General features: G+C 38.3%; 2 protein-coding genes and 1 non-coding gene across 6 annotated transcripts; all 3 read left to right on the top strand.

Annotated features, from left to right (window-relative positions):
- Positions 1-20,955: 20,955 nt before the first annotated feature.
- LOC133051956 (probable ubiquitin carboxyl-terminal hydrolase FAF-X) lies at positions 20,956-164,971 on the top strand. Of its 4 annotated transcripts, XM_061136634.1 has the most exons (46): positions 20,956-21,304; positions 44,395-44,492; positions 46,488-46,737; positions 55,937-56,082; positions 59,361-59,440; positions 61,964-62,076; positions 63,402-63,620; positions 66,530-66,645; positions 66,844-67,095; positions 67,171-67,309; positions 70,630-70,782; positions 72,049-72,153; positions 79,147-79,353; positions 80,399-80,535; positions 82,233-82,366; positions 89,638-89,725; positions 97,248-97,590; positions 98,777-98,872; positions 99,268-99,479; positions 100,675-100,915; positions 101,231-101,380; positions 102,137-102,257; positions 112,218-112,348; positions 112,524-112,802; positions 116,175-116,300; positions 118,454-118,579; positions 119,600-119,769; positions 122,723-122,831; positions 123,165-123,311; positions 124,333-124,479; positions 126,416-126,638; positions 131,683-131,903; positions 133,645-133,835; positions 138,904-139,077; positions 141,255-141,396; positions 142,576-143,323; positions 143,617-143,740; positions 144,684-144,909; positions 145,503-145,632; positions 153,017-153,202; positions 153,593-153,813; positions 153,898-153,986; positions 160,857-161,013; positions 161,170-161,382; positions 161,763-161,858; positions 163,368-164,971. In XM_061136634.1, exons 3-46 carry the CDS (start codon positions 46,645-46,647, stop codon positions 163,503-163,505), a joined length of 7,659 nt encoding a protein of 2,552 aa, XP_060992617.1. In that variant the 5' UTR covers positions 20,956-21,304; positions 44,395-44,492; positions 46,488-46,644; the 3' UTR covers positions 163,506-164,971. The 4 variants fall into 4 exon arrangements, with proteins under 4 accessions (XP_060992617.1, XP_060992616.1, XP_060992619.1 ...); XM_061136633.1 differs by lacking the exon at positions 44,395-44,492; XM_061136636.1 differs by lacking the exons at positions 44,395-44,492; positions 46,488-46,737.
- Positions 127,267-127,743, top strand: LOC133053021 (HIG1 domain family member 1A, mitochondrial-like). Its single transcript, XM_061137793.1, has one exon. The coding sequence runs from the start codon at positions 127,354-127,356 to the stop codon at positions 127,633-127,635; it is 282 nt and encodes a 93-aa protein (XP_060993776.1). The 5' UTR covers positions 127,267-127,353; the 3' UTR covers positions 127,636-127,743.
- LOC133053224 (U6 spliceosomal RNA) lies at positions 158,347-158,453 on the top strand. Its single transcript, XR_009692158.1, has one exon. It is a non-coding gene; the product is annotated as a U6 spliceosomal RNA (small nuclear RNA).
- Positions 164,972-252,664: the final 87,693 nt, after the last annotated feature.

Genomic DNA, 252,664 nt, shown 5'->3' with positions numbered 1-252,664 from the left:
TAAAAATATCTATTCTTGTTACTTTTTTTACTCTATCCACAGTTACTTTTTTTTACTCTATCCATAGGTTTTTAAACTATCCACAGAAGGAAGCCTTTGGAAACAGTCAGCATCCTCACCCTTCAAACTGAAACTTAAAGGCAACACACAGGATGCTCTAGGACAGAAAACCCTGTGTGATACTGATACCTATTCTTAAAATTCAAAGGAGACAAAACAGCAGAAACATCCTGAAAAAAAAAAACGGACTTTTAAAAAACTTTCTACAGTAGCATACTGTATTTTAATGGAAAGATATTAGTAAATATCTTTAGTAAATAAGTAAATTAGTAAATAAGTAAAAAGTTACTTTGCCTCCTAATCATGATATAGCATAAAAAAATGGAAATAAAAATTACAGTACATGCAGACATGTCTGTGCTCAGTCATGTACAACTTTTTGTGACCCCATGGACTATATACAGCCCACTGGGTTTCTTTGTCCATGAGATTCTCCAAGCAAGAACAGTGGAGTGGGTAGTCATTCCGTTTTCCAGGGGATCTTCCTGACCCAGGATTGAACCCAAGTCACCTGGGTCTCCTGCACTGCAGCCAGACTCTACCATCTGAGCCACCTGGGAAGCCCCCAAATCACAGCAAACTATAAATTTTTAGAACTTTTTGTTTAACTGTGTATGGAGATTACAGTGTTTAAAATAAATGCTTTAGCTTTATCATCTGTTTCATTCTTTGGAAAAAAAGGTAATTCTTACCTCATGCTGGTATCTAAGATAAAATAATGTTAAATTTCTCACTTGCTAGCCCTGTTCAAATGCTTCATTAAAATGAGAACAGTAACAATGGAAATAACATCTCCTTAACATTGGGATTGGACACTGGACATATTTTGACAGTAAACTACTTTGAGCATCTTTGATTTTTTTTTTTTTGATGTTAATTTATTTAATTCAGACTTAAGTTTAAAGTCTAGACATAAACATGGATCATATAGTACTTTTCCATTCATAATAAAATATGATTCATGCTTCATTATAAAGTACACATACAACTTTTGGACTTCCTTGGTGGTCCAGCGGATAAGAATCTGCCTGCTGATGCAGGAGACATGTTCGATCCCTGATCTGAGATGATCCCACATGCCTCAGGGCAATTAAGCCTGTGTGCCCCAGCTACTGAGCCCATATGATGAAATCACTGAAATCCTGTGAGCCCTAGACATGGAGCTCCACAATAAGAAAAGCCACCACAATAGAAGCCTGTGTACTGCAGTGAAGAGTAGCCTCTGCCTGCTGCAACTAGAGACAGCCCATGCATAGTAGCCAAGAATCAGCACAACGAAAAGTAAATGCTGAAAAAAAATTTTAAGTATATACTTTAAAAAGCTTCAATATTTTATAAAACAAAAATTTAGCAAAGCATAAAATACAATAAACTGAAATATACTGAAAGCATATTACCAAATCATAACACATTACCAAACCAAGAAAAAATATTTAGGTTTAAACTGATGAAGTTTTTTAACAATTAAAATGAGCACTAACACCTCTAAAGAATCACTTACTAAACAACAAATAATGTACAAAGTATTTTTCTCACATAGTTGTCACATCTTAAAGAGACATTGATATTAGATTTATAGCACAAACATGACTCAATAACAGACATTCATAATTTTTCAATTCCTTAACTGTTCAACCTTAAAGGTTACATAATGGTACAAATTAATTTTACATATATATTATTTCCACATACACTTCAGTGACAAAAGTAGGCTATTCATTACAACACATATACAGAACATAGTCATACTATGTTTTAATTTTCTTGAATGTATCAACATGTTTAGACAAAACCACTTGGCTGATAACAACACCGCTTCCGCTAAGGTCTTATTTCAGCTTTATTTTCTTTAGTAAACATTTTAACAACTGCAGGTTTTATGCTTAATAAGATTAATCATAGTTCATTGATGATATAATTAATGCTGCTGCTTCTTAAAAGATACATGTACTTAAGATGAAATATTACTCAAAGGTTCATAGATCTAATTTTTTTTAAGTGGGAAGATTAAGCTGTATCATCATTTATAGGACTCCCTTGATGGTCAACTGCAGGGAAGCAGATTCTGTCTTTGCTCTGGGAAGTTTGTCATGCCACAGGGGTGGCCAAAAATAAATCACACAGAGAACAAAATTTGTTTAATGGGATTAAAGCTGCAGACTGGAAAATAAACAACTGTAAGTTTCCTGGTTTTTCACCAAGCTGAAAAGGTTTTTGTGGTTTTTTTTTTTAAATAAATATATCAGGTCTTTATTTTCTGTTATATGTGTTTCATAGTACTCAAGGATATTGAAGTGTTCATAACATGGAAATAATATAAACTGATACAAAGATTTCTACAACATTTTATTCACAGTGAAACAAAAACTTAAAATTTCAGGTTTCTTATAAGATTAAATATTACTTACCTTTAAAAGAATGCCCAGGAGATGAGAATCACCTCTTATAATTCTACTTTATTGTATGTAATGGTAATAGTCATTATCCTAAGCAATATTTCTACATCCTATAAAATCCTAAAGGACTGTATTTATTAATACTCTGAAAGATTTTCAGTAAAAATTATCTGATGAATATGGAGTTTAACAGAAACTTAAATGGAATAGTTCATCCTACCCATTCATAAGGATTACACTCATGACAATCTTATTACAAAAATTAAAGAAATTCAGTCCCTTCATGAAAATTATTATAGCCTAAAGTAAATTAAAATCTTCCATTTGTAGATTACAGAGGAAATCTCTCCCAAGGAAAAGTGGAAAAATAACCCCCCCAAAAAGAAAGAAAAAGTGGAAAAGGAAAAAATATTTAAAAAGTGGGGAAAAATGCCAAATAATGTAATTATTGAAATTATTGAAATTAAGAAATTTTGAATTATTTGTTGTTGCTGTTCAGACACTAAGTTGTCTCTAACTCTGTGATACCTTGGACTGCAGACACCAGGCTTTCCTGTCCTTCACTGTCTCCTGGAGTTTGCTCAAACTCACATCCTTTGTCAGTGATGCCGTCCAACCATCTCACCCTCTGTTGATCCCTTCACCTCCTGCCTTCAGTCTTTCCCAACATCAGGGTCTTTTCTAATGAGTTGTTTCTTCATATTAGGTGGCCAAAATAATTGGTGTTTTAACTTTACCATCTGTCTTTCCAATCAGTAGAAACTAAACTGAAGTCACTCAGTCATGTCCAACTCTTTGTGATCCATGGACTGTAGTCTACCAGGCTCGTCTGTCCATGGGATTTCCCAGGCAAGAATACTGGAGTGGGTTGCCATATCCTTCGCCAGGTGATCTTCCCAACCCAAGGATCAAACCCAGGTCTCCCACATTGCAGGCAGACGTTTTACCATCTGAGCCACCAGGGAAGCACTCAGTATTCAAATATTCAGTATTCCAAACAGAATGTGGGGTTAATTTCCTTTAGGAGTGACTGGTTTGATCTCCTTGCTGCCCAAAGGACTTCAAGAGTCTTCTTCAACACCACAGTTCAAAAGCATCAGTTCTTCTGCACTCAGCCTTTATTGTCCAATTCTCACATCCATACATGACTACTGGAAAAACCATACTTTTGAATATATGGGCATTTGTTGCTGAAGTGATGTCTCTGCTTTTTAGTATGCTGTCTAGTTTTGTCATAGCTTTTCTCTCAAGGAGGAATTGTCTTTTAATTTCATGGGTGTAGTCACCATCCACAGTGATTTTGGAGCCCAAGAATATGAAATCTGTCACTGTTTCACTTTTTTCCCATTTTTTGCTATGATTTGATGGGACCAGGTGCCATGATCTAAATTTAACTATTGGGCTTGAAGCCAGCTTTTTCACTGTCCTCTTTCACCTTAACCAAGAGACTCTTTGGTTCCTCTTTGCTTTCTGCCATTATGGTGGTGTCATCTGCATATCTGAGGTTATTGGTATTCTCCTGCAATCTTAATACCAGCTGCTATTTATCCACCCTGACATTTCTGACGATATACTCTACATATAAGTTAAATAAGCAGGGTGACAATACACAGCCTTGAAGTACTCTTTTTCCAATTCTGAACCAGTCTCCTGTTCCATGTCCAGTTTTAAGTATTGCTTCTTGACCTGCATGTAGGTTTCTCAGGAGGTAGATTAGGTGTCTGGTATTCCCATCTCTTTAAGAATTTCCCATAGTTAGTTGTGACTCATACAATCTAATGCTTTAGTGTAGTCAACAAAGTAGATATTTTTCTGGAATTCTCTTGCTTTTTTTTGATTATACAATGGATGTTGAAAATTTGATCTCTGGTTCTTCTGCCTTTTCTAAATTCAACTTGTACATCTGGAAATTCTAAGTTCACATACCGTCAAAGCCTAGCTTGAAGGGTTTTGAGCATTATCTTGCTAACATAAAAATGAAAACAACTGTACAGTAGTTTGAGCATTCTTTCAGTTCAGTCACTCAGTCGTCTCCGACTTTTTGCGACCCCATGGACTGCAGCATGCCAGGCCTCCCTGTCCATCACCAACTCCCAGAGTTTACTCAAACTCATGTCCATGGAGTTGGTGATGCCATCCAAACATCTCATCCTCTGTCATCCCCTTCTCCTCCTGCCTTCAGTCGTTCCCAGCATCAGCATCTTCTCTAATGAGTCAGTACTTCACAATATGTGGTCAATGTATTGGAGTTTCAACTTCAACATCAGTCCTTCCAATGAACAACAGGACTGATCTCCTTTAGGATGGACTCTTTCCATACATCCTCTAGGATCTCTTTGCAGTCCAAGGGGCTCTCAAGAGTCTTCTTCAACACCACAGTTCAAAAGCATTAATTCTTCTGCACTCAGCTTTCTTTATAGTCCAACTCTCACATCCATACATGACCACTGGAAAAACCATAGCCTTGACTAGACAGACCTTCGTTGGCAAAGTAATGACTCTGCTTTTTAATATGCTGTCTAGGTTGGTCATAACTTTTCTTCCAAGTAGTAAGCATCTTTTAATTTCATGACTGCATTCATCATCTGCAGTGGTTTTGGAGCCCCCCAAAATAAAGTCAGACACTGTTTCCACTGTTTCCCCATCTATTTGCTCTGAGGTAATGGGACCAGATAACATGATCTTAGTTTTGTGAATGTTGAGCTTTAAGCCAATTTTTTCACTCTCCTCTTTCACTGTCGGTGAGGCTTTTTAGTTCAAACTACCACACTAAAGCCTACTAAAAGAGGCTTTTTAGTTCTTCTTCACTTTCTGCCATAAGGGTGGTGTCATCTGCATATCTGAGGTTATTGATATTTCTCCTGGCAATCTTGATTCCAGCTTGTGGTCCCTCCAGCCGAGCGTTTCTCATGATGTACTCTGCATATAAGTTAAATAAGCAGGGTGACAATATACAGCCTTGACATACTCCTTTTCCTATTTGGAACCTCTCTGTTGTTCCATGTCCAGTTCTAACTGTTGCTTCCTGACCTGCATACAGATTTCTCAAGAGGCAGGTCATGTGGTCTGGTATTCCCGTCTCTTTCAGAATTTTCCGCAGTTTATTGTGATCCACAGAGTCAAAGGCTTTGATTTGGCATAGTCAATAAAGCAAAAATATATGTTTTTCTGGAACTCACTTGCTTTTTTTGATGATCCAGCAGATGTTGGCAATTTGATCTCTGACTCCTTTGCCTTTTGTAAAACCAGCTTGAACATCTGGAAGTTCTCAGTTCAAGTATTGCTGAAGCCTGGCTTGGAGAATTTTGAGCATTACTTTACTAGCGTGTGAGATGAGTGCAATTGTGCAGTAGTTTGAACATTCTTTGGGATTCCCTTTCTTTGGGATTGGGATGAAAATGCATGTTTTCCAGTCTGGCCACTGCTTAATTTTCCAAATTTGCTAGTATACTGAGTACAGTACTTTAACAGCAGTATCTTTTAGGATTTGAAATAGCTAAGCTTGAATTCCACTAGCTTTGTTCATAGTAATGTTACCTAAGGCCCACATGACTTCACATTCCAGAAGATCTGGCTATAGGGGAGTAACATATAGTTATCAGATCATTAATACTTTTCTTGTATAGTTATTCTGTGTATTCTTGCCACCTCTAGGAATCTCCTGCTTCTGTTAGGTCCTTGTTGTTTCTGTAGTTTATTCTGCTCATCTTTGCATGAAATACTCCCTTGCTATCTCTAAAGCTTCTTGAATAGACCTCTAGTCTTTCCTATTCCACGGTTTTCGTCTATCTTTGTAGTGTTCATTTTAAAAAGGCTTTCTTATCTCTCCTTGCTATTTTCTGGAACTCTGCAATCAGTTATGTGTATCTTTCCCTATCTTACTTGCCTTTAGATTCTCTTCTTTCCTCAGCTATTTGTAAGGCCTCCTTAGACAACCACATTTCTTTCTTGCATTTTTTTCCCTTTTGGCATGGTTTTGTTCACTGCCTTTTGTACAATGTTTTGAACCTCTTTCCATAGTCCTTCAGGTGCTCTGTTTATCAGATCTAATACTTCAAATATACTTGTCACCTCTACTGTATAAGGGATTTGATTTTGTTCATACCTGATGCTCCAGGTCTTGTTTTTGTACATCTTTGGCAGCCAAGAATACAATCAATCTGATTTCAGTTTTAATTTTAGGCAAGGGTTTATATCCAGTAATCTATCTTACTGTATTTAAACAAGAAATTGACATTAATCATTTCTGAAGATCATTCTTAAAGAAAATCCCTGCTCATTGGTTTTGTTGTTGCCAAGTCCTGTCTTTGTGACCCCATGGACTGCAGCACTCCAGGCTTCTCTATTCCTCACCATCTCATGTCCACTGAAACAGTGATGCCATTCAACCATCTCATCTTCTGTCCCATTCTTCTCCTTCTACCTTCAATCTTTCCCAGCATCAGGGTCTTTTCCAGTGAGTCAGCTGTTTGCATCAGATAGCCAAATTATTGGAGCTTCAGCTTCAGCATCAGTCCTTCCAAAGATTATTCTGGGTTTATTTCCTTTAAGATGACTGGATTGATCTCCTTACTATGCAAGGGACTTTTAAGAGTCTTCTCCAACACCACAGTTTGAAAGCATCAATTCTTTGGTGCTCTGCCTTCTTTATTTTCCAGCTCTCAAATCTGCTGGAAAGACTGTAGCCTTGACAATATGCACTGTTGTTGACAAAGTGATGTCTTTGCTTTTTAACACACTGTCTAGGTTTGTCATAGCTTTTCTTTCAAGAAGCAGTTGTCTTCTAATATCATGGCTGCAGTCATTGTCTTAGTGATATTAGAGCCCAAGAAGAGGAAATCTATCACAACTTCCACTTTTTCCCCTTCTATTTGCCATGAAATGATGGGACCGGATACTGGATACCATGATCTTAGTTTTCTGAATGTTGTGTTTTAAGCCAGCTGTTTTACTCTTCCCCCTTCACTCTCATCAAGAGACTGGTTAGTTCATCTTTGCTCTCTATCATTAGAGTGGTTTCATCTTCATATCTGAAGCTGTTGATATTTCTCCCAGCAATCTTGATTCAAGTTTATAACTCACTGACTTACACATTTCACATGATGTACTTGGCATATAATTTAAATAAACAGAGTGACAATAAAAAGCCTTCTCATAGTAAATTCTCAATTAAAAACCAGTCTGTTATGCCATGTTAGGTTTGAACCTTTGCTTCTTGACCCACATACAGGTTTTTCAGGAGACAGGTAAGATGGTCTGGTATTTCCATCTCTTTAAGAATTTTCCACTGTTTGTTATGACACACACAGTCAAAGGCTTTAGCACAGTCAATAAAACAGAGGCAGATATTTTTATGTAATTCCCTTGCTTTCTCTGTGACCCAGAAAATGTTGGAAATTTGATCTCTGGTTCCTCTGCCTTTTCTAAACCCAGCTTGTACATCTGAATGTTCTCAGTTAACATAATGCTGAAGCCTAACTTTGAGGATTTTGAGCATTATCTTACTAGTATAGGAAATGAGTGCAATTGTTGTGTGGTTTGAACCTTCTTTAGTACTCCCCTTTTTGGGAATTGGGATGAGAACTGATCTTTTCCATTCCCCTGGCCACTACTACGTCTTCCAGATTTGCTGACATATTGCATGCAGCACTTTAATAGCATCATCTTTTAGGATTTTAAATAACTCTGCAGGATTCTATCACCTCCACTAGGTTTATTGGCAGGAACACTTTCCAAGGCCCACTTAACTTCACACTCCAGAATGTCTGGCTCTGAGTGAGAGACTATACCATCATGGTTATCTAGGTCATTAAGATCTTTTTTGCAGAGTTCTTCTGTGTATTCTTGCCATCTCGTCTTGATCTCTTCTGCTTGTTCTAACAGACTAATGTTTTCCTCTGTTTCTTTGCACTGATCACTGAGGAAGGCTTTCTTATCTCTGCTTGCTATTCTTTGGAACTCTGCATTCAGATGGGAATATCTTTCCTTTCCTCCTTTGCCTTTCACTTTTCTCAGCTATTTGTAAGCCCTCCTAAGACAACCATTTTGCTTTTTTGCATTTCTTTTTCTTGGGGATGGTTTTGATCACTGCCTCCCGCACCATGTCATGAACCTCTGGCTATAGTTCTTCAGGCACTCTGTCAGATCTAATCCCTTGAATCTGTTTGTCACTCCCTGTATAATCATAAGGGATTTAATTTAGGTCATACCTGAATGGCCTAGTGTTATTCCCACTTTCTTCAATTTAAGTTTGAATTTGGCAATAAGGAGTTCATGATCTGAGCCACAGTCAGCCTCTGGTCTTGTTTTTCTTGACTGTATAGAGCTTCTCCATCTTTGGCTGCAAAGAATGTAATCAACCTGGTTTTGGTTTTGGCCATCTGGTGATGTCCCTGTGTAGAGTTTTCTCTTGTGTTGTTGGAGGAGGGTGTTTGTTATGACCAGTGTGTTCTCTTGATAAAACTCTGTTAGTCTTTGCCCTGCTTCATTTTGTACTCCAAGGCCAAATGAGTCAGCTCTTCACATCAGGTGGGCACTGTATTGGAGTTTCAGCTTGAGCATCAGTCCTTCTGATGAATATTCAGGACTGATTTCTTTTAGGATGGACTAGTTGGATCTCCTTGCAGTCCAAGAGACTCTCAAGAGTCTTCCCCAAGAAGTTCAAAAGCATTAATTCTTTGCCACTCAGCTTTCTGTATGGTGCAACTCTCATATCCATACATGACTACTGGAAAAATCATAGCTTTGACTAGATGGACCTTGGTTGGCAAAGTAATGTTTTTGTTTTTTAATGTTCTGTCTAGGTTGGTCATAGCTTTTCTTCCAAGGAGCAAGTGTCTTAATTTCATGGCTGCAGTCACCTTCTGCAGTGATCTGGAGCCTCCCAAAGTAAAGTCTGTCACTGTTTCCACTCTTTTCCCAACTATTTGCCATAAAGTGATGGGACTGGATGCCATGATCTTCATTTTCTGCATGTTGAGTTTTAAGCCAGCTTTTCACTCTCCTCTTTCACTTTCATCAAGAGGCTGTTCATTTCTTCTTCACTTCTGCAGTAAGGGTGTTGTTATCCACCTATCTAAAGTTATTGATATTTTCTCTTGTCAGTCTTGATTCCAGCTTGTGCTTCATCCAGCCCAGAGTTTCTCATGACGTACTCTGTTTATAAATTAAGTAAGCAGAGTGACAACATACAGCTTTGATGTACTCCTTGGCCAATTTGTTTGATGTCTGGGTCTAACTGTTGCTTCTTGCCCTGCCTGCATGTAGATTTCTCAGGAGGCAGATAAGGTGATTTGATATTTCCATCTCTTTAAGAATTTCCCACAGTGTGTTGTGATCCACACAGTCAAAGGCTTTGGCATAGTCAATAAAGCAGTAGTTTTTCTGGAAGTCTCTTGCATTTTCAATAACCTAGGGGATGTTGGCAATTTGATCTCTGATTCCTCTGCCTTTTCTAAATCCAGGTTATACATCTGAAAGTTATCAGTTCATGTACTATTGAAGCCTGGCTTGGAGAAGTTTGAACATTAGTTTGCTAGTGTGTGAGATGAGTGCAATTGTGCGGTAGTTTGAACATTCTCCGGCATTGCCTTTCTTTGGGATTGGAATGAAAACTGACCTTTTCCAGCCCTGTGTCCACTGCTGAGTTTTCAAATTTGCTGGTATATTGAGCTGCAGCACTTTAATATCATCATTTAGCAAACCTTGAGCCTGACATTTGTATTAATCAGATTACCTTAGATTTGAACAAGGGGAGAAAAGATTTACAACCTATGTAGACTGAAATCAGTCCTCAACCTGTAGAGTCACAAAGAAATTGTAACAATTATTAGAACAATCCAAAAATCATTAACAGGATACTTGGAAATGTATGATTTGACAATTTAGCTTCATTAAAATTGTCTTAAGGATGCTCATTTTATCTCACTTAAAATGATTAGGCAGCAGAAAATATGCATATATTTTTTGGATTCAAGTGCTGCACAGTGTGTGTTTTGAAAGAGTTGGTAAACAGCATAGGAGCGAAGACACAAATGAAAGCAGTTAGCAGAATTTGGAAAAGAAGAGCCTCCGTATTTCTAGATATTAAGATTATGCAACCTGCAAGGTGCCAAAGAAACCAGGAAGAGAAGTGTGGAAGGGGATGGAGAGGGAAGAAGAGTGGAGGGGGAATGGAGAAGGGTGGTGTGTTAGTCACTCAGTAGTGTCCCATTCTTTAACACCCTATGGACTTTAGCCCACCAGGCTCCTCTGTCTTGCCTATTCTCCAGGCAAGAATACTGGAATGGGTTGCCCCAAGGGAACTTCCCCATGCAGGGATCGAACCCGTGTCTCCTGCATTGCAGGTGGCTTCTTTACTGTCTGAGCCACCTGGGAGGGAGTGGGAAAGGGGGAAGATTCAGATTTGCTTAGGAAAAGTAGGATATGGAACTAAGCACAGCAGAGTTCTGTATTCACCAATACCCACAGCAGACAAACTTTACAGGACAATAGTTAGTTTCTGTAACATAAACTTTCTACTTGCATGGAAGTTTTGCTACTGTAAGGAGTATTTATCCCAACAGTCCGATTTTGTTGCAAATCCTGGAGATTTATATTAAAAACAATGGGCTTGGCCACACAGCAGCCAGGGTTCAGGGCCAGATGAACCTGTGGATGGGGAGACAGTGGAAACAGTGTCAGACTTTATTTTTCTGGGCTCCAAATTTCCTGCAGATGATGATTGCAGCCATGAAATTAAAAGACACTTACTCCTTGGAAGGAAAGTTATGACCAACCTAGACAGCATATTGAAAAGTAGAGACATTACTTTGCCAACAAAGGTCTGTCTGGTCAAGGCTGTGGTTTTTCCAGTGGTCATGTATGGATGTGAGAGTTGGACTGTGAAGAAAGCTGAGTGCTGAAAAATTGATGCTTTTGAACTGTGGTGTTGGAGAAGACTCTTGAGAGTCCCTTGGACTGCAAGGAGATCCAACCAGTCCATCCTAAAGGTGATCAGTCCTGGTTGCTCATTGGAATGACTGATGTTAAAGCTGAAACTCCAATACTTTGCCATCTAAAGAGAAGAGCTAACTCATTGGAAAAGACCCTGATGCTGGGAAAGGTTGAGAGCAGGAGGAGAATGGGACAACAGAAGATGAGATGGTTGAATGGCATCACTGAGTTAACGGACGTGAGTTTGGGTGGACTCCAGGAGTTGTTGATGGATAGGGAGGCCTGGCATGCTGTGGTTCATGGGGTCACAAAGAGTTGGATGTTACTGAGCAACTGAACTGAACTGAATGCCTAGAATATGATATTTTTTTGGATGGAAGAATGGATGAATTATGTCATCCAAGTAACTTGTAAAGAATAAGATTGGGAAAATTGCACCCCATAGCATTTCAACAGTTGATTTTTTTCATGTCAAATGCTCTTATGCAGCGACTTAAGTTCCTACAAAGGAAAGAAAAAATGTGTTTGTGTGTCATAGTGTTATTGTCAAAATCTTGGCTTTTTAGCCCAACAAAGTAAATGAAAAGTACAGAGGAAGTGTTTGGAGGAATAGAAAGATGGCTTTAATGTGCAACCAGCAGAGATGAGAACACAGCAAGTTAGTGCCTCAAGAACTGTGCCCCCCTTTCCCCTGCCAGGGAACCAAGAGACTTTACAGATGGTGTTCCCAGTCTAGGATATGTGATTAGGAACAGAGAAGTAAGAATCTTGCAGTCATCTTCTTGCTTTGTTTCAAAACAGTCAAGAGGCAGAAAGTAGACGGGGCCCTCTAGTTCAGTTCAGTCATTCAGTCCGACTCTTTGTGACACCGTTGACTGTAGCACACCAGGCCTCCCTGTCCATCACCAAGTCCTGGAGCTTACTCAAACTCATGTCCATCAAGCTGCTGATGCCAACCGTCTTATTCTCTGTTGTCCTCTCCTGCTCCTGCTTTCAATCTTTCCCAGCATTAGGGTCTTTTCCAGTATGTCATTTCTTTGAATCAGGTGGCCAAAATATTGGAGCTTCAGTTCCAGCCTTGGTACTTTCCAATGAATATTCAGGGCTGGTTTCTTTTAGGATGAACTGGTTGGATCTCTTTACAGTCCAAGCGACTCTCAAGAGCCTTCTCCAACACCGCAGTTCAAATGTATCAGTTCTTTTCTGCTCAGCTTTCTTTATAGTCTAACTCTCACATCCATACATGACTACTGGAAAAGATGGGACCCCCCAGGGTAGAGCAATTGGAGATTCATTCTCTATTGCCCGTAAGTCCAAGACAAGAGTAGCAAGGCAATTGAGAGCGGAGGCTGTTCCCTGCACAGACCACTTGACCCTGAAGTCAGAAGACCCTGTTCACCAACACGCACAGAAAATGCTCCTTGGAGGCCAAAGGAGAATCAAGACAAGGGATGTTCTACCCAAGATGGTAGAATCCATCTTGGCTAAGAGATGCCTGTGCTTGCAAGGGAGAATCCTGAGATATACCAAATGTGGACTGTGAACCAGGAAAATCATAATGGCTGGCCAAAGGAAAAACCAAAAGAAATACCACTTTTAAATTATTTAACCTGCCATGCTGATGCAAATCAGGGACTCACCCTCATGCAGCAAATCTGCCCATATGCTGCCTGTGTGCATGTACTATACTCTTTTTCCTCCGAATAAATACTTTACTTGCTTCTTTACATTCTGTCTTAATGGGAATTCTTTTCTGCAAAGTGAAAGGGCCAGGGCCCTTGTCATTGACCACTGATATAGTGCTTAGTATCTGATGCTTTCACTGCTATGACTGAACCTCAGTCTCTGGCTAGGAACCAAGCCCCACTTAAGCATTTGCTGGTGGAGGCCACTATAGATCAGTCATAAGTAGCCCAGTAACTAGGTCCTTTTGTGTTTGGTTTCTTGTACTGCCACCTTCTTTCTGAAATTAAAAAAAATTACAAGGACTGGCTGCAAAGGCAACTTGGTAAAGGTAAATGCCAGATACAGGATGTAATTAGCATAGAGTTAAAGGATAATAGGTGTAGAGTGTAGCTCATACAGAGTTAGAAGGTGAAAGATGCAGGATGTAAATTATCTTAGTGTCAGATTAGTTGTGAGAAAAGTAAACTTAGTTATAGATGTGTTCTTTAATTGCTAAATTGTGTCTAACTCTGCAATCCCATGGCCTGCAGCATGGAAAGCCTCTATTTTCTACCATCTTCTGGAGTTCATGTCCTTTGAGTCAGTGATGCTATCTAACTGTTTTATCCTCTGCCACTCTTTTCTACCCCCCTTTTAAAAAAAAATATAAGCTTTAAAAATATTTTTATATATTAAATTTTTAAAGTTTATTTTAATTGGAAGATAATTGCTTTTCAGTGTTGTTTTGGTTTCTGCCATATGTCCATATGAATATGCCATGTTGATTGAATAAATCAGATAGTAGTTATACATGCATCCTCTCATTCTTGAACCTCCCTCCCTCCTTTCACCTCCCCTCCCATCCCACTCTCTAGTTTGTCACAGAGCATCAGGTTTGACCTCCCTGCATCCTACAGCACATTCCCATTAGCTATCTGTTTTACACATGATACTGTATATTTCAATATTGTTCTCTCCATTTATCCCACCCTCTGCTTCCCCTGTGTCCACAAGTGTGTTCTGTATGTCTGCATTTCCATTGCTGCCCTGCAGACAGGTTCATCAGTACCATCTTTTTAGATTTCACATATATGTGCTAATATACGATATTTGTTTTTCTCCTCCTGACTTCTCTCTGTGTAATAGGCTCTAGGTTTGTCCACCTTGTTAAAACTGAGTCAGATGTGTCCATTTTATATATGTACCACAGCTTCTTTATTCATTCATCTGTTGATGGACATCTAGGTTGCTTTCATGTCCTGGCTATTGTAAATAGTGCTGCAGTGAACATTGGGTTACACGTGTCTTTTTCAATTTATGGTTTCCTTAGGTATATGGTCAGTAGTGGTACAACTCTCAGAATGGGAGAAAAGAATAGCAAACAAAATAACTGATTGAGGATTTATCTCCAGAATATACAAGCAGCTCACTCAACTCTATACCAGAAAAACAAAGACCCAATCAAAAACTGGGCAGAAGACCCAAAGAGACATTTTTCCAAAGAAGACATACAGATGTATAATGAACCCATGGAAAGATGTTCTCCATTGTTCATTATTCAGTTCAGTTCAGTTGCTCAGTCATGTCCAACTCTTTGTGACCTCATGAATCGCAGCATGAGAGAAACGCAAATCAAAAATGGGGTATCAAAATCCATCATCAAAAAATCTATAAACAGTAAATGCTGGAGAGCAGGTACAGAAAAGGAAACCCTCCTGCACTGATGGTGGAATGCAAATTGATACAGCCACTATGGAGAAATTAAAACTAGGAACATAACTAGCTCTTCTTTTGGGCTTCCCAGGTGGAACTAGTGGTAAAGAAACTGCATGCCAATGCAGGAGACATCAGAGAGGTGGGTTCAATTTCTGGGTTGGGAAGAGCCTCTGGAGGAGGAAATGGCAACCTACTCAGGTGTCTTTGCCTGGAAAAATCCCATGAACAGAGGAGGCTGGCAGGCTGGAGTCCATGGGGTTGCAGAGAGTTGGATATGACTTAAGTGACTTAGCACTTCTCTTTTTGCCTTTAGTCTTTTGCAGTGTCAGGGTCTTTTTTGGTGAGTTGGCTCTTTGCATATGCTGACAAAGCAAGAGACTTTATTGGGAAGGGGTATGGCCAGACAGAAGGAAGGGAAAAGAACTCAGGCAAAAGGTAAAAGAAGAAGGAGGTGACTAATGATGGAATGGTTGAATGGCATCACCAGTTCAATAGGCATGAAACTGAGCAAAGTGGGAGACAGTGGAGGACAGAGGACCCTGGCATGCTGTAGCTCACAGGCCGCTAAGAGCCAGATCTGAGTTAGTTACCAAACAACAACAACAAAAACAAATATTTTAAAAAACTTTTTCATTAAGGTCTGACTCCAAGACAGCCTAAAACTATGTGCTGGCTGAGATCTTCCCTTTTGGGATATTGGACTTGGCATACTTTTAGTTATGGGGAGTTATGAAAAATAAAATTGGCTACTTGAACATCACAAATGTTTGTGACACAAACAAGAGTTAGTGCAAGTTTAAACAATGAATTTTCAACTCCTGTACAAGGACATTCTCTCTAAACCGGGAGTGGTAATTGATATACCTAATGCATAGAAACTGACACAAAGGGTTAAGAAAAAAAATTAAGGTACAGAGAAATATGTTCCAAAGAAAGTGAGGCAAAAAAGTCCTTATGAAACAGAGATAAGAAATTTACCTGACAAAGACTTTGGGAAGATCATGTACAGATATCTGTATTTAAAATGGATAACCAACAAGGACTTACTGTATAGCACAGGGAACTCTGTTCAGTGTTATGTTGCAGCCTGAATGAGAGGAGAGTTTGGGGGAGAATGGATACATCCGTGTATATATATGGCTGAGTCCTTTCACTGTCTGCCTGACATTATCACAGCATTGTTAATTGACTATACCCCAATACAAAATAAAAAGTTTAAAATTTGGAAAAAAGAAAAGCTATAACAAAAAAAGCACTTCAAAAGAATGATTATGAAGATGTTCAATGAACTTAGGAGAAGAGTGGGAAAAGACAATGAAAACTGTAGTAGAGAGAGACAGAAAATATAAGAAAGGAAAGTACCAATAGAGCATCCCTGGTAGCTCAGTGATAAAGAGTCTGTCTGCTGGTGCAGGAGACACAGGATCCATCCCTGGTCCAGCAAGATTCAACATACCTCAGGGAGCAACTAAACAAGTGTACCACACCTATTGAGCCAGTGCACCCAGAGCCATCTTGGCAATAGGAGAAGCCACCGTAATGAGAAGAACAGTGGCGTTAGGAAAAAGAATTATACAGTGCCTTCACTATTTCACCTTTTACAAAAGTCTCTTAGAATCCTGTGAGTCTGTTTTATGAAGAAGATGTTTATTTTAGCTTTGCAGATACTTGTTGAAAGTGTTTGTTTCATTTTATAGTATGAAGTTACTCATTTTATTTTTTATTGCTACTATTTTGCATATTGCTGTTAATCAGCATTGTAATAATTCTAGCATTTTGAAATCCCAGTTGGTATATTGAACTGCATATGCTTTCTAAAAACTGAAGGAAACTTATTGGGGAATTACAATAACAATCTCCATTTTTTCCCTCCTCTATCCAAATGTTTATCACCATATTAGGATATGCCTGTTTAAAATTCTACTTACATAAATAAACAGATACAATGGCTAGTAGTCTTTGACCTAAAAAGGAGAGTGCCTTTTACCAGAGTACCAAAACTTTTTAAAAGTTTTCATCAAAATGGACAGGTATGCTTTATCTCAGAATATTTTCCACAAATTGTATTAGAAATATGTTTGTTATCCTCAGAAACAGAAAGAGTATAATAAAATGGTCTACTTGTTCATTTCAAAATGTTTAAAAAAGCTTAACAAGAACAATCATTGAAATTAATAGCATTTTTAGTCTAATAAAACATGATAATAAAAAAAAAGAAGCCCACACACCACAGCTAGGGAGTAGCCCCCACCCTCTGCAGCTACAGAAACTCCACACAGCAATGAATACCCAGCATAGCCAAAAATTTATAAATAAAAATTTATATAAAAAACAGAAATCACTGAGTTGAAGAATATAAGAATTGAACTAAAAAATACACTTCACAGATTCAAAGCAGATAAGTGGAAGAAATAATCAATACCTCGACGACAGTGTTATAGGAAAAAAGAATGAAAACATTGAGCTAGCTTATGGGACTTATGGCACAATATCAATCAGGTACACCAATATTCAAATCACAGGAGTCTCATAGTAGAAGAAAACAAGGATGGAACAGAAAGATTATTTGATGAAATAATGGCTAAAATCCTGGGGAAGAAGAAAATCACCTGGACTCAAGAGGCCTAGAGTTTCAAATGAAGTAAATCCTTTTTATTTTTATTTCTTCAGTAATTTGTTTTTACTTAGAAACATATTGTTTAAGCTCCATATGTTTGAGTTTTTTTTTTTTTTTTTACAATTTTTTCTCTGTAATTGATATCTATTCATAGCATTCTGGTCAAAAAAGATGCTTGATATGATTTCAATTTTCTTAAATTTACTGAGACTTGATTTGTAATCCAAGATGTGGTCTGTTGTGCTGAATGTTCCACATATACTTGGGAAAAAAGTGTATTCTTTTGCATTTGGACACATTGTCCTGAAAATATTAATTAGGTTCATTGGCGTATTGTGTCAGTTTACACATTAAAACTTTTTTATATTTATTATTTTTGGCTGGGCTTGGTCTTTGTTGTTGTGATTGGTTTTCTGTAGTTTCAGCAAGTAAGCGCTACTTTCTAGTTTCAGTGTGTGGGCTTCTCATTGTGGAGGCTTCTCTTATTGTGGACTCTAGGTAAGTCAGCTTTTGTAGTTGTGACTTCTGGACCCTAGATCACAGAGTCAGTTGTTGTGGTACACGGGCTTGGTTGCCCCCAAGTCATGTGGGGTCCTGGGTTCCCTGCATTGGCAGACAGAATCTTAACTGCTGGATCAGTAGGGAAGACGACAAGTCCATTTTTTGATGTTTGTATGTGTGTGTGTGTATGTGTGTGTTAGTTGCCAGTCATGTCCAACTGTTTGTGACCCCATGGACTGTAGCCCTCTAGGATCCTCTGTTCATGGGATTCTCCAGGTCAATTCTCCAGGCCTAATTCTTCACATTAGGCCAATGAACCTACCTAATATTTTCAGGACAATCTGTACAAATGCAAAAGAACACACTTTCTTCCCAAGTACATGTGGAACATTCGGCACAACAGACCACATCTTGGGTTACAAATCAAGTCTCAGTAAATTTAAGAACACTGGAGCGGGTAGCCATTCATTGTTCCAGGGGATTTTCTTGACCCAGGAATTGAGCCTGGGTCTCCTGCATTGCAGACAGATTGTTTACCATCTGAGCCACCACAGAAGTCTTGAAGTGTTTTTGTTTTGCTTTTCTTAATGTTTGCCTGCTGACAGTTCATAGCCTCATCTCTCCTTTGTGTCTCTCCTGCGTGTATTGAAGCAATTTACTACCTTCTTTGATATCAGCAAATCCCTACCATGCAAATCCCCACATCAGCCTTACTCCCTAAACACAGTAAAACCCCAACCAGTGTCCTTTCCTTGGGTTCTACACATATTTTTTAACCAATTTTGGAAGGCTCTACCCCCAAAGTTTCATTATGCAAATGTAAACATTTTTATACCCTCTAGATACTTGGGTGGTAACATCAGTCTCAAAATGTACTGCATTTTGGAATCCTGCCTCTTTCAGCATGAAAAAAGACGACAACTTTTAAAAAGCAAATAAATCCTCTGGTGATAACAGTTTTGAAGGATGCTCCACTTTAATATCCATGAGACTTGGAAAACAGGAGAAAATACAAACATTTTGTTGCCTGCTCTGATGTAAGTAGGCAAAAAAATCTTTTTCAATAATAAGTGCTCCATGTGCTCATCTCTTCATCTGAGATTCATGCAACAGTACTAAGTGAATTTCATGGGTTGCAGAAAGCATAAAATTTCAGTCTTTAGGGTTTTTGATAATTATGATAGAACAAACTTTCTGCTCTCATGGAGTTTATACTATAGTACTGGTGTAGGTGGAACCACTGGTGTAAGTGGTACAGGTGTACACTGTAGGTGGTAAAGGTAATGTATATATAATGGTGAAGAAATAAATCATTCAGGCAACTGCAGTTATGAAAAGGGATTGTGATTATAGGGCACTTTAGATTTTATTGTTAGAAATAAATCTCTTGAAACAATGAGGAATGAACAGATAATTCAGTTATAATAAGGATACTACCATCAGTGGAAATATTGGTGGAAATACATCCAGTATTGAGCGAATACTCGAATCAAAAGCCCTGGATTAGGAACTTGTGATCTTCCAGAAACTTACTGGAAGCAAACAAAGGTTGTTATAACTTGAGTCTGGTAACATGATATTAAATGAGATAATAGATCATATGAGACATGGTAGGCCTCATTTGAGTGTTTGGGTTTTATTATGATGACAACAGAAATTTCCTGGAGAGTGCAGCTGTTCATGAGTATAACATTATCTGATTTACATTTTAAAAGTTAACAGTTGGCTTCATGAAGGATAAAGTACATAGTACATAAAGTACTTTGAAAAACAAATAAACCTGTAATGAACTTTGATGTAGATGCAAACTTAGGTGAAGTTTTAGAATTTAAGAGGACAGACACAGCTCAAACATGAAGTTTATGATATAGTTTCTGGAATGCAGTGGGAACAGGACAGAAAATAACTCTGACTATTACAAGCTTCATGCATGTTGCTTCACTGAAAAAAACTTAAAGAAGATAAAGTAGAATTGATAGGTAATCTTTATATTTCAACAATATAATTTATTTCCTGGGGAGAGGGTTTATGAAACTCCTCTTGCTATCAAGTCCTTGCATCTATTTAATATGATTAGTTTCCTAATAAGTGTACTTACGAGTGTTTCTGGGTGGAAAAAGTGCAATGGGAAGTTCTGATTAGAAATACAACGTAGTAACAGCTTTTCTCTAATAAGGAGGAGAAGGGGACGACAGAGGATGAGATGGCTGGATGGCATCAAGGACTCGATGGACATGAGTTTGAGCAAACTCCGGGAGTTGGTGATGAACAGGGAGACCTGGCGCGCTGCGATTCATTGGGTCTCGAAGAGTCGGACACGACTGAGCGACTGAAATGAACTGAACTGAACGAAACTGAACAGAACCGCAGGACGCCAGGCCTCTCTATCCGTCACCAACTCCCGGGGTTTACTCAAACCCATGTCCATTGAGTCGGTGAGGCCAACCAACCATCTCATCCTCTGTTGGCCCCTTCTCCTGCCCCCAATCCCTCCCAACATCAGAGTCTTTTCAAATGCGTCAGCTCTTCGCATTAGGTGGCCAAACTATTGGAGTTTCAGCTTCAACATCAGTCCTTCCAATGAACACCCCGGACTGATCTACTTTAGTGTGTACTGGTTTGCTCTCCTTGCAGTCCAAGGGACTCTCAAGAGTCTTCAACACCACAGTCCAAAAGCGTCAATTTTTTTGCGCTCAGCTTTCTTTATAGTCCAACTCGCACATCCATACATGACCACTGGAAACACCGTAGCCTTGACTAGATGGACCTTTGTTGACAAAGTGATGTCTCTGCTTTTTAATATGCTGTCTACGCCGCTCATAACTTTTCTTCCAAGGAGCAAGTCTTTTAATTTCACGGGGGAGGGGAAAGAGCTAAAGTAAGGTCCCGCGGCTTGATCAGGTACTACGCAAGATTAAGGGGCGTGGTCGAGAGGCGGGACTTCGAGGGGGCGACGCGGCGCGGCGCGGCGTCCTGGAGGCTCCGACTGGCGCTGAGGCTGGTGGGAGTCTGCGTCGCCGCGGTTGCCGCTGGTTTGGCCGTTTTTTTTTTTTTTTTTGGCTTGTCGGGTCCGCCATATTGAAGAGGGCCGGGGCAGGGGACTTCTGGAGCTCCAGCGTCCCCTTATCCCGCCCTTCAGGGGTTCTGTGGAGCCCAGCCCCTTCAAGCGTCACTCAGCTCCCAGGCCTTTCAGGAGCTTGACTGCTTGTGTTGCCCTCTCTTTTACGGGAGACTGCCGCTTGAGCGGCTCATTTTAGTGTTGGCGTTGGAAGCTAGGACTGAGTCGGAGTGAGGAGACCAGGCCCTAAAAGGTGAAACCGCAGCTGCGGGAGCACTAAGCGGACGTTAAACAGGAGAAACGGTCCGCCTGGAGCCCATCTAAGGACAGAGAAACGCCACCGCGAGGAAAAAAGAGGTAAGAGGGCCACAACGTGTGGAGAAGGGAGCAGGGCCTTTTTCCTCAGGCTACAGGCCGGAGCTCGGCCACGGCTTTTTTTTCCCGGTACTAGGGATTGAGTTTTGTATTTCCTTCCGCTCTCGCTTAGTTTGTTTTTGAGGTGAAAGGCCCTGCATTAAACAATGAGTAGCCCACCCCTCCGCACCTCCTGGGATTCAGCGGCAGGAGGTTGTTAAGTATTTCTTTCTCTTGCTGGGCTGGGTGCTGTTAGGCCGTCTTTTGTCCGCCCCCACCCGGGTGGAGTGTCCCTAACCACGCTAATGGGTGCGGATCCGGCGCTTTAGAAAAGTGACTGTGTTTTGAACTGTAAGGGAAAATGGCTGTTGGCTCGGTCTCTCTCCGCCCCGCCCCCCCATTCTCCGGTACGCTTTTTTTTCTGTGCCGGGAGGCTAACCGCCCCACCTTCGGGACTTGTGGCACAGTCCTCAGACTGGTCTCTTCGTTGCACTTAACTGCAAACGCCATAACTGAGACAGAGCGATCTGAAGTGGAGTTGGGCGCTCCAGCTCCGCATGTCTGTCAGATTTTGGCGTTGGTCCACTTCGCGAGACAGCCTGAGAAACCGCTAGCGTAATATACTACACCAAAGTGATGATGTCTGAGGGATGATGGAAGATGTGGTGATGAAGATCATCTATTCCACACTTGCTTTTTTTTTTTTTTTATCCACACTTTTATCTTCTTCTGTCTTTGATACAGAAGTATTAGCATCACTTAGTTTAAGTAGTAATATTTCATTTTTGTTATGTGATCCATTACCTTTCAAATACATAAATTTTTTCGTTATTATGAAATATTACAGTTCTGTAGCATATACTTATAAAATTCTGCTAAAATGTTACTTGAATATGCCACTGTGCACATTCTCCTACAGGTGTTTTAATTAATATCAGAGCAATTTAAAATCTTAACGACTTTTAAGAAAAAAAATCTTACTGACTTTTACCTTTTAAATGTGGCCTAAATTTGCATCCTGTATTTTTTAAATGGTATATGCCCCGTAACATTTTCTTACCAGGGAAGGCAGGCATTCGTTCGTTAAAGCTGCATGACATTCGTGTACATAAAAGTTTAGTATGCTCTTCTTAGAAAAGAATTTTTTTTCTAGTCTTATTAAAGATTATGTCCTGTAAGTAAGATTATTTCCTGACAGTAACCTTCGGTGCCTAGCTTAAATATAAATTTTCGTTCTGCTCATTTGAAAATTAAAGCATGTAGCTTTAAGTGACATAATATTTAGGAGCTATTTGCAATTATTGTTTCAAAGGATGCCTTTAACATGTTATATTTCATACATTTCAAGATAAAATACGTAGACTGTAATTATTTTTCTTCTTAACATTTTTCCCATATATAAACATTTACCTATGTCATCTTGATATTTTAAAAGTTACTCCTTTTTTTGGTTGGACTTAGTAATATCGAACGTTTCTTATGAATTTGGAGAGAATTTCTGAGGCGATTGCATAACAGCAAAACATTAATTACATTTAAGACTCTTAAGTTCTAAAGTAATTTTTAAGAGCAGATTTTTACTGTAAATCATATTAGTGGGTAGAAATGGGTCTTTTTTCTGGTTACCTTGAAATGCATTTTCAATATTTCAGTAAGATAAAGCACTTCCCATGGATAATTTTTCTTTGATGCAGCTTATTGTGTTTGAAATTGGATATTTTTCAAATGTTGGTGTGTGAACAATATGGTTTTGGGTTGGCTAGTACCTAGGAGCAGAATTACTGGTTTGTATTTTAAATTTAATATGAATTAAAAAAATTAAACTGTACAATCTTGTTCCTCACAAGATTGCCCCATTTTACATTCCTACCAACAGTTTATGAGATTTCCAATCCATTTTGACTAATTTTGATATTCTGGTTATACTGATTTTAGTGGATTTGTAGTGGTGTCTTATTGTGGTTAATTTACATTTCCCTACTGACTAGTCATATTGAGCATATTATCTGCTTGTTGGCTGTTTGTAGATCTTCACTTGGAGAAATATCTGTTTAAACTCATTAAAAATTTTTTTCTCTTTATATTGTAGTTTTTTTCTGGTATGTGACTTGCAATATTGCTCTTAATCTGTGTTTTCTCCTTTCACTTTCTTTATGGTGTCTTTAGAAATGCAGTGTTTTCTAATTTTCATTAAGTTCAGTTTCTTAGTGTTTTTCTTTTTATCACTTTTCATGTCTAGCCACGAAATCTTTGCTTAGCTGAAGGTCATAAAGATTCATATTTTTTATGGATTTTACGAAGTATTTATGTCTTGGTCTGCCATCCCTGTTAACTTTTGTGAATTGTGTAATTTAGGAACCCAGATTCATCTTTTGCATTTGGCTCTCCAGTTGGTTCAGGGAAGGTTGTTTAAAATATTTTTCTTTCACACTACAGTAGTCTTGGCACCTTTGTTGAAAATCATTTGACATATTAAAAAAGGTTTTATAAGTAAGGGCTTATTTCTGAACTACACTTGATGTGTTGATGTGTCTTGTGTATCCTGTAGTAGCTTTGCATAAGTTACATTCTAATGACAATGACAGTTAAATTGTTAAAAGAAAAATTGTGGTGGTGATGGTGGTTTAGTTGCTAAGTCATGTCTGACTCTTTTGTGACACCATGGATTGTATCCCACCAGGCTCTTCTGTTTATGGGATTCCCCAGGTTTTCTTCTCCAGGGGCTCTTACCAGCCCAGAAACTGAAGCTGCATTTCCTGCTTGACAGGCAGATTTTTACTCCTCGGCCATCTGAAAACCTCGTGTGGAATTAAGTACAGTTGTTGGGCAGCCATCGTGAGAGTGACACTTTCATGTTTCATTTATGAACATTTATGCAACTTTTTTTTATGTTGCATTTTTACTTTTACCTAATGTTTCCTGAACCTTGATGTATTTCCTTACTTCAATACTTAAGAAATAAATTTTTAGCTTCCATTTTGCTCTGTTAGAAGTTGTGTCCTTAAAAACATTGATTATCATTAAGTAGTCTTATTTGAATATAGGGTCTGACAATATTTGGGAAATTGTTAACAGAGTTTTTCTGCTCTACCCTGATACATTAAAAGCACTTGTGGAGCTTTTAAAGTATCCTGGTAATTATTTATTACACTCTCCTCCCAACTCCCCAGCAACAACTCCCACTTAATTTGTCTAATATGAAGCCCTTAAAGTGACCTTTAAGAGTACTATACTCACTTACTATTTCTAAGCATGCAGTTTTAATTTTTTAGTGTGTTAGTTACTCAGTGTCTGACTCTGCATTCCTATGGACTGTAGCCTGCCAGGTTCCTCTGTCCCTTGGATTTTCCAAGTGAGAATACTGGAGTGGGTTGCCATTTTCTTCTCTTCTGATCCAGGATTTGAACCTGGCTCTTGTGCATTGCAAGCAGATCTTTACCACTTGAGGCACAAACTGTCATTTTTAAAGTTGTGTTTTGCATTTTAGGCCTTTCCTTGTGGCTCAGCTGGTAAAGAATCCGCCTGCAATGCAGAATACCTGGGTTCGATTCCTGGGCTGGGAAGATCCCCTGGGGAAGGAAATGGCTACCCTCTCCAGTATTCTGGCCTGGAGAATTCCTTGGATTGTATATGGTCCATGGGGTCGCAAAGAGTCAGACAGGACTGAGTGACTTTCACTTTTGCATTTTAACTATGTTAGAGCTATTTAGCACTTAGTATGCATTGTTTTATTAAGATATTGTTGTTTCCACAGACCTGAAAATTGAGTTCTGAGGTCAGCTAGTGGTGATTCCATCTTTTGCACAAATTATTGTCATAATATTCTGTAATCACAGGTTCGTATTTTTCATCTTTAAACATTGAAATGTGACAATCAGAATAGACTCAGGTTTGATTAAAAAATTTTTTTTTGTAATATTGTTTTAAAGATTATTAAATTATTTTTTTAAAAAAGATTATTAAATTATTTCAGTACTGATAAGTAGTCACAGAGATGTGTATTCAACAGAATTAAAGTTCTTTTTTCCTGTGGCTCCCAACATATACAGAATATTTTAATTGGTGAGTTTATTCTTAAAAATGTTTGGATGACTTTATTTGTAAAAGATGCCAAATTGAGGCATTGTCTACCTGTCAGTTACTTATGTTATCCGCAAAAGACTTTTTGGTGTTTTGAAATTCTCTTATCTCACTTTAAGTGTTTGAAGTTTCATGTATGTTTAAAATTGGTTTGTTTTCCATAGATGCTTTGCTACCTTAGGTTGTGTGTGAAAGAGAGTTTTCAATGTTTATGAAATTACTGAAATAAAAATAGTTGAAATAAAAAAGATTACATTAAACTTACAACGTTTTCTGTGAATTGGGGGTTGAATTTATCAGTAAATATCCTTATTTTTATTTTTCCATTGAGTAATTGTAAAGTGATTGTTATTATACATATTTAAGGAATAACATGTGAAAAAATATTGTAGTTTGATGCAGGAACATGTCCTGTTCCTATATTTTATTGAAACATATGCATGTAAATTGTGTGGATTTGATAGTAAGTTTTTTTTTATTCCATCCTAAAAGTCATTGTATAATTACAGTTTTCTGCCTCAGCTCAGAATTACTTGTGGGATTGCTTGAAAAATGTAATTAGTAATGTAATTAGGTCTCACTCAGATAGAATCTAGGGGATTCTAATTGTATAATTCTAGGGTGGAATCTAAATATTGGTGGGCAAGAAACTTAATGGATAATCATGATGTGCAGTTAATTTTTGGGAAAAGGGAGACCTGAAATGCTTTGAAAATTTTGTTACTCTCCAGCTAGGCAGCTTTATCCTCTTGTTTAGAATTGTCAGTGGTGGTGTCAAAAATCTCATCCAAACTCATAAGACACATAGTGAAAAGGATGGTGGTGTAATACATGAGGAACTGGGTTCTACTTAGAACCAAGGTTTGGTTATGTTTTTCTTACCAAGTAGTTTCTCCTCTACTACTCTTTTTGTCTCTTAACACTGGTTTCCTTTGGAAGGGTGAGGAATCTTCTCCTTTATTTGTGTGTTTTCTGGAAAACCTAGGATAATACTGTGCCTGGTAGCAGACAACCATTTTTATTTAATTTCCAAAAACCTAGAAGTACTGTGCATATTGATGCATTATTTGATGGTACCTCACAGTTTAACCTTTTTTATTTATTTTTTTGGCTAATTAATCACATGATGATTAAACATATTGAATACCAAGTTAAAGAAATTATTTTGTTTTGAGTAATATTTGAGCTAGTTATATGGAGATTGGATTTCAATTTCTGTCAGCCCAGGTGAAGTCAGAGACAAGAAAAAAGGAAGTAAAGGAAATCTCGCTTTTCCGTTTTGTATGCCAGCTTCATTTCTACTAATTGCCCTTTAAAGACTGTAAGGTTACTGATCATCTTTCTCTTTTCTTAACATTTTCATTAGGTAGCTGTTACTGTGAACTTCTAAATGAAGCTAGTTTTCACTTTGGCATAAGACCCATGCATTTTGTAAACAGAATATTTACATATATATATTTTAGTATTCTATTTGTATGGATGTGATAAGCCCTAGTTATAGCACGTGGGTTCTAGTTCCCTGACCAGGGATTGAACTCAGGTTCCCTGTATTGAGAGCATAGTCTTAACCAGCGGACCACCAGGGAAGTCCAGAGTATATTTTTATTGTGAGGAAATTTTGTCATTTTTGACATAGTTCTTCAGGAACTTAAAATTGTAGTCCTTTGTGTTCTAGGAAATTCTAGAAAAGTTTACCTGTAAAAATACACAGTTGTACTCTGTCCTTAGATTTTTAGACGACAGCTCAGTTGTAAACAATCTGCGGAAGACCCTGGTTTGATTCCTGGGTCAGGAAGATCTGCTGGAGAATGGATAGCCTGTCCACTTCAGTGTTGTTGGGCTTCCCTTGTGGCTTAGCCGGTAAAAAATCCCCCTGCAATGTGAAAAATTTGTGGGTTGGATCCCTGGGTTGGGAAGATACCCTGGAGAAGGGAAAGGCTACCCATTCCAGTGTTCTGGCCTGGAGAATTCCATGGACTGTTTAGTCCATGAAGTCTCAAATAGTCAGACATGACTCAGTGACTCACTTTAGCCTAGAGTGGTACTCTTGAGATTCTGCATTTCTGATAAGTTCTCAGGTGGTGCTGAAGCTTCTGGTCTTAAAAGGATATGCAGAGAGCCCTTGGCTTTGAGTATATTTCCAGTGTAGCCTACGTTTTATTCTAAGCACTTACGCACACATGTGTATTTGGGGTGCATGTGTCTATGAAAGTTACATTTGTTGATGGGTGAAAAGTTTTGGGACCCATAAAAGAGAAATAGAAGACAAAACAGACAAATAAAATATTTGTGTGCAAATATTTTATCTCTGATAGCACCATGGAGAAACAATTGTATAATTAGGTATTTCTTAGTGTGCACTTTTTAATTTTAAAAATAAATGAAAATACTGTAAGTACAAGTTACTACTTATGTTGTCATTTAAAAAGTTATCTGTAAATAGGATTATTCAGGCCTGTTAATGCTCCATCTTATAAATGTATTGTGATGTAGTTAATCTTTCACGTGATGCCCTTTTTAGATTGTCTGCGGTTTTTGCTGTATATGCTGTGATGATCATTTTTGTTTTGGTAAATACTTGAGTATTACCTTGAATCAGAGTTTTTGTTAGTTGCTGTGTATTTCAGTTCAATAAAAATTTTCCCGTTTGCTTCTGTTTCCTTAAAGTTTTAGTGTTTAGATATATACTATCTGTTCTTCACGCCTGGAAGATTCATAATCCTTGTCTCTATGTCGGATACTGATGCTGCTTCCTCCCCCAGACTTCTCACTGTACTGCTTAAAACACCCATGATAAAGTTAGTTTTAACAGAACTTTCTGTTTCCAGCTCTTAAAACCTCACACATAACCAAAAAATTCTTTCCTATACGCCATTTACTTTAACTCAGGTGTTTCCATGTAAACTTAAGGTTTACAGTTTTACAACTTCATTCTCTTTTTTGGGGGAGGATTTTTCTTGTTCTTCAGTTCAGTTCAGTCACTCAGTCCGACTCTTTGCGATCCCATGAATCGCAGCATGCCGGGCCTCCCTGTCCATCACTAATTCCCGAAGTTTACTCAGACTCCTGTCCATCGAGTCAGTGATGCCATCCAGCCATCTCATCCTCTGTTGGCCCCTTCTCCTCCTGCCCCCAGTCCCTCCCAGCATCAGGGTCTTTTCCAGTGAGTTAACTCTTCGCATGAGGTGGCCAAAGCATTGGAGTTTCAGCTTCAGCATCAGCCCTTCCAATGCATACCCAGGACTTACCTGCTTTAGGATGGACTGGTTGGATCTCCTTGTAGTTCAAAGGATTCTCAAGAGTCTTCTACAACACCACAGTTCAAAAGCATCAATTTTTCGGTGCTCAGCCTTCTTCACAGTCCAACTCTCACATCCATACATGACCACTGGAAAAACCATAGCCTTGGCCAGATGGATCTTTGTTGGCAAAGTAATGTCTCTGCTTTTTAATATACTATCTAGGGGTGGTCATAACTTTCCTTCCAAGGAGTGTCTTTTAATTTCATGGCTGCAGTCACCATCTGCAGTGATTTTGGAGCCCCCAAAAATAAAGTTTGACACTGTTTCAACTGTCTCCACATCTATTTCCCATGAGGTGATGGGACCAGATGCCATGATCTTAGTTTTCTGAATGTTAAGCTTTAAGCCAACTTTTTCACTCTCCTCTTTCACTTTCATCAAGAGGCTTTTTAGTTCCTCTTCACTTTCTGCCATAAGGGTGGTGTCATCTGCGTATCTGAGGTTATTGATATTTCTCCCAGCAATCTTGAATTGTTGTTCTTAGTGCTAGTTATTTTTCATCTTCTTTGGCTGACGTTTACAGAATGGTTTACATATAACTAAAATAGCCTTTGATTCTTTCTCATTTTTTCAATATTTGCTTATTTGAGTCTGTTAGTTCTTTGTTGCAGCATTCGGAATCTTTAGTTGTGCCGTGCCAACTCTTAGTTGCAACATGTAGGACCTATTTTCTTGACTAGGGATCAAACCAAGCATGTGTACATTGGGACCAACAAATCTTAGCCACCTAACCAGGGAAGTCCTCATCTTAGGTTTTTTAAAACAGCTCTCTTTCTCCTTGATATTTTATTTCTCTGTCTGAGAGGTTTTCCCATTGTGAGTTTAGTATCTGTTTCCGCCTTTGACATGAGATTAATTTATTGTATTTTTTTTTCTTTTTTCTTTTTTTTTCATTTATTTTTATTAGTTGGAGGCTAATTACTTTACAATATTGTAGTGGTTTTTGTCATACATTGACATGAATCAGCCATGGATTTACATGTATTCCCCATCCCGATATCCCCTCCCACCTCCCTCTCTACCCGATCCCTCTGGGTTTTCCCAGTGCACCAGGCCTGAGCACTTGTCTCATGCATCCAACCTGGGCTGGTGATCTGTTTAACCCTAGGTAATATACATGTTTTGATGCTGTTCTCTCGAAACATCCCACCCTCATCTTCTCCCACAGAGTCCAAAAGTCTGTTCTGTACATCTGTGTCTCTTTTTCTGTTTTGCATATAGGGTTATCATTACCATCTTTCTAAATTCCATATATATGTGTTAGTATAGTAATGGTCTATATCTTTCTGGCTTACTTCACTCTGTATAATGGGCTCCAGTTTCATCCATCTCGTTAGAACTGATTCCAATGAATTCTTTTTAATGGCTGAGTAATATTCCATGGTGTATATGTACCACAGCTTCCTTATCCATGCGTCTGCTGATGGGCATCTAGGTTGCTTCCATGTCCTGGCTATTATAAACAGTGCTGCGATGAACATTGAGGTGCACATGTCTCTTTCAGTTCTGGTTTCCTCGGTGTATATGCCCAGAAGTGGGATTGCTGGGTCATACGGCAGTTCTATTTCCAGTTTTTTAAGAAATCTCCACACTGTTTTCCATAGTGGCTGAACTAGTTTGCATTCCCACCAACAGTGTAAGAGGGTTCCCTTTTCTCCACACCCTCTCCAACATTTATTGCTTGCAGACTTTTGGATAGCAGCCATCCTGACTGGTGTGTAATGGTACCTCATTGTGGTTTTGATTTGCATTTCTCTGATAATGAGTGATGTGGAGCATCTTTTCATGTGTTTGTTAGTCATCTGTATGTCTTCTTTGGAGAAATGTCTGTTTAGTTGTTTGGCCCATTTTTTGATTGGGTCATTTATTTTTCTGGAATTGAGCTGCAGGAGTTGCTTGTATATTTTTGAGATTAATCCTTTGTTGCTTCGTTTGCTATTATTTTCTTCCAATCTTAGGGCTGTCTATTCACCTTGCTTATAGTTTCCTTTGTTGTGCAAAAGCTTTTAAGTTTCATTAGGTCCCATTTGTTTCTTTTTGCTTTCATTTCCCATATTCTGGGAGGTGGGTCATAGAGGATCCTGCTGTGATTTATGTCGGAGAGTATTTTGCCTATGTTCTCCTCTAGGAGTTTTATAGTTTCTGGTCTTACATTTAGATCTTTAATCTATTTTGAGTTTATTTTTGTGTAAGGTGTTAGAAAGTGTTCTAGTTTCATTCTTTTACAAGTGGTTGACCAGTTTTCCCAGCACCACTTGTTAAAGAGCTTGTCTTTTTTCCATTGTATATCCTTGCCTCCTTTGTCGAAGATAAGGTGTCCATAGGTTCGTGGATTTATCTCTGGGCTTTCTATTCTGTTCCATTGATCTATATTTCTGTCTTTGTGCTGATTTATTGTATTTGAATGTAGTGTCCTCCTTTTACTTGAGGTAGTTGCCCAGACCTTTCTGTAAATAATTATAATCTCTTATATGTGATTGATAGGTTTGTTATTCATAGCATGTCTATGAATTGATTGAAACAGGATAAAAATAAATGATTATCTGACTGCTTATGTAATTTAGGACTTCCCTGGTGGCTCAGATGGTAAAGCATTTGCCTACAATGCGGGAGACCCAGGTTCAATCCCTGGGTTGGGAAGATCTCCTGGAGAAGGAAATGGCAACCCACTCCAGAATTCTTGGCTGGAAAATCCTGTGGACGGAGAAGCCTGGTAGGCTACAATCCATGGGGTTGCAAGAGTTGGACGTGACTGAGCGACTTGACTTTCATTTTTCACTTTTATTTAATTTAGTATAGTGGTGGTTTTCACTTTGGGCTAATTTTGCCTTTTTTTAGATGTTGTGCAATGTCTAGAAATACTTTTTTAAAAAGTTACTTTATCATTTTTTACTGCCCTGGGTCTTTGTTGCATGTGGACATCCTCTGGTTGTGGTGCATGGGCTTTTCATTAAAGTGGCTTCTCTTTTGGCACTTGGGCTTAGTTCTGCAGCTTGTGGGATTTTCCCAGACCAGGGATAGAACTACTGTCCCTTGCATTACAGGAAGCCCTGGTAGTACTTTCGATTGTCATGATTTGAGTGGTGGGAGGAATTGACTTGGACTGGCTGGCAACTTCAATGATTAGAGAACAGAGATGTTGTTAAGCATCTTGCAATTCACAAAATATCCCCCAACCCCCTGAGTTGTTTGGTATTTGTAGTGCTGAGATGCCCTGGTCTGCTGAGTTGTTTGGAATCATAGTTCTATTAAGTTTGCATTCCCATAGCTTGAGGGCTATTAGAGTTGTTGACTTGTACCTTGTGAGCTGGAGGTAGAGGGGCTGAGAGTTAGAGGAGACTAATGTAGTAGTGTCCACAGGTATATCCATTCCTTGTTGGGAGAGGGTGTTATCTGAGCCGTAGAAACTGCTTTAAATTGAATTGTTGTCGGTAAAGGGTTAGTTTAGTAATCCTCAGTGCTGGCTTTGTGGAAATTACATTAGTGGAAAGAGAATCATGGGAGGCTTTCCTGGCTTCCTTTCAACTAATGGTGCTACAGATAGCACCATTCAGTAGAACCCTGATTTAGCTTCCTTTTCTCTCCTGTGTTAACTCATCAAAGTAATATATTGATAGTTTACATTACCAGCAAGGCAAGTGATGGGTTATTGTGACCTCTATTGAGAAAGAAATACTATCTGCTAAGGAATTAGTTTACTGGTGCCAGGAAGAAATTGCCTCCCCCCCACCCCCTTTTTGGGTGTTCGGGCCATTCGGTGTCTTCCGAGGGAATCTAGTAAGTGTGTAGTACAGATGCAAACTAGAGGGGAGGGAGGAGGTGCTGACTCTTAAAATATGGGGAGAATTTTGTGTTTAGAAATTTTCTTTCCTGCCTTTGTTGCTCAGTTGTTAAGTTGTGTACAATTCTTTGTGATCCCATGAACTGCAGCACACCAGGCTTCCTGTCTTCACTGTCTCCTGTAGTTTGCTTGAACTCATGTCCATTAAGCCAGTGATACCATCCAGCCATCTCATCCTCTGTCATTCCCTTCTCCTCTGGCCCTTAATCTTTCCAGCATCAAAGTCTTTTCCAGTCAGTCAGCTCTTTCCATTACTGTTTACAAAGTATTCCAATACTTTGGCGTATTGGAATTTCAGCATCAATCCTTCCAGTGGATATTCAGGGCTGATCTCCTTTAGAATTGACAGGTTTGATCTCCTTCCTGTCCTGCCTTAAAAACAATTTTATTTCATCAAATTTAAGTCCATTTATAGTAGCATGTTCTCTTACTTGCTAAATACTATTGAATAACTGAATTTTTACTTATTAACATTTATACAGTGATTATGTAGACTCCCAGGGATTGTTGTTATATAATCTACTTTATCACATTGTTAATGAATTATTAATATATTATTGATTTACTGGATACTAAAGAATCTAAAGAAACAAAGCTATAGTATATGCCATTCAGAAATTTTTCTGTAATGTCTCTTGAGTGAAGTTCTTAGTTTCTGAAGTGAAGTTATCCATTTCGAGATCAGCATATGTGACTAGTCAAGGGGGAGTTTGGTAGTTAATATAAGTATCCTTTTGTCTGTTAAGAGACTTGGATTGCAGTACTAGGGCTTCAACCAGTTTGTGAGTTATTTAACCTCAAAATGAGAGACTTAAGAGACTTCCCTGGTGGTCCAGTGTTTATGTCTCCAAGCTTCCGCTGTAGGGAACATGGGTTTTCGGTTCCTTATCTGGAAACTAAGATCCCAAATGCTTCGAGGTATGGCCAAGTGAAATAGAGAGACTTAGACTCACTGTTGGCAATCTTGAAAGTGAAGTGACAGTCAGTCAGTTGTTTCTGACTCTTTGTTACCTCATGGACTATCCAGTCCTGGAATACTGGAATGGGATCTCCAGTAGATCTCCTGGGGAACTTCCCAACCCAGGAAAATCCAGTAGATCTCCAGAACATCTTCCCAACCCAGGGATTGAACCCAGGTCTCCTGCATTCCTGGCGGATTCTTTACCAACTGAGCTATGACGGTTTGCTATCTTATCTTACTGTAACTCTTGAGTTGTATTTATTCCTTTAACACCATTGATAGTTTTGATTCAGGCTCTCTCTAGACAGTGTACTCAGGGTGTTGGCTATGGTAGCAGTCTTCTACCTGAAGGCTTAGACAGTTGGAGCGATGACTTACTCATAGGACTGACTCTTAATAGCGGCCATCAAATTCTTGCCTTGAGGATCTCTCTAGTGCTACTTCCTGTTCTAGAGCAGGTAAAATGTTGGTTGCCTTGCTGAGAATACCTTTGTTAAGTGTGAAGAATGTTAATGGTGTTAAAAAGTAATCTGTTAGGTAAAGTAACATTAAGAGAAATCTTAGTTTTCTCTCATAAAAAGAGTAGAGACATGCAGTGATTAGATTTTGGTGTAAATAGTTGCATGTAAAATTTTATGTTGATTCTTTATTTTTTATCACTAAAAGAGAATTAGCAGACGCTGCTTATTTTGTATGTTGGATTTCTTTTTTTTTTTTTTTTTTAATTTATTTTTATTATTATTATTATTATTATTTTTTTTCCAGTGGGTGTATGTTGGATTTCTTAACAGGCTAGCAGGTATCACTTTTTTGGTTTCATGTCCTTAACATTGTAAAAGGTTTTGAGAGCCTTATGAAGTTTTAGTTTCTGTGTTATCTCCTAATATTTTTAAATTTAAAATTTTAACCATATTTTTAGATTTAAATTGTAGATTAAAAATTTTTTAGTGTTCCATTTGAAACCCAGTTACATGTTAATGAATATTATTGAGAAAGTGGAAATATATTATTTTCAAAGGGGAAAAAATTTTAATAGCTATTTTGTAAGGGAGTTTTGGGTTTGCAGGAAAATTGCATAGAAAATAGTTCCTATTTGTCCTCTTCTGTTGTTTACAGCTTACTTTAATATGTTTGTTGCAGTGCATAAATCTATATTGATAATCAATATTAACAAGGGGCCATAGTTTATGTTAGGGTTCACTCCATATTGTACAACTCTATGGGTTAGGGGAAATCTATCATGTCATGCATTCATTGTTATATCATATGGGAAAGTTCCAGTTCCTTAAAATGTGCTGTGCTCTACTCCTTCATCTCCTCTTCTCTCTCACTGAATACTTAGCAGCCACAGTCAATTTTGCTAGTCTCTGTAGTATTGCATTTTTCAGAATCTTACTTAGAATGTTCCAGAATGTTGTCTTTTCAAATTGATTAAAGAAACCACTTTACAACAGCATGGATTTGAGATTTCACCGTGTCTTTTTATTGCTTAGTGTGCCGTGTCTTTTATCTATGAATAATATTCCACTGTTTTTTGGTGCTGCAGTCGTTAACTTTTTGGAAGGACATTTTGGTTGCTACCAGTTTTTGGTCAATGTGAATAGAGCTGCTCGAAATGTTTATGTGCAGGTTTTTGTTAGGAGGTAAGCTTTTGTTTGGTTGTTTGGTTGTATGATTGCTGGGTTGTATGGCAAACCTATTTTTACTTTAGTAAGAAACTGTGAAATTATCTTCTAAAATGATGGACTACCAGTTTTTAATTCTCACCAGTAGTGTGTGATAAGTAGTTCAGTAAGGAGAATAAAGCTATCATTTTGGTATTCTGTGTATGGGGACTAAATAAAGGTAACTGATTTAACGTTCTATTTTGGTAGCCATTACAGATCCCTAAATTTCTAGATTTTGAGGTAAGAAATGAGTGAAAAGTGATTCAGAGATGGTTTTTAATTAATATATGAGAAGATTCTGGATTTGTGGTGAGCAGTTTCTTAGCATCAGTTAGTGGATACAGTTGCAAAGGACATACAAAGATTGGGAGTCAGTGATTTTCAGCGTTTCTTTGTGAAATTTTGATAGTGGTTGCTAGATTGGTGGAACATTTTGACATAGCTCATTTGACAGGCTTCTTGGAGTTCATGCTGAACAAAAGAAAGCCATTGTCATCGTTATGTAGTTTGTCCTATCATCTTAGAGAGGGATAGTCATATAGATGCTCAAAACAGGAAGTGCAATGCAACAGGCTTCGAGAGCTGAGTATAAGGGGAGTTGATGAGACTTGTGAAGGATACCTCTCACAAAGCACCCATTTGAGTTCAAAGATGGAGAAAGAGAGAGTGAGATGAATTGGGAGAGTAGCATTGCAATATATACATTGTCATTTGTAATATAGATAACTGGTGGGAGGCTGCTGTAAACAGGGAGCTCAACCACTTGCACTTTGGTGACCTAGAGGAGTAGTATGGTGGGAGGGGAGGAAGATTCATGAGGGATGGGATATATGTACAGAATCACTGACTGAATGGATATGAATTTAAGCAAACTCCAGAGATAGCGAAGAAGGAAGCCTGGCATGCTACAGTCGTTGAGGTTCCAGAGAGTCAGGCATGACTTAGCAGCTGAACAGCAACATGGCTGATCCACATTGTAACCAGCACAACATTGTAAAAAATGAATTAAATAAAAGGGGTAAAAAAGAATGAGTACAGATTAAAAGTCCCAGAAATAACATCCGGAGTAAAATTTAAAGAAACTGATGGGAAAAATGTTACTTAAAAGTTATATTCAAATTCTTTCTTCTGAAAATAGGATTCTCATTCATGGTTTTGTTTTTATGAGAGGAGGAAAAACTTTAGGTTCACTTCTAGGTGGTTAATTAATTGTCCACTGTTAGCATCTAGTCTTATAACCATCTAGAGAAACCATTTATTTGTATGTAATGTTCAATATAAACTGCACTTCTTAGTAAAGGTTTGCATTTTAGCATTGCATCTCTGTGACTATAGACATATGTTAGTAAGCCTGTACATTGTGTATGAGGCTTATCATACATGGCAGCAGAAAAAAAGACCAGGGAATTGCTGCTTTGTTGAAGATTTTCTTTCAGACTACAAGTCTTACAGATATGCCTTTAATCTTACTAAAAGTACTGTAGCAATTCATTTTAAATACCTTTATTAAAATTTATATAGTAATTTAGAAGTAAGTATTTTTGTACTTTGCTTTAATTTACATAGGGCTCATAAAGCCACTGAATTATAGCACAGAATAAACTATTATTTTATATGCCCTTAAACATTTAACTCACTTATGTTTTACATTAGTACAAGATAGTTGATATTAATGCTTACTGTTGCAAAATGATGTGCAAGAGGAGTAAGGTTTAGGTAGCATTGTGAACGGTAAATATAGCTTGAGCTTTTGTATTTCATAATGCTTGCATCTGCTAAATCCAGATTATGTATTTATTATTTAAATTAAAACATGCAGAAGAAAATTTACCATTTTCCTGTTTCGGTTATGCAGTTTAGTAATGTTATACCACAAAGCTACAGTAATCAAGACAGTATGGTACTAGCACAAAAATAGAAATGCAGATATATGGTACAGGATGGAAAGCCCAGAGATAAATCCTCACACCTCTGCTTACCTAATCTATAACAAGGAGACAAGAATATACAATGAAGACAAGACAGTCTCTTCAGTAAGTGGTGCGTAGAAAACTGGACCAGCTGCATGTAACAGAATGAAATTAGAATACTCCCCAGCCACACAAAAATAAACTGGATTAAAGACCTAAATGTAAGGCTGGTGTAAAATTCTTAGAGGCAAATGGGAAAAACACTCTTTGACACAAACCTTGGCGAGATCTTTTTTGACCCACCTCCTAGAGTAATGAAAATAAAAACATAAACAAATGAGACCTAATTAAAAGCTTCTACACAGAAAAGAAACGATAAATGATACGAAAAGACAACTCTCAGAATGGGAAAAAGACCCATTTGCAAATACTTGAAAATATATGCAAACAAAGCAACTGACAAAAGATTTCTGTCCAAAATACAAGCAGCTTATGCAGCTCAGTATTAAAACAAACAACCCAATCAAAAAGTGGGTGGAAGATCTAAATGGACATTTCTCCAGAGGAGACATTCAGACAGCCAAGAGGCACATGGAAAGATACTCAACATCACTAATTTTTAGGGAAATGCAAATCCAAAGTACAATGAGGTGTCACCTCACAGAGGTCAGAATAAGTCCATTTACATTGTTATGCAACTAACACCATTCATTTCCAGAACTATATTCATCCTGTAAAACTGAAATGAAACTCATTAAACAATGTTCATTGCCCTCTTCTCCCAGCTGCTTGCAACTACTTTTCTACTTTCTCTCTCTATGAATTTGATTACATACTTCAAGTGGAATCCTGCATTATTCTTCCTTTTGTGATTAGCATATTCCCCTTGACATAGTATCCTCAGGGCTTATCTATGTTGCCACATATGCCAGAATTTACTTTTTCTCAGGCTGAATAGAATTCCACTGTGTGTAAATCAATTCAGTTGCCCAGTCGTGTTCAACTCTTTGTGACCCGGTGGACTGCAACATGCCAGGCTTCCCTGTCCATCATCAACTCCTGGAGCTTGCTCAAACTCAGGTCCATTGAGTTGGTGATTCCATACAACCATCTTATCCTCTGTTGTCTGTATCTCCTCCTGCCTTCAATCTTTCATAGCATCCAAGTCAGTTCTTCCCATCAAGTGACTAAAGTTGGAGTTTCAGCTTCAGCATCTGTCTTTGCAATGAATATCCAGGACTGATTTCCTTTAGGATTGACTGATTTGATCTCCTGCAGTACAAGGGACTCAAGAGTCTTTTCCAACCCCACAATTGAAAAGCCTCAATTCTTCCACTCTCCTCTTTTCTGTAGTGCAGCTCCCACATCTGTGCATGACTACTGGAAAGACCATAGCTTTATCTCAGTGGACCTTTGTTGGCAAAGTTATGTCTCTGCTTTTTAAAATGCTGTCTAGGTTGGTCATAGCTTTTCTTTTAAGGAGCAAGTGTCTTTTAATTTCATGGCTGTAGTCACCATCTGCTGTGATTTTGGAGCCCAAGAAAATAGAGTCTCTGACTGTTTCCATTGTTTCCCTATCTGTTTGCCATGAAATGAAGAAACGGGATGCCATGATCTTCTTTTTTTGAATATTCAGTTTTAACTCAATGTTTTCATTCTCCTCTTTCCCTTTCATCAAGAGGCTCTTTAGGTCATCTTTGCTTTCTGCCATACGGGTAGTGTCATCTGCATATGTGAGGTTATTGACATTTCTCCTGTTAGTCTTAATTTCAGCTTGTGTTTCATCCAGCCCGGCATTTTGCATTACATACTGTGCATATAAGTTACATAGGCAGGATGAGAATACACGGCCTCGATGTAGTCCTTTTCCAGTTTTGAACCAGTTTGTTGTTCCATGTCTGGTTCTAACTGTTGCTTCTTGACCTGCATACAGATGTCTCAGGAGGCAGGTAAGCTGGTTTCTGGTATTCCCATCTCTTTAAAAATGTTCCACAGTTTGTTGTGATCCACATAGTCAGAAGCTTTGGCGTAGTCAGTAAAGCAGAAGTAGATGTTTTTCTGGAACTCTCGCTTTTTCGATGATCCAGAGGATGTTGGCAATTTGATCTTTGATCCCTCTACCTTTTCTAAATCTAGCTTGGACGTCTGGAAGTTCTTGGTTCATGTACTGTTGAAGCCTGGCTTGAAGAGTTTGGAGCATTACTTTGCTAGCGTGAGAGATGAATGCAATTGTGTGATGGCCTTGCCGTTCTTTGGGATTGGAACAAAAACTGACCTTTTCCAGTCTTGTGGCCCTGCTGAGTTTTCAAATTTGCTGGTTTACTGAATGCAGCCCTTTAACAGCATCATCTTTTAGGACCTGAAATAGCTCACCTGGAATTCCATCACCTCCACTAGCTCTCTCTGTAGTGGTGCTTCCTATGGCCCACTTGACTTCACATTCCAGGATGTCTGGCTCTAAGTGAGTGATGATACATACCGTCATGGTTATCTGGGTTGTTATTTTTTGTATACTTCTGTGTATTTTTGCCACCTCTTTTTAATATCTTCTGCTGCTGTTTAGGTCCATGCTGTTTCTGTCCTTCATTGTGCCCATCTTTGCATGAAATGTTCCTTTGGCATCTCAGTTTCTTGGAGAGATCTCTAGTCTTTCCCATTCTCTTATTTTCCTCTGTTTCTTTGCATTGATCACTGAAGAAGGCTTTCTGATCTCTCTTTGCTGTTCTCTGGAACTCAGCATTCAGATGGGTATATCTTACCTTTTCCTCTTTGGCTTTAGCTTCTCTTCTTCTCTCAGCTATCTGTAAGGCCGTCTCTGAGAACCATTTTGCATTGGTGCATTTCTTTTTCTTGGGGATGGTCTTCATCACTGCCTCCTCTGCAGTGTCACGAACCTCCATCTGTAGTGCCTCGTACACTTAATCTGTCAGATCTAATCTGTTGAATCTGTTTGTCACTTCCACTGTATAATCATAAGGGATTTGACTTAGGTAGATCATATCTGATTGGTCTACTGAATTTGGTAGTAAGGAGTTCACGATCTGAGCCACAGTCAGCTCCTGGCCTTGTTTTTGCTGACTGTATAGAGCTTCTCCATCTTCGGCTGCAAAGAATATAATCAATCTGGTTTTGGTGTTGGCCATCTGGTGATGTCCCTGTGTAGAGTTTTCTCTTGTGTTGTTGGAAGTGGGTATTTGCTATGACCAGTGCGTTCTCTTGACAAAACTCTGTTAGTCTTTGCCCTGCTTCATTTTGTACTCCAAGGCTAAACTTGCCTGTTATTCCAGCTATCTCTTGACTTCCTACTTTTGTGTTCTAGTCCCCTGTGATGAAAAGGGCATTTTTTTTGGATGTTAGTTCTAGAAGGTCTTGTAGGTGTTCCTAGAACTGTTCAACTTCAGCTTGTTCAGCATTAATGCTTGGGGCATAGACTTGGATTATTGTGATATTGAATGTGAGTTGAATTACATTTATATTTCATTTTTGATATTGCACCCTAGTACTGCACTTTTAACTTTTTGTTGGCTATGAAGACTTCTCCATTTCTTCTAAGGTATTTCTACCCACATAATAGATGTAATGATCATCTGAATTAAATTTTCCCATTCTGGTCCATTTTAGTTCACTGATTCCTAAATGAGAGGGACTGGTGGTGTGAAAATCTGGGTCTTGCTTTTGTGGGAGGGCCTTGCTCACTAAAGCCTCAGTCCAGTTATCTACTGATGGATGAGGTTGCACTCCCTCCCTGCTAGTTGTTTGGCCTGAGGTGACCCAGCCCTGGGGCGACTGGGCGCTCTATGGTAGGGTTAATGATGAACTCCAAGTGGGTTTATGCTAAGGGGGAGATTCCTTCCTTGCCGTTCCTGTGTGAGCCCCTGCCGACCCACGCGTTCTCCGAAGTTTTTGCAGTACTAGCAGGTGGTTTTGGTTCAGTCTCCTGTGGAGTCACTGCTCCTTTTCTCTGGGTCTTGGTGCACTCAAGATTTTGTATCCTCCAAGATTGGAGTCTTTGGTTGCCTCAGTCCTGTGGAAGTCTTTTTATCAAATCCCACTGGCCTTAAAGATCAGATTCCCTGGGATTTCCCAGTCCTTTTGTCAGGTCCCAGGCTGGGCAGCCTGATGTGGAGTTCAGAACCTTCATAACAGTGGGAGAACTTTTTCTGGTATTATTGCTGTCCAGTTTGTGGGTCACCCACCTGGTGGGATGGTATTTGAATTCACCATTTATGTGCCCCTCTTGCTGTCTCACTGCGACTTCTTTGTCTTTGGACATTGGGTATCTTTTTTTGGTGGGTTCCAGTGTCCTTCTGTCCATGTTGTTAAACAGTTCATTGTGATTTTGTTGCTCTTGCAGGAGGAGATGAGTGTACTTGCTTCTGCTCCACCATCTTGAACCATAAGCCCTGTAGTTTATTTTGAATCAGGAAGTTTGACACCTTCAGCTTTGTTCTTTTTCGAGATTGTTTTAACTGAGTTGACTTGAGATTACATTTGAATTTTATGATTAATGTTATTGTACAAAAAATCTTGGTATATTGATTGGGATTGCATTGATTCTACAGGTTGACATCTTCTAAATTTTAAAAGCAATTTAAGATTATTTATTTAGTTGGCTGCATTGGCTCTTAGTTGCAGCATATTGGGAGCTTTTTTTTAGTTGTAGCCTGCAGAGTCTTAGCTGGGGCATGTGGGATCTAGCACCCTGACCAGGGAAGGAACCTGGGGCCTTGCACTGGGAACACAGTCTTGCCACTAGACCACCAGGGAAGTCCCTAGATTGACATTGTTTTTTTAATTATTTATTTATTTTTGGCTACGTTGAGTTTTTGTTGCTGCATGCAAGCTTTCTCTAGTTGACTCAGACAAGGGCTGCTCTTCACTGTGGTTGTGTGCATCTCATTGTGGTGGCTTTTCTTGTTTTGCAGCATGGGCTCTGGGTTCACAGGCTTCAGTAGTTGCATCAGAAGGCTGTAACGCACAGACTCAGAAGATGTGCACAGGCTTAGTGGCTCCGTAGCTGACATGTGAAATCTTCCTAGGCCAGGGATCAGACCCATGTCCTGTGCTGTTGTAGGCAGATTCTTATCTGCTGTACCTAGATTTGATATTAATAAGTACCCTAATATGTGACATGGGTTATCTTTCCATTTATTAATAGTTTCTTTGATTTCTTTCAGAAATGTAGTTTTTCAGGGTACGTGGAACCCTTTTTCTTTGGTTAAGTTTATTTTTAAGTATTCTTTTTTAATGTTATTACAAATAGAATTATTTTCTTAATTTCCTTTTTGGATTTTTTTATTGTTAGTGAACTGGTTTTTAGGGTGTTGACTTTTGTATCTTGAAACTTTAGTGAAACCATTAATTCTAATAGTTTTTTTTTTCTAATAGTTTTTATATTATGGAAGCTTTAGTGTTTTGCATACGGTTCAGTAATAGCAACATTTATGTATGAGATTAGGTAATTTCCTGCAGGCATAATTTATCTTCCTTTTTTGATTGTGACCCCTTTTGTTTTTTCTTACCTAAATACCCTGACTCAGAGTTAAGAATCTATATTAAATAGGAGTGGTGAAATAGCATTGCCAGTTCCTATTCTTAGAAATCTTCAGTATTACGATTTTTGCTGTGGATTTTTCATATTTGGCTTCTTATGTTGGGTTTCCTTTTCTTTATTATTTATCATAAGAGGATGTTCAGTTTTGTCTAATCCTTTTTCTCCATCAGTTGAGATGATCATCAGTATTTCTCCCTTTATTCATTTACTGTAGGGTATTACATTATTTGAAAATCCTCCTTGTAGTGTTTAAAACATAAGGTGCTGTTGAATTTGATTTGATAGTAGAGTATTTTGGCAAGGATTTTTGCATCAGCATTCATCAGGAATTTTTGCATCAATATTCTCGTTCCTTGTTGTTAAAATATATTAAGAAAAGATCTTAAATAACAGCCTTACTTGATGAATTAAGGTACTAGAAAAAGAACTTACTCCACAGTTAGCAAGAGGAAGGAAATAATAAAGATAGTACAGAGATGAAGAATAGAACTAAAAGAGAGGAAATCAGTGAAACCAAACTGGTCTTTGAAGAAGTCAATAAAATTGACAAATGGGAGTGGTAATAAAGAGAAGACTGAAATTGCTGAAAATAGAAATGAAACTGGAGATATAACACTTATAACACATATGCCAAAATATGTTGATTTCTAAGAAAATAGTATGTACTGTTATCTACATCACCAAATTAAGTAAACTAGAAGATGCGGAGAAATAGCTAGAAACATTAAAACCTATCAGGATCAAATCATTGCATAGACATAAAACTACTAAGAAGATGTCATCAGTAATCAAAAATCTTTGAACAAAGAAAAGCACTGAACTGGATGGTATTACTTGTGAATTCTTTCAAACATTCAAGTGATATGTGTTTGAATGTTAAGTATTTAAATAATACCTTTCTAGCAACGTTCTGAAATTGAAGAGGAGGAAATGTTTGCTATTTGAGTCCAGCATTAGGCTGCTGCTTCAGCCAAAGACTGAAGAAACCTACAGATTAAAAGACACCTATAGACCAGTATCCCTTGTACACAGTGATGCAAAGTAAACAACAAAATACTAACAAAATGAATTCAACAGCATATTAGAAGGATTATACACAGTGATTAAGTGAGTTATTCCTGGAGTATAGGTGTCGTTCAGTGTACAAAAATTCATCAATGTAAGCAAGCTAATAGGGTAAGGGGGAAAAGTACATAATAATCTCAATTTCTGGAGATAAACATTTGATAAAATTCTTTTCAGCATTTTGAGTATACCATCATTCTTGTAGCCTGCAAAGTTTTGCTAGGGAAATTTTTAATAATCATTTATAGGTATGTGACAAGTATGACAAGCCTTTGTATGTGACAAGTCATTTTTCTCTTAGTTCTTTTGAGATTTTCTTTTAGTCTGACTTCTGATTGTTAGGTGTCTAGGCATAAGTGTCTAGTGTGAGTTTTGGAGTTCTTTGTTGAAATTCTCTCTGTGTATTTTCTGGTTTTGTTTATCTGTGTTCTCTTTCAGGTCATTCTGCAGTTTTAAGATATTTGAAAAACATTCTACAGGGTTGGTTGTCTGTTCCTTTGATCAGGCCTTATTTCTCTATTTTTTGGTGTGCTTTATGATTTTTTGTTGTTGAATTAGGGTTCATTGGCGAGAACAGCCAGAGTTGCAGACTTTACTGATTGTGCAGAGGGAAACCATCACCAGTCAGGCCACCTAGATGGAGGATCTCTCAGACCTTCTTAGGCATTCATGTTATTGACTTTGGGGTGCTTTTCTCCTAATGCCTCTGTCAGGGTACTTGGAAATCCCTAGGAAAGCCAGAAATCTGGACCGAAGTTCCACTTCCATTACTTCTGTCCTGGGAGAGGCATCAGTTGGAGCCAAGAATCAGGTAGTATTTCTCTCTTTTACTTTGAGCTGCATTGGGTTGGGGAATGAGCCAGTGTAAATAAAACTCGGTGAAATCTTAAGCTCCTCACAGTTCTCTGTTCTATTATTTAATAACTCTCCTGAGTCTGGAAGCTCTATACTAACCAGTTTCTAGCTGTATCAGAATTGTGTTTTGGTCCACATATTGCTGTTAACTTACTGTCTATATGGGAGAACCAGAGCCTGTAGCTGTCCTTTTGCTGATGTCACTCTTCTAGTATTAACTTTTAACTGAAGAAGAGTGATACTTTTCTAGTCCTGAAAATATGTTGAAATACTGAAGTTTGAATATGAGGGAAAATGCTGTGACCTAAAGGAAATCTAACATTGCTGTTTTGAATTCAGTTCATTTTAAGTGATTGGAATAATAGCTAAATTGTTCTTTAGTGTTTTAGGATGTAATGTCTTTGTAGTGTTGAATTGCTACCTAGACAAAGCCCTGAGACTTTGCAAGAAATAATAGTTCTGATCTGGGAGAAAGGTATTTTATTTGAGGGGAGGGAGATTGATTGCATTGCCACTTTCTTTTCCTTTGCACTGATTGATACTCTTCTGTTGTGAATGACTTATTCCTTTTGCTAGATTACTTAAGATGTGTCTTTAGATAGAGAGGTATGGGCAGATATAAAATGGCAGAGTAGTACAGTTTTAAGATGCTTTAGTTCAGGTAACCTCAAATGTCAAAGAAAATACAAAACAAGGGAAAAATGTGTGAAGAAAAATTTTAAGTAGGACCGCTCCCTCATGTCAGGAAATAGTATTGTTTTAAAGAGAAATAGGATTAATTCTGAGCTTGTATACTTTCTTACATGTGCTTTACCTGTGTTTTGTCCTTTTCCACAAACTTCTTATTTGTGTTTTGGTTAAAGTACTTACTTTCTTAGACCTTTGGGTTTCTAATTGATAGAGCAAATATGACAAAATCTGTGTAACCTCAGAGTTAGGGAAAGCTAAGTGGGGTCTTGGTCCTGGAACAGGTGTCCTCTCTGTTTTCCTCCCCCAAACACTCGTATACATAAAATTTTGACTGCAGTTTTAGACAAACTGCTTTCTTTTCAGAGCCGGCCACGACACTTCCTTAAGTGCGTAGCCTTAAAAATAATTTTGAACACATGATGAGAAACCAGAATGACACTGACATTTTTTCAAGAAATGTGTGCAAAAGGACAGATATTTGTGATTTTCAGTAGGGGAGATTTAAGCACATTTTTGACCAAGAGAAATGGGGCAGCTGAATCTAAGGTCAAGGCCCTTTTACATGTGGTGCATACACAGTGGGATTAGAAGTCCACATAAAGAAGGATAGAGAGTTCATTTTTTTTGAGATGTAAGAAAAAAATTATTTAATTTTTGTTAGTAATAGTTCGCAAAAGATGATAGAATTTCTCCAAGTTTTAAAAATGATCTATATAATATAAAATTTGAATGAGAGTGTCTTGAGTATTGAAAGGCATTAGGTGAAAGATTCTGATCTTCCAGTGACCTTGTGGAAATATGTATATATATGTTTGTTTATGTAATCTGTATGAGTACTTCAGGTGTTTTTTAAATTAATTTTCTTGTTCTGCTAACCTTAGACATCACATTCTCTGTTAACTTGGCTTTTCATTTTATTAACTTAAGAGCAGTATACCTTTAAGTGTTTATATTTTTGCAGTATGTTTAAGGCAAAAACTGATCATTCTCTGGATTCTTTTGTAAGTAAAAAATGTTAACTAAGAACTTTGCATTTTTTTCTGGAATATTACATATAAAGGCTTTATGTAAATTTATTGAATAACAATATTTATAAAAGTTTATCTTTTACTTCTGTCTCTCATTTTTTACAGTCATCTGTTACTGATTGTAGAGGTTGGTGATGTTAACAATATATATGTTAAAATTAGAATGATTCATTATTTATGAATAATTTTTTAATATTTTAAACAAGTATACCTTTTGTTTCCTCTACTTTTAGGTAATGAAATGGTCTCTGCAAGAATGGTCTGTCCTTGAATTGGAAATATTTAAGGCTGATATATCCTGGCTTCATCTCCTATAAGTGAACTGTAATTTCTTCTCTTTCGACAACTAAATAAACAGACAAAATAGCAAAAATCTTTTCTGTGTTGAGTATGACAGCCACTACTCGTGGCTCTCCAGTAGGAGGGAATGACAGCCAGGGCCAGGCTCCTGATGGACAGTCTCAGCCCCCCTTCCAGAATCAGGTAGGACATGAAGGCTGTTTTGTTTTGGGTGCTTTGAATTAGTAAACAATGACAGATATCCTGAGTAATTTGTTAAGTAATCATAAAAAACTATTTTCATTTTAAGTTATACTTAAAATAAGTCACTGAGGCTTTTAGCAACAGGAAAGCTACTTTATATATGCTTGAGAATGTACCTTTTTTTTTAAACATAAGGCTCTGTATGAATGTGAGGGCAAAAGTGTTAAATCAGTCATTTCTCGTTTAGCTATCAACATAGACTCAAGTCAGCTGTTTATGTTCATGTCTCATCTTTGTACTCATGTTTACCTTATACCTCTGACTACGTAATAGAATGTTTAATCTTCAGATTCCATATTTTTAAAATAACCATAGAGGAAATAATATTAGTAAAGAGTTTAATACAGATTTTAGTTATCAGAGTTTTGTGCTGGCTGACAAAATTTTTTTTCCCCCCTTTTCTCCGGAAGAATTTGCATGTGATTAATGTATTAAAACCTTCATTAACTAATTCTTTGATTCTGATATCTAATGGTAATGTATTTATTGTCTTAAGAGGTTAATGCATTTCATTGAATTTTGCAAGAGTTTTGCAAAAGTATTGACTTTCATTTTTGTCCTCCCACTTATTTATTTTTAAATTTTAATAGTCATTCCTTTTGCTTTCTTAGGGTTTAATTTGTTGTTCGTTTTCTAGTTTAGGTAAGTGAACTTTCTAGTTTAGATAAGATGATTGTTCCGCTTTTATTTCAGTTTTTCTGTTCTCTAAAACATGTATTTTGTACTATAAATTTTTGCTACACCATATCCCATGACTTTTGATGTATGTTTGCATTTACTGTTGTTTAGTTAATGTTTTAAAATTTGTGTGGTGATTTCTGTTTGTAATGAATTCTTTATAAACATGATGCTTCATTTGCAAGCAGTTAGAGATTTTCTGGGTAGTTTTTGTCTTGGTTTGTAAATTAATTCCTTTGTGGGTGGAGAGTCTATTCTCTGGTGTCTCACTTGGAAATTTATTGAGGGTTGAAATGTTGCTAAAGATCCCCTGAAGTAAGAAATAGCATCCATTCCAGTATTCTTGCTTGGAAAAATCCCATGGACAGAGGAGCCTGACAGGCTACAGTCTGTGAGGTCACAGAGAGTCAGATAGAACAGAGAGAGAGAGAGAGAGAGAGAGAGAGAGAGAGAGAGACAGTGAGAGACACATCCCTGTGGGGCACGCCCCCCCCGGCCGAACATGTGGTCAATTTCAATTTCTGCTTCTTAAAAAAAGCTGTCTCTTATGTTGTAGCATTTATTGTACATGTCAGTTAAATGCAGTTTCCTCGGTATATTCTGTTCAGTATAGGTATTCTGTTCAATATATTCTGTTCAGTATATATCTTATTTTTGGCCATGTTGGATCTTCATTGGTGTGTGGGCTTTTCTCTACTTGGTGCAAGTGAAGGCTGCCATCTAGTTGTAGTGGGGGGTAGGGTGGTTTCTCATTGTGGTGGCTTCTCCTTGCAGAGCACAGGCTCTAGAGTGCTTCAGTAGTTGCAACACATGGGCTCAGTAGCTGCAGATTCTGGGTCTAAAAAGCAAAGGCTCAGTAACTGGGATATACAGGCTTAGTTGCTGTGCCGCATGTGGGATCTTTCTGATCAGGGATCAAACCCTTGTTTCTTGCATTGACAGGACTCTTCAACACTGAGCCACCGGGAAGCCCTAACCTTGTTTTACTTAGTTTGAAATCTGCTGGGTTTTTTTTTTCCCCAGTAGTTGAGAACTCTGTTTATCTCTCCCTGGGATTGTGGATTTGATCATTCTCCTCTTCTGTGTTATATCAATTTTAGCTACATGCATTTTGAACCAATAAGATGCCTTCACATTGAAAATAGTGACGGGAAGATGGGGGTAATTGAGTCATTAATCTTTACGTTCAGATCTCACGTGTGTAGAGATTTCTTTTTATCTCGAATAATTCTTCTACCTCTAGCTCTCACATATTAATATAGGTATACCACTTTGCCAGGAGAAAGGAAGGTTATTGTATTCTTTTTTAAACAGCGTTCATTGTTTTTGTTATTGTCTTTCATTATTCCCCTGAGTACTACCACTTAAAATTGTTCTTTGTTGCACTTTTTGTTTTTAATGGACTTTTAGAGTCAGGGCAGACTTGAGCAGAAAGTATAGTTTTTTATATCCTGCTTATACTTCCTTCCCACTCCTTGCCTCAATCTTCATTTACCAAAGGTGGTACATTTATTATAATCAGTGAAACTATATAGATAAATCATTATCACAAACCCCATAGTTTACATTATGGTTCACTTGGTCTTTTCTGTATTCTGTCAGTTTTGACAAAGATATCTTAGTATAGTATAATAAGACAGTTTTCACTGCACTAAAATCTGCTTGACCTTTTCATCTCTCCCTTCTCTGAATCCCTGGTGACTACTTGGTCTTTTGATGGTGTTTATTTAATTGCCAAATTGTGTCCAGCTCTTTGTGACCCCATGAACTGTAGTCCTTCAGGTTCTCTGTCCGTGGGATTTTCCAGGCAGGAATACAGGAGTGGGTAGCTATTCCCTTCCCCAGGGAATCTTCCCAACCCAGGGATTGAACCTAAGTCTCCGTATGTTTCCCGTGTTGGCAGGAGGATTTTTTTTTTTTTTTTTTAAATCACTGAGCCTCAAGGGAAGTGCACTTGGTTTTTTACTTGCCTCTATAGTTTTGCCTTTTACAGAATGTGATATAGTTGGAATCATGCAGTGTGTAGTCTTTTCAGATTAACTTTTCACTTTTATATGCATTTAAAGTTCTTTGTCTTCTTATAGCTTAGTAGCTGTTTTTTAAAAAATCACTGTGAAACATTCCATTGTCTGGGTGTTCCACAGATTTTATGTGTTCATTTACTGAGGGACAGCTTGGTTGCTTCCAAGTTTTGGCAATTACAAGTAAAATTATGACTAAACAACAGTGGGATTTTTGTATGGACCTACATTTTTCAGCTTGTTTGAATAAACACTAAGGAGTGTAATTGCTGGATTGTATAATAAAGATATGCTTAGGTTTGTAAAAAGCAAAACAGGGCTGCCAGATGGTTTTATAAGAGGCTGTACTAGCATTTGGCTTTGTCAAGATTGTAGATTTTGCCTATTCAAATGTGTATATTTTGGTATCTCGTTGTTTTAGTTTATAATTCCTTAGTGACTTGTGATGTTAAACATCTTTTCCAGTGGTTTGTTACTACTTGTTATTCCTTTTTGATGAGGTGTTTCTTCAGGTCTTTTGCCTATTTTTGTATCAGGTTGTTTTCTTACTGTTGAATTTGAGGAGTCCCTGGTGACGCAGACGGTAAAGCGTCTGCCTACAATGTGGGAGACCTGGCTTCGATCCCTGGGTCGGGAAGATCCACTGGAGAAGGTAATGGCAACCCACTCCATACTCTTCCCTGGAAAATCCCATGGATGGAGGAGCCTGGTACACTACAGTCTATGGGGCTGCAAAGACTCGGACATGACCAAGCGACTTCACTTTCACTTTCTTTCATTTTTATGTTTTGGATAGCTGTGCTTTATTTTGCAAATATTTTCTCCCATTCTCTGTCCTAGTAACTTGTCTTCTCATTCTCATGACAGTTTCTTTCGTGGGACAGAAATCACTAATTTTAGTGAAGTCAAGCTTGTTTTACTGCCTTTGGTGTTATATCTGAAGTTAGTAGCATCAAACCCAAGGTCACCTAGATATTCTGTTATTTTATCTTCTGAGAGGATTACAGTTTTATATTTTGCATTTAAGTCTGATCCATTTTTGAGTTATTGGTGAGGGTTACAGTCTAGGTTCTGAATTCTTTTTTGTTTTTTCATGTGGCTGTTCATTTGCTGCAACATTATATGTTGTAAGCCTTTCTTTTCACCATTGTTATTATTTTTGTGTTTTTGTCCGTTTGCCAAAGATCAGCTGATTTGCTTGCTGTGGGTCTGTTTCTGTATCTTTTTTCCTTGAACTTTATGTTTGTCTTTGGCAAATGCAGCCTAAAGTTGAATTTTCTTTTTTAAATATTTGTTTCTTTAGCTGCATTAGGTCTTAGTTGCAGCACATGGATTGTTTGTTGCATTCTGTGGGATATTTCATTGCAGTGCACAGACTCAGTAGTTTTTGGCTCACAGGCTTAATTGCCCTGCAGCATGTGGGATCTTCATTCCCTGACCAGGCATTGAACTTGAGTTCCGTACTTAGCAGGGCTGATTTTTAACCATTGAACCACCAGGGAAGTTCCTCAATTTTGCTTTTTGATAAACTCAATCTTTGCCTTTTATTTAGACCATTGTATTTAGACCATTGATGTTTTAACATGATTATTGAAATAGTTGGATAAATACCTTCCATATTTGTTACTCTTTTCTGTTCATTGCTCTTGTCCTTTTATTTGTGTTCCATGTTCCTTCCACCTTTTGTGGTTTTAATGATTCCCATTTTTCTCCTGTTTTAGCATACCATTCATATCTTTTTTTAAAACTTTTTTTTTTTTTTTAAACTTTTTTGGTGGTTGCCTTAGTGTTTGCGGTATATCTTTGTAACTAATCTATACATTCATTGTTATATGGGTGGTTTTAAGTTCTTTGTAATAAATTATTCTTAACTCCTCCTTCTGGTCCTTTATATCATTGATACTGTTGTTTTCATTTTCCCAAATCTAAAATTTGTAAATATATTATTGTTTATATTGAACAAATTAGGAGTTAATGCAAGTAACAGCTAAGATAATTCTTCAGCACTCAAGCCTTCTATATGGTCTCACAGTCACATGTAGCTGCTGCTAAGTCGCTTCAGTCGTGTCCAACTCTGTGCGACCCCATAGATGACAGCCCACCAGGCTCCCTGTCCCTGGGATTCTCCAGGCAAGAACATTGGAATGGGTGGCCCATTTCCTTCTCCAATACATGAAAGTGAAAAGTGAAAATGAACTCACTCAGTCCTGTCTGACTCTTTGCAACCCTATAGACTGTAGCGTACGAGGCTCCTCCATCCATGGGATTTTCCAGGCAAGAGTACTGGAGTGGGTTGCCATTTCCTTCTCCACCATATGTAACTACTGGAGAAAGTTAAGTTGATTCAGGGGATCTTCTCTCCCACATTGCGGGCGTGTTCTTTACCTTCTGAGTCACCAGGGAAGCCCAAGAATACTGGAGTGGGTATCCTTTCCCTTCTGCAGGGAATCTTTCCAGCCCAGGAATTGAACCGGGTGTCCTGCATTGCAGCTGGATTCTTTGGCAGATGAGCTACCAGGGAAGTTGCAAGTTGGTTAGGTTCTAATAAAAAACCTAGTAGGTTAGGCAGTGGTTTCTGAGGATCAGCCCTACTAAGAATAGAATGCTTGAAGAACATATTTCAGAATGGCTACCTTGTCCATCTTATTGGATACACCAGGGAATTTTTTTCCAGTCTTCATTTTGAGAGCTTGATAGGACTTTCTGAAAGTAAAGCTTAGAAAAGGTACTGAGTCCCCTCAAGTTTTGACCCCTTGGAATTTTTAACTCTCAGACTTGCCATATTCAGCTTCTGGCAATTAATCAGTTACAGTTTAGGTTTTCTTACCTCAATACAATAGTACCTCCCCCTACCCCAAGCCACTTTATTCCCAATGAAAAGATTCCAGGACCCTCAGTGAATGCTTGAAACTTGAAGGTGGCATTTCTATGTATATTGATAACTATGTTTTTTCTTAAACATTGACACCAGTGATGGAGTTTAATTTATAAATTAGACACACTCAGAGATTCAGTCAGTTCAGTTGCTCAGTTGTGTCCGACTCTTCGCGACCCCATGAATCGCAGCGCGCCAGGCCTCTCTGTCCATCACCAACTCCCGGAGTTTACTCAGACTCATGTCCATCAAGTCAGTGATGCCATCCAGCCATCTCATCCTCTGTTGGCCCCTTCTCCTCCTGCCACCAATCCCAAGCATCAGGGTCTTTTCTAATGAGTCAGCTCTGAGCATGAGGTGGCCAATGTATTGGAGTTTCAGCTTCATCAGTCCTTCCAATGAACACCCAGGACTTATCTGATTTAGGATGGACTGGTTGGTTCTCCTTGCAGTCCAAGGGACTCTCAAGAGTCTTCTCCAACACCACAGTTCAAAAGCATCAATTCTTCTGCGCTCAGCTTTCTTCACAGTCCAACTCTTAATTACATCCATAGATGAACACTGGAAAAACACGAGTCTTGACTAGACGGACCTTTGTTGACAAAGTAATGTCTCTGTTTTTTAATATACTATCTAGGGTGGTCATAACTTTCCTTCCAAGGAGTAAGCATCTTTTAATTTCATGTCTGCAAGTCACCATCTGCAGTGATTTTGGAGCCCCCCAAAATAAAGTCTGACACTGTTTCCACTGTTTCCCTGTCTGTTTCCCATGAAGTGATGGGACCAGATGCCATGATTTTAGTTTTCTGAATGTTGAGCTTTAAGCCAACTTTTTCACTCTCCTCTTTCACTTTCATCAAGAGGCTTTTTAATTCCTCTTCACTGTCTGCCATAAGGGTGGTGTCATCTGCGTATCTGAGGTTATTGATATTTCTCCCAGCAATCTTGATTCCAGCTTGTGCTTCTTCCAGCCCAGCATTTCTCATGATGTACTCTGCATATAAGTTAAATAAGCAGGGTGACAATATACAGCCTTGACGTACTTCTTTTCCTATTTGGAACCAGTCTGTTGTTCCATGTCCATTTCTATCTATTGCTTCCTGCCCTACATATAGGTTTCTCAAGAGGCAGGTGAGGTGGTCTGGTATCCCCATCTCTTTCAGAATTTTCCACAGTTTATTGTGATCCACAGAGTCAAAAGATTTGGCATAGTCAATAAAGCAGAAATAGATGTTTTCCTGGAACTCTCTTGCTTTTTCAATGATCCAGCGTATGTTGGCAATTTGATCTCTGGTTCCTCTGTCTTTTCTAAAACTAGCTTAACATCTGGAAGTTCATGGTTCATGTATTGCTGAAGCCTGGCTTGGAGAATTTTGAGCATTACTTTACTGCTGTGTGCTGCTACTGCTGCTGCTAAGTCATTTCAGTCCTGTCTGACTCTGCGACCCCATAGACGGCAGCCCACCAGGCTCCCCCATCCCTGGAATTCTCCAGGCAAGAACACTGGAGTGGGTTGCCATTACTAGCGTGTGAGATGAGTGCAATGGTGTGGTAGTTTGAGCATTCTTTGGTATTGCCTTTGTTTGGGATTGGAATGAAAACTGACCTTTTCCAGGCCTGTGGCCACTGCTGAGTTTTCCGAATTTGCTGGCTTATTGAGTGCAGCACTTTCACAGCATCGTCTTTGACGATATGAAATAGCTCAACTGGAATTCCGTCACAAACAATTTGCTTTGTTTGTAGTGATGCTTTCCAAGGCCCACTTGACTTCACATTCCAGGATGTCTGGCTCTAAGAGATTAACAGTAATTAATAATAAAATAGAGCTTTGTAGTAATAGTATGCTATAAGTCATACAAATATGTTCTCAAATATCTTGCACAATGTGATGCTTTTCCCATCTAAATACTCGTGTACTGTGGATTTAACTTTCAGTTTGAGGTGCAGCAGCAGACTTCGGTTGAACTTTTTTCTTCTTCACAGTTTCACATAAATAGAAAATTTATTCATACCATAGGTCCTAGTAATCTCAGCATATGATTTTTTCTTTTCCTTGTTAATTCAAGAACTTAAAATTTTTCACCTAAAGGAAGTACTTTGCAGCTTTCTTTGACATTTCTGAATTTTGCCAGAATCAGTTATCTTGTGCTTGGTTGTCGTAATTAAGTAAAATAAGCGTTGCTTGAGCAGAAGCACTGCATTACAAAAGCAATCTCATAATTGGGACAAATTCATGATACTCTTGTTGAGGGCACAGGGAGGTGGGGCAGGGTCAGCATGGCTTGAGATTTCATCTATTTACTCAGAGTGGCTCACAGTCTAAAACTTTCTGATTACTTATTTTTTGAATTTTTGATTTTATAGATTTAATCTGCAGTTGACTACAGCTAAGTAAAACTTGGAAAACAAAACTGCGGCTAAGGCTATAGCTGCTGGTTTGGTTTCCATGGAGGTTTATGTGTGTGATTTTCTGCTCTGGGTGCTTTGATTCCCTGGGTTCCCCTTACTCTTTTCTTATTTTGTGTTTTGCCATTTTCCCTTTGACCTTAATTCTTTCTCAATCTGAGAATGGTTGTTGATTTTCATTTTATTCAGCTCTTTTATTTTTTAGATATTTTCCCCCTTTTTTGAAGTCTAACCAATCTACCGTGTTGTGTTAGTTACAAGTGTATAGCAGTGTTCAGCTCTTTCAGTTGTTAAGAAGGAGTAACAGCTTACAAGCTCCTTACTAGTTGTATTGTAAAGCAAAAGTTTTTTCCTGTACTTCTTTCTTTCTTCTCAGGTTCTTGTTTTTAAGCATCTATATTTTATGTAGCCTTTTGGCTAAGTTCTTTCCTTTCTTCTTTTTTTGTAACTTGAAGTAACAAGCACCCATTTTGTCAGAGTTTTGGTGCATGAAGATTTTGGGAATGATTTAGCCAAATGGTTCTGTCTTAGTATCTTGTGGTTTTAGTCAGCCTGTCACCTTGGATTACATTATTCTGAAGATTTGATATTTAGGTTTGGGGACTTCTTTCCACATGGCTCTCTCAGATGTCTGTTGCCTGGAGGCCTCAGTTTCTTACCTTTCATGGTCCTTTGCATCTCTGTACAGTAGTCTTCAGATGTGTGATTAAGAGTTTTTAGGACCTGGTATGTAACTTGTAACAGAAAGATTGCCCTAAGAGAGGAGGAGGAGGAAGTCATGATGACTTCTTCATGTAGTCTCAGAAGTCTCTGTCTCTTCTCTGTCTCTTTGTATAAAGATTTGGAATTAAGAAGGCTCAGTGTGATTATACTGTTTGGCAGCAACTATTACAGAACTTGTGTTCTGTAACTCATCAGGTTATTTCATGTAGTATTATATAGCCATTAATTCACTCTTATAAGATTCTTAATTATGTGGAAAAATTCTCATAGATTGACAGGAAAAGAGAAGCAATGTGATCTCCATTTTATCAAGTATTTACAGATATATGTTGACAATTAAAAATATGTATTTTTCATCTAACCTGTGTTGGCATCTGAACTGCTATGTATAGTACACATACTATAAAAATTTAAATCTGTAATATTTCATTTTAAGACCTCATCACCTGATTCTTCCAATGAGAATTCCCCAGCAACTCCTCCAGATGAACAAGGTCAAGGTGATGCTCCACAACAACATGAAGATGAAGAACCTGCATTTCCTCATGCTGACCTGGCAAAGTTGGATGACATGATCAACCGGTAAGGTCATTGTTTTTTTGGGGTGGAGGAGGCGGTGCTTTTTGTTTTTTTGAGGGTTTTTTGTTTGTTTAGGTTTTTTAAATTTATTTTATTGAGGCATGATTGATTTACATTGTTGTGTTAATTTCTTCTTTACCACAAAGCAAGTCCATTGTACATCTATATTTTTCATCTTCTTTTCCATTGTAGTTTGTCACAGGATATTGGATACAGTTTACTTGAAAATAGGATCTTGTTGAGATGATTCAAGCATGTTGCATTTATTGGGCACTTCTATTATTACACTGTAATATATAATGAAATAATTATACAGCTCTCCATAATGCAGTATCCGTGGCAACCCTGAACTTGTTTTCCTGCAATTAGACAGTCCCATCTGGGGATGATGGGAGACAGTGACTCCTGAAGTGTCTTGCTTACGTCCAGTTTACTCCATACTCTTTTTGTTTTGGTTGCTCTCACTGTACAAAGAGAAAGGATGTTGGAAATGGAGGCAGGCTTTTGGGTACTTTTGTGACAATCTTAGGATATTCCACCTTGACTTTAATTCAGAATGTATGGAGATTTGAAGTTGTCTCAAAAATACTTTAAAGGCCACTGTCATTTGTTATCTTAAGCTGTTGGTCTTCCTCTAGCATGGACAAAGTTGATTCACCCGGCTTTTTCACAGATGGGTCTTGGGTCCATTCCTTCCCATCTTGTGGGTCTTTTGTGGTTGGAAAGTAATACTCAGACTCCTTTGAAAGCTGAGATAGGAGATCAGGTATTAGCTGGGTTAAAGCTGTCTCAGTCTCTTTCAAAATCTCTGCTAATGTTAGAAATGTGTCAAAATTCCTAATGTTCACTCACTGTCGCCATGATTTTAGTCTGTTTTTAACACAACTACTTTAACTACTGACTTGAGCACAGTTGAAGTGACAGAATGAGTTCATTGATCAGATTGAACATGTCACACAAGTGAAAAGTTTTGTGACCCATTCTGTGTCACAAAAATGGCTGCCATTGGTGACAGTTTTCTAAAAGAAATAACTGGAGTGGCGCTCATAACCGAAAAACTCTGGTTTATTGACCTGCCTTTAGAAAGCAATGTCACTTCTTTGTATAAGAGAAGAGATACGTGCTTTGCAATATATAAGAGAAGAGATATGTGCTTTGCATTGATCTCCTCACAGAGCTGAGTCAACAGGCTTGAGTTAAGGGCATGTTGTTTAGTGCAGTTGATCATTTAATCACATCCTGTGTAACTTTATGTTTAAGTGACATTTTTCAGGTACCCAGCATTTCTGTAAGGATAATACTTTGTAGACACACTCAGAAGGAACCTCTTTGACAAAGGAGTGAAACCAGAAAGCAGACCAGTCATGGCAGCTTCTCCATCTGTGCATATACCAATACAAAATGACCCATTCCATTTTCCTGATATGTAGTTAAAAACTTGAATAGTTCTGCATCTGTACTGTTGGCTGGCAGCAGAAGTGCACACAACATATCCTCTTGGCTTGTCAACAAAGGAAGACTTGTCAACCTGGATTGTGTACCATCGTGACTCATTAATCCTCTCTAACTGTTGTGCCTCAGTATCCTCTGCTGTTTCATCAGTTTGTCTAGTTATGGTGCTAGCCAAAAGAGGAATATGTGGCACATTTTGAACTGCAGCTTCTAAAAGTTCAAGGCCAGTGTCTTTAGCAGCAGGCAGGATCAACCGCTCACTGACAATAAAGGGCTTCTAAGCTTTAGCAATGCAGTTAGCCAATAAGAATGATGCTGTTAGTGCAGACATATTCAGTGAAGTGGTGTCCTTCAGTAGTTGCTTTTGTTCTTTGTTCACCTTATTTTACTTTTGAAAAATTCTAGCAGCTTGTCTTCTAATGCAGGGTGCTTGGTCTCCATGTAGTGATGCAGTTTTGAAGATCTCATTACTTTAATGGATAGCTGGTTGCCACATATTATGCATAGTGGGCTTGGAGAATGTGAATCACCTGTTGCAATGAACATGTAATTTAAGTAGGACTCTTGATATTTCCCCTGTGTTGGCAGCCTTAGAGTCTTCTGCTATCTCATCACTGGGTCTTCACCCCTTTCAAAGAAGCTCTTCAGAGACATTTATTTTTTACTCACTGTGGCTAGGTTAGCTTGTGGTCTTATGAAAAGTGCAGTCGAGACAGGTGCATGGTACACAGGTGCCCCCCGAGAAAGGGGCAGGGCTGAAAGTGTTAGCTAAAATACTGGGAGGCCACATGTGGACTAAAACAAGTGTGGGATTCATGTTAAAGCCTCCCACCCCGTGCAGCTTAATTGTCACTTGCCACTCGCTGATGGTCTTTTGGTATGACTCTGCAAGCATGAGAGTCATGATCTCTGTGCAGTCAAATCTCTCTGCTAATGATAATTAGTATTTGCAGCCACTCCCCAGCCCACCTCAGCTCAGCCTCAGATCATCAGGCGTTGGGTACTCACAAAGAGCTCGCAACCCTGATGCCTTGAATGTGCAGTTCACAGTAGAGTTCGAACTCCTATGAGAATCTCCTGCCAGTGCTCAAATAACAGGAAGTGGAGCTCAGGCAGCAATGTGAGCTGTAGAGAGGGGCTGTAAGTATGAATGAAGCTTCACTCTCACCCACTGCTCACCTCTGTATGCAGCAGAGGGACCCCTGCTTTAGGAGAAGTAGTGAGTTAGTAGTAGATATATTCTTGGATGACTGAGCTTTTTTGATAGTTGAGAAACCTAGCTGGATATGGTGGTATCTGCATAATTGCTTTGATGTTGAAGTGTACTTACAGCATAAAGTCTTGGAGAACATATAATTCATATAATCTTCAGGAAGGGTTGATAAATTGTTGAGGTGAATTGAGAAACCAGCCATATTTCTTTCTCCTCATTTCTTTTGTTGTGAAGAAGACACAAAAGAAAAATGCTGTCAGACTGTTTCTTCTTACTAGTAAACCAGAACCACAAAGCAGCACTTTTTCTTACTATAACAATGATTATATAATTAATTAATATTTTTAGCTGTCACCTGTGAAAGTTATTAAATGAATTCTCCCTTAATGTTATGTCTGAATTTTGATAGTGCTTTAAAAAATTGTGTTTGTAATGTAGTAGCACTAGGCATGTAATTTGCCAAACTCTTTTAAATTGTATGGTGAATATATAATACAGTCAGAGTTTTTAAACTTTTTCTTAGTAAAGTAATTACAACAGGTAAATTAAAGTTATTTATGATATTTTACTTGGGCTCAACAACTGCAGCATTTTAAAGTTCTGTAATAATTTTTAGGCCTCGTTGGGTGGTTCCAGTTTTGCCAAAAGGGGAATTAGAAGTGCTTTTAGAAGCTGCTATTGATCTTAGTAAAAAAGGTGAGTTTGTATTTTATGGTATTTTTCATTATGCATGCTATTATACATATTTTCACACTGTTCTTGATGACTTAGCTTTTCTTGGTTACAAAATTCTACATTACTCTAGATATGACTAAACTTCCCGGTAGAACTTACAGATATTAAACTGAGAGCAATCATTCATGGAAACATTTGGATAAGCTTTAAGGACCTTAAGACCTTTATTTATTTATTTATTTTAAGACCTTTAAAATTGAATTCAGAATTTTGTGATTATTCATATTTCTAAGGACAAGCTCTTTTTTCCCCCTCATATTTGTAAAGAGGTTGTCACTCAAAAGTTAGAAACATTTTCTAGCACGTGTGTGTGCTTAGTTGCTCAGTCATGTCCAATTGTTTGCAATCATATGGACTGTAGCCCTCCAGGCTCCTTTGTGCATGGGGATTCTCCAGGAAAGAATACTGGAATGGATTGAATGCCATGATTGATGGCAATTGATTCCAGGGAATCTTCCCAACCCAGGGATTGGACCCAGGTCTCCAACATTGCAGGTGGATTTTTATCATCTGAGCCATCAGGGAATCCCAAGAATAGGACTGGGTAGTCTATCCCTTCTCCAGGGGATTCTTTCTGATCCAGGAATCAAACCAGGGTCTTCTGCACTGCAGGCGGATTCTTTACCAGCTGAGCAACCAGGGTAGCCTGTGAAAGAGCAAACGTTCTAGTATATCTTGTAATTTAGAAGTACTGTAAGGCCATGTGACTTCAGTTATTTTTGTGGACTTTGTTTTGTACCTAAGCCATTAATATTTGAGAAGTACGTTAAATTTGCAAATAAATTCAGTAAAATGTATTTTATGTTGCATTTTGAGTCATTTAGTAAAAAAGCCTGTGAAAGCAAAGGAAATGCTAATGGACACCCCATCTGTTATTGTCTTTGTAATAAACTGTCAAGATAGTATATTTGAATTTTTTTTAAAAGACAAAAGTTTTTTCTGAGAAAGAAAAATGGTCTTAAGAAATAAAGATTGCCTGAGTGTTTGTGTTAGTTTTAAAGCAATTAACAAAATCTCTTAACCCAGATATAAAAATTTTCTGCTGCAATTCATTATTTTTCAGTGACTTTGCTCAAAAACAATAGCTGAGTTCTAGTAGCAGTTGACTGATTTTTGTTGTATATTCTACTTACTTACAGCCTTTAAGGCTAAAACAAAGTATAGTAGCATTATGTTTTCTGAGTCATCCAATGAAGATTTGACGTCAACTCTTCAGAGATATATTTACTAAGTATAATGTTTTAGGCCCATTTTTAACATCTGTGGTACCTTGGGAAATCTCTCTGACTCCATAGCAAAAGTGGTAATTTTATCTTCACAGCAGCTATCCTAAACATTTAATAGATGTTTTTTTGTTTTTTTTTTAAGATTGTACAAACATAGTCTGATGTCTAGGAAAATATCTTTTACCATATTAAAAATGTTTCTCCTTTTTTATCAACACTGTGGTTAGTTTGCATTGTATTTATTTATTGAAGGGCTTATTTGTTCTAGGTCCTAGCAATATTAGATGAATAAAAACTGGAAATGCTATTTTGTTTAGTAGCATTCAGTGAGTGTGTATCATTTTTTTCTTCTCTTGTTTGTGGGGTCATGGTTAGTGTGACACGAAATCTACATTTTTGTGGGAAATCAGGGTTTAGCTCACATTAATTTATCAATAAATAATCAAAAGCACAATATACTTTATTGTGTTAAATCAGTATTTCTGGGTTGTCAAGAATTACAAGTCTTATTTTTGTGATGGATGCATATGAGTTTGTTCTATTAAATTACATGAAGTTAAAAAAGAAGATGCTTTAGATTTCAGAACACAAAAGAACTAAATTAGAAGTACAAGACAGGATTCATCTTTTCAATTTGATTATAAACAGTTTATAGCGAAATGAAAATTTTAAATGATTATTATTTAAAAGTTTTGAGCTACATTTTCAGTAAGTGAATAGAGTGGTGTTCTTTGTTTTAACAAAGTGTAGTATTGTATTTCAGAGCACTTTGATTAATTTGATGTAGTTTTACATTCATTAATTTGATGTGGTTTAATACAGCTCAGCATTTCTGAAGTTTACTGAGTTTATTAATACTTAATTTTCCTGGTGCACTGGGATGACCCAGAGGGATGGGATGGGGAGGGAGGTGGGAGGGGAGTTCAGGATGGGGAACACATGTAAATCCATGACTGATCCATGTCAATGTATGGCAAAAACCACTGCAATATTGTAAAGTAATTAGCCTCCAACTAAGACAAATAATTGGAAAAAAAATAAAATCCTTATTTGCGTGCATGCAAAAAAAAATACTTTTTCAGAGTTGCATGTTTTTAGTGTAAATAAGTTATCTTTTAACCTCTTTCAATAATTCAGTGTCTTGTTTCAAAAGCTACAATACTATTTTTCATTTGGAACTAAAATAGTTTATTTTTAATGATGTATTGGCCAGAGAAATTTTTACTTTGTGTCATGCTTAATTTTTCACCTTTTCTAGGTCTTGATGTTAAAAGTGAGGCATGTCAACGTTTTTTCCGAGATGGGCTAACAATGTCTTTCACTAAAATCCTTATGGATGAAGCAGTGAGTGGCTGGAAGTTTGAAATTCATGTGAGTCTTATCCTTTACATTGGAGACTGAAGTCTTGTTTATGTGGTGGTCCCTGTGGGTTTTTCTTTGGAAAACATTACTGTGAATAATGTATCAGGTCTACTGATATATTTAATAGCCTTAAAAGTCTTTAAGAATGAGCTTGACATTTTGAGTTATGAAAACTTCGTTTTATCTATTCCCTGGAACCCCTGTGCCTGTGACTTTATGCAGGGTACTGTATTTCATAAAATGTTTGTTGGTTGATTAGAAGAGTCCTTCTAATTTATGTACTAGTAAGAAAGAAAAGTACTCCAGATGGGGAATATAATAGGAGACCCCTCGTATAGCTGGATAGCAAAAGGTGTGTTAGATTTCATTGCATATGTAGCTGATAAACTACAGCAGAAGTGACAGTCGTGGTATCTTGCACAGTTTGACCTTTGCAGTTAGTAGAGAGAAAGAAAGTCTTCACTGGAAATTTGAATAACTAGTATTCCTGCAAGTTTGTGATTTGACTTCAAATTCACTTCTAATAAAAAAATTCAAAAGGAATTTGAAGTATTTTCAGATTGGTCATGTATTGAAGTGACTGGCATCAGGAAACACAAATTCTCTAAGGCAGTATCTTCAGTCTAGGACAAAAGTAATTCTTGCTACTGTTAATTTTAAGATACCTTTGTATTCCAGAGATTTTGAAAGTGTTAAAGGTTTGCATCTTAGTAGAAGCATTGACGCACTGTAATTAGTCCATACCTCTCTTCATTTTTGAAATGGAATTAATCAAAAGTTGTGAGGTAAACATACTTTTTCTGAGCTTCAACCTAGAAAGCAGAACTTGGACATTTTGCAGAAATGATTTTGACATAATTATAAATGCTTACATTTTCTGATTTCACATGTGAATTTTTAGTTACAGAAGTGTACATTTTGGAGATGATCTCTGACTTTTTAATTGAGGCTTAGATTACATGTCTTTATATCTGTTAATTTACAGTGACTTAAGATATTTGAATTTTGGAATGACTGACTATAGAGTATGAACTCCAAAAAAAGAAAAGTATAAATTGTTTCCTGTGCACATGGAACAGAAATAGACAACCTCTGGGGCATTTGTAACCCTTTTGAAACAGCTTTGAAATGGGTAAAATACAATTATGAAGTAAATAACTATGAATTTGTTTTACTGATATGTCAGTTTGATCTCAGTGTTTATAAAATTGACTAAAATTCATATCATCAGTATATAAAATGTTGTGAGATCATTAACAAGATTTTAATCTTTCTGTGTTTGAAATTTCTGTTTTCTCTTTCTAAATCAATCCCTCCACCCCCAATATAAACAGAGGTGCATTATTAACAATACCCATCGCCTAGTGGAACTTTGTGTGGCCAAGTTGTCCCAAGACTGGTTTCCACTTCTAGAACTTCTCGCCATGGCCTTAAATCCTCATTGCAAATTTCATATTTACAACGGTACACGTCCTTGTGAATCAGTTTCCACAAGTGCTCATTCACCTGAAGATGAATTATTTGCTCGTTCCTCAGATCCTCGATCACCAAAAGTGTGTTGGTTTGTTAATTTCAAAATTAAATATTAAAATTGTTCTGTTTTATCTTAGCACTCCAGTGGCATTAATCTCCTTAGTTTTGTTTTGTTATATGTAGATCTCTGATTAAAGACAAATTATTTAATGTGAATTATTGAGTTATTACTGTTGAACTCATAGCCAGCTGTACTAAATGTAATTTTATGCTTGAACAAAGCTTAATTTTTATTTATTTGTTGATGAAGATGCTCATAGTAGTCTAATCTATGTTTCCCCGCATAGCAGTGATTCAGTGCTTTCTACTTTAGAGGACATAAATAACTTCCATAAATGATGAACATTAACCACACCTTGTTTGTACTTACATATATATATTTTGTACTTAATATATATTTAACAATTGAAAACATTTAAGTAAAGAATATGTTAACACTGACTTTCTGAGCTCTGTTATTTTGCTTTCATACTTTTTTTTTTTAAACAATGCATTCAGTTTCTTAGAAAATGTTAGCATTGATGAGCATCTGACTTTTGAGTCGAGTAAATAATCTTTTAATCTGTCCTTATTTTATAGGGAATATATCATTTCCTTTATATTAACCCAAATTATAGCCAGTTTCAAGGAGACAGGGTGGGAAAAAACAGGAGTTAATTATATGTCAGTAGAGATAAGAAAAACAGGCAAAAGCACAGAACCAGTAGACCTGGTTAGGGAAGTAGGCTCTTAGGGACTTATATATATGTCTGTTCTCATGTCTGAGCGACTAAACTGAACTGAAGTGATTCTCATGTGTTAGTGGCTTAAGCATTACCTTAATGGCCTTTTAATGTCTCAAAAGGCTATTTGACTATTATAAATAAATTTGAATATTTATTTTAATTAATGTTTAAATATATGGAAGACATTAGTGTTAGAAACCACAGGACATATCTTTGGTGTGCATATGTATGTGGTCATGCTCATTAAAATAAGAGTATAAAATTAATGCAAAACAATACAGAATCCCTATAAAATGACATGCAGTCTCTAGGTAGAGTTAGCTTCATTTTTCTTTTAGCAATTTTGGATGTCTCGCATTTCTTTTTCTTGCTTAATGTCTATGGCTAGGACTTCAGTGATATGTTGAACAAATTTAATGAAAACAAACATCGCTGTTTGTTCCTGAACTTGGAGGAAAAGCTTTCAGTATTTCACCATTGAGCTTCATCTTTTCTCTGGGTTTTTCAGTTCAGTTCAGTCGCTTAGTCACATCCGACTCTTTACAACCCCATGAATTGCAGCACGCCAGGCCTCCCTGTCCATCACTAACTCCCGGAGTTTACTCAAACTCATGTCCGTCGAGTTGGTGATGCCATCCAGCCGTCTCATCCTCTGTCATCCCCTTCTCCTCCTGCCCCCAATCCCTCCCAGCATCAGGGTCTTTTCCAGTGGAGTCAACTCTTCGCATGAGGTGGCCAATGTATTGGAGTTTCAGCTTCAGAATCAGTCCTTCCAATGAACACCTTCAGTCAGTCCTTCCAATGACCACCCAGGACTGATTTCCTTTAGGATGGACTGGTTGGACCTCCTTGCAGTCCAAGGGACTCACAAGAGTCTTCTCCAACACCACAGTTCAAAAGCATCAATTTTTCAGTGCCCAGCTTTCTTCACAGCCCAACTCTCACATCCACACGTGACCACTGGAAAAACCATAGCCTTGACTAGATGGACCTTTGTTGACAAAGTAATGTCTCTGGTTTTTAATATGCAGTCTGGTTGGTCATAACCTTCCTTCCAAGGAGTAAGCGTCTTTTAATTTCATGACTGCTGTTACCATCTGCAGTGATTTTGGAGCCCAGAAAATGAAGTCTGATACTGTTTCCACTGTTTCCCCCTCTAGTGCTCATGAAGTGATGGGACCAGATGCCATGATCTTAGTTTTCTGAATGTTGAGCTTTAAGCCAACTTTTTCTCTCTCCTCTTTCACTTTCATCAAGAGGCTTCTTAGTTCCTCTTCACTTTCTGCCATAAGGGTGGTGTTATCTGCATATCTGAGATTATTGATATTTCTCCCCGCAATCTTGATCCAGCTTGTGCTTCTTCCAGCCCAGTGTTTCTCATGATGTACTCTGCATATAAGTTATATAAGCAGGGTGACAATATACAGCCTTGATGTACTCCTTTTCCTATTTGGAACCAGTCTGTTGTTCCATGTCCAGTTCTAACTGGGTTTTTGTGTGGCCCTTATTATGCTGAGGCAGTTTCCTTGTGTTTTTACTTTGTTGAGTGTTTTTGTCAAGATAAGGTGTTGAATTTTGTCTAATTAACTTCCTGCATGATTGCGGATTTTTTATTTGTTTGCTTTTTACTTCATCTGTAATGTGGGATATTAGGTTGATTTTTATATATTGAAAGATTCTTGCATTCTGGGAGAAAACATTGCCTTGGTATGTCATATATTTAATATGCTGATAAATTTGATTGCTAGTGTATCATTGAGGGCAATTTCCTTACAGTCTTTGCTCAGCTTTGGTGTCACACTAATGTTGGCCTCATACATTTAATATCATTACTAATTGTAGATGTCATTCTGTTGAGCAAGCGTTGTGTGTGAAGAGTTACTGTTTTCCTCTTTTCTATCTCCTTGTCCTTGGCTTCAGACAGTTTCATTAGTGTATTTTGGCAGTCTTAATTTCTTTTCACCAGACGTATGGGATGTGAACAAATACCATTTTGTAAACCCATGCTGCTTTTGGCTCTAGCTATACAGAGAACAGATCTCTGAAATATATCTGTGACCGTTTCACAGGAACAGTTTTTGTTCTTTTAAAATACAACTATGTATTTATTTTATTGAAATTTCCTGTTTATGACTTATTTCAAACAAAGCTATTTCTAATAGTAACTTTTAACATTTTTCTTAAACAACTCATTTGTATTGCAGGGTTGGCTAGTGGATCTCATCAATAAATTTGGCACATTAAATGGGTTCCAGATTTTGCATGATCGTTTTATCAATGGATCAGCATTAAATGTTCAAATAATTGCAGCTCTTATTAAGTAAGTTATTTTGAAAAATTAATATTCATTGTCTATAGAAATGTAGTTTAATACCTTGGAAATAATTGTTTCCATTTTCTACTCTGCTTTTTTCTCGTTTTAAACCGTTAAAAAATTTAAGTGTTGAAATTGGTTCAGGATTTAAGTTTTCGTAAAAGTTTGGGATATTTCAGAAATAATGTTTTTTCCTTATTTCAGACCATTTGGACAATGCTATGAGTTTCTCAGTCAACATACAGTGAAAAAGTACTTTATTCCAATTATAGAAATAGTTCCACAATTTTTAGAAAATTTAACTGATGAAGAGCTGAAAAAAGAAGCAAAGAATGAAACCAAAAATGACGCCCTTTCAATGATTATTAAGTCTCTGAAGAATTTAGCTTCAAGGATTCCAGGCCAAGAAGAAACTGTAAAAAATTTGGAAATTTTTAGGTTGAAAATGATACTAAGGTAAGATACCTCCCTCTGTAAATAATTACTTGCTTAGTTTCTTACAATGATACTCAGTCCTAATTTTTCTTGTAGATTGTTGCAAATTTCTTCTTTTAATGGGAAGATGAATGCCCTGAATGAAATTAACAAGGTGATTTCTAGTGTATCATATTATACTCATCGGCATGGTAATCTTGAGGAGGAGGAATGGCTGACAGCTGAGAGAATGGCAGTAAGTCCCTTTGCTTCTTTTGTGCATAAAAATCTGCTTGTTAGTTAGCACCTGTTAATGTTAGAAATAGCAACAAAATTAATTCATATATTAAGAAATTGACTTAATTATGGACTATTAAATATGAAAACTCTTGTTTATAGTAGTAATAGCAAATGATTCATTGTTAGGAGTGGAAGGCTGTTATGATGCAAGTATAGTTTGATGTGTTGGTAGAAATGAAGTGGATAAAGGTGATCTTTAGAAAGGATTGGTAGATCTGGAATTTAGTAATGAATTGGTGGGGTGATAATTTGCCACTTCAGTTTAGAAGTTTTAAAAAGCAGGTGATAATTAAAAGAATAAAATTTTGACAAGTAACATGATTTTTATTAACTTTGTTTTTAGAATACCTGTTTCAGCATCATCTTGACATTGATACACTATAGATACTTTTTAAAAATTTTTTTTACCATAGATACCTTTATACATTTTTAGGGTTAAGTGAGTAGCGTCTAGCAAGTTGTAATGATAAATTACTCAGTAATATTTTTTGAATGTGTATTCTTTGCCAGCATTGGATGTGTATATATGTAAAGAATAACCTTTACCTTAAAGGAATCTTCATTTTTCTTGTGGGAATAATCAAAATGTGAAAAAGGTAATTTGAAGGCATTTGGTTGATATTGAGAAGCATATATAACCTAGAGCCGGTTTCAAATTCGGTGTTGGCGGTCAGCATTCGTATATGCAATTTGCTTGCCTTGGGATGTTGAGCATTGAATACTCAAACTGTTGTCTGGTAGGCTTCTTACCAGTTTTTGAGAGATGAAGAAACTTAAGTGTTCAAAAAATTTTGAAGCAATTTGTCATTGCTGTGTAGTTTTTTTATTATTTTTGTAAAAGAATCTAAGGCAGATTGTAAATAAATACAACATTTACTGTTCTCCAAAGATAGTTAAGAGATGTTTTCTCTCTTGTATTTTTAGGAACATTTTCTGTATGTGAAAAAAGTAGATTTTCTGCTTTTATGTAATACAGTTTTTAATGAATTTATATTAAAATAACAATAAACACATTACATTAGTGAGATATAATTGTATATTTAGCACGTCTCTGGGAATGCTTATGTTTAAAATTGGATCCTGTAGAGTTATTGTAATATTAAATTATTGCTGTCGTTCAGTCACTAAGTTGTGTCCGACTCTTTCTACCGAATGGACTGCAGCACTCCAGGCTCCCCTGTCCTTCAGTGTTTTCCTGAGTTTGCTCAAATTCATGTCCGTTGAATTGGTGATGCCATCCAGCCATGTTATCCTCTGTTGTCCCCTTCTCCTTCCTGCCTCTTCTAGCATCAGTGTCTTTTCTAGTGTGTCACCTCTTTGCATCAGGTGGCCCAGGGTATTGGAGCTTCAGCTTCAGCATCAGTCCTTCCAGTGAGTATTCAGGGTTGGTTTACTTTAGGATTGACTGGTTTAATCTCTTTGCTGTTCCTAGGGACTCTCAAACTCTCCAACACCACAGTTTGAAATCATCAATTCTTAAACACTCAGGCTTCTGTATTGTTCAAATCTCACATCTATACATGACCTGCTGGAAAAACCATGGCTTTATATGGACCTTTGTTGGCAAAGTGGTGTTGCTGCTTTTTCATATGTTGTGTAGGTTTGTCATACCTTTTGTCATAGTTTTTCTTCCAAGGAGCAAGTGTCTTTTAATTTTGTGGCTGTGGTCTCCACTGCATTGATTTTGGAGCCCAAGAAAATAAAATCTGTCACTGTTTCCATTTTTCCCCCATTTATTTGCTATGAAGTGGTACTGGATACTATGATTGTAGGTTTTTGAATGTTGTTTTAAGCCACCTTTTTCCCTTTCTCCTTCACCTTCATCAAGAGGCTCTTGAGTCACTCTTCACTTTGTGCCATTAGGGTGGTATCATCTGCGTATCTAAGGTTGTTGATATTTCTCCCAGCAGTCTTGATTTGAACTTGTGTTTCATCCAGCCCGGCATTTCTTATGATGTATTCTACATATAAGTTAAATAAGCCTTGACTATATACAGTATATAGCCTTGACAGTATACAGCCTTGACTACTCCTTTCCCAGCTTTAAATCAATCTGTTGTTTCATGTCTGGTTGTAACTGTTACTTCTTGCCCTGCATACAGGTTTCTCAGGAGCTATGTAAGCTGTTCTGATATTCCCATCTCTAAAAATTTTCCAGTTCGTAGTGTTCCACACAATGAAAAGATTTAGTAAAGTCAGTGAAGCAAAAGTAGATATTTTCTTGGAATTCCCTTGTGTTTTCTGGGATTCAATGGATGTTAGCAGTTGGATACATGATTCTTCTTCCTTTTTGAAATCCAGCTTGTACACCTTGAAGTTCTCAGTTTATGTACTGATGAAGCGTAGCTTGAAGGGTCTTGCATATTACCTTGGTAGTGTTGAATTGAGTGCAGTTGTGTGGTAGTGTGAACATTCTTTGGCATTGCCCTTCTTTGGGGTTGGAAACTGACCTTTTCTAGTCCTGTGATCACTGCTGAGTTTTCCAAATTTGCTGGCATATTGCATGCAGCACTTTAATGGCATTAGGATTTGAAATAGCTCAGCTGATATTCCATCACATCCACTAGCTTTGTTCATAGTAATGTTTCCTGAGGCCCACTTGACTTCACTGTCTAGGAAGTCTGGCTCTAGGTGAATGACCATGTTATTGTGGTTATCTGGGTTGTGATGATCTGTTTTGTATAGTTCTTTTGTGTATTCTTGCCACCTCTTCTTTTTTTTTTTTTTAAAGATAACTTTATTTATCTACTCCAGTATCAAGTTACTTAATAGAGAGACACAGGGTGGTGGGAGGCTGGCATACATAGCCCCATTTACGCTGGGGGCTTCAGGGTGCAGAGCATCACTCCTGCAAGGGTTACCGTACCTCATAATGTCTTCTGTTTCTGTTAGGTCCTTGCTGTTTCTGTCCTTTAATAACGAACACATCCTTCTGACACATGATACTATATGTATGTTTACTGTATACAGTATAATGACTTTCTTAACATATTATCAAGTGGTTATAACAAATTTACTTGGCACCCACTGTTGCTTAAAGAAAATTTTTTTGTCCTTGTGATGAGACACATGATCTCATTTCTTAACTTTCAAGTAAACTCTTCAGTGGTGTTAACTCTAGTCATCATCACTGTTGTCCCTTATATCCCCAGTAGTTATTTATCTAACAACCGGAAGTTTATACCTTTTGATCACCTTTTCCAATTCCCTTTCCCTATTTCACTTCTAAAAAAATGTTTCTTCCTGCTTTGAAATAAAATTTTGTATTATATTTAGGAATGGATACAGCAGAATAATATCTTATCCATAGTCTTGCGAGATAGTCTTCATCAGCCTCAGTATGTAGAAAAGCTAGAGAAGATTCTTCGTTTTGTGATTAAAGAAAAAGCTCTTACGTTAGGAGATCTTGATAATATCTGGGCAGCACAGGTAAGGAATTTAAGATGCTGTTTTATTTTTTATAAGCAGGATACTTAAAATTAAGTATTTTGTGGTACTCATTATGTAATGGTATATGAGTTTCTTGATATAAACAGAAAGCTTGCCAAGAATATTTTTATTGAAAATTAAAAGAATTTTTTTTAGCAAGAATATTTTAAAAATAAATTTCTCCCATTATGACACCCTCTCATAAAGGGTGTAATTGTACATTATATAACAATTATATATAATGCCTAGATTTACAACAATTATGTCTTCTATGTTTGAGGTTTATAAGTTACAGATTTCACATTTTCTCTGAATTATGTAAAGAAACAAATGTTACAAGAATGGTATTAGTGTGTTACTTATAAAAACTTATGATAATAATGGAACATTAAAACTTTTTTTTTTTTTTGGCTGCATTGGGTCGTCTTTGCTGTGCAGACTTTCTCTAGTTTCTGAGAGTGGAGGCTATTCTCTCATTGTTGTGTGTGGGTTTCTCGTTGCAGTGACTTCTCTTGTGGAGCACAGACTCTAGGCACATGGGCTTCAGTAGTTGCAGCATGTGGTGCCAGTAATTGTGGCCCCACAGGCTTAATTGCCCCATGGCATTGGGATCTTCCTGAATCAGGAATTGAATGTAAATTAACTGGTGGATTCTTAACCACTGGACCACCAGGAAAATCCTAGAACATTTAAACTTTCCATGAGGATAAATACATTTTTGGTTTCTGAATTATTTCCGTGAGGATAGATAGATTTTTATATTCTTTCTGAATTATTAATGTATAATTTAGTTACCTAATGGCAAGTGTTCTTGATTGGTCATGTGGTAAGTACAAGTAAGCTCTGGATTATGAAGCTTATTGTAAAGAGAAACCAATGAAATGTTCATTTGCCATTGTTGAGCACTTGTTTCAATTTTTTTTTTTTTTTTAAGTTTCAATTTTGAAAGACTCCATTATTTTGCCTTATTTTTTCTTAATTTTATTTAAAAAAATTGTCATAAACTTTCCTATGAATTCCTGGAGCTTATTACTACCTATATCATGAAATTGAATATAAAATTTATTCATACAAATGGCAGCTTTAAAGCATTTAAAGTATTTGGAATTTAATTTATATCTCTAGATTAAGCAGGTAGAAATATTTTACTGACTAATAGAGTTTGACACAGTAGAGGTTATTTCCTGTTTCTGTTCAGATTTGTGTGATATGACTTTGATTTTATTTATGTCATAAATAAATACTACTGTTTTGTTTTTTCATCAGGCAGGGAAACATGAAGCCATTGTAAAGAATGTACATGACCTTCTGGCAAAGTTGGCTTGGGATTTTTCTCCGGAACAACTTGATCATCTGTTTGATTGCTTTAAGGTAAAAATTCAAATAGTAAAGTTGTACCATTTCACTTTCAGTAGATTTAATTAGTTAGATGTCTTTTATGTTGACCTGTATATTAACAAAACAAATTTCATTAAGGAATCTCTGAGAAAGAATTAGTTTGTTATGTGTTCCAGTCAGAATTTAACAGTTTTTATTATAATAATTTTCTTCACAAATACAGAAATAGCTATTTTTCTTTTAGATTTAGTTTCATCTGCCAATTATTGATTTTGCACTTTTTCTTTCAAAATTTTTTAATCTTTATCCAGTGTGGGTTTATTTGTTTGTTGGCTGCACTGGGTGTTTGTTGCTTTGCATGGGCTTTTCATTGATGACTTCTCTTGTGGAGCTTGGGCTCCAGGTCCACAGCCTTCAGGCTTGTGGGTTCTAGAGTGTGTATTTGGGTAGTTGTGGCTTGTAGGTGTGGGGAATCTTCCCAGACCAAGGATTGAACCCATGTTCCCTGTGTTGGCAGGTGGATTACCATTCCCTGAGCCTCCAGGAAAGTCATTATTTTATTCTAGGTTAATATAAATTTACAGAAATGTAGGGAAATATTATGTTATAGTGCAAAGTGAGACATGAACCAAGTGTGGAGACAAATAAGACACTAAAAACAGTTTTGCTCTGGGCTGATGTATATAGGGAAATAGGAATTAGATTTAGAAAGAAGTTCAAGAGACTCACATATCTGCATTGGGATATTTGGGGACTTGAAAACAATGTTTCTTTATAGTTGTTAAAATTGAGGATTATGGCTCAAGAAGTTAAAATTATATTTTATTGTTCCTGAATGAATATTCTAGTAACCATATTCCTTGGAATTACAGGATTTTTTACTGAAAAGAGCTGTTGCATTTAGGTGACACCTTAAGTTGGTTCAACGTCTTGAGAAAACAGTTTGGCATTATTTGTTAAAGTGTAGGTTTTTGTGTCCTACAACACAGCTTTTATATTCCTGAATGTATTCTCTGGAGAAACTAATCATACGTATACCAGAATACATGTTTGATAATGTCTTTATTAGAATTATTTCTGTTTATTCCAAGTGGCAAGACTCACATGTTATGAATGGTAAAAGGATAAATAAAAATGTGGTCTAACCTAATAGTGGAATTAATACTTTTAGAATTGTGAACAAATGGATGAATTCACTAATGTGAAGAAATCTTTTGTACATATTTTTAAAAATTCCATTGAAGAGATTCACCACTGAGCAAGAAAATAAGCATTGGGAAGTTGTAAATACTCTAAAACTTAATTTCAGAGAAAACTTCTGAAGTATTTATGTCAGAAATACTAGCCATGAAAACATAAGAATGGAATGGCATCAGGTCTTCTTTGAATTAAAGATTTTCAAGATGATCTGACTATAACTGTAGTAATTCCTTTATGTAGTATTCCATTATTCCATTAATGCACATTTCCAAAGTGCATTGCTACTTTGGCTTTCCAGGTGTTCACTGAACATGTGTTATTCATTAAGAAGTATTAGTTTTTGAGGTGTTAATAAACTGATAATTCATATAGTGTTTCATTGTGTCTTAAAGATATGACTAAAAATGCCTTAAAGAAAGCATGGAGAATGGGTCTGTTAGCAGTTCTTTATAGTTTGTAACTAAATGATCCTGACACATCCTCAGTTAAAATAGTTACTCCTTACTGGAATTCTTAGTTTTTGTCTTCTGTGTGTTTGTACTGATTTACAGTCCGGTGGTAACAGAATTGGTACTTTTTCACAGTGTCGTTAAGTTTGAAATTCTTCCTCATGGAAGCACTAGTCTTCATAGTCTTAGTCGATGATAAGACTTAAGATATTTTTACATGACCTATTTGCTTTTACTGTTTGATTGTTTCCTTTTTTTCTGGACTCCAAAGAGTTTCTTTGTATATATGATGCTCAATTCTTGTCAGTGTTTTAAAAGTATTTCTCAGTTTTATTAGCATTTTATTTCTGACTCAGTAACCAAACATATGAACTAACTGTATGGTTAGCTCATATGTCTTTATTATCTTTATCATACTAGTGGAGGTAAAGTAATATCCCAGTGGTTCTGATTTGCATGTTTCTTGACCTCTGATGTTAGGCATCTTCTTATGTATTTAATGGTCATTTGTTTATCATCTTTAAGAAATTCCCTTTTAAATCATATATCTGTCTCTTTGATTTCTAAGAGTTCCTTGTACACTGTATACAGAGCCCCTTATTAGATTATGATTTGCAAATATTTTCGATAGTTGTTCACTTTCTTGATGTCCTTTTTGTGACATAAAGTTAATTTTTTTTTGTCCAGATGAATTTTATATTAATGAAATGGTTTTAAATAGCCCCCCCCTTTTTTTTAATTTTAATTTTTATTTATTTAATTTTTTCACTCGGGCCTGGTGCACTGGCAAGACCCAGAGGAATCAGGTGGAGAGGGAGTGGGAGGGGGGATCGGGATGGGGAATACATGTAAATACCCATTTTAAAGTGTATGATTCAGTGAGATTTCATACATTCCTGGTGGTGTGCAGTCACTGCCTTTGTCAGAATCCAAAACATACTCATCAGTCCTATTATTTCTCTTTCTGCCCTTCTTCCTTTACCCTGGAAACCAGGAGTCTACTTTCTTTCTCTAAAGATTTACCTGTTTCTGATAAGTGTTTTTAAATTTTTATAAAGTTCAGTTTATTTGTTTATTGGAGGGAGGATTCAAAAAGTGCAAGGGGTCTTGTAGTTTTGGTTTCATATTTAAGAAATTATTGCTTTATCTGCAGTCTCAATTTTTGAAAATGATTTTAGCTTTTATCTTAAGCTTGTAATGAGTTTTGAGTAATATTTTGTGTGTGGTTCAAACTTCAAAAAATTACAAGGTCATTTTGGCTATTCACAGGTCTTTTGAAATGACTTAAAAATTTAGCATTAGTTTGTCAGTCTCATAAAAGAAGTTAGCTAGCATTATGATAGGATTATGATAGGCATTTGTAGCTTAGTGTGCATTATATTGCCATCTTAACAATATTAATCTTCTAATGCATGAATATGGAATGTTTCTGTTTGTTTAGAGATGCCTTTTCATTTACTTAGGTCTTGTTTAGTTTATCAGTTATTGAAAAAGTGCTTATTGAATTTTGTAACCAAAATGTGATTTCTTTTTCCTTGTTACTATAACTGGAAGTTTTTTCCTTTTTGGGGGGGTTTGTTCCTATCTAAAAACAGACCTAGTATATGGAAATAAAATTAATACTTTAAAATTTTTCTTGGATCATCAACCTTATTAAATTCACTGCTTTGATGTTTTTTTGGTGAATTCCGTATCATTTCCCAATAAAAGGTAGTTGTTTTTCTTCTTCCTTTTCAATATGAATATCTTTTCTGCCTCTCTACAGTAGTTTCCCTATTCAGTTTAAACCATGATGTTAAAAAGAACTGTGAAAGTGAGCATTCCTGATCTTAAGTAGAAAGCTGTTAGTCTTTCACTTATATATCACACTGTTATATATCACATTGTATATACATTGTATATCATTGTAATGATATCACACTGTTTTATACAAGTTAGCTATGGCATTTTGTAGATGCCCTTTGTCAGGTTTAGAAATTTACCTCTTATTTCTAGTTTATTGAATATTTGAATCTTGAAAGGGCATTGGATGTTATTGGTTACTTTTCCTTTGTAAATAGATGTTATTGATTTCTGGTCATTTTTGCCCTATATTACATTAATTGATATTTGTATGCTCAAATAATCCTGTACTTTTGGAATCAATTCCACGTGTCATGATGTATAATGCTTACGCATGTTTCTGAATTTAATTTGTGATGATATTTTTAGGCTTCTTGCTGTCAAACTTCTTCTAGGGTGACTGTACTGTCTTACATTCTTAGCCACAATTATGAGTAATCCATATTCTCTAGATCACTGTCAGATTTTAATATATTTACTGTTTTTTTTCTGTGATAGATGTGCAGCAGAATCTTATGGTTCTGATTTGTATTAATGGCAAATATGTTGAACATCTTCGATGCACTTAATATATGTGTTGAAGTATTCATGCCTTTTGCCTGTTTTATTGTTGGGCTGTTTGTTTTCTTTAGTTTACAGAGTTCTTCATGTGTTCCCCATGCTAATTATTGTTTAGATATGCACAAGCATTTGCTCCCAGTCTTAAGTTGTTTTATCCTTTTACTAGGATATTTTGATAGCAGAATTTGTTCAAGTGAGGTTCATTGATTTCCTTTTAATGGGTCACACTTTCAGTGTCAGCCAGGGAGTTGTTTACTAAAAAATAAATCCCAAAGAATTTTTACTGCATTATGTTTTCTGAAAATTTTACAATTTATGGTTAAGTCTGATTCATTTGATCTAAATTCTGTGAGAGTTAGATGGCAGGGATTTTGATTGTTGTGACAGTTTTTTTGGTGTGTTTGTTTTGGTTTTGGTTCCCTATGTATGTTCAGCTCTTCTGCCATTTGGGAAAAATCATCTTTCTTCTTGCCTGCATTAGATTACTTTTGCATCTTTGTCAAATATCATTTGGGTTTATTTGTAGCGTACTATTTCTAGGTTCTCTGTTTTGTGTCATTTTCTGTCCCTCTGAGTATTACAGTTTGATTAGTGTTTGCATATCAATTTTGTGGTCAGGCGCAGCGATTCCTCTCACTATGTCTGTCTCTATTCAAAATTATGTATTTTAGTTCCCTTGTTTTTACATGTAAAATTTTAGCACAGTCTTGTCTGATACAGTGAAAATATTGCTGGGATTTGTCAAATATATTAAACCTGTGTATCAATTTAGGGAGACTTAACATTTCTGCTATCTTCAGTCTTTTGTTCTGTGAAAACCATATTGCTTTTTGTTAGAATGTTGAGTTCCTTCTTCTGCTTCTGAGCCCTGTAACAAAATTTATTTTATACTTAGGAATATAAAAATACTTTCTGAAGCAATTATAGATGTTCCCAGTATATCTGATATTCATAAGTTGATCACTACTATATAGAAATAATCTGTTGTGTATACTTATATCCTGTGGTCTTAAATACAGTTAAATTTTTTCCTCTGAACTCCTTGAGATTTTTTACATATAAAATCATATGATCTTCATGTTTTTTCTTCTTTATTCTTACATGGTTGTCTTCTTTAGTTTTCCCTTATATCTAGAATTTCTTATACAGCATTGTCTTAGTCAGATATTAAAGAGAAAAAGCATTCGTGTTTCACTAATAATAATGATAACTGTGTATTTTTCATAGATGTCTTTCATCAGAGTTGAGAAAGTTCTACTCCATTTCTGTTTTCTGAGTGTTTCTGTCATAAATAGATGTTAAATTTTGTCAGTTTTTTTCTACATTGATTAATATGATTGTTTTTCTTTTTTACTGTTATTGTAGTGGGTTACAGTAATTATTTTTCCTGTATTGAATCAGCAAGCCATCCCTCCCTTGCTGATGGTCATGTCCTATTACTCTGTTGTTGCTGAATTACAGTTTCCAGTATTATATTGAGGAAGTACAAATCTGTATTCATGAGGGGTTGGTCTGTAGTGTGGTGTATGTATACATCAAAGTAATCTTTTGTAAAATAAATGGGAAATTATGTTCTCCAATTTTATGGAAGAAATTATGTACAATAGGTGATAAAAGTGCTAGGTAGAAATCTTTCATGAAACTATTTTGGTCTATTGATTTTGTTTCTGGAAATTAGTAAATTATGAATTTAACTTTTCATAAGTTCTCCAATTATGTTGTATGAGTTGTAGTAAATTGTATTTTTTCAGTGGTGTAGTTCATATCATATAAATTGTCAAGTTTATGTTTGTTGAGTTGTTTCTGTTATTCCCTGTTATCCTTTGATGTCTGCAGCCTGGACAGGGATATATTTGTTTCATTTTTTATTTTAGTAATCTGTATATTTTTCTTTTCACCTTGTTCAAATATTGGAAGTTTGTTAGATTCTTCCAGACCACCAGGTATTTCTTTCATTGTCTTCTCTGTTGTTTTTCTGATATACTGTACCCAGACTAAACAAGAACCACCCATTCTCACTCATGCCAGAGCTGGAAACTACCCTGCTAATTTCATCTGTATGATTTTTACTGCTCTAGGTACCTCATTCAAGTGGAATCAGATAACACTTGACTTTTGGTATCTGGTGTATTTCGCCAACTGTCATGTCCTCAAGATTCATGCATATTGTAATATATATCAGTTTTTTTACATTTTAAGTGAATAATATTTCATGGTATGGATATGCCACATTTGTTTATGGGTTCTTCCATAGATGGACACTTGGGTTGTTTCCACATTTAGCTGTTGTGAATTAAAATGGTGCTGTGACTGTGGGTATAGAAATGTTGGTTTGAGGCCTTGCTTTCAGTTCTTTTGCATACATGCCCAGAAGTGGAAGTGCTGGATCATGTGGTAATTTTATTTTTAATTTTTTGAGAAACTGGTGTACTGTTTTCTGTAGCAGCTGTACCATTTTACATTTACACCAGCAATACACAAATGTTCCACATTCTTATTGATAGTTTTTAGTTTTTTGTTTTTCTGAAAACAGCATGGTTATGCATATGAGGTAGTTCCTTATTGTAACTTTGATTTGCATTTCTCTGATCAGTGATGTTGAGCATCTTTTGTGTGCTTGTGGCGCATTTGTGTCTTCTTTGGAGAAATAGCTCTTAAGTTCTTTGCCAATTTTTGAACTAGGATGTTTTGTTTTTGAGTTTTAGAATCTCTTAATGTATTTTGTATTAGGTATCTTTTTCCATCTTTTTATTATAAAGTCAGCAGTGTTAGAAGTAAAGTATAAATACAAATTTTGCTTCTTCTGCTTTTTAGTCTTTTGAATACTGTTTCTTCAAATGGGAAGTAAATTGTGCCCTTAAGGTGTATATGTGGGTGTAATGAATTGACTATAATTTATCAGTCATGTAATTAAAGCAGTGATAACCTAATAATACATGTCTAAACTGATACTGATGTGATTTTGTTTTTCTAGGCAAGTTGGACAAACGCAAGTAAAAAGCAGCGTGAAAAGCTACTAGAGCTGATACGACGTCTTGCAGAAGATGATAAAGATGGTGTGATGGCACACAAAGTGTTGAACCTTCTTTGGAATCTGGCTCATAGTGATGATGTGCCTGTAGACATCATGGACCTAGCTCTCAGTGCGCACATAAAAATACTTGATTATAGTTGTTCCCAGGTATGTGAGTGCTTCTTTGCTCTTTTTTTTCTGACTTCCCCCCACAAATAGGATGACTTTGTTACAGAATAATTCCATTATTTAATCATTCCAAGAGTAATATTTAAGGATTGTCTTAACTTATATTGTCGTATATGTTGTTTCCTCCTCTAACATTTTTTCTAACAAATTCTTGTATCATTCACTGAACATTTTTAGCACATTGTGAGAGGGTTTATGCAGATGAAACAACTCATTATAATAATATTGATGATGATCAAATGAAATTGTGATTCACTAAAACCAGTTATTACTTTGGAAGTAAGGATAATTAGATTTTTTTTGCTCAAAACAGGTTTTGCTTGTTTTTGCAAGTTTGCTCAAAAACAGAGGTTTTTCTTATTAGCAAGTCGTAACAGCTTCCCTGCATTTATCTTATGAATGAAAGTTTACTGTAATCATAGACAAAAGGACTAAACAGTAAATTATACCAGATTTTTAGAAACAAACTTACCATGCTACATTGTCCAACATTTAAAATTTTCCTTTCTGTGAAAACATGTGCCTGTTTTCTCTTCCATTCTGTTTGTATGTTGATTTCTTTTTATTCTTAAGATAAAGTGGTATTTGTTGATCTTTTTAGAAAAAAAATACACCAACATCACATGCACATATAGTAATACTTGGGATTGTATGTTTTGCCTTTTATATAATTAAGAACCTTATAAAACAGTTAAAATTCAATGCTCACATATAAGTGTGTTTTAAAAGTCAGATTTTTTGTTAATGTTCATGGGCTTGGAATTTATACCATATTGCAGATATATCTGAATCCGTGGAACACTGACTCTGTAGTAGTTTTTAACAGTTTAGAGTTCACGTGATAATTTCAAATGAAAAACATACTGAAAGTGTTTTATTTCATTAAATTATTATAATTACATCATCATTTTTATGAGGCTTAGCTTATAAGTTTTTCTACTTTGTATTCTCTAAGTAATTTGGAGGTAGATTTATATTGAACATTGGTCCTTAAACCATAATTTTATGTGTGTGTGTGTGTAAGGATCGAGACACACAAAAGATCCAGTGGATAGTTCGCTTTATTGAAGAACTTCGCACAAATGACAAATGGGTAATTCCCGCGCTGAAACAAATAAGAGAAATTTGTAGTTTGTTTGGGGAAGCACCTCAGAATTTAAGGTAAGGCTTTTACTTCAGAAAATTGTTTCATTTTTATTTGTCTTATGTTGAAAACAGTGTATCAGTAATAGATTTTAACAAAAATGAGAGTGGGAAAACTGGAAGCTTAATGAAGTTAAGATTTATTGATTGTATTTTCCTTTATATTTAGTGACAATTAATTTATCTAGTTTTATGTAACAATTAAATATGAATTAAGATATTGCCTTCCACACTTAGTTCAGAATTATCCCAATTCCAGTAGATGTTCCAGATATTATCATGGGCTAGGTGTTCTTTATCTCATTTCTTATTTCATCTTAACCTTTTCTGCCAGTTCCCCCTTCCTTGGCTTTATACACATTCTTAGTCCCATATGATAGTATTTCATGCAGTCTTTAATATATTCTTAACTGGTTTACTCTGATATATTCTCAGTATTTTTTAAAAATTAATTTAAAATTTCATACTAGTGAATAGTATTTTTCAAATTAGGGTGGCAAGGTTTTACATTTTCTTGAATTTTTAATAGTTAATTCTCAAAGATAAAACTAAATGTGATATAAATTATAGAAGATGATCAATCTTTATTAAAAGATATTTTTTACTCTATTTTGGCTGATTTTCTTAAATAGCTAATTTTTTGCATTTGTACTTGATGCTAAATTATTAGTAGTTATTATAATTACCCTTTTATATTCTTGTAATAAATGTTGAGTTAATGACAGGAGAGAAGAAGTAGCTTGTAGAAAGCTCAGTGCAGTGGTAGAAATACTCACAGTACAATCAGGACTCGTGATGGTGAACTCCAGCGTTGACTGAGTTGTGTGGTTACTCCAGCTATGTAATCTAAGAATGCTTCTCCAGCATTTAAAAATATTTTTCCTCTATATAAGAAAGTTATGAGATTGCCAAGATCCTTTATAACTTAAGACTTGTTATGATTAGGTATATAAACAGGATTTCTGTTTAAAAGACTTATTTGATGCTGCTTTTATATTTTTCAAGTTGTATTTTTAATCTTTTAAATCTTTCCCCTAATGGTGGAATAATTACATGAAATTAGGAAATTCTATGGAGATAAATAACTGCAGGAAATACTGAAATAGTGTAATAATACTTATTTGTGAGGCTGTATCTTTATTATGTTTGATCTCACATTCATGCTTACCTTTTTCTTTTATCAGATGTATCCTTTTTTATATTGCTTTTACATACAGTACTATATTCTGACGACTTGTCATTTGATCAGTAGATTTATAATGATGTGACAGTTGATTGATTTTGTTGAAAATGCAAAACAGGAAGGAAACTAGATATCTTTCTGGTGGTTTCCATAGGCAAATCTGGCTACAAATTCGGTGTACTAGAGTGAGCCTCCATGGCTAATATCCTTGATAATGTAAATTTGCACCTAACTGCACAGTGGTTGTGCTTTGACATCAGTATCATGTACAGTTAGTATCTTGGGTGAAATTGGAAAATACTGATAGATAGTTTTCAAGTAAAAGCTTTAGAATGAATATTTATGTTTTGAGGCCATAGTTACTCTCAGGTTCCTTAATGTTTTGTGGTTATAAAGGAGACTGTTGACCACGTTTATAACAAATATAAAATATTTTAACTTTTTAAAGTTATAGTTAGAATTTAGTATCTATGGACTTAGTTATAGCAGTGTTCCTTTGCCTGATTATACTGTTAAGTTCTTCTCATTTTAGTCAATCTCAGCGAAGTCCCCACGTATTTTATCGTCATGACTTAATCAATCAGCTTCAGCACAATCACGCCTTAGTTACTTTGGTAGCAGAAAACCTTGCGACTTACATGAATAGCATGCGACTATATGCTAGAGGTATGTATTATGGACCGAAATTAAATTTTGGGTCAACCTGGCCTTCTTTCTCTATATTTTGTTTGTCCTGATGTTAATTAGACATGACAAATTTTTAAAAAGACGAAGAAATGGAAGTGAATAGGTCTACAAGCTTTATAGTGTTCTTTAACAGGTGCTTGTGTGTCTTCCTGCTCATCTTTGTTAAATTGATTTCTTTCCTTTTGTACTTTGGAACTTTATCTTGTACTTATAAATTAAGTTGTCGATTTTATAAGTTGTTACCTGTAAGTTGTTGTGGTTGTTACATTCTGGGGTGTACTCCTTTTAAACCTTTTCTTTCTAATTGCTGTCACTTGTCTTGTAATTGCTTTACAAGAAAAACTGATTTTCCTACTGTCCATTTTGTCCAAGCCTATTGTATATATGTATTAGAGTTGTTTTTAGTAAGTTAAATTGATGTTTTGAATTCTTGAAAGAACTTGATTAAAATATTACTAGATTAGTGATGTCTATTTTTCATTGGTTCTCATAATATGAAATTGTTTAAACATGGGGATAAAATGGTCTGTAGTTTTCACAGAAAATTTTTCAGTGTTTGCTGTATGTGAAGCTGCCTTTTTAATGTTTTAAACACTAATTCCACTATTAATTTGTTATTTAACAATTTATCAGAAACATTCTGCTAGAGCACAGAATACTCTGTTAACTTCTACCTCTATAGTATAATACCAAATTTTTAGGATAAATAAAACCTCAGCCACCTTGTAGGTGCAGTTTTTTATATTTGAGTATGAAGGAGAAAAACTTTCCCTGGTTCATTGTTGAAGATAGGATTAAGCTTAGTGTTGAAGTGAAAGTGCCGCTCAGTTAACAAGATGCATTCAGATGTGTTAAATTCAGTCACACATTTAGTTTTTCCCACAGAAGTGTGGATATTTGTAATAACTCATCATTGGAGTAGAACGGTAGACTGTGTATGTCTCTACCTTTAATGCTTGTGGAGTGGAGTGTAGTTGAGTAATACAGTGTTTGTAGACATACCTTCGTGTTTGCTAGTAAATACTTAACCATATAAGTTACATAAACCTGTTGGAAAAATTCAGCCTCTCTTGAAGTAACCTGATAATCACACTGCATTATCTCATATTTTACTCATTTTGTCCATTCTAGCCTTAGTGCTAGAAAAGCAATCAAAGAATCAGGTACTAAAATGGTCCCACTCAGTGTATTTATTAGATACCAAACTTTATTCTTAACAGAATGTTAGGATGGGAAAGAAACTGTAGGCATAAAACTATGTAGTTCATTTTCTCTAGCAAAAGTAGCCCAAATCAGCAACATACAATGAGAAATTTGCATGTAGTTCTCTTCAGCTTTTCTTGAGTTAAGAGTCCTCCTACATGCTAGTTAGGACCTCTTCTAAAAGTCCAGTCAGCTACATATTTAACTGGAATTTTTTATTCATTTTTGTGTGAATTACTATGTTATTTTACTGTCCGTGACATGAATTGAAGCCAGAATTGCTACCGTGAGGTGGAGCAAGTGTGCATTGCAGCCTCACTATGATTATATATTCTGTTTAGTCACGTTACAGGTGTGCTCTTGAGTTAACTCACTTGCGTGATCTCAGGAATGTCAACATTCTTCCTTAAATCATATTTATGTTGCTTTTTTTCAAGTTTTATCAACTGTCTAGATTTAAAACCTAACATCACTTCATAGCTGTATAAATTGTAAGTTAAGTGGTGAGGATTTATCATATCTGTAAAATGAGGATAACAGTAGTTATAACTTAATGGCTATTCTAGAAGTAAGAGTTAATGCTTGTTACTAGACTGGTGCAAATGTAGTTGCAGTTGCAGAACATGATTTTTATTTTTATTTATTTTTTTAGAACATCAATTTTAAGTCATTATAACTAGGCTCAAACACATCTTTATTAATCAGAATAGTAGCCATTATAGTCAACACATTTTGCCAGCACGAAGTAAGTTTATTCCTAGAGCTTAAAAATCTGTGCCCCAGGATTTGATACACACTTGAAAAGCATTTTATGCCTCCTGCTGTTTGTGGAAGCATTTTACCTTTAAAAAGTTGTTAAGATGCTTAAAGAATTGGTAGTTGGTTGGCAGGAGGTCAGGTGAACATGGCAGATGAAGTAAAACTTTGTAGCCTACTTCTTCTGAAGCATTGGTTGTGTGATGTGCTATTGGACGCTGTGGAGAAGAAAGTGCTCTCTTGACTGTTGCCGGCTGTAGGCTTTGCAGCTATTGGTGCATCTCATCAATTTATTGCGCATACTTCTCAGATACGGTTTTGCCAAGATTCAGAAAGCTGTAGCAGATCAGACTGACAGTAGACTGCCAAACATTGGAGCGCTTCTTGGTCCAGCTAGTGAGCTGGTTGTCATACAAATCTACTTTTCATCTCATGTCACAATCCATTTGAGATACAGTTCTTTGTTGTTGCTTGGAAAAAGATGACACTTCAAAACTGATGTTTTTGAATTGTGGTCAGCTCAGAGACATGCTTATGGAGCTTTTTCACCTTTCCAGTTTGCTTCAGATGCTGAATGACCATACAGTGGTTGATGTTGAGTTCTTTGGCACTTTCCTCTGTAGTTTTAACAGGATCAGCTTCGATGATGACTGTTAGTTTGTCATTGTTAACTTCCAGTACCTAGACACTGTGTTTCACTTCTTCAAAACTCTAGGCTCCTTTGCAAAACTTTTTGAATCATTGCTGCACTATATGTTTATTAGCAGTTGCTGGGCCACATATGTTGTTGACACTACAAGTTTTCTCCACGGCTCTATGACCTGTTTTGAACTGCAGTAAGAAAATCACTCATTTGCTTTTTTTGTCTGACATCATTTCCATAGTCTAAAGTAAATATAAAATGAACAGCAAGTAATGTCATTAGCAAAAAAACATATAGTGAGAAGTATGTATTTAAAGGATGTATAACATAATTCATGTTTACTTGGCAGTGGATTCCTGTATCAAATGACAAAGTTCAGCAATGCAAAACTGTAATTACTTTTGCACCAATCTACTAGAATTTTGGCTGGCACATAGCAAGCTCTTGAAACTTTGTTGTATTAATGAGTTTCTCTGAGTTAATTGATTATGTATCATCTGCTTCTAACCTTTTCCATCTTAATATACTGTTTGTTTTTCTTACTATTGCTCTTTAGCAGTTGATCTTTAACTGTAGGGACAAAATTATTTATTCTATGATTATGATGCACAACTAAAAGCATGACAAACCTTTGTGATAGCTTCTGTCTGAGAAGCCTATTGCATGGATCTAAAGCATATGACAAAATATGCAACAGGATATTGTGAGATTCTTTGCAGTTCATGGATGTTTTCTGAGTTTCATTCCAAGAGTGTTTTGCATTTGCCATGACTACTGCATTTGGGACTTTTGGTTTTGGAAAAATAATTTCTGTGATGGCATGATCTTGTGACTTTTACATGTGAAAGGTGAAAAGGAGCTCTTTTTTACATGAAGTTATGGCCCAATACTCCAGGAATCACAGTTGAAGAAAAACTGTTAATGTTCATCAGCAAAATATAATATCTCATGTAGTTCATTAGAAGAAATATCCTGTGTTGATTTGAACTTAATGAGAATTTTATGTGTCATTTTTCCCATTTCTGAGCAAAGTTTATAGGATTTACACTTAATCATAAGACCACTGGAATTCAGTTAAGCTTTTGTTTCCTAAGGATTACCACTTTGCATTACTTCTCTTTGTTTTTATTATGATTGGCTATTTTCAAGATCACTTACCAAAAAAAAAAAAAGCAGCCTCTTTACAAGTCATTTCATAACCACGCTGTGATAAAATGTGTATTCTATGGTTTTTGCTTATTAATGATTCTTACTCATTTCTACCTGTTGGCCATTAAGTACTGTTAAATATTTGTGTGTTCTTAAGAAACTGTTTCTTTGGAAAAATAACTGTTTCTAGGACTGCCACAAGAAAGAATGGATAAGTCTTCAACAGGATAAGTGTTTTTAGAGAATCATATTGCAGTGTCAAAAAGGAGTCACTTCTCAAAATAATGATACTGTGGATGATGGCCTGAATTTTCAATATATGAGTCCATTGGTTCACAGTGATATAAATAAATGTCAGCTTATAAATGTAGGAAAACCTAGTCAATAATAAAATGAGTAACTAAAAGTTTATTGAGGATTAGAATACTGACATAGTATCAAAATATTCTTTGACAAATTATTCATTACAGAGAAAAAAGTTGTAACTTTATTGGAGCAACTTGGTAGAAACACCTTAACTGAGCAATTTAAGTTAAATTAACATTATTAATGGTAAATTGATATCTTGACTTACGTTTAAGGAGATACAGGAAAGGATACAGTGTTGTTCCTGTGGTATTTCTTGGCAAATATAAATAACCTGTATCTAGCTAGAGGAAGCATGAAGCAAACACAAACTGAATAACTTTAGACAAATGGCTTTATTCTTGAAAATGGTCTAGGTGGAAAAAAATAACAGACCTTAAAGAACAAAGGAAACTAAGAAAACAGCCACATTAGGTATGTGAGCCTAGCTTTGATTCTGGACTGGGGAAAGGAAAACAATAAAGAATGTTACTGAGACAGTTAATGAAATTGGAATATATGCAATAGTTAGATAAGAGTCTTTAATTAATCTTAAAATCAGTTAAGTACTATGGTTATGTTCGTGTTATCAGTAAATCTAATTTTAGAGAGACCCTTTAGATGGTTCAAAAAATGATTTAAAAGTATTTTTAAAAAGGAGGTCCTGATAAAACGAGTAGATTATGAACAAGTGAATTACGTGGGCAGAAAATAATTGTATTTGTTGACACTTGGAATTATATTTTTTAAAAAGGCAAAGTTACACCATGCTTTCTACTCCTGTGTGTATTTGTGTGACCCCCTCTGCCCTCTGCTGCCCCCAGTCCTGCCAAGTAAGCACACAGAGAGAAGTTTTCTGACAGAAGTCTCTAAAGGATGAAAAGCACCTGAAATGGTGGTATAGAGTTTAGTTACTTCAGGATCAGTGCTCTTTAAATACCAGAAAACAAAACCATGTATGTAATAGAGAATAATTTTCTGCAGATTTGAAGGCTGGACCCTTGATGTCCCAGCAATTGATGAGTTGATGGGGCTACTAAGATTTTATAATTGATGGTAAATGTTCATGTATCTAGAAGTGGAAAGCAGTCGTTATATATGGCCTTCTTTCTCAAATCTGGGCTTCCCTGATAGCTCAGTTGGTAAAGAATCCGCCTGCAATGCAGGAGACTATGGTTCAGTTCCTGGGTAGGGAAGATCTGCTGGAGAAGGGATAGGCTACCCATGCCAGTATTCTTGGGCTTCGCTGGTGGCTCAGCTGGTGAAGAATTCACATGCAAAGTGGGAGACCTGGGTTCGATCCCTGGGTTGTGAAGATTTCCTGGAGGAGAAAGGAAAGACTACCCACTCCAGTGTTCTGGCCTGCAGAATTCCATGGACTGTGTAGTCCCTGGGGTTGCAAAGAGTCAGACACAACTGAGTTACTTTAATTTCAGTTCCCAAATCTAGTCCTAAATACACCTTTAAACATTCTCTTTGTTCTTCTGTAACAAGTCACCGTTTTATTTCTGAATCAAGTTTTTCTGATACGTAAAATGTTGACGTTTTGGTGATCTTGGTTGCCTTTTCCAGCTCCAAAGTTAGCTCAATTAGAATTCTTTGCCATTATTACTGACCATCAGACTTCCCTGGTCCAGTGGTTGAGCACATGCCTGTCAGTGAGGAGACACGGGTTTGATCCGTGGTGTGGGAAGATCCCACACGTTATGGAGCAACGAAGCTGGAATGCCACAGCTACTGAAGCCTAGGCATCCTTGAGTCTGACATCTGCAACAGAAGACACCGCAGTGAGAAATGCACTCACTGCAACTAGAGAGTAACCCCCACTTACCACAAGCTTGCACACAGCAATGAAGACCCAGTGTAGCCAAAACTAAAATTTTTGAAGTAATAATAAGTTCCACGAGATGCATAATTGAGAAGTACCTGTACTTCAGAATTTTTAAATAAGTACCTTTGATTCCTGAGTGGTTGACAGCACTGTCTGAGGCATTTACTATTTCCACTGTCCTCTGTTCCATTCAGATCAGTTAGGTCATTTTCAGGCAGAGGGTTTATCCAGTCTTATTTCATTTATGATTTTTATTTTGCTTAATACTGGGGTAAACAACCTGATGAGTAGTTCTTAAGACAGGCTTATAAAACTCATGGTTTAGTTGAGTTCTACCCTTTTTTGAGGAAGCATCTTACACACAAAAACACTATAGTATTTTTAGAAAAGTCTGTGTTTTTGTTTTTTCCCTTTGATTTCTTACAGACAGATACTGAGAATTTTTCCCACAGTATATAGTGTTGATAGTACAAGTACTTATCAGTTCTGTATTTAACAAGCCAAGAATTTTCAGCCTGCATTAAGCCTTCTTACCAATATACATATTCTTGGTCAGAATAAGAGACTAGGTTTGTTTTGATTTGTTTTGTTTTATCTAATGTTCTAGGCATTCATAGTCTGATGATTAAAGTAATTGTTAACTTTATCAGATGCTGTTAACAACTGTTTCTTTGTTTGGTTAATGCTCTTATTGATGTTGTGTATGCTAAAAAAATGGAGAAGGAAATGGCAACCCACTCCAGTACTCTTGCTTGGAAAATTCCATGGATGTGGGAGCCTGGTAGGCTACAGTCTATGGAATTGCAAAGAACTGGACACGACTGAGTGACTTCACTTTCTTTCTTTCTGTAGTTCCTTTTGGAGAAGGAGATGGCAACCACTCTAGTGTTCTTGAGTGGAGAATCCCATGAATGGGGGGGCCTGGTGGTCTGTGGTCTGTGGGGTTGCAAAGAGTTGGATGTGAACAACTAACACACACACACTCTCATGGTAAAATATGACAATTACAGGTGTTATATAACAGAAGGGAAAGTTAAGGGGATAAAGTCATAGAATTTTCTCACAGAATTGCTTTAATATATATGAAAAGTAGAAGACTACTGTGCTGGAAAATTAGTTTTGATATCACATTCAACAGATCATATTTTCCTTTTGGCTATGTAAAAAGCAGTAGTTTATTTTTGTGTGGAAAACAGATATATTTAAATATATCTGAAACCTATTACCTATTAATAAGTGATTACTGGATTCTTAACTGTTCTGATTAAAGACAGCCATGATATGGATATGCATGTATAATACAAAGTTTTTGTTAATTTGCAGACCATGAAGACTATGACCCACAAACTGTGAGGCTTGGAAGTAGATACAGTCATGTTCAAGAAGTTCAAGAACGGCTTAACTTCCTTAGGTTAGTTTTATATGATTAGTGATGTTTTCTTATAAGGCACATATGAAGAATGCAATGATAATATTCTTCACAGCTGAGTCTTTTTTTTTAGGTAGCCGTTTCACTCTAACTGAGTATTTTCCCACATAAGAACCATGGCCAATAATAGGTAATGTAACATTTCTTATGTGTTCATTACTAAATAGCTGTTAATTATTGGCTTAGCTTTAACTTTATCCTTTTATTGGATTTTGAAGAAAATACATTTTAAATTTCAGAGTGGTGCTTACTTATGTATTAATTAGATTTTTATTCTTCATACGTTTTCATACTTTGAACTATTGGACAGGAAAACAATCAGCCAGAGAATATTTTCATTAATGCTGTCATGGGCAGTAAGGAACAGGGTGGTTGGTATATGTGTGTGCTTTGTTTATACTAATAGTAACTGATAAACGTAAAGTAAATCCGTATATAATAACGTTACTTAAGATGGGGAATAAGGAAAAGGCCTATTTTTTAAGCCAGAGCTAATATTAAATTTGCTCAGTAATGTTTGGCTTTTAATGACATGTATACACAGGTTCTCAGTTTTTCGTAAAAGCTTGTATTTTTTAATATATATTTACTCTTGGTAATTTTCTCTTTAGATTTATAATGTTATATGCTATATTTCTTTTGCCAAACCATGTAGTTACTTATGGGAGAATATTTCTATTTGCATAAGTGCTTCCTAGGTCAGCCTGTAGCTACTGCTGACTAAAAATTAAGTTGCCTGTGAAAACTGCTCTGAGGAAGCCTGAGATGGGGTCAGGCTATGTATGTTTGTAGTAAAGTGTGTGGGCAGTCTGAACATCAGTGATTATTGCTGAGTTGTAAGGAAAAGCAGAAATCAACCTATGCAAGCCTCTGAACTCATTTAATTCATTCCTTTCATACACTCTTCAGCTGTCTGGGGCCAAATCCTATTTCTTGTCACATTAAGGGGTGGCAGGTATGGCACATGGCTGCTTCTGCTATATTGTAGACATTGTGTTTCCTTTTGGGAACCCTCATTCAAGTTTGTTGTTCATTCACTCAGTCATGTCCAAATCTTTGCAACCCCATGAACTGCAGCACACTGGGCTTCCCTGTCCTTCACCATCTGCCAGAGGTTGCTCAAATTAACGTCCACTGGAGTTACATCCAACCATCTCATCTTCTGTTGTCCCTTTCACATCCTGCCTTCACTGTTCCCCAGCATCAAGGTCTTTTTTAGGAAGTCAGCTCTTGGCATCAGGTAGCCAAAATACTGGTTTCCGCTTCAGTTGTCAGTTCTTCCAAGGAACACTAAGGGTTGATTCTCTTAGGATGGACTGGTTGGATCTCCTAGCAGTCCTGGGGACTCTCAAGAGTCTTCAGCATCACTGTTCAAAAGCATCAATTCTGTGACGTCTTTTAGGGTTCAGCACTCACATCCATATATTACTGCTGGAAAAGGCATAACTTTGACTATATGGACTTCTCTTGGCACAGTGATGTCTCTGTTTTTTAATATGTTCAGTCTCTAGGTTTGTCATAGCTTTTCTTCCAAGGAGCAAGTGGTTTTTAATTTCATGGCTTCAGTCACCATCCACAGTGATTTTGGAGCCCAAGAAGATGAAGTCTATCACTTTTTCCATTTTTATCTCATCTGTTTGCTATAGTGATAGGACCAGAGGCCATGATCTTACTAGTTTTTTGAATGTTGAATTTTAAACCAGCCTTTTCACGCTCCTCTTTCACATTCATCAAGAGACTCCTTAGTTCCTCTTTGCTTTCTGCCGTTAGTATGGTATCATCTGCATATATGAGGTTGTTGATGTTTCTTTCAGCAATCTTGATTCCAACTTTGGCTTCATCCAGCCTGGCATTTCATATGATGTAGTCTGTATATAAGTTAAATAAACAGGATGATAAAATACAGTCTTGTCATACTCCTTTCCCAATTTTGAACCAGTCCTTTGTTTCATATCTGGTTCTAACTGTTGCTTCTTAACCTGCATACAGGTTTCTCAGGATGCAGGTAAGGTGATCTGGTAGTCCCATCTCTTTAAGAATTCTTCACAGCTCCTTGTGATCCACAGAGAAGCCTTTAACTTTAGTTAAAAGTAGTTAAAAAGTAGTTAAAAGTAGTCACTGAAGCAGAAGTAGATGATTTTTCTGGAGTTCCTTTGCTTTCCTGTCATCCAGCAGATGTTGGTAATTTGATCTCTAGTTACTCTTGTCTTTTCTAAATCTATCTCGTGCATTTGGAAGTTCTTCATTCATGTACTGTTGGAAGCCTAGCTTGAAGGATTTTGAGATATCCTTCAAGTTTTTTACCTCTCCTTACTGTTCTCTGAACTCAGTTGGGTATATCTTTCCCCTTTTCCTTTGCCTTTCACTTGACTTCTTTTCTCAGCTATTTGTAAGGCCTCCTCAAACAACTACTTTGTCTTGTTGCATTTCTCCTCTTGGGGGATGGTATGATCATCAACTCCTATGTGATGTTACCAACCGCTATCAACAGTTCTTCAGGCACTCTGTCTATCCAGATCTAACCCCTTGAATCTATTTGTCACCCATACTATGTAATCATAAGAGATTTGATTTAGGTCATACCTGAATGGCCTAGTGGTTTTCCCTGCTTGCTTCAATTTGAACCTGAATTTTGCAGTGACAATCTGATGATCTGAGCCATAGTCAGCTCCAGCTTTTGTTGTTGCTGATTGTGTAGAACTTCCCCATTTTTGGCTGCGAAGAATATAATCAGTCTGATTTTGAAATTGACCATCTTGTGGTGTCTGGTATTTACCATGAGCAGTGCATTCTCGTGACAAAACTGTTAGTCTTTGCCCAGCTTCATTTTGTACTCCAAGGCTAAACTTGGTTGTTAACTCCAGGTGTTTCTTGACTTCCTGCATTTGCATTCCAATCCCATATAATGAAAAGGACATCTTTTTTTTCGTGTTACTTCTAGGAGGTCATGTAGGTCTTAACAGAGCTGGTCAGCTTCAACATCGTCAGCATTGGTAGTTGGGGATAGACTTGGATTACTGTGATGTTCAGTGGTTTGCCTCAGAAACAAAGCAAGATCATTTTGTCAGTTTTGAGATTGCACCCAAGTACTGCCTTTCAGACTCTTGATGACTGTGAGGACTACTCCATTCCTTCTAAGGGATTCTTGCCCACAGTAGTAAACTGTGGTTATCTGAATTAAATTAAATTCACCCATTCCCATCCATTTTAATTCACTGATTCCTAAAATGTCAGTCTTAACTGTTGCCATCTCCTTTTTTCACTGCATCAAGTTCACCTTGATTCATGGAGCTAACAATCCAGGTTCTTATGCAGTATTGTTTTTTACAGCACTGGACTTTACTTTCACCACCAGATGCACCCACAAGTGGGTGTCATTTTTCCTTTGGCCCAGCCTCTTCATTCTTTCTGGAGCTGTTTCTCAACTTTTGTCCAGTAGGGTATTGGAGACCTGTTTCTCCATTCTTGTCCAATACCATATTGAAGACCTGCCAACCTGGGGAGTGCTCATCTTCCCATTTCATCTTTTTTCCTTTTCATACTGTTCTTGGGTTCTCAGGGAAGGAATACTGAAGTAGTTTGCCCTTGTCTTCTCCAGTGGACCACAGATTTTCAGAACTCTCATTATGACCTATCTGTCTTTAGTGGTCCTGAATTTTATGAGTCATAGTTACACTGAGTTATACAGTAGATCACTCACCTAGAGCCAGACATCCTACCTAGAATGCAAAGTCAAGTGGGCCTTAGGAAGCATCACTAGGAACAAAGCTAATGGAGATGATGAAATTCCAGTTGAGCTATTTCAAATTCTAAAAGATGATGCTGTGAAAGTGCTGCACTCAATATGCCAGCAAATTTGGAAAACTCAGCAGTGGCCACAGGACTGGAAACGGTCAGTTTTCATTCCAATCCCAAAGAAAGACAATACCAAAGAGTGCTCAAACTACCACACAATTGCACTCATCTCACATGCTAGTAAAGTAATGCTCAAAATTCTCCAAGCCAGGCTTCAGCAATACATGAACCAGGAACTTCCAGATGTTCAAGCTGATTTTAGAAAAGGCAGAGGAACCAGAGATCAAATTGCCAACATAACGCTGGATCATCGAAAAAGCAAGAGAGTTCTAGAAAAACATCTATTTCTGCTTTATTGACTATGCCAAGCCTTTGACTGTGTGGGTCACAGTAAACTCTAGAAAATTCTGAAAGAGGTGGAAATACCAGACCACCTGACCTGCCTCTTCAGAAATCTGTATGCAGGTCAGGAAGCAACAGTTAGAACTGGACATGGATCAATAGACTGGTTCCAAATAGGAAAAGGAGTATGTCAAGGCTGTATACTGTCACCCTGCTTACTTAACTTATATGCAGAGTACATCATTAGACACGCAGGGCTGGAGGAAGTACAAGCTGGAATCGGGATTGCCAGGAGAAATATCAGTAAGCTCAGATACACAGATGAAACCACCCTTATGGCGGAAAGTGAAGACTTAAAGAGCCTCTTGATGAAAGTGAAAGAAGAGAGTGAAAAAGTTGGCTTAAAGCTCAACATTCAGAAAACAAAGATCAGGGCATTTGGTCCCATCACTTAATGCAAATAGATGGAGAAACAGTGTCAGACTTTATTTTTTGGGGCTCCAAAGTTACTGCAGATGGTGACTGCACCCTTGAAATTAAAAGATGCTTACTCCTTGGAAGAAAAGTCATGACCAGCCTAGACAGCATTTTAAAAAGCAGAGACATTACTTTGTGAACAAAGGTCCGTCTCGTCAAAGTAGTCATGTATGGATGTGAGAATTGGACTATAAAGAAAGCTGAGCACCAAAGAATTGATACTTTTGAACTGTGGTGTCGGAGAGGCTCTTGAGAGTCCCTTGGACTGCAGGGAGATCCAACCAGTCCATCCTAAAGGAGGTCAGTCCTGAGTGTTCATTGGAAGGACTGATGTTGAAGCTGAAACTCTTAATACTTTGACCACCTGATGCAAAGAGCTGACTCATTTGAAAAGATCCTGATGCTGGGAGCGATTGGGGGCAGGAGGAGAAGCGGATGACAGAGGATGGCATAGTTGGATGGCATCACCAACTCTGGACATGAGTTTGAGTAAGCTCCGGGAGTTGGTGATACACTGGGGGGCCTGGCGTGCTGCAGTCCATGGGGTCGCAGAAAGTCAGACACAACAGTGACTGAATTGAACTGAACAGCTGGTAGAGAGACCGATTGCAATATAGGAGGGCTTCCCTGGTGGCTCAGCTGGTAAAGAAACTGACTACAATGTGGGAGACTGGGATTCGATTCCTGGGTTGGGAAGATCCCCTGGAGCAGGGAAAGGCTACCCACTCCAGTATTGTGGCCTGGAGAATTCCATGGACTGGATAGTCCATGGAGTTGTAGAGTCAGGCATGACTGAGCGACTTTCACTTTCAGTTTCTTTCACATAGGACTTTGATCTGTGTGATCCTTTTGGTTAGCTTTCTGTGATTATGGTTTTCCTTCTGGAAATGGGGATTTTGATTCTTGCTGCTTTTGTCTGCCTTCTGATATATGAAGATAAAAGGCTTGTGTAAGCTTCCTGATGGGAGGGTTGTGGGGAAAACTAAGTCTTGCTCTGGTGGCCAGGGCCCTACTCAGTAAAATGTAATCCAGTTTTCTGCTGATGGGTGGGGCAGGGCTCTGGTTTGGCCTGAGACAGTCCAGTCTGGAATCTCTGTATTAGGCTGTAGGCACTATGGTAGTTGTAAAGGAGACCTCCTCCCCAAGATCTCAGGCCCACATGCTGCATCTCGAGGACTGTTGCCTGCTAGTGCCCCGACCCTGCAGCAGTCCATTGTTGAGCTGCGCCTCTGCAGGAGACTTCCTAATGCCGTGGGCAAGTCTGACTCAGTCTCTTGTGGGGTCACTGCTCCTTTACCCCAGAGCACAAAGTTTTGTTTGTGCCTTCCAGGGGTTTCTTTCCCCCCAATCCTATGGAAGTTCTACTGACCTTTGTATTTGGAGAGCAAAAATCACTGATGACTCTGATATTTCTTGCCTACCAGTGTGACTGGAAATACATAATTTCACACTACCTTTAAGAATATTATAATGTCTCAGATTGAGCTCATCTCCCCAGATGCGAGTGATTACATATTCCGTCTTAGGAAAAATTGTAGTCATCAGATCTCATAACATTTATTTAAAGTGATTCTCAGCCCACTGCCACACCCACCCCCGGAAACATCCAAGGAAAAAGATTCCCACTTCATCGAGATTGTCTCCTGTATTTGGGCTAAAATTATTGATGTTTGTGTAATGTATCCCTTAGGTTTACTGGAATAGAAAGGTGTTTTAGAATTTATCTGTCCTGGATAAATTAGAACAGGCCTTTTATAGTTCCTATTGTTTATACCTATAATACAGTTCACTAAAGGAAAGCTATGTTTTATTACTGGACTTCATGTTGCTCCTTTGTTAATAAGAGGGATTATGTAGCGTTAGAAATTTAAGGATACCTTTATACGCAGACCTAGAATTACTGATATATTGAAGACCTGATTAAGACACAAAAGAAGAAACCCACCAGCATTAAAATGAATATACCATATTGTGTTGAATATGAAGCCATCATAGCCATTAACTGAGAATGAAATGTAAATTATTCAGATTAAATTCAGATTCTGTTTTCTTTCACTGTCATTTATAGAAGTAAGACATAGTAAGTACAGAAGTCCTAAAAGAAACTAAGAGTCTCAAAGACAAAGGACACTACCTGAGAATTATCAGCTTCATTGTATTTTAATGGAAACTAACAGTCACACAACTGAAAAGCATCAGAGGACATCTTGAATTGTCACAAACACAATGATTACTGACCTAGAAGTAAGGTTGAATTATGTAGGTAGTTTTGTTTACTGTGTGCAGGTATTGAATGTAATATTTTAAGAAATTAAAAAGATTTGAGTTTTCTTTTTAATAACGTTTAGGGGTTGCTAAGAGTCGGACACGACTGAGCGACTTCACTTTAACTTTTCACTTTCAGGCACTGGAGAAGGAAATGGCAGCCTACTCCAGTGTTCTTGCCTGGAGAATCCCAGGGACAGGGGAGCCTGGTGGACTGCGATCTATGGGGTCGCACAGAGTCAGACAGGATTGAAGTGATTTAGCAGCAGCAGTTAGCTGAAAGTCATCGTATGTAATATCTCCTTTTGCTTTGAAACCATATAAGCTAAATTAGAATGTGACTTCAGAGTCTGAACCTCTTGAAAACAAGGAATAAGCTTCTATATTTAGATGAAATCATATAGCGTAGTTCCTGGAGCTTTGTGGTTGGACAATAAATAGATATTTGTTAAATAATAACTGCCAGAGATGTGGTTAAAAAATAAGTATTTCTGAAAAGATGCCTTTTTAAGCTGTAATTAAAATGTGATTATGCTAAATGAATTATTTCAAATACTTGCAATAAACTGTATTTGAAGGCAAAATTTTAGAAACCTAATTACTGATTTCTTAAATTTTTTCCAAGGTTTTTATTAAAGGATGGCCAGCTGTGGCTTTGTGCTCCTCAGGCAAAACAAATATGGAAATGCTTAGCAGAGAACGCAGTTTATGTTTGTGATCGTGAAGCCTGTTTTAAGTGGTATTCCAAGTTAATGGGGGATGAACCAGACTTAGATCCTGATATTAATAAGGAATTCTTTGAAAATAATGTGCTTCAACTTGATCCTTTCCTGTTAACTGAAAATGGAATGAAATGTTTTGAACGATTCTTCAAAGCTGTTAATTGTCGAGAAGGGAAACTGGTAACAAAAAGAAGAGCCTATATGATGGATGATTTGGAACTAATAGGATTAGACTACCTTTGGAGAGTAAGTAAAGAAGTAGGAACCCCTGTTTACGAACATTGTACTTGAGGTGGCTCCTATAAAATGTAATTGAGGAGTCATGGTTTTGCTTTTAATTTATGTGTATTTATCCTCTTTGGTGTTTGTGCTAGAAATTGAGGGGTAGCAGGGAGGGACTGGGTGGGAGCTGTTCACCCCTAAGTTCTTGTTATGTCATTTTTATTTGCCACTATTTTTGAGTTCATATTTCCTCCCCCTTACCTCTCACCCTACCTCCCCCGATGTCACCACCAGTGTATCTTTGTACTTAGAATTATTTGAGATGTGTGCAAGTAGAGTAACCATTGCCTACCTGCACATCTTTCACAGTTCCCTTTGAAAAGGTCATTGGCTACATTTCTTAAAAGTTATATCTTGGGGTTTATTGTACATTTAATCCCAAAAGAAATGAAGGACAGAAAAGAGGAGTGTTAGTTAGACGAAGTCATTAGTACCTTTATGATATTGTTTGATTTGTGATATATTTAAATACCTAGGAGAAAAATGCTGTATTGTACTTACGGTTTTTCCATCTTGATAATTAAATCTTAATTACCATCTCAAAATCTAAGCTATTAAACTTCACCTTATATTGTATTTTGTATGTGGGTTTTTTTGTGTCATTTCTCATCCCTGGGAAACAAAGGTGTTTGGTCTTCCTTTGATATTAGTGGTTTTTTGACTCATTCTCCCCCTATTCCTTTCCTTTTGCCTCCCTGAACCCTTGAAGGATCAGCCCTGAAACACCCAAATAACCATAGAATTCTAAACATGTTGTGAAAATCTCTGATACAGTTAGATAAGTGATAAAGATGTTCAAAAGTTTTTGGAGTTGACTGAATTGTTTTCTGTGATAAATGATTTTTCATGGAAAATTTTCAGCTTCTTTGAATTACTCCTTGAAAATCTCATAGCCTGGCTGCCAAATTGCAGAATTATGTAATATTGATTAAAGTATATGCTTTTCATTTTAAAGCAAATTACTCGAGAAAATTTGTATATAGTAATTATTAATATTCCACTTAATTCTGTCACTTAATTTTATTTGGCTTGCATATCAAAAGCAGTTTAGTTTCAGATTATTCACTTTTAAAAATTACAGCATTTGAATTTAAGTACCAAATGAAAATATATCTTGAATGTTACTAATTACTTTAATTTTTGGATCTAGGTCGTAATTCAGAGTAATGATGATATTGCCAGCAGAGCTATAGATCTCCTTAAAGAAATATATACAAATCTTGGCCCCAGATTACAGGTCAATCAGGTGAGGATTGAGATGCATAAACACTTCCATTACAGTTAAACTGAAAAGTAACTTTGTGTTAAGTAGAGTGTTTTAAATGTAAATACTTAATGCACATTTGTCCCTTACAAAATGCCAACTCTTTATAATTATCTTTAGGTGGCTAGGATAATTTTGACTATAATGATTTATTATTGTTTGCTGAGGCAATCAAAATACTTGCTTTGACATCAATCCAAATTTTTTTTTCATAGTTGGTTCATACTTGTTTATTATTGACTTCCTTTTGTGTTTTATTGCTGATTAATATATGATGTGATTAGGAATTAGCTAAAGGTTGTCTTTAATTGCATTACTGTCATTTGGTTTTAAATTTTGAAGCAGTTTACCGTCTTTATTTGGCTTATTATTTGTAGGTGGTTATCCATGAAGACTTTATTCAGTCTTGCTTTGATCGTTTGAAAGCTTCATATGATACATTGTGTGTTTTGGATGGTGACAAAGACAGCATTAACTGTGCAAGACAGGAAGCTGTTCGAATGGTTCGAGTATTGACTGTTTTACGTGAATACATAAATGAATGTGATAGTGATTATCATGAGGAAAGAACAATTCTACCTATGTCAAGGTTTGTAAGAAACTGATCTTTTGGTATTAATTTGAAGTTATTTATATTTTATTAGCCAGCTAATTGGGAAAGTTATGACATACAGATTAAAAAGACCATAAGCAAAGAATGTATTTCTGGTGGTCAGTGTCCTGCATTTTAAAAACATTATTTGGATCTTATAGACACTGTTAAGTAGAAAATGTTAAGTTATATTTTGGAGAGGTGCTGTTTTCCAGGCTATTATCTGTCAAGTGTGGCCTTGGTTTTGGCAGTTGATATGTTTTTATTTTGATATTCTTTGTTTATGGTGTTTAAATAAAGTTTTTTAGAGACATCATTGGCAGTTCTGTGGTTAAGCCTCTACTTTCAATGCACAGGGCTCTGTTTCACTACCTTGTTGGGAAACTAAGATTCCATATTCCGCACAGCCAGACCATAAATAAAAATCTTTAAAGCTGCTTATGTAAATGTAACAAAGAATATTTTTTTAAATCGTCTTTACCAAACTTTCCTAAATTTAGAAACTCATAAAATAATTCATTAAATCATTTAGGTATAATTATGAATTAATATATTACAAATTACAGGATATAAATGATATGTCATAAATTAAATAAACATACTAAATTATTTAATAATGCTTTAAATGGAAGTTCTAGTTTTGGGAAAGTTTGTAGGATAAGTATCATTAGATATTTTAAAACAGAACATTTTTCAAATGAAAAACGTAAAATAGCTACTTTAATGTGATTTTTACTTTGTATCCTACCTGTGTGAAGAGAATATACTAAGAAATATTTTGGGGTGAATTTTTAACAATTAAAATTTTTTTTAGAGGAAACGTCCATTTTTTAATGTTTTTGTTTACACTCTCAAGCTGAAGCATATCTCTCTTCCACATTTAAAAATATTCCTGGTGAAGTGAGCTTTTATAGCTTAAGATTAACTGATGTGTTATTTGTGTCTGTATTATAGTTTAATGTAAGAAGATATGTTTTTCTGCAGCCATAGAGACAAAGGTTAATAGCAATGGAGTATAGTCACATTGTGCTTTCAAGATTAGTTACATTGTTAATAATTAAAGAAAAATAAAATTGTTATTTTCTATATTCTAAATGCAAAATCAGTCTACCTTCCTGTTAGGAAGGAAATGTTAAATTCTCAAATTTTTGTCTTGACCTTCTCTTGAATATTATTGTTTTTTCTCTCACAGAGCATTCCGTGGTAAACATCTCTCTCTCATAGTTCGGTTTCCAAACCATGGCAGACAGGTTGATGATTTGGATATATGGTCTCATACAAATGATACTGTTGGTTCAGTACGACGATGTATTCTCAATCGTATTAAGGCAAATGTAGCCCATACAAAAATTGAACTCTTTGTAGGTGGTGAATTAATAGATTCTGAAGATGACAGAAAGCTAATTGGACAGCTAAACTTAAAAGACAAATCAGTAAGTACATATAATTTTCAAATATTCTCCCAAAATTAAACATAGAGGCTGTTTTTCATTTGTTTGTAAATATTTATTCAGCATCTAATTGTGTGCAGCCTTCTCTGTTAGGTGTTTTGGTTATAACCTTAAGTAAGACAGATGTCTTGACAGTAGTGTTGTCGAGGAGATAACTACTAAGTGTTTATTTTAACTTTTTAATCATTTGTCTAAAGTTGAAGCAGAAAATATTTTTTAGCTTTATGATATGTAGTTTATATTTTGTGCAGGTATTTTCCATTTTCTTTTGTACTTATACATGCTGTCATTTTTCAGATAATTACGGCCAAACTTACACAAGTAAGTTGCAATATGCCTTCCAGCCCTGATAGTTCTTCTGATTCCTCAACTGGATCTCCTGGGACCCATTGTAATCGTTACAGTGATGGCCCTAAACCAGAAGTGGAAAGTTGTTTGCCTGGGGTGGTGAGTAGATATTGTATGCAAAGCATTACACTGTTCTTTGATAATACAGAGAAATGTGTAGAATGGCTGCTTTCTTAACAAGTTTACATGTTTTTTAGATTGGGCAAATATCTAATAAATATACAGTTAAATATTAACTTCTTGTTGAATTTTTTGGTGTTGGATTTTAAAATAAAATTTCCGCATGGATATAGGATTATATTTGGAAAGAATTAATTGATTACATTTGGATAATACTAAACATATATTCTAGAAAATATTAGCCTTTCCTTTGAATCATTACAGAAACATACAATCTGCTGTTTTTTTCATTTTCTTAATAATTTTACATCTGAAGGAACAGCCTTTTTCTCACTCCTGTCTACCCCTCTTTCATAAGACTTATTCTGGGATAGTACCACTTCTGTGTAAGAGGAATTTGACTTCTTGCAACAGTTAGAATAGGAATTTAGTCTGTAGTAGTTACCCCTGAAGGATGAAGTGTCTTCTATAAATAGCTTTGAGAACTGTATAGAATTCAGAGAAGCTTTGAAGGCTTATTTAATAAATGACTGCATTTTCATTATGAAGAATCAGTTGATTTGTAAAAGTGAGAAGATAAGGAAGGCCAGCAGTTTCAGATAGTAAAGATGGCATAGGCAAAGATGATATTTATAAGTAGAAAATTTATGTAGGGAAACTGTATAGGACAATTTTGAATAACAAAATTTTTTGACATAATTTATAGGTATATACTTTTCGTATTCTATATTCCAGATAATGTCACAACATCCCAGGTACATCTCTTTCCTTTGGCAAGTCGCTGACTTAGGTAGCAATCTGAATATACCACCTCTTAGAGATGGAGCCAGAATACTTATGAAACTTATGCCAATGGGTAAGAAAAATACCTCCCCATTTCTCTCTGCACTCTGTTGCTAATGCTGACACATAATTAATAAATAAATACTGTTTTTTAAATACATATCTTGTGGTATAGTCTAGTGTTGATCATGTATCATTCATACCATTGCTGATGAGAAATTTAATGTGAACCATTTAAAAATATTTAAGGGCATATAGTTAAAAAAATTTTTTTAAAATCACTCCCTATTATTTGCTTGATTTTCTCTGCTGTTTATTATTAAATTTTCCACATTCCCTGCAGTAATTTTTTAAAACAATTTTCAACATGGATAGATGTATTATTTCTTAGTTTTTCTTTTTCTCCAGTCTATTTTTTCTGGATATCATTATTCTCAGACTTGTTTATACAACTTTTGTATGCTAGACCCTCTGGTACACCTCTGTCTTCACACTTAGTCCTCAGTTTGCTGAAGCATAACCTTCTGAAACAAACAAAAAGTTATATGGGAAGCAGATTTTTTAACATAAAAAATTATTATTCTCAATGCCACTGAACTGTAATCTATTATAGTATTTTTGTTCATTTTATTTATAATAGTTTGAGCATAGAATTAAAGGCTGAAACTTTCCATAGTAATTTCATGCAGTATTGACCATCTGGAAGACTGAAGCCAGTTTTATCAATCTTTTTTCTGTGGAGAAGCTTTTTTCTCTTTTTTCTTTCTCAACCTTTAGTTGAGATCTGATGACTTGTCTTTATATGAATTTTTTTAGGAGAGGAAGAATTGTTTTATTTTCATTGGTGGTGACTGCTTAGTGCACTTGGTCAGTCAAGTGATTTAACTTCTTAGTTCAGACATGAGAGATTTGGAAATTTTTAATATTTTTGGCATTGTTTTATTTATGCTTTTGAAAATACATTATGCATCAGAAGGTCCTGTTGGATTTACTAAATTCATTTTCATGTTTTGGCTAATTACAGTTTTCTTTTGAAGGTTATGTTGATGTAATTCTGAATTGACTTTTTTAGCTTATTGTAACATTTTCACTATCTTTTTTTTTTTCCTTCCTTACAGTTCTGTTGTATTTTATGAACGCTTTGATGTGTTTGTACCGTAATATAATATTTGTTCATCTAAGCCTTATGTTTTGTAAAACCAACCATGTCTTATTACTGGGAAGAATTCACAAAGTTACAGAAAATTAGGAAATATATTACAAAAACTTTTTATTTCTTAACTATATGAGAGTAATTGATCTGATATTTTGTTATTCTCCAGAATGATACTGTGATTTCCTTCAAATAAAGACAGTCTGTTGTCTAATAGAGAATTAAAAATGTAAAGCAGAAAATTAGCAGCCAGATTTTCATCATGTAATTGATTGTATCCATTCAAGATGCACCAGTTATTCCAGTAACATTTTTAGCAAAGATTAGAAAACTTTTCCTGTTAAAGACTGGTAGCAAATATATTAGGTTGTGTAGACCAGTAGATGAAAATCAAGGATACCATGTAGGTACTTAAATAAAGGAAAACAAATTATCACAGAGGTTTTTATTAGCACAATTCAAGCTAAAATCATATAGTGCAGTTTTTATGATATGAGTCCACTAATGGAAGTCATGGAACTCTTTAGGGCATTATAATACTTTTTGAAGTTCAAAGTCTGTGTTCCATTTTATCAAATCAGTTGCAAATGTTCATTTGTTATTGCTTGTCTGTAAAATACAGATTATTTTATCTTTGGCATGGTTTTCACACAAACAGGTAATGCTCCATGAGCATATATAAAAGGCATTTATATTTCTTTAATTTTTCTCAATATTTGATTTTTATTATGTCATTGCATTGCAGCTTAATCACTTTGAATTTTAGGCTAGATTGGAAGCTTTTCAATTACGTTGTTCATTGCACTTTGAAATAATGGAGTTTCCTTTGCACTTAATTCAAGGTTTGAAATGCAGCAGGAACTGTAATCTCAGTTTGGAAAATATATCTGTCATAATTTAAATCATCTCTACCATACTTATAATACCTAACAAGCTGTAAATGGTTGTTGTCTTGTTTTGTTTAGTGAATAATGACAAGAAAAGTTTGTGATTGTTTGGTATAGATGGTAAGTCTAATTGCATAGTAAACAGAGGAAGTGGCATAATTAACTCTAAGGCGAGCGCAGAGAAAAAGAGAGTGAGAGAAAGTGACTGGCTTTAGTGAGAAACCAGTGCTTACCCTACAGCCAGCTCTTTTTATACTGTGTGTTTGTGTGTCACTGTTTACAGCCAACCCTTCTTATACTCTGTGTGTATGTGTCGCTGTTTACAGCTAGCCCTTATATTCTCTGTGTGTGTTTCCCATCGCTTCAGTCGTGTCTGACTGTTTGTGACTCTTTGGACCGTAGCCTGCCAGGCTCCTCTGTCCATGGGATTTTCCTGGCAAGGATACTGGATTGGGTTGCCATTTCCCTCTCCATCTTATACCCTGTCAATGGGAAATTGTGCCCTGAAGGCCTTAGTTTATCCTTTGCCTGTTGGAGGTATCTCACTGTTGGGTTGTCATGTGGTCTTGATAAACTGGCACCAGCAGAGAAAAATAGGCTATTGCTTTAAGGAAAAAAACAGGATGCCCACCAGGGCAGTGTGGTCACTGTGACTTCATCCGTTTTTTGTCAGGTTACCACAATGGGCCATTTTTAAATAATACGCTCTGAGCCCCTTTTGGACCCTAACCATAATGTTTCTTACACTTGGATATTGCTTTCTAATAGTGAGCTGAAAGAAAACTGACTGAATAAAACAGTATTTAAAGCAAAAGTATATATAGGAAATTTAAGTATAAGAAAATAACAAACTTGCACCGTCTACCACCATTACGATACAAACATATGCTATTTAACATTCTCCAATATTTTTTCTTTTTTAACTCTTTCGTAATGATAATGAAGACAGTGTTCATGACAGTACATGCCTACAGACCTGATGTTGTGAAGAGTAAGATGTGTGACACTGTCGTTAAGGTGTTCAACACCAGGGTAACTCCAGTCATTGATATATATTAAAGGATCATATATTGGAAGGACTGGGTTCAGATTCTAAACTCTGAGATTTTGAAGAAGTTCAGATACACTGTTGTCAGGATCAGTGACAGTTAAAGACTAAGAATCTTTTAAGAGTAGAAGGTTGAGACTTCATAACTATAGGTGCTTTAGTTACAAACATTAACATAAGAATTTGTTTCCTTTCTTCTTTATTTGGATCATCGAACAAATTAACAGTAGTTGTAAGTCATATTATTATACTTTGGGTGACATAGAGGCTTCCTTAACCTCTAGGGAAGGATTGTATATGAGGACTGTATTTTTTTAAACAGTTGGTGCCTGGAATTTCCCTTGTGGTCCAGTGCTTAAGACTTTGAGCTCTGCAGCAAGTAAAATAAAGCAAGGTAGGATAAACTGTTGTTGCCTCGTGAAAACCTGCTGCATTTTTCAGGTGTCCAGATTGATGGTTCTATTTCTGCTTAATCTCCTGCCTCATTATCATTGTCATCTGTAGAAGATGTTAGCAGAGTTTTTAGTTCCTTTTTGGTAGAAATTAGAGATCTCCAACTAGAAAATTAGAGATACCAAGGGACCATTTCATGCAGAGATGAGCACAATAAAGGACAGCAATTATATGGACTTAATAGATGCAGAAGATATTAAGAAGTGGCAGGAATACACAGAACTATAGAAAAAAGATCTTCATGACCAAGATAGCCACAAGGGTGTGATCACTCAACTAGAACCAGATCCTGGAATGTGAAGTCAAGTCGGCCTTAGGAAGCATGACCATGAACAAAGCTAGTGAGGTGGTGGAATTCCATTTGTGCCCTTTGAAATACTAGATAACACTGTTAAGGTGCTGCACAGAATATGCCAGCAAATTTGGAAAACTCAGCAGTGGCCACAGGACTGGAAAAGGTCAGTTTTCATTCCAGTTCCAAAGAAAGGCAGTGCCAAAGAATGTTCAGACTACTGCACAATTTGCACTCATCTCACACACTAGCAAAGTAATGCTCAAAATTCTCCAAGCCAGGCTTCAATAGTATGTGAACCAAGAACTTCCAGATGTTCAGGCTGCATTCAGAAGACACTGAGGAACGAGAGATACATTGCCAGCATCCTCTGGATCCTCAAAAAAGAGAGTTCCAGAAAGACATCTACTTCTTTATTGATTATGCCAAAACCTTTGACTCTGTGATCACAACAAACTGTAGAAATGGAAATACCAGACCACCTTACCTGCCTTCTGAGAAATCTGTATGCAGGTCAAGAAGCAACAGCTAGAACCAGGCATGGAACAAAAGACTGGTTCCAAATTGGTAAAGGAGTACGTTAAGGCTGTGTATTGTCACACTGCTTGTTTAACTTATATGCAGAGTACATCATGAGAAATGCTGGACTGGATGAAGCATGAACTGGAATCAAGATTGGTGGAAGAAATATCAATAACATCAGATACATCCTTATGGCAGAAAGCAAAGAACTGTTAAAGAGGCTCTTGATGAAAGTGAAAGAGGAGAGTGAAAAAGTTGACCTAAAACTCAACATTCAAACAGTGAAGATCCTGGCATCTGGTCCAGTCCCTACATGGTAAGTAGATGGAGAAACAATGGAAACAGTGACAGACTTTTGTTTTCTTGGGCTTCAAAATCACTGCAGATGGTGGCTGCAGCCATGAAATTAAGAGATGCTTGCTCCTTGGAAGAAAAGTTATGACCAACCTAGATAACATATTAAAAAAGCAGAGATGTTACTTTGCCAACAAAGTTCATCTAGTCAAAGCTATGGTTTTTCCAGTAGTCATATATAGATATGAGAGTTGGACTTTAAAGAGAGCTGAGTGCTGAAGAATTTGATACTTTTGAACTGTGGTGTTGGAGAAGTCTGTTGAGAGTTCTTTGGACTGCAAGGAGATCAATTCAGTCACTCTTAAAGGAAATCAATCCTGAATATTCATTGGAAGGGCTGAAGCTGAAATTCTAATACTTTGGACACCTGATGGGAAGAACCTGATTGGAAAAGCCCTTGATGCTGGCAGAGATTGAAGACAGGATGAGATATTTAATGACCATCACCAACTTGATGCACATGAGTTTGAGTAAGCTCCAGGAGTTGGTGATGGACAGAGAACGCTGCCCAGCATGCTGTAGTCCATGGGGTCACAAGGGGTTGGACAGGACTGAGCAATTGAACTTACTTATTGGTAGAAATTTGTCTGTGCTCTTTAATCTGTTCCTCAGTTATCCTGTGTCATCCTAGGAAGAACCTTCCAACTTATTGATGCATTGGAACATTCAGGGTATTCTTTTTTATTATTACTCTTTTCCATTATTGTTTATCACAGGATATTGAATAAAGTTATGACAAACCTAGATGGCATATTAAAAAGCAGAGACATAACTTTGTCAACAAACATCCATCTAGTTAGTCAAGGCTATGGTTTTCCAGTGGTCACGTATGGATGTGAGAGTTGGACTGTGAAGAAAGCTGAGCATCGAAGAATTGATGCTTTTGAACTGTGGTGTTGGAAAAGACTGTTGAGAGTCCCTTGGATGGCAAGGAGATCCAGCCAGTCCATCCTAAAGGAAAGCAGTCCTGGGTGTTCATTGGAAGGACTGATGCTGAAGCTGAAACTCCAATACTTTGGCCACCTCATGCGAAGAGTTGACTCAGTGGAAAAGACCCTGATGCTGGGAGGGATTGGTGGCAGGAGGAGAAGGGGACGACAGAGGATGAGATGGCTGGATTGCATCACCGACTCGATAGACATGAGTTTGAGTAATCTCTGGGAGTTGGTGATGGACAGGGAGGCCTGGCATGCTGCGATTCATGGGGTCTCAAAGAGTCAGACATGACTGAATGACTGAACTGAGCTGATTGAATAAAGGCTCCTGTGCTATATATAGTAGGACTTTGTTGGTGCAAGAGGTTCTTGACTCCTTCATTAATTGTGAGGAAGCCCCTGAAATAATTGACTTTCTTTACCCCATAATGATTTCAGAGGTCCACTGATTGTCTTGGGCTGTAAAGTGTCAATAGTCTGCAACTTAGTAAGCACTGTTGTATCTGCAGTTGAAGCTTCTTAGATTCATGGTGTTGGAGGGAAATTTAGCCGGAAGAGTGGCATGAATCTCCTGAAGATGAAGTATAAATCACCTTGATACATTTGATGAATTGTTTAATCTCTTGGTTTCAGCAGTGACATAGAGTTATAGGAGTCAGGAACACCATTTCGTGATGCAGAGATTAGGGGTGGTTGTAACCATTGTCTGTTAGGAGGACCATGAAGGAAGTCTCCTTCTCACGATGTATTTGTTCACCTCTGTAATGAAGCACTTGTGAAGTCATTTTGAGGACAAGATAGCTAAGCCCCAGGCACACTTTTTTTTTTTTTAATTAATTAAAAAAAACTTTAATTGGAGGCTAATTACTTTACACTATTGTGATGGTCTTTGCCATACATTGATATGAATCAGTCATTGGTGTACATGTGTCCCCCATCCTGAAACTTCCTCCCCCCTCCCTCCCCATCCCATCCCTCTGGGTTGTCCCTGTGCACTGGCCTTGAGTACCCTGTTTCATGCATCAAACTTGGACCGGGGATTTATTTCACATATGGTAATATACATGTTTCAGTGCTCCTCTCTCAAATCATCTCATCCTTGCCTTCTCCCACAGAGTCCAAAAGTTTTTTCTTTATGTCTGTGTCTCTTTTGCTATCTCGCATATAGGGCCATTGTTAACCATCTTTCCAGAGTCCATATATGTGCGTTAATACACTGTATTGGTGTTTTTCTTTCTGACTTACTTGATTCTCTATAATAGGCTCCTGTTTCCTCCACCTCATTAGAACTGATTTAAATGCGTTCTTTTTTTTTTTTCAAATGCGTTCTTTTTAATAACTGAGTAATATTCCATTGTGTATATACGCAACAGCTTTCTTATCCTTTCTTTTGCCGATGGACATCTAGGTTGCTTCCATGTCCTAGCTATTGTAAACAGTGCTGCAGTGAACATTGGGGTACATTACATGTGTCTCTTTCAATTCTGGTTTCCTCAGTGTGTATGCCCAGCAGTGGGATTGCCAGCCCCAGTCATTATTGAATTTGTTTTTGACTGCTGGGTATTGTTTCCTCAACAAAGGAAGCTTGGCTTGATCATGAGACCCACTGCATTGCCACACACAAACTAGTGATGTGATCTTTCCAGGCCTTGAACTTTAGCTTGGTATTCTGATGAATAGAAGTTGAGTTGAGCATTTTTTCTGGAACAAAGTTGTTTGATCACAATGGAAAACTTGCTCTGAATGTAGCCATTTTCTTCCATGAATTTCTTAACCCCTTCTGCAAATGATGATACTCTATCAGCATCAGCCATGCCTTTTATCACATGATGTTTAAGTTCTTGAGGTTATAGTGCTTTGCATAGATTACCTGCTGTCCCTTACTAGCCTTGAACTCTTTGCTTTTGTTCCTCTAAACCCCCTCAGTTCTTGTGGAGTGCCAAATGCTTTTTTGTATATAGTTTTCTTTTGGTTAGGATATGCTCTCTGAACATATCATCTAGCCACATGCTTAATGTTTTGCCAGTGGTTGCAAGAAGATAACCATGAAATAGACTAGATTAGCCACTGTAGGGACAGTGCTAACAGAGATTTCAGCTTCTTTCTGCTTTATTATGTGAATGCTCAGTTTATTTGTAACAATTTTATAGCCCTTAAAAAACTAAAGAACTAAAAGCCCCAAAGAACTAAATTTTTTATTTTCTTGTTGACAGCACTTTGTGCTGCTTAGCCTCTGACAGTTTGCTTGATCAATTAATTACTTGAGAGCCATTTTTTCACAGAAACAAACTATGCCAACACAAATAGCAAAGATGTGAGATGAGATTTGAGGCAGTGTTCAAACAATAGAGACTGAGGGTCTTTGAAGTAGTGGTAGACTACTACTTACATGCTTACACAGCACTTAATTTGCTTGGTTTTAGTGTAGTAATCATTGCATGGTCAATTCACATTTTGCTTTTTGGAACCATGTAGGGGTTTTTACTTTGCTTACATTTTTAGCCATGCATTGTCCGTGTGGGGTCTTAGCTCCTTGACCTAGGGATCAACTGTAGAAGCTTAAGAGTCTTAACAACGAAATCCTAGGTTATTTTTCATTTTGTTTTCTGTTTTTGTATTGTTGACTCACTTTTCTTGAAACATTTGAATGCTAAAACCTGTAGGTGTGGACGTCGAACTGCTTTTTGTAGTTGGTATCTTAATGATTTTACTGCAATATTTTTAGCACTGTTTTGTAATTGTAGGTTAAATTCATTAAGAAATATCAGACCTGCAGCATAAACTAAATTTCTAAACCAGTCTGTGGTTTTGTTTACAGTGTTTGAGAATATTTCTGTTTGTTCAGAATTTTAATTTTTTACCCTAAGCTTTAACAAAAATCACTTTACTAGTAAAACAGTTAAAACATTACTATTTTGCTAAAACACTGCACTGCTATATGGTATGGCAAATTAGAATACCCATATTATATTTCCAGTAAAAGTTCATAAAGATTGTTAAGTCCAAGAAACTAAATGAAGTTCACTATTGACACTGCTGCTTAATAGTACATTGATAGATTGACATATTTTCCACAAACTACTTGCTGATGAGCAATGCAGTGAATGAATGACCTAGGTTTTAAACATCTTACATTTCCACAAGCTGTTTTCTCTTTCCACAAGCTTTTTAAGACTTTTCCTCCTAAATCTTTTTCTGTGATTGTTTTATCAGATTTTGCTCTGGTTGTATTAGTTTTCTCAGTTTATTTGAACGTATTTTTATTTATAATGCAAGCAACAAATTAGCAGTTTTTTTAATCACTGCAAACTTGACATTGCCTTTCCCTGAACTACAGAGCAGCATTGTTAATATCAACTCATTACATGCCCCCCCCCCCCCCCCCCCAATCACTTACTCAAAATCATTTGCTTGATTTTGTTTTGGTTTTCTTGTTGTGGTAAAATATGTGGTACATTTTCTATTCCCAGAATAAGGTATGAGGGTTCCAGTTTCTCCACATTTTGACCAACATGTGAAGGTGGTATCTTTATGTGATTGTGATTTGCATTTCCTTGATACCTAATAATTTGCTTACTAACAGTTGGCATATCTTTGGGGAAATGTCTGTTCACAGTCTTTGCTTATTTTTATTTGGATTATTTGTCTTTTTATTATTGTTTCATAAGTGTTTTTGGTAAATTCTGATAAAATCCTTTATTAAATCATATAATTTAAAGTCTTTATATTCTTTTCACTGTCTAAATAGTGTCCTTTCATGAAGTCCAGTTTCTCTGTTTTTTCCCTCTTGTCACTTGTCCTAATCTAAGGTCATGCAGATTTGCTGCTAAGCTTTTTCCAAAGAGGACACTGTCTTTTTAGTGTTTCTTTCATTGTGTATATTGTTTTTAAGCTTCATATCTTTATATATGACAAAAGAGAATAAATTGCTTTTCTTACTTCAGCTTACATAAGAAAATAATAGTTTCTTTTGCCATTTTCTTTTCAACATACACCTCCCCTTGAAGCTAAAAGTTTTTGTGTAATGTACTGTGAGACAAGTAATTTAGACCTTGGTGGGAGGAGCTTGCATTGTTTATATTTCAAGCAGAATTAATTCCTTTTCAGTGTTGCTTTTTTTTTTTTTTTTTCTTCTGTCTCCAGTGGATGAAGGAGGAGATATTCATTTGAGGTCTCTCAGTAGCAGCTGTTCACATCATATATTGAGGTGACAAAGAGCCCTGGTTGATCATTAAGCAGTCCAGATCTGGTTATGTCTTGTGACATTTGAACTTATAGTTCAGCTTTGTTGTATTTATAAATGTTTCAGTTTAATACTGTAGTATGTTGAATATGAAATATTAACAGCATAATCTGTTTTACTTTAGTCTATGTCTGTTTTCTTTACAGATAGCACAATAGTAGAAAAACTAAGAGCTGTTTGTTTGGACCAGGCAAAACTTGGAGAAAATAACCTTGGACCATCTCTTGATTCACTTTTCTTTGGTCCTTCTGCTTCCCGAGTTTTATATCTAACAGAGGTTGGTTCTTTCCTTTTCAAAATTAGAATTTTTCATCATGTGGTGATATCATGATTTGTAATTTTTTGGAATGGTTACAAATTTCTTAGCAATAATAAGGGAAATAGAAGTTACAGATTAAATTAAATATACTTAATACAGTCTCTGTCCCTCCCCACCCCTTCCTTTTTTTCAGGTTGTTTATGCCTTGTTAATGCCTGCTGATATGCCTCTGGCAGATGATTCTTGTGACTTTCAGTTTCACTTCTTGAAAAGTGGTGGCTTATCCCTTGTACTGAGTATGCTGACAAAAAACAACTTCCTGCCAAATACAGATACGGAAACACGAAGGGGTGCATACTTCAGTGGTCTTAAAATAGCCAAACTCTTGTTAACTGCAGTAGGTTATGGCCATATTAGAGCTGTAGCAGAAGCTTGTCAGCCAGTTGTAGACGGTGCAGATCCCATAACACCGGTAATAATTTTTTGAAATGCTTTGTGTTTAGGATTTAGTTTTTAAAATTAGACCCTTCAGTGACTTAAGTACAGAATGCAAGTTCAGTTCAATCTGTTGTTTTATTTATACTGAAATGTAAATTTTATTTTGGCTGTGAGGTACAACATTTGGGATCTTAGTTCCCAGACCAGGGATCAAACCTGTGTCTCCTGCATTGGAGGCATAGTACCCTGACCACTGGACTGCCAGGGAAGTCCCAAAATGTGAATGATATGTACTGATTACACTCACCTCAGAGGATATTTCATTACCTTTAAGTATTTTATTGTTTTGACTTTTCCTTTAAGTCTCAAAAACTTCACACTAATATTTTGTTACCTGATACCTGAAAGGCATATACTGATAAGTGGTTATATAAGAAAAGATTTATTTTGCAAATTGCCCACCTCTCTTCTCACCAACCAGCTTAACCACTATGACTGCCAAAGACTGTTTATGCTGGTAGCATCCTTAAAGCAAATCAAGACATGAGATTTGGTGCAGAGGTTGAAAGTGTCATCCTTTCTCATTGAGTTTATTCACATTACAAGGGATGACTTAATTAAATTGCTCAAGAAAAAGTGGCTTAGAGATACAGATTTTTTTCTTTAGAAACGAGTTAGTTCTTAACCAGGGAAATTTAAATAATTCCTAGATTTTTGATGTTAAAATTGTTTTTTTTATTTAGGTGGGATGTTAGTATTTCAGGTTTTGTTTAAAAGAATAGTTAGGAATTACCTGGTTGTCCAGTGGTAAGGACTCAGCACTTTCACTTCCAGGGCTCAGGAAGATTTTTTGAGCAGCATAGGGCAGCTAGAAAAAATAATAGTAAGTAATTAAAATAAGCATGAGGTTTTTAAAAAAATAGTCATATGCTCAGTCATTTCTTTTGAAATAGAATGTCTAGAATTTTCTCAGATAATTCTGGGGTGATGTGGGCAGCAAGATTAGCTTTTTGTTTGTAATTATTGAAGCTGGATAGTTAGTACTTAAAGATTATTTATATTGTTTCTGTTTTTGTATGGTTTTGAAAGTTTCATTTAAAAAGTTAAAATTTATATAAGTAAATTTTTAAAAAGTTAAGAGTGCTGTGTTTTCACTGTAAGTTAGACTGCTTTATACTGTTCCTTTTGTGTATATTTACATAAAAACTGATAGGTTTTTGGTCATGATCCTTTCTGTGGGGGCTTATTGAAGTAGATACAAGACAATTTTATGTCTTCTTGTCTTTTTCCCTAAGACTTACTATTTAGAAAATGTTATAAGGATCCAAAGGTACATGTGTGCTGCTGAGTCACTTAAGTCATGTCCAGTGCTTTGTGGCCTCATGAACTGTAGCCCACCAGGCTCCTCTGTCCATGGGATTCTCCAGGCAGACATACTGGAGTGGGTTGCCGTGCCCTTCTCCAGTGGATCTTCCTGACCCAGGGGATCCAACCCATGTCTCTTATGTCTCCTGCTTTGTAGGCAGGTTCTTTACCACTGGTGCCACTTGGGAAGGCATATTTCAAGTTTACCACGTTCAGTTTTTTCTAAGTGAAAAATTAGTGTTTAAAAAAATGTTTATTATAGGGCCACATATAATATAGAAGTGGGTCACAGTTTGATGAATACTGTAACTGATAAAACTAACTCCATTTTTTTTTCTCATGGATTTAAGAATTTATAATCTGAAGTAAAACTTCATAGTGTTTTTTTCACATTTATACTTTAAAAATTTTTTGTTTACCTTAATTCCTTTTCAGTGAACAATTTGAGACCTTGTTTTTTTAAAGGGAATATTTAGTTCTGTCAGTATGATAAGTGAAAGGAAATAGTTATTTTTATCTTGCAAAACTTGCTTAATCCACATCTCAGTTTAATGAACTAGAAATCAGTATATCACTGGTGACCTTAATTAACAACAGTTTCAGTGTAAAAGTGCCATAAGACTTTGACTGAAAAATAAACCCTAATAATTAGTGAGATTGAATTAACAGTTTGAAAATGGTTTTATTCATTGAATAAACAATTTATTACGCGTCTGTTATATGCCTTACATTGCTTAAGGCACAGTATGATGAAAGCTAACAGAAGCTTACATGATTCATGTATGTGTTCAGGCTAGTTTATTCGAAATTTGTAATCGTCTAAATAAATACATTGAGTCTTCTAATGTTAATCATTATACTTCATCTCATTTAATCAATATATTTGCTCAGTCCATTTTATTTCTCTTTCTTTTTTTAAGTGAAACAGTCTAAGCAGATAAAGTAACTTGGCTCTAATATTAAAAATGACCCAAGAGTTTAACTGATTGAAGATGCAGTGGATTCTGAAATTGTAGTAAAACTCTTCTTCATGCAATTTTTGTTTGAAATCTCATTTAGTAGCACCTCGCAAGTAGATCTTGGAGAAGGACGTGGCAACACTCAAGTATTCTTGCCTGGAGAATCCCAGGGACGGGGGAGCCTGGTGGGCTGCCGTCTATGGGGTCACACAGAGTCAGACACTAATGAAGTGACTTAGCAGCAGCAAGTTGATCTTTAAATAAAATGTGCTTGATAATTATAATAATAATATAAATAACAGTAAGTTAAACAGAAGGTTAAACTTCTTTGATTTGCACTTAACAGAGAACAACTGGAAGCCTTAAAGAGCCGTAAATTTTCATTGTCTACCTAGAGACTATGGCAGCACCTCCACAAACGCTTGAACTTCTTAAAATATCTGTTTTTGGAAAGATTTGCTTACCAGAACTTAACTGTAGGAGGTTGATACAGAAAACAGGGAAGATTAAGTTGTGGGGACTTACTCATGATTTTTTGGTGATGAAGTTTAAAACATGGGTAGGGAAAATACTTTTGAACAGAACATAAAAAACATTTTAAAGACTGAAAGGAAAGGAAGTGACAAATATGAATTTAGAGTTTAGATGGTAAGAAATCAAAAGTCTCTTTATCTGGTACCCCCACTTTTCTTAGTCATATCATGGCAGGTATGGTCATTTGCTGAGTAGGAGGGCTAGCAAAGAATTTAACTGGAGACATGTAGATTTGTTCAGAACCCTGTCAGTATCTTATGCAAGTGAAAGTGAACACAGTTGTAGGAACATTATTGAATTCATATGAAATTGGAGTTTGCAGAGGAAACTTGTGACTTTAAAAGGCAGCCAATGATAGAAGTCTACTGGATGACAATCTGAAATGCTGAAGACCATACATTCTACTGTAGATAAGTGAACGGATGATAGAGACTATGGAGAAGGAGCATATGGATGAATTTTTTTTGTGTACATATTTTTGAAGTTTAGTTATATACAGGTTTTTACTCCAAGTAAAAAGGTTTTTTTCCCCCCCCCCCCCCCCCAAGATTAATCAAGTTACTCATGATCAAGCAGTGGTGCTACAAAATGCTCTTCAGAGCATTCCTAACCCGTCATCTGAGTGTATTCTTAGAAATGTATCAATACGTCTTGCTCAACAAATATCTGATGAGGTTAGTATCAAATGTTGAAAGTTCCTACATCTTGGATGGCTAACTTTTTTACTGTTCTTGACACAGTTTCTACCACAATTTGAGGTTGAATACTCTGCGGTTTTTCATGTTAGATTCTCTTACATTAGCTAAAATTTAATGTTATGTATCATTATTAATACTTTAGAAAGTACTTTAAAAAAACCTTTGAATAGGCTTTTTTGAGCTATAATTTATATTGAATAAACTAGATCAAAATAAAAGATATACTGAGTTTTGACATAATGTTTAATGATGCAGTCAAGAAACAGAATATTTCCATTAGTCCCAAAAGTTCTTTCTTACTGAGCCTAGACATTTATTGTTGCTTTTGTCACTGTAAAATTGTTGTATTTTAAGTTTACATGAATCATATTATATACTCTTGTGTCTGGATTATTGTAATCAGCATGATTGTGAAATTATGTGTCAGTAGTGAATTCATTTTGAGTAAAACCACGTTTTATTGTCATTCTATTTGTTCCGCTAATGAACATTTGTGTTATTCCTAGTTTTCTTTGCTATTGAAATGATGAATTTTAAAAATTCATCAGTATGTCACAAGTGCTTCTTGGGCGTACATTTTCTCATTTCTGGGTGAACTTACAGGATTGGAATGGCTGGGTAATTTGGGGTTTTTGTATTTGTAAAAGTCTTGTGAACAGTGTTTCAGCTAGATTAGATCTTAACTTGAAGCCTATATTGTTGCTATAGCTGAGAAGCATACTTTTGCTTCATCACCATACATACTCAGACTTCATTTGAAGATTTAGAAAAATGAGACTAAAACTTAGTTTTTATTTTATTAATTTTTAAAATTTTCTTAAACATTATTGAAGTATAGTTGATCTACAATGTTGTGTTAAGTTTTTCCATACACTAACAAACACATGAAAAGATGCTCAACATCACTCATTATCAGAGAAATGCAAATCAAAACCACAATGAGGTACCATTACACGCCAGTCAGGATGGCTGCTATCCAAAAGTCTTTAAGCAATAAATGCTGGAGAGGGTGTGGAGAAAAGGGAACCCTCTTACACTGTTGGTGGGAATGCAAACTAGTACAGCCACTATGGAGAAACAGTGTGGAGATTCCTTAAAAAACTGGAAATAGAACTCCCATGTGACCCAGCAATCCCACTCTTGGGCATACATATGGAGGAAACCAGATCTGAAAGAGACACGTGTACCCCAGTGTTCATCGCAGCACTGTTTATAATAGCCAGGACATGGAAGCAACCTAGATGCCCATCAGCAGATGAATGGATGAGGAAGCTGTGGTACATATACACCATGGACTATTACTTAGCCATTAAAAAGAATTCATTTGAATCAGTTCTAATGAGATGGATGAAATTGGAGCTCATTATACAGAGTGAAGTAAGCCAAAAAGATAAACACCAATACAGTATACTAACGCATATATGTGAAATTTAGAAAGATGGTAACGATAACCATGTATGCAAGACAGAAAAAGAGACACAGATGTACAGAATAGACTTTTGGACTGTGTGGGAGAAGGCGAGGGTGGGATGTTCTGAGAGAATAGCATTGAAACAAGTATACTATCAAGGGTGAAACGGATCACCAGCCCAGGCTGGATGCATGAGACAAGTGCTCGGGCCTGGTGCACTGGGAAGACCCAGAGGAATCGGGTAGAGAGGGAGGTGGGAGGGGGGATCGGGATGGGGAACACATGTAAATCTATGGCTGATTCATGTCAGTGTATGGCAAAACCCACTATAATATTGTAAACTAATTAGCCTCCAAGTAATAATAAATGGAAAAAAAAATTTTTTGCTATACAGCAAAGTGATTCAGTTATGCATATGTGTGTGTGTATTCTTCTTCACATTTTTTCCCCATTATGGTTAATCACAGGATATTAAACATAATCCTTGTGAATGTTTATTCATCTTATATGTAATAATTTGCATCTGCCAGACTTTGCCTACTTTGGACCTTAAAGAAAACAGAGAGTGTCAGAAGAAGGAGGCATAGTTAACTTTATGTATAGCTTTTTATCCTACTACTTTCACAATAAAGAAATTTTTGTTTTCTGATTATTTCTCTCTACTGTCTAGTAGAGTCAGCACTAGTGTCAGCACTACTGATTATTCGTTTTCTTTCAGGCTTCAAGATACATGCCTGATATTTGTGTTATTAGAGCTATACAGAAAATCACCTGGGCATCAGGATGTGGGACATTGGAGCTAGTATTTAGCCCAAATGAAGAAATCACTAAAATTTACGAGATGGTAAGAGTCATTACAGAAATGTATTCCTTTATGTAAATGTTAATTTTGCATATGACTAAATTTTCGTCTTGTCTGCCCTCTTTGAAGACGAAGTCACCTATGTATCTAATGGTTTAAAATAAAATTCTGTAATTAACATGAGAACATGAAAATTTTTACTTTGAAAATAAACTACTTATGGATCTCACTGTAAGAAAGCTTTCTTGTAAATTTTTTTTTTCTAACATCTTATTGAGTTGAATATAGTTAAGCTGTAAAGAATTTGCTTTTCCCAGTTTCCTTTAATAATTGTGCTTCCTATGAGTTTGTGGAATCATAACATTCAGATATTTTACTTGCTTGTTTTATAGCCTTCAGGTATAGCAACAGTTTTTACTGTTTTGGTATTATCCCTCTTCCTCATTTGATAAGGTAAATTATTTGCAGAAATGAGACTGTTTTGCTCCTGGATTTTCTATTTACTTGTCTGGAGTAGTCACTTCTATATAGTTTATAGGAGAGAGTGGATATTGGAATTGTAAAGCTCCTCTTTTTGGATATTTAAATGACTGGTCCATTCTAGGCATATATTATATTGAAATTGATTTTATTTTTTGATAAATGGAAACATAAAATTATTAACTACAGGCAAATATATTTTACATTGGGAAAATCTTCTATAACCTTCCTCAACATTTGTGTAAGCTAATTGCTTCTTTAAATGGCATTGTAGATAAAGCTATAAAATAAAACTAATCAACATTCCAAGTACAGTGCCAGAGTTACGCTTTGGAAAGGCATCATGATAAGTATAGAAATATACTAATATCCAGAAGGACAAGGAAGCAATACTTAGCTTTTATTAAACATGTTCCTTTAATCCATTTTGGGATATATTCTAAAGAGTCTCAAAATCTACAGGTAAAGAGACTAAAGACAAATGGTCTTTAGTGGGTACAGGTAAGTTTTAAATACTAACTAAAAGATTTTGAATGTTTTCTTCAGTGTATCACCAGTAGTTTATGCCTCATCATTTTACAGACCAGCAGTCCAAGCCATGAGCCAGACGTGGAAGATGAACAGGTTTGCTGTGAAGCACTGGAAGTGATGACTCTATGTTTTGCTCTAGTTCCAACAGCCCTGGATGCACTTAATAAAGAAAAGGCTTGGCAGACATTTATCATTGACTTATTATTGCATTGTCCCAGCAAGTAAGTGATTGTCTTTGTTGATTTAAAAGAAAACTGACCTTATTCTTTAGGCAGACATGAGTTAATTTTGATCAAAATCTCAGAAGTCAATTAAGGAAGCATTTTTCTTGTCTTTGTAGCATTTTGATATTTTGGAAACATTTTTTTATGTTTTTCATGTAAGCTGAAGATGTTTTCTTGATTTTTTCTTGATTTTTTTTCTTTCGTAGTTTTTCAGTTGCGGTAAAGTATTAACATATAGTTACATCTCTGGTAGTTCAGTGGTGAAGATTCTGCAGGCAGTGTGGGAGATAAAGGAGATGCCAGTTTGATCCCTGGGTTGGGAAGATCCCTTGGAGGAGGAAATGGCTATCTATTCCAGTATTCTTGCCTGGAGAATATCATGGACAGAAGAGCCTGGCAGGCTATAACCTATGGACTTGCGAAGAATTGGACACTACTGAGCTACTGAATATAAAGATAGTTATTTATAACTAAGAATTAGAGATTTTAACAACTATTATGTGAATAACATTAAGAGTATTTACAGTGTTGGGCAGTTACCACTAATTCCTAAATTTTCATTATCCCAAACATATTTTTTAAACAGTACTCAACTCCCATTTCCAACCTCTCTACCCCTGTTTATCTCTAATTTGCATTCTGTGTCTTTGTATTCACCTATTGTCAGTACAGCATATAAATAGAATTACATATTATTGGTCCTTTTGGGTTATCACTTGTTTTGATTTAGCATAATCTCAAGGTTCAAACATGTAGCATGTTAAGGAATTTTCTTTATTTTTAATGCTGAATAATATTTCATTCTATGTATGTATTGTATTGTTGTTTTTGCATTCACCTTTTGGTGAACACTTCAATTGTTTCTATTTTTGGCTGTTGTGAATAGTGCTGCTGTGACTATTGTGAAGTAGAAACTGGTTGAGTTCCCATTTTCAGTTCTTTTGAGTTTGTAATTTGGAGTGGATCTCTTAGGTCATGTAGTAATCCTTTAGCTTCCTCCGGCTCCACAGGAGTTACAGTATAGGCTTACCAGCAATGTAGAGAGTTTTCCATTTTCCATGTCTTCTTCCGTACCTGTTTTTTTTATACTGAGCTTGAGCAATGCATTGTGAAACTCCTTTGAAAATTTGTTAAAAGTATTTATTCACCTGTGCAGAAAATTGTGAAGAAATCTATACATGTGCAACATTTTAAGTAGTATTTGGAGGTTTCTAAACTCCTGTTTTCTGTTGTTTTGTAAATCAGAGGGACTTTTAAAAGTTCAGAAATTACCTCAGCTTATATTGGGGCAAATGTATGTGAATTGAAGTCAGGCCAGTAACCTGACTTCAGATATAGTTTATTTGAACCGTTTATTCTTCTTCTTCTTCCTCCTCCTCCATTACTTGTTTATACTCCTGTGATAGTGTCAGTGAAAGAAAAATCATACAACTTTCTAGAGTAATGAAGAGAGGAACAGGAGAACTGGACTTTGGCATTGCTTCTTCTAACACAACAGTTCTCGAGACACAATCCAGAGAGTGGTTTCTTCAGGATTATGGTTGGTGTTCTCAGAAGTTTTGCACTTAAATTGTTAAGTAGAATTAGTAGGCAGTCCTGTACCCTGGTGGCTCAGTGGTAAAGCACCTGCCCACCTGTAGTATGAAACAAACATACATTTATTTCAGAGCTTTAGCAGCTAGCAATTAGAAATAATGATATTTATCCACGTTATAATGTTCACGCACTATTTAACATCCAGCATGTGTTTGGCTCTGTTCTGATGTCAGGACTCTCATCAACAAAGCTTGAAAGAACCAAAATTTAGAAAATTTAGAGAGATTACTATTGTGAAATAAAAAAACATAATTGAGTTTATTATTTACTCTAGTAAGGGAAGGCCTTGCCGTTTGAACACATTCTCAGAGCAAAACAGACTGTAGTTTTAAGCATTACCAGTTTTACACAACTATCTGAATTGACATTATTTGTAGATCTGGATTACTGAGGTAAGTCTGAGTTGTTAGATTAATATTGATGTTATTCAATATATGTTTTAATGGTCCTCAAACTTCTATCAGAATCTTTGGGATTGGTATTTAAAGTGTAAATTACTGGGCCTCTCTCCCTGAGTTTGTCATTTAGTAAAGCATGGACTGAAGGAGAGATTCACTCAGTTGTGTCCACCTCTTTGCTACCTCATGGTAGCCTACCCCTCCAAGCTCTTCTTTCCATGTGATGCTCCAGGCAAAAATACTGGAGTGATTAGCTGTTGCCTTCTCTAGGGAATTTTCCCATCCCAGGAGCTGAACCCTGGCCTCCTGCATTGAAGGTGGAAAAGTATGGGGTAGGCCCCTACATTTGTGTTTCTCCACAGTTTGAGAATGCTGGTAGTCTTAAAATTACCACGTTGTTTGCCTGAAAGCATGGTTCATTGAAAAGATGTCCATGGCATCACACAGAGTCAGACATGACTTAGTGACTAAGCAACAACAATATAGCTTACTACATGGCATCTTATATCCTTTAGGGTATATGTGTTGTTCCAAGAGAGGTTTGAAAGCTATCCTACAAATATAGACATATGTTGTTTCATCTGTTTGTTGTTTGCAAAGATTCTGAAAGGCACGTATTAAGAGATATTAGTTATCTGTTGTGCAGTACAGCAGAAACTGACAACATCGAAATCAACTGTAGTCTGATAAAAAATTAAAAAATGTAAAACATGAGAATAATAAAAGAAAGTGAAAAAAGACAAATTTTAACTCAATAATTTCCACCCTATGTGGGTGTAATGTGAGGTTTTACTTCATGAAAAATAACTTTGATTTTTTTTTTTAGTGCTAATGGTGAGTTATCTTGTAATTTTACTATTAATTTATTTTCCTTGTTAAAGATAAACCAGTGTTTCAAATAATTAGTGTCAGTTTTATTCACTAGAGCAACACATTAAATAGACTTTCTATTTCAGAATTGTTCGTCAGTTGGCACAGGAGCAGTTTTTTTTAATGTGCACCAGATGTTGCATGGGACACAGACCTCTGCTTTTCCTCATTACTTTGCTCTTTACCATTTTGGGGGTAAGACATTTTTTAATAGACTTATCAGTATGATTTATTCTTTAAGGAACATTTAGGAAATTGTGGTTTTAGATTTTTTTTTTAGTTACGTTTAATAAATAATGAATATTCCTTGTTATTTCCTTTACTGGTTATACATTGGCTTTTATTTGCTTTTTATAAATACTTAAGGGAAAAATACTCGATTTTACCTGAAAAATAGAAATCAATGATCTTTTTTATGCCATTAATACTAGATTTCTTCTCCTTACCCGTTCTCTGGGGTTTTTTAAAAAGTTAAAATTAATTTTGAGCATGGGCTTGCTAATTCACGTTTCAATTACTGTATTTCAGAGCACAGCAAGAGAGAGAGGTAAACATTCAGGTGACTACTTCACTCTTCTTCGGCACCTTCTTAATTATGCTTTCAACAATAATATTAATGTGCCCAATGCTGAAGTTCTTCTCAACAATGAAATTGACTGGCTCAAAAGAATTAGGGTAAGTTGTTCCATTTACTGTTGTTAATTGCTAAGTTGTGTCCAACTCTTGGGACCCCATGGACTGTGTAGCCCGCCAGGCTCCTCTGTCCTTGGGCTTTCTCACCCAGAATACTGGAGTGGGTTGCTGTTTCTTCCTCCAGGGGATCTTCCCAACCCAGAGACTGAGTGCACGGATCATGCATTGTGGGTGGATTCTTTACCACTGAGCCACATGGGAAGCCTGTTCAGTTTATTACTTCACTGTTAAATCTTTTTTCTTTTTAAAAAGGGTTTATAGTTTTGAGTCATGTTAAGCCAAAAAAAAAAAAAGAAAAACACTGCAAGGTAGTAAAGCAAAATATATGCTTTTCATTGATGAACTATTAACTCATGACTGATAGAAGCAACATACAGATACATTTGTATAAATGTTTTACTTCATAGTTGGCACTTAGACTGCTGATGTTTACTTTCCTCCAATTTGTTATTTTTGAATTTTTTTCCTCCAAATTATCATCATAATAAAAGTTCTTTAAAATTTTTTAAATAAAAAATGTGTGATTAATACTTATATTTCATCATTTGCTACTTTTTATATGTACAGAGTTCTATGAGAATATATTTCTGAAATTTGTTAAGCGTTTTTCCTCTAGATTAGCGTTCTCTGAAAACTGTTCTAGCTTCTTCACCTTGGTACCGTTAAAATTTTGGATGAAGTATTCTTGTTTTGAGGAGCTGTATTATGTATTGTAATATAATGAGCGGTATTCCTGGCTTCAAATCAGTAGATAGTGCCTTAGTTAATTCCCCTTTCATCCCAGAAAACTAGAAGTATCTCAAGATCGTGTCTGTCCTATTGGGGCAAAATTGCTTTCATTTACTGTTTAAGATACAGTTGTATCAAAGAAATACAAAATTACTTGAATGAACAGGTTTAGCAGCATTATTATCTGAGATATCACTCTCCTCCAGCTCTCTTTTATACTGATCTTTTTTGTCCTTTTCCTTAAATCAGATCTATTATATTTTTCCTTTGACAGGATAATGTTAAAAGTAGAGGTGAAACAGGCGTTGAAGAGCCTATCTTGGAAGGCCACCTTGGGGTAACAAAAGAGTTACTGGCCTTTCAAACACCTGAGAAAAAGTATCATATTGGTTGTGAAAAAGGAGGTGCTAATCTTGTTAAAGTAAGTTCTACATTTTAGTAGTAAGTAGTTATCTTGAATTTTTGAATGCTTGTTAGCAGATCTGTGTGATTTCTATACTATTCCATCTCTAAGGATCTTGACCTTTTTCGTTAATTATTTACCTTAGAAAAACTTTTATCTTTGTGAAGTTTACAGTAATTTTTAAGTGTTGAATCAGCCAAAATATTCTTTTTTAAAAGTAAAAATAAGATACATTTTCATTTTCATGAAGAACTTTATCAAACAGTGTATGCATCTTTCTGTTCTACTAACTTCTGCCGTTTTTCAGGCAACTCCATAAATCCATCTTCCCCAAACTGTTTTATCTTTTTGAGCAAAGAACTCTTCCAGGGGCCTTTTCCAGTCTTCCAGGGAATTGAAATTTTCTCCATTAAGAGATTTGTAAAGATCAAAATAAATAGAAATCCAAAGATGCCCATATCTGGTGATTACAGTGGATGAATCAGAACTTCCTAGTCAAGCTGTAAAAGTTTTTGCCTGATGATCAAAGAAACATGCAGACTTACATTATCCTAATGGAGGATCATACATTTTCTGTTCACTAATTCGGGACACTTTTCATTGAGTGCTGCTTCCAGTTGGCCTGATTGGGAGCCGTACTTGTTGGAATTAATCATTTGATTTTTTCTGAAAGGAGCTTATAATGGAGGACTTCTTTCAAATCTCGTCATATACACATCATTGCTTTTGGTTGAAGACCAGTCTTTGGTGTGGTTAGTGGTAATTCATTTCACTTGCCCCACAGTCTCTTTGGTTCCATGTTATTGTACTGTGTATCCCCTTTTCATCACTATCACAATTTGTTTTAAAAACAAAATGTTTTCCTTTAAGAAACAAATGGAAATAGATCAAGAAGGAATTTTTTTTCCTTAACTTATGTGAAATGAAAACGTCAAAGCAGTTAACATAACCATGCTGGTACAAATGATTTTCAGCACTTGATTTGGATATTTTAAGTATGTCAGCTATCTCCTGGGTGGTAGGATGTTGTTCCCAGTATCTTGATTTTATCACTGTCAACTTCCCCTGGTCTGCCCTATGGTGGAGCATCATCCAGTGAGAAATCTTCACAAAACTTAATCACTTTTTAACTTGTTTGATCAGTCACAGCATCTTCTCCATACACTGCATGAATCATTTTTTGCATTTCAGTTGTGTTTTTAATTTCTTGAAAGAATAAAGCATAATATGATGAAAATGTTTTCCTCCACCTTCAGCATTAGTATGACTACATTAAAAATTGCCAATTTTGATTTTTTTTTCAATACATGCTCATATGATAGCGTCACAATATAGTCTAATAGTTGTTTTAGTTGTTTCAAATGAAGTTAAGGACAGCTGAGAGCTAATAGAGCCACCTTATGGGAAGTAGTGAACAAACTATTTGGTCAACCCAGTAATCTTGAGTTCAGTAAAAGCTCAGATAAAGTGTTTTAGAAGGTTAACAAGCAGTATTAATTGACTTTGCTATTTAGTAAATCTGAATTTTTATTCGATCAACTTTGAAAGTGAAGACTTTTATCATACAAGACTTTATTTTTTACATCATATTTATTCCATGAGTTTCTTCACTTATCCCTTACAATTTAAGGGAAGAGTGCCATTTGATATATTTCATTTTTATTCAAAGTGCATTAATTTCAGTTCATATTTAATTAAAGCAGATTTATTTAGAATATATTTTTCTTAATAGTCAAGGTTTTAAAAAAAGCTTAATATCAAAAAAAGTGAGTTTATTAATTATACTCAGTATGTTTTTAAAATAGAATTTACGTTACTTGAAACTCCAAAATTGTATTTGAGATGAGACATTTGATTGTATCAAATAATTAGAAGACTGTTCCTTCTAAGGGATACTTTTTCGTAAAGTAAATATTACAAACAATGTATGATCTGTTTTCTTTCAACTCTTTAGGAATTAATAGATGATTTCATCTTTCCTGCCTCCAAAGTTTACCTGCAGTGTATGAGAAATGGAGAACTACCAGCTGAACAGGCTATCCCGGTCTGTAGTTCACCAGTTACCATCAATGCTGGGTTTGAACTACTTGTAGCATTAGCTGTTGGCTGTGTAAAGAATCTCAAACAGATAGTAGATTGTTTGACTGAAATGTATTACATAGGAACAGCAATAACTAGTAAGTATTTTAACTTAAAAAACTGTTTCTTTTGGTAAATAATATTTCTGTTTAAAATGATGTTTTTTTCTTTTAGAAAACATTTAACTTATATTTGTGTTTTTAGCAACTTTTAGTTTGTTTTTAGCTATCATTTTAGTATAATGATTTCAGTAATCATACACAAAGACCATTATGAGGACAGAGCCTTTATACAGAAAAATTTCCAAGTGTACTTTAGATGTCTCTAGATGAAAGAAAGAATGCTTTCTTTCAATATGTATGAAATTAAATCCAAAGCCCAGACTAACAAACCAAATTTGATGTCCCAGACTTGTACTTAAAACCTAAAATACGTTCATTGGAAAGATCTTTTTTTCAAGCTTTAGTTATTTTGGTCTGAGCTTTAAGAAAGTTATCAGATATAAGAAGATTTTATTTTAGTGTTATATTATTTTGTTCTCAGTTAATGTGGACATCTGTCTCATAAAGGAGGACATTTTCTTTAGAGCTATTAAGAACTGAAGCTCAAAAAGTGGAGAATAAGTTAAAATAATAGAAAATATGGTCATAAAATCTAATATTAAGAAAATCAGTTCAGGCTGGCTTCTGATTGGCTGAAGCCGGACGTAGGCGGAACCAAGAAAAGCCGGCTGGAGGGCGGGTGCGGGAGTGGGGTCAGAATCCGGTAGGAACCTGAAACGTCTTGAAGTTGTCCGAAGATTCTTCAATCACTATGTCAAGCGACACAGATATTTCTCTTTCTTCATATGATGAAGATGAGGGATCTAAACTTATCCGAAAAGCTAGAGAGGCACCATTTGTCCCCATTGGAATGGCAGGTTTTGCAGCAGTTGTTGCATATGGATTATATAGATTGAAGAGCAGGGGAAATACTAAAATGTCTGTCCACCTGATCCACATGCGTGTGGCAGCCCAAGGCTTTGTTGTGGGAGCAATGACTCTTGGTATGGGCTATTCCCTGTATCAAGAATTCTGGGGAAAACCTAAACCTTAGAAGAGGAGATGCTGTCTTGGTCTTGTTGGTGGTGCTTGCTTTAGTTAGACATCTCATATTGAGGTTATATGTTTATGTGGAAAATAAATGGTTTGGGTCAGACAAGAACATGGTAATTTGAATATTGGCTTCCTTTCTTGCAGGCTCGATTTGCCTGGTGACCAAGTTACTGGTGACTAGTTTACTAGCTAGGTCATTCAGGGGAGTCAGCACAAAAGAAACAAGTCACTTTTAAATACACTTGATAGTGGTACCTGTCCACCTTCTTAAACCCTTCTGTTGAAATTAGTTCTAAAGAAGACAACATGCCAATCCTGAAAATGCTCCCAGTTGCTGCAGAATATCATATGCTTTTGATGTAATATAGGAATCCTATTTACCCCAGTTAATTTAACTTTCTGGCTGCCTTGTGGACTGAGTACTGTTTTAAGGGCTGGTTGGCTCTTGAGGAACCCTTTCAGAACAGTGCATGGAATACAACATTATAAACCTCCCTGCAAGTCTATGTGTGTTTTTAAACCAAACCTAAAAAGCTGGTAACAGAGCCACTTTGAAGTAGTATTTATTTTAGAATCATAGTTATAAACATGAGAGTAACTTAAACTGTAGTTCCCTTTTAGCTCTTTTGTAATTGCAGAATTATATTTTGCTGCTGTTATATTAGAATAACTTTAAATTATTTTGAAACATGTATTTTAAGTGCTAATGCAAAGGTAAATGAAAAACACTTTATAAATGTGTGCAGTATGTTTATTTTCGCCAAAAGAATCATCAACTAAATAAAATGCCTATAATGGAAGCCATTGATGAACAAGCTGGTTTGGTCAGACATTATACAAACTTTGGTATATCACAGAATGCTTTGTTGTACTTGTGAAATTCTCTTGTCTAACCTGAATTTACATTCCATGGTGATAACATGGTAAATGTAGCGTTATTAAAGTAAATGAACACATCAAAAAAAAAAAAAAGAAAATCAGTTCAGTTTAGCTGTGTCTGACCCTTTGCGACCCCATGGACTGCAGCACGCCAGGCCTCCCTGTCCATCATCAACTCCCAGAACCTGCTCAAATTCATACCCATTGAGTCAGTGATGCCATCCAACCATCTCATCTTCTGTTGTCCTCTTCTCCTCCTGCCTTCAATATTTCATAGCATCAGGGAGTCAGTTTGTTGCATCCAGTGGCCAAAGTATTAGAGCTTCAGCTGTAACGTCAGTCCTTCCAGTGAATATTAAGGACTGATTTCCTTTAGGGTTGAGCAGTTTGAGCTCCTTGCCGTCCAAAGGACTCTCAATAGTCTTCTCCAACACCACAGTTCAAAATCATCAATTCTTCGGTGCTCAGCTTTCTTTATGGTCCAACTCTCACATCTGTACATGACTACTGGAAAACCATAGCTTTGACTTTATGAACCTTTGTCAGCAAAGTAATGTCTCTGCGTTTTAATATGCTCTCTAGGTTGATCATAGCTTTTCTTCCAAGGGGCAAGCATTTTTTAATTTCATGGCTGCAAGTCACCATCTGCATTGATTTTGGAGTCCAAGAAAATAAAGTCTCTCACTGTTTGCACTTTTCCCCCATCTATTTGCCATGAAGTGATGGGACCAGATGCCACGATCTTGGTTTTTTGAATGTTGAGTTTTCAGCCAGCATTTTCACTTTCCTCAAAAGTTTCTTTAGTTCTTGAATTAGAGAAAGTCAAGACATGGCAAAGTAATATACAGCATCTCTTAACTGCATCTGAAATTATCTTTCTTATACTTTCTTTCAGGATGTAAATAAGTTTTCAGTCACATTTTGGGAGTTTCTTACTGAACTTACTTATACTGTAGAATCTACATAAAGAAGTGATTCTAGAACTCTTAATTAGTTTAAGAATTTAATGACTATATTATTCACTGTATGCACAAACATATTAACTTTGTACACTATCCTGGTTCAGACATTGTCTCTGCATATGCAGGTTGTAACTATGGATAGCTTTTTTCTTAATTTGTTTCATTTTGTCATAAAAGGCAATACATATACTGTACACATATCCTTTGTTTTATTTAAATTTTGCACTTAGTATAATAATATGCCTGTCAGCATAATAAAGGTATATGTAATTCCGTTACTGGCCATATAGTTTGCACTTCAGTGTAAATTATGTATTACTGAGAAAAAAAGTAGATTGAAAGGCAAAGGAGAAAAGGAAAGATAAACTCATCTGAATACAGGGTTCCAAAAAATTGCAATAAGGTAAGAAAGCCTATTTAAGTGAACAATGTGAAGAAATAAAGGAAAACAATAGAGTGGGAAAGACCAGAAATCTCTTCAAGAAAATTAGAGATAATTTTCTCTAAATGGCAAAAAGCAAAGAGGAACTAAAGAAACTGTTGATGATGGAAGAGGAGGGTGGAAAAACTGGCTTAAAACTCAATATTCAAAAAACTAATATCGTAGCATGTGGTCTCCCATCACTTTAAGGCAAATAGACGGGGGAAAAATAAAAAGTGACAGACTTTATTTTCTTGGGGTCTGAAATCATTGCAGATGGTATGAAATTAAAAGACCCACTTGATAAAAGAGCAGACTCATTGGAAAAGACCCTGTTGCTGGGAAAGATTGAGGGCAGGAGGAGAAAGGTGCAGCAGAGGATGAGATGGTTAGGTAGCATCACCAAGCCAGTGGACATGAATTGGAGCAAACTTTGGGAGATAGTGAAGGACAGAGAAGCTTTGTGTGCTACAGTTCATGGAGTTGCAAAACTGGACATGACTGAGCAGCTGAACGACAACAACAATACTTTATGTAATCTATCTCCAGGTTAGTGACTGATGGTTGTTTTTGGTTATATGAGAAGTGGCAAGGGTTATAAAGTATTTTACATTTCTCACAGATCTTTCAAGTATACGTTTGTTGAATTCTCAAAATAAAACTTGAGTGTAGCCAAAGCAGTTTTTACTTTCCCTTCATCACTGGATAAGGAAGGAAACATTCACTTGAAGTTTAAAGTTTTTGTGATGTGGAACTATGACTTGAAACTCACATGATATTAAGTCACTAACATGTAATTAATTACTTTATAATTTAATTATAAAATAGGGGAATTAAAATGGAAAATTTAAATACATGTATAGTCACATGGTTTTTATTGTTTTGAATGACTTTATTGGGATATAATTTCAGTTGCATTGATTTTTTTTTGTCTATTTTTAATGTTTTGTAACCATCACCTAATCTAATTTCAAGACATTTTCCATTATCCCCAAAAGAATTTTTATGCCCTTCTGTAGTCATTCATCATCTTCAGCTTCTCTGTCCCTCCCACCACAGCCTTTAATTTAGTTGACCTCCTGTGAAGAGTTGACTTATTGGAAAAGACCACAGCTTTAGGCAGTACTAATTGTTTTCCTTATAAACAAGCTTATTCTGAATATGTTATAAAATATGTAATCACTTATAACTTGCTTCGTTCACTGAGCATCGTGTTCTTAGTGTTCCTCCATATTGTATTATATGTCAGCACTGTATTCCTTCTTGTTGCTTTATACATATGGTAAGTTATCCATTTATCAGTTGGTGACATGTAGATACTTTTAATCCAGTTTTTGGCTGTTATGAATAATGCTGTTATGAACATCCATGTGCGCATTTAATGTGGATGTGTATTTTCATTTTTTTAGAATAGACATCTTGGAGTAAAATTACAGAATCATTTGTAACTCCATAGAGAGCTGCCAAACTTTTTGCATGGTGGCTATCTCATTTTCATTTTAAAGTCCCACCAAGAGTGTTGAAAATTGTAGTACTTTTTATTGCCTATTTTTTTAATTTTTAAAATTGTTATTCTTGGTATGAAATTGTAATGTTTCTCAATTTAAGATCTTGAAAGCAACTCAGCACTGTATAGTGGCACATACTGCTAAAATCATGTAGTCTCTTAATGTACTTTTGTTATGATGGTAATGGAATTCTTGATAATTTTAATTTGTAGTGCAACAAAGCTACCAGTGGACAGAATCATAATTTTCATATTATAAGCATCTTTTTTTTCTTTTAGCTTGTGAAGCACTTACTGAGTGGGAATACCTACCACCTGTTGGACCCCGCCCACCAAAAGGATTTGTGGGACTCAAAAATGCTGGTGCTACTTGTTATATGAATTCTGTGATCCAGCAGTTATACATGATTCCTTCCATCAGGAATAGTATTCTTGCAATTGAAGGCACAGGTAGTGATATAGATGATGATATGTTTGGTGATGAGAAGCAGGACAGTGAAGTAAGTTTTAATTACAGTTTATTTCCTTTGTTGTTAACATCTTCATACTAGGTACCGTTTTTCTCTCTTAGAATGTTGTATATAGGACTAGTTTAAACTGCATTTGATAGAACAAGAATATCTGATCTCCTGTCTTCAGCACATTATAGTGCTCATTTATCTAATAGACTTTAAGCTGCAGTTGATAATCTTTATTACACATTTTCTGTTTGTTTTTTGAAAGCAGCAGTTAATGTAATCATGTCTTGTGGGCCTTGGTAAGTACAAATTGTAAAGTGATCAATATCTTCATTTAAAATAATGAGATTATATTTTCATTTTTTAACTTTTAAAAGTACATTATTCTATTTAATTGATTTCACTTACCATTTTATAATCTGATTATTCTTAAGATAGTTTAAATATTTTTGTCGAATAATGGCTTTTTCTCATAAGGAAACAAATTGGTCTGCTACTTTAAATCAAGCCTAGTATTAGGTAACAGAAATAGATAATCAGGCTACATATCAAGAGTATCCAATACAGAATGAATAGAAAAGTTAGGTTTTAGTAACTGCTCAGAGAAAGGAAACTAAGATATGAACTTAAGTAAAGGAGTTTTGGTGATATTTATGTAGAATCAGTGGGTTTTTTGTTGTTGTTTTTTAAGTCTTTCACTTTTTCCTTTTAAGTTTTTAGAAATTGAAAAGACAGAGTATTTCTAAATGTAGTGAATGCTTTTTTTCCTCATTCCTGCGTTTCTAGCCTTTTCTTGCCAAGAATATTTTGGCTCTCAAGTAGTGGTCCATCACTTAGAGATATTTTGAAACATGTACCTTACTTTACTCTTCTCAGATAGGGTTAATCATTGGGATCTGATTAGGTTTACCTTTCTTAGAATCATCATATGGGGTGCACAGACCAATACTTGCTTAATAACCACTCTTTGAAAGAAAATTGGAATTTTAAATATCTAGTTCTATAGCCCATGTTACTGCTAGGATGCCAAATTGAACATAAGAGATAGCGAAGTCATATACCCAAGAAGAAAATAAGGCAGAAAAAATGGTAGAATCTCAAATGAGATAGCTACCATTGCTGCTTGATCCCTGTACTTTATGTGTCTCAGCCTTGCAGAATGGTTTTCTACCTGTTTACGAGTTTCTTTTCCTAGACTGTGAGCTTTTCAAGGGCAGAAACTGGGCATTCACTTCTTTGTCATAAGCCTCAAACTTGGAACATAGAGTATAAAAAAATACTCAGCTGTCTATAAAACAACTGAATTCTTTTTAGAGTGATAAAGACCTTTAGAACTCTGTCTCTGTTTCGGCCAAAGGTACTCTTAATTACTGTATTAAGTGTTCATAATTCAGACCATATCACATAATTTATCTCATGTAATCTGTGAAGAACATATTATCTCACAAGAAGAAACTGAATATTAGACTAAGTGACGTATATCCCCAAATGTTTTTATATAAAGCACTCACCTATCGCCAGTCCGTTCTACTCAAATCTTTGACTCATATACTATCTCTAGTGGATATTATGGTTTTTAATGTTGTTATTATTATTTTTTAAATGTTAGTCCATCTGTGAGTTTGGGGGACAAGCACTAATATTATAAGATGAATTTTATGTGCTTTAGATACTCAATATAAAATACTACAAATCATTACTCATTTATTTGTATTTGTCTCAACTTATTTCACTATACTTTTAAAGTTAAATTAGGTCATCAGTGATATTTTTTGACCTTCAGAGTAATGTTGATCCCCGAGATGATGTATTTGGATACCCTCATCAATTTGAAGACAAACCAGCATTAAATAAAACAGAAGATAGGAAAGAGTACAATATTGGTGTTCTGAGACACCTTCAGGTTATCTTTGGTCATTTAGCTGCTTCCCGGCTACAATACTATGTCCCCAGAGGATTTTGGAAACAGTTCAGGTAAATTATGGGTGAATGATGATTTTAGTTTTATTAAAACCTCAGTATACTAAGAGTAGGGGTGGGGGTTACTTTGTGTTGTTTGTTTTTTTGTTTGTTTGCAGTTAAGAATAATTTAGGGACTTTGCCCAGTGTGAAATTTGTTAATTGCATTTTGGTGCTGACTTTGGTCTGTTGTTTTCTTTTTTTTAGTGGTTTTGTTTCTTTTTTGCCCCTGTATTTTTTAGGTTTCCAGGTCATATGGTCTGTCACACCTACTCAACTCTACTGTTATAACAAGAAAGCAACTATAAACAATATATAAATGAATAAGGTGTGGCTCTGTTAAAATAAACTCCTTTTTTATGGACACTGCAATCTCAAATTCATATTCTTTTCAGTTGTTATGAAATATTATTGGGTTTTTTTTCCTCCAGCCATTTATATATAAAACCATTCTTAGCCCAGTGACGGTATGTAGGCAATGGAGTTGACTTCACTTGTGAGCTTTATAACTAGGATTATAAGGCTTCAGCAGATTCAAGTATATTATTCCCTATTTGTGAATGGACAGTCCTACTTCATACATGGTTTTATTTTCCTGGTGAAGATATAGACTATATATCTTTATAGATTGTGTATCTTTATGGACTGTATATCTTTATGTTTATGATATGAAAGAGTCACTCAGCATAAAGAAAAGTGCCCATCAATTAAATAAATTTAAAATAATATCTACATCAGAACTGGGACAGACATGGTTTCATTTTTTCTTATATTTATGTTTATAAAGTAATCATGTAGTTTCCTAGCATCCTACTCAAGTGACCAATAAAATGTATTCTTTTTTATTTTAAAAGCTCAATTACATTTTGATCTGGTTTCTTTTTCACTAATTTTATCAAGACTTTGTATCACGCCCAGCTATGGCTGTTAACTAAATAGCACTAATCTCTGAATAGAGGAAGGCTACAGTCCTTTACAGGTGTTAAGACTTACTTTAGCACAGGACCTCCTAAGTGGTTGGAGGTGAGTAAGCAGAGGATTCATGTAACTTCTGGGTCACCTTGTGTTTCAGTCAGGACAGTATTTTATATATACTAGGATATAAATTTTTTTAAAAGCTCATGAATTTGTAGTACCCCCATTATCTTTCAGTATAACTTTTATGTGTTCCCCTCCAAAAGGAAATCCTCATGCCTATTAAAGAGTCAGATTAAGAGTGTATTCTCCAGGTTAAACTTTCAACTTAGGTCAAAAGAATTATTTGCCTTTATAATGTTTCCTACCAAATACGCACATTTCCTCTTTCAGTTCTCTCACCTGGCAAATGCATCTATCTTCTCTTTACATGTTACTGTACAAATTTTTATTAAAATCTTATTCTGTCAGTGACTGAAGATTTTTTTAACATTCTGGTCAACATTTCTGTTCTTATTCTTCCAGATTACTATATAAAGAGCGTTCATCTTAAAATCTTTCATTCAGTTATTTGTATATGTGCAGGTATATGTAATTGTAGTTAAATAGCAAAACTGTATTACATGCATGTATGTATCTGTGTATTTCTACCTATAGGTGTAGCTAGATACATAGATACGTAAAGTTTTTTTCATTGTAACACAAAATTAAAATGTTTGTACTTTAATGTTCTAAATTATAATGTGTACTTAAATATGGTGTTTCTGATTTTTGCCTTTACAGTTATTCCCCCCATATAATGGTGGGAAACTCACAATTTAAAAAACACTTTTGTATTATCTACAGTCTAGACACACACTATGTTGTCAATGTGTTTTTTTCCTTTTTGGCAAAGTTTGGGTAACATAAAATTAACCTTTGTAACAACCATTTGAAAGTTCAGTGGCACTTAACACAGTGAAAATGTACTATCACTAGTGTTATTATTGAGCTGTTTTGTTCCACAATATTCTTATCACCCAAAAGGAAATCCTCATGCCTGTTAAAGAGTCATTCCTCATCTCCCCTTCTTAAAACCCAGCATTCTTTATATGAATTTGCCTGTTTTGAATATGGCATTTGGGGACTAGTTTCTTTCTAAGCATATTTTAAAGTGTGCCACTGTTTTAGCATGTATTGGAACTTCATTTAATAGCTAAATAATAATCCACTTTTTATGGATAATACACATTCTTTGTTATTCAGTCATCAGTGGATGGATCTTTGGATGGTTTCTGCCTTTTACCTGTTGTGAATAGTAGTTCTGTGAACACTCATATCCTATAAGTTTTTGTATTTACATAAGTTTTTATTTCTTTTAGTATATATTTAAGAGGTGTATTTGGTGAATCATGTGGTAATTCTCTGTTTAACCTTTCGAGGAACCATTGGACTCTTCCTCATCCTTTGTACCATTTTATTTTTTCACCAGCAGACTGTGAGGAGTGCAGATTTTCAACATTCATACTGATATATGTAGGGAGTTTGTGTTGTTTTGGTTTGTTTTTTTTGTTTTTAATGATTGTTTTTCTGTGCATGTTAAGTGATATATCCTTTATGTTTCAATTTGTATTTCTCTTTAATAACATTGAGCATCTTTTTATTTTTGACAGTTTATTTTGTTTTAGGGTACTTTGTATTCTGGTACACACTGTCTTTTTGTTGTTCTTTTACAAGAGTTCTTTATATAGTCATCATACTAGGTTTTTAGATAAATTACCTATAAACATATTCCCCCTACATTGTCTTTTTCCTTTTTTAGTAATGTCTTTTGATGCAGAAAAATTTTTAATGAAATTCTTTTGACTCTAATTTATTAACTTTTATTATTGTAAAATTTCTAAAACATAAATATTTACCATTTTAAATGTCTTCAAGTATATAGTTCACTGACATCAGTTATACAGGTATTCGTATACCACTAGCTTTTTCACCTTCCTAAAGTTGAAATTCTATATGCATTAATAATAATTCTCTATACTGATTTTTAGGTATTGATTTTAAGGATTTTAAAAATACTTAGTTATGACTATGTTAGATCTTTGTTGTGGCGTATGGGGTCTTTCATTGTAGTACACAGGCTTCAGTCTGGTTATGGCATGCAAGCTTCTGTAATTGTAGCACATGGACTTTGTTGCCCCATGGCATGTGTTGCCTTAGTTTCCCCACCAGGGTTTGAATTCTCATCCCCTATATTGCAAGAAAGTCCCAGTGTTGATTTTATAATCCTGCGACTTTGCTAAATTAACTAAATTCTAACAGTTTTTTGGTTGAATCTTTTGAATTTTCCAATTTGGATGTTTTATTTCTTGCGCTTGCCTAATTGGTCTGAGTAGAACTTCTAGTGCTATGCACTACAACTGCAGATACTTAAGCACTCTAGGGTGTGGGCTTCAATGAGAGAAGCCGGCACTCTGCAACTGGAGAGTATCCCCTGCTCATGGCAACTCAAGAAAGCCTGTCTGCAGCAGTGTAGACCCAGTATAGCAAGAAATAAAAGAATATTTCAAAATAAAGGTAATGCTGTAAATGAAAACTAAAGGAATGGAAAGGAATTCCCTGGCCACCTAATAGTTAGGATTTGATCTCTAACTGTCAAGGACCTAGGTTCAGTCCCTGGTTAAGGGACCAAAATCCCCCAAACTGCATGCCACAGCCAAGAAAAGTAAGAGGATGAAGGCATACCTTGCTAGGATGCAGAAAATCTGGGTCACCTGTTGCTGGTATGAATGTAAAATAGTCAAAAAGATAATTCTGCAGTTATCTCAGAATAAAATTAATTTTTAAAAAATCTTAAATGGTAGAAAAAGGTAACCCATAATCACTAATACGAAGAAAGTTAAAACAAAAATTTAGAACAAATTCAGGTAACTTCAAAAAACAGTAATTTCATTGGGTTTCTGTAAAACTTTAAAAATTTGATTTAAGAGGAAAAAGAGTCCAGAAGTCTGACTACTGACATAGTAGCATTGAGAAATTTGGTGTGAGAATTGGTATGATTTAGTATCTTAGGGGTGGTATTAATAATTGTTATACCATTGCCTGTGTTTGGTAAAGATCATATAGTTTGCTTCTAAAAGATTGAATGTTACTGTATATAAATTCAAAGTTATTTTAAAATTAGCAGCCAGTTTTTTAAATTGCAAAAGCACACCATACACCTAAAATAAACCTCCTTTGCAGGTTTAAATTTTTGCCTTGTCTTTTGGTAAAAATAAGTTTCTATTCTTTTACATTTGTTTGCGTGTGTACTAGCTGGTAAAAATTAGTGTTTCTCTTTGATGTGTGTGTGTGCATGCAAGCTAAGTCACTTTAGTCATGTCTAGCTCTAGACTATAGCTGACCAGGCTCCTCTCTCTATGGGATTTTTCCAGGCAAGAACATTTGGGTGGGTTGCTATGCCTTCCTCTGGGGGATCTTCTCAACCCAGGTATTGAACCTGCTTCTCTGACGACTCCTGTGTTGGCAGGCAGGGCTTTACCACAAGTGCCATCTGGGAAGCCCTTTCTTTTATGTAGGTTATTCTTTAAATGTTAAATTAGATGTTTTAGGTTTTCCAGTATGACTTGGCTTTTCATAGCGGTAGTTCTCATTTTGTGTACACATAATTGATACTTTGATTTCTCTGAATTGGTTTGCTTAGGTTTTAAATCCATTCACCTTTCAGAAAATGCATTCACTGTAGAACAGAGCAAATCTTTGTTTTTTCTTTTGAAACAATCACTTTAGGAATAAATGGCTGTGAACTTTGCAGTATAGCACCAAAAATTTAAGCAGATTTAAATAACAAAGTAGTCATTACAAATTCTGTATAACTTATATTCCACATAAATTCCATATAACATGAGACTTTTAATGTTAATGGTCTCTTAAATTCAGAATGCATGATTATACTGTTTCATCAAGCAGACAGCATTCTAAATGCTTGCTGCTATAGTATCAATTATAGTATGAGATTCTTTTACATTGCCACCCAATGCATAGTATGTACTGGTTTATTCCTACTTCCTATATAAAGGGATAAAGCCTCAGCTCACATTTCTAATGTCATTGTTATTTTTGCTATTTAGAAAAATATAATAGTTTGGGAATAGAGAATACCTTTTGTTTTATTCTATTTTTCTCTTAGACTTTGGGGTGAGCCTGTTAATCTTCGTGAACAACATGATGCCTTAGAGTTTTTTAATTCTTTGGTGGATAGTTTAGATGAAGCTTTAAAAGCTTTAGGACATCCAGCTATGCTAAGTCAAGTCCTGGGAGGTTCCTTTGCTGATCAGAAGATTTGCCAGGGTTGCCCACATAGGTAAGTACTAGTTAACATTTTTAACACGTACTTTATATTGGTCTTTATTTTTTTAGTATTATCAATATAAATAAAATTTTCACCAGTGTTTATTTATGGAAGCAGATAGGACCAATTATTAAATGCTATGGTATACCCAACTGTTGGGTGGGTATTTTGTTTTCAGTGTTACTCAGTATCGTTATCTTTCTCTTACATAAATCTGTAATTATTGTAAGGATACTTACCTGGTTGTTATAGTGAAAATAATAATTGAAATACAGTAACTTTAGGGAATTCCCTGGTGGCCCAGTGTAGTGAAGACTTTGCTCCCACTACAGTGGGTTACAGGATGAGTCCCTGTCAGGGAGCTAAGATCCTTCAAGCCACATATCACAGCAAAAAAATTAAAACAATTGAATTTTTGCAAATAGTACCTGGCATATGGTAAACACCAATTGACTGTTAGTAGTTAATCTCGAGCATGCATCCTTGGGTGTTTGGAATTTGGTTAGTTACCCAACAAACCTTTTTAAATAAGTAAGTAAACAAAAATACAGTAAATTTAGAAAGTTAGTGATTAGTCTAGAGTAGTAGTTCATGTAGCAGTTTTAAATTACCATTGATTATTACCATTCTTAAGATGTTAGATATATTTGCACATCTTTTTCTGTGTTTTGTAGCAGATTAGAAAAGATTAACTTATTACAGGTTCCTGATGCAAATAAGTTACTTTTGTTAATATTAATAATTCAGAAGGTTTAATGATGAATGCTCTTTTATGCCTGTTTTGGGAGTTTTATTACACATTCACAGATACAGATATGAAATCCTTTCTCATACGAAAAAATGATAGTTTATCTAAAATTGTTCTGTTCTGTAATTAGTTTGGAGTGAGTGAATAAAGCAGGTATTTTTGAAACTAAGAAAATAAAGGTAAGGTCATATAAATGAGAAATTCTTTTTACAGTGCCATTCATTTGGAATATGGAGAGAGATTTGTTCACTTAGCATGAGCAGTTTGGATTCTTACAAAAGATATTTTACATTAGAGAACCAATAAAATCTAGCTCTTTGTCACCAATCAGTCCTCAAGTTTTTTTTACAGATTTTTCAGAATACTTGTAAATTCTTTTTCTCTGACACATGTATCGTGCAAATGAAGTAACATTTCCAACAGGACTAGTTTTAGTATTTTAGATGTTTAAGAGTATGTAAGCATTCCGAGTCTTTCTAGTATTACAGAACATTGGTTTTTTTAAGAGTGTGCCAAACTGTGAATGAAGTCTGTTTATCCCCTAAGACCATTTTTCTCCTCCTTGGACAGGTTTCTGTCACAATATGAATATGTGTAATAAATACTTACGTAGTGTACTTCCATTGTTTTGTCTTTCTGTACTATAAGCTTCTAAATATGAATGACTGTCTAAATCATAATATCCTCTGTGCTTTACACAGTGGGCTTTTTTTTTTTCCTTGCCACGCCCATGGCTTGTGGAATCTGTTTCCTGACCAGGGATTAAACCCAGGCCCTTGACAGTGAAAGCACAGGGTCTTAACCACTGGAACATTAGGGAATTCCCAGGCACTCTTGATAGGTGGGTTGGATCAGTTGATTTACTGGTTGAGAGTATATGTTCAGAATTTATTAATATATCATTAGAAGTTTTTGAAAGCTGCTTTTGTAGAAAATCTTCACAGTGTGGGTGGCTGACACTTTACCATGTTACTTAACCCACATTGTAAATTTTTTTACAGTTCTGTAGTTGTAAAAGTACATTGGATAGTTGAACTTGTATCATACCTTAGGCTGGAACTTGGCCTCTAAGTGCCTTAAACATTAGTTGCTATTTTATACTACATAAATAGAGGAACGTTTAAAAATTCAGTTCATAAACAGCCTTTTTTTCTAAACCTGATGAACATTTACCTTTTCTCTCCTGTAAATCAGTACTGCTTAACACAGCTAGCAGTATAAAAAAAAGTGTAAAGAACTTAAGCAGTGCGGTCAGAAAAACCTGTCTTTAAATCGTATTCTACCTAGTAAACTGAACTATATTCATCTCTTCACCATCACTACCACTCCCTCCCATTTCTGTATCTGTAAAATAGTGACAGATATGTGGCTTTAGCAGGTTTTTTTCTGAAAATAAGCAACAGAATAAATCCTTTTAATGTTTCTTAAATGATTTTTTCAGATATGAGTGTGAAGAATCTTTTACAACTCTGAATGTAGATATTAGAAATCACCAAAACCTTCTCGATTCTTTGGAACAGTATATCAAAGGCGATTTATTGGAAGGTGCAAATGCTTATCGTTGTGAAAAATGTGATAAAAAGGTATGTTTTGCTTATTTTTTAAGTAAATATGATTGCATTTAACATAACTGGGAGACGTCAAAGCTGTTCAACCTCAAAGTTTACCTTTGCTGTTCTGTAATAGTAGTCAACATGATAACTGATTAAGAAAGATTGTCAGGGAAATGATACTGAAAGAAACCAATAATAAACTGAGAAAAGTCCTTTAAATTGGGTGAATAATTTTAGAAGTTATGACAAGTTAACCTCACTGTTTCTTATAGATCAGGAAAGTGATTTTTTTCCTTGCAGTTTACAAAAGTCAGTAACTTTTCATTCTTTCCTGAATCCCGTGAGCGTTGAATTCCTCAAACCTGGAGAGTTTCTAACAGAATATATGTTTCCCCTTTCATATTCAGGCTTATTTTTCAACTCTAGAACAACTGTGTTAATTTTATTTGGTTATATCAGATTTTTAGAACAGCTTGCAGTTTAAAAAATCAGGTGTGATTGTAAAATCTCACCAACTAATTTTATTTAGGTGGCCACCTAAATAGCCTGTGGGATGAAATTATTGCATGTTTTTAAAAATACATACTCTTTTAAAAATAGTTAATGTTTTTCTGGACTCCCTGTACCCTCTCATCTCCAAGTTACTTGCATTGCTTGAATTTTAACAGCATTAAAATTGTGGCCTCCAAAGCCATACCTATCCATATCTTTGATACAGCTTTTGCTCGGGCAGTTTCTTCTTCCACAAGCTGCTCTTAATGCATGTATTTTAAAGAAGGGAGTTTGGTAGCAGTGTTCCAAAAGATGGTGTGAATTAAATGCAGCATGGTAGTATGTTATCTGGCACTGCACTCTGTACATGTTAGTATGTTACTACTTATATTATTTCTCCTGTTTGCTCATAGCAGATTCTACTTATTAGCATAAAAGTAAAGAATTGTATCATGATCAATTAGCAGTGACAGTGGGAACCAGGTAGTCATTAGTTTTGTCACTATTATTTTTTTTTTTTGGTATCACTTTGCAACAGATGAGTGATTATATTTTTTTTGGTTTGCTGTATTTTTAAAAAGTCAGTGATAGTGGATAATTATGTTTATTATCATTTGTAAATTTAGCTGATCATAAATTTTAAATTATACTGTTATAAAGTTTTTTGTTTTATTATTTTGTAGAAGAACATTCAATTATATTTAATATTTATTGTAGGTTGATACAGTAAAACGGTTGCTAATTAAAAAATTGCCTCCTGTTCTTGCTATTCAATTGAAACGTTTTGACTATGACTGGGAAAGAGAATGTGCAATTAAATTCAATGATTACTTTGAATTTCCACGAGAGCTGGACATGGAACCTTACACAGTACCAGGTGTTGCAAGGCTGGAAGGAGATAATGTAAACCCAGAGAGTCAGTTGATGGAACAGAATGAACAGTCTGGAAGTGATACAGCTGGAAACACGAAATACAGACTTGTGGGGGTGCTTGTTCACAGTGGTCAAGCAAGTGGTGGACATTATTACTCCTACATCATTCAGAGGAATGGCAAAGATGGTGACAGAAATCGCTGGTATAAATTTGATGATGGAGATGTAACAGAATGTAAAATGGATGATGATGAAGAAATGAAAAATCAGTGTTTTGGTGGAGAGTACATGGGAGAAGTATTTGATCATATGATGAAACGCATGTCATACAGAAGACAGAAAAGATGGTGGAATGCTTATATACTGTTTTATGAGCGAATGGACACAATAGACCAAGAAGATGAAATGATAAGATGCATATCAGAGCTAACTGTCACAAAATCCCATCAGATTATGTCACCAGCCATTGAGAGAAGTGTGCGAAAACAAAATGTGCAATTCATGCATAACCGAATGCAGTACAGCTTAGAATATTTTCAGTTTGTGAAAAAATTGCTTACATGTAATGGTATTTACTTAAACCCTGCTCCAGGTAAGTTTTTTCCATTAAGTTATTTAGACTCATTTTAATTTAAATGTGTCAGCATATTCAGTGCCAGTTAATTAAGTTACCCATACTTTTCAATAGTGATAGTCAGTATCTGGAGACAGAAAAACTTGAACTTAGAATTTTGACCAAGCATTAGTTTGAAACGTGGATTGGTTAAGTGCTGAGGTAAGCGCTAAAGATTACTTTTAGCTAAGGTTTTAAAAAAAAACACAGCATTTATTTAAGCACTTTTAGGCAAAGAGTGTGTTTGATTGTTAATATGCTTTTTATTGAAGGACAAGATCACTTATTGCCTGAAGCCGAAGAAATTACCATGATTAGCATTCAGCTTGGAGCTAGGTTCCTTTTTACCACTGGATTTCACACCAAGAAAATAGTCCGTGGCCCTGCCAGTGATTGGTACATGGCTTTCATTTTATTTACTTTGTACTTAGAGTTGGTAAAGTTCATGATTAGATTACTTTTTCTCCTGACTGTGGGAATCATTTCAAATTTTAAATATAAAATACAAGTCTTGATAGTAGTGTTGAGAGAAATTGTGTATTTAAAATGCTTGTTAAGTCTTTGCTATTTGGATTCTGGCTTACGTTTAAAAAGCTAGAGGAATTTTAAAAGATTGTATGTTAAGCTTGGGCTTCCCTAGTGGCTCAGTGGTAAAGAATCTGCCTGCCAATCTGCCTGCTGATGCAGAGTCAAACCCATTCAGGTGGGGTTCGATCCTTGGGTGGGGAAGACCACTGGAGAAGAAAATGGCAGCCTACTTCAGGACTCTTGTGGAAAAATTCTATGGACATAGGAGCCTGGATGGCTGCCGTCCATGGGGTTGCAAGGAGTCGGACACAATTGAGCAGCTAAATAACAATAATAGCTTAAGTTTATATTTATAAAGGTATGGAAGACACTATAATACCTTAATATGATAACTGTTCATAGCATCTCAGATTAGAAAATGTTAAGGAGATATCACTAGGTCAAAAAGAGATTATTAAATAGATTTGCATTCCCCTGCATACACAGTTCTCATTAATTTCATTTTGTGACTCTGGGAGTAGAAAAGTCAGAGGGCTGGTATTCGTATTAAAACCAACTGTGACTGGGTATTCCCTGACAGTCCAGTGATTAGGACTCTGTGTTTGCATTGTGAAGTGCCAGGGTTCAGTCACTAGTCAGAATTAAGATCCCACAAGCTGCTTGGTGTGCCCCCCTCCCTCTCCCAACCCCCCAAAACCCAAGATTGTTAATTATAGAGATCTTTCCTCTTTATTTGGTTCATACCAACCTGTTCACTATAGTAATCAAAATGGGGCCACATGTTGAAAATTTATTTATTTTTCTTTTTCAGGTATGATGCATTGTGTATTCTGCTCCGTCATAGCAAGAATGTACGTTTTTGGTTTGCTCATAATGTGCTTTTCAGTGTTTCAAATCGTTTCTCTGAATATCTTCTGGAGTGCCCTAGTGCTGAAGTGAGAGGTGCATTTGCAAAACTTATAGTATTTCTTGCACATTTTTCTTTGCAAGATGGGCCTTGTCCTTCATCTTTCACATCTCCAGGACCTTCTAGTCAGGTAATTGAAAGGTTTGCTTCAATTATGAAATGCTTAAACGTAACTTATATTTTCTTCCAGATGAAATTAATAAACATGCATTGCTTGAGATATGTACTGTATATGAAGGTACAAACATATTATTGGATTCATTAAAATTGTTTCACAGTGAGGTATGGTAATTATTAGGTACTTAAAAATAGTAGGAAAATTTCTTCCATTCAGTTATTTGAGGCTCTGTACTACATTTTCAGTTAATGTTAATTTTATAAAGGCTGAGTGTTTTTGGTGACTCCATTTTTAGCGTAAAGCTACACATTGTTTTTATTTTATTATTTTCTAACACTTAGAATATAAAACATCTGATAGGAAATCTATCCAGCTCTTCCTCTCTGAAAAAGGAAATGGCTACACATTGTTTTTATTTTATTATTTTCTAACACTTAGAATATAAAACATCTGATAGGAAATCTATCCAGCTCTTCCTCTCTGAAAAAGGAAATGTCTTTAATAAATTTCTATGTGATACTTCTGTGAACATACCCTTTTAATGCAAATAGAAATATACTATTCTGTATCTTGCTGCTGATAAAACAATAAATTATGTTTCACAGGCATGTGACAATTTAAGCTTGAGTGATCATCTCCTAAGAGCAGTATTAAATCTCCTGAGAAGGGAAGTGTCTGAACATGGTCGTCATTTACAGCAGTATTTCAATCTGTTTGTCATGTATGCCAATTTAGGTAAGAATTTCATGATTCTTTATAATGTGTTATTTTGTATTAACATAGCAAGTGATGAAATCATTTATTGCAGTGTTGAGAACTAATCTTATATAAAATACAAGCAGTATTCTATGTTTATCCTTGAAATCCTTTGCAGATTTTTTGTATGATTTTTTTTCCTTAAGATTGAGTTTTTTATTTTTTGCTGTACTGGGTTTTCTTTGCTGCATGGGCTTTCTCTTTCTAGTTGCTGTGAGCAGAGGCTATTATCTAGTTGTGGTATGCAGGCTTCTCATTGTGGTGGCTTCTGTTGTTATGGAATAGGGGATCCAGGGTGCCCAGGCATCAGTAGTTGCAGCAAATGGGCTCAGTAGTTGTAGTTCTGGGCTTTAAAGCACAGGCTTAATAGTTGTGGTACATGGGTTTAGTTGCTCTGTGGTATGTGAGATTCTTCTAGAGCAGAGATTGAACCTCTCTTCACCACTGAGCAGTCTCGGAAGCTCATGTATAACTTTTTAATGGCATTTCTCTGGTTGTATTCTAAGGTAATTTATGCTCTTACTGTCTCAGTAGTCTTTAAGGTCATAGATTATATTCATGTTTTATCTTAAATCTGGCTTTAAAAAACTACTCTTTCCCAAACCACATCTCATGCTATCTGAATCAGAATTCCTAGGACTAGGAAAAGAAATCTGTATTTTCTGAAGGAGTGCAAGTAGTTGTACCTTTCAGGTTTAAGAATCACTTTCCAAAGAAGTTGGCCTATTGTGCATGTATTTTGGTTAAAATAAATTGAAATCCATGAAAGTGTATGTAGTTGTTTACTTAAAAGTTCTGTTTAAGTCAATACCAGTTAGTAAATATAATTTTCAATATATCCTTTATAGAATAGCCTACTTTTTTTCTGAATGGTCTAGTGGTTTCTCCCACTTTCTTCAATTTAAGTCTGAATTTGGTAATAAGGTATTCATGATCTGAGCCACAGTCAGCTCCCTGTCTTATTTTTGCTGACAGTATAGAGCTTCTCCATCTTTGGCTGTAAGCAGTATAATCAGTCTAATTTTGGTGTTGACTCTCTGGTGATGTCCATGTGTAGAATCTTCTGTTGTGTTGTTGGAAGAGGGTATTTGCTATATGACCAATGTGTTCTCTTGGCAGAACTCTATTAGCCTTTGCCCTTCTTTATTCTGTACTCTTAATGCCAAACTTGCCTGTTATTCCAGGTGTTTCTTGACTTCCTACTTTTGCATTTCAGTCCCCTATAATGAAAAGGACATCTTTTTTGGGTATTAATTCCAGAAGGTCTTGTAGGTCTTCACAGAATTGTTCAGCTTCAGCTTCTTCAGCATTACTGGTCAGGGCATAGACTTGGATTACCATGATAGTGAATGGTTTGCCTTGGAAACGAACAGAGATCATTCTGTCATTTTTGTGACTTCATCAAAGTACTGTATTTCAGACTCTTTTGTTGACTGTGATGGCTACTCCATTTCTTCTAAGGGATTGTTGCCCACAGTTGTAGGTACAATGGTCATCTGAGTTAAATTCACCCATTCTAGTCCATCTTAGTTCGCTGATTCCTAAAATGTCAACATTCACTCTTGCCATCTCCTGTTTGATCACTTTCAATTTGCCTGCATTCATGGACCTAACATTCCAGGTTCCTATGCAATATTGCTCTTTACAGCGTCGGACCTTTCTTCCGTTACCAGTCACATCCACACCTGGATGTTGTTTTTGCTTTGGCTCCATCACTTCATTCTTTCTGGAGTTATTTCTCTACTGATCTCCAGTAGTATATTGGGCACCTACTGACCTTGGGAGTTCATCTTTCAGTGTCCTATCTTTTTGCCTTTTCACGCTGTTCATAGGATTCTCAAGGCAAGAATACTGAAGTGGTTTTCCACCTGATGTGAAGAGGTGATTCATTTGAAAAGACCCTGATGCTGGGAAAGATTGAAGGCAGGGGCAGAAGGAAACAACAGAGGATGAGTTGGTTGGATGGCATCACCGACTCAATGGGCATGAGTTTGAGTAAACTCTGGGAGTTGGTGATGGACAGGGAGGCCTGGTATGCTGCAGTCCATGGGGTTACAAAGAGTCAGACATGACTGAGCGACTGAACTTAACTTTTTTCCTAACACCAATTCACTTCTTTTCGGTGGTTATAGAATGCTTACCTTAAGAGTGTGGGAGGGAAAGGATATAGGTGTACATAACAGCTGATTCACATTGATGTACAACAGAAATTAACATAATGTTATAATCTATTATATTCCAATAGATTTTCTTGTCTGGCTGTCTAGGAGACTGGAAAACTCTTTTGATGGGGACTTTGCATGGTAGCAGTGAATCAGTTTTGAGGATACATTGAGCCAAGAATACATAAATATTTTTTGTGATATTTTCATTATTAATTTAGGTTATTGTTTACTAAGAGAGGAAGGAGAACCAATTTTTATTGAAGTATAATTGTGTATAAGTTACAGGCATAAGGATAGTAATTCACAATTTTTAAAGGTTATACTCCATTTTTAGTTAATATACAATATTGGCTATATTCCCTGAGTTGTACAATATATCCTTATATGGTAGGTTATCCCTCTTCCTTCCCTAACTCTGTATTGCTCCTCCTCCTTTCCTTCTCTGCAGTGATAAGCACTAGCTTATTTTTTGTATCTGTGAATCAGATTCTTTTTGTTACATTCACTAGTTTCTTTTGGATTCCAATATGAATGAGATCATACACTATTTGTCTTTTTCTGGCTTATTTCACTTAGCATAATGCTCTCCAAGTGGATATATATTGTTGTAGAAGGCATTATTTTATTTCATTCTCTTTTATAGCTGAGCAGTTTTTCATTGTAGAGATATACCACATCTTCTTTATCCATCTATCCATGGACATTTTGGTTGTTTCCATGTCCTGGCTTCTGTAAATAGCGCTTCAATGAACTTGACATGTCTTTTCCAATTACAGTTTTCTCTCTTTAGATGTCCAGGAGTGGGATGGCTAGATAATATGGTCATTCTGTTTTTCAAAGTTTTTAAGAACCTCCGTGCTGTTCTCCATAGTGGCTGTATCACATTACATTCCCAGTGATAGTGCAGGAGGGTTTATTTATTCTATTTTGCTTAATTTCTTAATTGTGGTATCCTAGTTGTTTGAGATGGAACCTTTCATTGTAGCACACACGGTCTGTAGTTGTAGTGAACAGGCTCAGTAGTTTTGTCTCAGGCTTAGTTGCTTCACAGCATGTGGGAGTCTTAGTTCCCCAACAAGGGATGGAACCTGCATTCCCTGCATAGTGAGGTAGGTCCTTAACCACTGAATCACCACGGACATCCCAGCCCATTTCTTAATTGGGTTGTGTTTTTTGATGTTGAGTCATATGAACTGTATTTTGAACCCCTTACTGGTCATACCATTTGTAAGTTTTCTCCCATTCAGTAGATTGTCTTTTTTTTTGGTGGATGATTTCCTTTGTTGTGTGTTTAACTTTAAGTCCCCTCATTTGTTTTTGCTTTTGTTTCATTTCTTTTAGGAGATGGGTCCAAAAACGTGTTGGTATGATTTATGTTGGTGTTCTACCTTTGTATTCCACTGATTTTGTAGTATTTGGTCTTATATCGAGGCCTTAAACCATTTTATTTTTGTATAATGGTTTTAGAGAATGTTCTGCTATCATTCTTCTGCATGTAACTGTCTAGTTTTCCCAGTACCTCTATTGAAGAGACTGTTTTAAAAAGAGTAAATTTGTTATCAGTCCAATTAGAAAACTTTAATGGTTTAGACATTGGTGCATCAGCAGCTTAGAGTTATTAATTTTTTATTACATTTTTGAGATGTAGTCTAGTTAAAAGTTTTATGGTCCTAATATATATTGCTTGTATATGTTGTTTATGAGGAATTGATTCAAGTAATTAGCAGAGCATTTTGAATAACTTCTTTTTAATCTCAGTTACCTTCTGTCCAGAAAATAAGTTTTGTACCCAAGCTTTCCTCTTTAAAGTATTACCTGTTTGGATTTGTTACTTAGCTTTTAATTTGTGATCCTTTAGATAGGAAGACTATTCTTTTAATTCTCCTTTTTCTTACTATCTTACATAGTTTATTTTAATTTGTGGTGTCTTATCAGTGACTAAGATTCTTAGATCTTATAGTTAACAAGGAAGGAAATTACAACAGAAACAAGCATAAGTGAAATTCCATTTTCTAGTCCTGTTTTTTAAATGCAAAATGCCAGATTTAAGAACGAACTAAAAGTCTATTTTGTTTCCATTTTAGATATTGCCTGTTCAGAAATCACTCATCATTGGTCCGTATTATGTTTGTCGTTTTCATTGCCACAAATAAGTATATTGATTGATAGTTTCATCTTCGTTCAAATCAAATTTTACCAAAAAGTGTGTCATAATAGCCAGTTTATGAAAAAGCTTTTTTTTTTAAACAGTTTTTTGATTTTCTGATAAAACACTGTAGACCTGTCTTCACTGTGGTTTAGTCCAACAATAATAAAGAATGTTAATGGGATACAAAGTGTTAGGATACACAAAGAAAATATCAGGTGCACATTTGAGCAAGTATCTAACCTACATTTATAGAGTAAGAAATGAGTTGCTGGAGAAAATGATACAGGAAATTTGTAAACAGAGTTCACAGTAAATGCAAAGATTTTGTGTGACGTAACGGCCCATTGGACAATATGAAAGTTTTTCTCAGGTGTCTTGATATAGTGAAAGACATTGAGATAAATACCAGACCTCTACTCCTTTGGCAGGTCTTTTTTTAGAAAAATTTATGTGTTTATTTTAATTGGAGGCTTACTTGACAACATTGTAGTGGTTTTTGCTATACATTGACATGAATCAGCCACGAGTGTACATGTGTCCCACATCCTGAACCTCTCTCCCACCTCCCTCCCCATCCCACCCCGCTGGGTTGTCTCAGTGCACTGGGTTTGAGTGCCCTGTTTCATGCATCAAACTTGGACTGCTCATCTATTTCACATATGGTAATAGACATGTTTCAATGCTGTTCTCTCATATCATCCCACCCTTGCCTTCTCCCACAGAGTCCAAAAGTTTGTTTTTTATATGTGTCTCTTTTGGTGTCAACACATACAGGGTTGTTGTTACTATTTTTCTAAATTCCATATATATGCATTAATATACTGTATTGGTGTTTTTCCTTCTGACTTACTTCGCTCTGTATAATAGGCTCCAGTTTCATTCACCTATTAGAACTGATCCAAATGCGTTCTTTTTAAAAAGCTGAGTAATATTCCATTGTGTATATGTACCACAGCTTTCTTATCCATTTGTCTGCCAATGAACATGTAGGTTGCTTCCATGTCCTAGCTATTGTAAACAGCGCTGCAATGAACATTGGAGTACACATCTATCTTTGAATTTTGGTTTCCTTGGTGTGTATGCCCAGCAGTAGGATTGCTGGGTCATATGGCAGATCCGTTTACAGTTTTTCAAACAATCTCCACACTCTTCTCGACAGTGTCTGTATTAGTTTGCATTCCCAGCAGCAGTGTAAGAGGGGTCCCTTTTCTCCACACCCTCTTCAGCATTTATTGTTTGTAGACTTTTTGATAGCACTATTCTGACCTCCTGTTTGTGGTTTTAATTTGCATTTCTCTGATAATGAGTGATGTTGAGCATCTTTTCATATTTTGTTAGCCATCTGTATGTCTTCTTTGGAGAAATGTCTGTTTAGTTCTTTGGCCCACTCTTTGATTGGATCATTTATTTTTCTGGTATTGACTGCATGAGGTGTTTGTATGCTTCTGAGATTAATTTTTTGTCAATTGCTTTGTTTGCTATTATTTTCTCCTACTCTGAAGGCTGTCTTTTTACTTTGCTTATAGTTTCCTTGGTTGTGCAAAAGGTTTTAAGCTTAAGTCCCATTTGTTTATTTTTTCTTTAATTTCCATTACTCTGGGAGGTGGGTTATAGAGGACCTTGCTGTGATTTATGTCAGAGTGTTTTGCCTATGTTTTCCTCGAGTTTTATAGTTTTTGTTTATTTAGATCTTTAATCCATTTTGAGTTTCTTTTTGTGTGTGGTTTTAGAAAGTGTTCTAGTTTCATTCTTTTAGAGGTGGTTGACAAGTTTTCCCAGCACCACTTGTTAGAGAGATTGTCCATTGTATATTTTGTTTTGGCAGGTCTTGTAACAGAGTCTGCAGGTTACTGTGAGGGCACTGAGAGTCGTCATAACATTGTTAATGAGGTTCACCTTAGAAAGATTGTACTGGCTGAAGACTATAATGGATTGTAATGGTACAAGACTAGAGATTGTAATATAATGATATGTAGATAGAGATCATTATTGCCCAATATTATGGAATTGGCAATGAAAGATACACTTGGAATATTCAGGAGTTTTTAATGAGAGCATCAACAGATCTTGGTGATTACATATTTGAGTGAATGGAGCAGGGAAAAGACCTAAGTTCAGAGTTTGTCTTCAGGAACTGAGAGAAGACTGTTGCCATTTAGTGAGAGGAAACCTAGTTGGAGGGACCTATCTGAGCCAACAAATTTTAAAGGCCTGTTGCACAGCTTACTGAAGAAGTCCAATAAACATTGAGATATACACATGCAAAATTTGGAATCATCCTTATGTATGCAAACTTACAGATTTAGCTACAAAAGAGTAGGTAGTAATAGAAGATAGGGTAGAATGAGAACTTTGGAGAAAACCAACTTCTAAACCTAGGGGGAGAAAAAGAATCCGCAATTAATAGCAAGAAATAGAAAGGGGAGAAAATAAGAAAAAACCATGGAAGGTAAGAAGAAATAAAAAATGAAGGTGAGAGAATCCAGGTAAAAGATTCAAGAACAAAGAAACAGTTGAATTTGAGAACTGTTTTTTACCTTTAAACCTGAATGAGATTCAAACCTAATTCAAACCTGAATTAGGAGAGAAACTGAATGGATAAATTAGGGGGAAAAGCAATAGGAAATAGGCCTTTTTCCCCAAAAAGATTTTTTTAGAGTGGGAAAAAATAGATTACAAAAGAGATGTTATTTCTCATTTAGTAGTTTCTGTCTTTGTCATCTACCTTATTGTCATGAGAAATACTATTTAGTCTCTTCTGGTCACTTTAGATTCTGTGAAGTGTACTTTTCTCTAGTATAATTGTAATATCAGAGACATGTCACTATATCATAGTAGGGATAGTTAAATTTAGCTTAAGTAAATCAATGTATGTTTTGTTCCATCTGTATTCTATATGTATTTCTGCAGTCTAATGAAAAGAGATGAACTTTAGTCATAAAAATTATGGGCAGCCGTATTACATAATTATTTATTAAAGCAGCACTTGCTATTCTTACTATTTTTGCTTTTGTTTTTGATAAACATTCTTCTTCTCCCTTTTTAATAGGTATGGCAGAAAAGACACAGCTTCTGAAATTGAGTGTACCTGCTACCTTTATGCTTGTGTCTTTAGATGAAGGGCCAGGTCCTCCAATTAAATATCAGTATGCAGAATTAGGCAAGTTATACTCAGTAGTGTCTCAACTGATCCGCTGTTGCAATGTCTCATCGAGAATGCAATCTTCAATCAATGGTAAAGTAATATGTCCTGTTATTTATAATAGTTTAAAAATAATGGTAGACTTCTGTAGTATTTAATTAAAATTCTGAAATTTATAAAATGAGATTATATGCTTTAGTATATTTATAACTAGCTGTTTTACGACTTTGAGACCTTTTACAAAATTCACCACCTGCTGTAATAAAATTAGTAGGGTTGAAATGATTTAAGAATTTTAACTTTAATTTTTTTTGTCTTCAGTATCAGCATTTATATTTTTGCATCTTATCATCTTAGTATATCCTACCATTATGAGTGTTTGTGTTTAGAGCACTTAATTCATTTTTTTTTTAAATAAAAATTGAGTATTACAGTTTTGCAAAGGCATGTATTGGCTGTTCATTGATGACAAATCTGTTCTAGGTAATCCCCCTCTTCCCAATCCTTTCGGTGACCCTAACTTATCACAGCCTATAATGCCAGTTCAGCAGAATGTGGCAGACATTTTATTTGTGAGAACAAGCTATGTGAAGAAAATTATTGAAGACTGCAGTAACTCAGAGGAAACCATCAAATTACTTCGTTTTTGCTGCTGGGAGAATCCTCAGTTCTCATCTACAGTCCTCAGTGAACTACTGTGGCAGGTTAAAGAAAAATAAACATTCATATGCCTATAATTTGATTAGTCTTTTAAATAAGAAATTCAATTATGTCCCATCTGTTTTTAGGTTGCATATTCATACACCTATGAACTTCGGCCATATTTGGATCTACTTCTGCAGATTTTACTGATAGAGGATTCCTGGCAGGCTCACAGGTGGATACACTTTTTGCTACCAAAATAATGATAATTTTGTAGATTCTAAAAACAAGCTGAAATTGTTATTAACCAAATATAATTTTACTTCTTGAATCTCTTAAAAATACATAGTAGCACAATGCATGAAATATTTCCCCATCATAGTTTTATTTATTATTTTCTCTTAAAACCACAGTTTTATGTTTATTGGTAGTTTTTTTTGCTTCCACTTAATGTTTTTTATTTTTTTTTTTAACTAAAAGTGAGTAATATAAGCTTTTCATGAATTGTTAAATTCTGTCAATGTAGAAAAATAATAATCATTTATTACATGTTTTTAAATTCATTACACTAAGTAACATTTGGTTATCTAACAATAATCCTTGCCTGTTGGAAGTTTTATTACTATATTTGGGGTCAAGAGTAATGTTTGGAACTAATGTTTCCCAAAATTCTGCTGTGTTCTTTTAAGTAAAACTGAGCCTACAAAGGCTGATATAGAATTAGTTGCCCAACTCTGCTAACTGATCCTCACTTTGCTCTTCACAGGGATTGATTATAGTTGATTTTAGAAACAAGCATGTGTACCTATTGCCAGCTATTAGTCATTCTAATAACCAAAAATTTTTTGTGCACTGTGTAACATCTTTGGTCCTTGTAATCTGAATTTCTGTTAACTTTATTGATGTAATGTGAATGATTGACAGTTTGAATTTGTATTGTATATTATATTAAATTGTGAATTAGTGGGACTTAGGATGTAATACCACATCAGTATTTGAAGATACTGGTACTTGATAATCCTGTCAAGGAAAATTTGGCTCCAGATTTTAAGCTGGAAATTCCCTCGTATAACTTGATTAACAAGTACGTGATTTTTTAGATTTTTGGTAGGTGTGCTAAGAATTGTGTTTGGATTGAAATGTCTGTGTACTGATCCTCAAAGCAACCTAGAAAATCTCAATTATGAAAGAAAAAATAAAATTTAGAAGTAAAATGGCCTTAGAATGACATAAGGTCATTCTAAATTTTTAGAACAGATTGTTAAATCACTTTAATCTCACATTTCAGGGGGATTGAAAATAATCCACTTATTAAATTATTATTTTCAAAGTGTCACCTAATTTATCATCTTAGATAAGCAGCAAATCAAAATTAGTGTTGTCAAAATAGAGTGAAGTGAAGTGAAAGTCGCTCAGTCATGTCTGACTCTAGAGACCCCAGGGGACTATACCGTCCATGGAATTCTCTAGGCCAGAATACAGGAGTGGGTAGCCTTTCCTTTCTCCAGGGAATCTTCCCAACCCAGGGATTGAACCTAGGTCTCCCACGTTGCAAGCAGATTCTTTACGAGCTGAGCCACCAGGGAAGCCCAAAATAGTGTTGCTGCTGCTGCTAAATCACTTCAGTCGTGTCCAAGTTTGTGCGACCCCATAGATGGCAGCCCACCAGGCTCCCTTGTACCTGGGATTCTCCAGGCAAGAACACTGGAGTGGGTTGCCATTTCCTTCTCCAGTGCATGAAAGTGAAAAGTGAAAGCGAAGTCGCTCAGTTGTGTCCGACTCTTAGCGACCTCATGGACTGCAGCCTCCCAGGCTCCTCTGTCCATTTCCAGGCAAGAGTACTGGAGTGGGCTGCCATTGCCTTCTTCCCAAAATAGTGTTAACAGAAGACAATCACCATGAAACAAAAATGTTACATACTATATTCATTTATTATTCAATATCTATTTTGGTATCTTGATAGAATTTGTAATTTGTCTTAATACTTGGTTTATTAATTTAATTTGCTTTAACCAGAATTTATTTAAAAATTTTTTTACTTAAGAGAAATTAAAAACCTACATTGTTTAGTATATGACTTCACCTTATAGATGTGTTAAACTCATCAGTCTCATCATAGCCTTTTTCTCCAAAGAAAATAAAAATAGTAAAGATTTAAATATTTAAATTTTATTTAAATGTTGTGAAAAATAGTGAGGTTTTGTGAACAGACTAATATGGGATTGTTACTATCTTAAGCAAAGAGCCTACTATATGCCAAGCACTGTCATTGACAACAGAACAAAAAAAGGTAAAAACAATGTTGATTATAATGGCTTAGGAAAAGCAATTGATACTAATGACAATGTTGCAGAAATAGACACCATTTTGTTATCACTGCAAAACTAAAGAATAAAAATACAATATACACTACAATACTGCAAGTGTTCCAAGCTAAACTGTGCCTAAGTTGTGTTATTTTTGCTGGAATGATGAGACTTTGAAAAATTACTGAAATAATTTCTCAAAAATAAATTCTCAAAAATAATATTATGAATGTATATTGCAAAACAGAAATACATAAAACAATAAAATCCCTGCCTTTGGTTTGCGGTATAATGCTATTAAGTAAAACAAATGGTATAAAAGAGAATTTTTTTCTAGATATTTTCTATTCAGGTATTGATACTAAAGAAGATACATTTTTAAATTTTTTTTATTATTTTTTTTATTAGTTGGAGGCTAATTACTTCACAACATTTCAGTGGGTTTTGTCATACGTTGATATAAGAAGATACATTTTTATCTGTAAATAATTTACAGATTATCTACTGAGAACAAGAATCAGTCTACTATATAAGACTAGAGTTGAAATTAAATCATGTATCATTAGCAGTTCAACAAGTTCTTATCCAGTCAGTTCAGTTGCTCAGTCCTGTCCAACTCTTTGCGACCCCGTGGACTGCAACACACCAGAGTTCCCTATCCATCACCAACTCCCGGAGCTTGCTCAAACTCATGTCCTTTGAGTTGGTGGTGCCATCCAACCATCTCATCCTGTGAAATCTCGTGCTTTCAGTCTTTTCCAGCATCAGGGTCTTTTTTTTTTTTTTTTAATTGTTTTAATTGGAGGCTAATTACTTTACAATATTGTAGTGGTTTTGCCATACACTGACATGAATCCTCCATGGGTGTACATGTGTTTCCCATCCTGAACCCTCACTCCCTCCCACCTCCCTCCCCATCCTATCCCTCTGGGTCATCCCAGTGCACCAGCTCTGAGCATCCTGTCTCATGCACTGAACCTGGAGTGATGATCTATTTCACATATTATAATGTACATGTTTCAGTGTTATTCTCTCAAGTCATCCCACCCTTGCCTTCTCCCACAGAGTCCAAAAGACTTCTATACTAGGGTTATTGTTACCATCTCTAAATTCTGTATATATGCGTTAGTATACTGTATTGGTGTTTATCTTTCTGGTTTACTTCACTCCGTATAATGGGCCTCAGTTTCATTGACCTCATTAGAACTGCTGCAAATGTATTCTTTTTAATGACTGAGTAATATTCCATTGTGTGTTTGTACCCCAGCTTTCTTATCCATTTGTCTGCTGATGGACATCAAGGTTGCTTCCATGTCCTGGTGATTATAAATAGTGCTGCGATGAACATTGGGGTACACATATATCTTTCAATTTGGGTTTCCTCGATGTATATGCCCAGCAGTGGGATTGCTGGGTCATATGGCAGTTCTATTTCCAGGGTCTTTTCCAGTGAGTCAGTGCGTAGCATCAGGTGGCCAAAGTTACTGGGTTGGTGCAAATATGATGTTGTTTCAGACCATGGGTTTTAAATGATTATAAGTTCAGTCAAGCATATCTTTATTAATCAAAATAAGAACCATTAAAATCACATTTTTGCCAACAAAAAGTTTATTTATTCCTATTGCATAAAATTCCATGCTGTGGGATTCAGTCAGTCTTGGAAAGCATTTTCTGCCTCCTGTTGGTTGTGGAAGTGTTTTCCTTGCAAGAAATTGTTGAGATTCTTGAAGAATTGATTGTCAGTTGGCGAGAGGTCAGGTGAATGCAGCAAAATGAGGCAAAACTTTCTAGCCCAATTCATTCAACTCTTGAAGCGTTGGTCTGTGACATGTGGTTGGGCATGGTTGACTGTTGTTACAGAGAAGAATTGGTCCCTTTCTGGTGACCAGTGCTGGCTTCAGGCACTGCAGTTTTTCATGACTTCTCATCAGTTTTCCTGAGCATACTTTTCAGATGTCATTGTTAGCCAAGATTTAGAAACCTGTAGTGGATCAGATGGGCAGCAGACCACCAGTGATTGTGAACTGTTTTTGGTGCAGTTTTGGCTTTAGGAAGAGCTTTGGAGCTTCTTCTCAGTCCAGCCACTGAGCTGGTCATTCATTGCTAGTTGTCATATAAAACCCACTTTTTGTCTCATGTCAAAATCTGATCAAGAGATGGTTTGTTGTTGTTGCCTATATTAAGAGTGTACGACACCTCAAAATGACAGCCCTTTTTTGATTTTTGGTCAGTTCCTGAGGCACCCATGTACTGAGCTTTTTCACCTTTCCAGTTTTAAATGTCAAATGAGTGCTCGCTTTGGTGGCACATATACTAAAATTGGAACGATACAGAGAAGGTTAGCGTGGCCCCTGCACAAGGATGACATGCAAATTCGTGAAGTGTTCCATATTTTTTTGATTTTTTACGTACCCCAGTTATTGTCCACTGAGTGTCCTAAGTGAAATAAACAGAATAACCAAAACCTTCAAAAAAAAAAAAAAGTCAAATGATCATTGAATGGTCAAGTTGAATTCTTTGGCAGCTTCTCATGTAGTTGTATGAGGGTAAGCATCGATGATGGTCTCGGTTGTTGACAACTTTCAATGGCCAGCCCCTATACTTCTCATCTCTTTTGCAGAACTTCTTGAACCACTACTGCACTGTACAATCAATAGCAGTTCCTGGCCCAAATGCGTTGTTGATGTGTGAGCTATCTTCGCTGCTTTTTGGTTCATTTTGACCCATTTGGGACTGAAATAAGAAAATCACCTGAATTTTCTTTTTGTCTGACATCATTTCCCTGTCCCTAGTCTGAAATAAATATAAAACCAAGTAATAAAGTCATTAGAAAAAAACATAAAGTGAGAAAAGGGCATTAAAAGGATGTGTAACATAACCGTATTTAGTTTTTAAATTTGGAGGCTAATTACTTTACAGTATTGTGATGATTTTTGTCATCTGTCAACATGAATTAGCCACAGGTGCACATGTGTCCCCTATCCTGAAACCCCCTCTCACCTCCCTCTCCACCTCATCCCTCTGGGTTGTCTCAGAGTACCTTGCTTCATGTATTGAACTCACATTGGTCATCTCTTTTACATATGGTATTATACATGTTTCAGTGCAACTCTGTCAAATCATCTGACCCTTGCCTTCTAGAGAGTCCGAAAGTCTGTTCTTTACATCTGTGTCTCTTTTGTTGCCTTGTATATAAGATTGTCATTACCGGCTTTCTAAATCCCATATATATGCGTTAATGTACAGATTGGTGTTTGTTTCTGATTTAGCTTCACTCTGTATATAGGCTTCAGTTTCATCCACCTCATGAAAAGTGATTCAGATGTGTTCCTTTTTATAGGCAAGTCATGTACCACTCTGTATGTGTACCACAACTTCCTCATACATTCATCTGCCAGTGAACATCTAGGTTGCTTCCAGGTTCTAGCTATTGTAAACAGTGCTGCAATGAACATTGGGGTACCTGTTTCTCTTTGAATTCTAGTTTCTTTGGTGTATGCCCAAACCCAGTGGGATTGCAGGGTCATATGCCAGTGCTATTCTCAGTCTTTTAGGGGATCTCCACACTTCTCCATTGTGGCTGTACTAGTTTGCATTCCCACCAACAGCGTAAGAGGGTTGGTTCCCTTTTTTTCCACACCCTCTTCAGGGTGTGGATTCATTGAAGAGTTTTTGATGGTGGCCATTTTGACTGATGTGAGATGGTTTTGATTTGCATTTCTCTAACAGTGAGTGACGTTGAGCATCCTTTCATGTGTTTATCCATCTGTTTGGCTTCTTTGGAGAGATGTCTGTTTCATTCTTGTGCCCATTTTTTTTTTTTTTTTGATTGGGTTGTTCATTTTTCTAGTATGGAGCTTTATGAGCTGCTTGTATATTTTGGAGATTTTAATTCTTTGTCAGTCATTTCATTTGCTCTCCCATTCTAAAGGCTGCCTTTTCACCTTGCTTATTGTTTCCTTCCTTGTGCAAAAACTTTTAAGTTTAATTGGGTCCCATTTGTTTATTTATTTTTTTTAATTTCCATTACTGTGGGAGGTGGGTCATAAGAGGATCTTGCTGTGATTTATGCCAGAGAGTGTTCTGCCTGAGTTTTCCTCTTAAGAGTTTTATAGTTTCTGGTCTTATATTTAGATCTTTAATTTTGAGATTATTTTTGTGTATGGTATTAGAAAGTGTTCCAGTTTCATTCTTTTACACATCATAACCACATTTATTTATAAATGTATTCCTGTATCAAACAGCAAAATTCCACACTGTAAAATAAAGCTGCAGTAATTTTTGCACCAAACTAATAGCATAGTTTTGAACCCACCATGTGTGTTTTAATGATTAGAATTCAGGTTAATTTTGTACTGATGGATTGTATCACTTCAACAGAAACTAGACTTTATACTCTGAAATGCTATCTTGAGGTAGTGATCTAAGTAAATCTGTTCTCAACTGAAGCAGTCATGAAGACATACTTCATGGTAATTTTAATAAGAACAGTTTAGTATTGGTATCTTTAATTGTTTAGTAATTCATTTAAATTACTGTAAAGCAAAGTCATTTTGGATTGATAATAATTTGGTGGAACTTCAGACTCTTGAGTCAGACTTAGTCAGCTCCCCATATTGCTAGCTGTGTGACAGTAGTTTGACTTCTGTATTTATTTTCTCATCATTGAAGTGACTTTACTAATGGGACCGACTTAGCAGTTAACACTATACTTAAAAAATACATTGAATATATAGGCAGTGGACTTCAAAATGTTAGCTAAGAGACACTATAAATTTATATATCTGGTTCTTTTCTAGAATTCATAATGCACTTAAAGGAATCCCAGATGACCGAGATGGATTGTTTGATACTATCCAGCGCTCTAAGAATCACTATCAAAAAAGAGCATACCAGTGTATAAAATGTATGGTGGCTCTCTTTAGCAGTTGTCCTGTTGCTTACCAAATATTACAGGTAAGAATTATTTTTTAAATTTTATAATCTGGATCATAATTAATGGATGCTTTCCAAGAAAATAATCATGAAAATTTGGAGTCAGCATTTTAAGTTAACATTTAAAATTTTTATGTATTCTTTTACATAATTGTTTTGTTTTATTTTATTTTGAAGGGCAATGGCGATCTTAAAAGAAAGTGGACCTGGGCAGTAGAATGGCTTGGAGATGAACTTGAAAGAAGACCATACACTGGCAATCCACAATACACTTATAATAATTGGTCTCCTCCAGTTCAGAGCAATGAAACATCAAATGGTTATTTCTTAGAGAGATCACATAGTGCTAGGATGACACTGGCAAAAGCTTGTGAACTCTGTCCAGAGGAGGTAAAAAAAGTCACCCATGGGCAGCAAATAGAAATGGAAGAAAGAAAACTAATTTTTTTCTTTATAGGCCAGTGTTTATTGTATTAAAATTTTTGTCATGCAGTTTTGTTAGCTTTAATGTTTAGTATTAATTTTTCTTAAGTAATCAGGAAACTTCCTGACACCTTTATTTAGTTTCAAGAAATTTCAGTGAAATTGTTCTAAACATGTTTAGGTGAATCAAAATTTTTTTCTCTGAATTATTTTATTGGCTGTAAATGAAAAAATGTTCTAAAAAAGATCAGCTTTGTGGTTTTAAATTTTTTTTAAAAGATTAAAAGTGAATTTAAAGTTGCTTTGTACTCACATTATTAAAATGTCTTTAAACATCTTAATAATAGGAGCCAGATGACCAAGAAGCCCCAGATGATCATGAATCATCTCCACCAGAAGATGCCCCATTATATCCTCATTCATCTGGATCTCACTATCAACAGGTAAACATGAGTTTCTCTTCATTTTAAACCCCTAATTTTTGTGATTATTTGCTTATTTTTCTTAAATATTTTGTAGCTTTTAGTTGTGCCTATAAAGTAATAAACTATTAAGAATAACTTTGACAAGATGATCAGAAGAGTGGATGGAGTGGAATGATACTACAGCATATTTTGACCACTCTTAGGGTATTTCCTTTGCCCACTAGGCACCTCTCTTGTACCAAAAACTGCACTTAATCAATATGTATAATACACATTAACATGAAAATAGCCAATGTAAAAGTGTCTTGATTACTTATGTGCAATGTTCAGTTGCAGTAGGAATGTCTTTTAAATGATGATATTTAAGCCTCAATTCTGTCAAATTAGCCTTCAGTGCACAGGAACGACCTAGGAATATGATCATAGTACTAGTCAAGTGACATCCAGCTAACAGAGCACATTTTAGTCCATAGTTCATTCTCAAAGAACCACCAGGACTAGAGATTTAAAAGTTTCTTATGTTCTTCACTGGATAAAATAGTCAATATTCTCCATTGGAAAAAGTATTCAATAGTGCTGTGTTTCCTGATGGACAATAACAGGCCAGTCTGATATACATGATTGCTGGTGTGGGAAAGTAAAAATAAAAGTAAATGTCTTCCAAGTTTAAAAAAAGATTGTAATACTGACAATTTTGGACACTTAAATGTATATCTCCTCTGAAACATCAAGAGTGGAAAGACTATAAGAAGACTGAAAATGACAGAGATCCCAGTTGTTAAGATTCTTGAAACTATAGACTAATAAACTTGATGTGTGTGCCCTAGCCAAATTCTGTAAGAATTAGAGAGGAACACACACACACAAAAGCAACAAAAAACATACACACAAGTAATCATAGAACCACTGTAGCTTCATGAAGAAAGCATCATGTGAAATAAGTTCCCTTCCTCCTGTTAACAGTTTAACTCATTTTAATAGATGCTTTGTTGCACAAAAAGGAATAACTGATAAAAGTTTTATCTGAAGGAACTTTTATTTGTAAACAAGAATTTGGGGAGAAAGTTTCTAGAAAAGTTGTTCTGAATTATAAACTATAAATGTGACTAATTCAGCTATTTAAGATAGTTGAATAGACAATGGTCTTTAATGTTCCTTAAATCATCTAAAGGTCCTTGTTAAAATCAGAGATTGCTGAGTACCACCCCAAGGAAAATAGACTCATGGCTGCTTTTTGACTTGGTAGGCTCAGTTTGCTTAGTCGTGGACAGTTGTTTTACAACATGTTGGACTGTTGTTTGTTCGGTTCCTCTGGATTTTCCAGGCAAGAGTAGTGGAATGGGTTGTCATTTCCTCCTCCAAGAGACTTTCTTGACCCAGGAATCAAACCCTCGTCCTTGTGTCTCCTGCATTGCAGGCAGATTCTTTATTGCTAAGCCACCAGGGAAGCCTTTAGACATACTTTACCATGTGAGTTTTTCATTTTCATTTGATATGTCTGACATACCAATCTGTTTCACTTCTCAGAATAGTCACATACATGGACAGCCATATACAGGACCAGCAGCACATCACTTGAACAACCATCAGAAAACTGCCCAGCAGCAACAAGAAAACTGTGAAGGCAATGAAGAAGTATCCTCGTCTGAAATGAAGGATCAGTGAAACGTCCATAATTAACTGGTTCTTTAAGACCAGGCTGTTAGGCCTTACAGTCCAAACTTTTATATACTTGGATAGTATTTAACAAAATAGAGAAATTGTTCAACATGGAGTGGAGAGTTGATTCATTGTCTCATTTGCAGAAGTTTGGTGTCAACAGGGAAGCCACCTGGGGGAGAAGTGTATAGTGTTTTGTAATAAATGGGTGATACCGATATGTAAATGGGAAAGTTGTATATAATGTATTGTTTGATGGTTAATTCTTAAGCAACAAAAAATTTTTGGTGTCTATGAGAGATATACAAAAAGTTGTCTTTTGATTTTTTGGGTTTCTTTTTTGCTATGTCTGATGCACTTGCCAACCAGTATTGTCAGCTTCATGGCAATTGGAGCAAAGCCTTTACAAAAAAAAAAAAAAAAGATGGGGAGAAGAAAGTTAACATTGAACGAGGCCATTCATATCAGTCACACCAGTAGCTGCTTACTAACTCTTAGTTACTGGAGCCACTGTAAGCCTTTGAATTACATGGGTGATGTTGCAAATTGGTGTTGTAATAACACTGTTTATGCATATTTTCATTACCTTTTTATTCCGATAGTACATGATCACTTTAAAGCTGTAGTAATACTGTATTTAGCTTGGCTTCACACTATGTTGGTGTAGCCAGCGGGAGCACTCACTAAGTTTATATAGCCAGTGAGAACAATGTTACGTGAATGATAGCAGTTTCCTCAAAGTGACAGGTATGTTGCCCAGAGCTTTTATTTCTTATACCAGGAGTAAATATAAAATGAGAAATGTAACAAATAAACCGTTTTTGGTTATATGTATGTTCTTCATATTTAATATTTGACACGAGTCTCTTGATGGGACACAAATGTGAAAGTATTGATAATAGAAATATTAAAATATTAAATATGCAGAATTTTGCTATGCCATGATGTGGAGCACATAAGAGAAGACTGTACTTGGTGTGCTTGTTTTTTGGATTTTTTTTGTTTTTTGAGTAGATGAAGGTTCTAAAATTTTGCTTCAGCTGGAGGCCAATGAAGTGGACATCATCAGAGTCCCATAGTAGTTTGAAATACCATTGCACCAAGATGTCTGGCTGATAAGTCTAGTCAGTCAGAATTTTACTTGGTAGCAAAGTTGTCCCAGGTTCTTTTGCATTCTAAAACTTACTCTTGTGAGGTTTATTTAAAACATAAATTTTTGGTTAGTTATTATAATTCTGAAGTACTATTTTAAAATAAGCATTTGTTTCAGGATTTCAGGAAACTTGGGAGTAAATACTATATTTAAAAAAGAATTGGTAACTTTTAAATGTGTGTAATATTTTGGAGCCTGTCTAAAAACCAAATATCCCTGCAAACAAATACAGCCCATCTTATACTATTTAAATATTTTGCTGTTTTGTTTTATAGAAATTATTTTGCTGAATTCACAAATAGAATTTGATTTAAGAAGACTTTGTCCTCTGTTGTTTTTGTTTCCTGTCATTTTTATTTCTTCTTAAAAACTGCATATACATTGAAATTTACTCTTTGCATAGCATACCTTAACATGGCACTGAATTCAGCATTTCAGATACATTGGGATTTTCTGTTTAAAATGATTTGCCTTTTGTTCTTTACCATAAGAGAATTACAGAAAAGAAAAAGAATTGAAAAATTTCCTAACATAACTTATCTTGTTTGTGCTTTCTCTTTTTTATGAGAAGTCTGTAACTATAATTGTACTTTATAAAAGTTTTGTGATTAACAGAGAAGATACTTATTTCCACTGCTTCATTTAGCTACTATATATATATATATATATATATATATATATAAATAAATATAATTAATCTATTCTGGGTTTTCTGTAACATTAAGAAATTTAAAATCAAAGCCAAAGAGATTCTACTTTTTAACTTTTAATTATAATGTTTTTTATATTATGATTACATTACTCAATAGTAGTGAACTTAGTGGGTTATAAGGCTACCTCAGAGACATTGCATGTTTAGTTTCAGACCACTGCAGTCAAGCAAGTTTCACAGTAAAGTGAGTCACATGAATTTTTGGTATTCTGTTACATAAAAAATTAAGTAGTGTGAAATAACAGCATTGTATGTTGAAAAAATATGGTTTTGTTTTTATTTTGGTCATTCCATGCAGCATGTGGGATCTAGTTTCCTGACAAGGGATCAAACCCTTTCCCTCTCCATTGGAAATGTGCAGTCTGGACCACCAGGGAAGTCCCTGTCTTGATGTTTGAATGTTTTATTCCTACAGGAAAAAAAATTGCTAACCATTATCTAAGTCTTCGGTGAGTTCTGATCTCTGCTGGCAGAAGATCTTGCCTTAATGTTAATCACTGCTGACTGATTAGGATTATGTTTGCTGAAAGTTAGAGTTGCTGTGGCAGTTTTCTTAACAATGGCATTTGCTGCATTGATTCTTCTTTCCCAAACCCTTTCTGTAGACTGCTTTGCCATTTAGTAATGTTTTAGTCACAACTTCTTTCAAATTGGAGTTAATCCTCCCAAGCCATGCTGCTGCTTTATGAACTACATTTATGCAATAACCTAAATTGTTTCTTTGTTGTTGTTTTATTTTTTATTTCTTTTTTTAAAAAATAAATTTACTTATTTTAACTGAAGGCTAATTACTTTACAGTAATTATAGTGGTTTTACCATATATTGACATGAAACTGCCACAGGTGTACAGGTGTTCCTCATCCTGAACCCCCTTCCTAACTCCATCCCCATCCCATCCCTCTGGGTCATCCCAGTGCATCAGCCCCAAGCACCCTGTTTCATGCATCAAACCTGGACTGGCTGTTCCTTTCACATATGATAATATACATGCTTCAATGCCATTCTCCCAAATCATCCCACCCTCACCCTCTCCCACAGAGTCTAAAAGACTAAATATTACTATACATCTCTGTCTCTTTTGCTGTCTCATATATATATAGCATTGTTACCATCTTTTTAAATTCCATATATATGTGTTAATATACTGTATTGGTGTTTTCCTTTCTGGCTTACTTCTCTCTGTGTAATAGGCTCCAGTTTCATCCACCTCGTTATAACTGATTCAAATGTGTTCTTTTTAATGGCTGAGTAATATTCCATTGTATATATGTACCACAGCTTTCTTATCCATTTGTCTGCTGATGGACATATACTTTACTTCCATGTCCTGGCTAATGTAAACAGTGCTGCAGTGAACATTGTGGTACACGTCTCTCTTTCAATTCTGGTTTCCTTGGTGTGTATGCCCAGAAGTGGGATTGCTGGGTCATATGGGAGTTCTATTTCCAGTTTTTTAGGTAATCTCCACAGTTCTCCATAGTGGCTGTACTAGTTTGCATTCCCACCAACATTGTAAGAGGGTTCCCTTTTCTCCACACCCTCTCCAGCATTTATTGTTTGTAGACTTTTGGATAGCAGCCATCCTGACTGGAGTGTAATGGTACCTCATTGTGGTTTTGATTTGCATTTATCTGATAATGAGTGATGTTGAGCATCTTTTCATGTGTTTGTTAGCCATCTGTATGTCTTTTTTGGAAAAATGTCTGTTTAGTTATTTGGCCCAATTTTTGGTTTGGTTTATTTTTCTGGATTTGAGCTGCAGGAGTTGCTTGTATGTTTTAAGATTAATTGTCAGTTGCTTTGTTTGCTATTATTTTCTCCCATTCTGAAGGCTGTCTTTTCACCTTACTTATAGTTTCCTTGGTTGTGCTAAAGCTTTTAAGTTTAATTAGGTACTGCTTGTTTATTTTTCCTTTTATTTCCATTACTCTGGGACGTGGGTCATAGAGGATCCTGCTGTGATTTATGTCGGAGAGTGTTTTGCTTATTTTTCCTCTAGGAATTTTACAGTTTCTGGTCTTAGTTTAGATATTTAATCCATTTTGAGTTTATTTTTGTGTATGGTGTTAGAAAGTGTTTCATTCTTTCACAAGTGGTTGCCCAGTTTTCCCAGCACCACTTGTTAAAGAGATTGTCTTTTCTCTATTGTATATTTTTGCCTCTTTTGTCAAAGATACGGTGTCCATAGGTGCGTGGATTTATCTCTGGGCTTTCTATTTTGTTCCACTGATCTATGTGTCTTGTCTTTATGCCAGTACCATACTGTCTGGATGAGTGTAGCTTTGTAGTAGAGCTTGAAGTCAGGCAGGTTGGTTCCTCTAGTTCCATTCTTCTTAAGATTGCTTTGGCTATTTGAGGTTTTTTGTATTTCCACACAAATTGTGAAATTATTTGTTCCAGTTCTGTGAAAAATACTGTTGGTAGCTTGATAGGGACTGCATTTAATCTATAGATTGCTTTGGGTAGTATACTCATTTTCACTGTATTGATTCATCTGATCCATGAACATGGTATATTTCTCCATCTATTTGTGTCCTGTTTGAGTTCTTAGATCAGTGTTTTAGAGTTTTCTGTATGTAGGTCTTTCGTTTCTGTAGGTAGATACATTCCTAAGTATTTTATTCTTTTCCTTGCAATGGTGAATGGAATTGTTTTCTTAACTTCTTTTTCTGTTTTCTCATTGTTAGTGTGTAGGAATGTGAGGGATTTCTGTGTGTTGATTTCATATCCTGAAACTTTACTATATTGAATTATTAGCTCTAGCAGTTTTCTGGTAGAGTCTTACGCAGTTTTCTGCATGGAGGATCATGTCATCTGCAAACAGAGTTTTACTTCTTTTTTTCCAATCAGTTCCTTTTATTTCTTTTTCTGCTCTGATTGTTGTGGCGAAAACTTGCAGACATATGTTCTGTAGTACTGGTGAGACAGGGCATCCTTGTCTTCTTCCTGATTTTAGGGAAGTTTGCTGTGGGCTTACCATATATAGCTTTTATTATGTTGGGGTATGTTCCTTTTATTCATGCTTTCTGGAGGGTTTTTATCGTAAATGGATGTTGAATTTTGTCAAAGGCTTTCTCTGCATCTTTTGAGATAATCATATGTTTATGATTAAAAATAATATGATTGAAAAGTTTATCTTTCAACTTTTTAATGTGGTGTATTAAGTTGATTGCTTTGCGGATATTGAAGAATCCTTGCATCCCTGGGATAAAGCCCACTTGGTCATGATGTATGATCTCTTTCGTATGTTGTTAGCTTCTATTGCTAAAATTTTGTTAAAAGATTTTTGCATCTGTGTTCATAGTGATATTGGCCTGTAGTTTTCCTTTTTTTGTGGCATCTTTTGGCTGATTTTGGTATTAGGGTGATGGTGGCCTCATAGAATGAGCTTGGAAGTTTAACTTCCTCTGCAATTTTCTGGAACAGTTTGAGTAGGATAGGTGTTAGCTCTTCTCTGAATTTTTGGTAGAATTCACCTGTGAAGCCATCTGGTCCTGGGCTTTTGTTTGCTGGAAGATTTCTGATTACAGTTTCAATTTCTTAGCTTGTGATGGGTCTGTTAAGATTTTCTGTTTCTTGCTGGTTCAGTTTTGGGAAGTTCTACGTTTCTAAGAATTTGTCCGTTTCTTCCAAGTTGTCCATTTTTTTGGCATATAGTTGCTGATAGTAGTCTCTTGTGATCCTTTGTACTTCTGTGTTGTCAGTTATGATTTCTCCAATTTCATTTCTAATTTTGTTGATTTGATTTTTCTCCCTTTGTTTCTTGATGAGTTTGACTAATGGTTTGTCAGTTTTATTTATCTTCTCAAACATCCAGTGTTTAGCGTTGTTGATTTTGTTATGGTCTCTTTTGTTTCTTTTGCATTTACTTCTGCCCTAATTTTAAGATTCCTTTTCTTTAACTAACCCTGGGGTTCTTCATTTCTTCCTTTTCTAGATGCCTTAGGTGTAGAGTTACGTTACCTATTTGACTTTTTTTTTGGTTTCTTGAGTTAACCCTGTATTGCTATGAAACTTCCCCTTAGCACTGCTTTTACAGTGTCCCTTAGGTTTTGTGTTATTGTGTTTTCATTTTCATTTGTTTCTGTGCATATTTTAATTTTTTTAAATTTCTTCTGTGATTTGTTAGTTATTCAGCAGCATGTGTCAGCTCCCATATGTTGGAATTGTTAATAGTTTTTCTCTTGTAGTTGACATCTAATCTTACTGTATTGTGGTCAGAAAAGATGCTTGGAATGATTTCAGTTTTTTTGAATTTACCAAGGCTGGATTTATGGCCCAGGATGTGATCTGTCATAGAGAAAGTTCCATGTGCACTTGAGAAAATGTGAAATTCATTATTTTGGGGTGCAATGTCCTATAAATATCAACGAGGTTTAACTGGTCTATTGTATCATTTAAAGTTTGTCTTTCCTTCTTAACTTTCTGTTTATCCATAAATGTGAGTGGGGTATTAAAGTCTCCCACTGTTACTGTGTTATTGTTAATTTCCCCTTTCATACTTGTTAGTATTTGCCTTACATATTGCATGCTCCTATGTTGAATGCATATATATAATTGTTATACCTTCTTCTTGGATTGATGCTTTGATCATTAATAGTGTCCTTCATTGTCTCTTTTCACAGCCTTTATTTTAAAGTCTGTATTATCTGATATGAGTATTGCTACTCCTGCTTTCTTTTGGTCTCTATTTGCATGGAATATCTTTGTCCATCCCTTCACTTTCAGTCTGCATGTGTCCCTTGTTTTGAGGTGGATCTCTTGTAGACAACATATATAGGGGTCTTGTTTTTGTATCCATTCAGCCAGTCTTTGTCTCTTGGTCGGGGCATTCAAACCATTTACACTTTAGGTAATTATTGATAAGTATGATCCTGTTGCCATTTACTTTGTTGCCTTGGGTTCGAGTTTATAAACCTTTTCTGTGTTTCCTGTCTAGAGAAGATCCTTTAGCATTTGTTGAAGAGCTGGTTTGGTGGTTCTGAATTCTCTCAGCTTTTGCTTGTCTGTAAAGCTTTTGATTTGTCCTTCATATTTGAATGAGATCCTTGCTGGGTACAGTAATCTGGGTTGTAGGTTTTTTTCTCTTTCATCACTTTAAGTATGTCCTGCCATTCCCTTCTGGCCTGAAGAGTTCTATTGAAAAATCAGCTGTTATCTTTATGGGAATCCACTTGTGTGTTGTTGTTTTTCCCTTGCTGCTTTTGATATTTGTTCTTTGTCTTTGATCTTTGTTAATCTGATTAATAAGTGTCTTGGGGTGTTTTGCCTTGGGTTTATCCTGCTTGGGACTCTCTGGGTTACTTGGACTTGGGTGACTATTTGCTTCCCCATTTTGGGGAACTTTTCAGCTGTTATCTCATCAGGTATTTTCTCATGGTCTGTCTTTTTCTGGGACTCCTGGATTTGAATGTTGGGGTGTGTTAACATTGTCCCAGAGGTCTCTGAGGTTGTCCTCATTTCTTTTAATTCTTTTTTCTTTTTCCTGTCTGCTTTTTTATTTCTACCATTCTATCTTCTACCTCACTTATCCTGTCTTCTGCTTCCGTTATTCTACTGTTGGTTCCCTGCAGGGTGTTTTTGATGTCATTTCCTGCATTATTCATTATATATGGGCTCTTTTTATTTCTTCTAGGTCCTTGTTAAACATTTCTTGCATCTTCTTAATCTTTGTCTCCATGCTATTTACCTGTAACTCCATTTTGTTTTCAAGGTTTTTGATCATTTTCACTTATCATTATTCTGAATTCTTTTTCAGGTAGGTTCCTTATCTCTTTCTCTTTGGTTTGGTTTGGTGGGCCTATATCCTGTTGCTTTATCTGCTTAGTATTTCTCAGCCTTTTCGTCTTGTCTATATTGCTGTGTTCGGGGTGGCCTTTCTGTATTCTGTTTGTGGTTCCTCTTAGATGAGCTCTTATCGATTAATATTCCATGGAGTCAGGAATTCTCTGGTGTTCTCAGGTTTTGGTAAGCCTCCTACCCCTAGTTTATAGACTTACAGTAGCCTCAAGCCTTTATCTCCATCTATACAGCACTGATGATAAAACATCTAGGTTAGTGGTAAAAAGATTCTCCACAGTGAGGGACACCTGGAGAGGTTCACAGAGTTACATGGAGAAGAGAAGATGGAGGAGGAAGATAGAGGTGCCCAGGAGGAGAAGAGGGGGGATCAAAAGGGGAGAGAGCAAGCTAGCCAGTAATCAATTCCCTATGTACTCTCCACAGTTTGGACCCCTCAGAGCTGTTCACGGAGTTACACAGAGAAGAGAAGAGGGGGGAAGGAGACAGAGGGGACCAGGAGGAGAGGAGGGGGAGTCAAAAGGAGAGACACTGATCCAGCCAATTATCAGTTTCCTGTGTTTTCCACAGCGTGGAACACAGAATTCACAGAGTTGGTTAGGAAGAGAAGAGGGAGGGAGGAGATAGAGGTGACCTGGGGGAGAAAAAGGAGAGTCAAAAGAGGGAGAAAGCAATCAAGCCAGTAATTGCACTCCCAAGTAAAAATGGGTACTGAAGATTTGGTTCTTAGAGAATTGAAAACAAATACCAAGAAGCAACGATTAAATCTAGAGTAGAGCTTAGATTCTCAAAAATATTAAAAAAAGTCGGGATCTAAAGGCCCCTTCCTATGTAGTGGGTGCTAACTACAGGGTTTTAGTCTATTGCACCTGTCATTTCCAAAGCGGTTCCCTCTGTTTATTTTAGCTTCTACTGTTTGCTGGTCTCTTCAGTGTCTAATTTCCGCCCTGACACAAGGGGGTGGTGGTGGTCACTTTTTTAGGCTGCTTGTTCAGTCGTGTGTGGGGAGGGAGGAACACTGCAAATATCACGGGCGTGTGTGGGGAGTGCTCACAGTGATTCAGCCACACTGGGTTTGCCCCTGCTCACAGCCTGTGTGCTTTCCCAGGCTACACTGCTCAGGCTCTAGGTTGCTCTGCCGGAAACTGTCTGATGCGGGCCCTGGGTTGCATGCACTTCCCAGGTCTAGGCAGCTCAGGTTCAGGTTCTCCGGTCCACAAAGGCGCAGACTTGGCTGGGCCTGCATTTCGTGTCCTTCCCAGGTCTGAGCAGCTCAGGTGACCAGGTGCTTGGCAAGCACAGTCACCCCAAGGTGTGTGGGGGTGGGGGGTGCATCTTATTGCCTCCCCCGTCCCAGCCTCTATGTTTTCTGGGTGTACAACGGGCATGCCTTCTCAGGTGTGCCATGTGTCTCTTCTGAGGAGCTGATCTCTGGCTGTGACCCTCATGGTGAATGTCAACCATCCAAAATCCCAAGAAGCCTTGGTTAGCAATGAAGCCTGCTTGCAGTTTGGTACAGGATGCCTTCTCTGAGGCCCCGATTGTGTCTTTGTGGCTGTGACTGCCCTCCGCCTGCTTGTCTGCAGCAGCAGATGGGCCTGTCTGCAGCCTGCTGGCTCTTCTCTGGTATTTGCTCAGTCCTTTGTTCTGTGAGCAGGCCTGGCATTGTCTTAGTATAGGGCTTTTCGCAGGATAGTTCTCTCTGTCTCTTTCTTTTCTCTCTCTCTCTGGCTATCCCACAGTCTGTGTTGCTGTCTCATGTTAATTCCCTCAAATTGCTCTCAGGGCATTCAGGCCAGGTCCTTACCCTAAGCAATGCAGCCCGCGCCTCCCTGTTCATACCCCACTTGCTGCTGGTGGCTGGGAGTGCTGGGAGTTGCCATTAGGCAAGTAATTTGTGGGTTTTAATTATTCTTTTATTTATTTTTCCTCTCAGTTATGTTGCCCTCTGAGATTCCAAGAGTCCCCACAGACCTGCTGGTGAGAGTGTTCCCTGGTGTTTGGAAACTTCTCTCATTTTTAAGACTCCTTTCCTGGAAACAAGAACTGAAAAAGACACGTGTACCCCAATGTTCATCGCTGCACTGTTTATAATAGCTGGGACATGGAAGCAACTTAGATACCCATCAGCAGACGAATGGATAAGAAATCTGTGGTACATATACACAATGGAATATTACTCAGCCATCAAAATGAATACATTTGAATCAGTTCTAATGAGGTGGATGAAACTGGAGCCCATTATACAGAATGAAGTAAACCAGAAAGAAAAATATCAATACAGTATACTAACGCATGTATATGGGATTTAGAAAGATGGTAACAATAACTCTATATGCAAGACAGAAAAAGAGACACAGATGTATAGAACAGACTTTTGGACTCTGTGGGAGAAGGCGAGGGTGGGATGATTTGAGAGAATACCATTGAAACATGTATATTATCAATTGTGAAACAGATCACCAGTCCAAGTTTGATGCATGAGAAAAGTGCTCAGGGCTGGTGCACTACGATGACCTGGGGGGGATGGGATGGGGAGGGAGGGGGGAGGGGGGTTCAGGATGGGGAACACATGTAAATCCATGGCTGATTCATATCAATATATGGCAAAAACCACTACAGTATTGTAATTAGCCTCCAACTAATATAAATAAGTGAAAAAAAAAATTAAAAAAAAAAAAAAAAGACTCCTTTCCCGGGACGGATCTCCGTCCCTACCCCTTTTGTCTCTCTTTTAATCTTTTATATTTTGTCATACCTCCTTTTGAAGACAATTGGCTGCCTTTCTGGGTTCCTGATTCCCTTTGTCAGCATTCAGAAGTTGTTTTGTGGAGTTTGCTCAGGATTCAAATGTTCTTTTGATGAATTTTGGGGGGAGAAAGTGGTTTCCACCTCCTATTTTTCCACCATATTAGGACCGCTCCTCTAAATTTTTTGGTTTATAGTCTTCATAGAATCTTCAGCAGAGGTAGGTCATGAGAAACCACTTAAAAATTATTTTAATTGAAATATCAGATGCTTAAGAGTCTCCCTGCAGTGTGGGAAACCTTGGTTCCATCCCTGGACTGGAAAGGTCCTCTGGAGAAGAGAATGGCTACCTACTCCAGTAATCTTGCCTGGAGAGTTCCATGGACAGAGGAACCGGTCAGGTCCATGGTCCATGGGGTCCATGTGGTCCATGGAGTTGCAAAGAGTTCGATACAATGGAGCAACTTTCGTTTTTGGTAATGTGTCCATTTCTGCTGTACAACATAGTAATCCAGTCACATATATATATGTATATATACAACATACACATACATGGCAATCTTTATAATTTTTTCCATTATGCTTTATCGCAGGATATTATATGGTTTCCTGTGCTGTGCAGTAGGCCTTTGTAATTTATCCATCCTGTATATAATCGTTGCTATGTGCAAACCCCAAACTCAGTCCTTCGTTCCCACACCTCCCTTCCAGCTCCCTTCCACAAATCTCTTGGCTGTGTTAGTCTGAAGAAACCAGTTTCTTTGTACATCCATAAGAAGCAAGCCTGCCTGGTAAAACTTTTAACATGTTCAGTTCAGTTCAGTCGCTCTTTGAGTCCGACTCTTTGTGACCCCCTGATCCATAGCACGCCAAGCCACCCATCACCAACTGCTGGAGTCTACCCAAACCCATGGCCATTGAGTCGATGATGACATCCAACCATCTCATCTTCTGTTGTCCACTTCTCCTCCTACTTTCCGTCTTTCCCAATGTCAGGATCTTTTCAAATGAGTCAGCTCTTTGCGTCAGGTGGCCAAAGTATTGGAGTTTCAGCTTCAACATCAGTTCTTCCAATGAACACCTAGGACTGATCTCCTTTAGGATGGACTGGTTGGATCTCCTTGCAGTCCAAGGACCTCTCAAGAGTCTTCTCCAACACCACAGTTCAAAAGCGTCAATTCTTCAGCGCTCAGCTTTCTTGATAGTCCACCTTTCACATTCATACATGACTACTGGAAAAATCATAGCCTTGACTAGATGGACCTTTGTTGACAAAGTAATGTCTCTGCTTTTTCATACGTTGTCTAGTTTGGTCATAACTTCCCAGGAGTAAGCGTCTTTTAATTTCATGGCTGCAGTCACCATCCACAGTGATTTTGGAGCCCAGAAAAATAAAGTCAGCCACTGTTTCCCCGTCTATTTGCCATGAAGTGATGGGACCGGATGCCATGATCTTAGTTTTCTGAATGTTGAGCTTTAAGCCAACTTTTTCACTCTCCTCTTTCACATTCATCAAGAGGTTTTTTAGTTCCTCTTCACTTTCTGCCGTAAGGATGATGTCATCTGCATATCTGAGGTTATTGCTATTTCTCCCAGCAATCTTGATTCCAGCTTGTGTTTCATCCAGCCCAGCATTTCTCACGATGTACTCTGCATAGAAGTTAAATATGCAGGGTGACAATGTACAGCATTGATGTACTCCTTTTCCTATTTGGAACCAGTCTGTTGTTCCATATTCAGTTCTAACTGTTGCTTCCTGACCTGCACACAGGTTTCTCAAGAGGCAGGTCAGGGGGTCTGGTATTCCCATGTCTTTCAGAATTTCCACGGTTTATTGTGATCCACACAGTCAAAGGCTTTGGAGTAGTCAATAAAGCAGAAATAGATGTTTTCCTGGAACTGTTGCTTTTTCAATGATCCATCGGATGTTGGCAAATTGATCTCTGGTGCCTCTGCCTTTTCTAACATCAGCTTGAACATCTGGAAGTTCAAGATTCATGTATTGCTGAAGCCTGACTTGGAGAATTTTGAACATTACTTTGCTAGCATGTGAGATGAGTGCAATAGTGTGGTAGTTTGAGCATTCTTTGGCATTGCCTTACTTTGGGACTGGAATGAAAACTGATCTTTTCCAGTCCTATGGGTGCTGTTGAGTTTTCCAAATTTGCTGATATATTGAGTGCAGCACTTTCACAGCATCATCTTTCAGGATTTGAAATAAATAGCTCAACTGGAATTCCATCACCTCCACTAGCTTTGTTTGTAGTACTGCTTCCTAAGGCCCACTTGACCTCACATTCCAGAATGTCTGGCTCTTGGTGAGTGATCACACCATCATGGTTATCTGGTCATGAAGATCTTTTTTGTAAAATTATCCTGTGTATTGTCACCTCTTCTTAATAGCTCCTGCTTCTGTTAGGTCCATACCATTTCTGTCGTTTATTGAGTCCATCCTTGCATGAAATGTTCCCTTTATATCTCTCATTTTTTTTTTTTTTTAAGAGATCTCTAGTCTTTCCCATTCTGTTGTTTTCCTCTATTTCTTTGCATTGATTGCTGAGGAAGGCTTTCTTATCTCTCCTTGCTATTCTTTTGAACTTTGCATTCAAATGAGAATATCTTTCCTTTTCTCCTTTGATTTTTGCTTCTCTTCATCTCACAGCTCTTTGTAAGGCCACTTCTGACAGGAATTTTTCCTTTTTTTGCATTTCTTTTTCTTGGGCATGATCTTGATCCCTGTCTCCTGTACAAAGTCATGAAACTCCATACATAGTCTTCAGGCACTCTGTCTATCAGATCTAGTCCCTTAAATTTATTTCTCACTTCCACTGTATAATCATAAGGGATTTGACTTAGGTCATACCTGAATGTTCTAGTGGTTTCCCCCACTTTCTTCAATTTCAGTCTGAATTTGGCAATAAAGTGTTCATGATCTGAGCCACAGTTAGCTCCCAGTCTTGTTTTTGCTGACTATATAGAGCTTCTCCATCTTTGACTCCAAAGAAAATAATCAATCTGATCTTGGTGTTGACCTTCTGATGATGTCTATGTGTAGAGTCTTTTCTTGTGTTGTTGGGAGAGGGTGTTTGCTATGGCCAGTGTGTTCTCTTGGCAAAACTCTATCAACTTTGCCCTGCTTCATTCTGTACTGCAAGGCCAAACTTGCCTGTTATTGCAGGTGTTTCTTGACTTCCTCCTTTTGCATTCCAGTCCCCTATAATGAAAAGGACATCTTTTTTGGGTGTTAGTTCTAAAAGATCTTTTAGGTCTTCATAGAACTGTTCAACTTCAGCTTCTTCAGTGTTACTGGTCGGGGCATAGACCTGGATTACGGTGATATTGAATGCTTTGTCTTGGAAACGAACAGAGATGATTTTGTTGTTTTTGAGATTGCATCCAAGTACTGCATTGCAGAGTCTTTTGTTGACTATGATGGCTACTCCATTTCTTCTAAGGGATTCCTGCCCACAGTAATAGATATAATGGTCCTCTGAGTTAAATACACCCATTGCAGTCCATCTTACTTCACTGATTCCTAGAATGTTGGCTTTCACCTGTGCCATCTCTTGTTTGACCACTTCCAATTTGCCTTGATTCATGGACCTTACATTTCAGGTTCCTATGCAACATTGCTCTTTACAGCATTGGGCCTTGCTTCTATCACCAGCACACCCACAACTGGGTGTTTTTGTTTGTTTGTTTTTGTTCTGTCCCTTCACTCTTTCTGAAGTTATTTCTCCATTGATCTCCAGTAGCATGTTGGGCAACTACCAACTTGGGGAGTTCATCTTTCAGTGTTCTATCTTTTTGCCTTTCATACTATTCATGGGGTTCTCAAGGTAAGAATACTGAAGTGGTTTGCCATTCCCTTCTCCAGTGGACCACATTCCATCAGGCCTCTCCACCATGACCAAGCCATCTTGGATGGCCCCACATGACATGGCTCAATTTCATTGAGTTAGACAAGCTGTGGTCTGTGTGATCAGATTGGCTAGTTTTCTGTGATTGTGGTTTCAGTCTGTCTGTCCTCTGATGCCCTCTCTCAGATCCTACTGTCTTACTTGGGTTTCTCTTACCTTGGACATTGAGTTTCTCTTCATGGCTGCTCCAGCAAAGCACAGCCGTTGCTCTTTACCTGGGACATGGGGTAGCTCCCCTTTGCCGCTCTTGTACTGCTCTTGTTTTAACATGAGGTTGCCACAGTCAGTGACTTTAGTGCTGTGTGTCATAGTCATGTCAAAGTGTTTGTGACCCCATGGACTGTAGCCTGCCAGGCTCCTTTGTCCAAGGAATTTTCTAGGCAACAGTGCTGAAGTGGATTACCTTTCTTCTGACTCAAGAATCAAATCTGTATCGTCTGTATTGCAGGTGTATTCTTTACCCCTGAGTCATCAGGGAAGTCCTTGCTTCTTCAAGCTTCACTTTTAATTCTGGTTCTCTTGTCATTTCCACCAAATCTACATTTACTTTCTGCACTGATATCTTCAACAGTACAAACATGAGGATTGGAATAAAGTTCTTCCAGACCTTTTTTTTTAAAATATAATCATTTAAAATCACTGATTTATTGATGTTTATTGTGTTTGGACATGGAGAGTTTGTCTAAGCACAAAGTGTGCTCAACTGACTGAAGATGAGGCAGAACACATGTTTCCGTTGTCAGAAGTTTCAACTGTAGTCCACTTTGCCTAGGATTCCCATGCTAAAACTTCCAAGTAAATTCCAGTAGTGTGTTGGAAACTGTAAACCAGCTCAATATGGGCCAGAAGGTTGAAGACGAATCTCTTTCCCTCTCAGCAAAAAGAAAACATTTGCCAAGGGTTTTTGCTGCAACCTGGCCCTGAGCCAAGAAATGTGACAACAAATGTGTCTGTAGGGGGCTGGTCATTTGAAGGTCTAGCAATTCAAACTCCTTTTACTGTTCATACTTTGATCTCGTCTGCATATCATTAATTTCTTCATGGCATCTGTAATGGTGAATTCTTCAAGTATATTTTCAATTGACTGTCCAGATTTATGAGAGTAGTCCTTTTCTATATCTGTCTCACAAAATTTCTTATGTAATGAGTCTTGAAATCAAGTCAAAATTACCCCTTGATCCTTGGGCTACAGATTGGATGCAGTATCAGCAGGCATGGACAATAATCATATATCTTCACGGATCTTGGGTGCCCAGGTGCATTGTCAATGAGGAGTAATGCTTTTAAAGGAATTTTCAAAAGCAGTATGTCTCAAGAGCAGGCTTTAAAAACTTTGTTTAAATTAATGTGCTATTGCACAAGTCTCACAGGCTGTAGGCAGAATACATACAATTTTTAAGGGCCTTGTGACTATCCGAATGGTTAGTGAGCATTGCCTTCAAATGAAACACCGACTGCATTAGGCTGTAATGAGAGTCAGCCTGTCCACTGATGCTTTAGAGGCAGGCACTGACTTCTGTCTACCTTGGAAAGTCTTGCATAGCATCTTGCAACTGAAGGCTGTTATGTCTGTGTTGAAGATCTGTTCAGTGTGGCCGCCTTCATTAAATATCTTAAGTTCCAGGTAAGTTGCTGCAGCTATCATGCTGGAACTTGATACTTACTACCCTCAAACCTCATAAGCCAACCTCTGCTAGCTTCAGACATTGGTTCTGCAGCTTCCTCACTTGTCTCAGCATTCACAGAATTGAGTTAGGCACTTGCTCTGGATTAGCTTTTTAGTTAAGAGAATATTGAGGCTGACTTCTTCTGTCTGGCCCATTGAAACTTTCTCCATACAGAATTAAGGATGTTTTACTATTCTAACACTTGTGTGTTCAGTGAAGTAGCAATTTTCATTTCCTTTAAAATCTTTCCCCTTGCAGTCATGACTTAGCTAAGCTTTCATTCAGTCTTGATTTTCAGTATGTCTGCATCACTAACCTTAATCATTTCTAGCTTTTGATTTAAGCTGAGAAACATATGACTCTCACTTGAAAACATAGGAGGCTATTGTAGGGTTATTAATTGATCTGATTTCAGTATTGGAGTAGGGAGGCCAAAGGAAAGTGAGAGAGAAGGGAACAGCTAGCCAATGGGGTAGTCAGAATAAAGAGGAAAAGTTAAATTTTTACCTTCTCCTCCTTCTGCCTCTGTAACTCAGCTTGCCCCTTGCAAAGTCTGGATAACATAGGTCATGTAATCTCAGAAAGTGGGGACTTGCAGTACTAGGCACTGGAGTTTATCTCACTCACACTTGTCTTACTCTGTGTAATCACCCACCCCTACAAACCTGCTTAATCATGCCTGTCCAGGTCAGGCAGCCCTCTCCCCATCTTGACCACTGTTCCTGAGGAGGAAAACCTTAGTTTAAACCAGCCTATTAACAGCTAGTGTTGCCCACTGCAGTCTGTCTGTAAAAATTCTGTAATCCCTTTGTTCAGGGCTCAGAGCTTGGGCCCACTGGTGTAATAAACTTGAGCTCTCCAACTCTCTTGAGTGTGGTGTTTGGTTTCTCGATTACTGGTTTCTGTGGCAAGAACAATATATCAGTTAAATTTGCCTTTTTGTAGGAATATAATCCATATACCCCAAATCAATTACAATGGTAACATCCAATATCACATCACCATAACATGTAAATAATTTTTATTTTTATTTTTTTATTTTTTTTTAATTTTTAAAAAGTTTGAAATACTGTGAATATTTCCAGAATGTGACACAAAGTGAGCAAGCACTGTTGGAAAAAAAGGGCACATACAGGCTTTCTGGACACAAAGTTCCCTCAAAAATTTAGTTAGAAAAACAAATGCTATATCTCTTAAGCACAGTAAATTGAAATGCAGTGTAATGACATGTGTTTGTATTTTACTTGAACCATTAACACATACACTGTGAAGTGCTTTTGGTACTTCTATGCCACAGGAAAACTTTATTGACATCCTTAGCTATCAAAATTAAAAAAAAAAAAAGCTTGCTTATTTACTACTCTTTTTTTTTTTTCCATTTTTTAAAATGTCTTTATTTTTAATTGGAGGACAATTGTTTTACAATGTTGTGTTGGTTTCTACCATACATCAACATGAATCAGTTATAGGTGTACATATGTTCCCTCCATCCTGATCCTCCCTTCCACCTCCCACCCATCCCACTCTTCTAGGTTGTCACAGAGCACCAGATTGAGCCTCCTCTGTTATACAGCAACTTCCCATTAGCTTCTGGTTTATATATGGTAATTATACATTTCAGTGCTACCCTCTCAATTTGTCCCCCACTTTTCTGCCCCCACTGTATCCATACGTCTGTTTTCCATGTCTGAGTCTCTCTTTTCCTGCCCTTAAAATAGATTCATCAGTACCATTTTTCTAGATTCCATATATATATGTGTTAATATACACTATTTGTTTGATTCCATTGTTTTGACAAGAACTTCTCTCTTTACGGAGGCAGGAATAATTCATGATATCCATTTTACCATCTGAAAGGCTCCACATAACTTTATATAATGGCTTTTGTTGTCTTTATAGATTGTTTTTCTTAGGGACTATTTTAATCTACCTAGAGTAAATAATATCAGTCACATTGCTCACATAATCATTACTTGCCTGGGCCTTTCCTTTGATGGATTTTTAAATATTGTTTTCTATGCTGGAGGCAATAAAAGAGAAGTAGAAATAACACTGGCCTCATATTTACTACTCTTAAAAAGTTTAAAAAAAAAAAGTTTCCAGCCAAGCCATTTTGAGTTGAGTCTCCATATGCCAGGTAAAAGCTCAGTTTTTCTCTCAATTTGAGGAACGTTGTATTAATGTAAGAAACTTAATTGAAAGTTTTTTTGTGTCTAGTTTTTTCATATTTAACTATTGCACATTAATTTATAAACAAAATTTTAAAAAGTTAATTTTGGCTTTGCTAGGCCTTCTTTGCTGCAAGGGCTTTCTCTAGCTATGCTGGACAGGGTGTTACTCTCTAGTTGCAGTGCACGGACTTTCATTTCTATAACTTTTCTTTTGGAGCATGGGCTCTAGGGAGCATGGGCTTCAATAATTGTAGCACGTGGGCTCAATAGTTGGGGCACATGTGTTTATTTGCCCCGGGCATGTGGGATCTTCCCAGCTCAGGAATCAAAACTGTGTCCTGTACATTGGCAGGTGGACTGTGGACTCTTCAATCACTGGACCACCAGGGAAGTCTACAAACTGAAATCTTAAGTATGTTACTGTAAGAGCAGCATAGAGTAGTTTTTGATGTCTTTTTCTAACGTTTTAATGTCAAATTTTCAAATGAACTAATTTAATTGTTCAGATTATGTATTGAGCACTGTATATGCTCCTTTAAATGTCTATTAAGATATCAGTCTTAATAGTCAAGGCTATGGTTTTTCCAGTGGTCATGTGTGGATGTGAGAGTTGGACTGTGAAGAAAGCTGAACACTGAAGAATTGATGCTTTTGAGCTGTGGTGTTGGAGAAGACTCTTGAGAGTCCCTTGGACTGCAAGGAGATCCAACCAGTCCATCTTGAAGAAGAGCAGTCCTGGGTGTTCATTGGAAGAACTGATGCTTCAGCATCAGTTGGCTCTTGGGTGGAGCTTGGTTTCAGAGTAGGTATGGAGGTTTTTGGTTGAGCTTTTGTCGCTGAATATTCTCTGGAGTCGTGAATTTTTTGGTGTTCTCAAGTTTTAGACTTAAGCCTCCTGCCTCTGGCTTTCAGTCTTATTCTTACAGTAGCCTTGAGACTTCTCCGTCCATACAGCACCGATGATAAAACATCTAGGTTAATGGTGAAAAGATTCTCCACAGTGAGGGACGCCCAAAGAGGTTCACAGAGTTACATGGAGAAGAGAAGAGGGAGGAGGAAGATTGAGGTGACCAGGAGGAGAAAAGGGGGATCAAAAGGGGAGAGAGCAGTCAAGCCAGTAGTCAATTCCCTATTTGCTCTCCATAGTCTAGAACACTCAGAGAGGTTCACAGATTTCCAAAGAGAGAGAGAAAATGGGAGTAATGAGACAGAGGTGACCAGAAGGAGAGGAGGGGGAGTCAAGAGCGAGCCAATCTAGCCAGTGATCAGTTCCCTAAGTGTTCTCCACAGCCTGGAGCACCAAAGAAATTCACAGGGTTAAGTAGAGAAGAGAAAGGGGAGGGAAGAGGTAAAGGAGACCTGGTGGAGAAAAAGAATCAGAAGGGGAGAGAACAATCAAGCCAGCAATCACACTCCTAAGTAAAAATGGGTACTGAAGGTTGGATTCTTAAAGGTAGAAACTTGATAACAAATACCAAAAAGCAAAGATTAAAAATCTAGAGTAGAAGTTAGACTCTCAAAAACAGAATGTTAAAAAAAAAAACAAAATCATAAAAATTATAAAAAAAAAATACGTTTGAAGTTTGCTTTAAAAATAGGTTTTTTTTTTGTTTTTGCAAGGCAATAGTAGGTTACAAAAGTTAAAGGAGTAATAGAGGCTTTAAAACTAAAAAAGTTAAAAAAATGATAATAGTACAAACATATCTAAGAATTTCTCTGGTGCTGTTTAGGGCAGTGTGGGGTCAGTTGAGTTTCAGACAGCTCCGTGTTCCAGCTTGTACTTCTCAAGGTCTACGGGTCCCTTCCTATGTAGCCAGTGCTAACTACAGGGCTCTAATCTGTGGCAGCTGTCACTTCCAAAGTGGTTCCCTCTTCTTGGTTTCTTTTGGCTTCCTCTGTTTGCAGGTCTCTGCAGTATCTCACTTCGGCCCTGACACAGGGGGCAAAGGTGATCATTTATTTAGGCTCGCTTGTTCAGTCGTGCTGTGGGGAGGGAGGAGCACTGTAAACAAGTATCACTGGCGTGTGTGGGGAGTGCTCGCAGGGTCTCAGCCACACGGGGTTTGCCCCCGCTCATGGCGTGTGTGCTGTCCCAGTCTACACTGCTCAGGCTCCAGGAAGCCCTGCAGGGGAACGGTCTATAGCGGGCCGTGGGTTGCGTGCACTTCCCGGGTCTAAGCCACTCAGATTCAGCTTCTCGGGTCCTCCACAAAGGCACAGACTTGGTTGGGCCTGCGTTTTGTGCCCTTCCCAGGTCCGAGCAGCTCAGGTGGGTGGGTGCCTGGCAAGCGCACTCTCGCCAGGTGGGTGGTGCGTCTTAGAGCCTTCCTCGTCCCAGCTGCTCGGTTTCCTGGGTGCGAATCAGGTGTGTGCCGCCTTAGATGTGACGTGTGTCTCTTCTGGGGAGCTGATCTCTGGCTGCAACCCTCCTGACAGATGTCAACCGTCCAGGATCCCAGCAAGCTTTGGTTAGCAACTGGGAGCCTGCTCGCAGTTTGGTAGAGGATGCCATCTCTGGGACTGAGTTTGCCCCTTGCCTTCTGGCTCTGACTGCTGGCCGCCTCCCTCTGGTTAGGGGAGGGGCCTGTCCACAGCCGGCTAGCTCTCCTCTGGTATACACTCAGTCCTTTGTTCTGTGAGCAAGCCAGCAGTGCCTTAGGTTAGACCTTTCTGTTGGAAATTTCTCTTTCTCTCCCTCTTTTTTTTTTTTTTTGTTTCCTCTCTGGCTATCCCACAGCTTGGGTTGCTATCTCACATTAGCTCCCTTAGATTGCCCTCACGGCATTCAGGCCTGGTCCTTACCCTAAGCAGTGCAGCCGGCCCCTCGTTGTTCAGTCCCTGCTTGCTGGTGGTTGATGCGAGCATCTTGGCTACTTCTCCTCTGGGAGTTGCGTTTAGGCGTTTAATATGTGGTTTTATTTATTTAGTTTTCCTCCTGGTTATGTTGCCCTCTGAAATTCCAAAACTCCCCACAGACCCACTGGTAAGAGGGTTTCCTGGTGTTTGGAAACTTCTCTTCTTTTATGAATCCCTCCCTGGGATGGCTCTCCATCCCTAACGCTTTTGACTCTCTTTTAATTTTTTATGTCTTGTCCTATCTCCTTTCAAACAAAATGGGCTGCTGTTCTGAGTGCCTGGTCACTGCCTCCGTCAGCATTCACAAGTTGTTTTGTGGTATTTGCTCAGTGTTCAAATGATCTTTCCACGAATTTGTGGGGGAGAAAGTGGTCTCCCCGTCCTATTCCTCCGCCAACTTGGGAACTCCCTTCCACCCAGACTTTATTTTCTTGGACTACAAGATCACTGCAGACGATGACTGTAACCATAAAATTAAAACATGCTTGCTCTTTGGAAGAAAAACTATGAGATACCTAGACAGCATATTATTGCCAACAAACTCCGTCTAGTCAAAGGTATGGTTTTTCCAGTAGTCATGTATGGGTTGAGAGTTGAACTATAAAGATAGCTGAGAGCCAAAGAATTGATGCTTTTGAACTGCGGGGTTTGAGAAGACTCTTGAAAGTCCCTTGGACTGCAAGGAGATCAAACCAGTCATCCTATGGAAAATTAGTCCTGAAAATTCATTAGAAGGACTAAAAGTGAAGCTCCAATACTTTCATCACCAGACTGGGAAGAACTGACTCACTGGAAAAGCCCCTGATGCTGGGAAAGATTGAGGGCAGGAGGAGAAGGGGACGACAGAGGATGAGATGGTTGGATGGCATCTCTGATTCAATGGACATGAGTTTGAGCAAGCTCTGAGAGATGGTGAAGGACAGGGAAGCCTGGCATGGTGCAGTCCATGCAGTTACAAAGAGTAGGACACAACTGAGTGACTGAACTGAACTGAACCCTCAGGAAATGTCCTGGGGTCAATAATGCAGAAATAAATTCCAAACACAAAGGACTTTCAGAAGCCACTGCCACAGTTCTATTTTTCTCGTATCCTTTAGGAAAATAAAAACAAAATCCCAGGACTTCCCTGGTGGTCCAGTGGCTAAGACTCTGCACTCCCAATGCAGGGGGGCCTCGGTTCGATCCCTGGTCAGGGAACTAGATCCCACAAGCCACAACTAAGAATTTACATGATGCAACTAACACCTGGAACAGCCAAATAAATAAAATATTGAAAAAAAAAATCCCAAATCTCCACCAATAACAAGATACTCCACATTCTTAATTAATGCAGGAATGTCAATCAGAGGTAAAATGAGAAATTAAAGCTGACCAGTCCAGTAGGCATCAGCATGGGGCTACAAAGAATAATTCTAGGATAGAGTCTGGAAAAAGGGAATCCCCCAACAGTGTCAGAGAGAAAATACACTGGAAACACCAAGTATAACAGACAATCTCTAAAAGCCTGAACAAAAGCTATCAGGAGAGACTAAGCCTAGGATCTGACATTGCCACATCTGTTCTGTATCCTCAGAAATCCATCATTCAAAATGACCCATACCTCGACATGCACTGCAGCACTAATTTACAAGAGGAACAGCAGAGAGACAGCTAAATTTCACCAACAGATTAAAACTTGAAGAAGATGTGCTACATCTATACAATGTATTATAACTCAGCCATAAGGAACTGGCACTGAAATTAGGAAATATGTCACTGTTAGCGACAGGGATGAACTTTGAAGGATCTCAGCCAGACAGAGAAGACAATAGCACATACTGTCTTTTCTAGGGAGAATAAAAAAGAGGAACAAAGGAACAAAATTAAAGCCAATGAGAGACCCTGAGAATTTGAATTCAAATGAAGTCTTCAAAAAAATATTTAAGGGTCAGGGATCAATTATGATGCCGGAACTAACATACACACAGCAATCTATATCTGTAATAGAAAATCCATAAGGATTATCAGTTTTCTTTCTTCCTTCCTTTCTTCTATCCACATACACACAGATATATCTATCTTTCATGTATATGCTGAAAAGTGTTTCTAAGAGACAATCCACAAGGATCATCTCTTTCCTATCTTCATTTCTCATATACAGAGAAACCTGCTTGTGAAATAGATAATCCACAAGATCTGATATTCAGCATGTTGTAATATACCCAAAGGGAAAGAATCCAAAAAAGAATAGATACACATCATGTATGCATCACACTTGAACCAGGGACAGTGTACTGACAACCAGCACAGCTTGACGAAATGACTATACTCCAACCTGCCATCAGTCTGATGTAAAAGGAAAATAAAGAAAAGAAAAGCAATGCCTCTTTTATTCTATCTCACCTCTGTGACCTGGGCAATTATTCCATCATGGTAGCCTGAATAGGTTGGGCCTGAGGGCTGGAATGAGGTGGGATCAAGATACCTTCACTTAGTCAGTTTTTAACCTCTACTGTCAGCTGGATATGGCTGAGACTAGAGTCCCCTGTGGTATCAAGGCCTCGAGGATTTGGGAGGCAATAGTCACCTAGCCTCCAGTTCTCCTGGTACTGGCATTCTGAGTTCAAGACTCCTTCCTGAGACTGCAGCCTCCTAGGACCCTTTAACATCTAGAGCTGGGTCCTCTGGCCTTACTGGGATTTGTCAAAATTTGTGGTGTACAGCTTTATGGAGAGGAAGTTGTGCAACATAAGACCCTAGGTGTTTGCTCATATATATTTAACTAGAATGCACAGCCAAGGAACCTGACATTCCCTAAGGCTCTGGCTCCAGGAGGAACCAAAGGTGACTATGTAAGAGTGCTGCCTCCTTGTTGACATGTCCTGTAAGTACAATGGACCACCTCGGTTTATGGGAACCTGGAGTACACAAGGCATGGGTTGGGGAGAGTTGTTAATGATAATAGCTGCCCTTAGGATATGGCCTGGGGTAGGTAGTGCAATAATACATTCTAAACACAAGGGACTTTCAGGAAGCCAAATGACACAGGTAAATGTTCCTGACACTCTATTGGGGGAAAAAAAAGAAGAAGAAGAAGAAAAAAAAAAAAAAAACACCAAAAATATAAAACACCCCTCAAACCTCCCTACAGGCCAAGATATTCCACATTCCTTCCTAACTACTGCAGGAATATCAATCAAAATGAGAATGAGAAATCAAGTCCCCCTCCTCACCCCCCCCCCCCCCCCCTTCAGGCTGGTCATCCTCACAGAGCTACAAACAATAAATTTGGGAGAGAGCCTTGAGGAAAGGAACACCCTACACTGTTGGTGTGAATGTACATGGACAGCTGTCAGTAAAATGGACAGTCTTCCAATGTCTGCTAAAAAACTATCAAGAGAGCCAAAGTCTAGGACCTGACATTCCCACACCTGGGAATGTCACCTGGGCCTAGACCTCTAGAAATGCATCATTCAAAAAGAGTTACCATGCATCTCAACATGTACTGTAGCTCTAACTACAATGGCCAAGACAAACTGCTAATCTTCAGCAACAGGTGTGCTACATTTACATGATGGAGTATTATTCTACATAACAATCACTGAAATTAGGAAAATATGCCACTGGTGGTAGTGGTACCTTGAAAGATAGTAAACTAATGGAACTCAGCCAGACAGAGGAAAATATAGCACATGTTTTCTCTAAGAAGCACATGTTGTTGCTTCTTAGCAATATAAAAAAGAGAAACATAGGATGGAATTTGCAACCCAAAGAGACACACTGAAAATTCAAACTTATAATAAAGGTTTAAAAAAAATATGTGAAAAGCCAGGGATAAATTAGGAGGTCAGAACTAACATAGACACAGAAATCTGTGTCTGAAATAGATAATCCATATAGATAATATCCAAATAGATGATCAGCTTTCTTCCTTCTTTTTTTTCTTTCTTCACTCATTTCCATACTCACAGGAAATTCTCTCACCTATAAATAGAAATGTGTATCTCTAAGAGATAAAATTCACAAGGATTATCTTCTTGCCTCCTTCCTATGTAGGAGGAAGGAAAAACCTTCTTTCTACACTGAAAGCTGCATGTGAGATAGAATATCCATGAGGACCTCATGAGCAGCAGTTTGCTCAGTCTTCTACAATAAGCTATATGATAAAAGAATCCAGAAAGAATAGATATACTCCATGGATACTTATCACATGAGAAACGTTGGGCTGGATAAAGCCCAAGCTGGAATCAAGATTGCCAGGAGAAATACCAATAACTTCAGGTATGCAGATGACACCACCCTTATGGAAGAAAGTGAAAAAGAACTAAAGAACCTCTTGATGAAAGTGAAAGAGAAGAGTGAAAAAGTTGGCTTAAAGCTCAACATTGAGAAAACAAAGATCATGCCATCTGGTCCCACTTCTTCATGGCAAATAGATGGAGAAACAGTGGCAGACTTTATTTTGGGGGGCTCCAAAATCAGTGCAGATGGTGATTGCAGCCATGAAATTAGAAAGACATTTACTCCTTGGAAGAAAAACTATGACCAATCTAAACAGCACATTAAAAAGCAGAGACATTACTTTGTCAACAAATGTCCTTCTAGTCAAGGCTATGGTTTTTCCAGTAGTCACGTATGGATGTGAGAGTTGAACTATAAAGAAAGCTGAACACTGAAGAAACTGATGCTTTTGGACTGTGGTGCTGGAGAAGACTCTTGAGAGTCCCTTGGACTGCAAGGAGATTCAGGCAGTCCATCCTAAAGGAGATCAGTCCTGGGTGTTCATTGGAAGGACTGATGCTGAAGCTGAAACTCAAATTCCAATACTTTGGCCACCTGATGCGAAGAGTTGACTCATTTGAAAAGACCCTGATGCTGGGAAAGATTGAGGTCAGGAGGGGAAGGGGATGACAGAGCATGAGATGGTTGGATGCCATCACCGATTCAATGGACGTGAGTTTGAGTAAACTCTGGGATTTGGTGATGGACAGGGAAGCCTGGCATGCTGCAGTCCTTGGGGTTGCAAAGAGTTGGACATGACTGAGCAACTGAACTGAACTGAACTCAACTGATGTATAGTTAAGATCTTAATCAGGCAACTGTACACTGACAACAAGCACAGCATGGCCAATGGAAAATAATCCAACATAGCATGTTTTTAGGGAAATGATATAGAAGTAGTCTCGCTCAGGTTTCAGAGGCAAAGGGGCAAAGTAGGCTTCTGACCTACTTGGACACTGCTCTGACTACTGCTGTGGGTGTCAGCCATACCTGCTATGAGTGTTGGAAGAGAAACATAATAGATAGATAGGAAGAGGATCTTGGAATTTGTTAAGTCTGTGGATGTCTGGCCAACTATTCCCCAGACTTAGCAACATTCCAAGATTTGCAGAACAAAGCCAACAGCATTGTAAAAAATTAACAGAACACCAGAGCTGCAGTTTTGCTCACAGACTAATAATGATATCAGTTTGTAACCTAGGAACTATAAGTGGTTGCCGGAGAAACAGCAGTTCAAAGTTTCACCCATGGAGTGGACATACTGCCTGGGACCATTTTCCAGTTGGGGCTTCAGATGTGCTGTGAAAAGGGATTTTCCAGTGCTGTTTGGGTCTTGATGTTGATCAAAACCCAATTTGGTGATTTATTCTCTGCTGTTTCTATATTGCTTTTCTTTTAATATTAGTATATTGGAATAAACTGGATAATCCTCTAATAATTATTGGTATTATTTATTATATATAATGAGTCACTTTGTTCACAAATCCTTTGAATCTGAGATGAAAGTGAACGGTGCTGTGAGCAGAATTTGTGAGACAAAATGCCACTCTTTAAGATAAAAGAGATTAAGGTTGATAAAGTTTTTATTCCCAGATGGACAGATTCACCTTATTGTTCCTTAGCTAATGAATGGGATGTATTCACTGTGTGAGAATTGGAACCTTAAATTAAAGTGGGTCAGACATGAATGTCTGTGGCTTGTGCTGATTGAGAAAAGGTAAGGATATGCTGAATTGGGTGAGAGGCTAGATCTTACTCTCTGCCTACTGTGAGGTACATGAAGCTAACTTAAAATTTTCTGAAGAGACTTTATAATTGGAAAAAAGAATTATGTGATTTGTGAATAAAATTGTCCATGTTACACAGGCAAAATTATATTTCAGTTGATCAAGTCTTCACCTGGGTCAATTCTCCCATGAGCCTGCCCACTAGACAGTTCCTAGTCTAACAGTGTCCCCCTACTCACCTCCCTTTCTCTTTTCTTTGTCCTGCTGCTATCTTGCACTACCCCCATCCCCCTTTATCCCCCTGTCCATCAGCTAACTAATCCACTTCTAACTTCTCCTATTTATCAGGGGAGAGGGAAAACCTAGCTTCCCCCACTTCCCCCACTCCAGCAAGTTTCTTTCTGCACCTGTTACCAGAGTCTATTTGCACACTATTTGGTCTATAGTTTAGCTATAAAACTGTGACTACAGAAAGGAAAGATTTTTTTTTTTTTTTTGACACACGATATCAGTGATATTCTTTAGATTGGAGAAACTGTTTAAAATACATTTTATTTTTGATACAGGATGGCCATTTTATATATATATTATATATATACATATATAATATATATTATCTATAAAATAAATATATATATTTTATATGAAAAAATATATAATATATAATACATTAGCCTACCTTATACATATATATATTTTGACACAGGATGTCCATGATATTCTTTAGACTCTGGAGAAAACTGTTTAAAATATATTTTGTTTTTGATACAGCATGGCCATGATATATATACATATCATATATATATATATCTTCTTGTGTACACAATTAAAACCAGATAGCTTGTTTAAAAACTCTGCCTAGGAAAAAGCTTGAAGTTAACCTTTGACAGGGTTTCCCAGATGGCACTACTGATAAAATCCTGCCTGCCAATGCAGGAGATGCAAGAGACATGGGTTCAAGCCCTGGGTTGGGAAGATCCCCTGGAGGAGGGCATGGCAACCCACTCCAGTAGTCTTGCCTGAAGAATTCCATGGACAGAGGAGCCTAGCCTGCTGCAGTCTATGCAGTCACAGAGTTGGAGATGACTGAAGTGACTTAAGACAGCATGCAACCTTTGCCATGTTCTTGAAATACACAGCCCAATTTGCCCAAGACCTCAGTATTAGACAAATTAGAATTTCAAGCCAAAAAAAAAAAAAAAAAAAGCTAGGGGTTGGGGGATGGCTCAAAGAGACATCTTAAATCTCAAGTGGAAAACTATGAGAGAATATTTTCCTGGACCAAGAGGCTACTGGAACGGTCTGAATATTTTACTAGCACACTGAGTGGTCTATCAGTGGAATCTTTTTTAGACCTGGAAATGATCCTTTCCAACCTGGTGGGCTACAATGACCACAAATGTGTTGCAGGAAGGGGGACCACTTCCAGGACCCGAAACTGGGCTCTTGTTTAATACTCAGAAATGAATTGTCCGAGCTTTGTCAGCACATTTTATTGGGAAAGGGCACCTGGGCGGACAGCAGTAGGTAAGGGAACCCAGGAGAACTGCTCTGCCTTGTGGCTAGCAGTCTTGGGTTTTATGGTGATGGGATTAGTTTCCGGGTAGTCTTTGGCCAATCATTCTAATTCAGAGTCTTTGCTGGTGGCGCACGCATCGCTCAGCCAAGATGGATGCTAGCGAGAGGGATCCTGGGAAGTGGACGGACAGGCAGTGTCTCCTCTCGACCTTTCCCAAACTCTTCCGGTTGGTGGTGGCTTATTAGTTCTGTATTCCTTATCGGGATCTCCTGTCATAAAACAACTCATGCAAATGGTTACTATGGTGCCTGGCCAGGGTGGGCGGTTTCAATCAGTGTGCTTCCCCTAACAACTCCCCGCTGAGAGACTTCATACTCAAGATGCTTCTTGGGAATTGGGGCGGAGGTCTCTTTCTTCTGTAACTTCTTTCTGCTGTGCCTGGGCATAGGCCTGCATAGCAGAGCAGAAGTCTCTCTCTACCTGATCTAAGTATTGGGGTGTTCCACATCTGAAACCAGCTTTCACCCTTGTATTAACAATTTAGTTTGAAACTGTTGGCATCTCTCAGAGATGAAATAGACAAGGGCCAAACAGGAGACCTAACAGGATGGTCATCACTGGTCCCCAGAAACAGGAGGCAACATTTGGGGTGAGGGCTGCAGGGTTTGTGACTTTTTTTGATTGGCTGGTGGTGAAGCAACAGAGCTGTCCTCCAGGAATCTTGTGTTTAGTCTGAAGTTACCATCTTCCACCTGGGTGGGGGCTCCAGTTCTGTAGAAGAACTCAAAAGACATTGTTATGCATATTTTTTTGAGTAGGAACCAGGACCCTGTCTCAAGGCTGTACCACCATTTGATTGTTTCTCTTCTGTTTCTGTATTCCCTCCCTTCCCTGATTATCAAGCGTTTGAATCCACCGTTTGGAACTCAGGGAAGGTCAAGGAGGCTGAATGAAGCCTGTATCCCACAGACAAGAAATGGAGAACACACAGCAGATCTGTACTCCAGAGTCGCCACCCACAGAGTCCTGCTCAGTTTTAATTTAGGGAACAGGGCAACTATGACTGTGATAACTTTTTGTCAAAATGGGGCATAGGACTGCCTCAGCTTGGAGAGGAGACACTGAATTGGAAGTATTTTAGAGTTTCAAGTCTTAGATCTGAGCCTTGTATGATTAAAATCTCAATCTCTTGGTCTGCCATTTTGTTGTAAGAGACCCAATTAGAAGTAGTTGGAGGAGGGATAACTGGAATTTTAATAGACAAAATGAATCTCTCTTTTTTTTAGAAGAATAGGCCTGAAACCCAGTCTGGACCTGGCATTTTGGGGAGACTTTCAGCCAGGTGGCCAGTTGTCTAGTTTTATAAAAAGTGAGGTATAAGTTACTAGCTTTCAGCAGACATTGTTTGGAGAACGGTGGCATCTAAGCCTGACATGACTCAGAAAACTCTAGTGTTTAGCAGTACAACGTCTAATCTGAAGTCACACCCATAGTAACACCTGGTTATTTTCCAGGGTGTCTGAACCATAGGCGAGTACTCTATTTTGACTTTTGATTGTAAAATTTTTCTTAATAGCCAAAGCAGATGTCACCATTAATGACGTCAGTGTTTCTCTAGGTATGAGAAGATGCAAGAATTGGGACTCATAAAATCTCTTGAAAAGATCTAACTATCTGAAGGCCTGTTTTGTCAATTTTTTTTTTTTTTAGAGCACCGAGTGCCTCATTTTTGATTTTCACCCTGAATTCTTTTCAGGGCCGTTGAAAGTCAGCAGTTGCAGTGGCCATGATTTAATCTCTGTAGATGTAGATGGCAAGTGTCAATCTTTAGTTGGCAGAGTCCCTTTTTGTTTATAAACTTGACCATGATTTTGAGGGGACCATTTTATGACCATTTTATCTCATGGTGCTGAGAATGTCCATTCTCAGGTTTGGCAAAGATTTTGTTGACTGGCCACTCAATGTGCTGTTACTGGACTAGGCCATAAGACAGTATCTAAAATTTTCTGGGCCACCTGTCTTACTAGCCCCTTGGTCGAGGAAAACATTTTCTCTTGTTTTTTCCCATATCTAGAGTTACACTGTTATCATTATCGATCTCATAGGGAACTATATATTATTTTATTAGAGGCCTCAGTTACACATTTGGCAGTGTAAGAAACAGCAATTTTGTAAAACAGGTGAAATACAAAGAACATAGCCAGCAGTATTAGTAAAGTCACAAGTAAGACTCAAGTTAAGAGCTTTTATTAGATGTAGCCCAGTATATCCCAGGTCGTCTGACTTAGTCTACTCTGTACAAATTTTTATCTTTCAGGGAAATTATACATTTGCACCACCATCTATAAGGCATATAGCCCAGTTTTTTAGTGTTACTAGACTAATTATCTTTAGTATGATTTAATTGTTTTTAACACAGAGGAGACTTTAAACCTAAATTACCATAGCCTGGTGTTATCCATATAAATCTATCTCATAATTGTGGAAGATTTTTTTCTCTTTTGCTAAAACTTTTTTTGCTGTTCTGATTGAGCTTGAGGAATAGAAAAAAGCTCAAATTTATGGCCAGAGTCAGAGTAGGCATTATTAAATTGGCCCAGTGAGGGGATCTCATCTGGTAGTATCACAGTGACCTGAATATGACTATAATTTTTTTTTTTAAGTAAATTTCTTTAGGGGCAACCAGTTAGAGTCTTGTATTAGAGAAGTTTACCAAGGTAACCCAGAACTAGATACAGGTAATTGGCCACAAACCCAACAATTGGATTGATTTTTAAAACTAGCATAGGATCAGGCCTATGATAGAAAAGCATTTGATTTATATGCAAAGGTCTAAGAAGTCAAGAAAACATTATAAATGATTATACGAATCAGGTCCAGCATCTTGAACAAGCTGTGTACCTCTGATGACGTTGTCTTTTTATCTTGGTGTACTGTAGGTTCTGTTGTTTGAGCATCATTTTAAGGTGAGATCAGGTCAGCTGTTTTTTCTATAGACCAATCTAGTGTAGGGGCCTTTGGAAGTGGGAATTAATCTAAGAGTTAATTTCCCTTTAGTTTTATTGTGTATGAGCTAGTTAAGAGTACCTGATAAAAAGTCTTTTTATCTAGGTTGGAGACAGTCTCTTAAATTATGTCTTTTTCTAGTCCTGGTTGTAGGTCATGAGGCATCTGATATTTATCCAAAGATAGATTACTGAGATAAGCTTTAGAAACAAACTTAGGGTGTTCTTTAAGAATTTAATTAAATTTTACATTAATATCACATAACAGTAAAGAATTATCTAAGAAATGAGTCTTACTACATGCAGACCTCCATTAACAAACTGGGATTTAACATTTTTTTAAATATTCTTTTTCTCTAAAGTTACCCTCATTTTTATCAAATATAACCAAATTAAGGCTAGTTTGTTTGTAAAATCACTAATTTTGGTTTAATGATATATATAACCATAATTGTTTATAGACTTTTTATTTTGCTGAAACATTTATAGAATCTCAGACTGAACTTTTAATATAAAACAGGGCTGGGAAACTCACACCAAAGGCTTATCACAGATTTTGCCTAACAAATCTAGGTGAACTTTTTCCTTTTTAAGGTCTTAAAAATTCCTTGAGATTTTTGTACCTCTTAGTGAGATAACCTTCCTAGCTCATTTGATAAACTCACTGGAAACCTAAGAGTTTCAAATTTTTGGAGGAGTCAGATAGAAAATATAGTTGTTTTGTTTATAACATATAATTTTACCAAATTATTTTCATAGTTAGTTTGAGAGGAAGATTTTTTCTACTCTTGAAAAACACAAGATTCAAACCTGTAATTTTTTAGATAGAAACCATAAAAGTTATAAGTATATTCGCTGATTCATTCAGTCCTTTGTTAACTTTTGTGAAGTCATCAGGTTTTTCATTAGAACACCAAGACATATCAAAATGTTAAGAACTCTATATAATTTTTAGGATATCTGTATTAGTAATTTTACCATACATTATAACAAGAGTGGATTTATTACTCATTTGATAATCTTTTTTTATGTAATTTAACCAACCAAATAAACACAGTTTAATATCTCTCTTTGGGATGTTTCAGGGGCCCTCTGAAGCACCCCAAAGTTAGCTAGAGGTCAAAGGAACTTCAAAAGAATTCGATTTAGGAAGTTTTATTGAAAAGATCAACTAAAAGCTTTAGAACATTTGATCAGATTTAGTCAATGTTGATGGGTGTATCATTTAATTTGTTGATATGTCACAATGGGCATAAATACCAAGGCTCAAGTTCTAGTGAAAGTCAGCTCCACCATCTTGGACCTAATTGGCTCTAACCAGTTTTCTTATGACGTCATTCTTAACAAAACTTACTTATCTAACTAATTGTAATCCAATTTTAGAAAATCTTGATCATGTATAACTCTTTTTAGTATTTTTTATACTTTTTTTTTTTTTTTTTTACTGAAAGCACACTTTGTTTTCTTTTAGCAACCAAGAGCTAATTTTTATATTAGCATTTTATAGATTGGTGAGCATAAATGCCAGTGATAATTTCTAAAACCCTTGCTTTCTTAAAACATTTTAGGATGGCATCAAATATTATTTATGCCAAATCTCTTTAGTTTTTTTGTAAAAGGAAATCAGTGTTTAGTAGTAAATGCTTTAAAATCTTATTTTATTTGGAAATGACCTAATTATTTAATAGACTTCCAATACTTAGTTTAGCACAACCCTTAGAAATTTAAGTTATGCCAATCTGGGGAGACTACTGTAGACAGATATTCTTAAAGAATAATTATTTTGAATAGAGTTTCTATACAAACTCATACCTCATTTACATTTTTTAGAAGTTTTTTCACTCAAGGTAATTTCCTTGTTGACAAACTTGTAACAGGTATATATTTAACTTATATTAAACCTAGATACAATGAAAATATTTTACTTGATGTTAATTACTCTAAGACATGTCTATATTAGATAGGTCAACAAACAAACGTTAGTATCAGTATCGTTAATACTGAATATTTCCCAGTTCACCTGAACCTGGAATTTATTGTTTAATTTAGAATTATTTGATTTGTAAGTGCTTACCTTTTTTTGAACCAATTAAATAGAGCTCATTTACAAATTAACCTAAAAAATATTACCCAGAGCAAAGATATACCAAGACATATTTAGACAGACACAGTGCAAGATCTAGCTTCATTTTCTAAGTTTGGTCATGAATTAGATATTACAATATAAAATTTAAATAAATAACATTTTTAAAGGCTTTTTTCCTTTTTCTCTCAATCTCAGGAGTTAGAGATGGTCTAGATAAGTGTTCCTGAGAGCGCTGGTCTCAAGGCACAGGGAAAGAAAATCAAGTTCTAACAAAATGGCGGCAGGTCTAAATGGTGGCCAGACAAAGCAAAATGGCCATCACAAATCACAACACAGAACAGAGTTAACACACACACATATAAACCTGGCAGTCCTCATCAGACACTCCCTTAAATACAAGAATATAGTCTCTCAGAAAACCTTCTATAGAGACACAAAACTTCAGATGTCTTCAAAGATTTTAAAAGGAGGGAAGGAAGCGAAGTTGAAAGAAGAAGGAGGAGGAGGCGGGAAAGGGGGACAAAAGGGGTGGCCTTACAGACGTCTCCTGCCACTTACAGACACCCAGGCATTATGGGACTTTTCCCTGGGCTTCCAGAAAAGGGAGGACTGGAACTCGGCCCTACCAGAAACCAGATGAGAAAATTCGAGTTCTCTGCCAAGAGGAGGTGATAGGTCTCCAATCCTCAGCTCAAGCTGAGGCCCTTCGACCAGATTCCTGCGTCCATGACCAGGGGACTAGAAAAACGGGAAGGGTAGGAAGGGCTAAGGAGAGGAAAGAGAGAGGGAAGGGGAGAGGGGTCAATGAAGTCTCTTGTCCCTTACCGGTCAGGGCACTCTGGCCAGTTGTCCGTGTCAGGAGAAGACCAGGGACAAAAGCGTCCCAGTTGTGGCCGCTGGGCCTGGTCCATTGACAGGCAAGCTGGCCCCTGAGTACCCCAAGTGGTCAGGATGTCAGTCTCAGCAAAGAAGAGTGCCACCAGAGTTGCCATTTGTTGCAGAAAGGGGGACCACTTCCAGGGCCCGAAACTGGGCTGTTGTCTAATACTCAGAAATGACTTGTCTGAGGAGACACATGCTGATAAAGCAAGAGATTTTATTGGGAAAGGGCACCTGGGCGGAGAGCAGTAGGTAAGGGAACCCAGGAGAACTGCTCTGCCTTGTGGCTAGCAGTCTTGGGTTTTATGGTGATGGGATTAGTTTCCGGGTAGTCTTTGGCCAATCATTCTAATTCAGAGTCTTTGCTGGTGGCGCACGCATCGCTCAGCCAAGATGGATGCTAGCGAGAGGGATCCTGGGAAGTGGACGGACAGGCAGTGTCTCCTCTCGACCTTTCCCAAACTCTTCCGGTTGGTGGTGGCTTATTAGTTCTGTATTCCTTATCGGGATCTCCTGTCATAAAACAACTCATGCAAATGGTTACTATGGTGCCTGGCCAGGGTGGGCGGTTTCAATCAGTGTGCTTCCCCTAACAAATACCCCCCAAACATGGTCAAATCTGTTGCTATGAATTGGCTCTGCTGACTGGGAACTACTATTTGCAGACTGTCTCTGCAAAGACTAGATCATGGCCACTACAACTGCTGAACTTCAATCCTCCATAGAAGGAATTCAAGGTGGATATCAGAAATTAGGCACTCATTCTCTACTCTGGGAAAAATGGACAAAACAGACCTCCATATACTCAAAAGTTTTCATGTAAAGACATTTCTTTTTATGAGCCCAAATTCTTGCATCTTCTCATACCTAGAGAAACACTAACATCATGGGCCAATGTCTGGTCCTAGTTCTCCTGGCTAGTCTTTCTTCTAGACACCTTGTCAGCTCTTCTACTTTTATGCATCTTTAACTTTCTTGTTAAGTATGTTTCTTTGAGAATGCAGCAAATGGATCTCCCAATGGTAATATAAGACTATTACCTGCCCAATATCCAAGACAAGTTCACCCACCCTACCACTGGTCAGCAGAAGCATAACATTGCAGACTCTTACAAAGGTGATTTTAATGTTACTCTTTCTGAACATTACAGATGTAGGGTGAATGGATACTATGTGCCAATTTCATGTGTTACCTGTTGTTTTTTTAGAGAAAAATATTTGTTGCCTCATTTTTACTAAAAATTATCTAGACTATGATAATAATTGTACCCATTTACTGACAGACTATGACAGGACTGTGGGAGGACTGCTATATGAATCAACATCTCAAGTTTGAAAACTCTGCTTATTGGTACACTCCATCAATTACTGTGAATGGACTAGTTTCACTAGAACCTGCAGTATGTTCTACATTGTTACTTAAAGAATTAATGACTACTTATGTTATTTTGCCTTGTTCCCGTGCTCTTTGGCCTAAAAAATCCTGGGAAATAAAATAGAAGTAGTCTTGTTCAGGCTTCAGAGAGCAGAACAGGAATCTGACCTTGCTTCTGACCTATCTGGACACTGCCCTGACTACTGCTGTGGGTGTCAGCCACACCTGCTGTGAGTGTTGGAAGAGAGACACAATAGTTAGATAGAAAATGGCTCTTGGAATTTGTTAAGTCCTCGGAGGAGGTCCGGTGAAACACTCCCTAGCCTTAGCAACATTCCAAGATTTACAGAACAGAACAAACAGCATTAACATGAAACCAGAGCTACAAGTTGCTCATAGACTGATGATGATATCAATTTGCATCCTGGGATTATAAGCAGGAACCCGGAACTGAAATCTTTGAACTTTCATTCAACATAAAGCAATGAAAATTAAGTCAAAGAAACAATTTTCACCATGGAGCCAGAATTGGCTTCTTCTCTGCAACAAGGTGTCCAGGGTGTGAAACTTTAGGGAGTGGAAGTAATGAGACACAAGCCCCTAGGTGTTTGCTCAAGCACATTCCATTTGAAAGCGTAGGCCAGGAAGCTGACTTTTCCTAAGGATTTGGATACCAAGAAACAAAAGGTAGGCATGAAAGAGAGCTTCTGAAAAATGGACACTTCCTGTAACTGATCACTTACAGTGAACAATGTTAGATTCTTGATCTCTGAAGGAGAAAATTTCACTTCGGGACCAAAGAGGCAGCTTCAGTCATTCAGAGCTTTGTACAGCAAAAGTTTTATTAAAGTGAAAATGGATAAAAAAAGCTTCTGACACAGACATCAGAAGGGGGCAGAAAGAGTGCCCTTGCTAATCTTAACAAGGCACTCATACACTTTTTCAATTGGCTACTAACAACAGATCAAAAGAATGTCTCAAGATTGTAAAGATTGTACCAGACCCACTGCCACAACACACATCTTAAGATAATAGGATTAGCCAGAAGAAAGGGGTTCCTGTTAAGAAAGAGAAACATGTCCTTGAGCAAGATACATTACTGTTATATAATCATTAGCCCAGAGCTTAAGGAAAAGTATAACCCTGAGCAAGATATTTTATTGTGTAATCATTAGCTCTGGGCTTAAAGAATGTTAAATTTTAGGCAAAATAGATAGTTGCCATAGCAACTCATAGCTTAAGAAAAAGAGTCCTTTAAAAATTTATTTTATTTTATTTATTTTTATTAGTTGGAGGCTAATCACTTTACAATATTGTAGTGGTTTCTGCCATACATTGACATGAATCAGAGGGTGTGGAGAAAAGGGAACCCTCTTACACTGTTGGTGGGAATGCAAACTAGTACAGCCACTATGGAGAACAGTATGGAGATTCTTTAAAAAACTGGAAATAGAACTCCCATATGACCCAGCAATCCCACTCCTGGGCATACACATGGAGGAAACCAGATCTGAAAGAGACACGTGTACCCCAATGTTCATGACAGCACTGTTTATAACAGCTAGGACATGGAAGCAACCTAGATGCCCACCAGCAGACGAATGGATAAGAAAGCTATAGTACATATACACAATGGACTACTACTCAGCCATTAATAAGAATATATTTGAATCAGTTCTAATGAGATGGACGAAACTGGAGCCCATTATACAGAGTGAAGTAAGCCAGAAAGAAGAAAAAGAGTCTTATATGACAAAGGAGAAAGTGAAAGTTGCTCAGTTGCGTCTGACTCTTTGCGAACCCATCGACTACAGAGTCCATGGAATTCTCCAGGCCAGAACACTGGGATGGGTGGCTGTTCCCCACTCCAGGGGATCGTCCCAACCCTGGGATCAAACCCAGATCTCCTGAATTGCAGGCAAATTCCAGACCAGCTGAGCCACCCGGGAAGCGACTAAGGTGAAAGAATAGAGATAAATTTTTTTGCCCTTTCCTCCTCCTCAAGGGTCCTGAACTCTTTATCAGTTTACCTAAGAATTAGCTCTTCCATAATTACAACTGGACATGTCCTGGGGTAGGTGATACAGAAATAAATTAGCAACACAATGGATTTTCAGGAAGTCAAGAGCCACCAATATATTTTCCTCACCCCTTTAAGAAAACAAACTAACAAACCCAAACCTCCACTACAGAATAAGAAGCTCAACATTCCTAATTACCACAGGAAGTCTATCAAAGTGACAAAAAGAAATCAAATCCCACCAGTCAGGTTGAGTATCTTCATAAAGCTACAAACTATAATTACAGGAGAGAGCATGGAGGATAGAGAACTAAACTGTCAGGGGGAATATACACTGGCAATATCAAGTATAATGACGAGTCTCTCAGTGCCTGCAAAAAGACTATCAAGAGACTAAGCCTAGGATCTGATATTCCCACACCTGGGCCTAGATTCCAAGAAATCCATTATTCAAAGAGACACCAGCACCCCAACATGCACTCCATCACTAACTACAATAACCAAGACAAAGAAATAGTTAAATCCTCATGGACAGATTAAAGCACAAACAAGATATGCTACATTCATAAAATTGATTATTACCCAGCCATAAGGCAGCACTGAAATCAGGAAATTATGCCATTGGCAGCAACAGGGATGAATCTTGGAAGATCATACCCTAAGGGAACTCATCCAGACAGAGGAAGACAATAGCATATGATGTCTCTTCTAGGCCAAATAAAAAAACAAGTAAAGGAATAAATTTACAGCCCAAATAGACACACTGAAAATTCAAATTCAAACAAAGCGTTCCAAAAAAAAAAAAAAAAAAAAAAAAAAAGGTTAAGGATGTGGAATCAATTATGAGGTTGGGACTAGCATACACATAGAAACCTGTATCTGTAATAGAAAATCCACAATGATTATCAGTTTTCTTTCTTTATTTCTTCATTTCATCTTTCCACATACACATAGAAAATCTGTCTCTCATTTATATGCAGAAATCTGTTTCTCTAAGAGATAATCTACAAAGTTATCTCTTTCCTTTCTTCCATCCTCATATGATAGATAATCCACAAAGATCTGATTCTCAGCACATTGATAAACCATTTGGAATATACTCAAAGGCAAAATAATCCAAAAAAGAATAGAAACACACCATGAATGTATCATACCTGAACGTTGTGTCACTATGCTGATAACAAGCAGAGTTTTGTCAATCTACTATACTGCAGCATAGTATGGGTATGATGTTAAAGGGGGGGGGGGGGGGGAGATAAACAATGCCTACTTAATTTCCTCAGACCTCCCTGACTTTAGGTTCTATCCCAATCCTGGAGCCTGAGAAGGCTTGGGCCCCAGGGAAGGACTGAGGTGGTGTTGAGACAGTCTAGCAGGGTGCTTAATTGAGCCCATTTTAAAATCTCTGCTGTCTATTTTACTCTGGTTTGGACCAGAGTGTGGGTGGGATCAAGACCTGGAGAATCTTGGAAAGCATTAGTCAGTTAACCTCCACCTTGGCTGGTACTAAGTTTTAAGCTCTAGTCTCCTTTCTGAGAGTGAAGCCTCCTAAGCACCTTAGTATCTACAGTTGGGTGCTCTGGCCCTAGACTAGTTAATCTCACTCTGGCCCTGGGATTGGTGAAGGGTTGGGTGAAGGATTAACTTTTTACCTAAAAGTAAAGGTTTAGGAAGAGGAAGTAGTGGGACAAGAGACCCTAGGTGTTTGCTCAGATTTTGCACTTGAATGCACAGCTCAGGAAGTCAACTTTCCTTAAAGCTCTGGTTGTCTGGAAAAACTTGATATTCGTGCCTCCTTTGTCAAGAATAAGGTATCCATAGGCGTGTGGATTTATCTCTGGACTTTCTATTTTGTTCCTTTGACCTATATTTCTTTGTGCCAGTATCATACTGTCTTGATAGTAGCTTTGTAGTATAATCTGAAGTCAGGCAGGTTGATTCCTCTAGTTCCAATCTTCTTTCTCAAGATTGCTTTGGCTATTCAAGGTTTTTTGTGTTTCCATACAAATTGTGAAATTACTTGTTCTAGTTCTGTGAAAAATACAGTTGGTAGCTTGTTAGAGATTGCATTGAATCTATAGATTGCTTTGGGTAGTATACTCACTTTCACTATACTGATTCTTCCAATCCATGAACATGGTATATTTCTCCCTCTATCTGTGTCATGTTTGATTTCTTTCATCAGTGTTTTACAGTTTTCTATACATAGGTCTTTTGTTTCTTTAGGTAGATTTCTTCCTGTTTTATTCTTTTCATTGCAATGGTGATTTAAATTTTTCCCTTAATTTCTTTCTGTTTTCTCATTGTTAGTGTATAGGAATGCAAGGGATTTTCTGTGTGTAAATTTTATATCCTGAACCTCTACTATATCCATTGATTAGCACTAGTAATTTTCTGGTGGTGTCTTTAGGGTTTTCTATGTAGAGGATCATGTCATCTGCAAACAGTGAGAGTTTACTTCTATTCCAAACACAAAAATAAACTTAAAATGGATTAAAAATCTGATCCAGAAATGATAAAACTCCTAGAAGAAAATATAGACAAAACACTCCCTGACATAAATCACAGCAAGATCCTCTATGACCCACCTCACAGAGTAATGGAAATGAAATCCCAAATAAGAAAATGGGACCTACTTAAACTTAAAAGCTTTTGCACAATGAAGGAAACTCTAGGCAAGGTGAAAAGGCAGACTTCAGAATGGGAGAAAATAATAGCAAATTAAGCAATTGACAAAGAATTCTCCTCAAAAATATATAAGCAGCTCCTGTAGCTCAATACCAGGAAAATAAAAGACCCAATCAAAAAATGGGCCAAAGAACTAAACAGACATTTCTCCAAAGAAGACATACAAATGACTAACAAACACATAAAAAGATGTTCAACATCACTCATTATCAGAGAAATGCAAATCAAAATGACAATATGGTACCATCTTATGTTGGTCAGAATGGCTGCTATCAAAAAATCTACAAATAATAAATGCTGGAGAGGCTGTGGAGAAAAGGAAACCCTCTTACACGGTCGGTGGGAATGTAAACTAGTATAGCCACTATGGAGAACAGTGTGGAGTTTCCTTAAAAACCTGAAAATAGAATCACCGTATGACCCAGCAATCCCACAGGTGGGCATATATAGCAAGGAAACCAGAATTGAAAGAGACACATGTACCCCAATATCCATTGCAGCACAGTTTACAAGAGCCAGGACATGGAAGCAACCTATTGTCCTACTGAAGATGAATGGATAAGAAAGCTGTGGTACACATACACAATGGAATATTACTCAGCCATTAAAAAGAACACATTTGAATCAGTTCTAATGAGGAGGATGAAACCGGAGCCTATTATTATACAGAGCGAAGTAAGTCAGAGAGAAAAACACCAATACTTATATATGGAATTTAGAAAGATGGTAAATATCAGTATCATGGTAATCCAAGTCTATGCCCCGACCAGCAATGCTGAAGAAGCTGAAGTTGAATGGTTCCGTGAAGACCTACAAGACATTCTAGAATTAACACACAGAAAAGATGACCTTTTCGTTATAGGGGACTGGAATGCAAAAGCAGAAATTCCAGAGACACTGGGAGTAACAGGCGAATCTGGCCTTGGAGTACAGAATGAAGCAGGGCAAATGCTAGTAGAGTTTTGACAAGAGAAAACACTGATCATAGCAAACAATCTCTTCCAACAACACAAGAGAAGACTACACATGGAATTCACCAGATAGTGAATACCAACACAGATTGATTATATTCTTTGCAGCCAAAGATGGAGAAGTTCTGTACAGTCAGCAAAAACAAGACTGGGAGCTGACTGTGGCTCAGATCATGAACTTCTTATTGCAAAATTCAGACTTAAATACGAGAAAGTAGGGAAAACCACTAGACCATTAATGTATGACCTAAATCAAATCCCTTACGATTATACAGGGCAAATGGCAAATAAACTCAAAGGATTAGATCTGATAGAGAGTGTGCCTGATGAACTATGGATGGAGGTTTGTGACATTGTACAGGAGGCAGTGATCAAGACCATCCTCAAGAAAAAGAAATGTAGAAAGGAAAAATAATTGTCTGAGGAGGCCTCACAAATAGCTGTGAATAGAAGAGAAGCAAAAGGCAAAGGAGAAAATGAAAGATATACCCACTTGAATGCAGAGTTCTAAAGAATAGCAAGGAGAGATAAGAAAGCTCAGTGATCAGTGCAAAGAAATAGAGGAAAACAATAGAATGGGAAGGACTAGAGATCTCTTCAAGAAAGTTAGAGATACCAAGGGAAAATTTCATGCAAAAATGGGGATAATAAAGGACAGAAATGGTATGGGCCTAACAGATGAAGAAGATATTAAGACGAGGTGGCAACAATTCACAGAAGAACTATACAAAAGAGATCTTCACGACCCAGATAATCACCATGATGTGATCACCAGCCTACAGCCAGACATCCTGGAATGTGAAGTCAAGTGGGTCTTAGGAAGCATTACGTCGACCAAAGCTAGGGGAGTTGATGGAATTCCAGATGAACTATTTCAAATCCCAAAAGATGATGCTGTGAAAGTGCTGCACTCAATAGGCCAGCAAATTTGGAAAATTCAGCAGTGGCCACAGGAAGGGAAAATTCAGTATTTATCCCAATCCCAAAGAAAGGCAATGCCAAAGAGTGCTCAGACTACCTCACAATTGCACTCATCTCACACTAGTAAAATAATGCTCAAAATTCTCCAAGCCCGGCTTCAACAGTATGTGAACTGTGGACTTCCAGATGTTCAAGTTGGATTTAGAAAAGGCAGAGAGACCAGAGATCAAATCTCCAACATCCGCTGAATGATCAAAAATGTAAGAGTTCCAGAAAAACATGTACTTCTGCTTTATTGTTTATGAAAAGGCTTTGACTGTGTGGACCAGAACAAACTCTGGAAAATCCTGAAAGAGTTGAGAAAACCAGACCACCTGACCTGCCTCTTGAGAAATCTGTATGCAGGTCAAGAAGCAACAGTTAGAACTGGACATGGAAAAACAGACTGGTTCCAAATAGGGAAAGGAGTGTAGCCTTCATCTATATGTGAAGGCTGTATATTGTCACCCTGATTATTTAACTTATATGCAGAGTACATCATGAGAAAGGCTGGGCTGGATGAAGCACAAGCCAGAATCAAGATTGCCAGGAGAAATATCAATAACCTCAGATATGAGGATTACACCACCCTTATGGCACAAAGTGAAGAACTAAAGAGCCTCTTGATGAAAGTGAAAGAGGAGAGTGAAAAAGTTAGTTTAAAAGTAAACATTCAGAAAATGAAGATCATGCCATCTTGTCCCACCACTTCAATGCAAATAGATGGGAAAAGAGTGGAAACAGTGACAGACTCTATTTTTGGGGGGTGGGGGTGGGGCTCCAAAACCACTGCAGAGGTTGACTGCAGCCATGAAATTAAAAGACTCTTGCTCCTTGGAAGAAAAGCTATGACCAAACTAGGCAGAATATTAAAAAGCAGAGACATTACTTTGCCAACAAAGGTCCATCTAGTCAAAGCTATGGTAGTCACATGTGGACATGAGAGTTGGACTGCAAAGAAAGCTGAGTGCCAAAGAACTGGTGCTTTTGAACTGTGGTGTTGGAGAAGACTCTTGAGAGTCCCTTGGGATTCGAGGAGATCCAACCAGTCCATCTTAAAGGAAATCAGTCCTGAATATTCATTGGAAGGACTGATGTTGAAATGAAGCTCCAATACTTTGGCCACCTCATGCGAAGAGCTGACTGATTGGAAGAGACCCTGATGCTGGGAAAGACTGAAGGTGGGATGAGAAGGGGACGACAGAGGATGAGATGGTTGGATGGCATCACCGACTCAATGGACATGAATGTGAGTAAACTCAGGGAGTTAGTGACGGACAGGGAGGCCTGTCATTTTGCAGTCCATGGGGTTGCAAAGAGTTGGATATGACTGAGCAACTGAACTGAATTGCTAGGAAGTGAGATGAATGCAACTGTGCAGTAGATTGAACATTCTTTTGTATTGCCTTTCTCTGGGATTGGAATGAAAGCTGACCTTTTCCAGTCCTTTGGCCCTGCTAAATTTCTCAAATTTGCTGGCATATTGAGTGCAGCACTTTCACAGTATCATCTTTCAGGACTTGAAATAATTCATCTGGAATTCCATCACCTTCACTAGCTTTGTTTGCAGTGATGCTTCCTAAGGTCCACTCATTCTCATTCCAGGATGTCTGGCTCTGGATGGGTGATCACACCATCATGGTTATCCGTGTCATGAAGGTCTTCTAGTTCTTCTGTGTATTGTTGCCACCTCTTCTTAATATAGTCTGCTTCTGTTAGGTCCTTGCCATTTCTGTCCTTTATTGTGCCCATATTTGCATGAAATGTTCTCTTAGTGTCTCTAATTTTCTTGAAGAGATCTCTAGTCCTTCACATTCTATTGCTTTCATCTATCTCTTTGCACTGATCACTGAGGAAGGCTTTCTTATCTCTCCTTGCTAGTCTCTGTAACTCTGCAGAGGAGTATATCTTTCCTTTTCTCCTTTGCCTTTCACTTGTCTTCTTTTCTCAGCTATTTTTATGGCCTTCTCAGGCAATCATTTTGCCTTTTTACATTTTCTCTTCTTGGGGATTGTCTTGATCACTGTCTCCTGTAAAATGTCACCAACCTCCATCCATAGTGGTTCATGTACTGTGTATAGATCTAATCCCTTAAATCTGTTTGTCACTTCCAGTGTATGACCATAAGGGATTTGATTTAGGTCATACCTGAATTGTGGAGAAGGAAATGGCAACCCACTGCAGTATTCTTGCCTGTAGAATCCCATAGACAGAGGATTCTGGCAGACTCCTGTCCATGGAGTTGCAATGAGTCGGACACGACTAAGCAACTAATACACGCACAGACATACATCCCTTAACAGTTTAGTAGTTTTCCCTAATTTCTTCAATTTAAGTCTGAATTTTGAAATAAGGAGTTCATGATCTTAGCCACAGTCAGTTCCCAGATTTGTTTTTGCTGACTGGATAGAGCTCCTCTGTCTTTGGCTGCAAAGAATGTAATCAATCTGATTTTGGTATTTACCATCAGGTGATGTTCATGTGTAGAGTCTTCTCTTGTATTGTTGGAAGAGGGTGTTTGCTATGACTAGTGTGTTCTCTTGGCCAAACTCTGTTAGCCTTTGCCCTGCTTCAATTTGTATTTCAAGGCCAAATTTACCTGTTACTCCAGGTATCTCTTGACCTCCTACTTTTACATTCTAGTGCCCTATAATGAAAAGGACATCTTTTTAGTGTGTTAATTCTAGAAGGTCTTGTAGGTCTTCATAGAACCATTCAACTTCAGCTTCAGCATTACTGGTCAGGGCATAGACTTGGATTACTGTGTTATTGAATGGTTTGCCTTGGAAATGAACAGAGATCATTCTGTCATTTTAAAGATAGCATCCAAGTACTGCATTGCAGACTCTTTTGTTGACTATGATGGCTACTCCATTTCTTCTACGAGATTCTGGCCCACAGTAGTAGATATAATGTTCCTCTGAGTTAAATTCACCCATTGCAGTCCATTTTAGTTCACTCATTCCTAAAATGTTGACGTTCACTCTTGCCATCTTCTGTTTGACCACTCCAATTTATCTTGATTCATGGACTTACCATTCCAGGTTTCTATGCAGTCTTGTGTTTTACAGCATCAGACTTTACTTCCATTACCAGTCACATTCACAACTGGGTGTTGTTTGCTTTGGCTCCATCTCTTCTTTCTTTCTGGGGTTATTTCTCCACTCTCCTCCTACAGACCTGGAAACCTACCCACCTGGGGAGTTCATCTCTCAGTTTCTATCTCTTTCAATTCAGTTCAGTTGCTCATTCCTGTCCAACTCTTTGCAACCCCATGGCATGCAGCACACCAGGCCTCCCTGTTTATCGCCAGCTCCTGGAGTTTACCCAAACTCATGTCTGTTGAGTCGGTGATGCCATCCAACCACCCCATCCTCTGTCGTCCCCTTCTCCTCCTGCCCTCAATCTTTCCAAACATCAGGGTCTTTTCAAATGAGCCAGCTCTTTGCATGGGGTGACCAAAGTATTGGAGTTTCATTTCAACATCAGTCCTTCCAGTGAATATTCAGGACTGATTTCCTTTAGGATGGAGAGGTTGGATCTCTTTGCAGTCCAATGGACTCTCAAAAGTCTTCTCCAACACGACAGTTCAAAAGCATCAGTTCTTCAGTGCTCAGCTTTCTTTATTGTCTGACTCTCACATCAACACATGACTAGTGGAAAACCCACAGCTTTGACTAGAGGGACCTTTATTGCCAAAGTAAAACCTATCTTTTGGCCTTTTCCCTACTGTTTGTTGGGTTCTCAAGGCAAGAATACTGAAGTGGTTTTCCATTCCCTTCACCAGTGGACCACATTTTGTCAGAACTCTCCACTGTGACCCATCCATCTTGGGTGGCCCTACACAGCATGGCTTATGGTTTCATTGAGTTAGACAAGGCTGTGTTCCATGTGATCAATTTGACTAGTTTTCTCTGATTATGGTTTTCAGTCTGCCTACCCTCTGATGGATAAGGATAAGAGGTGTATGGAAGCTTCTTGATGGGAGAGACTGAGGGTGAAACCGGATTGTTCCAAGTGGAAGGGTCATGCCCAGTAAATCTTTAACCCAGTATTCTGTTGATGGTTGGAGCTGTGTTCCCTCCCTTTTGTTTGACCTAAGGAGAAACTATGAGGGAGGTATTGACCTCCTTCAAAATGTCTCATGCACACTGCAGCACTCAGTGCCCCAACCCTGCAGCAGGCCACTGCTGACGAATACCTCTGCAGGAGACCCTCTAACACTCAAAGGCAGGTCTGGCTCAGTCTCTGTGGGGGTCTTTTATTGTGCACAAGGTTTTGTTTGAGTCCTCTGAGCATGCCTGGTGGTTATGGGGCTTGATTCTAAATGCAATTTCACCCCTCCTACCATCTTGCTGGGGTTTTCTTCTTCTTTGCCCTTGGACATGGAGTATGTTCTTTTGGTGGGATGCAACATTCTCCTGTTGATGGTTGTTCAGCAGCAAGTTGTAATTTTGAAGTTCTCACAGAAGAAAATGAGCACACATCCTTCTACTTGCCATCTTAGGCATTTCAGGCACTTCTACCTGCTGGATATACTGTTGCTTCTTCTTCTGTGGATCCTCAGGGTCCTCTTCCTGCTGGGTATCCTGCTGCCTCTTTTTCTTTGGAGGCTCTTGCTTTTCTATTTACTGTGTATGCTGTCACCTCTTCTGGGAATCTCAGGTTTTTCACCTGTGCAGTACCCTGCTCACACTTCTGTGGAGTCTCAGGCTACCCTACAAGCTGGGTATCCTGATGATTCTTCTTCTGTAGAGCCTCAAGTTCCTGTACCTGCTGGGAATCCTGCCACCTCTTCTGTGGAATCTCAGGCTCCTCCACCTACTGGTTATCTTGTTGACTATGCTTATGTGGAGCCTCAGACTCTTCACCATGGTGGGTATCCTGCTCTCTCTTCATCTATGGAGACTGAGGCTCCTCTTCCCTCTGGGATTCCTGTCAACTCTGCTTTCTGGAGTCTCAATTCCTCTACCTGCTGAGTAACCTGTTAACTGTTATTATGTGGAACTTCAGGCTCCTCTACCTGCAGGATAGCCTGCCAACCCTTCTTCTGTGGAATCTCAGGCTCCCCTATCTGCTGAGGACCCTGGCTACTCTTCTGTGAAGCCTCAAATTCCCCTATCTGCTGGATATCCTTATGATTCTTCTTCTGTGGAGTCTCAGGTTCCACAGCTCTTAGGTATTTTGTTGCCTGTCTGTGGAGTCTCAGGCTCTTCTACCTTCTGGTTTTCCTGTCCCCTTTTCTTATGTAGAGCCTCACGCTGCCTTATCAGCTAGGTATTCTGCCTCCTCTTCTTCTATGGAGCTACATGCTAACCTACCTGCTTGGTATCCTGTTGCATCTTCTGTGAAACCTCAGGCTTTCCTACCTACTGGGTATCCTCACCAGGCTTTACTACCTGCTGGGTATCTGGTCACCTCTCGCAATGTGGAGGTTCAGGCTTCCACACTACTAGGTGTCATGTTGACTCTTCTGTGGAGCCTCAAGCTCTTCTTCCTTCTGAGTATTGTCCTGCCTCTTCTTTTTAGAGTCTTTGGCTACTGTACCTTCTGGGTAATGTCAGGTCACTCAGCAGGTGGGGGAGCTTGAGGCTCACAGATGTAGAGCCAGTGCTAGGTAGGCTGTCACATCTTCTTGGGAACCTCATGATCCTCAACCTGCTGGTACCCTGCTGACCTTTCTTATGAGGAGCCTAAGCTCCCTCTACATGCTGGGTACCCTGATGACTCCTCTTTGTGGAGCCTCAGGTTCCTCTGCCTGCTAAGTATCCTGTTGCCTCTCTGTGGAGCTTCAGGCTCCCCTACCTGCTGAATATCTGGCTGTTGCTTCATCCATGGAGCCTCAGGCTCCTCTCCCTGATGGGTATCCAGCCATGAATACTCTGGGTTACCTCAGTCTCCTCATCCTGCTTGGTATCTTGCCACACCTTCTCTGTGGGGCCTCAGGTTCCCCTATCTTGATATTTTTCTGTCTCTATTTCTGTGAACCTGCTGGTTCCTGTACCTGTTTTGTATCCTGTTGACTCTGCTTCTGTGGATTCTCAAGTTACCACATAAGTTGGGTATCCTACTGCCTCTTCTTACAGCCTCAGGCTCCTCTCCCCACAGGATATCCTGCCAGCACTTCTGTGAACCTCTAGAACCTTTACATAGAATATCCTGCACCTCTATTTCTGTGGGGTCTCAAGCTCTCCTATCTGCTAGGTATTCTGTTGATTCTTCTGTGCAGCCTCAGATTCTCCTACCTGCTAGATATCTGTCACCTCTTCTTCTGTAGCTTCTCATACTCCCCTACCTGACAGGTATCCTGTCTCCTCTTCTACTCCAGTTTTAGGCTACCATACCTACTAGGTATGCAACCACATCTTCTGTGGAGCATCAGGCTGCTCTACCTGTTTGTTATCCTGTTGATTCAGCTTCTGAGGGCCTTTGGCTTCTCTACCAGTTTGTGTAGCCTGGCGTCTCCTTTTCTGTGGAGCATCGGGTTCCTCTACCTGATGGGTATCCTGCCACTTCCCCTTCAATGGAGCCACAGGCTATTCTACTTTCTGGATATTCTGCCACTGGTTCTTCTTTGTAGTCTGTGGCCTTGCTACCAGCTGGGTATGCTGTCCCCTCTTCTTCTGTGGAACCGCAGGTTCCTCTACCTGGCTGGCTACCCTTTGGGTAGACGTAGACCAGTCTCGTCTACCTGCTGGGTATCCTGTCGCGTCTACTTCTGAAAAGTTTCAAGCTCTCCTACCTGCTGGGTATCCTAATGACTCTTCTGTGGAGATTAAGGCTATACTACCTGATGGGTATCCTGTTGCATTCTCTGCATTCTCAGGCTCTCCTATCAGCTAGGTATTCTGTCACCTCTTCTTCTGTAGTACCTTATATTCCCCAACTTGCTAGATATCTATCTCCTCCTCTTCTGTGGAATCTCATGCTCCTCTTGTGGTCATGTGTCCTTCAGCATCTTCTCCCAGGGGCCTCAGGCTCCACTGCCTGCTAAGTAATCTGGCTCTCTTCTGTGGAACCTCTAGCTTTTCTACCTGCTGGATATCCTGTCATCTCTTTTTCTGTGGAGCCTCAGGCTCCCAATACTTGCTGAGTACTATGCTGCCTTTTCTTCCTTGGAGTCCTCTCACCTCTTTTTTAGTGGAGCCTCAAGCTCTTTTCCCTGCTGGGTATCCTGCTGATTCTTCTGTGGAGCCATACGCTCCCCTACCAGGTTGTTATCCTCTTGATTCTTTTTGTGTGGAACCTCATGCTGCTCTACCTTTTGGGTAAGCTATGGATTCTTCTGTGGATCCACAGGTCCTCCTACTGGATGGGTATTCTGTCCACTCTGCTTTGTGGAGCCTCAACACCTCTACCTGCTTGATATCCTGCTGCCTTTTTTTGTGGAGCCTCAGGCTCTCCTAACCACTGGGTATCCTCTCTGCTTTTCTTTTGTTGAGCCTCAGGCTCAACTTGCTGGATATCCTGCTGGATATCCCCACTTGCTGGATATCCTGCCAACTCTTCTATTTATGTTCAAATTCCTCTACCTGCTCAGTATCATAATGTCTCTTCTGTGGAGTCACAGGGTCCCCTACTCACTGGGTAACCTGTCAACTCTTCTATGAAGCTTCAGGCTCCTAAACCACAGGGTAGCCTATCAAATCTGCTTCTGTGGGGCCTTCAAATCCCCTACATGCTGCGTATCTTACCACCTCTTCTGTGGAGACTCAGACTCCTATAACTTCTGGGAATCCAGTCGCTTCTTCTTCAGGGGAGCCTCAGGCTCCCCTACCTGCTGGTTAACCTGCCTTCTCATCTTCTGTGGTATTCTGTAGACTCTTCTTCTGTGTTCTCATGTTCCCCTACCCTCTAGTTTTCCAGTCTCTTCTTCTGTGTTGTCTCAGGCCCTTATGCCTCCTCGGTACTCTTCTGAATCTTCAGTGGAGCCTCCGGTTTCTCTACCTGCTAGATACTCTACCACACATACCACAGAGTATCTGTCTCTGGATACTCAAGATGCTCTTCCTGCTGGATATTTTGTCAGCTCTTCTGTGGAGCCTCAGGCTTTTCTACCAAATGAATACCTTGCCCTCTCTTCTTCTGTGTAGCCTCAGATTCACCTACCTGCTGGTTAACCCTCTGCTTCTTCTTCTGTAAAGCCTCAGGCTTTTCAATCTGCAGGATAAACTGCCACCTCTTCAGTGGAGCCTCAGGATCTTCTACCTGCTGTGGATCTTGACACCTCTTCTCCTATTGAGCTTCAGACTCCTCTACCTGCTGGGTATTATATTGCTCCTTGTTCTGTGGAGCTTCTGACTCCTCTACCTGCTGGGAATCCTGTTGCCTCTTCTCTGCTGCCTCAGGCTCTCTTACCTGCTGGGTATTCTGTTACCTCTTCTTTTGTAGTTCCTTATAATCCTCTACCTGCTAGGTATCCTGTCTCATCTCCTGTGGAGCTTCAGGATGCCCTACCTGCTGGATATCCTGCCATGTTTTTGTCTGTGTCATCTCAGTCCCCTCACCTTCTGGGCATTCTGCCACATCTTCTTCAGTGGAGCCTCAGATTCCTCTAAGGGCTAGTTATCCTATTGTCCCTTCTTCTCTGGAGACTGCATCTCTACTTCCCACTGGGCATATTGCTGATGCTTCTGTAGAGCCCCACCCTCCCCTACCCAGTAAAAAGCCTGTTGACTATGCTTCTGTGGAGCCTCAGACCTTCTACCTGCTAGGTATCTGCCCTTCCTCTTCAGAGAAGCCTCAAACTCCTGAAGCTGCAGAGGATCCCACTGCCTCTTTTGTGGAGCCTCAGCCGTTTCTACCTACTAGATATCACATCACCTCTCCTTCAGTGGATCTGTAGGCTTTTCTACTTGCTGAGTATCCCACCACCTCTTTGATTTTCTGGCTCCTGGGAATACTTCCAGGTATGCTCTCCCCTCTTCTTCTGTTGAACCACAGGGTAATCTGCTTGGTACCTTGCTGACCCTGCTTCTGTGGTGCCTCAAGCTCCTCTGCCGGCTGGGTATCCTGCTGTCTCTCTTCTGTGGCTCCTCAGGCTCCTCTGCCCAATGCATATTTTGCTGACTCTGCTTCTACAGAACTTTAGGTTTTCTACCCGCTGAGCCAACTGTCAACTCCACTTGCTTATGTGGAGCTTCAGGCTTCTCTCCTAGTTGAAATCCTGTCACTTTGTATTCTGTGGAGATTCATGTTTTTCTTCTATCTGAGCATTCTGCCAGCTCTTCTTTTGTGTCACCTCAGGCTTCTCTTTGCATATCCTTTGGATAATCCTCTTTGGATAGTCCTCAGTGGATATCCTTTTTGTCTTTCTTTCTGTAGAGATGCAGGCTCCTCTGTTCAGTTCAGTCACTCAGTTGTGTCCAGTTCTTTGTGACCACATGGACTACAGCACGCCAGGCTTCCCTGTCTTAACCAGCTCCTGAAGCTTATTCAAACTCATGTCCATTGAGTCAGTTATGTCATCCAACCATCATATCCTCTGTTGTCCCCTTCTCATCCCACTTTCAATCTTTCCCAGCATCAGGGGCTTTCCAAGCAAGTCAGTTCTACCCATCAGGTGGCCAAAGTATCGGAGCTTCAACGTCAGCATCAATTCTTCTAAAGAATATTCAGGAGTTATTTCCCTAGGATTGACTGCTTTGATCTCCCTGCAGTCCAAGGGAATCTCAAGAGTCTTCTCCAACATCACAGTTCAAAAGTACCAATTCTTCAGTGCTCAGCTTTCTTTATAATCAAAATCTCACATCCATAATACGACTACTGGAAAAACCATAGCTTTGACTATACGGACTTTTGTTGGCAAAGTAATGTCTCTGCTTTTTAATATGCTGTCTAGGCTGTAAAAGTGATGCACTCAATATGCCAGCAAATTTGAAAAGCTCAGTAGTGGCCACAGTTTTCCTTCCAATCCAAAAGAAAGGCAATGCCAAAGAGTGCTCGAACTACCACACAATTGCACTCATCTTATATGCTAGCAAAGTAATGCTCAAAAATTTCCAAGCCAAGCTTTAGAAATACCTGAACTATGAACTTCCAGATGTTCAAGCTGGTTTTAGAAAAGGCAGAGGAATTAGAAGTCAAATTGCCAACATCTGCTGGCTGACTGAAAAAGCAAGAGAGTTCCAGAAAAACATCTATCTCTGCTTTATTAACTATGCTAAAGCCTTTGACTGAGTGGATCACAATAAACTGTGGAAAATTCTGAAAGAGATGGGCATAATAAACCACCTGACCTGCCTCTTGAGAAACGTGTATGCAGATCAGGAAGCAACAGTTAGAACTGGACATGGAAAAACAGACTGGTTCAAAATAGGAAAAGGAGTATGTCAAGGCTGTCTATTGTCACTGTGCTTATTTAACTTATATGCAGAGTACACCATGAGAAACGCTGCACTGGAGGAAGCACAAGATGGAATCAAGTTTGCTGGGAGAAATATCAATAACCTCAGATATGCAGATGACACCACCCTAATGTCAGAAAGCGAAGAAGAACTAAAGAGTCTCTTGATGAAAGTGAAAGAGGAAAGTGAAAAAGTTGGCTTAAAGCTCAACATTCAGAAAACTAAGATCATGCCATCTGGTCCCATCACTTCACGGCAAATAGATGGGGAAACAGTGCAAACAGTGACAGACTTTATTTTTCTGGGCTCCAAAATCACTGCAGATGGTGAGTGAAGCCATGAAATTAAAAGACGCTCCTTGGAAGGAAAGTTATGACCAACCTAGACAGCATATTAAAAAGCAGACATTACTTTGCCAGCAAAGGTCTGTCTAGTCAAGGCTATGATTTTTACAGTAGTCATGGATGGATGTGAGAGTTGGGCTATAAAGAAAGCCAAAGAATTGATGCTTTTGAACTGTGGTGTTGGAGAAGACTCTTGAGAGGTCCTTGGACTGCAAGGAGATCCAACCAGTCCATCCTAAAGGAGATCCATCCTGGGTGTTCATTGGAAGGACTGATGTTGAAGCTGAAACTCCAATACTTTGGCCACCTCATGGGAAGAGTTGACTCTTGGAAAAGACCCTGATGCTGGGAGGGATTGGGGGCAGGAGGAGAAGGGGATGACAGAGGATGAGATGGTTGGATGGAATCACTGACTCAATGGACATGAGTTTGCGTAGGCTCCAGCGGTTGGTGTTGGACAGGGAGGCCTGGCGTGCTGTGGTTTATGGGGTCACAAAAAGTTGGACATGACTGAGTGACTGAACTGAACTGAACTAGTTTGGTCATAGCTTTTCTTTTAAGGAGCAAGCATCTTTTAGTATCAGTCATGTGACCACTGCTGAGTTTTCCAAATTTGCTGGCCTATTGAGTGCAGCACTTTCACAGCATCATCTTTTAGGACTTGAAATAGTTCATCTGGAATTCCATCACCTCCACTAGCTTTCTGCATGATCATTCCTAAGGCCCACTCATTCTCATTCCAGGATGTCTGACTCTAGATGAGTGATCACACCATCGTGGTTATCTGGGTCATGATCTTTCCCATATAGTTCTTCTGTGTATTGTTGCCGCCTCTTCTTAATATCTTCTTCTTCTGTGAGGTCCATGCCATTTCTCTCCTTTATTGTGCCCATCTTTGCATGAAACATTCCCTTGGTATCTCTAATTTTCTTGAAGAGATCTCTAGGCCTTCCCATTCTATTGTTTTCCTCTATTTCTTGCATTGATTGCTGAAGAAGGCTTTCTCATCACTCCTTGCTAGTCTCTGTAACTCTGCATTCAAATGGGTATATCTTTCCTTTTCTCCTTTGCCTTTCACTTCTCTTCTTTCCTCAGCTATTTGTAAGGCCTCCTCAGACAGTCATTTTGCCTTTTTGCAATTCTTGTTCTTCAGGATGGTCTTGATCACTGCCTCCTGTAATATGTCACAAACCTCCATCCATAGTTCTTCAGGCACTGACTATCAGATCTAATCACTTGAATCTGTTTGTCACTTCCAGCATATAATCATAAGGGATTTGATTTAGGTCATACCTGAATGGTGTAGTAGTTTTCCCTACTTTCTTCAATTTAAGTCTGAATATGTCAATAAGAAGTTCATAATCTGAGCCACAGTCAGTTCCCAGTTTTGTTTTTGCTGACTGTATTGATCTTCTCCATCTTCAACTGCAAAGAATATAATCAATCTGATTTTGATATTGACCATCTGGTGATGTCCACGAGTAGAGTTGTCTCTTGTGTTGTTAGAAGAGGTTGTTTGTTATGACCAGATCATTCTCTTGGTAAAAGAGTTAGCCTTTGCCCTGCTTCATTTTGTTCTCCAAGATGAAACTTGCCTGTTACTCCAAGCTTCACTTGACTTCCTACTTTTGCACTCCAGCCCCTTATTATGACTCCTCTACCTTCCAGGTATTTCATCATCTCTTCTTCTGTGAAGTCTCAGCATCCTCTATTCTTCCTTTTGGAACACTAGTCCCTTCTATCTGGTGGGTATCCTGCTGGCTCATCTTCTATGGAACCTCAGGATCCTGCACCTGCTGGACATCCTATCATTACTTCTTATGTGGAGCCTCAGGCTTTCCACTTGCAGAGTATCCTGGCACTTCTTCTTCCATGGAGCCTCAGACTCTTCTATCTGCTGTTTATCATGCAACCATTTTTTTCTTTGTTGCCTCTGACTCCTTTACCCACTGGGTATCCTGCCACCCACTTTGCCTGTGGAGCCCCAGATTCCTCTACCTGCTCTTTATCCTGCCCTCATTTTTTCTTTGTTGCCTCAAGCTTTTCTACCTGCTGGGTCTCTTGCCCCCCTCTTCTACTGTTACCTCAGGCTCCTCAACATGCTGCTGACCCTTCATTTGTGCAGTCTCAGGCTCCTCTGCCTTGTGGGTATCCTGTCAACTATTCTGGGGAGCCTAAGGTTCCCCTCCCTGCAGGGCTTCCTGATGAATCAACTGCTGTGGTGCCTCAGGCTCCTCGACCTTGTGGGCACCATGTTGCCCTTGCTTCCAAAGAGTTTCAGGCTCCTGTACCTGTTGAGTATCTTGTTGACTCTGCCTCTGTGGAGACTCAAACTTCTCTACCTGCTGGATATCCAGCTGCCTCTTTTTCTGTGGAGTTTCAGGCTATTCATTTCACTGGGTGTCTTGTCATCTCTGCTTATTTAACTCCTCATACTTCCCTCTCTGCTATTATATCCTGTTTCCTCTTCTTCTGGGGACTTCCATTGTGGTTCAGCTAGTGAAGAATCTGCCTGCAACGAGGGAGACCTCGGCACAATCTCTGGGTTGGGAAGATCCCCCGGAGAAGGGAAAGGCTGCCCAATCTAGTATTCTGCCTGGAAAATTCCATGTATTGTGTAGTCCAAGGGATTGCAAAGAGTCAGAGACAACTGAATGACTTTCATTCACTCACTCCTCTTCCTTTGTTGTACTTCAGGATTCTCTACCTCCTGGATATTCTACTGCCTCTACTTATGTGGTGCTCAGAATCCTCTACCTTCTGGGTATTCTGAAGCCTCTTCTATATTGCTGCAGTCCTCTATCAGCTCAGTTCAGTCCAGTCACTCAGTTGTGTCCAAGTATTTGCGATCCCATGGACTGCAGCATGCCAGACCTCCTTATCTATTACCAAATCCTGGAGCTTGCTCAAACTCATGTCCATCGAGTTGGGGATGTCATCCACCATCTCATCCTCTGCCATTCCTTTTTCCTCTGCCTTCAATCTTTCCCAGCATCAGGGTTTTTCCCAGCGATTCAGTTCTTTGCATCAGGTGGTCAAAGTACTGGAGCTTCAGCTTTAGCATCAGTCCTCCAATTAATTGAGTGCCTTTAGGATTGGCTGGTTTGATCTTCTTGCAGTCCAAAGGATTCTCAAGAGTCTTCTCCAACTCACAGCTCAAAAGCATCAATTCTTCAGTGCTCAGTTTTCTTTATGATCCCACTCTCACATTCATACATTACTACTGGAAAAACGATAACTTTGATTATACAGAATTTTGTTGGCAAGAAGTGTCTTTGCTTTTTAATATGCTGTCTAGGTTGGTCATAGCTTTTCTTCCAAAGAGCAAGCGTCTTTTAATTTCATGGCTGCAGTTGACATCTGCAGTGATTTTGAAGCCCAGAAATATAAAGTCTGACACTCTTTCCATTGTTTTCTCATCTATTGGCCATGAAGTGATGGGACAAGATGCCATGAACTCTGTTTTTTTGAGTGTTGAATTTTAAGCCAACTTCTGAATTCTTCTCTTTCACTTTTATCAAGAGGCTCTTTAGTTCCTCTTCACTTTCTGCTATAAGGGTGGGGTCATCTGCATATCTGAGGTTATTGATATTTCTCCCAGCAATCTTGATTCTGGCTTGTGCTTCATCCAGCCTGGCATTTTGCATGATCTGCATACAAGCTCAATAGGCAGGGTGACAGTATAAAGCCTTTACATACTCCTCTCCCAACTTGGAACCAGTCTGTTGTTCCATTTCCAGTTCTAACTGTTGCTTCTTGACCTGCATACAGATTTTTCAGGATACAGGTAGGGTGGTCTGGTATTGCACTCATCTCACATGCTAGCAAAGCAAAGCTCAAAAATTCTTGAAGAGAGGCTTCAACAGTCCATGAACCAAGAAATTCCCAGATGTTCAAGCTGGATTTAGAAAAGGCAGAGGAACCAGAGATGAAACTGTCAACATCTGTTGCTTCATAGAATAAGCAAAAGTGTTCCATGAAAACATCTAATTGTGTTTTATTGACTTGCCAAAGTCTTTGAATTTGTGATCACAATGAACTGTGGAAAATTCTTCAAGAGGTGAGTCCTCTATACCGTCTAGATATTCTGCCAAAATATCTTTCTCATAGCCTCAGTCTCCTTTACCTTCTAGGTATTTTGTTGCCTCTTTTCTGGAGCCTCAGGCTTCTTTTTGCACTGGCTATTTTGCCCACTCTTCTTCTGTGGAACCTCAGGCTCCCCAACCTGTTTGGAATCCTTTCAATTTGCTCTCTGTGGAACCTCAGGCTGCTCAGGGTATCCTGCTGGGTATCCTGTTGACTCTTCCTTTGTGAGCCTTACTGTCTCCTACTGCCTGGGTATCCTGTCAACTCAGCTTTTGTGGCACCTCAGTCTCCTCTGCTTGCTGGGTATTCTGATACCTCTCCTTCTGTGGATCCAAAGGCTCCCTTACCTTCTAGGTATCCTGCTGGCCCTTTTTTCTGTGGAGCCTCAAGCCCCTCTAGCCACTGAGTATCGTGTTGCCTCTTAGTCTGTAGAGGCTCAGGCTCCTCTGCCTGTTGGATCCTGCTCACTCTTTTTCTGTGAATCTTCAGCCTCCATTACCTGCTGAATATCCTGCTTTCTCTTCTTCCTTATCCTGAAGCTTCCCTATCCAATGGGTATCCCGTGGACTCTGCTTCTGTGGAGTCTCAGGAGACTTTATTCGAGGTAGGCTGTCACCTCTTCTTTTTGGGGTGCCAGTCCCTGAAACCTGCTGGGCATCCTGCTGCCTGTTCTTCTGTGTTGCCTCAGGCTCTCATACTGGCTGGGTATCCTACCACTTCTTGTGTGGAGCCTCAGTCTCCCCACTTGCTAACTTGCTGGGTGTTCTGTCCCTCTTTCTTCTGCAGATCCTCATATCCCCTCCCTACAGGGTATCCTGCCGCCTCTTCTGTGTCACCTCAGACTACCCTACCTTCTGGGTATCCTGTCAAAGTTTCTTCCATTGATACTCAGGCTCCTTTACATGTTGAGTATCCTGAAGACTCTTCTGTGTAACCTCAGGCTCCCCCACTTCCTTGGTATCCTTCTGACTTTCATCTGTGTAGACTAAGTCTCCTCTCCCTGCTGGCTTTCATGTCCACCCTAATTCTGTGGGGTTTCATGCTCCTTTACCTGCTGAGTATACTGTTGACTCTTCATTTGTGGAGCCTCAGTATCCTCTACCTACTTGATATCCTCCCCCTTTTTTTCCTGTGTGATCTTAGGCTCCTCTATCTGCTGGTTCTCTTGATGGCTCTTCTTCTGTGGAGCCTCAGCCTCCTTAACCTGAGGGGTATGCTATCACCTCTTCTGTGCAGCCTCATATTCCTCTATTGGCTGGGTATCCAGTTGACAGTTCTTTGGTGGAGCCTTAAGCTTCCCTACCACTGGGTATCCTGTCAACTCTTCTTTGGTGGAGTCTCAGACTCCATTACAGATTTGACATCCTGTTGACCCTCCTCTGTAGATCCTTAGTCTCCTTTCTCAAAGGGTGACCTGCCACCTTTACTTCTGTGAAGCCTCAAGCTCCCCTAGCTGCTATGCATCTTGCTTACTGTTCTGTGCAGCCTGAGGCTCTCCTACCCGCTGGGTACATCATCATCTCTTCTTTATTCCCTTGTACTCCCCTACCTGGTAGATATCCTATATCCTCTTCTGTGGAGCATCAGCTCCCTTAACTGCTGGGTATCCTGCTGCCACTCCTTCTGTAGAGCCTCTGTCTCCTTTTCCTGCTGGGTATACTGCTGACTCTTCTTCTATGGAGTCTCAGCCTTTTCTACCTGATAGATATCCTGCTGCTTTTTCTTGTGTGGAGCCTCTGTCTTTTCTACCTTCTAGATAATTTTTTTTTTTGCCTCTTCTGTGGAGGCTCAGGCTCTTCTTCCTGCTGGGTATTTTCCTGACTGTTCTTCTCTGGAGTCTCAGACTCTCCTACCAGATAGGTAGATTGTAGATAATGCTTCTGTGGAACACAGGAACTCTACCTACTAGGTATCCTGCCCTCTTCTTCTGTGGAACCTCATGTCCTGTATGTTTTTGGTATCCTATTGCCTCTTCTTCTGTGGAGCATCATGTTCCTTTACATGTAGGTGCCCTGCCAAATCTATTTCTATGGAGCCTTAGACTCATCTACCTGCTGAGTTTTCTGCTGCCTCTTCTTCAGTGGAGCCTTCTTCTACTCTGCCTGCTAGGTATCTTGTTGATTCTGCTTCTGTGGAACCTCAACCACTCTACCTGTTGCTGCTTCTTCTGTGGAGTCTCAGGCTCCTCAACTCCGTGCATATCCTGTTGACTCTGCTTATGAAGTTCCTCATAAATCCCTACCTGCTGGTGTCTTGTCTCATCTTCTGTGGAGCTTCAGGCTCCCCTTCTTTCTGAGCATACCTGCGACTTCTTCGTTTGTGGAGCCTTAAACTCCTCTACATTCTGGGTATCCTGCTGCCTGTTCTTCTATTTCATCTCAGGTCTCTCTATCTGCTAGGTATCTGCCACATCATTTTTTTTTTTTTTTGGAGGCCCAGGCTCCTCTACCTTCTAGGAATTAATCATCTCTTCTGTGGAGCATAAAGCTCATCTTCCTGCTGATATTTTGCCAACTCTTCATTGGTGTAGCCTCAGGCTCCCTTCGGTTCAGTTCAGTCACTCAGTCATGTCTGACTCTTTACACCCCATGAATTGCAGCACTCCAGGCCTCCCTGTCCATCACCAACACCTGGAATTTACTAATTTTTTTCTTTTTAAAAAACTTTTAATTGGAGGCTAGTTACTTTACAATATTGTGGTGGTTTCTTGCCATACATTAACATGAATCAGCCATGGGTGTACAGGTGCTCCCCATCCTGAACCTCCCACCCACCTCCCTCCCCATCCCATCCCTCAGGGTCATCCCAGTGCACCAGCCCTGAGCACCCTGTCTCATGCATCCAACCTGGACTGGTGATCTATTTCACATATGATACTATACATGTTTCAATGCTGTTTTCTCAAATCATCCCACCCTCACCTGCTCCCATGAGTCCAAAAGACTGTTCTTTACATCTGCATCTCTTTTGCTGTCTCGAATATAGGGCACCGTTGCCATTTTTCTAAACTCCATATATATATGTGTATGTGTGTGTGTGTTAATATACTGTATTGGTATTTTTCTTTCTGACTTACTTCACTCTGTATAATAGGGTCCAGTCTACTTCATTAGATGAAGTAGGTTTCATCTACTTCATGAGAACTGATTCAAATGCATTATTTTTGATAGCTGAGTAATATTCCATTGTGTATATGTACCACAGCTTTCTTATCCATTCGTCTTCTAAAGGACATCTAGGTTGATTCCGTGTCCTGGCTATTGTAAACAGTGGTGCAAGGAACATTGGAGTACATGTATCTGTTTCAATTCTGGTTTCCTTGGTGTGTATGCCCAGCAGTGGGATAGCTGGGTCATATGGCAGTTCTATTGCCATTTTTTTTTTTTTTAAAGGAATCTCCACACTTTTCTCCATAGTGGCTGTGCTAGTTTGCCACTTTTGGGACTAGTTGTTCCCTTTTCCCTGTACCCTCTCCAACATTTATTGTTTGTAGAGTTTTTGATAGCAGCCATTCTGACCAGCATGACGTGGTTCCTCGTTGTGGTTTTAATTTGCATTTCTCTGATAATGAGTGATGTTGAACACCTTTTCATGTGTTTGTAGCCGTCTATCTGTCTTCTTTGGAGAAATGTCTATTTAGTTATTTGGCCCAGTTTTTGATTCGGTCACTTATTTTTCTGGAATTGAGCTGCAGGAGTTGCTTGTATATTTTTGAGATGAATTATTTGTCAATTGCTTTGTTTGCTATTATTTTCTCCCATTCTGAAGGCTGTCTTTTCACATAGCTTATAGTTTCCTTCGTTGCACAAAAATTTTTAAGCTTAATTAGGTCCCACTTGTTTATTTTTGCTTTTATTTCCATTACTCTCTAAGGTGGGTCATAGAGGATCCTGCTATGATTTAAGTCAGAGAGTGTTTTGCCTATGTTTTTTCTCTAGGAGTTTTATAGTTTCTGGTCTTACACTTAGATCTTTAATCCATTTTGAGTTTATTTTTGTGCATGGTGTTAGAAAGTGTTCTAGTTTCATTCTTTTACAAGATGTTGACCTGTTTTTCCAGCACCACTTGTTTATTTATTTATTTACTTTCCCCCATTTATTTTTTATTAGTTGGAGGCTAATTACTTTACAATATTGTAGTGGTTTTTGTCATATATTGACATGAATCAGCCATGGATTTACATGTATTCCCCATCCCGATCCCCCCTCCCACCTCCCTCTCTACCCGATTCCTCTGGGTCTTCCCAGTGCACCAGGCCCAAGCACTTGTCTCATGCATCCAACCTGGGCTGGTGATCTGTTTCACCCTAGATAATATACATGTTTCGTTGGTATTCTCTCAAAACATCCCACCCTCGCCTTCTCCCACAGAGTCCAAAAGTCTGTTCTGTACATCTGTGTCTCTTTTTCTGTTTTGCATATAGGTTTATCATTACCATCTTTCTAAATTCCATATATATGTGTTAGTATACTGTGTTGGTCTTTATCTTTCTGGCTTACTTCACTCTGTATAAGTAAGCTCCAGTTTCATCCATCTCATTAGAACTGATTAAAATGAATTCTTTTTAACGGCTGAGTAATATTCCATGGTATATATATACACCACAGCTTCTTTAGCCATTCATCTGCTGATGGGCATCTAGGTTGCTTCCATGTCCTGGCTATTATAAACAGCCAACACCACTTGTTAAAGAGATTGTCTTTTCTCCATTGTATATCCTTGCCTTCTTTGTCAAAGATAAGGTTTCCTTAGTTGCATGGATTTATTTCTAGACTTTCTATTTTGTTCCATTGATCTATGTTTCTGTCTTTGTGCCAGTATCATACTGTCTTGATGACTGTAGCTTTGTCATATAGCCTGAAGTCAGGCAGGTTGATTTCAGTTCAGTTCAGTTCAGTCATGCAGTTGTGTCTGACTCTTTGAGACCCCATGAATCGCAGCACGCCAGGCCTCCCTGTCCATCACCAACTCCCGGAGTTTACTCACACTCATGCCCATCGAGTCGGTGATGCCATTTGGCTATCTCGTCCTCTGTGGCCTCCTTCTCCTCCTGTCCCCAATCCCTCCCAGCATCAGGGTCTTTTCCAGTGAGTCAACTCTTCGCATGAGGTGGCCAAAGTATTGGAGTTTCAGCTTCTGCATCAGTCCTTCCAATGAACACCCAGGACTGATCTCCTTTAGGGTGGACTGGTTGGATCTCCTTGCTGTCCAAGGGACTCTCAAGAGTCTTCTCCAACACCACAGTTCAAAAGCATCAATTTTTCAGGGCTCAGCTTTCTTCACAGTCCAAGTCTTACATCCATACATGACCACTGGAAAAACCATAGCCTTGACCAGATGGACCTTTGTTGGTAAAGTAATGTTTCTGCTTTTTAATATGCTATCTAGGTTGTTCATAACTTTCCTTCCAAGGAGTAAGCGTCTTTTAATTTCATGGCTGCAGTCACCATCCACAGTGATTTTGGAGCCCCAAAAAATGAAGTCTAACACTGTTTACACTGTCTCCCCATCTATTTCCCATGAGGTGATGGGACCAGATGCCATGATCTTAGCTTTCTGAATGTTAAGCTTTAAGCCAACGTTTTCACTCTCCTCTTTCACTTTCATCAAGAGGCTTTTCAGTTCCTTTTCACTCTCTGCCATAAGGCTGGTGTCATCTGCATATCTGAAGTTATTGATATTTCTCCTGGCAATCTTGATTCCAGCTTGTGCTTCTTCCAGCCCAGCGCTTCTCATGATGTATTCTGCAAAGAAGTTAAATAAGCAGGGTGACAATATACACCCTTGACACACTCCTTTTCATATTTGGAATCAGTCTGTTTTTCCATGTCCAGTTCTAACTATTGCTTCCTGAAATGCATACAGGTTTCTGAAGAGGCAGGTCAGGTGGTCTGGTATTCCCATCTCTTTCAGAATTTTCCACAGTTTATTGTGATCTACACAGTTGAAGGCTTTCGCATAGTCAATAAAGCAGAAATAGATGTTTTTCTGGAACTCTCTTGCTTTTTCGATGATCCAGCGGATATTGGCAATTTGATCTCTGGTTCCTCAGCCTTTTCTAAAACCAGCTTGAACATCTGGAAGTTCTCGGTTCACATATTGCTGAAGCCTGGCTTGGAGAATTTTGAGCATTACTTTACTAGCGTGTGAGATGAGTGCAATTGTGTGGTAGTTTGAGCATTCTTTGGCGTTGCGTTTCTTAGGTGTTGGAATGAAAACTGACCATTTCCAGTCCTGTGGCCACTGCTGAGTTTTCCAAATTTGCTGGCATATTGAGTGCAGCACTTTCACAGCATCATCTTTCAGGATTTGAAATAGCTCAACTGGAATTCCATCACATCCACTAGTTTTGTTTGCAGTGATGCTTTTTAAGGCCCACTTGACTTCACATTCCAGGATGTTTGGCTCTAGGTCAGTGATCACACCATTGTGATTATCTGGGTCGTGAAGATCTTTTTTGTACAGTTCTTCTGTGTATTCTTGCCACCTCTTCTTAATATCTTCTGCTTCTGCAGGTTGATTTGGAGTTTTACTAAAACTAATGTTAATTGAGTCAGTGATGCCATCCAACCATCTTGTCCTGTGCCATCCCCTTCTCCTTCTGCTTTCAGTCTTTCCCAGCATCAGGGTCTTCTCAAATGATTCAACTCTTCACATCCAAAGGTGTCCAAAGTATTGGAGTTTCAGCTTTAATGTCAGTCCTTCCAATGAACATTCAGTACTGATTTCTTTTAGGATGAACTGGTTGGATCTGCTTGAAGTCCAAGGGACTCTCAAGAGGCTTCTCCAACACCATAGTTCAAAAGCATCAATTCTTTTTTGCTCAGGCTCCCTTACATCCTGAAATATCCTGCCAAGTCTTTTTCTTTGAAGCCTCAGTCTCATCTACCTGCTGGATATTCTGCTGACTCTTCCATTTATCCTCAAACCCTTCTAACAGCTAACTTTCTTTCTCTCTCTTCTGTGGATCCACTTGCTCCCTCCCAGCTGAGTATCCTGTCAACTTGCCTTCTGTGGAGCCTCAAGCTCCTACCCTGCTAGGTATTCTGCCACCTTTTCTTCTGTGGAGCCAGAGGACAGTATATACCCCCTGGATATATACTGTCAACTCTTCTCTCCAGCCTCAGGCTCTTCTACCTGCTGGTTATCAACTCTGTTTCTGTGGATCCTCAGGATCCTGTACCTACTGGGTAACCTGTCAATTCTTCTTCTGTGGAGCCTCCTCAAAATCCTCTATTCACTGGGGATCCTGTCTCCTCATTTTTCTGTAGAACCTCATGATTCCCTACTAGCTAGGTATTCTGACTCCTTTTCTTCTGTGTAGCTTCATGCTTCCATACCTGATCAGTATCCTACCACCATTCTCAGGAGCTTCAGGCTCCCCTACTGCTGGGTATCCTACTGCCTATTCCTCTGTGCCACTTCAGACCTCTCTTATTATCCCGCCATATCTTCTTCAGAGGATTCTCAGGTTCTCTACTGGCTGGGTTAACTGTCGACCCTTCCTCTTTGAAACCTCTGATTCCTCTTCCAGTGGGTATCTTGTCGACTCTTCTTCTTTGGAGCCTTAGGCTCTCCTACTGGCTAAGTATTCTGCTGCCTCTTCTGTGGATCCTGATGATCCTCTACCTGTTAGGTATCCTTCCACTTCTTCTTTGGAGTCTCTAACTACTCTACATACTGGGTACTCTGCCAGCTCTTCTTTTTTGGAACCTCAGGCTCCTCTACCTGTTGGGTACCCTGCTGACTTTTCTTATGTGGAGCCTCAGCTCTCTACCTGCTGGGTATCCTGTCAATTCTTCTGCGCAGCCTCAGACTCCCCTACTTGCTTTGTACCATGATGACAATTCTTTTGTGGAGCCTCAGTTTCCTCTAACTGCTGAGTATTTTTTCACTTCCTCTGTGTGTGCTCAGGCTCCACTATCTGCTGAGTATCCTGTTGCCCCCTCTGTGGAGGCTCACAGTCCCCTAGTTGCTGGGTATCCTTCTACCTTTATTCTTTGGTGGTAGAATAGAATGCCACCTGTTCTATAGTGACAGTGTGCGATTCCTCTACCTACTGGGTTTCCAGCTACCAATTCTTCTGTGTCTCCTCAGGCTCCTCTATGTACTGAGTACCCTGTTAGATTTTCTCTGTGGAGCTTCAGGTTCCCCTACCTGCTGGATATCTTGCTGTCTCTTCTTCTGTGGAACCTCAGGCTTGATGCCATGATCTTAGTTTTCTGAATGTTGAGCTTTAAACCAACTTTTTCACTCTCCTCTTTCATTTTCATTAAGAGGCTCTTAAGTCCACTTTCTGCCATAAAGGGGGGTGTCATCTGCATATCTGAGGTTATTGATATTTCTCCTGCCAATCAGGAATCCAGCTTGTGTTTCACCCAGCCCAGCATGTCTCATGATGTACTCTGCATATAAGTTAAATAAGCAGGGTGACAATATACAGCTTTGACACACTCCTTTTCCTATTTGGAACAGGTCTGTTGTTCCATGTCCAGTTCTAACTGTTCCTGCCTGACCTGCATACAGGTTTCTCAAGAGGCAGGTCAAGTGGTCTGGTATTCCCATATCCTTCAGAATTTTCCACAATTTATTGTGATCCACACAGTCAAAGGCTTTGGAATAGTCAATAAGGCAGAAATAGATGTTTTTCTGGAACTCTCTTGCATTTTCAATGATCCAGCAGATGTTGGCAACTTGATCTCTGGTTCCTCTGCCTTTTCTAAAACCAGCTTGAACATCTGGAAGTTCACGGTTCATGTATTGCTGAAGCTTGGCTTGGAAAATTTGGAGATTTACTTTACTAGGGTGTGAGATGAGTGCAATCATGAGGTAGTTTGAAAATTTTTGGCATTGCCTTTCTTTGTGATTGGGATGAAAAGTGACCTTTTCCAGTCCCGTGGCCACTACTTAGTTTTCCAAATTTGCTGATATGTTGAGTGCAACACTTCCACAGCATCATCTTTTAGGACTTGAAATAGCTCAACTGGAATTCCATCGCTTCCACTAGCTTTGTTCGTAGTGATGCTTTCTAAGGCCCACTTGACTTCACATTCCAGGATATCTGGCTTTAGGTGAGTGTGAGTGATCACACCATGATGATTATCTGGGTCATGAAGATCTTTTTTGTACAGTTCTGTGTATTCTTGCCACCTCTTCTTAATATCTTCTGCTTCTGTTGGGTCCATACCATTTCTGTCCTTTATGGAACCCATCTTTGCATTAAATGTTCCCCTGGTATCTCTAATTTTCCTGAAGAGGTCTCTAATATTTCCCATTCTATTGTTTTACTCTACTTCTTTGCACTCATCACTGAGGAAGGCTTTCTTATCTCTCCTTGCTTTTCTTTGGAACTGTGCATTCAAATGGGTCTATCTTTCCTTTTCTCATTTGCTTTTGCTTCTCTTCTTTTCACAGCTATTTGTAAGGCCTCCTCAGACAACCATTTTGCTTTTTTGCATTTTTCTTGGGGATGGTTTTGATCCCTGTCTCCTGTACAATGTCACAAATCTCCATCCATAGTTCATCAGGCACTCTGTCTATCAGATCTAGTTCCTTAAATTTATTTCTCACTTCCACTGTATAGTCATAAGGAATTTGATTTAGGTCATACCTGAAAGGTATAGTGGTTTTCCCCACTTCAATTTAAGTCTGAACTTGGCAATAAGGTGTTCATGATCTGAGACACAGTCAGCTCCCGGTCTTGTTTGTGCTGACTGTATAGAGCTTCTCCATCTTTGGCTGCAAAGAAAATAATCAATCTGATTTTGGTGTTGACCATTTGGTGATGTCCATGTGTAGAGTCTTCTCTTGTGTTGTTGGAAGAGGGTGTTTGCTATGGCTAGTGTGTTCTCTTGGCAGAACTCTCTTAGCCTTTGCCCTGCTTTGTTCTGTACTCCAAGGCCAAATTTACCTGTTACTCCAGGTGTTTCTTGACTTCCTACTTTTGCACTCCAGCCCCCTATAATGCAAAGGACATCTTTTTTGGGTGTTAGTTCTAAAAGGTCTTGTAGGTCTTCATAGAACCATTCAACTTCAGTTTCTTCAGGATTACTGGTCAGGATATAGACTTGGATTACTGTGATATTGAATGGTTTACCTTGGAAATGAAGAGAGATCATTCTGTCATTTTTGAGATTGCATGCAAGTACTGCCTTTTGGACTCTTTTGCTGACTAAGATGGCTACTCCATTTCTTCTAAGGGTTTCCTGCCCACAGTAGTAGATATGTTGGTCATCTGAGTTAAATTCACCCATTCCAGTCCATCTTAGTTTGCTGATTCCTAGAATGTCAATGTTCATTCTGCCATCTCCTGTGTGACCACTTCCAATTTCCCTTGATTCATGGGCCTAACATTCCAGGTTCCTTTACAATATTGCTCTTACAGCATTGGACCTTGCTTCTATCACCACTCCCAACCACAACTGGATTTTATTTTTGCCTTGGCTCCATCTCTTCACTCTTTATGGAATTATTTCTCCACTGATCTCCAGTAGAATGTTGGGCATCTACCAACCAGGGAAGCTCACCTTTCAGTGTCCTATCTTTTTTCATTTTCATACTATCCATGGGGTTCACAAGGCAAGAATACTGAAGTGGTTTGCCATTACCTTCTCCAGTGGACCACATTCTTTCAGACCTCTCCACCATGCTGGTTATGATGTTTCCTCTATTTCTGTGAAGTCACAGGCTCCCTACCTGATGGATATCCTGATTCTCCTGTGGAACCTCAGCCTTCTGCACCTGCTGAATATCCTGTCCACTAACCTTCTATGCAGCCTCAGGCTATCCTACAGGCTGGGTATCCTGTCACCATGTCTACTGTGGTTACTCATACTCCCCTACCTGCAGTGTCTCATGTCTCCTCTTCGTCTGTGGAGCTTCAGGCTCCCCTACCTGCTGCATGTGCTGCCACATCCTTTTCTGTGAAGCATCTTGCTTTTCTGCTTCCTTAGTATACTGTTGATTGGCTTCTGTGGAGTCTCAGGCTCCTTTCTTTACTGGGTTCCCTGCCCCCTTTCCCCTTGAGAGCCTCATTCTCCTCTACTTGCAGGGTATCCTCCTGCCTCTTCTTTGGAGCCTCAGGTTACTCTACCTGCATGGTATCCTCTCCATAATTCTTGTCTGGTTCATAAGGTTTCCTACCTGATGGGTACCCTGCCCCCTCTTCTACCTTGGGTCCTCAGGCTCCTCTGCCCACTGTATATCCTGCCAATAATTCTTCTGTGGGCCTCAGTCTATTCTATCTGCTGGGCATACTGCCACCTCAAACATTCCTACCTAATAGCCTGACGATTCTTCTTCTCTGGAGCCTTTGGGCTCCTGTACAGGCTGAATATCCTGTCGATTCTTTTCTGTGCAGCCTTAGATTCTCCGACATGCCTGGTGTTCTGGCGACTCTTCTGTACTTGCTCATACACCTCTGCATGCTATGTATCCCATGCCATGCATCTCTTCTTACTCTGTGGTGCTTCAGGCTCCCCGACATGCTGGGTATTGACTGCAATTTTCTCTGTGGCTCCTCTAACTTCTAGGTGTGCTGTCTGCTCAGTTTCTATGGAGTCTCAGGCTCTTCTATCTGCTCAGTATCCTGATGCCTCATTTTCAATCTCTAGCTAGGTATTTTGTCTCTTCTTCTTCTGTAGACTCAAGGTACCCAAGGGTATTCTGCTGACTCTTCTGTGGACCCTCAGGCTCCTAAATCTGCTGAGTATCCTGTTGCCTCTTAGTCTGCCTCAGGCTCCTCTATCTAATGGATATCCTGTCGACTCTCCTTGTGTGCAGTCTCAGGATTCCCTATGTGGTGTATGCTACCGACTCTTCTTTTTGGAGCCTCAGACCCTTCCACCTACTGGGTATCCTACTGCCTCTTCTTCTGTGGAACCTCAGACTCTCCTACCTGCTGGGTGTCCTGTCTCTTCTTTTTCTGTGGACCCTAAGGCTTCCCTACTTGCTGTGTATATTGGTGCCTCTTCTGGAGAACCTCAGCTCCCCCCTCCCCCCAACAAAGTACTGAGTATCCTGTTGGCTCCTCTGTGAAGCCTCAGCTCCCCTACTTGCTGGGTATTCTGTCACCTCTTCTCTAAATCATCATGCTCCTCTACCTGCTGGATATTTTGTCTCTTTTTCTTCTCTACCAGCTAGATATTCTGTCTCCTCCTCTTCTGTGGAGCTTCATGCTTTCCCACCTTCTCAGTATCCTGTTGCCTCTTTTTCCTGTGGATCCTTATGTTTCTCTACCTACTGGATATCTTGCTGAATCTTCTTCAATGTGTCCTCAAGGTACTCTACCTGCTGAGAATCTGCTGCCTCTTCTTCTTTGGTACCTACCCTACCTGCACAGTATGCTGTTGACTCTGCTTCTGTGGAATATCAAGCTCCTAACCTGCTGGTTATTCTGCCACCTATGCTTTGATGGAGCTTTAGTGTCCCCTGTAGTTGGGTATCCTGTCAACTCTTCTTCTGTGGAGCCTCAGCCTCCTCTACCTCTGACATATCCTGTAGCCTCTTCTTCTATAGAGTCTCAGGCTCCTCTTCTTGCTGAATATCTCGTCGACTCAGCTTCTGTGGACCCTCAAGCTTCTTTACTCCTGGGTATCCTGTTGACTCTGCTACTCTAGGGCCTCAGGCTCTTCTACCTGCCAGGTATCCTGTTGCTTCTTCATCTGTGGAGTTTCATACTCCTCTACCCACTGGGTATCATGCGACTCTTGTTTTGTAAACCCTCAATCCCCTCTATCTCCTGGGTATTCTTCCCCCTTGTCTTACATGGAGCTTCAGTGTCCTTGAACACCTGGGTGTCCAGATGAATCTTCTGTGGAGCCTCAATCTCCTTTACCTGATGGGTATCCAGTTGACCCTTCTGCCTTTACCTGGCAGGTAAAGGAACCTCAAATTCCCCCAGCTGCTGTATATCCTGTTGATTCTGCTTCTGCAGAGCCTCAGGTTCCCCTACCTTCTGGATATCCTACTGACTCTTCTGCCTTGGAGCCTCAGGCTTTTCTACCTGCTGTGTATCCTGCCGACACTTCTGTCTCTTCAATCCACTGTTTACTCATACCCCCTCTTCTGTGAAGCCCCAAGCCCCCCTACCTGATAGGTATCCTGAGAGATAGTCTGTGCAGGCTTGGTCTCCTGTAGACTCATCTTGGAATCCTGGATACTCTTGGTATCCTGTTGACTCTTTCTCATGCAGCTTCAGGTTCACCTGCCTCCTGGGAATCTTGTCACCACTTCTCTCCTACCTGCTATGTGTACTACCTCCTCTTCTGTGGAGCTTCAGGATTCCCCACTTGCTTGGTATTCTGCTGCATCCTCTTCTCTGAATCTCATGCTTCTCTACTGCCAGATAACCTGTCGATCTTCTTCTGTGAGGCCTCAGGCTCCTCAACCTGCTGGGAACCCTGTCTACTCCATTTCCGTGCAGCCTTGGGTTTTCTTCTGGTAGTGTATCACTTTACCTCTCCTTCTGTGGAGCATCAAGCTTTTCTACCTGCTTGGTATCCTTCCGTCTGTTCTTCTATGTAGGCCTCTCTACCTTCTGGGTATTCTGCTGCATCTTCTTTGTTGGCACCTCAGGTTCCTCTATCTGCTAGGCATTTTATTGCCTCTTTTGTGAAGCCTCAGGGTCCCCAATCTGCTACGTATCCTGTTGCCACATCTTCTATGTCACCTTAGGTTTCACTATCTGCTGGAAATGCTGCATTTCTTCAGTGGAGCCTCAGGTTCCCTTACCTGTTGAATATCCTGTGTACATTTCTGTGGACCCTTGGGCTCTTTTCCTGTTTGGTGTCCTGTCCTCTGTGCTTCTGTGGTGCTCAGGTTCCCCTACCTGCTGGGTATCCTACCACTTCCTTGGGCCTTGGAGCCTCAGGCTTCTTTACCTGCTCTGTATGCTGCTGACACTTCTTCTGTGAGCTTCATTCTCCTCTAACTGCTGTTTATCCTGTCACCTCTACTTCTGTGAAACCTCGAGACCTCCTACCTGATGAGTATACTAACTATTCTTCTTTTCTGAATACTTGGTCTCCTGTACCTGCTGGGTATCCTGTCAACTCTTCTGTGCGGTTTCAGGCTTTCCTTCATGCTGCATCTACTATCACCTCATCTTCTGTAGTTACTCAAACCATACTCCTACCTGCTACATACCCTGTCTCCTCTTGTGTGAACAGTCAGGCTTCCCTACCTGGTGGGGAAGTGGCCTGGTGTTCTGCAACTCCTGTGGAGAATCAGGCTTCTCTCCCTACTTGTTATCCTGTTGAGCTGCTTCTGTGGAGCCTCAGGTTCCTCTTCCTTTCAGTATCCTGTCTTCTCTACTTCTGTGGTGCCTAGTCTCCTCTACCTATTTGGTATCTTGCCTTCTCTTCTTCTGTGGAGCCTCTTGTTTATATAGCTTCTGGGCATCATGCTGCATCTTCTTCTGTGGAGTATCAGGCTCTTATACCTCCTGGTGTCCTGCCTCCTCTTCTTCTGTGGTGTCTCTGGCTCCTCTACCTGCTGGATATGCTGTCACTACTTCTTAGGTGGAGCCTCAGGCTCCTCTACCTGTTGGTTACCCTGCTGACTCTTCTGTGGAGCCTCAGACTCTGCTGCCTGCTGGGTATCCCGTCAAAGATTATGTGGAGCCTCAGGCTGCTCTACTTGGTGTGTAGCCTGCTCCTCCAGCACCACAGTTCAGAAGCATCATTTCTTCAGTGCTCAGCTTTCTTTATAGTCCAATTCTGACATCCATATGTGACCACTGGAAAAACCATAGCCTTGACTACATGGACCTTTGTGGACAAAGTAATGTCTGCTTTATAATATGCTGTCTAGGTTGGTCATAGCTTTCCTTCCAAGGAGTGTCTTTTAATTTCATGGCTGTAATCACCATCTGCAGTGATTTTGGACCCTCCCAAAATAAAGTCAGCCACTGTTTCCACTGTTTCCCCATCTATTTGCCATGAAGTGATGGGACCAGATGGCATGATCTTAGTTTTCTGAATGTTGAGCTTTAAACCAACTTTTTCACTCTCCTCTTTCACTTTCATCAAGAGGCTCTTTAGTTCTTTTTCACTTTCTGCCATAAGGGTGGTGTCATTTGCATATCTGAGGTTATTTTTCCCAGCAATCTTGATTCCATCTTGTGCTGGAGATGCACTCTGCATGTAAGTTAAATAAGCAGGGTGACAATATACAGCTTTGATGTACTCCTTTTCCTATTTGGAACCAGTCTCTTGTTCCATGTCCAATTCTAACTGTTGCTTCCTGACCATACAGGTTTCTCAAGAGGCAGGTCAGGTCATCTGGTATTCCCATGTCTTTCAAAATTTTCCAGTTTATTGTGATCCACACAGTCAAAGGCTTTGGAATAGTCAATAAAGCAGAAATAAATGTTTTTCTGGAACTCTCTTGCTTTTTCAATGATCCAGCAGATGTTGGCAACTTGATCTCTGGTTCCTCTGCCTTTTCTAAAACCACGCTCCCCTAAACTGATGGGTATTCTTACAAGTCTACTCCTATGGAGCCTCAGGCTCTTCTACTGTCTTGGTGTCTTGTTGACTCAGCTTCTGTGGAGCCTCAAGCTCCTCTACCTTCTGAGTATTCAGCTGCCTATTCTTCTGAAGAGTCTGAGGTTTCTCTACTTGTTGGTTATCCTGTTGACTCTTCTTATGTAGCTTCTCATATGTCCCTACCTGCCACATATTCCATATCCTGAGATTCATAGTTCTCATCGCCTGTGTCTCCTAGGTCTTTTCTGAAACTTTGGGGTCTCATCTCCTGAGACACTGTGACCTCGTATCCTCAGTGTCCAGTCTCATCTCCATAGTCTCTGGACTCTTCTCTAGTGAGTAGCCTAAGTCTTGTCTCCTCTCCTGAGTCTACTCTCCCAAGTGTCCTATCTCGACTCTCCAGAGTATCCTTTCCAACATCCCATCTTCTGAGGGTTCAGAGTATAGTCTCTTGGGTCTGCAGGGTCTAATCTATTGAGTCTCTAGGGTCATGTCTCCTGAGTTTGCTGGGTTTTATCTCCAGAGACTTGTCTTCTGAGTCTCCAGCATCCCTTCCCCTGATTGTCTGGGGGTAGTCTCCTAAGTCTTCAGGGATTCATCTGCAGGGTCTTATTTGCTGAGTCTTCAGGTCTCTTCTCTTGAGTCTTTTTGGTCTCATTTCCAGGGTCTTGTCTTCTGAGACTCTGGGATCTCATCTCCTGAGTCTCTGGGGTCCTGTATCCTGAAGGTACAAGGTCTCATTTTCTGGGCATTGTTTACTGAGACTCTGATGCCTCATCTCCTGAGACTTTGGCATCTTGTCTCCTGAGATTCTGGGTTCTCATCTCCCAAGACTGTTGGGTCTCCTATCCTGAGTGACCATCATCTTGTCTCCCAAACCTCTGGACTCTTCCTTACTTAGTAGTCTAAGTCTCATCTCCTCTCCTGAGTCTCCTAAGTCAGCTCTCCTGTCTTCTATCCTGAGTCTCCAGGGTGTGCTTTTTAGGGTCTCATCTCCTGGGTCTCCAAGGTCTCATCTACAGTGACTTGTATTCTGAGTCTCCAGCATCACATTCCCTGATTTGCTAGGGTCTTGTCTTGAGTCTCAAGGCTCTCATCTCCAGGGCCTTGTCTCCTGGGCCTCCAGGGTCTTGTCCCCTCACTCTCCTGTCTCCACTCCTTAGTCTACTATCCTGAGTCTTTACAGTATGCTGCCCAGAGCCTTGATCCTTGACTCCAGAGTCTTGTCTTCAGGATCTTGTCTCCTGAGACTTCATGGTCTCATCCCCTGAGGTTCAGGGGCCTTTGGTCCTGAAACTCCCAGGTCTCACCTCCTGACTAGCCCATGTCTTGTACCATCTCCTAAGTCTTCTCTCCTGAGAACTACTATTTAGAATCTCCAGAGTCTTCTGCCCAGTTTCTAATAATGGGTCTCCAAATCCTCATCTCTTGAGACTTCAAGTCCCCAGGGTCTCTTGGAATTGTCTCCTAAGCTCCAGATTCTCATCTCTGCAGACCAGAATTCTGTCTCCTGAGTATCCAGGGTCTCATATCCTGATTCTCCATGGTCTCACCCTCTGAGTCTCCAGGGTCTTGTATCCAGAGACTCTGGGCTCTCATCTCCTGAGTGTCTGTGCTGTCTTCTCCTGAGTCTCTGGGGTTTTGTTTTCTGAATCTCCAGAGTCTTAGCTCCAGGATCATGTCTCCTGAGTCTTCAGTGTCTCAAATCCTGAATCTCTAGAGTCTCTTCTTCAGAGTCTCCAGGGTTTCATTACCAGGGTCTCATCTCCTGGATCTTCAGCGTCTCATATCCTGAGTCTCCAGTATCTCTTCTCATGAATCTCCATGGTCTCATCTCCAGAGTCTTATCTCCTGAGTCTCTAGGGTTTCATCTCCAGTCTCTTATGCCTGAGATTCCATGGATTGGGCTCCTGAGACACCAGGGTTTCATTTCCTCAGACTCAGGGGTCCCATCTGCTTACACTTTGGGCCCTGGTCTCTGGAGACCCTTAGGTCATGTCCTGGGACTCTGGAGACTCATCTCCTGAGCCTCTGGGGTCTTGTTTCCTCAGAACTGGGTCTCATTTCTTGAGACTCTGGGGCCTCATCTACTGAGTCTCCACCGTCTCTTCTCTTGAGTCTCCACAGTCTTGTTTTCTGAGTCTCCTGACTGTCCTATCTGAGTAACCTTAGTCTTGTCTCCTAACCTGAGTCTCCAGAGTGTTCTCTCCTGAGTCTCCTGTCCAGGCTCTCATCTCCAAAGATTCCAGGCTCTTGTCTCCTGAGTCTCCAGGGTCTCTGGCTGTCATCTCCTGGGTTTCCAGGGTCACATCTCCAGGGTCTCATATCCCTTGATTTTGGGGTCTAGTCTCCCTAGACCGCAGAGTCTGGCCTTCTGAGATTCTGGTACCTCATATCCTGAGTGTCTTCTTCTCATATCCTAAGGCTCTGGACTCTCCTCTCCTTATTGGCCCAAGTCTTGACTCCTCTCTTGAGTCTCCTAAGTCTCATCTCCTTAGTCTACTATCTTGAGTCTTCAGATAGTAGTCTCCTGTTCAGGGACTCATTTTTAGTCTCCAGACTGTCGTCTCCTGAGACTCCAGGTTCTCATCTCCAGAGTTTCCTGGGTATTGCCTCCTAAGCTCCAGATTCTCCTCTCCAGATTCTCCAGGATTTTGTCTCCTGAACCTCCAGGGTCTCACCCCTTGAGTCTCCAGTTTCTCATCTCCTGAGTCTCCATGGTATTTTCTCATCTTCAGGGTCTCATCTCCAGGGTCTGGTCTTCTGAGACTTTGGAGTTTGGCCTTCTCAGGCTCAGGGGGCTCATCTCCTCAGAAGATGAGGCCTGGGGCCTGGTCTCTGGAGCAGCTGGGGTCTCAGGCCCCAGAAACTCATCTGAGACACTGGGGTCTCATCCCTCAGTCCTGGGTTGTCTTTCCGGAATCTCTGGGGAATCATTCTGAGTCTCTGCTGTCTCATCTCTTGAGTCTCCATGGCTCTCATCTCCTGAGTCTTTTGATTCTACTGTTTTGAGTAACCTTCATCTCATTTCTGTCTCCTGAGTCTCAAGAGTCTCCACTCCTGAGTTTCCTGTCCAGAGTATCTTTGTTTCCAAAGATTCTTTAGGTCTGGTCTCCTGGGTCTCCAGCACCTCACTTCAAGGGGCTTGTCTTCCAGGTCTCCATTGTTCTGTCTCCTGAGACCTTGTAGTCTATTCCTCTGAGACTCTGGGGTCTCGTTTCCTGAATGTACACCATTTCCTCTTCTGAGTCTTTCCTGAGAACTCTCCTCACCTGAGTAGCCTAAGTCTCATCTTCTCTGCTGAGTCTCCTAAGTCCCCTCTCCTTAGTTTACTATGCTGAGACTCCAGAGTATCCTGTCCACAGTCTCTTCTCCTGAGTCTCAAGGGTCTTATCTCCTGAAACTCCCAATTTTCATCTCTTAAGTAGACTAAGTCATGTCTCCCCTCCTGAGTCTCCACTTCTGAGACTACTATCTGGAGTCTCCTGAGTCTTCTTCACAGGGTCTCATCTACAAAGACTCCAGGGTATCATCCCCTAAGTTCCAGATTCTCATCTCCAGAGTTTCCAGGATTTTGGCCTCCTGATTCATCAGGGACTTATCTCCAATATCTCATCACCTGAAATTCTGGGGCCTCATTTCATGAGACTCTTGGGTCTCATATTCAGAGTCTCCAGGTCTAGCTCTCAGAGAGTATTTGGTCTCATTTCCTGAGTGTCTGTGGTTTTTGTCTCCTGAGTCTCCAGCATATTGTCTCCTGAGTCTCCAGGTTCTCATCCCAAGGGTCTTGTCTTGTAAGTCTCTGGGGTCTCATCTCTTGAACCTCCAGAGTCTCTTCTCCTGAGTCTCCAGAGTCTCATTTCTAGTTAGTTGTTTCCTGATATTCCGGGGTCTCATCTCCTGAGTCTCCAGTTTCTCCTCTCCTGAGTCTCCAGTGTCTCATCTCCAGCATCTCTCCTCCTGAGTTTTTGTGGCCTGGCCTCCTGAGACTCTAGAGTTTGGTCTCCTCAGCTTCAGAGGATTCATTTCCTCAGACTGTGAGACCTGGTCTCTGGAGGCCCAGGTCTCATTAGCTGAGACTGCAGACACCTATCTGCTGAGCCTATGGGGTCTGATTTCCTCAGAGTTGGGCCTCATTTCCTAAGTCTCCAGGGCCCCATCCCTTGAAACTTCATTTGTCATCTCTTGAGTTTCCACAATCTCAGCTCCTGAGTCTCCTGACTTTGCTATATGAGTCATCTTAGCCTCTTCTTCTCTGCTGAGTCTCAAGAACCATCTCTCTTGAGTCTCCTGTCCAGAGTCTCATCTCCAAAGATTCCAGGGTTTCAACTCCTGCATCTCAGGGTCTCCCTAATGCATCTCCAGATTCTCATCTCCTGAGTCTTCAGCATCTCATCTCCGTGATCTTGGCTCCTTAATCTCCAGGGTCTGATGTACTGAGACTCTGGGTTCTCATCTCCTGAGTATCTGGGATCTCATCTCCTGAAACTCCAGGATCTTGTCTCCTGAGTCTCTGCTGTCTCATCTTCTGAGTCTCAGAAGTCTCCTCTCCTGACTAGCCTAAGCTTGTCTCTTCTTTGAGTCTTCTAAGTCTACTTTTCTTGGTCTACTATCCCTAGTCTCCACAGTATGCTTACTATCCCTAGTCTCCACAGTATGCTGTCTACAGTCTTATCTCCTGAGTCCGTTCTCTAATTTCCATGATCTCATCTCCTGGGTCTCAGGCGTCTTGTCTCTGAAACTTCCAGGTCTCATATCCTGAGTAGCCTAAGTCCTATACACTCTCCTGAGACTACTCTCCAGAGTCTCCAGAGTCTCCTATCCAGCTTGTAACCCTAAGTTTCCAAACACTTGTCTTCTGAAACTCCAAGGTATTGTCTTCAGAGTCTCCCATATATCTTTGGCTAAGCTCTAGACTTCCAGAGTATCCAGGACTTCATCTCCTGAGTCTCTAGGGTCTCATCTCCTGGGTCTCTGGTTTCTTGTCACCAGAGTGTCCACGGTCTTATCTCCTGAGTGTCTGGGATTTATTCTCCTCTCTCTAGGGTCTTGTCTCCTGAAGCCTTCAGGGTCTCAATTCACAAATTTCCACAGAATGTTCTGAGGCTCCACAGTCTTACTTCCATGGTATCAACTCCTGGGACTCCAGAGTCTTGCATTCTTTTCTGCAATTTCTCATCTCATGAGTCTCCAGGGTCTCATCTCCAGGGTCTCGTCTCCTGAGTCTCCAGGATATCATCTCAAGTGTCTCTTCTCCTGGGTTTCTGAGGTCCAGTATACTGAGACTCTGGAGTTTGGTCTCCTTAGGATCAGGGATTTGATCTCTTCAGACTCTGGGGCCTGGTCTACAAAAACCCTGTGGTCTCATGACCTGAGACTTCAGACAGACTCATCTCCTGAGACCTGTGCTGTCATTTCCTCAGACGTGGGTCTTGTTTCCTGAGTCTCCACTGTCTCCTCTTCCATATCTGAATCCACAGTCTCCTCTCCTGAGTCTCCTGACTTTATTATATATTGAGTAAATTTGGTCTCCTCTCATCTCCTGAGTCTCAATAGTCTCATTTTCTAAGTCTCCTGTCCAGGGTCCACCTTGTTTCCAAAGATTATTGAGTTTTGGCTCCTGAATGTCCAGGGTCTCACCTTGAAGGTCTTGTCTCCTGGGTCTCCAGGGTCTCATCTCCTCAGATTATGGGGCCTATACTCTGGGGTCTGCTCTCCTGAAGCTCTGTAGTCTCATATCTTGTCCCCATCTCATCTCCCTTCTCCAGACTCTCCTCTCCTGAATAGCATAAGTCTTATTTCCTGTCCTGGGTCTCCTGTCCAGGGTCTTGTCTCCTAAGTCTCCAGAAACTCATCTGCCCACTCTCAAAATTCTCACTTCCTGATTCTCTGTGATCTTGTCTCCTGAGTATCCAGCCTCTCATCTCCGATTCTGAGGTGTGGTCTCCAGAGACTCTGGGGTGTCATCTCTCAGACATACAGGTTTCACCTCCTCAGACTCTGGGGCCTCCTCTCTGGAGACCTGCGGTCTCATGTTCTGTGACTTTGGAGACTCATCTCCAGAGCTACCAGGGTCTCATTTCCTCAGACCTGGTGTTGTTTTCTCAGACTCCAGAGTCTCAACTACTGAGTCTCCACTATCTTGTCTCTTGAATCTCCACAGTCTTTTCTCCTTAGTCTCCTATTTTGAGTAACCTTAGTCTGATATACTGTCTTTTCTTTGTTTCTCCAGTCTCCTTTCCTGAGTCTCCTGTCCAGGGTCTCTTCTGCAAAGATTCCAGGGTCAACTCTCCTGGTTCTCCAGGGTTTAAATTCCAGATTCTCACCTCCTAGTCTCCAAGGCTTCATCTCCAGGGTCTTATCTCCTGAGAGTGCAGGGCCCAGTCTCCTGAGATTCTGGGGTCTTGTATGAATGTTCTCCCAAGTTTTAGGCTCTCCTCTCCTGAGTAGGCTAAGTTTCATCTCCTTTCCTGTGTCTTTTTTCCTGAGTCTCCTAAGTCACCTCTCCTGAGTCTCCTGTACAGATTATTGGTTCCTAAGTCTTGAGGGACTTTTCTCCTGAGTTTGCAGGTTCTTGTTCCCTCAGTCTCTATGGTCTCATATCCAGAGTCTTCAGGGTCTCATCTCCTGAGTTTCCAGGGTCTCATCTCAGAGCCTTGTCACCTGATTCCCCATGTCCTCGTCTCCTGACTCCTCTGGGTCTTGTCTCCTTAGTCTCCAGAGCCTCTTCTCAAAGATACCATCTCCTCAGTCTCCAGGGTCTCATCTCCATTGTCTCTCCTATTGACAATCTGGGATCTGAGAAGCTGAGATCCCAGGCTTTCCTTTCTTTTGTCTCTGCTTTCTTGTCTCTTGAATCTTCAAAGTCTTCTCCCCTGAGTAGCCTAATCTCATTTGCTCACCTGAGCTCACTAAGTCTCCTTTCCTTAGTCTACTCTCCTGAGCCTTCAGAGTACCCTTTTCATAGTCTTATCTCCTGAGTCCAGGGTTTCATCTCCAAGGTGTCATCTACTGAGACATTGTGGTCTCCTCTTCTGAATCTGAGAAGTCTCATCTCCTGAAACTCCCTGGTCTCATCTCATGAGTAATCGAAGTCTCAAATCTTCTTCTGAGTCTCTCTTCCTGAGACTACTATCTGGAGTCTTCAGAGTCTCCTATCCAGGATTTAATTCCTGGCCTCAAAACTCTCAATTCCTGAGATTCCAGGGTCTCTTCTCCAAAGTCTCCTGGGTATCATCTCCTAAGCTCCAGATTCTTGTCTCCAGAATTCTGTCTCCTGAGTCCAGGGTTTTGTCCCCTGATTCACCAGGGTCCCATCTCCAAGGTCTCAGTGACTGAGACCCTTGAGATTTTCTCCGGAATCTTTAGAGTTTTGTCTTGAGTCTCATTTGTCTTGAAGTCTCATTTCCTGAGTGTCAGTGGTGTTGTCTTGAGTCTCTGGTGTCCTGTCTCCTGAGTCTCCAGGGTCTCAATTCCTTTGTCTTATCTCCTGAGACTCCAGTGTCTCTTATCATGAATCTCCAGTTTCTCCTTTTTAGAGTCTCCATGATCTCATCCTCAGTGTTGCATCTCCTGAGATTCTGGGGTCTGGTCTCCTGAGACTCCTGGGCTCCATCTCTTCAGATTCAGCTGTTTCATCTACTCAGACTCTAAGGCCTGATCTTCAGAGACCCTGGGGTCTCATGTATTGAGACTCCTTAGGCTTGTCTCCTGAACCTCCAGGGTTTCATGTCACTGACCTGAGTTTCTTTTCCTGAGTCTCTGCGGTCTCATATTTTGAGTCTCAACTATCTTCTCTCTTAAGTCTCCACCATAAAAGCTTCTGCATTTCATGACTCCCATATTGAGTAATCTTAATCTCATCTCCTCTCCTGACTGTCCTGTGCACGATCTCCTCTTTAAGATTCCTGGATCTTACCTCCTGAGTCTCCATGGTCTCATCTCCAGTGTCTCATCTACAGAGATTCCAGGGTCTCTGCTCCAGAGTCCTTAGGGTCTCATTTCCAGGGTCTCTTCCTCTGAGGCTCTGAGGTGTCATTTACAGAGTCTCCAGGGTCTCATCTCCTCAGTTTCCAGAGTCTCATCTCCATACTCTCATCTCCTGAGTCTCCAGGGTCTTATTTCCTGGGCCTCATATCCTGAGACCCTTGTGTCTCATCTCCTGGTCTCTTCTCCTGAGTTTCCTGTTTTCATCTCCTGAATCTCATCCAGGGTCTTGTTTCCTGAGATTCTGAGTTCTCATCTCCTGAGCTTTCAGGTTCTTGTCTTTTGAGAGTTCAGGGTCTTGTCTCCTGAGAGGTGAATATGTGGGGTCTAGTGCCTGAGACTCTGTGGTCTGATTTCCTGAAATTCCAAGATCTCTTATACTGAATGTACACCATCTCATTTCCAGGGTCTCTGGACTCTCCTCTCCTAAGTGTCCTAAGTTTTTTCTCTTCTCCTGAGTCTCCTAAGTCTCCTTTCCAGAGTCTTCTATCTAGGGTTTCCTCTCCTAAGTCTACAGGGACTCATCTCCAGAGTTTCCAAGTTCTCATTTTCTAGGCCTCCATGGTCTCAATCTCCTGAATCTTCAGCATTGATCTCCTGAGTCTCCAGGGCCTCATTTCCTGAGTCTCTGGTGTCTTATCTACTGAATCTACATGGTCTCATCTCTTGAGTCACTATGGTCTCCTCTCTCAAGTCTCTGGACTCTCCTCTTCTGAGTAACCTAAGCCTCATCTGCTGTCATAAATCTCCAGTCTCCTTTCCTGAGTTTACTGTCCAGGGTCTCATCTCATAAGACTTTTGATTTTTCTCTCCAGAGACTCCAGGATCTTGCCTCCTGAGACATCCTGGTCTCATATCTCCCAGGTCTCTCCTGTTTTGTCCCGAGACTTTGAGTCTCTCCCCTGTGTAAGTCTTGTCTCTTCTCCTGAGTCTCCTCAGTTGCCACTCATTAGTCTAGTATCCAGAGTCTCCAGAGTATCCTGTCCAGACTCTCATTCCCTGAATCCAGGGTCTCATCTCCAGGATCTTGTTTTCTGGGACTCTGTGGTCTCATCTCCTGAAAGTCCTAGGTTGTGTCTCCCAAGTAGTGTAAGTCTCATATCCTCTCCTATGTCTCCTGTCTTGAGACTAATGCTGAGAATTTCCAGGGTCTCCTGTCCAGAGCCTAATACCTCGTCTCTAACTCTTGTTCCTTGAGACTCCAAGGTCTCATCTCCTGAGTCTCCTGGGTATTGTCTCTAAACTCCAGATTCTCATCTCCAGAGTCTCCAGGATTTCATCTGTCTCCAGAGTCCCGTGTACTGATTCTTCAGGGCCTTATCTCTATGGTCTCATTGCCTGAGACTATTGCCTAAGCTCCAGATTTTAATCTCTAGAGTCTCTAGGATTTCATCTCCTGAGTATCTAGAGTCCCATGTCCTGATTCTTAAGGGTCTCATCTCTGTGGTTTAATCACCTGAGACTATGGGGTCTCATGTCTTAAAAACTTTGTTCTCATATCTTTAGTCTTTGATGTCTTGTCTCCAGAGGGTCTGGGCTCTCATCTCCTTAGTGTCTGTGGTGTCATCTCCTGAGTCTCCAGGGTTTCATTTCCTAATTCTCCAGGGTCTAATCTCCTGGGTCTCAGCCTGAGTCTCAGTCTCATTTCCATGGTCTCATCTCATGAAATCTCAGGGTCTAGCATCCAGAGTCTCCAGTTTCTCATCTCCTGAGTCTCTATGGTATCATCTCAAGATTCTCCAGAGTCTCATTTCCTGGATCTTGTCTCCTGAGTCTCCAGGGTATCATCTCCAGCCTCTTGTCTCCTGAGGTTCTGGGGTCTGGTCTCCTGAGACTCCTGTGTTTCATATCCTCAGATTCATGGGTCTCATTTCCTCAGACTCCAGGGCCTAGTCTCCAGAGACCATGGAGTCTTATGCTCTGAGGCTCTGGAGAAATATCACCTGAGCCTCTGGAGTCTCCCAGTTCTCATCTCCTTCAAAAGTCTAAGCTTCATGTCCTCTCCTGAGTCTTCTCTCCTGGGACCACTATCCCGATTCCCCAGAGCCTCCTCTTCAGGGTCTAATTCTGAGTCTCCAAACTCTCAACTCCTGAAACTCGAGGATCTAGTCTCCAGAATCCTATAGATATCATCTCCTAAAGTCCAGATTCTCATCTCTAGATTCTCCAAGATTTCATCTCCTGATTCTCCAGGGTTTTGCTTTGAAAGTCTCATCTTCTTAGACCCCAGGGTGTTGTCTCCTGAAACTCTTAGATCTTTGCTCCTGAGCCTCTGGAGTCTCATCTCCTTAGCCTCCAGTTTCTCATCTCCTGAGTCTCCAGGGTATTGTCTCAAGGGTCTCCAGATCTGATTTTCAGGGTCTCATCTCCTGAGTCTCCAAGCTCTCATCTATAGCGATGCCAGGGTCTGGTTTCCAGAGACTCTGGTTATGTGTCTCCTGAGACTCATGGGTCTTGTTTCCTCAGATGCCAGGGTCTGCCTGGTCTCTGGAGATCCTGGACACTCAGGAGAGGAGACTCTGCAGACTTGGAGAGGAGATGAAAGTGAGATTATATAAGATAGGAGAGTCAGGATATTCAGGATATGAGACTGTGAAGACTGGAGAGACAAGACAGTGGAGACTTGGGAGATGAGACTCCAGAGACAGAGAAAAGACACAGGTCTGAGGAAATGAGACCCTGGAGGCTCAGAAAATGAGTCTCTGGAGTCTCAAGACATGAGACCCTGGGGTCTCCAGAGACCAAGGCAGAGTCTGAGGAGATGAAACCTGAGTTTTAGGAGATGAAACCCTGGATCCTCAGAAGACTGGACCACAGAATTTCAGGAGCAAGAGATTGGAGATGAGACCCTGGAGACTCAGGAGATGGGACTCTGGAGACGAGACCTTGGAGGCTGTTGAGATAATACCCTGGAGACTCAGGAGATAAGAAACTGGAGAGTCTGGATATGAAATCCTGGAGTCTCAGGGGATGAAACTCAGGAAATCAGACACCAGAGACTCAGGAGATCAGACACCAGAGACTCAAGAGAAGAGATTTGGAACTGAGACCCTGGAGATTCAGGAGAACAGACTCTGGAGACTCAGGAGATAGATCCTGGAGATGAGTCCCTACAGACTCAGGAAAAGAGAGTCTGAAGATTTGTGAGAAGAAACCCTGGAGACTCAGGAGATGAGATCCTTGAGATAAGACCCTGGAAACTCAGAAGACAAGATCGCAGAGACACAGGAGATGATACTCTAGACACCAAGGAGACAAGAGCTTGGAGTCTCAGAATATGAGAGTCTAGAGACTCAGGATGATACCCTGGACAGGAGACTGTGGAGTCTCAGGATAGTAGACTCAGGAGAGGAGACTTAGAAAACTCAGGAGAAGAGTTGAGACAGGCTACTCAGGAGGCAAAAGTTTCAGGGGACGAGAACACTGAGAATCAGGAGGCAAGACCATGGAGTTTCAGTAAAAAGACCCTGGATATGAGATCTTGGAGAATCAAGAAAAGAGATCCTGGAGACTCAGGATGTGACAGCCTGGAGATAAGATCTTGGAAACTCAGGAGAAGAGACTCCTGAGAATCAGGAGACAAGATCTTGGCGGCTTAGGTGATGAGATCCAGGAGTCTTAGGAATGAAACTCAGGAGTCTCAGGAGATGAGGCCATGAAAATGATACTCTGGAGACTTGGGAGAAGAGACTCTGGAGACTCAGGGGATGAGACCCTAGAGAATCAGGAAATGAGACCCTGGAGCCTCAGGAGATTGGATTATGGAGATGTAACCCTGGAGACTCAGGAAATGAGACCTTGTAAATGCAGGCAAGGAGACCCCAGAGTGTCAGGGGACAAGAACCTGGAAATGAGATCCTAGACATTCAGGAGAAGAGAGAAAGGTGACTCAGAAGAGGAGACCTTTCAGATGAGTCCTTGGAGACTCAGGAGACAAGACCCTGCAGAGTCAGGGGACAGGATTCTGGAGACTCAGGATATGAGAATCTGGGGACTCAGGAGACTAGACTCTGGAGACTCAGGAGATCAGACACTGGAAAGAATACACTGGAGACTCGGGAGAGGAGACAGGAAAGTAGACTTATGAGACTCAGGACAGGAGATGAGACTTAGCCTATTCAGTAAAGAAGAGTCCAGAGACTCAGGAGACAACATGATGGACACTCAGGATATGAGATCCCAGAGTCTCAAGAGATGAGACCTGGGAATTTCAGAGACAAGAATCCAGAATCTCAGGAGATGAGACCCTGGATACTGAGAACATGAGGTCCTCTAGATGAGAAGCTAGAGACCAAGGAGACAAGACTGGAGACTCAGGAGAGGAGACTCTGGAGACTCAACAGACAACAAAATGTACACTCAGGAGACAAGACCCCAGACTTTGGAGATGAGACCCAAGAGTCTCTGGAGATGAGACCCGGAGTGTCAGGAGATGAGACCTCAGAGATGAGGCCATGGAGAATCAGAAGATGAGACCATGGAGACTCAGGAGATGAAATCCTGGAGTCTCTGGAATGCAAGTCTGGAGCTTAGGAGATAATACCCAAGAGACCCTGAAGATGAGACTCTGGGGGTCTCAGGAGAAGACAGTCTGGAGACTCAGGATGATATCCTGGAAAAGAAACCATGAAGTCTTGGGAGGAGAGATTCAGGAGAGGAGACTTAAGAAACTCAGTAGAGAAGAAGAGATTAACTCTACTCATGAGACAAGACCACAGATTCTCAGGAGATGAGACCCAAGAAATGTGACTCTGGAGACTCAGGAGATGAGGCCCTGGAGATGAGACCATAAAAACTCAGGAAATGAGACTCCCAAACCCATGAGATGAGATCATAGAGTCTCAGGAAATGAGTACCTGATGACTCCAGGGACTGGTCTCCTGAGTCAGGAAATGAGTCACCTCTGACTCAGGAGACCAGTCCCTGGAGTCATTGAAGATGAGACTCTGGACAGGAGATGAATCTTAGGCTACTCAGGAGAGGACAGTCTGGAGATTCAGGAGATGAGACAGTGGAGACTCATGAAATGAGACCATAGAGACTCAGGAAAAGAGACTCAGGTCTGAGGAAATGGTACAGCAGAAACTTAGGGAACAAGTCTCTGGAATCTCAGGACATGAGACCCTTAATCTCTGGAGACCAGGCCCTGGAGTCTGAGAAGATGAAACATTGGAGTCTCAGGAGACTGGAGCCTAGAATTTCATGAGATGAGATCTAGAGACGAGGCCCTAGAGGCTTAGAGTTGAGATTCTGGAGACTTGGAGATGGCCTTCATGTTTCAAGAAACAAATCCAGCTACACAGTTACAGATTCAGGGAGCAAGCAGCAAAAAGAGAACAATCAGAATTATTGCAGTTAAGATAGTTTTCCACCATGGGAAGCTGGTTAATGTTTCCCAAAGTGAGGTGACTGACGCTTCAGGAGTATCCATAGCTGGAAGGCACTTGTTCATATGTTTAGTGAAGTGAGTGATATTAGTGATCATATCTGGTATATATGTATTAGGTATGAATAATGGCACAAGTTCCTCCTTGTGCGGCTGTTAGAATATCTGAGGCCAATGTGTTTTGTAAAACTGCCTTTCAAATTTGTTTTTCTTAAGCACTAAGGACTGAAATAACTTTTTGAGAATCTTATAAAGCCTTTTGAGTAAAGTTGGTCAGAGCATCAGCTCATGGCATGACATCTGTAGTTCTCAGAGATGGAATGAATGTTGCAGCCAAATAATCATATCAGTGAAACACAGACCTCCATCTAGTTCTAAGGTATGGGGAATTAGAAATTCTGAAATTCTCTGAAAGCTCTGGAAATATGAAGCCATGACTAAAAGTTAGTCCTAGGGTGCATTTTGCTATCCATCTAGGGGGAAGCTATGCCCATAGATAAGAGCCACATATCCAGTAGGCCCCATTTGGAGCAAGCCAGCATGATTGAATGTTTTCAGTCCCAATCAGTGCCTGGCCAGGCAAAGGAGGACCTAAACAGGGATTGGAAAACCCAGGAAAGTTACATGGCATATTTCTTGAGCAAATATCCCAGTTGTTTCCAGTCATTATAGTTAAGTTGTTGGCTAACTTCTGGGAATGGCTCTATTTGTTCCCAGGATATGGGGGCATTAGACATTAGGCATTCCTTTTTGGGAGTTAGCCATGTGACCTCAACTCATATTTAATAAACATCACGTAGAACACCACCAGATCTAGTCATTTGCCTTGTTGTGTGCAACAAAATAATCATTAAACCAAGAGAGTGTATAATCAAAGTTAAAAGTCACATTGTGTCCATAGTAAGGCACAAAGTGTTAAGACTAATCCATTTTAGGATTATTAGATATCATCAGATTAAGAAGAAGCATCACATGTAAATTCTGTTGGCAAAGGTAGTTTCAGACTTGGAGAAAGTCCTTTCCCTGAAGTGGAGATGCTGCCACAGGAAGGCTTCCATAATGAGGAGGGTACCCAGTCTCCTCCATTGACCCAGAAATTAGACTGATTGTGGATTGCAATGTAAAAATGAGTGTAGGACAGAAAGGCATTATCTTGAGGGTCAAACAGCAGACTCAGGATTTTTGGAGTCAGCAGAAGCAGGCCTACATAAATTATCAGGCCCATCTGAAAAGTTAAAAGTAAAAGCATTGAGAATAAAGACATAAAAATGACATTGCTTAGTCTGGGTCAGGATGTCATCTTTTAACTTGAGTGAGATGCACCCATGAATCAATTCCTGGCACCTTGACAGCTGTGGGAAAAGAAAGAATAACCTGGATACGGGCCTTCCCAGAGGGGCTCAAGAGATTGTCCCCAAGATCCCAACGTCTTTATCAGGACCATGGTTCTTGGCTCATACAGAGCCAAGACTCAGAGGCTGGGTCAGGAGTCATCTCTCAGAGTTCCTGTAATGTCTGTTGAACAGCTGAAAGCTGAGTCACATAGCTAATTCCAAAACTTCACAATCTATGATAATATCTGTGCATTAGAATAGCCAGCCATAAAGATATTCAAAAGGGGACAATCCCTCATATTTGGTGGCAGTTTGAGTTCTCATTAAAGCTATGAGTAGAACTTTAAGCCATTTGTTCTGTGTCTCTTGAGTTACTTTACAGATGTCTCTTAATAATGTCATTAGCTTTTTCAAGCTTTCCTGAAGATTGGGGTCTCCAGGTGTCAAAATAGAGCTTTTGACACCATTTGAGTTATAGCAACTTTAAAGGTGAAGCCATTTTCGCTCTAAAGTCTCCATGACAGCCCAAACCTTGGAAAAATTTCATGGATTAAAATTCTTATAACTTCCTTAACCTGTTCACTAAGGCAGGGAAAAGCATCAATCCATCCAGTAAATGTGTCCACCCAAATCTGTAAGCAAGAAAGCCTGTTTGTTTTTGACATAGCAGTAAAATCAATTTGCCAGGCATCTCCAGAATATTTTCCACTTTGCTGTAGCCCAGATTTTGCTAGTTTTTCAGTCTTTGGGTTATTTTTCTGTCAAAATACACATCTCTTGATAATATTCTTTCAAGTTTTCATTACATTTCTTACTTTCAAACAAATGAGAAGCTATATGGTAAGTGTTCTTAATGCCTAAATGAAAACTCTAGTGTAAGCCCTTAAGAATTTTCCATTGAGCATTTTCAGGAATTACTGATTGTCCATCCTCAGACTGTAACCATCCTTTATCAGTAATCTTTATTCCTCTTTTTATCATATGTTTCTAATTCTTCCTCAGTATATTGTGGTTTATTCCTTTCAGCAGAACCTGTATAGATCAAAGGCATCGGTAGTGAAGAGTATTCATAAAGTGCTGCTTTTCTGGATTGGCAGTCAGTCAGCTGATTACCTTCAGCTACTTTACTCCCGTCCCTGTTGGGCCCTTTGCAATGCATAACAGCTACTTCTTTAGAGAAATAAACAACGGTCAAAATTCTTTCAATCTCTTTGAAATGCTTAGTAGATTCTCCAATTGCTCTTTTAAATTACTTTTCTTTTCTTTTTTTTTTTTTAAATTACTTATTTTAATTGGAGTCTAATTACTTTACAATATTGTGGTGGTTTTTGCCATACATTGACATGAATCAGCCATGGGTGTACATGTGTCTTCCATCTTGAATCCCGCTCCCACTTCCCTCCCCATCGCATCCCTCTGGGTCATCCCAGTGCACCAGCCCTGAGCACTCTATCTCATGTATTGAACCTGGACTGGCAATCTATTTCACATATGATAATATACATGTTTCAATGCTATTGTCTCAAATTATCCCACCCTGGCCTTCTCCCACAGAGTCCAAAGGACTTTTCTTTATATCTGCATCCCTTTTGCTCTCTCACATATAGGGTCATCATTACCATCTTTCTAAATTCCATATATATGTGTTAATATACTGTATTGGTGTTTTTCTTTTTGGC

The sequence above is a fragment of the Dama dama genome, chromosome X (genome assembly GCF_033118175.1).
Source record: "Dama dama isolate Ldn47 chromosome X, ASM3311817v1, whole genome shotgun sequence".
Classification (NCBI taxonomy): domain Eukaryota; kingdom Metazoa; phylum Chordata; class Mammalia; order Artiodactyla; family Cervidae; genus Dama; species Dama dama.
Note: the sequence above shows the minus strand (reverse complement) of the source record. Positions and strands in the feature narration are given on the sequence as shown.

Coding starts and splice junctions, on each gene's coding strand:
- LOC133051956 (XM_061136633.1), top strand. CDS start 46,645: ATGACAGCCACTACTCGTGGCTCTCCAGTAGGAGGGAATGACAGCCAG. Junction 66,646..66,843: donor ATAATTGCAGCTCTTATTAA/GTAAGTTATTTT, acceptor TCCTTATTTCAG/ACCATTTGGACAATGCTATG. Junction 143,741..144,683: donor CGTGGCCCTGCCAGTGATTG/GTACATGGCTTT, acceptor TTTCTTTTTCAG/GTATGATGCATTGTGTATTC.
- LOC133053021 (XM_061137793.1), top strand. CDS start 127,354: ATGTCAAGCGACACAGATATTTCTCTTTCTTCATATGATGAAGATGAG.